This window comes from Cyanistes caeruleus, chromosome 14, assembly GCF_971803275.1.
Source record: "Cyanistes caeruleus chromosome 14, bCyaCae1.hap1.1, whole genome shotgun sequence".
Taxonomy (NCBI): domain Eukaryota; kingdom Metazoa; phylum Chordata; class Aves; order Passeriformes; family Paridae; genus Cyanistes; species Cyanistes caeruleus.
This window is the reverse complement of record NC_141714.1, coordinates 6,397,659-6,666,740: the sequence shown is the minus strand read 5'-3', so window position 1 is coordinate 6,666,740 and position 269,082 is coordinate 6,397,659. Positions and strand designations below refer to the sequence as shown.

General features: G+C 38.1%; 2 protein-coding genes and 3 long non-coding RNA genes across 25 annotated transcripts; 2 read left to right on the top strand and 3 right to left on the bottom strand.

The window, feature by feature from the left end:
* Positions 1-66,750: 66,750 nt before the first annotated feature.
* Positions 66,751-67,920, top strand: LOC147650532 (uncharacterized). Its single transcript, XR_015276283.1, has 2 exons — positions 66,751-66,831; positions 67,585-67,920. It is a non-coding gene; the product is annotated as an uncharacterized LOC147650532 (long non-coding RNA).
* Positions 67,921-97,999: 30,079 nt separating this feature from the next.
* On the top strand, positions 98,000-223,338 carry LOC147650531 (uncharacterized). 19 transcript variants are annotated; one of them, XR_015276216.1, is made up of 9 exons: positions 167,581-167,682; positions 169,236-169,394; positions 169,928-169,985; positions 179,316-179,361; positions 180,424-180,482; positions 183,424-183,604; positions 184,411-184,490; positions 215,426-215,479; positions 222,359-223,338. XR_015276216.1 is itself a non-coding variant. In XM_086850239.1 (6 exons), exons 1-5 carry the CDS (start codon positions 166,671-166,673, stop codon positions 184,473-184,475), a joined length of 402 nt encoding a protein of 133 aa, XP_086706365.1. In that variant the 3' UTR covers positions 184,476-184,490; positions 189,146-190,957. The 19 variants fall into 19 exon arrangements, 1 of the variants encoding a protein (XP_086706365.1); XR_015276214.1 differs by lacking the exons at positions 215,426-215,479; positions 222,359-223,338 and adding exons at positions 187,995-188,098; positions 189,146-190,957; XR_015276213.1 differs by lacking the exons at positions 215,426-215,479; positions 222,359-223,338 and adding exons at positions 187,428-188,098; positions 189,146-190,957.
* Positions 163,250-166,667, bottom strand: SLITRK2 (SLIT and NTRK like family member 2). The gene has a single exon (XM_023926904.2). It carries the CDS (start codon positions 166,664-166,666, stop codon positions 164,096-164,098), a length of 2,571 nt encoding a protein of 856 aa, XP_023782672.1. The 5' UTR covers position 166,667; the 3' UTR covers positions 163,250-164,095.
* Positions 223,339-235,552: 12,214 nt separating the features above from the next.
* On the bottom strand, positions 235,553-240,524 carry LOC147650530 (uncharacterized). Its single transcript, XR_015276222.1, has 2 exons — positions 238,090-240,524; positions 235,553-237,986 (listed from the first exon to the last, which is right to left on the bottom strand). It is a non-coding gene; the product is annotated as an uncharacterized LOC147650530 (long non-coding RNA).
* Positions 240,525-257,378: 16,854 nt separating this feature from the next.
* On the bottom strand, positions 257,379-267,498 carry LOC111929404 (uncharacterized). Of its 3 annotated transcripts, none has more exons than XR_015276202.1 (3): positions 267,423-267,498; positions 260,826-260,926; positions 257,379-257,563 (listed from the first exon to the last, which is right to left on the bottom strand). It is a non-coding gene; the product is annotated as an uncharacterized LOC111929404 (long non-coding RNA). The 3 variants fall into 3 exon arrangements; XR_015276203.1 differs by lacking the exon at positions 267,423-267,498 and adding an exon at positions 265,872-265,928; XR_015276201.1 differs by lacking the exon at positions 267,423-267,498 and adding an exon at positions 264,751-264,821.
* Between the last annotated feature and the right edge of the window lie 1,584 nt (positions 267,499-269,082).

Here is a 269,082-nt window from a genome sequence, read left to right as displayed (position 1 = left end):
CTTTAAGTCTGTCTTATCAATCTGGTTTTGAATCATGAGGCTTGTATCAAATAGGAATTGATGCTCAGATGATTCTTTTTAGAGAAGATATGCTTAAAATAGATTTGAGTGGGTTCCCATTTTTTTACAGAGTATGATTTCTTCCTCTCTCCCTCCTGCTTTCCACCCTGTTCCAAAAAAGTAAGCCCATGGGACAACCTACATTCAAGTTTCTTCTTTTTTTATTAATATATAAAAAGATAAAACTGATAAAATACCTATGGGAATGTCAAATAACTGTGCTATGACATTATTTTACAAGACAACTTGTCAAATTTACAACTCAGGTAAGCTGCCATAGGTAAACTGCCATGTCTTCAACCAAGGAATGGTGTTCTCTCTCACCTCCACTGGGTGAAGACTCAGTGGTATCGTGAGATAGAGTTCTCTTCAGCACAGAATGATTTTTAGCTTCCATAGATAATTTTGTTTGTTTGTTTTGTTTTGTTTTGCAACGTTTGCCTTGGTCCCTTTACAAGAATAAAGTGAGTAATAAGTTCTGGCTGCCAGAAGCATCTCAGTTCTTCATTGCCTCCATCCATACTTTAAAAATTTCATCAGAAAATTACTTCAAAAGAGTTTGTTTCTTTCTTTCTAAAGCTTTAAATTTTGTGGGGTTTTTGCCTTTTGATCTTGACATAAATGTTTGATCCCTTTTGCCTGCTACTATGTTTTTTTTTGCAACTGTTCAGTTGATTGTCTGAAAGTTAAGCTTTTATTGCCTTAAACTGAGAGTCCCATATCCTTAGGAACGTTCTTCCCTTCCTGTCACTCCTCATCTAAGTAACAAGGAAGAACAGTCATTATTTTCTTACTAGGGTGCTCCAAGGGTGATCACTTACTTCTTATAAATTTCTTGGAGGGTAAAAATCCTCCACCTTCTATTCATCCTTCTATTTTAAAGGTCTAAGATATAAAAGAATAGTGTGCCATGAATGAATATATAACATCATCTCTGGGATTTTTTTCAGAAAGAAGTAAATATCCCCTTGAGGAAAATGATTCCTTTGAGTGATAGTGCACTGCTGAGTGGTACTAAAACAGGTTTTTGGGTTTAAATAACTGTCACAAGTGTTGCCATTTGTGAGGAGGAACGAATAGGGAAGTGTGTTGGGAGTAAACACTGGCAGATGCCTTTTCCACCAGGTCTGGTATGGTGAGAAGATGTGCAAAAAGAACAGAAGATGTGCAGAAAGATCCTCACTCTGGAACACGCCTGCTGCTCACTGTGTGCTCAGTGCTGTACCCACATAATTTATTTATGCATTGCCTTCCCTTGAGGTGGGAAAGCACACAGGTCAGGGAACACAGTGCTGCTCCTAAAAATCCTGGTGGAAAAGCTTTTTTTTCCTTCCAAATTGCAGAAATTGTGGTTTTTAATGTTTCAAGGTGCATCAGAGCAGTAAAGATTTAGATTGTTGCCAGTGAATGAGGGAAATGCCTTCCAAAATGGTGAATGATTGCCACAGGCTGGCTGGAGCACAAGCATTTTTATTCTTTTTAACTTTTCCTTTTTTTGGAAAGTAAGCATTTTTGCTTTTCCACAGTTGAAAACTGGCTTGTCCAAACATGAAAGTATTTTACCATTTTTGGGCTATGACTGCACTTACAATGACTTCTGGGAAGTCTGCCCTCCTGCTGCTAATCATTCAAGACCAGATGAAGGCAATATTTAGTACAGCTTTTGTTGAATCATGGTTTCTTTCAAACTAAATAACTACTTTCATGGTATATATATGAAAATAAGTGGTGTAAATGAAGTTTTGGTATTTTTAATATTAGCAGTTTGGCTAAAGCATTGAAGCTAATTCTTTACAGCTTTAGTAAATATTAGCTGCATGCCACAAATTATCCAGCAGTTAATTTTCACCAGAATTTAAAATCTTAGAGTATCTAAAATCTTGTGGGCATCTCAAAGCCCACAAGGCAGCAGTTTAGCATCCCATTTTCCTCTTCCTCCTTCCTGCCTGATCACAGAAACTCCACCCATGTCCAGGACTGTTTTTGCAGCAGTTTTCTCCATTGTCTCCATTGTTGCAATAGAAGAGTGTGCAAATTTTCTAATCCCTTGGTAGCACAGGACTCCAAATGGCAACAGAAACTTGGTAGTGACTCCTTGGCAGCTTCTTCAGCCTTGCAAAGTTAATCTCTTTCATTGGTAATTTTATCTTTCATGTGGAAATAAGAGAGGTTCTAAATAAGAACTTCTCTGTCTGTCTGTCTGTCTGTCTGAATGTAGTTGCAACCTACCTGAAGTGTTGGGGTTTCCTGCATCCCCACTGTCACTGTGGCTAAAACATTTAATTGGAAATATTATAAAGTTGCCATGTACTAAGTACTTTCTGTAGGATATCCTATTAAATCCTACTAATCCTACCAAGCCCCTAGAAGCCATCTCTTAATGATGTTGTTTTTCTCTCTCCAAATAGCATTTAAGGACTGTCAGTTCTGTAACAAACTGTTGACTTCACTGCATTGCAGGGCTGGTTTTTTTCCTACATTAACCACATGACTTTTGAAGGCCCAAACCTTGGATGACAGAAAAGCCAGAAATGATCAGTCTTCACTTTATTCAATGTACAAACATTGTAACATTTAAGCTTTCTAAGTTTAACTCGAATGTGATTTATTATACAAAATTATGAAACAAATTTAGGAGAAAACTAGGGGCTTGGGGTAACCCATTTCCAGGTCTATTTTTCTTCTTTGACATTAAGCTGATAAAAGTACATGGTTGTTCCCAATCAGAAAATAAATAGCAGAACTTTAGCTTCACTTTGTCAAGAAGATAAAAATGCATGGCAATAACTGTTGTTTGCAATGTCTGCCTATAGGAAAACTATTGGTGGCAGTGGTTTGGTTTTAACTAGGTCGAGAAACAGTGATAGCTAGAACAGTCTAAAAATCCTTTGAATGTTATTTCAGCATTAAAAAAACAAAACAAACTTTAAAAACTCCTTCTGGGGGAATTAAAAATTTTCTATGCATCCCAATTTCAGTTTTAGGTCCCAACTTTCTTGAGTCTTTTTTTTTTTGTTGGCTCTATGAATAAGGGGTGTAATCTTATTGACCAACCTCATGTTAGTATTTTAGACTGTGATTAATTTCCCCTAATGACTTAATTAACTAAATTAATCTCCTTTCCATGTAATATTTCTGTATTTTGAACATATTCTTTGCTGTTCCAGAGCTTTCCCTTCTTGCAGTATCAGTCTTAATATTGTGATTTTCTGTTTCAGGCATTGCTATTAAAAAAAATTTGCGAAGACTCACTTGAAAAGTACAGCAAAAGTGATATTTTAAGGAAAAATGTTGATCCACTAGAATGTCAGTGATTTGGAATTATTCAGGAAGGACTGCTCTCCTACTACCAATATTAGCAATGTTGTCTTACCCAGCTTCTCTGTACTGGCTTCATTTTATGCCATTTATTTTGGAACAATGGTTCTTCTCCATGCCCCACTGAATTGTTATATGGGTTAATTTGTAATTTTGTTAACATTTTCATGATGCTGCAAGTATGAGACATTCTATTAATTTTAGGAATTATGATTTTTATGATGACTTTCCTACTCTTAATTAGAAGATTTGGCGCGTGAGCAAATAATTTCAGCATAGGCAGAGGTTTTTGTGGTGGCAAGAGATTAAGCACCTTGAATTTAGCATGCAAACAGGCTTTCAGAGGAGTATTTCCAGTGCTGACATTTGAGCTTACTAAATTACAGTTACTGCTCCATAGCACAGAGAGAAAACTTAATTTAGAAACTGAGTTCCTGTGACTCCAGGTGAGACAGTTTGTAATTCACTGGTCCTCGAACAAGGAAAATGATCCCAATGTGGTAAAGAATTTAGCTGGTTATATGTAGCTGAACGTTTGTAATTGTTTGTCTTACAGCCCTTGAGGTTGGAATAGGGCTGAGTTAGTGTTGCTGCTGTATTTAGTGATTTTGTTCAGCATTTGGGACAGCAGGACAATGTCTCTGGTGCTCTGCAGTGCACAGAACAGCTCATGTAACAACAGCAGTGCGGTCCCCTGCCAACAGGCTTTGAGGCTGGGAAAAGGCAGGCAGTGTAATACTGCAAGGAGTTTTAAAGCCATCATTTCAGGGCTGTTAGTAGATAAATGAGGTTACATTACTTTATTTACTTCTAGGCACAAGTAAATAAGGATCTGTGCACACTTCATGGCACATTAACTAAAAGTATGAATTAGTTCACCTAACACCCACTTGAATAACAGTGGTAAGGGCAAGGAGAAAATAAACATTAACTTATTGCAACCTTCTTCTCATTACTTTAATTGTGATTCTGCACCTTAAAATGCAGGAGATGTATGTGAGGCTTCTACTGGAACAAAGGAAATGCCTCAGGAAAATTACAGACCAGTTGACATGTCTGCTTGTGCTTATATATGCCACTCGAGACATGGAGCAGCTGATGTTGCTTTAGTTTCCAGATAAGTTGGATTTAGTTTAATCCTTGTATGAAGTTATGTATTGGCTTTTTCTCAAGACCACAATTACAGTGGCGCTTACAGAAGGCACAGCAGCTAATCTTCTGGCCTCCTGCAGACAAAAAGCAATCTGCTTTCTATCCTCCTCCTTGATCATTCAGCAGCAGCTGGGAATCTGATGTTCAGAGCCAAGGGCCACTGCTCAAGGGAAAGTGCATCATCCCCTCTGTTTTCTGTGTTGCTGCATTTGCCTTTTTGTGAAGCCTTCCAATGCCTCCTTCTACAGACCTTGAACAAAGAGGTGTCCTAAGCTGGAATCCTGTAGAATATTAAACAGATTCCCATCATCTCCCTTGAGGGTGTTAGTGTTAAAAGTTGACCCATCAGATACAGGGAAGTGAAGAAATGTGCTAGCCATCAAGCTGTTATCACTTTTCTATAGCCTTCTCTTTAAGTTTGGAAAGAAAGGGGCAGATCTCTGTCACACAGAAGTGTGTATAAACTCTCAGCTGTTAGGTCTGACCCTCTGGATAAGAGAAAAACATTTTGCCACTCAAGTGGCTCTAATAATCAGCTCCATGGCACACGTTGGGTCTGACTGCCATAGGCTAGATGAGATGCTCTTTTCCAATCTGCAGGGTGTTGACATTTCCATTCTAAAGTGAGAAGGAACTAAGACCTACATTTTTCATGTGAGTGAGTGAGAAAGCCATGCTTTAAGAAGCTGTGTAGGGAATTTACAATCTCTAAACAAGCAGAGATTTGAATCTGGTTTCCTTTTTTCCCTATGCATGATTTTAATTGTGGGGTTTTATTTTTGTTTGTTTGCTTTGGTTTTGGCTTTCTTTTCCCTTTCCATATGTTTCCATATGTTGTTCTGTCTGCTGCCAGAGATTTCCTTACCCCAACTTCATTAGAACCGGCATATGTATATGAGATATATATTTCTTAGAAATTTTTTTGTCAAGGTCCTTCTTTCTTTATTAAGTACCCAAAATATTCTACTCCTTTTTGCTTTACAAATACAAGCATAACAAAATTTTTGACAAGATAACTGTTGTCTTTTACTTAAAAAAAAAAAAATCAGTCATTAAGTTCCTTTCTTCTTTTGTCAAGATGATGGTCTTCTTTTCATTTGATGGTGTTGCTACATGTCATCCTTTTTATCAGTTAATTTTGAATGAGAGAAAGAGGGTTAGAGAGTGAACAAGCTAAAAGTAGAACTGCAATGTCAAAAAATGCCAAGTTTTTCTCTCTTCTTTCTCCTGTTCCTCCCTAAGCACACCTCATTTAGGACAGGAAAAGGTCTGGTCCAGCTGTCATGGAAGTGTTATTTATAAGTACAATTTTGCAAATGAATATATCATGCTTTTTATAGCTACTGTCAACAACTACCAAGACAGAATAATTTGTGCAGCTGGCATGGGAAGTCAATGTAAAAGTTAAATTTAAGAAAAGATTTTGCTTTCTTGGTCTGCTGTCAGAGGTAACAACTAAATTTGGCCTTGATTTTATCTTTCCACATTCACAGAGAAACTGGTTGGAGCATGGGTGGAGAAAACAAACGGGGAAAAGTAAAGAAAGAGCAGGAGCACTGTGAGTTCTGTTCATGATATCGTCAGTGAGAAGCACCATGCTCTGCTGTGGGGTTTTCCAGTTGACATTTCATTTCAAAACAGTTGAAAGGGTAGTTTGGTAAAAAATGGTTTTCTTGACTCTTGAAATTTCAAATACTTTTATTTGCTCTGAAAGGGAAGTGTGAGACATTTAACATTAAAAGAGCAAAACCAAAAAAAGTGTAGAGATGAAAATATATCCCAGGGACTGGGGCACTCAAAAGATGTAGAAATGCATTTTACCATCTGTAAACATCTCTCAATATTTCAGCCAATACATCTCTCTGTGAGAGAAAATAAAGACAGTGTAGTAATTTTTAAAGTTGAGGTAATTGTTTAAATAGAGCAAATGTATTGTCTATTCCTTCAAAGTTTTTGGTTAATCTGGCAGAACAAATAACAACGTGTACATGATGTTAACGGAGATATATACTTCTCTAGAGTAAATATGAATGGGATCTTATTTTGTGATCTTTAATATGTGATTTTATTTTCAAAGATTTTCCAGCTGAGAAAAGTGAGGAATGCTGGCCTTAGGGGTGGGTTGACACCCTGAGGCTGGATATATATCCTTGGTGTAACAGTTCTTATATATTGTCAGCATGGCTTTCAAATGAGTGTGAGTGTGACAATAGCCCTCAGCTTGAGGCACTACCTTTTTTACCATAATAAATACATTTCAATTGCTAATAATGGTCCCAAGAGGGAGAGAGAGAAAATTTTATTAAATATATCTCATAACACAAAGCTTATCATCTGTTAGCAGCCGAGCAGTTTACTGTCATCAATGATGTGTGAGGAGATTGACAATGTACCACTTTGGAGAGGGAAAGGAAGGAACACAGCCAAAATTAACATTACAGACCAAATCTGCTGTCCAGTCATATCATGCCTCTTCTTTGACCCACAGATTTTCAAAAAGAGAATCATTACTTTTATCACGGGTTTTTCTGACCTACAGTTTATACTGGAAAGGCACCTCATTAGATTGTTAGCAGTATGTGCTCAAAGCATGGGGGAAATATTGTCAAAAGCATTTCACATGACTGCCCACCCCTTTGAAATACATCAACAACTTCCATTCTAAAAGTAATTATCTGTTTATTTTAGCATTCTTAAAAAGTAATTATGACAAAATAAAAAGCTTTTTTATTGATTTCCCCTCACCCCCCTTTATGCAGTGACCATTTTTGGTAAAAATATTTTGCATCAGTAGATGCTTTATATATCCTAAAATAAGGTTTAATCTAAATTTGTTCCTGAAACCAGAAATAAAAGCTAATACTTCATTCTGATTTTTCCATGCTAATTTAAAACAGTATTTGCATTGAAAACTCTTTTGCTTTGCTGAAAGCTGGAAACATCCAGAGTTTAGTGCATATTTCCTTTAACTTCAGTTGCTCCAATTTATTCAACCACCTGAACATACACAGGCTTTAAAAGCCCTGATCCTGAAGTGGCCATACATGATTTCTATGCCCAAGTGAGAAAACAAGTGAAGTGAAACTTGTATCTTAATAACTTTCAAAAAAACCCCAAGAAAATAGGTGCATGTTCTGAAATATGGAAAGTAGATTTTAATACCATTACATTGCAAAACTGATTTTTTCACAAGAGAGATACTGGGAAAAAACCCTCACTTTTTATACAGCAAAGTGATTTTTTTGACATAATGCCCAATTGAGATAAAATGTAAATGTCAACATTTTAAAAGAAAATGTCTTGAAGTAGTCAAGATGAAACTGTCAGCCTGTGTTTTGACACTCTGTCATGAAAACAGGTATGATCTGATAAAATGTTTCTGTTGCAAGCTTTCAGCCAACTCAAGAAAGCACCAAAATACATCTGGTTTCATTTAATAAATTTAGAAATATCTCTTTTTTTTCTCATACTTGCATAAGCTGTAATCAGAAGCAGCTTGTCAAACCAATCACTGTATGATTAGATTCACTCTTACCATATATGTCTGAGTTTTTCCAATGATTCTGATTTACTGTGGACACCTAGTAGTTACTGAAACCTTTATCACTCAACATAAACTTTTGCTCACATTTTAATCCCTGGCTCTCACTGTTGCATTCTCCTATCAGCACAATTGTTGGTATATTTGTTAGGTTGTGGCCCCCATGCAAGCTAATTAATTTTTTCATCTAGAAACATAGTTAACCTTGTGAATTAAAAATTCTGTAGCTTAATGATCAAGACTGCCTTGAACCCTGGGTTTGGCCTTGGGCAAAGCTATTATCTATTCCACTGCCTGAGCATGGCAATACTGCATTTGGTTTGCTGCTGTTCCTGTGGCTTTGTGGTCCCCTGGTCATGGGCAGAAAGTCATGCTGTGTAAAGAATTAAGAGATAAGCCATGCCCCAAGGAGATGGGGGCATGGAAATGAGAATATCAGATAATTATTGGCAGGTGGCAAGTGCAGAGAGTAAGGTGATCCCGGAAGCAGTGTAGACAGTGGGTTCAGTGTCTGAGGTCCCAGCCATTCTCAGTTTCTTTTAGTTTCCCATTAAACATTTTACTAAGGTCTGTAAAAGAATGATCCACTAAAGACTCATTCACAAGCAACGCCTATGCTTGCAGAAAAAAATATATGGATTTGGTCTCAGGTCATTATTGCAATGTAAATAATAAATTAGGTAACAATTAATCCATCCCTACTCTCTATGGGCAGAGAGATGAAGCAATTCATCACTCACAATCATCAGCACTGTGCATTTCACATTAAGGCAGTGTGTGGCTCCCCATTTTCATCACTGTGTATGTGTAAAAGCATTGCCATTAAAGCTGATAAGTAAAGTAATAATTGTAGTTGTATATTGTCATACTGGCTTGCCACAGAGAGTGCTCTTACTCCCCTGGCCCTGTGGTGTCCCAAATGTTTGTGTTCAGCTTTTTCACAGAATTGCAGTTGCTGCATTCTGTGGGCAGAGGTGCTTTGGCTGCAGGTTACAGATGCCCAAGCCTAGCAGGTATCCAGGGGGGATTTTTATTCAGAGTTTTTTTCTATTTTGTGTTTTTCCCTGCAGTTTTGATTTGTATGACTCTTTTTTTCAGATGCAGTCTAACAAGCTCATAAATTAGTTTTGGGTTTCGGAGGGTCTGCATTGGTACCTTGTGGTTTTCTAAGGAAGGAATGCAAACAAAAGGAAATGTTCTGTTGGTTTATTAAGTATAGACACCCCATATTTCTAGGTTTTGAAGAGCTGTTTTGACTAAATCCTCAAAATATTTGCCTTACCCTATTTAGGTTCTTTGGAATTGGAAATTGTGATGATTTCTGTTTTTGTTAAGCTTTTGTTCTTGCCAGTTCTGCTTTTCATGTTTACTACTCTTACAGTAGCAGCTACAAAATCCTCCCACAAGCACACTCTCACTGTGTAAATATGCTACTCCCTGCCCAAAGGAATTTACAATCAAAAGCCTTGAACAAACTGAAGTGAAAGAAAAGTACCCCCTGAACTGAAGGAGAACAGCAGCTTTTTTAGATCAGGCTTTAACCATTAATTCAGTCTGGGACATTTGGTTCCATGCACGTGGCAGTTGCTGCAGCATCAGGTAGGATGTGAATTTACAGTGCACTGCCTGCTCTGCCCTGACCTCCCAGGTGGGCACTAACTCTGTAGGTTTTTATTCCCCTGGAGCAGTGTGTGAGGAGTGTGCCATAAATGCCTCTCTGAAAGCTGCTTCTGGCATGGCTTACTGCATCCTTGAGGCTGCTGCAGGATGAGCTAATTCTGTGCCTGTCCCCCTGTGCTGCTGATCACCTGGGCACGCTGCTTTAACCCATTTCACTCTGCAGCTCTGAGCCACAACAAAAATGCTTTCCTCAGGGGCAGCTGGGAGGTTGTTCCTGCAGCCTGCCCTTACCCTGTTTGCATAAACAGCAGAGGGGAGCTGCTCCTACAGAAGGGGCTTTCAAAATATGAGCTTACCTCAGAGCATTGGGCTGTACTTTCTCTTCAGCCAAGGCTGGGGTTCTGTCTGGAGGCCATAACACTATCAATCATCCTGACTGGGAACAGGAACACAAACTTGGCACTGGAATATTTTTCTCTGGTGATAGCCTTTTGCAAGTCTAATCTTCAGCAATCACTTCCAAGTAGCACACAGCAGTCAGAGCACTGGCATTTTAAATGGGACAAATATGTAATTAATATTTACATATTAATGTAATGATACACATATTCTGCAGTCAAATATACTTTTTAATTGTGAGATTATTTTTTAATAATCTCTTTTCCCATTTATTTGAGAGCTGTTTTCAGGATTTTTGGCTATTTATAGTACAGTGATATAAATCTTTTCCTTTCTGAAGAGTATGTGAGCATTTGGGAGGAGAACTAAGAGATGAAAATTGTGTGTGTTTGTAAATGTGACAAGTAAAAAAATTAACAAGTAAAAAAAAAAAAAAATTACTTTGGGCAAATTCTGGGATAAGATACAAGATGCATATCTGCCACTCAGCTGTGCAGAAGGACAAAACCTGCTGAGTTCCCTATGCCTCCCTGTCCAGTGCCAAATATCTGCAGGACCTGCCTGCTGAAGGAAGGAGAGGGAAGTATTTGAGAATGCTGCTATTGCCAGCAAATGCTGAGCTGCTGGTTGTGTTCTGTCTGAAGGACGGGTGGTTGCAAACCACTGCCCTCCTTTCCTCTCCTCATTCCTGCTCTGACTGCCTGGGTGACCTGAGGGATTGACTGTCAGACCTGTAACGATTGTGCATGGATCGAAGATTTTTTATTCTGGCCTTGATTCCTTTTCCTCTGTCCAGCTCTGTGATAATTTGTGTGGACCAGATGTTGTTTGGTTATCTGTGCCTGACTTTCCAGTTAGATGCTCTTTATCTGTCATTATATATTGACTACATAAAGAACATCTCAAGTTTCAGCACAACAAGCTGTGTCAAAATTGTTGCAAGTGGCAGTGAATGTACATTCTGTTGCCTGAGGAGGGGCTTGGAGTTCTTCCAGCTTTTACTTCCTGTGTGTCCTGATTGCATTTATCATCCTTTATGTGTTGTCTGGTGTACTACTTCCCCTGCCAGTGGTCAAACTTTCAGCTGGATGAATCAGCATAAACTTCAAATACAACGGTTTTGGCACAATTCCTTTTGTAAATTCCAGTTCCAGATGTTATTTGCTATTTTAAGATCAACATCATAACACTCTTAAATTTTACTTTTGAACTGACTGTTATCAAACCAAAGTCTTGGCAGGGAGAACTGCCAGTTATGATTTCAGGATAGTTATGATGTGACCAGCTAATGCAGTTGGGGAAAGTTCTTTCTGAGCAGAATAATGCTGTCTGCAGTTTTCTCTCAGATTTGTTGTGAGGAGCACTGCCTGCCTGAGCTGCTTTCTCGCTCTTCATTCCAAGGTATGGCATGCTGCATGCATTCCTCATGCATTATGTACCAAGCAGTGGACATGGAACTTGAGCCTGAGGTTTAATTAAAAAAACAGTGCAGATAGTCTCCATTCTAGGAATGGACAGCTGCTGTACCTTGTAGGATGAAACTTATACTAACCCAAATTGGTGCAGCTCCAGAGCACTGCAGAAGTCCCTGCAGTGCCAAAAATAATAGCACTTTATTTTTGTTTAACCCTTCCATTCTGGGTATTTAATTCACAATTTTTATAGAGTTTCACCAGGTAGCTACTGAAGACAGGAATGATAGCAGTGATTTTTTTATTTGTTGTTTGGGTTTGTTTAATTTTTCTTTTCCTGGAAAACAATACTCCCATGCTGGTGAAAAAATGTCCATCCTAGATACACATTTAAAATTCTCAGTAAATATGATCAGGTGAATTGTAAAATATTTATACACGGTGCTATGGGATGGGTGTGAATAAGGGATGCTAGTAATTCTTCTGGTACTGAAACTCAGCTCTCTGACCTAATGTATAAGTTGTGCCCTTTAGACTTCCCTTATGGAGTGAGTTTTAGTCCATTTCTTCTTTAGCACCTTTGTTTTGATATAGTTTGGAACTTAGTATTTTCCAGGACTGTATATTTCTGCAAAATTTTCATCCAGAACTTTTAAAAAAACATTAAAGAACATTAGCATGCAGTCATGCCCACACTACCACACCACCTTGATTGCTAATGGAAAGACATCAAATATTTGAAGTGACACTACCCTATGGTATATGCAAGTTAAATAAGATTTATGCCATCTTCAACACAAAATTGTTCTCTTGTTGTTCAATTCAATTTTAAATATTTGACAACAATAGCAGTACTATGCTTCAGGCAACATATCTTTGCCACTGGGACACTGAGATTTTATTTGACAAATGCTATGATGGTTTTGGATCTGTTTCATCAACAATTCTTGTCTGCACCATTCTCGTACATGTAGACAGATACTGGGTCTTCAAACCAGTCTTGAAATAGAAAGCAAAATCAAAAGAATGAAGGGGGTGATAATAGTTTGTTTCAAATATGAGATTTAAAAAAAAACAAAAACAAACATATAGCTGGTTGGATTTTGTGGGAAGGAATTTCTAAGGAGTGGAAAAAACCCCACAAACCACAAAACAAAAACCAACAATGTCATCAACACACACATGCACACAAACCCAAAACAACTCTCAAGAAAAGATAATGGTGACAAAACCCATCTCAATTTGAGTGCTGACTGTCTGGCAAATGTTTTTTAGTCTTTCTTTTTCTCTGCAGAAGAAAACGACCTGGTATCATTATGAATTTCTTAAAAGAGCATGAATTATTTTGGGTAAAATGAATTATTCTTGTAAGTCTCTATTTTGTGAAAAAGGCATTTCTGCAGGGAAGCATTTTAATGTGAAATTCTTGAGTCACTTTATTCAGCATCTAGAGAAGACAGGCCCACAATGATCCGTAATTTGAACTGTGTCCTTAAAATTGAACTGTATCATCTGTATTCAGACAACTCAGAAGAGAAAGAATCAGCACTGCAACAATGATTCTCACTCCTAACACCTGTGGGCTTGAGTTTCCCATGTGTATTGTTGCAGTCACAGGCTGCATAGACAGTCCACAGAAAGAGACATATGTTGCCATAGAAATGTAAGGTTTTGCTGTTTAGCAGGTGACAGAGAAGCTCCAGAAGCCTACATTCAGTCCCTGCTTCCTGCTCTGTGTCTATACTGAAGCAAATGTAGTAATTTTAGGCTCACTTCCCAATTTGCCTCAAAGAAAGAATGTAAAGGTAAATAATAAAAAATAACAATAATAAAAAGGAAATAATAAAAAGCCGCAAAAATCTCTTCTGGTAGTGGGAGCAGCTGGAATTTTTAAAGAAAGTAAACTATGACAGGATGATGGCCTTAACAGCAGCATCTGTCCACAATCTCTGTTTCACCTATTTCCAAGCTGAATATAATTCTTTTTCTCAACCATGTTCTTTTCTGATCAATTCCTTTTGCTTTGAATATTTTTGGAGAAGCATATTCCAATTTTTCTACAGGCTAAACAAATGCAAACTGCCAAATGCTTCTCAGGCCATCTACCTTCTGAATATATGAAGTGGCCAAACAGATTTCTGTATTACCCCACACAGTTTTGATTCTCCTTTGCTGCCCTTCACCAGCTTGTGTACTGCTGTTACTGCTCCTTGTTTGCTTCCCTTATCTGCTGCATTCAAGACAAGTCATCCTGGATTTATATTTTCAAGTAACATTTGGTGACAAGCTGCAGGAAGTGTGCTCCAGGAGTACAGACACAATTGCATTCATTGCTTTGTCTATTACACTGAATTTTCTTTCTCTGTTTATTTAAGGGGGAAAAGGTCATCCTTCTGGGTATGACTTCCTGTCCATCAGCTGAACCTGTGAACTGGATTTTGTATGCTGCAACTTTCCTTTTTGCAGCTGCCTTGTGTTATCTTTATGGAAAAGATGCAGAAAGGGAGCAGGGCGCCCTGTGCATCACCATGGCTCTAAATGTCATTTAGTATTAATGGCTGTCAAATGCAGTCCACTTGTAACTATACATTACGGTTACAACACCCTGTGGCACATGGAAAGCATCACAAAAGCAGATGTTCTAGGAAGAGAAAACTTAACTAATTTAAAAGTTAAATCACAATCTGATATGTTTTTTTCTGGGTGACACATAGCGAACACAGTCTGAGAGCACTCCAAGCCTGCGGGATATAGATAAATGAGGTCGTGAATGCGACTGAGAAGGTTTGTCTGAGTTCAGTCCTTTAAGTCCTGTGCCTCAGAGCATCACAGGGTTTTAGGAAATTTGCCCCAGCCTTTTGGCTCTTTCACCCTAGGGATTAATCCTGGATGTGCAGAGGTTTAACCTTGTCAGTGCAAGGGCTGCTTGGTTGTCAAGGACTCCCCTGCACCTTTCACTGTTCAGAGAGGGTGAAGGTATATGTGAAATCATTCTTAATTTCCATCAGGTTGTTTCCAAGGCTACATGCTTTATTAAGAGACAAGTTCTTCAGCATCCGTCACGTAGATCATGAAGTAGAGCAGAGATTTCTATGCTCTGAAAGATAATGTCTTTACCTATTTGGGGTGAAATCAGATGAGCTACTGGAATTGAATGCCTTTGGTTTTGTTCTTTAATTTGGCTGCAGTTTGGAATTAATTAATTAATTAATTAATGGAATTAATTTTGATGAAGATCTAGACCTTGTTACCCAAAAAATCTTTAACTGTGGGAACTTAAAAATACTGTATCTTTGTAAGTGAAACAAAACACAAGTTTTGACTGACCCCAGATCAAAAGACTCTTTGGGCCATTGATCTGTGTTGAAAAGTTTTCCTTATTTAAAATAGAAAATGGTTCAGTCCCTCTAAAATGTTGTAAGAAAGTATTATATTAACCAGAATTAGGTGGTTTGGTCTAGTAAGGAGCTGAGGAAGAAGGATTGATCTATATTTTTGAGGTATCATGAGTGTGAATCTGTGTCTGCAGTTACTGTTTCAGACAGCAAGGGTGAGGCAGAAGAGGCCAAATATATGCTCAGATCTTAATTCCTTTGCCTAACATGAGACCGCTTTGGAGTTTTGCTTTTATAATGAAATTGAATGCATGTGATTCCCCTCAGCGTGAATATGGCTGTCTGTATTCTAATAACTCCTTGACCTCTTGGCAGAGTTCTTGTAAGCTGTTGAATGCTCTTAAAGATATTAAATACCCACATGCCATACAAATTAGTTGACTAGAAGAGGATGACTTCTGTATTCTAATTGAGTAACATGATAGTCCATTTTCCAGGGACTACAAATTGTCTTTGAGAGGAAGACTGCAGTTGAGGTCACAGTATTTATTAGAGACCAGAAAATCTGAGTGGGAAAGAGACAGAACATTTCCCTCAACTTTTGAAAAAATCTTAGGAGAAGTTTATATGTTATTAGAGATCAGAAACATTATTCTCAAGACCTTCACACTGTAGACTACACAGGTTCTACAAGACACCTATTTGACTGCTCCATCTCTTCACCAGTTTTGAAGACAGATGCTACATTTACTCTTTTATGGTCCTTTTACTCTATAAAACCCTTCAAAAATTTTCAGAGATAGTGTTTTCAGCTCTTTAGACACCTGGGGATGTAGTTTTCCAGACACAGGTGTTTTGAAAATTTTACAAAGAGAAAGACTGAGTAGAACTGTACCCAGTTGTCTTCAAGTACAAAACATTTATTTCTGAAGAGGGAAGTCTGATATTAGCAGATATTTAATATTAAGAAATGAACCTCTTAAAATATGGGGTCTGAATGGAAAATGAATCCTATGGGAATTGTCATGTTAAGCTGAATAAACTTTGAGGCTTTAATTATTTTAAAATTTGTGTCACTTGTTATAACTGGAGATGTTTTGTGCAGCTTTTCTGTGATTAGACATTGAAATGGACTGCCCAGGAAGGTGATGTAGTTACTGTCACTGGAGATGTTTAAGGAAAGCCTGGATGTGGCCCTCAGTGACATGGCCTGGTTGACAGGGTGCTCTTGGGTCATAGCTTGGACTCAGTGGTCTCAGGGGTCTTTTCCAACCTATCTGATTCTGTGATTTCAAAGATGGGAAGGCCAAGACTTGTACAAGCTGCAGACTATGAAGATAAATCCAGTATTGAGCAAGCGAGGCATTCAAGAGTTTATAATGCCTGGCAGGAAAAAGAAGTAAACTCTCGGGACTGTTTAAATCTCATCCAAAATTCTAGAGTTGCACAGATGTGAAGGAGTAGCACATGGAGTGCTCAAAATTTAGACCAGTTAATTTTGCTCTTAGTGGAACTCATTAGGTTCTGCTGAAGCCTTAAGGGGGATAAATGACACTCATTTTGCTTGACTTTTAGAGAGCTACTATCACTGCTATGTTAAAATCTATTTCATCCTCCAGACTTAAGTGAGATGTAGATGAATGAAAACACTTGAGTGATGACATTATTAAGATTTTTAAATCTTCTAATGGGTAGTGATTTGTATGGACACTGAAAAGTCAGATAGTATGCCACAGGACACGGCACATATTCTTAACTGGCAGAATGAAATATACCTGATGCTGCATATGGTTATAAAGTGAGCATTTCAAATTTAAACTCAGATCAGGAGAAAAGGAAATTATGCTTAATATAAAGGTAAGACTTAAGAAGCAAAATATTTCAGAATGAATTCCATATTTGGCATATGTATAACTGGTGTTGTATATGGCAGACACTTTGCCATCAAAATATTTTTGCTTAAAACAGGAAAATATTTCTGTCAATGCTGTGTCATAAGGGTTATTTTGATTTTATATACCCAGGGAGAACAGAATTTTATGCAGTTTTATGCAACATGGGTTATAAGATATGCAAAGCATCCATATAAGAATGAATTTTCCTTTGCAAATCAATTACATTTTGGGGATACTAAGCTGATAATTTTTGAACACATCTTCACAGGAGTGAAAATTATATTCTCAAATGCTCTTCACTTGTGTTTATACTGCCTTGAAATTCTGTCCAGAGGGTGTCAGAGGAAGCATAACTAACCATGGAGGCAGTGATCACCTTGAAAAACTGGAAATGGACTTTACCTCCCTAGAAATGCCTGAGTGATGAATAAATAAATCTGAATAGATTTTGCTTCTTGGGAAGAACTTGAAGCTGCAATACCTGCTGTTACCGTTAAGTCAGAAAAATGTAAGAATTATGGAAATGCAGTAGGTTACTAAAAAGTAAACATTCATTAACTTTTTCAGAATTAATTCTAGCTTTGTTTTTAAAATGAAGTAGAAGGGACTATTTACAGAAGGGAGATGGACTTTTCAAAAAATTGACGGGAGTAGGCTTCTGGTCAGAAAAATCATTATATTGATAAGCAGTATTTAGAATAAGAGTCTGAAAGTGTCAGGAATTTTCAGGTTAGATAATGTCACATTGGAGATATCAGTAACAGAAAGCTGGAGCTGCAGCTCAACACTGGACTTAGATCTTGTTGGAAGAGCCAGGAGGGCTTTAAGTGTCCCCTGTAAGTCTCTCCCATTCTCCTCTTGCCTACAGAGCTGGCAGGATCCTGGCTGCTGCCCAGCAGTGCTGCTCCTCTGAGGCTGCAGAGATGTCTGACACTGAGCAGCCCTCAGGCCAAACCCAAGGCTTTTCCTTGGCTGCAGTCCCATGCTGTGGCCCACCTGCACCCGGTGTGGCTTGGGGGCAGGAGAGCAGGGAGGGCTGTCTGTGCTAACCCCTCTCCCTTGCTCTCCCAACACTGGGGCTGCGCCTGCTGGAGGGAAGCCAAGGAGCAGATGGAGTTTAGAAGCAATCTCTGGGAAGGACGCTGTTACAAGTAGCTCTTAGTCTACTAAGGGAACTTAAAACTGCAAGATTTTGTGCAAAATGTTTAGCTTCAGCAGAAAGCAAAGCAAAGCCAAAGAAAACACAAAAAGTGATTTTCCACTTGGAAGTTGTTTGGTCTGAGGTCAGTCAGTAACTGCTGTAAAATCTTTGTGTTTCTAGTCTGAAGAAGATCCTTTATGCACAGACTCCTAAAACATCCTCTACTCGCTGGTCACTTGGGGAACCCCTGTCTGTAACCCAAGAGTGATAGATGCAGTCAGGAATGGCCCACTGGGAGAAAGGGCCCAGAGCTGTGAGATCTGGCTCACCTCTCTGATGTGTCACCAATTGAATAGCAGTGCCTGCAGTTTGGCTAATGAGCAACACAAGGCAAAGAATACCCTGCTTTTCCTTAGAGATGCTGTGGGGTTTTCCAGGGAGAGCACAGAGCACTTTTTCCCAAGCGGTGAATTACCTAATTTCAGTAAATTGCCTCCTTTCCAGGCTATACAAGCAACTTTCTTTTATAGCTCTACAAGGACATATTGTCATACATTGTGCAGAAAATACATTATAATACCAGTTGCTAACAGACTTAAGAAACACCTCAATATTTTTCTCTTTTAAAAAGAAGTAATTTTATTAATATTTTTCCAAGCCAATAAGCAAGTAAAGAATCTCTCCCTGCATAGCATTTTCAGGCACAGCTCATCATTGGTAGTAACATTGAGACTTCAACAGCAGCTTTTATTATTCATAGTTTTGATCTATTTTGTGGAGACAGAACAACACTAATCTCTTGATTTGACTTCTGAAGCAGCTAATGTAAAGCTTATATGAGAAGGAGGTAAGAACACAAACGTCTTTACTCTGGAAAGGGAAACAGAATAAAGGGTTGCATTTCCATAAAACACTAACACTTTTCTGTAATCTCTTTTCTTTGGATAATTTTTTCTTGTTCATTTGCTTGCTTGGTTATTTTTTGGGGGTGGTAGTATCAGTGAATAATAAGATAGAGGTGTAGGCTAAATTTCATTCATGTAAGAGTAAATGATATTCTGTGCTCAAACCTAATGGTCTCATAGCTGTTAGATATAGGTGGTTGTTGCAAGTGTTGTATATAGAGAAAATGGTTTCCCCTAGAAGACAGTCTCAGGAAAAAATAGGATTGCATAATTTCAAGGGTAAGGCTCTGTAAGACAGCAGTTTAAGGTCTAAGTCTTCTAAATACAAACTGCATAATTCCATCTCATTCTCCAAATCTGTTAAATGCACAGCTATAAAGGTGAGGGTTTTAATGTGAAATGGTCATGGACTTCTGTAGGAATCTGATCTGCACTCAAAGCTGTCACAGCTTCATAAGACATTAGTCACATAGCCTGTATTCAAATAATTGCGTATTTTTTTTTACATTCATATTATATTCCCCTTTTATTGCACTTCTGTAATTTTCCACATTAGTTTGATGGGACCATTAAATGCTATTGCTTGTGAGATAAATAATTCATGGTTTCTGAAGCATAACTATGTCTGTAGTCATACTATGTGAAGGCAATGTTTTATGCAGCTTTGTTTTGATTCATGCTTTGTTGCCCCTATTATCACTAATTGCTGTTTTATAACAAAGCTATAGTTTGGAGTCAGAATGGATATGCTTTAATTTAAGCTGAACTGGAGCTTGATCCTAGCAATGTGTTTGTCCTTTCCAGAAATGCAGCCCTGCAAAAGGCTGCTGTACTATTTATCCATTGATATGTTTGAATGGAACACATGTCATCTACTGTCTTGAAAATATTAAGTAAAATTGTTACCTGGAAGAACTGAGTAACTATTAATATGTACAAAAAGCTTCTCTATGAGTAAATAATATCTGCAGATCTCTGGAGATGATATATTTTAATGCAGTTTGAATGTAATATTTCCATTTGTAAACAAATTTGATCAAATACAATAAACAGTGCTGGAGTCTTAATGTAATTCTATTACCTATAAGTCAGTACAGGAAACAGCAATGCAGATGCCTAACAAGAGGCAGAGTAGCTTCTTCAGCTTTGCTGATAAGTAACTGTGTAAGTCATGTAAGCTTAATAATCAGGCAGCAAAGCAGGAGAAACAGTCTTGTCAAAACATAAATGGAGTACAGATGAAAGCTGATGCTTTGAGTAAAAATGCATGCCAGATTTAACGTGAGGAATAATAATATAAAGCTGAAATTCAAAAACTAATAAAATTATCATTTGATATCCCGCTATACAGGGAAATAAAAACTGCTCTGAAATAAAGATCAGAAAAGGATAGACCTGCCATTTTTGGGGGAGTTCTTTGGCTGTCCATACCTTCATTTAAGCAAGCTAGGGGATGGAAGGTACCTGGAGCCTTTAAGTACAAGTAGTTAGTATATGACAACTTTTGAAACATTGAATTTAACAGGCCGAGGAGGATTTTGATTTTCTTTTTCCCTACTGATCTTTGACCTTGGGTTTAATCATGTAACTGTAAAACCTTTAATTTCTAAAATGGTAATACTTTTAGATAGCTTGTAAATGTGTTGGGAGAGAGAAGAATTTTATCACTCTAAAGTTACCACATGCTTTTATTTCTGCAGGGTGCAGCTGGTGGCAGGGCTTGTTAGCCAGGGCATTGCAGGTTACATGTGCTGATGATTCCAAAGAGAAGCCAGGACAACGAAGGTAAGACTGTGGTGCCAGTCCTGGGCTGTGTCTGCCTCTGAGGGGGGACCAAGGAAAGCTGTAGAAATGCAATGGAAGAATATTATATAACTAACTAACTAACTAATTAAATACATACATACATACATAAATGTGTATGTGTAGCATGCAAGTTAACCCCAGCCCCTAATCTGTAAAAAGACATTGTGTCTGTTGTGTCTGGTGTTTCAATGATGAGGTTAAAGTATTTCTGCATTTTGTTTTGAGGAAAATTAAATACTATTCTAGTCTGTCACCTACATGTTATTTTTGCAAGCATGTCAATACTTAGCAGCTGGAATCAAAGATATTGGAACTATGTGTTGGAAACACCTATTAAAAGTCCAACAAAACCCACTATTAGTTTTGTTTAACAGAAATGAGACCTGTCCCAGCATAAAGGAATGCTCTCAAATGCACAGGTTGACAGCCATTACTATCACAGTGGAAATTCCTGTAGTCTTCACTGACAGGATAATCCCACCCATTGTGAAATCAAAGGTCTAATCAAATCAAGAGTTTATGTTTCCACCAGATCATGTTGACAGAAGAGCTCCATCCTGCTTGATGTAAATATAAAAGAATTTAAACTTTTTCTCTTCTCTACCCCTCTTACCATGCACAGCTTGTGAGCTTGGAGAGCTCTTGCTGGCTGTCTCTGGTCAGGAAGAAACAGTGCAAAGTCATTTCATAACTGTATTCTTTCTGAAGAAATGTGTTGGAATAAAAGGAAGTAGAATGAGTCTGACAAGGCAGCTGCTTGAATTTATTGCACCTTAATGGCTATTCTCTATTATCTGACTGCTTTCAAACCTAGTCCAGCCATAGGTGAAACCTGTCAGTGTGATGTGCCTCAGGGTGAGCATTGCCTTCTCTGAATGTCTGTGGTGGGTTTTAGTGCTGGCTAAAATCACCAGGGCACTTACTCATTCCTTGCTGTGAGATATGGATTAGAAGGGCAAAATAGACTTAAAACTTGAAGGTATAAAGAAAATTTATTAACAGGACTACAAGAATAAGAAGCATCAGAATAAAATTTCCAGAGCACCTTTTCTCCCCGTGCCCAACTCTTTCCTCTCCAACTGACCATGTAGAGACAAAACCTGGGATGTTAAAGCAGTACCAGCTACACAATAGTCTTTCATTAGTTCTTGTAGGGAGAGGAGTTTTCTCATGTCATGCCATGGAGAGTTCTCCACATAAAACAGTTTTCCATGATTTTATTTTTTTTTATTTTATTTTTTTTCCCCCCACAAATAGCAGCTGCCCAGGAAAAGTTCTGCATTGTGACATTCCTCCCATTTTCACAGCCCTCTCAGAGGTGTGTCCATGGGCCATGAACTCATGGGGTACTGTTTTAAGGATGAGTTGTTCAAAGGCAAAGGTTCTCTTCATCTTTCTCTGTGGTCATCTCTGGGAACAGAGGTTTTTTCTTCTCTCCCTGGGGACAAAGGGTCTTCATCAACTCTCATCTCACTCTCTGTTCAAGCTTCTCATGGGATCACAGCTACTCCAGCATCTGCTTGGCTTCATCAATCGATGCCTCTGCTCCTATCTACAGTTTGAATGCTTCATCCTCCCATACTCTCTCATGAATTAAAGGGGTATTTCAGTATGTCATTGTCTATTTCCATAGCCCTACCAAAAGAATTTTTCAGCCCAACACTAAGGCATCTGCTCATTCACCTTCTGTCTCGGCCTTGACTCTTTCTTTACTGACCTCAGTGTTTTCACGTTGTCTTCTACGTGTTCCCACTTTCTCCTTTTCTCTTGAGGGGGGCATTGTGGTCTGCAGGTCTCATCTGTGCACGGAAAGAATTAAATCTTGCCAGGCCTGCAGATGGTCGTAGGCAGTGGCTGCAGCAGTCACGGTGTTGTATTTCAGGCCGTGCTGGGCCCCTCCCTCTGCCCGGCAGCCACTGGAAGGGCAGGCTCAGCCTGGAGCCATCAGTGCGGGCTGGGGGGAGGCTTAGTGTCAGCAAGGTGTCAGCAGCCATGGCCTGGCCCAGCCTGGGGCTGGGTCCCTGCAGCCTCCATCCCCAGCCCGGGAGCTGCTGGAGTCCAGCCCAGCCTCCCCCAGGCTGCAGGGGAGTGGGGCCGGCCCCACCAGAGCTCTGCTACCTTTTGAGGCCAGAAGCGAAGAGAGTTAGCTCACGGGCTTGTGGTTTATTAAATGTAGAATTCACAGAGGTGGATCTGATTTCTAAATGGTGCAAAATGTTGTCAGTTCTCAGAACGAGCCAGCTATTGGCCTTTCTCAAGCACAGAGGAAGCTCCCAGCAGCTTCGCTCAAAGAAGGATGGTTTTTTTTTTTACTTCCCCAAATGTCAATCAGTGTGAAACCACCACAATGTCTGTAAATGTTTGTGCTTTGTTGGGTTTGAACACTTGTGTACAAGACTAGGAAAGGGATCATCAGATGAAGAAGTTCTATGTATGAAAATATTATTAATTTTTGTAGAATTTTTTTCTGTCTGTGTGTTCTTGTTATTTTCTTTGAAAATTTTACCTGTTTTGGCTCAAAAATACCTTTCTGTTTTCTAATCATCCCGGCTCTAGCTATGGAGAAACTGCACAATGTAAGTAAATAATCTGGTACTATATCTCTCAAGTATTTTCAGTTCAGTGCTGCATGGTAATGTATACTTGTTGCTTTCCAACTGAGATCTTGAGGAATGGCCTTCTTTATGAAACACACTTTATTTCCTTTTTATTTCCAAAAGTAATATATAACTTTACACAGAAACTTGAGAAAAAGGAGGAGTGCACAAGTCCACATTATCAGAGATGCATGTAATTGTGCAATTTAATCTGAGAAGTCCAAACCTCTTAGGAAGATTGTATCTGACTTTGTAAAACTTGGCAAACCTCCAACTCAGAAAAATGTTTCTGCTTTTTCTGTTAAAAGCAGAAATACTCTTACACTTTTCCTGTTAGCTGAGAAATTAATCTAATTTCCATCCCAAGAAAAATTAAATAGCCTGGCCTAAAATAATTAAGTTAGTATAACAATGTTATATTTTATAGTAAAAAAAGAAGGACCTGAGAAGGTTTGTCTGTAACACTCACCTTTTCCATTTCAGCCTTCACACTGACAAGTTTACTTGAAAATCAATATTTTACATTGAAAAAACCCAGTTCTGTGTCAGTAATACTCTCAAGCAATATAGATCTTAAAGAAACATGCCGAGATGTGGCAGGTAAATATTTGTAGTGAATAATCTGTCTGAACCCCAGAGAAACTGCAGATTTGGAAAAAAAAAGATGGCCACTTTCTACAGTGGTGCTCTGGAGCAGCTACTCCTCCAGATCTCCTTGGGTACTTTTGCACACTGTTATTATCCCAGGGCTGCTTCATTGCTCTTCCTTTGGCATCTGTGCCTCTTCTTCCTGCAAATGTCAACCCTCAGCTAAAAAGCATCTCTTAAGCGGCAATTGCACAGGCTGCCCTGCAGGAAGAAGGCACTTAGTACAGTGAAAATCATGCCAGCTACTCTGGGAGCTTTCTATCTGAACCAGTTTTTCTCGTGTAAAAAGAAACAGGAGGTGGGGTTTGGTTTGAGCAGTGTGGGCATCCACAGAGCTGTGGGTGAGAGAAGCAGGCAATTGTATCTTGTCTCTGCTCTGGGTATGTGTCACCACAACTTTCTGTGCTTCCACCCTTCTGTAAGATGAAGGTGTTCGTAGTTACCCATGTCTTGTAAAACAATTCAGGATTTATAATATGTAAAGAGTTCTTGATCATGTATCCTGAGGAAGGCAGCAAACAGATGGTTGGGTTCTTTGTACTCTTGAATAGGAAGTCTGTAGGATTTAATCTGAAAAAAAAAATGGTCAGTTCTTTTCACTATGAACCTGGATTGTCTCTTCCAGGGAACTTGTACTGGAAGCAAATCCATAATTATTGTATTCTATATCCAAACATGTAGTCTAGGTCTGAAAATACCCTGTTACAGAAGCAATCTCTCCAGAATTTGATTGCCCAGCAGTTCTCAATATTTTAACCCTGCATAAACCTGGGACTGAGGTGAAAGTCACTAAAATTATCAGGAAGACAAATTGGAGTGATTCTCTTCTGTCATAATGGCAAATTGGAACATGGAATATGTTTTTATTTTTAAAATTTCCATATTCCCACTCTGTAATTAAAAATAAGTGCATTTTATTCTACATGTAAAGTAACACAGAAGGTTTAATCTTCTGGAAAAGCCAAGACAGCTGCCTTGGAGATCATAAGTCAGAATCTATGTTAATAGGGAGCATTGCTACAGAGGTTTGAAGGTTACAGGCAGATTTTATAAAGAGAAATTATGTCTCATTCTGAAGAAAATGAAGAAAAGACAGGACTCCAGCCTGTCTCATCTGAGCATGGAAAAGAATTCAGGTTACATATTGAATGTAAATGAAGTATTTTGATTATTTTTGCAATTTTATGGAGATTAGAGCTTTTCTATGAAGAGTACATCTTAAGACTGATTTTTTGCATCACAATCTGAAAGCAAATGTTCAAACAATAGGAACTTCAAAACATATCCCCCCCTACTTCATTTATATGTTTATATATATATATATATATATATATATATATATATGTATATATGCATATATAATTTTAAGGGAATCTTTTTTCATTTAATAGGAGTACTCTTCCCTCAGCCTAGCTGAATTGTCATTGCACTCTTTGGGATACAGATCAACTTTTGTGTGTAAATATGCAGTTCCTATGCAATACACCCTTTATTATAACTGGTGACCATAGAACTACCTCAGTTTAGAGAATAATAATCAGGGGCTTTCTGGAATACTTAGATAGCAAAAAGATTAGATTTTTTTTTCATCCAGTTTTCTCAATATGTTACACAATAATGAAATTATGAGAAGAGTCAATACGTTCTTTAATTCCATACAACTTCTACAAAGTAAGGGAGGAGTTGTGCTTTCTTGTTTTAGAGGGGCTTGTGTCATGATTGACTTCCCCTTTATAATAAAGAGAAAAGAAAGATAAAAATAAAGAAGAGGATAGACATTGATGCACAGAGACCATAACAAGAGTGTTACCTGAGAAAAGCCCCTGGAATTCAGCAGTCTATGTGCCAGAAGGACTTTCAAAGTGATCCACAGCTGTATGGTTGAAATCTTCTCTCATGTCTCCAGCAGAGAAGAAATAAAAGATAATCCATCCTTCACATTTTAGGGTTCTGCAGCTCAAGGAGAAAGCTGTGAAATGCCCGATTCCAGTTTTCCTCAACTTCATGGCAGCAATAAAAAGAGCACAAGTAGAAAAGAACTAGATATTTAACAGCTTAAAAAGACATATTGACATTGGCATGTACTTATTTTCTGTAGCATTTTCTGGGATTTCTGCTGAAATTTAAGCCTTTTAATAAAACAGTTGATATCTTGCCATTAAAATAGGGGAAAAGAAAAGCCACGTCAAACTGTGTTCTGCACAATATGTATGTGAATGAAGGGAAGAGTAATGAGCAAGCTTGCCAAATCAAACTAGATAAAAGCAAATAAAAAATGAAACCACAAAGCATTGGTAATGAGTAGCACAACATGGCCTTTCTTTAGCAGTGTAATTCTTTTTTAGGTATAGATTTGAAAATATTTGTTTCAGCAGGAGTAAGAAGCCCCTGTGCTTTCTGTAGGAGCCTCACACGGGTAGTTTCCAATTACTGAAGCCAAATGCTTGGCACTCTTCAAGAAAGGGATTCAACAGTTGTAGGAAGAGAAAAATAGAATTAGACAGCTGTAACGGCTGGATATTTTAATAAAAAGTTATGTATCTCAAAGAGTCAAAGCCCTATAGGAAGTCAGCCTCTAACTAATTTGTGTGAGAGAAGAGCTATCCTGCAGACATCTGATTTTATTGTATCAATTTTACCCCAATTTTCTAAGTTTTATTATTGATTTCAGTGACTGATACTCAGTAAAATTGGCCTAATCTGGCATATCATATCCTATAATTCTGACTTCTTAATATTTCCTTTATAACAAGCTTTTAATTAGGTTAGCTGGAGTTCACAGAAAAGAACTCTTATGGGTTGGATTGAAGGTGTTTTGTTTAGATCTGATGCATAAATGGCTGTCTCTAACATTGGGCACAAGTAATAGAATATTTTGTCATCTTCCTAGTTGGGCTGTCAACATGTGGTCCATGGCAGCTGTTGTGAATTCGTACTTTTTCTAATAGGAAATATGGTAAATGCATAAAGCAAAATAAAATTGCAGAGGAAATAATTTTCTTATGTATTTCAGTAACCAAGATGTGTTGGGTGGTATCTTGATTTTGGTGGGAGTTTTTCCCTTGGTTGTTTTCTTTTTGTTTGTTTTCTTGGTTGGGTGGGTTTGTTGCTATTGTGGTTTTTGTTTTTACATTGTAACCATGTATGAGCTTAACTGTAATAGAGAGAATAAAGATTTCCTTTCTGGTCCAGAGCTGAAGACCAGACATTTTTCTCAAATTGAAAAAATGTCATTATTTTTAATATATTTTTCTCTTCCTTTGGCATAGGAGGTTAGTAGAGAAATCCTTCTCAGTGTGCAGTCTGCAAATGGACTCCACCCAAAATCTCCTGAAGTCAATAGATAAATGTTCATGCTCTTCATTTGATATTGGATCAAGTCTTATTTTCATCTCTGACCAAGATTACTTTCACAATTCTGGCCAGTTTCTGGGTAATATAGATTTGTACATAAATCCATATTAATAAAATACTTTAAACCAGTTAATAAGTGGTAATGAGGTGAAGTTTTCCTCAAATGAAGTATAATTTCCACTGATTTTCAGAAGGTAAATATTTCATTCTTGGTTAGTTCAGTTGTGGGCAGGGTGGGATGGGGTGTCATCTTAATTTTTTTAATGTTTCTCCTTTTTCTCCTCATGAACTGACAAAATGAGTTTTATTACCTTGTGAAGGGAGTTAAGGCACAGTGTTTCCATTAAGAATGATCTGTTACTTCCAAAACAATGTTAATGTTCCTATTTTTGCTTTATTATTCTTCATTACATAGTTAATAGAAATGGAGGTACATGCCCAATTGCACCCCAATGAAAACTTGTCCTGTTATCTATGGTTAGGAATAGATCCATGGATAAAGTGTTAGGAAGAAAAGAACTTCCAAATGAATGGTGGGATCTCCTCGAGAGAGCTCTAAGGAGAGAAAGCTCGAAAATTGAGTTGTTTGTCACAGCTTTTCTTTACTAGCTTTTTCTCTAGTGACTTACAGATCAAAGTTAAGTTTCACAGCCTGCATTTAATGATCTAATTTGGATTGTGGCTTGTATCGAAATGCTGAACAGAACATTTTCCATTTTCTATTTTTATTTTAGTCTTTCCCTATTGAAACTATCCAGTAAACTTGAGATTGCTTGAATTGCATGCTGATTCCCAGCTCTGTATGCAGAACAGGACTATATGTTCTTCAGCCATACTCATAGGACTGTCTGTTTTCTATTCCAGTGTAATAACAAAAGAGCTAAGAGAGCTGTCCTTTATTTTACAGCAACTTCAGATAATGACCTCTCATGGTAATAAGGTATTGCAGGATGGAGAGGTGAAAAAAAGTTACATTTTTAAGAGGGAAGGTGAATATTTGCTCTTAGGCGTGCAAGGACGAGGTAACAGAGGCAACAGTTACTCTTTAAATTAAAAGATGCAGAGGCTGGTTTTGGTCTAAGTGAAGCTGGAGAATCACTGCGATGTTGGGACCTTTTGCAGTGTCACGTGAAAGGTGCAGTGCACTAAAGGTGTTCATTTTGCATTTGTGATGCTTCCTTTCTGCTATTCTATGAATTCCTGTGGACTTTTAAATATTTCTATTATGTACCTTCAGAAAGGTTCTAAATATTCTTCCATACAAGTAGCTGTAGAAAAGCTGTGCATTTCAGTAGGATTGCAAAATGCTGTCCACAGTGAATGCTTCTCTGCCTCTGAAAATTGATTATTCCACTCCGTATATTTTCCTAAACCATTTAAGTAGATCACATAGTTATAGATATTTGACCTGTTAAGTGATGATCTGGCTAGAGTAGCATTTGTGTGAGATAAGCACATTGTTTCCAGTAAACTTACCCTATCTGCATTGTTAATATGCTACCACCTGCCTGAAAAATGGTCAGTCAATTTGTTGCATGACATTTTTGGATTAAGTGGGCAGTATGGATTAATTGAGTTAATTCTAAATATGTCATCGATTCTTTTCTATATGACCTGCTCTATTATTTTTTTTTGTTTCTTCATAATTGATTTTCAATGTATAAAGAGCTTACGCTTATTGCAAAATAAGATGAGAAAAAGCAATAGATAGTGAAGTTTCTTTGCAGTCTGTCTTTTCTCATTATATTTCTTGTAAACAGTTGTGCCTTGTCTGAAATAATGATTATTGCCAAGCTGTGTAGGAAGCCAGAAATAAGGACAAGTTGAACTCCCATGGTAAATTAATTAATTAGCATTTTCAAAGTTTTAGTGGTACATCAATAAATCAACTGGTAAAGTCACATGAACCTCCTGATGAATAAGGATTTCCTTCTCAAAGTTGTAGCAAGCATTGGGAAATAACAAAAAGGAGTGGGTTTGACAGGAAATTTTGCTTAAGCTGTTGATTATATTGCTCCATTGCTCTTGTTCTCATTATAGTTCTCCTCATTGAAAAATATGCTGCAGACACTGTCACTGCAACAGATCGTGGTGAGAAAAGGGTGACTTAGAAAGCTCAAAATACTTCAGCCTATCTGTCAGTGGCAAAAGAAAGCTTGACAGAATTGTGTTTCTTCTTGGTCAGAGGGATAAGTTGCAATTTCAAAATATCTCAGGAACAGTCAGGACAAAGTACCAGGGTTTGATTTTCCTGATATCAGCCTAAAGCCTCTTAAGTCAGGTGGATGTTTCTGGTCCTTTGTTTAATGGCTAAGTGACAGATGTGGGATATCTTTTCAAATGCTGAAAGAATATCTGAGAGCTACAACTGTGTGTTCAGTCTGATAGTTAAAAATTGTTATGTTTGAAGAAACCTCGTAATTATTTTTTAGTTTTATACTAACTTCTTAGCTTTTGTCTTGTCTGTTTCTCTCCTATATTTAGTCAGATTAGGGGTCACAAGTACAAAGGAGTGAGTAATCTCTTGACGATTTCCATGTAGGTTTTGATGTTGGAAAGACACTTGGGTTTGTGGGAGAATAGCTCCATGTTGTAGGGCTAAAATCATCAGTACTGAAGCCTATTGATCTGGCAACATGAGTTCCTGATGCAATATAGAGATAGGCAAAATATTTATGACCTGAGCTTTGGCACTCTCATCTGACTCATCCTGCTTTGCAGTGATATTTGAGAACAGAAAACTCCAATTTCTCAAACATGTTACATTTTGTCCTGCAGCTTGAGCCCTTTATGTAAGGACTAAAGAGATGTTCTTAATTTATTCTGATAACGGGAAGTTGCCATATCTTATGACATCTTTAAAAAGACCAATCATACTTTTAATTGCTTAATTAATCACAGCATGAAAGGGGAACAGTCTTCAAGGACATTCATGTCTTTTTTTTTTTTCTTGCTACAAAGTTTAGTTGGCTGCTTTATCAAAGCTACTTGTTTGATAGCGGAGAATGGAGCTAAAATGGCTGATCAAACAAACACGAGATCATCCTTGACACTCTTTAGTGCAAGATGATTGACCTATAAAGCCTAGTTAGATATTTCTAGCCTACTGGCCTGGATGAAAACCTATGATCTCTTCTCCAAGAATATGCCTTTCCATTTCAACCAAACATAGATTAAAAAAATTCCCACAAACCTAAAATATAACAGAAAGCCTAAAAGCAGAGCTGGGCGTCTTGCCAAGTGGCGGGGAGCAGCCGAGATTCAGGTTCTCTGTACTGGTCAATGAACCCATTACTTCTCACCACTGAAAAACATGCTGCTTTCTTTGTCACACAACCTGTCTCATCTCATTAGCACAATGACTTGAACATGTTGACAGCATGTAATGGTTTTCACTGCATATGCTAAGAAGCGGTTTTAAACCAATTTGCTGTTTTCTTTGTAGGCACAGTGTCACTGCTGATTGCTGCTAAGGCCCCTGAAAAGTTATTTGTTTGCCACAATTCCTATAGGTAAAATATGAAGCTGTGAAACAGATGATCCAGTGCTCCATCCTTTCCCTGGATGATAATGAACTCCCACTCATTCCCAACTGGTCGCTGGGTGCAGGGAATGCATTCAGGCAGAATCAACGTGCAGTGACTCAACAGACAACATTTGCATTGGCTCTTTGTTTCCCTCAGAGCTACTAAAGCATGGCTAATTCTCAGAGCTGAAAGTTTAACATTTTCTGAGTGCATTGTCTGCATTTTATAAACATATTTAAATGTTAGACTTCATTCTTAGCATTAAGTACCACCTACCTTATTTGATCATGTTTAATTTTTCCCCAAAGTATTAATTGACTGACCAAAGCTTTCAATGAAAGTCTTACCTGCTAATTCTATTTATTATTATTATTAAAAATAAGCTCACCATATAGCAGCCTTAACTAACAAACTCTGTATTTAGTGGTAACATAATATTTGAATGCTAACCTACATTCAGGGAAAAATGTTAAAAAGGAAATTTAAAAACATTTCTTAAATTGTTTCATCTCTGATAGCATGTAAAGAGCTGCTTTAAACAACCATGAATTTTTTCACATTATTGCTGCTAGATTTAACCTTCTGTCCCCTTTCTGGACTCTGTATCTAATTTGAGACTGACATATACTGGAAAGCTGTTAAAATTCTCAAGTCCTTTTGTAATACCTTGGCTCACGGGTGCTGGATGATGTTCTTTGCCCTATTCCTGTAAGAAGAAATCACATGACCGAAGTTAAGCACGGTCCTGCATTGTTTTCAGGCAGGACTGTGAATATTTCAGTTTTACTTGACTCCATGTAATTGATAGGAGAACTGCTTGTATTTTTTTTCCTACACATAACCCTAAAAAAATGCCCTGTATCAGTGTCCTGAAAACAGTGAACATTTTGACTATTGATAGGTACCATGAAAAATTAAATCTTTATGTGTTCTCATGAAAATGGCCATGAAGTCAGAGGAATTTTTCAGGGGAAAGAAGAAACCAGTTTTAACTTTCTTGTATTCATTTTTGCTGAGGAGAGATTTATTTTTACAGTTCATAGCACCTCATTTAGGCCAATGAATTCTACCTCACTCATGGCTACAAGATACCTCAGGTTATTGCTGTGGACTTATTTGTGACAAAAAGATTGAAGTGTTCTCCCAGATTCTGTATTTGAAATGTTTTCATTATTATTCTGAAGTATTTGGAGACAGTCTGAATTTTACTTTTGTTATGATGTAAATATATTTTTTGATAAATAAACCTCAGCAATTAACCTGCCAATAAAGGGCAAGAAGTAGTACTTGAAAGACTAAATGTCTCTTCTGAATAATGATACAGCATTTTTTAACTCTATATAATTTGTGTATAAAACTAAATATTTTCTATATTTTTTTTTTATTTAATTTTTGGAATTATTTTTTGGTCAGAGGCTGGCAAAACTACTAAGTTTGGAAAAGTAATGTTCATTCACTTCTCTGGCAGATTGTCAGTTTCTAAGGGCAGAAAACAAATATCCCATTTGGACAGACACATCCACAGCTCTCTCCTGTTCACTGAATTTGCTGGAATCACAAGTACCTGCACAGCACCCAGGTAGGTGAGTGGAGTCTCCTGGTAGCTGCATTGCTTTGGACTGACTGATGTGCAGCCTGCAAACTTGCATTTCAGTCTCCTGCTTAGTGCTGCTTTGAAAGCTTTTGACCTTTGGTCACAAACAGGGTTTATCTTGTACAGGGACACTGACCTAGAGTGCCACTGGCTGCATTTTATTCTGCAGCTTCAACGTTTTTGATTCAGCTTCCTCCTGTTATATGTAGCTCAGCTGGTAGCCTGTGGCTCCAAGCTGCTGTCATTTGATTTAACCATTCACAAATCAGCTAAGTCAAAATTAATTAATGAATTCCTGTTTCCTTCCTCTTGAGCTCTCCTAAATAATTCGTTTTTCATTTACTCAAAGTACTAAAAACATTTGGTTTGACATTATTTGTCCAAGGTGACTATGAAAATGGGAATGCTCAAAAAACCATTTCTACAATGCTACTTTTGAAATGCTTGTATAGTTGTTTTTAAATGCCTGACCTTATTGTAGATGAGGGGGAAAACATAGGCTGTAGAGGTGGTAGGAGCTGAGTAAGAAATAACTGTGGTATAATATCTCTTTCCCCATGTGGTGAAATGACTGTTGGAAAAAAAAAAAAAAAAGTCCATATTAACAGTTGGATCTTATTGAATCTCCTGGAATTAAAAATACACCTGGACAGCAGAAACTCATCAGAGCTAAAGCCTCCCACTATCCTTTTTCTGTGACATACCATAAGTAGAGAATGCACACACTACTTCATCAAATGAAGCTAGTAATTGAAGGGTCTCTACAAATTTTATTTTGATTTATAGAATCTTATTTCTTTAAAGGAGAACAGATGAAATACATGCACAGCAGCAGGGGAGCCTGTAGCTGCTCCCATCCTGGGTTTTGTAAAATGAACTTGACCTTTCAGCTGTGCCAGGATGACTCCTGTGATATACCAGCAGCAGAGAAAGAGCAGCTCAGGAAATATTAAAGGAACAATGAGTGAATATGAGCTTAGAATTGCACTCGGCCCTGACTGATTTATTTTTATTTATGTAGCAGCTTAATCAGAGCTTGTAACTGTAATTTTTCAAAGGTGATTAATAGCTGAAGTTACTGAAAGATGAGTCAGGTTTCCTAGGTAATTTGACACCTCCAGATTTTTTAAGGCAAAGGTTCCTTATCCAAGTCAGGTCAGCACAGCCAAAGGCTGCTGGACTCTGTGCAGTTTGTGTTCTGCTTTGATCCTTGTCTTATACTTTGCTTTTTGATCCACCAGGAGATCTTGCTCTAACTTTGTAATCCTCACTATGGGCAGAATTAAATGAGTGAAAACAAAAGTAATAATGTTATTTCATAATACTTATGTTAAACCATATTTTTTTACCTCTTCACTTCTGAATGAAGTTTCAGCCATGCAGATGTTTGCAGTAGAGGTGTAAATGCTTGGTCTGGGTTTGTCTAAAGCACCACTTCTGTAGCATAACAGAGGAGAACTGTCTTCTGCAGTGGCCATCTGATGGTGGTTGTGAAGAGTGTCCTGCTGGGTAGTGGAGCTGTGTAAACAGAACAGCTGCAGAGAGCCCTCACACCTGTTTCATTTTAGTATGTTTATTTTACATGTACAAAAGATAAGATATTCAGATAGGTGTTCAGAACAGCTTCCAGTTCTTCACAGATACTCGATGAGTCCTTCCCATTAAAAAGATCATTCTGTGCTTTTTCCAGATTTGAGCTCAGCCACTGTTGATGTCATTTTTGGTAAAGCAAAAGGGAGAAAGATGAGCTGCTCCTACTAGCAGGATTCCAGAATCCTACTGTGTGGTACTTATCATCAGTAATGAGAGGCATGTCTGACATCCTTGCTTTCTCACATGCTACTGACCAGCCTTTCAATGGGGCAGACAGGCACAGGGGAAATGAAAAGAAGCCAGGCCTATGTAGAAATAGTTCATCCCTCTCTAGCTACACTAATATCTGTAAGAGTTCCCCCTGCAAAACAGAACATGTGATCATTTGAAAGGCTACGACTCTACAGATTGCCATCTACCAAAGATGTTATAAGTGGCAGTTGTTTTGTAGGAAATTGCAAAAATTTATATTAATTATTGTGCTTAAAGAAAATTATGACAAAGCAATGGATTTTTACCTTTTTTGCTCATTATGGACACACAAATATTCTCTTCCTTTGGCATTTTGCAAATAGTTTTCAACAAAAAATAATATTCTTTTCTCTGTAATTTTTTGTTATCCTAAAACCTTTAAAAATGCCATATTTCTTTCTAACTAGAGATTGAGAAAGAAGGAAGATGCCATTAATATCTTTACTTCAAAAGCATAAAAAATTATAAAGAACTTCTGACCAGTTGTCTGCAACCATTTTCCTTCTACTTAAGCCAGTCTGAATCAATAATAATTTCCTCTCCTCATGCCACAGAGATACTCCTTTCCTCACTCCTGGCTCTCCAAGGAGAGTGAGGTTCTTTTTCATCTCCTTGGTCCTTGCTGTCATCCCTAAAGGAGGCCTGGAATTGCCCACTGACTTTACTACCTGAAAAACAAGCTGGTTGGCTTTTTTTCAGGGGATACTATGCAAATGTGCATTGTCATTTTTTTAGAGTGGTTGCACATATAATATTTAAAAAACACCATGACATTTAATTGCTTATGTTATATATATTTTTTAGAGTAAAAATAATTTTAACTTTTACTAGGAGTAGTCCTTAAATAAATTTTGTGTTAATAATTAATTACTCAAAGGAAACTAATTGCCTGTCACAGGGATGTGCAGCATGAGATGCTGCTTTGAGTAATAAATAGCAGGCTGTTCCCATAAACATATGCTGAAATCAGAGGCACTGAGTAATGAAAATCATGCATCATAAAGAGAACGGGATGGTAGAAGTTCTGCAGAACAGCCTTAATGTAGCACAGATCCTGAGTTGAAAATTACCAAACACAAATCAGCAGTGGAGCAGATTCTCAAATGGCATGACTTGCTGTAATGTCACCAAGCTTAGAATTTGGGTGAGGATTATGAAGTTCTTGTCACATATGTCAAAGTGCTTTGAGGGGCATTCTGCAGGGGTGTCCAGGTTTGGACACTCAGCTCTTTACAGTGCTGTTGCTGTCAATTCTCACGTTTGCACTGAATTGCAATGGTTTGAATTCTTTTCAGTCTCAGCTGGAGCACAGTTTGGGGTTTGTTTATCAGACCCTTTCTCTCAGGAGAAATATCTCTTTGCTCAGCATACAGGTTGAGACACCAGTGACACCTGAAGTCCCAGAATGTGTTAGTACAAGATCCGTTTTTGTTCCATAGTAGCTTCGTTATGGACTTTGTCTGCTTCAGAAAAGACTTCTCATTTCTTGGTATCAGATATTCCTTCTGTTCTACATGGACTAAATAATACTGATCTCAAAAGTATTCCCCTCGGGGCAGTTTGTCTCAGCAGATCCTTCCTTCAATGAATGTCTGCAGTCAGCCTTGAATTTAGGCAGAACGCTGCCAAGTACAAAGAGATGGAGGATGCAAAGAGATGGAGGTAACACTGAAGGACTGTGAGAAGTCATTGATGTAACTTGGAAATCTTCATAATGTCTCTCTTTTTAATCACAGAATACTGAGGGGTAGCATGTATATTGAGAACTGTTGTTTAGAGTGTGTACCAAAAATTTTCTAAGGGGTGTGTTAAAGCTGAGCAGCTGTTCCTACACCAGCTTGAGTGCTTGCACTGCACACCTGTCTGGAAGTGCAACACTTCTGGATCTAATTATTCAGAATTGAAAGCTTTACACAGAAATGCAGAATCATTATTCCAGTGTCTCTGAGCCTGTCCATGAATGACCCACTTATGGTTGATTATTTTCCAGTCTTATGGACTATTTACCAATTGGCTTTTACTATCAGGGAAAAATAAACCTGTATCACAGCTCTGGTTTGGAAATGTACTCCCACCTGTGAAAGAGACGAGGAAAAGGACAAATGAATGCACACTTAAGGATTTTATGTGTGAAGGGAGATAAAGTTGGGCATGAACATTTGTAGACATATTTGAGACAGCACTGCAAGTCTGCGCTAAATCATCAAGATTAAGATAATTGCACCTTGGTGTGTGCAGGCTCCGTGACTAGTGCAGAACTGAGAGCTCTTCCACACTGCAGCAGCATTCCTGGGACCTGCTTATCTGTATTTCAAAACCTTCCTTACAGGTTATCACTCTGTCCTTTAGTGCTTAGGCAAATAACAAATTGAGGCTTTTATTTTTCTGCCAAATCCAATTTGTTTTGTTGCCTCTCGCTTCTCTGACTCTGGCTATCTTGACTAGCTTTTGATTTTAGTTTGTATTTTAGACTGTAGCATTCTGGGACAAAAGCTGCCATTTTAAAGAGAGTCTGGGGATGGTATTCCCAGGCATGGCCATTACAGAAGCCAAAAAGTTATTTTACTTGATTTGCATTGAGGTTAAAAGCTGGCAGTCTCTTTATTAAAATGAGCAAAGAAGATTTGAACAAAGAAAAAAAACCAAACAAACAAGCTCAAACCTTCTGTATGTAAGGCTGTGACTAAAACAAGACTGAATTTTCATTCATTTTGGAAGAGAAATACTACATTTGCATCTTATGTGGGGCAGTTTTCTCTCCTGTAAATGTTTCAGCACACATTAATTTACAGAGGTTCCTGTTGTATTACATTGGGAAGGACATTGTCTCCCTCCTTCACACAACAAAAATTAATGAGGAAGTAGTGGAAATGTGGGAATGTTACAGATTGCATTCTGTAGGATTTTAAAATATTTCACTTTTTACTCCTTATTTAGACATGTTAGCTGGAGGAAGGAACCACTAATATGAGTCTCCTTAAAAAAACCCCAACAAACTAAGGGGGTTATTATTTAAAAGATTCCAAGCACTAGTATTAAGGTTTCTCCTAATAACTAAGAATAGTGGGTATTACTGAGAAAAAACAAAGTGACAAAACTTTGCATTAGTAACTCTTATTGAAACCAGAGCTCCAAAAGAACAAAACTACCTTTTGTCAGTATTTTGTCAAGTTTCAAAATTACAAGGCTTATCAATCCTAATGCTTCAGAAGCATTAAAGGTATTATGAAATGTAACACTGCAAATGGCTGGATACACTTCTCTTCCCTCCCGGATCATTTGAAATTGTAAGTTCAGGACATCATCAGAGGCAGGCTCCTACATCTGATTCTTTTTTCCAGCAGGGTAGGTTTTATATTTTTCTCAACACTAAATTTTTTACCAGATTATTAAAATTCATGTGGTCCCAGTTTGTACATCTTGGCATTTCTGACCCCTGGCAGGAGACAAAGCAGCATTCTCTACATGATTCATCTTACCTCTTTAGTGCATTTAAACAACTTACACAACTCTTTTCCTGCTCTTTAGGGGAAGAATTTCCCCCCTGTTTTTTCCAGCCATGAAATCAAAGTAGTTAGAAATGCTGAGTGAATGTGCTCAGTATTAAGAATTGTTGCCAGCCTGTGACTTTGGTGTGTAAGCAATAATCCAAGAAAATTAGTACTCTGTTTTAGACGAAACATGTACCATTAGCCCTGTGTCCCTCAATTTCCATGTAATTAAGGGTTTCTTTCTGAATGAGTAGTGCTCAGTGTAAGTTTCAAGATTCAAGTTTATTAACATTCTCTATTTAAGTTCTTTTTGGAAGAGCTGGTGATAAGAAAATTAGGTACTGCAAGGAAGGTTTTATTTTAATTGTGAATTTATACAACAGTTTGGGGACATAAATGGGATTATGGAACAGCAGAAGATCTGTCAGTTTGACAGTTAATCACTGGTGAGTTCTCACGTGCTTCCACTGGAAACAGTTGCTTGTTCCTCAGTGAAGACCCTTACTGTAGGCTTATTCTAATATTTCACATATTTTAGCAAAATTCTAACTTTTAATAAAATTCAGTTTTGTTTTTGCAGATTTCAGATTCTGGATTCCTGAGCAGACATCCTTGAAAAACTTTTTTCCAACACAGCTGTGTGTAAAAACAGATCTGTTTGGATTGAATTTCATCAGGGATAAAAAGGAGTGGTTAAACCTTTTTAGTTATCATTCTGTATGGTTGATTGGAATCCACTTTTCATTGCAGGTATATTTTATTGTAGTAATTCACTTTTAGAAGTAAATAAATTGAAAAGGTATTATTTATAGCTTATATTAAGACAATGAGGTTGCATGTCCCTTATGGTTTCACTGTTTTAAAGAAGATTTTTTTAAATATGTGAATTTAAATTGTATGAAAGAGCATGTTAGGAACCCTTCTTATGGCCCTTGTCAATGTGAAACCTGATGCAAATTTTGAAAAATTTACTGGGAAGGAGGCTCACTATTTTCAGAAACTGAGAATGTTCTTGTGGTGTTGGGGTTTTCCAGCATGATCTTCTGCTCCAGTATTTTGTTCTAAGTATCTGAATCACATTCCCAGAGTTGGAATGTCCTAGTTCAAATGACTTACAAGCTACTTCATGGCTTCATTATCAGTGTGTCAAGAGGTTAAAAACACAAATCCCAAATGAAAATACTGTGCAAGCTTAACACTTGGAGCATACCTTGAGTTATGTTCCTAAATATCTCTTCTACAGAAAAATGGTAAGGACTTGAAAAGAAAAAGAAAACCAAACCACATAAAACCCAGTAGGAAGATTAAAAAAATGCCCTGATCTCCAGAGTTCATCTCTGCATAGTGATTTAGTGATTCCCCAGCAGAACATCTTAGTGGGAACATTTCACTTCCCTGCTCCTGTAGTATTGTTAACTTCCTTTACTCTTATTTAATCTTTTGTGTAAAAAATATGTTTTAAGCTCAATGTTGAGCTAATAAGTGTATGACCAGAAACTTGTAATGATGCACATTAATAAACTGTAGTAGAAGTATGCATCTGGTCTTTAAAGAAAAAAAATTTGCCTGATAGATTGTATAGGATGACCTATTTAAATGCTCTATCAGATAATAGATTCTGAATCAAACAGGAATCACCCTCTAGGACAATTTTCTAAACTTTCTGTGGATGAAATATTCTGCAAAATTGTCCTTTCCAGGACTATGTCTTTAATGTTTCCATAGTTTTCTATTTTCTGACTAATGCCAGAAAGGTATTCAGATCACCTCCTGAAAAAAAATATCATTTTTACATTAATGTATATTTCTCTTGGGATTTCTTTTTTTTTTTTTTTAGCAGGGAAGCCTAAATAATAATGCTACCTTACCTTACTTTAAAAACCCTGTATGTCTTCTGTGATAGCCAATGAGATTATAGACTTAGAGAGCAGTAGATGTTGGCAGAATAATTGAAAGCCTGGTTAGGTTGATTTGTATTATGTTGTAAGATTGCAGAAGATTAAAGATATCTCCCATTCCCAGTGATATACCTGAGTTAAGATTTAAAGGTTAGCCAAAGAAATCACATTTTTTCCCCAGACAGAATGCTTTATCCAAGTAACAAAAGCATCACCACCCTTCTTATCCACAATTTCAGCACTATGTCAATCACCGGAATGAAGTGCACTGATTGTAAAATAAGCCATTATTGTATTGTGATTCTCCTGTAATCTGTTCTAGCATGGCCTTGATAATGACACCCTATTAAAATCATTCCTCTAGTTCCTAATAGTACTGCATGTATCAAATTCAATTTCTTTTACATTCAAACTCCTAACTCCATACATTTGACCTTGCATCAGATCTTCCACTGCTGAAAGTTTCCACAACTCCACTGAAATGAAAATAAAAATAATAAATATGTGTAAGTATATATGGAAAATAAATCTGACATCCCATTAAAAAAGCAACACTGAATTTTATTTCTCAGTTATGTTCAGCAAGTAAATTTCACAGTAATGATAAGAGTGCTCTTCTTTGCTCTTCTCTTTGATTGACTGGCATGTAACTTTTCATGAGGATTCTCTCTGTGGTAAATGATTTAGTGTTTTAACCACAGGGTGGTTTTTTTATTTGATGTTTTTCACTGAAGTTTTTATCACAGTTATTGACTGAATGTATGGAATGCTCTTTCTGAAGTCACAGAAAGTTTTAAATACCATGAGCACTGATGGCACACGGGACTGGTAGTTTGTTAGAGGTGTTCAGAACTCAACCAGTGGAGCTGTGTCTAAGACAGAGCCAAGGCAGTGTTTGATGGTACATAACAACAGATGTGTAATCCATTGATGAAATACTGTGAGCTGTGTGAATAACCATATAATGAGAAAGAGAGGGCTTCTATGTCATTTTATCCACATTTGGTTATACAAATACTACACAAATGGAGAAATATGATTAAACCCACTGGGCTTCCTGACAGTCTATTTGCTATTTCACTTTATGTGGTCTTGTATACATTATTGCTCTGCCAGAACTCCCACTGCCATGTGTGTCACTGATACATGCTTGTGAAGGCAAGGAATATGCTATCAGGTAGCATAATTATGGTGATTATTCCATGGGTTTTTGGTAATACATTTTTAATGCTCTTTTTCATAAGGTAGATTACAGTCCTATAAAATTTTTTCACCCTTCATCACCTGAGCTTAGAAGCTGCTTATAAAAGCTGTGTGGATTTGAACCATGGAACATAAAAATTGAGGTGAACCTCTGTATTTTGGGCTATTCTTTATAATTTACCATCTTTTGATTAATTTGTACATGAAAAAAATGTAAATGAGTAGAATGATGAAATTTTAAACATAAATGATGTACCACTAATGATATAAGATTGAAAGGACAGAAATGTGTTGTACTTCTCTTTTTTTTCATTCCTGCTGGAGGAAAGTACTAGCAACTCCCAGAAACAGAATATTTGTAAAGATACAGCTTTGACACATTCATACCAATAACAGAGGCAGTCATTTCCTTTCTTCCAAAATCTGCAGACCATGACAAAGCCAAGAAAGTTGCTGAGGAATACCTTGGGAGTGCAAAACAAAAGCTGTAGGAAGTTGTCTCTACTATATTGCAGACTAAAATAAAAAGTATTACAGTCCCTTAAAGGACATAAGGTATAGTTTATTAGGCATACCTTCAGTAATTTGGTTTTGTTTGGAAGCAGATTCAAAATAATAAAACACATACAATATAGCATCTAATTGCATGAGTATTTGGCTTGGTTTCTAAAAAATCATTTTGAGTGATTTACAAGGACTTAGATTTTTCATTCAGATCTGTACTTGGTGTGTTGAAAGGCTACTACTGATTTCTTTGAGATTTGTAGGTGTAAGGAGTAACTGTGAATAGACAAACAGAACTGACAGTGCTTTAGTCACCATTTACTACTTTATACAGATGCCAGTATAAAGTCACTGTCCTTTATATTAGGAGAGGAGTGAAGGGAATCTCTAGAGAGATGTTGATGATCTTCTGTGTGAAATCATTCTTCTCTCAACCTGGAGGACATTGGTTAACAAAAGTTCCAAGACATTCCTTGTCAGGTGTCAAGAAACCCTTATACAACTTACTTTATATCATTCTTGACAATAAGTTCATTTTACAGTTAAATGGTGCAGCATGAAATATAATTTCTGATAAACAATTTAGCTGACCACATTCTGCCAGAGCTCAGATATAATGGCAGCTTCTGAGCCTACAGAGCCAGGATTCACACCTAAATAAATAAATACCTAAATAAACACTGCAAGTTTTCTTTATAGTAATGCATAGAAAGTCTAACTTATTACTTGAATGCGTTTCACACCCTGTTAGTGCGATTTTTTATCTGTGCTGTTCAGTCAAATAGTTGATATAAAGCTGACACTGGGAAAATAATCTGGAAGAAGAGAAGTGTGTCAATTAGAAATCCTTGATGGCATGTTGGATGTACAGAGGCTTGTAAATGGGCAGCAGAGCTGCATTCTATAGCCCTTCATTATGAATAGCCCAATTGTAAGTAATCCAAATTTCAAAGCACAGGCTGGCCTGAGGAGGTGTATACAAGTGATTAGAATTTCAAAGACCTCAGAATAAACACCAGCTCTTTGATGGGATAATTTATGCATGGAATGGCAGGAAGAGCTGTCTGAGTTGTTCTTGGAAAGTTCACACGGAGCAGCATTAAGGTCTTGAAAATAAATTTTGATATTGGATTACTGGGATGTGAACACAGTATTGGAGTTCACTGAATTAAGGCATTGACAAAGGTTCCCCTATGAAATATCAGTTGGAGGCTGTCAATACTTTAAGATCTGTGCATAAAGAAGGAGACAAATAGTACCAAAGGAAAGAAAACACCATTAGTTCAATACAATTTCAGTATTATTCTGCCCCTTGAAGAATACATTTTTGGAGCAATACCATAACATTAACTGCAATAATTGCTTTGTTTTTCTATTTGAATAGGGAGGAGAAAAGTTTGGGGCACTCTGTTCATCAATCTGCTTTTGGGATATCTCCCGGTTTTCATTCATTTTCTATCTGAATGTGAAGTTAAACTTTCAGATCTGAGGGTACAGAAGAGTACACCTAGAACTACAAAACAATGCCTAACCCATTTTCTGCTGTTTGGTGTCTGTCTGGTCTCACACATGTTTTTATGATGTTGAACATCATATTGGAAAAGAAGTTTTCAGAAATCAAAGTGTTGCAGAAAATGTCGAACTTCAGTGACTTTGACCTCAAATTTTCAGTCAGTTTAGGACTATATTGTGTAACCAAGAGGTGAATGAGTTTTAGACAGGGCTGTGTAGTGTTTTTACTGGCTTTGAAATCAAATTTCATGCTTCATCTCCCAAGAATATCAGTGATTGATACAGGTTTAAGAGGTGAATACACTGAATGATGTTCACATCTTCCTTTTAAACTCTGGGGAGGAAGTTTTGTCAATGGTAATTCTACCAAAATAATGGTTTACTGTATCTTTCCAGGGCTAAGACAAAAAGCTGCTCATTTTTTCTAGAAACACATATATAAAAGCAGTTTAAAATGATAATAGTAGAATTTATACTATTGATATATCTTCATTTATTGAGCATCATTTATGCAAGTAATCTATCAAGCCTAAACAGTGATCAAAGCACAAAATACTTGATCTTCTGTTATTTGTCACTTTAACAAAAGTTTCTGAACTTTGAAATCTCTTATCACTCTTCTGAAATTAAGATTTCAACACAGGAAAAGAAGAGAAAGGTATTTTCTTTGGAGGAAGCTTGAGTCATCATAAGCATAAAGAAATATTATCATTTTAGAAGGCAGACTGAAAAAAAAAAAATTGTATACTTGCCTAATGTTAATAACATTTTCTTATGTTTCTCGTGACCAAAATTTGCCAGCATGTAAAAAAGAGAGCATCTATAGAAAACTAACAAATAAATTACAAAAAAATCTCAGCTGTGGAGCTCGCTGTTTCAGCATATTATCCAATTGAATAAGTTAATACACATGCACACATATTAAACCCTAAAAAATCAGAGCAAGTAAAATATATATATATTTAATTTTGCCTGTTGTATTAATCTTCATGATTCAAAATTTGTGAGCATGTCAGACAATAATTTTTTTTGTACAATTCTTTCTCTTTCCCTTTAAGAACAAAATAATGCCCAAATAATGGGATTATGGCCAAGACTACTGATCTGATGCAAAAAGGCATCTGTGTTCCTACATCAGAAGTAGGAATTTCCCTTACAGTAAAGACCAAACCTTTGAAGGCAAATTTACCATGGATATTAATCAGTGAACCTGAGATATGCTTGCTTACTTTGATAATTTGACCTTTAAATTTTGTGTTTAGATTACTTTGCTTTCAGGCAAGTGTGTAGGAGTATTAAATGCATAAAGCTGGAGATGACTAAGGCAGGTATCTATGGGATTTTAATTAATCAACATTTCAGTCTAAGCATTATGCACAGATAATGCATACGTCAGAGGAATTCCAGGACGCTCTTTCCTCACAAAGCATGCCCTGTGTCTTTGATGGAGATGAGCCAGCATGTGTTTTTGTCCTAATGAAATTCTTTCTCAGCTCACTAATTGATGAATAATTTAGGCCTTGAAGAATACAAGTCAAATGATTTGTGTGAACTGATTCAAAAAAAGAGGAAACACAACCCCCCCTTCAGAGAGTGATCCTAAACAAGTGTGAGTGCAGGGGGTGGCCAGTTCAAAGACAGAGGTTGGCATGTTTTTAAACAAAAGGTCAGTGGGTTTTGAATCAGGGCACGAATCATGCTGCATGTGGATTTTGAAACATCAACTGGCGGGGTTTTAAGTTTTTAGACGTGTTATTTCTATCCTCCCTTGCATCCTGTCCTCTTGCAGAATGCCAGTTACTAGAAGGCTGTTCAGTGAGAGGACAGATGACTTTGTTTCATCGGCTTGAATTTGCACACTGAGAGTTTTTCTTCCTTCATAATAGCCTTTGATCCTATCTGTTCCATTTAGCCATTCCTCCAGAGGCAGAATCCATCAACTCTGTAGCATAAGCATATGTGCCTTATATGCTATCCTGACACAACCTCTGCATGTAGCTAAGTTATAATGGGGACTTAAGAAAAAGAGTTGAGATGGGTATATGGGCAAGATTTTTCCCATGTCAAAAGAGTTCAGAACAAAACTCACAAGCTACTTAGTTCTTATTGAATTCTGTTTGGAGCCAATAAATTGGCTGCTGTTCTGAAACAAAAACAATTTAAGGGGGTTAAATGAGTATACACACATGCAAATAAAATCTGTAGTAAGGAGTAGGAATGAAAGAATTTTTCCTGAAAATGTTATAGACAAGTTGAGTAGGAGAGGATAAAAAAATCGCCTCCAAAACAGAGGCATCTGAACAGAAAGCCTAGAGCAGGGATTTGAAGGCTTGGATTAGTAGGTGGATATTTTCAGTCATTGTTGATGGATCTTCACTTTTACAGTGACAATAAGAGAAGAGAAAAGCTCTTTTGGGACTGGTACCTAAATGTTCAAAGGTTCGTTTAAGCATCTAGATGTCTCATTAACAGACTTCTGTTGCATACATTAGAATTTCCTCACCTAGTACAATATTCCTCTGAGGTTTCCTATGTGGCTGCTCTTTGTGTGAAGGTCTACCTCTATATAAATGGTTCATCAAGCAAATGACTTTCTTGAAACTCTTGAGAGATTTAATAAGAATGGGAGAATAAAGGCCACATTCAATGACTATTGAAAGTTACAGACCAAAAGTATTGTGAGGTGAAGGGGAAGGATGAAGATGAACTGTATCTGTTAGATATGCTGGATAACTTCAAACTGTGGCACTCTCCACACTGAGGTCTGAGCTCTAAAGTCATCTTAAAAACGAAAGTGGCAGAGCCATTTCCTTTTGGAAATGTACCATTAACGGCTTGGATTTCTGTTTCTTTCATTCAGTTTTGTTTTCCTTTCCCTTTTTGTATTAGGATAACAAATAATTCATAGGTAGCTGTTATGGAAATACTTTCTATGTAGAGTTATTAAAATTGCATGTTCAAACCAGGTCTTTAATCATCCACCTTTTAAAAGCAAATCCTGAAACTTACATGCATTAGGAATCGTACTCTAAAGAGAAAATACTGGATATTGCAACCACTCCTGTCTTTGCTGTAACAGCTTATCTTTAGAGAAAGAAACGTGACTGTGGTAAATGTGATGTGATGACTGGCTATGATTTTCACTGTGGTTCAAGGCTGTGAAAATTACTCACAGGTCAAAATCTGGAATGATGTAAGACATTACTGTAGAACACAGTAGGTAAGGCTTTGTCTTTATCTGGAAGTAGGCAAGAAATTTTAAAAGCTTTTGGTTTATTAAAATCAACAACTTTTCTTGCTCTTCTGAGTGAGTTAAGGTGAATATATGCAGAAATATAAAAGCACTGAATACTTTTCTATGGTTAAAATAGTGTTCAATAGAAAAGGAGTATCATTATCAGTTTATAATTTGAAAGAAGAAAGAAGTTCTACTTACGGTGTCCAGTAGAATTTCATTTAATGGATCCCAGAGACCATTTTACACATCTTGCAGCCAACAAATAAGAAAGATAACCATCTATCTAATTTACAAGGTCAGATTGTTGACACATTGATTTTATTTCATAATCTTTAATAGACTGTTCCAAATTTAATTTGACTTTTATATGCTCTTACCTGCAGATGCTTGTGTTCAAATGGTGTCACTGTCACCCTACACCATCTGTATGAATTGCCAAATGCTAAATTAAAATCACAGCTTTTTAAATATTCTCTTTCCATATTACCATTGTATTCAATTCTAACATTAATTTTAAAAGACAATAAACCATGAAACTGCAAGGTTCAGTGAGAATTTTATACTTAACACTACAGTATAATTGGGGTTTAGAATGTTGTGCAAAATGTAATGACTGAAAAGGCCTATTGTATAGCAGCTAATCATGTAGATCTGAAAAATCTGTTTCTCCTTGCATTGAATAAACTCTTTTTTATTTTCCTTGATATTGCAGCAAAGAAGGCAATTAAGAGATTATTATTTTAATAGGCTACAATTAAACCTGTGTCAAATTAATAATGTAAGCAACTGTCTCAATGTGCTGGACTTTTTATAAGAAAAAACAATAAACATTTGTTTTTCAGAGAATTATAATGGTAATACTGAACTACAGCAAATGGATGCAGCAACCATTTGTACCAAACTAAATCCATGAACAGTAAAAGTATATCATATCTTTTTAAAAGTTCCTTTCTCTCATCAAGCTTCATTACAAACGGATGTTAGGATGACCTTCTCTCATGGTAGAGAAGAACATGATGCCTAATAGCACTCCTGAGTGTTGAGAACAACTGGCTGCTGAACTGGTGTCAGTATTATCTTAATGGTGATGTCTCTTTTCTAGTCTGTTCCAGACAGGTGTTGCAAAATCTGAGAAACTTTGCCACAGGTGGTGTGAAGTGCTTACCTATCTTAAGAGTAGAGTTAAGAATCTCTGTAGATGCACAGTGGAGGTGAACTAGGTCAAATTCTGGCTGGAATGAAATTTCCTGATAGCCTTGATTAGCGTGTCCCCATGACAGAAAAGGTTCAAAGTGAGAATAATAATTTATGTTTCTTATAAGACCAGGGTGGATCCATACTTGTCCTACTCCCATGCATGTTATTAAAACATCAAAGTCAGGAATCAATACTTTCTGCCCAAGCCTTAAAGGGATGCAGAATACTGATCTTTCTGTACCTGTGATGGTAATGGCACCTTGCACATTGCACATCCCCTGCTTGTCATAACAGCAGTGTTAGATATTGATTTGCAGTCTAGTCCTGGTGTCAACGCAGGAACCAGCCTTACCTCAAAGCAGCCTTAAAGAAATGGTTCAGCATTTGCAGCTCCAAAGAACATACTTTATTTTAGTGGTGGGCTATAGGAGGACATTTCACACAAATCTTGGCTGAAAGTGTCTCAAAATTTGTACAAGGATTGTTGACATTTACTTAATAAACTGTTTGGCATGTTCAAAAAGGAGAAGGAAAATAATGACCTATAAATTATTTTATTCAGTTTAATAAATCCTTGGATTTATTTTCCTCTTTGGAAAGAAACATTAGAACCAAGAGTTTTGCTAGAAAGTACTATTAAGAAGGGTAGGATTTAACAATGTTCAAACAAATAAAAAATATGAATTTTGCTCTTCACTGCAACTAGTTGGATTAATCACTGCAATATCCCTTTCTTCACAGAATATTATATGCTTCAAATTACTTTGAGCATTTTTTTTAAGATGAAGGAATTGTTTTTACTATTTTCCATAAGAAAATATTGAATTGCATAAAGTGAGTAATATTTCTTGGTTTTTTTCAAAGTGTTAACTATAAAAAACCCATTGCAGTACCAATTAAAATCAGTTAGTGGTTCTTCAAGGGGACAGTAAGCTAAAATCCTCTCTTCAAGTAATTGTAGAATTGCTAAAATGAAATCAGTTTCAGCACTAGAGATTCCAACCAATAACCTTTTCCTAACCTTTTCTTTTTTCCATAGGTTTTTTGCCTCTTTTCTCAGAAAGTGTCATCTGCTCTTGTTCTGTGGGCTCACAGACATGCTCTGAATTTTGTATGGCCAGTGGTTCTCTCTCTCTAAGGATAATACAGCTAATAAGACACTGGACTAAAGTTGTGGATTCACAACACATTTGGGAAGATAATCTGGGTTAAAACAATAATTAAATCTGATCCACCCATTTTTTCCCATTGTGGACAATCACTTAATAAGTCATTCTGCCACCACTGCAGGTCTGCACAGTTTGATGCACACAAAGCACATTTTTTTCCTTTATGTAGAGACATTTCTACATAGGTCCAGTGAAATGGAAGGTTGAGAATGGAAGGTTGAGAGTATTTGATAAATAAAAAACACATTTGAGCAGCTGCTGCAGTGGAAAGGATTTGTAATTCAGAAGATGGTATTTCAGGCTTTAAGAAGGACAAAGAATAATAAAAGAATGAAATATTTTATCTTTTTGAGAAAGTTGGCAATCTGGAGCATCACCACAGAAGATCAAATGCAAAAATAATTGGCCTTCCAGATTGTGCTGAAAGGCCTGACTTTATAAAATGCATTCACTCTTTTCTTAAAAATCTGTCTGCAAGATACAATTCATATTTTTCTAGTTCTAAAAAAAAGCTCACAGTCCTGGAAATGGAAAGAATGTGAGACCAGCTCATGAAAAATGCTTTAGTTATTGAGATGTATATGGATTAAAACCAGCATAGTGGTGAAGGGCAATTCTATGAGGAAAAACAGGGAGAAAAGTCCCTAAAAATCATCTGTTGAAATGTCTGGAGGGTAAGGAAATTTTAGGTCCATAAAAGCTGAGTGGTCTGATATAGCTGGTAACTCTTGCCTACCTTGCAAATGGATTATGAAGGTCTGGGGCTTTTTTCATTTGCCAGAAACACAAATGAACTGAAGGCTAACTAAGTATAGTTCTTAAGGCTGAATTTATCCCCTTTTCAAGCTCTGTGGAAAGACTGTGAATATGAAAATAATGGGATCCCCCCAGGGAGTTTGTGCTAGAGTTTCTTTATACCTGTTTTTCAGAACAGATAATACAATACTCTGTTGTATTAAGACAATAATACATTTTTCTCTAACTTTATCTAACCTTTATAGAAATCAATAGTAACTTAACCATTTGACCAGTGTCCTTTTAGGAAACAAAGGTAGTAGTTTTTTTTGCATTGCAAAGGTCACGAGGGGAGAAGTCTTGCATTTTTGAAATAATTAGAAATAAACTTCATTCTTATATTGCATAGCAGGTAGTGCTGGGAGTCCATGTAACAAATATCACAGGCAAAATTCTCATGAGTATGAAATTTTGCATGAGCATAATGTCCTCATTAGCATTTGGACCATCTAGCATACAGATGCTAATCCTAAAATATCTTTCACAGTGTTTGCCTCATTTATGAGTTCTGGTAAACAGTAAACCAGTGAATTCATTGTGTTTATACAGTAGAGGTTTTTAGATTCAGTGTATCCAATTACCAAATAGAATGCAGTTGGGAAAACATTCTATCAGAAAAATAAAAGGCTATTTATTATGTTATTTCATGTCTTGCAACCATCTGTAATATCATAGGATTCCATGCAAAGAAATCCTTCTCCAATCACATTAGTATTTTGGCTTATCCATGTCTCAGTGCTCAGAAAGCCAAGAACCAAGAATGTCTCTGATGAAGCTGCCTTATGTCTAATTAATTGTGGATAAAAAATTAGTCTTTAATACTGACATTTCTACACAAATTTGAGGAAAATTAGCAAGTGTTCAGATTATCTCAACAGAAGAAAAAAGGGCTATGTGGAACAAGATGTTCACTTAGCCAGCAAGTAGCCAAACTGGAAGGCTGTGTGATAAATGACATTTTGAAATACACCCAGAATGAAAAAATGGAATAGGACTGTGTGGGTAACAGATATATGATCTTTTCAGAAGATGCAATTTGGAAAACATATGTCTACATCGCCTTTTTAGCTGAAAAATGTCACTTTTCTTTTTTCTAAGGGTTGAATTTTAGGTAGCAGGATGCAGCAAACTGGGTGAGATTTTTTTGTCAGATCTAATTATGCCATTGTAATAAGATTTCTCTCCAACAAAAACAATCCTCATCTTCTGTCTCAAATAAAGGGAAAATTTTTTTTTGCTTTAATTGCCACTTAGAATAAAAGTACAGAGGCCAAATGTGAAAGCAGACATACACGGGAATTGAAGACTCCCCCTCTAGCTGTTTGTACTAGAACATTACTTGAAGTGTTTCTTCTTTTAGGTAAAAGTTTTACAGCTAATTACAAAGGAAGGAGAAATATTCTGAAAATAGTTCTTTTTCTTCTTAAGGAAGCTTTGTGTGATGTCTCTGTGGTACTGATTTAGGAGGTACTACCTGGGAGACTCAGTGCTTATCAGAGGATGTTGTACCAATTGAAATCAAAATTTAGCTGTATTTTTAATAAAGATTAAGTGGCTGCAGCCTGACTGTGAATGGCAACACCATGATTTTGCAGCCATCTCAGCTATGTGATTGGATAGAGACAAGCATCAGCTCTGTTACTCTTTCCATGAGATCTGGAAGCAGGAGAGAGAAAGGAGTTCCCACCTCTGCAGTCAGGGCAGGGAGAGAAAGAGAGCTCAGCATCTGTATCTCCTTGTCTCCCTCCCATAAATCCTTCCCTGAATGCTGATTATATAAATCCCTGGGAAAAGGAACAAGTATTTATTGCTGGTGTGCAGTCTGGTTTTATTCAGGCAAGAGAGCCTGGCTTCTACTTTTTGGTGAACTAGGGGTATTTCAGACAAAGTAGGGTTATTTCAAACAAACTCCCTGTTATTTTTCATCTTGCCGTATAAATTCTCAATATTTTACATCTGCACTGTAGACCCAAGACAAAACTTTAGTAGTGCTAAAAAATAAGGAATTGTGACTGTCATATGACTCATAGCAGATTGTGCATCAGATGTTTATTACTTCTATGTGCCAAACAAATTAAATATAACTGGGCAGTCTATAAGATACCTCTACCTTTCTGGAAGATACATAAAATGGTTTTTTTGGGGTTTAGCAAATGAAGGACAGAAGGTCATGTCCTTCAGATATAAAGATAATTTATGATTTAGGCTTTTTTTGCATAATAATGATAATGTAATCAGGGAAGTGTGCAAAAAAAAAAAAAAAGACAGCTTTCAAATTTATTGTCTGTGAGATTAAAAAAATCTTCCTCTTTTGCTTCTTTATAGCTTTATTTTGTTTTATTTAGAATGGAAAGATTTTCAAACCACAGTTTCTTTCTGTGGTATTTTTATGAAACTGGAATGCTGTATTGTTCTTTGTTTTGACAGGTAATATTTCAAGTAATAAATTGTTCTCTTTCTGCCTAGGTGCCATTCTGTTATGTGATCTCACATAAGAAAATGACTAATTTAGTAAGAAAGTGCTTAAAGTGTTTCTCATCTTGAAACTGATACTCAAAGAGAAATCTCTTATTTGGTTTACCCCATTGATCATTCTGTAGAATACTTCCATTTTGTAGCAACAGTTATTCCACTTTGATTATTTTGAAAGTATACAAATGATTTCTGCTTCAATTGAATTAAGCAAGTTCAAAATGCAAAGGTTCCGTTTATATTTCACTCATTTATATTCACAAAGCAATCTACTCCCTGCACAGTCAGTAAGTTAACAATCCACATCAGGAAGTTTATTATATTGTAGTTTAAGTGCATCAAAGATACTATTTAAATTTAAAATTTTATAGAAATTGTTCTCTTACACTATTTACATACTACATTATAATTTCTAAGCCTAAATACATTTAATTTTTCTTTCTTTTTTTTTTCCTTGTGAAAACCAAAAAAAGGCTTTGGTAGGGGTAAAGTTAATTATTGCTGTAGTAACTGGTCTGGGGCTGTGGTTTGGATTTGTGCTGAGAACAGTGTTGATAATTCAGGGCTGTTTTCATTATCACTCAGCAGTTCTCACCCAGAGCCAAGGCCTTTCCTGCTCCTCACCCACCCCACCAGCAAGAGGCTCCACGAGGAGCTGGGAGGGGACACAGCCAGGACAGCTGACCCCAGCTGACCCAGGGGATATCCCAGCCCATATGGCACCATGCCCAGCATATAGAGCTGGGGAGAAGGAGGAAGGGGGGAGATTTGGAGTGATGGTGTTTGTCCTCCCAAGTCACTGTTACAGGTGATGGAGCCCTGCTGTCCTGGGGATGGCTGAGCCCCTCCCTGCCATGGGAAATGGGGAATGAATTCCTTGGTTTGCTTTACTTATTAAACTGCCTTTATCCCAACCCACAAGTTTTCTTGCTTTTCTCCCAATGCAGGGGAGTTAGCAAGTGGGTGTGTGGGGCTGAGCTGCCAGCTGGGGTTAAATCACCACAGATCTACATTCTTTTCCAAATACTTTGTCATTTATGAGGCAATACTTTTTGATGCATTCCGGTTTTTCGGGTATTATGAGTCAGCTACTCTTCCAATGTTAAAAATTTCTGTAGGGATATTTTTCTTTATTGTAGTAATAATTCAAGAAATAGTAAACCCTCAGTGGAGAAAGACCTTGGAACAGCTCAGGGAGACGACTGCCAGGTGAAGAATTGGGAAGAAAGTAGGGAAAGACAGGTGGGCAGACCTGATAACATGTGGAAGAGTCACTGGAGGGGGAAGGCAGGAAGAGATACTGTTTCATTACAAAGATAATTTATCTAGGAGATCAAACCTCTAGGACAGCTCCTTTATTATCAAAACCAGGCTTATAATTATAAAAATGTAAAGGGGAAAAATGCTGCAAAAAAAGACCCATTACAGCTTATTAGAAAATGTTGCCTGGGCATTCCAGTCTTTTTAGTGCCTTTATTGAACATAATATATCTTGAATTATAGAAAGCTGAATAATTAGCTAAAAGCATTAATGCATTCATGTGGAAGTCTTGAATTTGAAAGATGAAAATGAGGCTCAGGAAAATCTGTTTCTAAAACTTTACTCATGAAAATAAACCTGCTTCTCTGAAGGAAGTTCATCAGGCTTTACACACTTTCAGGTCTGGAGGAATGACCTCAGTCCTTCCCATATAAACTCCTTACAACAGATTTTTAAATTAAGTGTGTTGTGTCATGAAAAAAAAGGGTTTGGAGAATATTAAAAAAGGGTTCTGCAATGTCTACAGCATTGCTGAGACAGGTCCAAAACCATCTCCCATCCCACCTACCAACACTTGGCAGGATAGGAGACATTGTGGCATTTATTGTGGCATTTTTATGCAGTGTTTGCCACATTTCAGGGATAGAAAATCCATGGCTATGATCCCTATGTGGGCTCATGTTCACAGAGGAAATGAACCCCTGAGAACTGTAAGAACCAGGAAATCAGCTTGTGGTTTGGAAGGCCGAGTTTCTGTGGTAGGGGGCAGCATTTGGGAGAGTACTCCTCTTTTTCTTCCCTTTGGCAAGCTGAAGCATGATTAGCTGAGATAGAGTGGGAGGCACAGCATCTGGGCCAGAGAGAAAAATCAGAGCACTGACTTTGCTAAATAAGCCATAGGAGAGCTGGAATAAGGAGCCACACTTTGGGAGGTGACTAATGTGTTTTTCCTCTGAATGTGACAGGATTGACTGTTCTGTCCTCTTGCTGTTTTTGTCTCTTTAAAAATTAACAACTATGAATAGGAATAGATGAAAGACTGTAGCAAGTAGTATTCTGGTTTTAAACTGGCAGATTCATGGGCACATTTTTATTTCTCAGAAGCTGAGGAAATACTGCTGACTCCCTTTAGACATAAACTTCTTAAAGTTATATTTGTGGACCAAAAGGGGACTTTTATTTATATTTCATCTCCCAGATAATGCTTACTCTGTTTGTGTGTGTCAAAATAAATTTTATGAAAAATCAAGGCCATGGGAACCAGTACCCAGTTTTATTTCACCACTGAATGATAGATGACCTGGCAAACATGGAGTAGAGAGGTCTAGAGGAGCTCATGGGGACATAAAAATGCTGTGAAAATAAGACATTTTGGAGATTTGGTGTAATATCAGGACCATATTTTCTGCCGTCTATACAAACTGGTACAGTGGTCAAGGCCTGGCAAGTATTTTGGTCATGCAAATAGCGATAGTAGACTGAAAACATTTTCAGATCAGAGATGATGCCTCCTTTCTGTCTTCCTAGAAATGTTCTGAAAGAAGGGACAGCAGCTGTAGTGAGATGGGATAAAACAATATATAAAAATATGCCTAAAGAGCTTATGAACGCATTAGTGCCGTTCTTCTGTTTTGACACATGTTTCTCAGTTTTGTAGTTTAATAGACTTTAATTCTTTATGAAGATTCTGAAGGTCTTTCATTACATTCTTTTCTATAGTAATAATCAATAACTTAGATCCAAATTGGATCCTGAGAAAGCTAGTTTGCTTCTTTTATGTCCTTCAAAGGCTGAGAAGAGAAAGTTATCTTAATTGTTACTGTTTTATGAACTATTTTTCAGGGTTTCTCTGTCAAAATACACTGTTTTTTAAGAGTTTGCTCCCCCACAGAGGACATTATTCTTTTTATTATGATATGAATATAGTTTAAAACCTATGCAATTTGATAGACTTTCTAACATACAACACGCAAGTCAGAGTTCCTTCAGAGAAAGAAGATGGGAATGTTTATTTTCCCTTTATGTTTGCATATAAAGGCTTTATTGACAGATTGATTTTTTTTCTTTAATTCAAATGTTTGTATTCAGCAGCTTGCTTTCTGGGTCTCTGCAATGATGCAGTGTGAATTGTAATGAAGGAATTTCTAAACTGAATAAACCTTTGGGTCACAAGTACAAAAGTAATGACCTTTTGTCATCCACTGCTTGAGCTGGGGAATAAGAGTTAATACAAGTAAGAAAGTAAATATTCCTGTTCTTTGAGACATCACCTTGTGCTCCTCAGCCAACTGAGCTGGTAGAGACCCAGACCATGATCATGGCATTACTTAAATCTGACCTAAATTCAATCCTGTGTTCCAATTGCCATGGCTACAGGATCTCCCTGGCTCTGTTGTGCTCTCACCAGCGCTTGTGCAGCCACTGCTGCACCAGTCCTCTCATGGAGCTGGGATGGGAGGCTGCTCTGGGTGTCTGGATGGATGCTCCTCTCCAGCAGCATCCTGGCCTAATGCCAGACTAAAGTGGATATGTAACCATGGCTTCATGTTCTTAGGGCCAAGAATCTGTAAGTCAATTACCAAATAAGCCATTTCACAGTTAATTTTACTGTGTTCATTTGCAAACAGAGGGAAAATCTTCAGCCAAGGGGAATTTCCTGTTTTAGTCAGGTTTCCATACAGCTGTACTCTTGAATGAATCTCTGAAGTAGATTGAAACACCAAAACCAGCTATAGTGACCATGGTAAAGCTGTGAAAACTGCTATTTACTGTTTAAATTATTTTTTTTTTTCAGATATTTGCAAATATTACTTAAATTCAGTTGGTGGGCAAGAGGATAAATTTCTTTTTGCCTGATCAGCTGTTAAACTCCAGATTCTCTGTTTGTCCTGGAAAGTTATTTAAATTATTCATAGCTTGATAGATGTGAAAATCAGAAGGGACCATTCTAATCTTATATTCTGACCCTCTGCATAACACAGGCCAGATTTCCCCCAGCAGTTCCAATATTGACCCTATAACTCATGCAGTGTAGAAAGATACTCTAGTTTAGTTTGCTCTTGTATTTTCAGTATTTGAAGGGCATGTCTAAAGCCAAACTGTGCTGGATAAATTATTTTCTGTCTCATCCTTTTAATCTTCTGGCACTACATATCTGGAACTTTATTAGCTGTTGGTTTTCATCTGTTGTTATTGTCATACACCTTGTTTTTAAATGTTAAGGACAGATGCACATGATTTTAGGTTTCTTTCTTCCATCAAATTTGAAGATTGGTTCCACATTATACATTTGTAGGTCTGACCATACTTATTTAATCTCTCAGAAACATAGAATTGCTAAATTATTTCTCAGTGTTTAGCCTGGAAAACAAGTATGTTCATGCTTGGTCTTATCTCTGACTTTGGGTGCTGGGTTGAAACCACAGAATTCTACTTCAAGAGTGACTCAAAGAAATTATAGTCTCAGCTATTGTTTTAGGAGTCAATAGCTTCCCTGTAACTTAATTTCCTCAGTGGTTAGAAAGAAACATGAACTTTGAGATAATCTAGTTGTATCTGAGTGTCTTGGTTGCAAGTAGGAAACTGACATTGCTTTTATCAGTGATTTGAATCATGAACAATTATCTGGTTTTTAGAAAAAAAATAAAGCTGTTTTTTATGGAACTGAAAGCTTTTACACTGACTTGCTTTGGCCTTTTTAAAATGAAAAATCATAACTTGTGTAGTTAGCACTACTTGGTGTAAGTGCTAGAAATGGGGCAGGGATTTAGTGGGAGAACTGAAACCACAATTTTAGGTGTGTAGATGATGTCATAACCTGGAAACCATTCGGTGGCATTGAAAGTGGCATAGAAATTCAATATCTAACCCTCAAACCAGATTATAATTCATTGGAGACAAAAATTCAGAATCCAGGTCTTGCCATCAGTCAGGCACAGGGCACTGCAGTGGCAAAGCAGCCCATCAGTAATTCTGGGAGCACTGCCTGTCAGAGGCACTGCAATGGGGTGAGTCCTGTGTTGAGCCTGAAAGAAACCATGAGGACACAGCACAATGACACAAGGAAATAAATCCACACCTGAAATATTTTAGAGTGTGACAACTAAGATAAAAACTGCAATGGGAATAAATCTTAGGTATATTATGATCTTGGGACTGTAACCTGAAATCATGAAGAAGAATATAGAACAAACTTAGTTTTCTGCTGGGTATATCTTCTTTGCAAGGATATGTGGTGATGAAATTGTTCTTCTGATTGTTTATGTTCAAATCTCATTTAATTGTTCTCCTTTTTTATTCCCTCACGCCTCCCCTTTCTGTTATGTTAGCTCTTTAATTACTGGGTATTTTATTTTATTTTATTTTATTTTATTTTATTTTATTTTATTTTATTTTATTTTATTTTATTTTATTTTATTTTATTTTATTTTATTTTATTTTATTTTATTTTATTTTATTTTATTTTATTTTATTTTATTTTTTATATTATTTTATTTTGCAGAATGTGAGTCCAGACTCTTTGTTGCAAAAGTAGAACATGGATTCAGTAGTGCAGAACACAAGTATTGATGCCAGTGATGAATCATGTAATTAAAATTACAAAGTAGTACAAAACATAATTTCAACCTATTAACCTGGATTAGTGTGTGAGGCAGAATTTAAATCTCATTTACTTGAAAGGTAATAGGTAATAGAATTATTAGTGAAACTTTAGAAGGATTTTTCATGTGGTGAAAACTGTCCAGTATTTTCTTTGGAGAACTGTAGCACAAAATATGAAGTATTAAAGATGCAGTGAGCACAAAACTGGAAATTGTGTGTAGAGGAAGAATTATTGTTTTGTAAAGTCCTGTACAACTTTGAAGGACGGAGTGATGAATGATATTAAAATTCAGTAATGTAGCAGCAACGTATTACATGGGAAAATCATGGCTATTTCTTCCAGAGGTTATCAATGGTTCAGAAGGTTCAACAGCAAATTTTGATGACAGAATGACCAGCTATCAGTATGGTTTAGTTGTTGGAACACTGCATATCATTTTGTCATAGGCTAAGGAAGGTGTTTCCAGGTGAAATGGGAAAATATCAATATTGGACCTTAAAGAACCTGCTAATGTTTTAATATTCGAGTTATACAGCTTCAGCTAAGAGCTAGTATTGGAGTGGGTCTAGAGAAGAGATAGAAGAGAAGGGAGGTGGAGACTGAAAGACAAAACTTCTAGAGGGTTCATCTGTTCTGCATGAGATGGTTGAAGTGCAATAGATGGGCTGCATGGTTTTGGGATTAGACAGACATCCAGAAGTTCCAGGGACACGTGATAAATGCTGTATGTTCACTGTATAACCCATACCTCCAGCTGCCTGTATTTCAGAAACTGCTTTGTGTGCAGATTTGCAGGTTCTTATTCATGAGGATCATTGTTCTTCCATAGGTGATGTCTCATATCTTTGAAGCTACTCTGTTAACTGAGCTCAATTAAGAGGAAAGAGTTCTGGTTTGTATTTTAATTAATATTGTGCAAAACACTTTACTGGAAACACTCATAACATGCAGAAAACAAGACATGTTTTAAGAATAACAAATTTATGCTTCTACATAATCTGTTATTTATCAGCATTTAAAACAGTAATTTTTGTAAGCAAATATTAAATTTTGTAGGAAATCTGAAGCAATTTGGATACGATATTCATCTCAGTTTAATGCAATTTCCATTGGTAATTCACTTGCTAAACTTAGAAATATTTCCATTAATATGGTTTTGCATAATCTGCTGATTAATAGTAGATTTTCTATTTTAATATGGGAAAATTCTTTGCAGTCTAAGTTAGTGCCAGAATTTATAGTGGCTAAACTGAATGCTTATTACAGCAGTGACTTGAGTTAATGCAATAAGCCCATAGAGCCAGTCCTGCATTAGAGCACGAGGTGCTCCTGAGTAGGCTTTTCATGAAAAAAAAATAATTCTTATGACAGCACTTTATGACTAAACTCGTGGATATTTTTTACCTCATCTAAAATATTTGACTGTGTAATAAAGTAACACTTACAGGACATCTCTGTTGCATTACTACTTTTTGGTAAAATGCACCACTACCTGAGGCTGCTGAAATTTCTCTCTTGTAAAAGATGAAACATTAAATTTGGTACATAGTCTGAAAGCTGATGAATTGATGTACTATATGTAGTATGTTCTCAGGAAAACTTGGCCACTGAGAGTATTTTTTCTTTTTATTTATATGTTTCTTCCCTATTGCAGATGACTCTTACAGATTTCTTTAGGTGTTGTTTTTTACATTCAGCTGAGTATATTTCTGTGTTATAGTAGATCTCATTTAAAGAATTAATTATGAAATACGCTGTGATATCTCTTATCTTAATTAGTTTGATTTTGAGGGCTTAAAGTAAAATTTTTCTTGTTTTGTTTTCAATGGTAATGCCAAAGTCAGCACCTTGATATGTCCTTCCACAATGTAATTTGTGTGAAACTTGCTTGTTGAGAATTGTGCATCTTAATTTACCACTTAGGTTTTTTTTGATGGCAACTGCACTGCTCTTTCTCACTGTAGCTGTACTGAAGACTGTAATTTACATGTTAAATGCTGTTCCTACTGCTTCCTTCCATCCCTAGTGAGATTGGGATAGCAACACTACCCTACAGAGTTGACACATGATTTCTTATTATGTCTCCTGTGACCTTTATTCTTCCTGCCTCTACCAGTGCACCTGTATCTCTCAGAGCAAAACAGAATCTTCTATTTTAAATTAAGCCTTTTTTTTTTTTTCTTAAAGGAGTAAGAGATATTAGTGTTGAAAAGTGATATCATTTACCAAGTAAAGCTAATGACAAAGAACATGAGGAAGTTATTTTTTAACAAGCTAATGGGTGAGTGTTTATCCCCAGTTCAGTTCCTATTTATGTCCCACTGTCCTTGGCTTTGGGCACTTTGCCTAACCTGTCTTTGCTGCAGTTTCTGGTGTGTGACAAGGGCACCACACAGCACTGCCAGGCCTGGTGTTTCTGTCTCCTCTCCCTGGGCATGCCCAAACCTCCTACCCAACTGGGTCAGAACTGGAGTTAGGACTGGGAGAGACACTGAATTCAGGCTATTCAAATATTTACAGAAATAGCTTTACACTATCTCAGTACTTCCAAACAGATCAAACCCAGCTGGTTTTTGTTTGCTACTGCCTTAAGAGCTTCACTTCAAAGTTAGTGAGGTATTATTTGATACACACTCAGAAGTGCTGAGGTTAGTGGTGTTTTTATACACACACACACACACACACACACACACACACACACACACTCAGCCAAGGAAAAGCACAGAGGTTGTGACACAGAGCATTGACACGAAGTGAAAGCAGCCTCCTATCTCACACATCCTCAGTGGAAGGAACTCTAATCCCATAGCCTAGATGCTCTGGATCATTCCTCCAGTGACCATTTAGGAATTCTGACTCCCAAGCACCAAAATTAACAACCAGAATTAAGCCTTCTGTCCCCATGTCTTGGTTTGTAATTCTACTGAGCTTTACAGAACTATTTAAAAAAATCATATCTGGAATGTCAGTGCATTGCCAGATGCATAAATTAAGAGGAAATTTGCCATATTTAAATTCATTCATCAAGCAGAGACTGAATCATTCCAACTCCAGAGATCCCCAAGACAAGATGCTTTTGGGTCAGGAATATATTGAGAATGAAATGTTTTTAATGAGCATTAGTCATTATATACCTGCTTCTGTTACTGCCTGGTGTCTCTCTCTTTGCTCTCTGCTGTACTCCTGCTGTCCTGCCTTGGGGATACTTTTTAACATAATCTGGCAGTTCCAGTTTTCTTCCTGTTCTGTGAGCAATTTCTTTTAAATCTTCAACAGTCTCAATATACTCAGTATTTTTAGTTCAAGAGGATGAGCAATTTCTAGGGCATTAGTAAATGACTCTTTTCTCCTCTCTTTTTTTTTTTTTTAATAGTCATCTTCCAGATGCATTGAATAACTTTCAAAACAGGCTTGTCTCCACTTAACAAAGTTAAATTCATTGAAGCATTTCCTGTTACTAGGAGAAATAGAATTACTGAAACTGAGCTAAATGCTTGACATCATTCTTTTCAGGGATAAAATCCTTGTTGTAAATAGTTTTTACTCAAGATTTAACATTTTTTGTCCTTCAAGAATTGCTGGTTTGCTCTAGATTTCATCACATCTGTTGCTATTATTAGTAGTAGTATTAGTATTATTATCATTATTATCATCATTATTATCATTATAATTATTACTGCCTTATTTTATAATAATAAAATAATATAATTTTATTACAAGTTATAATAATAAGTAATAATATAGTCATTTTGATAATTTATTATTTATAAATATAATTGTTATATAACTCATTTCTATAATTTATTAATTATAAATAGTAATTATTAATAATACAATATTAATGGAATAACTCATAGTCAATACTTTATATATTATAAGTGTTAGTTAAAATAATGATAATGATAATGATAATGATGATAATAATAAATTTAATACTAATACTAATAATAATAATAATAGTAATAATAATAATAATAATATTAACAACTGCTAAAGTTGCAGTCCTAAAGTGCCTCTTTTTTTAGTAAAAATAAAGACGAAGTTCAAGGAAGGTATTATTTCTTGCAAAAATTATTTCAACAATTGAACAAAAATGTTGCTGACTGAATTTCCCTGTGTGGGTTCTTTATCCCACAGACTTCATAGTTTGTAAGGGTAATATTTCTATAATTTTATAAAAATGTGTCTTCTACCCATAACAAAATCCTATTTTTTTTTTTTCTCCCTTAGGGATCTTTTGAAAGCTTCAACAGCTTTATGATGCTTTTTTTTTTGACTATTTAACTACTGTCACAAAATTGTAGATGTTACTTGGAAGCATTTTTGGCAAGAGCAATTTAAATAGCAAAGTGAAAATGTTCTTTATTTTAATAAACTCTCTCAAAGGGAGAAAAACCCAATTAGACTGGTTTTGGCTCTGGAGTTAATTGGAGGTCTCTGTAGTGTACCCCAGCATCTGGGGAGCTCTCCCCTTTTAAGCAGAGCTATGTTTGGATTTATATCTATACTGTCTTTTCCAGCCTGTACCATTTTGCAATTGGACTCAATGATCTCAGTTTTTTTTCCAATCTAAATAAATCTGATTTTATGACCTAGTGAGGCTAATTAAAATTGCTGGGTCTTGTTTTTATAGGCATGATGTATCTAATGCACCAAAAAGACATACATGTGTTTCCCCAAAGAAAAGGAGTGAGACAGACTGAACTCCCTTCTCTGTGTGCAGTTTCAAGAGCAGAGGAGGGTGGTTGAGGAATTGATGGGTAAGCCCTTGGTTCTGCCCTATCAATTCTCTGCATAAGCCACAATTGCCCAAGACAGGGACATGTGGAGATGAGACCATGGAAAAGTCATTGAATAAAAATTCATCAGAGAGCTTTAGTTAGTTATCTTAGCTCATCAAAATGGGGATTCTTCCACTCAGGGATAGCATTGCCATTGGGAAAATATGTGGATAATACCAAAATGCTGGGCAAGTTTTTGTGGTTTAGCCCTTTTTTTTTTTTTTTTTTTTTTTAATTGCAACTACTTTTAAATGGAGCTTGTCAGTTGGACATCTGAATGGGCATAGTCAGAAACCCAAACATGTTACACAGTTAAATGCCACAAAAGTGCACTTGGCATCACTTTTGACCTGCAAGTTACATTTTTTAGGAGTGTAACACTTGTAGTGAGAGCTAAAGATCAAATCCAATCTTATCATTGGGACAGTCATTTCTGCTTATTGGGTTAAAATTGTGGGAATTACCCTAAATCCGTCTTCATGAGGCAAGTGTCCGCAGCCCTTGCTGTTTAAAACTGGATCTAGTTAGAGGAAGGAGTAATGGATGTCTATGTCATCCTCTGTGTGTGCTCCCCAGTGATACAAGACTGTGTCTCTGAGATGACAGAAGAGTTACTGAAGCTATTGAACAGTATTTTCACACCAGTAAAGTTCCAAAATATGTGCTGGGAATTTACACTATGCTCCTTCTGTAAAGGGCTGCATTTACAGGCGTTACAATACAGATTCATACACAAACGTTCAAATAGTCTGGATTGAGTGATTGATGGTTTTGTATAACCCCTGGTTATGCTCTTCATTTGGCCTTCAGCCACCCAGATTATGTTTCAAGGCTGCTTTGTCAGTGAACACTTATGCAAGACATTGTTTCAAGAATAGGAAGGTGAAAGATGAACTTGTTTCATGGGCCCTCTGTTGGCAGTGATGGATCATTTTGTGAAGAATAACAAAAAGCACATTGTGTGTTAAGAAGTTCTACATAGCACAGTCTGGTATAGCATAGTTTGGTGCTGGGTGAGGAGTCAAGCCATTCAGCTGGGGGGCTGGTACCTGGCACAGAGGGGTGTCCAGCTGTGAGCAGTCTGCTGGTGCTGCTCAGCACCTCACTCCTGCATTTATCCTGCAGCAAACAGGACTTGCCTGCTGGTAGCTGGCTCAGACCTCTTGGTGCCAGCCTGCACTGCAGATGTCTGAGGACAACTGCAGGTCCTAAGTTAAAGTAGGGACAACGCAAATATCTTTTCTGAGAGTGGCGCATGTGCCTTCAGGATCTGGTTGATCACTGGTCTTGGTACATGGAAGGTCAGTTTGGTGCAATTTGTTTCATTCCAGTTCTGTTTTCATCCCCTTCACATTCATGAAGTAATTTTATTCTCTCTCTGGACCTACATTTTCAAAACTGTAACTGCTCTGTGATATCACTAAGCCACACAGTTTTCCTTGGTGCATTTTATTAAAGATTGCTAATAATATTCTGGGCTTCGTGCATCTGATTCACTAGAAATGCCTAGAAAGAGTAGGTGTATTCCGCTATTTTTGACTACAATTGGCTTGACTCAATTAGTCTGGAGATAAAAATTATGTTAATGGATGGGCTCACACAAACAGAAAACCTGTGGGTGAAGACTCAGGTTTTAAATAAGCTAGAGCCTTCATTTGGTTTTTTGTTCTCTGAAAAATTATTTGAGAATTGTCCACATAGTCTATAAAATGAGAAAATAGTTTTGAAGATATAGAGAGACTATTAAAATGTAAATACCTAGTTTATAGATGAAAAATTATATAGTGTAAATGATTTCTATAAAAATCTAATGAATTTTGTATGTTATTGCTACTTTGTTTTTTATCTAAAAGTGATTCTAAAAATAATGTGTTTCCATGTTCTGTCCCTTTCATCTTGCTGTAAATACAATCTTTCAGAAACATAAATACTATTTTTCCCTCTCCAGATCTGTCAATAAAGGGCTGAAAATGCATTTCATGCTAGAGATTCACTTAATCTTCACCCTCTTTGTTACCTTTAACTCTTTCCTTCTTGCTCTGCCAATCCTTAATTTGATTTTTTTTTTTTTTGGGGGGGTGGGGGTGTGGGTGGATTTGCCCTGCTTTACACAGCTGTGGTTGACACATAATGTTTTCTTTCATCTGTAAGTTTCAAGGTATTCTGGTCCTTTCTGAGGTCTGGTTGAGGCTTTACAATGTGGCCAAGTATTACCTGTCCTTGTAAATGCTGATTCCACCACACAGAGGATAAACCCACTTAGATTTCATAACTCAGCAGTCATTTTCCTTTTTAGTGTGACATCCTTGTTGAGAAGGTGAATTTGTAGCAGCCAAGGCAACCTGTGAGAACCAGCATTGGAAGAAAAGAAGATGTCAGTGTGACGCTTCTGCAGATACTAAGTTCAGTTGGTGTAAGAAAAATAATGAGGAAGAATAAACACAGAAGTCTCTACCTCAGTCCTGCTGAATTAGATTGAATTCCTCTTGTGGTGTGTGCTTTTTGCTCCCCACTGCTGAAGTGTTGTGTTCCGGAGCAGGACATGGTGACAAAAAGGTCAAGAGCTGAATATAGAGAATTATCTTCATTTTGCTTAAATTCCCTTCCTTGATCTCCCCAGAAACATAACAGCACTTACTGACACAGATGAAAATCAGAAAACTTCTTGAAAAGGTTAACATTTGTTTTGTACTAGTCTAGGCAGTATCAGATGTGATGGTTAAAGAGGTATGAAATGGCCTTTACTGTGGTAAAGTTTTGTGTTATCTGTTACTCTTGCCACTCTTGACACCTCCTTACAGGAGGTAAAATTCTTTTATAAAATTCCCTTTGATATGAGAGGGGAATTAACAGTTACTGGAAACAGGATTGGGTAAAAAGTATTTTTTTCTATGTTGTATCTTGCATTACTAATAGTTGCCAAGGAAACCAGCAGAACTCTAAAGTCTTCTGCTAGAAAGGCGGCTATGGTTATAAACAAGGTCATTTCAAACTGTGCCTGCAGATTATAAAAGTGCTAGTGGGGACCTGCCATGGCTTCAATTCTGTGTATTGGTGCCCGTTACGTGTTCAATTTCAATTAGATAAAAAATGTTCATCCAGGTGTCTTGGTTTTGGAAGACAGGTGTCTGCTAGGGAGGGCAGGAGCCTCCCTTGGAATGAAAAAATATAGACCCCCCCTCCCTCCGAATTATTATAATTCTGAAATCAAGGGGCTCTCAGGCAGAGATCTGGGGATAGGAATAACAGTTCTTTACTAGTATGTATAACAATGCAAACAAACAACAATAACTACAGCATTAGCAACAAAACAGAACCAGGGACCCCGTGGCAGCTTTCTCGGCTGAGATGGGAAGGGATGGAGGAGAGGCTTTGCTTCACAAACCCCTCGGGCAGTCAGTGCCGGTGCTCCTGCAGGGCTCTGAGGAACACTCAGCTGGAACAGCAGGGATGAGCTGAGATCCTGGGCCGGTGGCTGAGGTGGATCAGCAGGGATGAGCTGAGATCCTGGGCCGGTGGCTGAGGTGGATCAGCAGCTCCGTGGCGGTGCCTGGCACTGCCACACGTCCCGGCAGGACAGGGGGTGCGAGGCCACCAACAAAGAGGGAAGAAGCAGCAGCAGCTCCGTCTGGGTGATGGCGAAATTCCCTTCTCTCCACAGCCACAGCTCCCATCAAGTGTCCTCCTCTGAAGCTGAAGAAGCCGCCAAACTGCCTCCACCCTCCCCTTTCCCTGCCCCCTTTCCCCTGGGCCCAGATGAACTCTTTGTCTTTTCTCAAGCACGCACTGAGTACCAGCAGTCAGGCTTTCCCTGCAACTAATGGATAAAAATTCCATAGGTGAGCCAGAACTAAAAGAAGGACACCTAACCCCCAGTATCAGGTCAACAGTAAGTGGGTTTTGTTGTTTTGGTTTTTGTTTTTGTTTTTGCTTTTTTTTTGTTTTGTTTTTTTTGGTTGGATTAGGGGTCTGGTTATTTTTGTTTGTTTGTTTACTTTTGGGGTTTTTTTTGTGGGGTGTTTTATGGTTGTTTTGTTCTGTGTTTTGGTTTTGGTTTGTGTTTTTTTTTTACAGTAAGCAAATCCTCCAAATTATTCTGATTTGCCTTGCACATGAAGTGTGAAGGTTGCCTGTCTGGATTATCACATTGCCCTAGATGCTTCTGTTAGAACCCAAGGTTTGTCAATCTGCTGTGCTTTCTTTTCCTGGGGAAAGTGGATACCATTCAGTAGTTTTACCAACCTTTTAATATGATAACAAAGTAACTTGTAGCTGTTTTTGTACATGAGCTGTAATTTTTTTCCAAGAGGTTAAGCTTGGCTCTTTGCCTTTCATCTACAAGGGCACCATTTCTTGTGTTTTATATTGTCCACCCCTGTCAGGCACAGCTATGAACCTTGGCACATCCATCATCAGGCTTTCAGGGAAAAAATGCCAGCATTTTTAAAGAACAAATGCTCATGAACTTTCTCTCCTATTGAATTTACAGGTCTGCTGTTTATTACCTCACTGATTTCAACTAAAGCCTAAGGAGGAAATTGATTTAGGATGAAAACAGGTAATAATAGCTTGATTAGAATAATTTTCAGCTTCGAAGGACCCTCATGTTCTTCTGCATAAAATAATGATCATAAAATCAATTTGTGTATCTCTGATTCCTTTTTTGCCTTTTCTGTAGGTGATATTCTTTGCAAAGCACACATTAGTCATGGTGTTTTACTGCTTTGAATAGCACTTACATTTCTGATTTGCTTAAATGTTTTAGCTTCCAAGCTCTAATACATTTGGGTTGTTAAGACAATCAGAAGTGATTGGCAACTATGAATACTTCTTCCAGAAAGTGCCACAGACAATACACTAATTTTTGGTCCTTAAACAAGCTGTTTCTGGCTGTCACCAATCCCACACACTTTACAATTTACTCCTGGGTTTAATTTTTGTCCTTTTTGTGATGGAGAGGACAAATCTGATGCTTAGAGGGGTAGTGGTTGTAAGCTATCTATGACTACTCGTGTTGTTCAATGTGACCAAAGCATGTACAGATACATAAATAAATACGTATAGACACATATTATAGTGTTGGCTTTTTGCAAATATTGGAATGAATGTTATGTGTATAAGATTAGAAAATTTTGTTGTATTAATATAGTCCTTTATTTCTGTTATGGATGAAACTGAGAAATAGTGCTATAATACTTACATGTTAAGCTATGGCATAGTATTATAACAAAAACTACTTTTGTTTGTATAACCCAAAGACTGAAAAAAGATAGCTAGAGACCCCTCTGCATTCTTAAACTATCTTATCCAGATGAAGACAGCAGTGACCAGAGCTCTGAGGGAGGAATTTACTGCATTTCTGTTATCAGGAAATGTAGATCTCGGTGGCACCAAGAAGATTGATCTATTGGCAAAGAGGCAAGAGAAAACTAAACAGAAGAACACCAAAGATCCTAAAAAGAATGTATGAATATGTATGAGAATTTATGGATATGTAGTAGGGTTCTGTTTTTAAGGGACAATCCTTTGTTAATAAGGTGTGCTCTCTTGGCTGAATGCAGAGACACCTGGCTGTATCTGTATATTTAATTTTTTTCTCCTAATTATCTTTTTTATTAAACTTTTAAATTCTATAAAAAAAAAAAAATGTGAACCTCATTTTTCACATACAGATGTGTCTTGCTGCCTCACTGTTGGTTCTCCCAGGTATTGTTTACTGCATCTCCTGGCGTTTAGGAAGCTCTCTTGCCCACACAAAACTCAAAGTCCTTCAGCCTCTGAGGCAGCTTGCTTGAAAAGCTCACTGTCTAGAAAAAAAGGTGATGTTGACACAGTCTGTGTGTCAAATTTGTAATTCTCAGCAGAGAGGAGTTACAAGAACTTCATGCAGGCAACCATAGGTTGTATATAAATAAAATTACTGAATAAAATTATTAGATTTTAAATTCATACATTTATTCATACAATAAAAAGTATTTTTAGCTGTATTACTGTTGATTACACTCATCAGTGTTATATCTCAATGTTTTACACTTGTGAAATATCTTCAAAAGGCAGGTAAGTGTTGTTACTTGCTTATTACAGGATGGTGAAAAGTAGCTACAGAAGATTCTGATGTCACCAAAAACTTTGGGGAAAAGGTTGAAGGGACAAGCTACAGTTCTCTGGCTCCCCAGTGTGAGCATTTGACCTTCTACCACCAGTGAAGCATTAGAAATTATTTCAGAGGAGAATAGTTGCTGGCAGAGGAAAAACTTTTCACACATCTGAAAGCAAATCACTCTGTCACAAAAAGTTCAAGTGTTCAAAAGTTCAGTTCTTGGGGAGCATAATATGGTTTTCTCTGGACTTCTTAAACTTTTATCTATTTAATATTTAAAGAAATGTGCCCTGAAGCTTTTGCCATTGTGTTTTCATTCTCAGGTTCATGTTCCTGTGAATGGACTAGTGCAATTTTGGCTTTTTTCATATGCATTTGGAAGTGCAGGCAGATTACAGACTAGAAGTTACTGATTATGATTAGATGATTTTAAGCCTCAATATTGTTCTCATCAATCAGTTTTCTTTTCAGCATCAGATATTCACATATGTAGTAATTTTCTTTGGCATTGTTATTCTTTGATTATAAATGCCCCATGAGTAAGGCATTATATGAAGGAAGCAATTTCCTTTGAGGACTGAAATTCTTTTTTTTTCTCTACTTTGATATTTTTAATGTCTCAGTTTTTTTTATCAATAATTTTGGCTAGGAGAGAAGTACTGTGATAGCCCAGTAGCTAAGATGTATCTTAATTTGCATGTTAATTTAACATTTAATAAAGTTTATAAATCTAAGCACAGACCTCATGGGCAACATAGTAAGTATTAATTATACAAACAATATACTCCAGACTAATTTTGGACCTCACTGTTTCTATAGAAATAACAGTTATTTGTGTACCAAGCATGTCTAAATGTCATGTAATTTGATGAGGAACCAAGACCAAAGGGTTTCACCCAAAATATAGTTTTCCTTGCTATTTGAAAAGCAAAACCATAAGGGGACAACTTAACTGAAAAGGAAGGCTATTTTTCAAAATGAAAAGACATTTTGACATTTTGGATTCAGAAATCAATATATTTCATTCTAGTAGAATCTCAGTCCTCTTTCTGAGTCCAGAAAACAGTCACAAAACAGACTGGTTCTTGCACTCTTTTCCAGCACTGAGAAGAGGTTTGTAATAAATCTTGATATAGCCAAAAGATTTTAAAATTAATCTATCACTTTTTTGGTCAAAATTACAATGTTTTTCCACTTTTCCTATTGTCTTGGTTGGACAGACAGGTGTCTGCTAAGGAAGGCAGGAGCCTCCTTTGAAATGGAAAATGTAAAATTCCCTCCCTCTAAATTACAATTTTGAAACTAAGAGGCTCTCAGACAAAGTTATGGGAATAGGAATAACAATTCTTTACTTGGAAAATTAAAATAAAAATGCAGTGGTACAAAAAACCACTGACAGGACCAGAATACAACCTGACACCCTGTTGGTCAGGGTGTTGGCAGCAGTCTGATTAAGTGGTGACTGCAGTCCTCCTGGAGTGACAGGTGCGGTTCTGTTGAAGCAGTGATCCTGTAGAAGGGTGCAGTTTTCCTCTGAAGGTCCAGTGGTATAGATGAGTCCTGTCTTCCTCTGGGAATCCAGTGGAGAAAGGCTCCCTGTGGTGTTCCAAACCCCAGATTATATCCAGGTAGGAATGCTTGGCTCCTCCCCCTGGGTGGAGCATCTCCCAATGGGATGATGTCATTTTATCAGTCATGCAGTGAGACTCAATGGCCATTAACAGAGGATGTTCCTCTGGAGGGAGGATGGGTGGTGGAAGAGATAAAGAACACTGCCCCACCTGGTTTTAACAGCTGGTGATAGAATACATACTTTTGGTTACATCTTACATTGCAACCTAAGTCACCTATGGTATAGAATTTTGCTAGGAGGAGGAGCTGATCTCTTGGCTGCCACTATATCAGAACATAGGTGATTTCTGCCATCTGCCCTCATGAGTAGTAAATATCTACATTACTGACTTTTTTTTTTTTTTTTCCATTTTTGTCTGTTGGTGTTGCAGATCTGTGGAATTGTAACTCAAAATACTGTTCCCAGTTGTTAAGGCTGCCAAATTTTAAAAGGCTGACACACACTATTTATACCCAACTCTGATTCACCGCGTTATCCACTAAACACTTCAAAACAAAGTCAAAGAAATAGAAAAATATAAATGAAAGTCCTCAAACTGAAGAATAATTACGAGTCCCTTTAAAGACAAAACTTTGATCTCAACCTTTTTGTAGGTTTTGCTCATACAAATTCTAGCACTTTGTCAACAAAAAGGACTTGTGTCCAGCCATTCCCCCATGGAGACATGGTGACCAACCAGTACATGGGGTCAGCTGTGGGCTGATGCTCCCCCACATCAGGAGTCAGTAACATCCACCTTTGTGTGCTGTCCTCACTACAAGTGCCATATTGTAGTGCCGGATGTCACAAACGCAATGTGACAGATCAAATCATTTACCTGCAGGTTGTGTTTTAGTTAGGTCTGTATTTATGAAGCATGAGAGAGGCAGGAAGTAGAGGGCTTGGGGGATGCTACATGCCTGTTTTAACCTTAGGAAAGACATAATCCTATACCATATAATTTTTTTTACCTCCACATGCAGTCAGCTGCTCAGACATAGAGTAATCATGCCCACACATAAAGACATTGTCATTGCCATGCTCTTCCCTGGACATGCCCTATTGGCAACTCTCACAGCTGTTTGGCCCTTTGGCCTGACACTGCACAGCAGCTCTTATTATAACACCAAGGTTACTTTAATCTCATGTATAATTCAACTTCATGTCTGATTTAATTGTGTTGTTTGTCCTGTGACCTTTCATGACTACCACATATGCCAGGCTTGATTCTTCTCAAGGGTCCAGTTCCATCTCTTTTTCCATGTATGGCAGGATCCCTAGTTGGCTAAATCTTTATTTTAAGGGCTTCTCAGTGTACACTGTCAGAGGAGTCTGTCAGGAAGTGATCAGGGATAATTTATTGAGACTGTTTTGCCTGGACCTTGATTCTTTCTAGTACAGATAAGTTTCAAGATTTAGTATGTATTTAGTGCTATTTTTATAACTGCTGAGAACAGAAGAGGAGCAGGATTAAATCCTTTACATTCTAGAGTGAGTCAACTATTATGCCTTTTATTTCTTCTTTTTGTTTGTTGTCTTTCTTGCAGAAAAATGGGAGAATTAAAGTATTTTGGATACAGGATCATTCTAGCTGGAAATTTTATAATTTTATTTGTTTCACTCTTTTCTAAAAACACAACCATTAACTGATTTACTAGAAGCTTTTGGAGGTTAAAAATGGTGATGCTGTATTTATGGAATAATAGCAGAGTTTTTTTCCTTTTCTCATTAAGACATGTGTCTTAATACCATTGTATTCTTTCTTACAAACTAGGAAGGCAGACTCTCTAAGGAGAACACTATGCTTTTATCATGATGTCAATTCTGTCACTAACAGCTCTCAAAATGCAGTGTAGTCATATGTGTCAAGAAGCATTATAATTACACAGCCCACATCACAGTTCTTCTCTTATTTTCTTGCAAATATACACCAATATTTTTCCTAACTTAATGTCCAGATATGTAGGAAGATTTGTCCTTTGCATAAGCAGATAAATCTGTAGCTTCTTTACCCACAGCCTGGCAGTACTTGCATTTCTATTTTTTTTTAGCCCATAATAATTAGTCTTCAAAATGGTCAGATTTTATCATTAAAAGTGTACCCTTGATCAGTCCCTAGGCACACAGTTTTACCCAAATATTTGATCCTTGGAAGTCTGCCAGTACTTTCCGACTGAAGAATTACTTGAAGTTTCTTTTACATAATGCATGCCAAATTGTTCTTCTCCTGGAATACTTACAGAACTATTTTTGCTATTCCCAGAGCACCAGTGAGTAATTCCTTACTGAATTTCTTACTGTACTGAATATTCATAAAAACTTATGAAATATGATGCTTCTTCTAGCGGTGGTTTTTACAGTGTCTTACCCATAGATTTTTACTTTCTTATGGCTGGTTTGTTCCAATTGTTACTTTTTCCTTCTTATGGTTGGATGATTCTTCCAAAGGATAAAATAAGACTGAAGATTCATGGTCATTGTTAAGTCTAGTCCTTTCCTAGCACAGATGATAATATCTAATCCTTTTCCTAGTTTAGCAAACCTTAGCTTAAGCTTTTTTTTGCCTTTATTTGGTACTCCTATTAGAATGTTGTCTCTGGACAGCACTATTATGACAGAAGAATTTTCAAATTAATTTTGCCAGTGTCCAGTTCCCATCTGATTCTCTTGGTACACCAGGACAGAAAACTGAATGCCAGAGTATCATCAGACATGGAGTTGCCATTTCCATTTCAGTATTCCAAATTACCTCCAGACTTATTATATAGTTTATTCAAAAGTGTCTAAACTAAGGATTTTTTCTTTTCAGTTATTTTCTTTATTTTTTTTTTAATCACAGTTTTATAATTTCAGTATTTGGATCAGTCTCATGAACCAGTCTTGTGACCCAGGCTCCTCTAAGGACTCCCCTGGTCAGGGGGGAATGAGATGATGAGGTGAGGAGGGATGAGCAATCAAGTGCTGTTCAATAGTCAGATATATTATTGCTTAGTACTTATTTCTATTTTTACCAGTTGTATTTGGTTAGAAAATTTCAGGTAAATGTGAAGCATATACCTCAAACATGCATTTTGGTGATAATGAATGAGACCCCTGCAGAAGCAGCCAGAATCACAGAGGACAAAGTTTGCTCTTTGATTTATATCTGTTTCATTTTCCCCAAGCTTCAGAATAGCTCAGTATCAATCTGTTTCTCTTTTCTCTTTGACTGGCTTGAGTTCGATCAAAGAACTGTGTATTTTCAGAGAATCTACGTAATAGTTATAAATACACTGATAAATTCCTGTCTTGGTGATAGCTTCTGCCTTCTTGGAAAAATAGTAAAATACTATTTAAAATAAACAATATTGAAAATTAAGAGAAGAAATAATAATAATAATAATAATAATAATAATAATAATAATAATAATAATAATAATAATAATAATAATAATAATAATAATAAAAGGAGAAGCAAGTGGCACAAATACCATCTTCTGACAGAGACTTGTACAGGTGTCTTGTCTTCCACACTACCAAACCAAACATTTGACTGAAGTCTAAAATGGTACTGCAGAAGAATCAGAGTCAAGGAGCTCCTCTGGAGAACATCCTATAAAATGCTCTCATTCTGTAAAATGCTTAGAATAGTTTTTGAGATTCTGTGCTCTTCAAAGCTCATTCCAGAACGCAGGCTGCTTATGGGTTTAAGAGGAAAGTAGGACATGTACATGTCCAAAAAATGACAGGACTATATTTTGGTGTGATTCTGCAGGCATCTGATGGAGCAATGCTGTTTTGTGCTTAAAATTTCTTGATCCTTTGCTTTTCTTGAGCAGTAGCACTTTTCCAGTTCCTGTGTGCTTCCAGTCAGTGATCAGACAGACTCTGGTGTGCCATGAAAATCAGCTCAGTGCAGAGATGTCCAGGCTTGGTGAGATCCAGCCTTATAAAATCACATAAAACAGTGCTGCATGGTGTTTTCTGACCAGGACCAGATAAAAGCAAACCAAATGAACTTGGTACCAAGCCTAAATTAAGAAGCTTTGATTCTTGTCAAATGATTATTACCTTTGGGACCATTCCAAACCTTTGTGACTAGACTCTCTCTGGATCCAAGATCAGATGTAGCCAGCATTTCTATCACAACTTGTCCCTTTCCAATTTCAGAATTAACATGAGTAAAATGAGGTGCTTCAGCATCTGTCAGTATAAAACTTCTAGTGTCTTCCTTGTGAAATTCATAAGCATGTGTTCTGTTTGTTGCTGCAGATATATAGAACAGAAGTGATTCAGCATTTCCAGCCTGATGACAAAATACAATTAAAATACACCAGAGTTTTTCTAGTTTCCTCAATTTCCCTTTTCTCCACAGAAAATCATGGGTTTGAAAAATAACAAATTTGCTTCACAACCTCCCCCTCCTTTCCCTCTTGGATAATCACAGGAATTTAGAAACTCCATCTAATGTGCTATTTGACAGCATTGAAACGTGAACAAGATTATTCATCCCTCTAACCATTGACCTCTGCATTCAATAAACATACAGTTGAAAAATGACCACATCAAGGAATTTGTCAAACTTGGCCAGGGAGCATGAATTTGAAGAAACAACTCGTACAAATCTCTGAAAAATTGCTTTGTAAAAATGGCATTTCCTTACTGAAAAGCAATCTTCTTTTATGCTGTTATGAAAGTCATGTTTCTTAGAAATGAAGTATTGTTTTGGATCTGTTTTTCTTTAACCAGTGAGGAAAAAAGCTGTTGGCTTGGTTTTGGACTTTTTAATTTTTTTGACTTTTGTGTATTCACCAACAGTAGTTTAAACTAAACTGAGACACATCTGTCAGGGATGGGGTTCCACAGGTAGCAGAGGGATGTAATTTGTAGATATGTAGATCCTAGCCTGATGAAAATTCAGTGATACCTTAGGAAATGAAGGTGGGGAAAGAGAAGGGATGATAATATACTGTCCTTTCACCTGAAAGCATCAAATGATTTGTTCAGGCCCTACCACTTTTTCACATCTCTAGTGTGCCTTATGCATACCTGAAGAATTCTTGCTAATCCTTCAGACCCATTGGGCTTTTGGCCCCTTCGAACATGAAAGTCAAAAATGTTCTATTACTGGTTTTGTAGACATGGTCTATTAGCGTGTATATTAAAAAGTGTAGCTGTTTTGGTTTTTCAAATTTAGTTTTTATGTGAGTCAGAAAACAGTCAGTGGTTTGTAGCTCACTGTTTATAGGCCCCCAAGACAGTGGGCTTCATTCACAGTAATTTTCCATCTCAGACTCAGTTTGGGTTGATAAGTTTCTTAGGAAGTTCAATAACAAAGATGTTGTTCCACTTGGGCTGTAATTCATGGAAGAAAGATAAGCCTCCCAGGCTGTTGATTAAAGCCCAGGAGCTCCTTAGGCAGCAGGAACTGCTGAGCAGAAAATGTTTGTGAGGGAGCCCAGGTCAGCCCTGCCCCTCTGAGGCCTTTCTGGGCTCTGGGGGCAGCCCCTGGTGTTTGGAGGATGGTGCCACCCCTCACTTTAGGGTTGGGGGGCAAAAATTATATTTATGGCCAAGTTCAAAGGCAAAGATAGTTTGTTTTTCTGATTGGGTTTGGTAAAGACAAATGCCTGAAATGAGAACTTTTGTGGTCAAAACGGAGGAATCTGGATCTTCTGTTTAGTTGAAAACTTTTCCTGAAGTGTTTGTGTAAAGCTCCAGTGATATGTGTTTCTGTCCACTCTTTACCTTTCATTGTGTCCCTTTATAAAACTTCTTATGGCAGATGGTGGAAAAATAAACAGTATATCCAAAGAAAACAGAGTTAAAGCATAGCAAAAACCATGTAATTCAAATTACTATATTATTATTTTCAAAATTTTTGAAATATTTTAAAATGTACAAACGCATTTGATTAAAATATGACAGTACTAATATATGAAATAAATAATAAGAAGAAACTGAATAAAAAGAAATACTAGTTTTAATTAGTAGTTCTGTACTGATGCATCTCTTTATTGGCTCCCTATACCAACTTGTCCCTTCCCTAATTGATTTTTAATACATTTTCTTCTCTAGAAAGAAATTGAACCAGAATGATATTCATCATGCTTATTTTATGCATCTTTAATAAATCAAATCATATTTATTAAGGCCTGCAATTATGTATGTCAGAAATGTTGACTAGATGTAAATAAAAGCCCTTGTTTGAATGTTGCTCTTAATTATGTGCTTTTGATTTTCATGACTTGCATTTTAGAAAACTGTAAAAAATGTAATTGCTAATGAATGTCTGTGCTTGGGTTTGATTATAGTTCAGTGTCTCTTATAGAACCATTTGAATCTGAATTTAAATATTTTCCTATTGCTCTTGCTAGAGCACTAGTGCTAAAATTCCTAAGTAATGCTAATGCAGAGTTTTAGTTTGTGTCTGAGGTATGTTGGCACTGAAATGAATTACCTACAGAGACTTGACATAGTGCTATAAAGGTTGAAAGACAGAATTCCTGATTTGCAGGTGATTTTAATTTTCTTTTCAAATTTGATCAAACCTTACTGACAATGAATGTTTGGAAGTGGTGAAGTCACAGTGTCATTATTCTTGTCCTGTGCATTCACTTTTCCAGAGAACACATAAAGCCAAAATGTACATGAGGAAGGTGCAGAGCAGACGCCAAAAGGTGCATTTTCAGCTTCCATTGTCTGCACCACGACACACACACATGACTGTGATGAAACCAGAGTGAATTATACTGCTGGCTAGTTGTCCACAGAGAGCTGAAGTCAAAGAAATTCTCCAGTACATCATTAGCCAGAAGAGGCAGACTCCATATTAATTCTGCTTGCTCTTTAATTTCAGGAAGTCAGTTCTGAGCCTTATGGATATGTTCAGACAGGAGCTCTGTGTGATCTCAGAGTAGCTGAAGGGCATCAGATGCCCTATTTCTGCCACTGAGATGTGCCTCAGCATCCAAGTAATAGATTATAAATCTCTGAAAGCATTTTTCAGTCATGCATTTTTACCACGTCCCTTAACCAACCACAAGATTTCAAAGAGCATAAAAATCACTTGTACCAGAGGATTTTGCAGCATAGGTAATACTGTAAAAACTCTCTGTACTGTCATTTTGACTCAAATAATTGGGCATGGAGCTGCACATACACAGAAAAAAAGAAAAAAAAAATCTTTATCGCATGCTACCACACAGGATGTGTACTATAGACTTACAATTGTAATAATCCATCACTGTCTGTCTGTATTGAAATGGAAAACAAAAAATATGGTGTTTGGACTGCAAAAACAAAAAAACTGAGTACCTGTGGTACAGTTACATTATTGGGTTATATTGTAGCTGATACATCTACAAAATTGAACTTTTCTATTGCACTTCAAATTTATGGCTGAGTAAATCAAAAGTCACTTTGTGAAGATGAGGATCTAACATTTTTTAGGTAAAACGTTGTTTTATCCTGAACAAATTGGGTGCATATTTATCATTCCCTGCAATGTTGTTTCTTACAAAATACATGTATTTCCTTCACCTTGTTTAGTTTGCTTTCCACAAAAGGGATAGCTGCATTGCTGATAGCGTGCAAAAACCCTGTGTTTTGTATTTGTAACTGGATTTTGCCCATTTATGCAATGGAGGCTGAGTTTTAGAGGCCAATGTGCAGATTAAGGGTTTGTGTGTGTTCCCTAGAGCATTTCTAGCTGGGCTGCAGGCAGAGGAGAGCAGGGTGGGAGCCATCAGCTGTGACAAGCTTGAAGGTTGGTCTCAGTGGAGAAGAGTTTTCTGCAGGCACAGGCAGTGGTACCTCACAGGGGAAGCAGATGCCAGCTCCTCTCTGAGGGGATAAAGGAAATTTTGCTGTCACTGTTGCTGACGTCATGACCTGATGGAATTTCAGTTTTACCCCAAGTGATCAGTCTCTTGCTGTGTTCTACACTTCTGTCACAGCCTGCTCACTGCTGAGGGGATTGGGTCATAATGACAAGTTGTTCCAATATATTACTAAACAATGTATTGACACTTTCTCTATATTGGTGCTTTTTGCTTCAGCAGCTGAAAGCTGGAAAACTTGACTTGTTTTCTGATGAAGAGCAGTGATCATGTACTTTGCATAGGTTTGTTAAAAATTAAATGAATGGAAAAGAAAGAAGTGACTGATGATTACTGCAATGAGTTTTCCAAGAATACAGAGTTATCTAAACCAGTAAACATACATTAATCAGATATGTCAAAGTTCTTATTTTTCTTGTCTGTAACTTTGCTTAGCTTATTAGTGCTTCCTAGAAAATTTGCTGCAATGTTGATGGTCTTTTGCTGTTGAAGGAGTAGTGAAGTATTTGTTCAGTAGATTACTAAATATTTTTAATTTATTTCTTCTGCTGCTTCATCCTAAGTCCCTGACATTGCTAAGAGTATAATATCAGTGAAATCTACCTTTGCTTTAGTGAGACATCTTTTCCTTTTTGCTGCCTGATGTGGCAGAAAAACGATGAGCTGAAGAAACAACATGCTTTAGTGCTTTTGGGAAGTCCTTTAAGTGTGGCACAAATACCACTTATTTTCTTCAGCATTTAATATCTTGAACATAATTAGTCCATTGAGCCACTTGACAGATTCTACTCCATCTACTTTGGAGTGTGTTTATCCTGATGGGTACCTGTTTGCAAGATTCCTGTTACAGCAGCACATTTTACTAATTCTAGGGAACAGACTACTTTAGAATATTTCAGATACCCTTGGGCACTGATTTTGGCTCAGCCAGGAACTGAGCTCAATTTTATATATCAAGAGTTCAGAGATGTGTGTCTTGAAAACAAAACAGTGATAATTTGGTGAGTCTGGATGTTTGTTAGTGGTTTGGGATGACACTGAGCTAAGATTTTGGTGTGACTTTTTTGGGGGTTTTTTTTGTTGTTTGGTTGGGGGTGTACCCCTTTTTTTCACTTGCTTATTTTCTTATTGCAATATACCTTTTCTTATATTTCTTTTTGTCATGTGCCTAGGAAAATGGGACTAGGCACTTTACAGTGGCATTTTTGTTGGAAGGAAATACAACTACAGAACCTGTTTTATCTGTTACTGTAGTTTTACTTCCCAAACTCTAGCCACAACAAAACACAGCGTGGACCCTGCCCAAAATGCTGTCTTGTTTCATCTGAAGTAGCTGCAATCTGCAGTCTCTGTGCCAGATGAGCAGTAATGTGGCAGATGTGAAAGGAAAGCCAGCAATGTTCTGTTTTTACTGAAAACATTACAGCATGTTGCATTGATCTGTTGTCACCTCAGGCCTTCCCTGGCCCAGAGGAGACAAAATATTAAGTTTTTTGAGCTACCTGAAGTTTGGAACAGAAGAGGCAGAAGTCAATAAGCAAACCAGACACTTTTAAAGAAAAATACCAATTTCATAAAGATTTTACCTGAAGTAAGAAATTGGAAAGTAAATCCTTGCACATATTCCACTTTTCCCAAATATCTGTTGTTCAGTGTAAAGTCTTAAATCATTCTTTGAAAATATCTGTTCCATGTCTGTGGCAAGGGATCAAATTCCATCAAAATATGATTTTGAAAATCCAGTATCCACTGCAGATCTGGGAGGAAATTTTGAATATTCATTAAACACCAGTTGTAGGTGTTCACTGAAGAGCCTGAGTCATGCCACAGAGCAATACATCTCTTCCTCTAACTTTGTAAAACCTCAAGATTGTGTTTTGGTAAATAGGCACATAAATATGATGTGTTTATTTTTTGATCTTTTAGAAGATAAATAGTGCTCCTACAGGAAATGTCAAATGCATTTGTGTCACTAAAAATATTTTCTTCCAAGCAAATAAGTCATTCTTTAACACCTAACCAGATACTTTTATTTTCAAATTGATTCTCCTGCAAACCTAGAGGAGAACTTAAGATGCCTAATGCAGGTATGTTGTTAATACTCACTGAAAGCTCTTCAAAGCTCAGCTATGTGTATCACCTGTGAAGATTTTGTTTTCTTTTTGTGTGAACCAGCATCCCAGTCACAGTACCTTTACCCTGTAAGGACCAAATTAAGTGTTTTCTTGAGACTTTGGATGCTATAATAGGTGAACTCAGTGGTTTGAAATGCATGCTTTCCACCCTAGGTTGTCCACTTGTTGGTGCTGTGGTTTTACCTGTCAGAGATGACAAGATCATGCAGAAAAAAATTGTCTTTATTGAATCATTAGATGGTACTCCATAATATTGTGAAAACTTGTAGCTGGAATATATTACATTACCATGCTAAATAAAAGGTTTGGGATATTAAACAGCATGGCCTCTACAAGGATATCCTTGGGCTGATCAGGATGGTAACAGCAGCAGAGCAGAACAGACCAATTCAGCCACTATTACAATGCAAACTCTGCAGCCCATCTTTGAGTTCCCAGGGCTTATTTGCAAATCAAGCAGTAGCTTTTAGAAAACAGTGTGCTGAAATGTGCCACCTGTGCTGGAGCTCTACTGCTTTTTAATCACAACAGCTAAAGGTTGCTCATATAAATATATTTTCCTGAAGGAGTGATAAGAAAACAAAAGAAGGCTGATCCTGTACTGATTGACAGAAGGTATCAAAAGTGGAGATGTGAGTTTTTCTAGTACTGAATCTCACCCTGGTAATGAAGCAAAGGTGCATTAGAGATATAACCATGGGGCTGCACTGAACCTTCTGCAGCTTGATGCACTGAAAATGCAAGAAAACTAACATTATTTGGAGCATGGATATTTGTGGTGTACAGGAGGCTGTTGGGAAATCATTAGGATGTTTCTCTTGCTCTTCTGAATTGTAAGGAAGTCACTGAAATAGAACAGTAGAATATATGAAAAGGTGAAGTAGCTGCAGGTGAAGGGTAAAGCAGTTGAGTAGGCAGGTCTGAGAGCCCACAGCAAGAGAGAGAGTGATGGAGGAATCTGGAGATCTGTGAACAGGCAAGGAAGAACTTGAAATTGTCCTGAAGTGATCTCAGTTTCTACACTAAATTTCAGTACTATTCTTTTAGTAATTTTGCCCTTGCTTCACTATCATTTCCATTCTCTTGGTTGGAATGAACAGGCTCTGGTTAAACAAGATTTCTCTTCTGGTATTTGGTGTAATTATCAGAGGAATGGAGTTCTGGCTGTCTGGGTTGGCTTACTCTTATGATTTATGTTTCATACATTCATTGCACTCTCTCCAACAAGTTCCTGGAAAGTACAGGAAACAATTGTTTTCTTGTGGGAAGGAGTTTTATCACTCTTTTAAAAAGCCAGCTTCAAGGAGCTGGTCTACTGAAACACAAGCTCCCTGTCCCTGATGATTTGTCTTTTAATACATAAGATTGTGCCCACAACACAAAGAATGAATTCTTACTGATTCATAGAGGAATCAGAAATATACTTTCTCTTTGCTTTTTCTCCCCCTAGAAATTCATCAGGCCTTAAAGTGTCTTTCCATAAAAAGCCCAGAGAATCAGCCAATTAATTGTTAAAAATATAATGCCATAGTTGCCAAGTATTGTACCTGATGGAAGAGAAGGATATAGTCGATTCTAATAACGCCAGATTACATTTTAAACAAAATTTCTTCCCTTGATTGTGCTAGAGATCACAGTGCTTATGCTTGGTAGTGTCTCACAGCAACACAAATTTTTGTCAGATTTAATTATTAAATATACAGCAAAGCTGGCAGAAATGTTGAAGAGTGAACTGAGCTGGGGGTTTTTTTTTGGCCTTGTTTTATTTTGCTTTTATTCCTGTGTTGTTTTGGTCCTCACTACATCTGAAGCTGCTGAGTGCAGCAGCAGAGTTTTATCACACCCGTGTGTGGGCTCCTCTTATGCCTGCTGCTAGTGAGCAAACAAGATACAGGATGAACATTGTGGGAAACTGCCCCAGGGAAAACAGACTTGTCTGAAGACAGGAAAATCTGAAAAATGAAACTAAAAAAAATGCCCTCACAAGAAGATATTTCTGTAGTTATAGGGAAATGCTAGCTTCATTCACACAAAGAACTGAATGCAATTGCATTGTACTTTCTTCCCACTCTCTCTCTTATTGGGATACTTACAATCAACACAATTTATGTTTGGAGATAAGAATTTTTGTGAGATAAATGAAGTTCATTTTTATTTCACTATTTAGAGAGAGCTGCATCAGGGAGTGATTATTATAGGAAAAAATATTGGAAATTATGGCTATAGGAAATAAATTATGGAAAAAAGTCAGTTTATATAGATCAAAGATCTTAACAGGTATGATGAGATAATGGGTTTAATTAAGGTCAGTCACCATTTTATCCAGCATTCCTCAATGCAGTACAAAATGCCTTTTCTGCAGCTATTAGAAACTCAAGCTGAACACACAGAGAAAAAACTTTTGTGTTATTCTGAAGCCTCTCAGAAAGGTGTGCTGCAGGTGCAGCAGTGCCATGGAGCTGTGTTACCATTCTCACTGCACACTGCAGAAAGGCTTCCTGGGTGCTGCTGCTGGGGAACCCTGAAATAAAGTCTCAAAAGTCTCACATGTGCCTTCAGTTAACACTGATCATCACCCTGGTTTGTTCTTCATCACGTACAGAATGATGTGCATAGTAAGATTCCATTTGTGAAGAATAAACATAGAAATTTATGACTAAAATGTAGATTTTATTTACAGTCATGTATATGCCTCCATAGGTGCTTAAAAGAAGTGTTCTAAATTATCAAGTGCTAAATGTTAATTTCCATAATTTCAATAGCTATGGTTGAGTTAATTCATATATGTGATTTGTATTTATTAGAAAAACAGGATTCTTAAATGTTAAGGGATGCTGGGATCAGAGATGAGAAAAATAGCTTTAGACAGCAGTAAGAAACAAAATTAGGATAGAAGGACTAAACAGTACACAATCAGCAAAGAACAATTTCAGATTCAATGTCAGATCTGCAAAATTGATATGAAAAATCTTTTAAGTTTTATGATTAAAAGATTTTTTTATTTTTTTTTTTTTTACATTGGAAACCTGATAGTGCATTGTTGCCCTGGAAATTGAAGCCTTCTGATAACATTTTCATATTTTTAGTTACTTTCCCATGAAGATCCTATAAACATAAGTTGTTTATCACATTCCTTCTAAGAAATGTCTTTTGATGGATGTTTCTCATGACCAGTGTGCTTGGGAAGGTGGTAACTTGATTATCCAATCCTTGGTCATTGTCGAGAATTTATAATTACTGGAGACAGAGAATAAAGGCATTGTTTTTTGTTCTGACACTGTTCCTGTGTTTGTGTGAATCATTTTGTGTCCTTTAGCAACAGTGCATGACAGAAGGCAGATGTCTTAGAAATATCCTTGGCTGGAATATTTCATTTTATTAACTCAAAACCTGCTGTTATTTCTGTAAGCAGCTGAAAAATAATTGTCAGTTTCTCTCAATCTCACAAAAGTTACCAGGACACCTGTAATGACATAACATCATACAATAAATTTTAATAGCTATCACAGATGGTCATCTTTTAAAAGGTCTGACTGCACATTCTACAGTGTCATTCTGTGTGTGTGAATTCTCTGTGTTGATTAAAGAGTATTTGTGACTTATAAGTGAGCCCTCAGTACTTACCTTCCTAAGCAATGTTCAAAGTCCACAAGTTTGTTCTGCTGTATTAGAAATAAGAAGCCAGCTGGGTCAGCTGGAACTAGCACTGGGCTTTTTGGTAACATCATGATTTAGGTCTTCAGAAGCAATTTGTGATTGCATCACTCTTTGTTTGCCAGCAGTTCAGAGGATGCACATTGGTATTGCTGGTGCAGTCACTTGCTAACACCCAATCCTGTGTTTGAGCCCTTAGAATAAAATGAGTTGAATGTAGAGTAAGTTCAAAGTTAGAAAAAAACCCAAGTTTTTACATTAAAGATAGTAAACATATTAAGGAAATAAGAGCTTTCAGGGGTCAGTATACAGTCTGATGAATCAGAGACATTATGAAGTTGAGGTTTGAGCTATTTAAGAAAACAAGACTGTAATCCCCATCAGATTTTGCCATCCAGGATCTCAGTCATCTTCCAGAAAATGCTAAATCCAGGGAGAGAAAATTCCATCTTATGACTTCTCCCTTGCTACTTCTAACATACTTTAGGATCTTTACTAAATTGAGAGGACATTTTTTAAGTACACTTAGTTAAGAGGAAGCAGCAAGGGTTTTGAGATACTGCAATCAAGAAAAAGTAATTTCAGTCATGTTAAGGGTTTTTTTGTTGCTGCACATCACTCAGCAGTTTGAGTTTGGCAATGTCTCAAAAGAGAAAAACAATCTGTGTCAAGAAAAACAAGAAATAAGAGATGCTTGATATTTCCACATGTCCAAAGTGTTTATTATATAAACACAAATTTTCAAAAACTGGTGCTGGTGAAGAAGCTTGGCTTTTCACCTAGGGCAAATCATTATTATCTCTCAAGACCTTAGCAGTATCTTTTACATTGATTACACTAAAGAACACCTTTGAAAAGAAGTGATACAGATTTCCTTTCAAATCTTGATTTTTATGTTGATGATAGGATAAGCCATGAGGGAGTGGAATTATTACATGTAAAGCCTCTTTTCTGTGCCTGATTTTTGAGGTGTCTGAAGGCCTCACCTTGTCTCTGTTACCTCATACAAAAGCTCCCAGAACACACAAAGTACTAGTAGCATCACATTTGGTAAGGTAGAGCTCCGGTAATGATTATAGATATTCTGGTCAAGAGCAGGGTTGAGAGCTCCCTTTCACTGCTGAGTGCTGGTCTGCACTCCCCTCATCTCAGCCTGTCTGCTCCCTTGGTTGCCTGAGGCTTGAAAAGTTGCCTGCAGGCCCTTCTTCCTAAAAGTAGCTCTCAGCTCCTCCATTCTTGTTTAGACAGTAAACTCCCAGGACATGGGATTTCTCTTTCCTTATGTGTGTACAGCCTGAGATAATTTTGTAGCACAGCAATCAGGAGCAAGGCCAGAGGCCTTGAGCCAAGGGAGAGAGAGACCTGCTGGACCTTTAGGCAGGGAGTGCATAATTCATACTGTGTTTGGGAGAAAGGAACAACAGCCCAGGTTCTCCCAGCAACCCTCTGTAGCTGCACTGGCTTTATCTATTACCAAAATATAGTAAACCAAACCAAACCAAACTAAAGTAAACCAAACTGGTTTATGCTGACTTGTTTTACATGGTGCTGCAATGGTTAATGAAGGTGCAAATGGAATAGTTGCATCAACTGCAAAAATTAGATCTGAGAGATCAGGAGACTCTTAAACTGCACCTGCTTGACTCCTTGCTGTTGTCTCTGTGTGGGATAACACCTGGGAAACCTTGTTTGTGAATGATGGAATTAGTCAAGTGCTCACATAGGATGTTTTTTTCTTTTATATTTCATTTCTTTCACATGAAAATCTAGAGTTTGTGACAGAAAATTACAGCCCCAGTCCCACAAATACTGACTTTTCTATTCTTCATTGATTGTCCCTGGTGGCACACAGCAGGAATGCCAGGAGACACTCATTTCTGAATTTGGAGTTCTGCCTGGGGATGGAGAATGGAGTCTCAGCCCTTGTGAATGTCAGGCAGCTCTCAGATGAGAAGGGTTCTCTGGCCTGCAGCAATCAGCAAAGACACTGTCTGTGATAAAGATAGGCTCCTCTAGCCTGTGTGCAAGGTAGAAAAAATCAGATAAAGCTGGGAGAAGGGAATTATGCAATAAAAGAACAGAACAAAGAGAAGAGAGAGGCAGTGTTAGGAGTGGCTGGATATAGTGGCTTCTAATTGGGAAGTGGGGTGTGGACCCTCTTCCTTTCACAGGTGGCAATGAAATGTCTGAAACCTACATCCCAGACCAATGACACCACAAAAAATACGAACCCACAGCATCTATTATCTTTGGCTGTGTCTGGAAAAAACTCACCACCACAAAAACTGCTCTTCAGTCCCTTAAACAAATTTCTAGGTGCCACACTCCTAACTGGATTTTAAGATATGAATTAAGTTGGAGCAGTCATTACCCAGTAAAACCTTGTAAAGTGCATAAACACCATTATAGGTATTTTATACACTCCTATCATTATCATGTTTCTTCTCAAGACTGTTCCCAGACCTGATTCATGTATTTGTTTAACTTCTGTTGTAGACGGCTTTGCTTTTTTAAGTGAAAGCACAAGAATGACTGCTGCAGACCAATTAAAGCTCAGGAGAATAACACACATTCTAAAATCACATGTTTCAAGTAACCTGCAATACCTCTGTGATACATTTTTAGAAATGTAAGAAGCAACTCTAATCACTAAAATAAACTCATCAATGTCCTCGTTTCTGCTGGAACCAGGAATTTGGGCCACCATTCTCAGCATGTAGGTGTAAAAATCTGTCATTCAATCTGGGAGCTGTAGGAATACATTCCTTCTCTCCATATGAATCCCCATTCTGGTTTGTGCCTGTCCAGAGTGGGGACAATTTCCTTTAACAAGGACAGAGGAACACTCAGTCTCATTCACAGTCTCGAATGTGACATACTTGGCACTCTATAGGATATTGCTATCTAGGTGGTACTTCAGTCCTCAGCTCCTTTTTCTAGGCTTTTCATTAAGAAATCCTCCAGAAGATTTATATCTATGACTTTAAATTTCCTTGATGCCTGAAGCAGAAATGCAAAAATCCTATCAACGCTTTTGTAAGGAGTACAGAATTGACAGCTACACAGTAAAAATGAAAGTTGGTTAGTGGTTGAAAGGATTCAGAAACTACATAGCTGACAATACTCAGATGGGGTAAATAAATTGTCTAGACTTCATGAACTTGTTCTACATGGGTGTGCTGAGAAGTGTAGTCTGTAGAAAAAGGGTAGCTGAAATAGCAAAAGTTTTAACTGTCAGTTTTTTAAAAGACAAAGTAAATGTTCAGCTTGAGAAAACCATTCTGGAATATTTCATATGCAATGTCCAGCATCAGGGAGTAAAGTCTGGTTTTTTTCATATTTGTAATGGTATAGAAATGATGAGGAAAGATTCTGAGGTAGAAAGAGAGGGACTAAAACCAAAGTCCCAAAACAAAGTTTTAATTGATAAAACATCTGAAACTTAAGTGATCATTTTTAATTTCCTCTGCAAGTTCTAATCCTGAATAATTCACAGAAAATGCAGTGAAATAAAAAGCATTTTCTTCTAAATATCCATGCCAAGAAATGGCAAGATAAAAGTAGATATTTCTCATTATTTGCAAAAACGTTTCTGCATAATTACTTCTTCCACCATTTCATTGCTTTAATGTCCCCTTGAAAGATTGCCTTTCAAAGTGTGTTTTATTGCAGTCCTTAAAGATAATGCAAGGTTGTATCTCTGCTGTTTAAAGTGAAAAGGAACTGTAAATGCAAACTCCCATTTCTCTTTTCACCTGACCAGAGTGTGCATCCAGTGCCTTTTAAAGCGTTTCAGTGTTTCTGTAATATATTCTGTAATGGTTTTAATTTCAGCAGGATGCATATTCCAGGTCACCAAAAGGTTGGGATGTACCAGTTAGCAAATATCATTAGATCATCGCATCCTTTATCTGCAACTCTACTTGAAACTTCTTGTGGATTTTTGAATACAAGCTGTGCTTCTAAAATTGCCTTTAGAAGGTCACTTTTTAGTTTCTGCCTTCTGATCGTATCCCCAGCAGTCATGGATCTTGGTTTTCCAGGATCCAGTTACATTGCATGGGGCTATCTAGAGAACATGGATACAGGCTAATAAACTGCATATTTAAATTAACTTTCCATATAGAGTTGTTTGACCTCTGGCTCTCCTTGTGCTTGCATGAAACACTCAGTTCTGTATGGCTGTCTGTGTGCTGCTGAAAGCCAGGGCTGGCTCAGTCCTGGTGAGAGTTACGTGAGACGTGCACAGGCCCTGCGAGGGGCAGCAAAACAAGGTTTGCTGTCACCTCTGTTCCTTGAGGACTCCAATCCCTGAGACAGTGTAGCAGGAGCCTTTGAAGGGTTTGCTGTCTTGCAGGTTCCACTGCTTTCTTCCAGCTGGCTTGCAGAAGAGCCGGGAGTCATCGCTTCCCAACAGTCTGGTGATCAGAGCATTCTCTGGTGTGTAGAATAGCCATCTGTGTCTTGTACAGCTACCAAACTAGTCAAGCTTCCTTTTAGGCAACAACTCTGCTGTTGAGAAGGTGCTTGGGAATTCATTCTGAACCAGCACTTCAGTGGAGCACAAGAAAGTTTCTAGTTTATGGTCCTTAGTAACTAGGGTGATTCCCCCCACCCCCCATACTGTGTTATTAAGGAGCTGTTAAATAGAAGCATTAATTAAAACATTAACAACTCCCCCGTCCTTGTCCCCAAAGACAAACCTTGAAAAACCTTCCCATGAGTTTGTCCTATGAAATCTCTTTCTTCCTTCTTTACCCCGTGGAAATCCTCAGTTGAGATACAGTTTGAGCTCTACTTTTCATTCACTTGAATGACTACAGGAGTGCAATAAGCATGCACTGTGATGTGCTAATAACAGCCTGTTATTTTCAAGAAAGAGACAATATTAGAATTACAGTTTCAGTGAGGTTGTTGACAAAAGAATATGTTTCCACTTGGGTTCCATCTTCTTGTGGAGACTAATTAAAATCTCAGTCTGTGGCCTTCAGTTTATGTAATGTCTTGTAAGAGGTAGTTTCTGAGCAGAAAAATTTTGAGTAATATTTTCCTATCCAAATCTGGTTGGAAATGGCATCTGGAGCATGGGATCATGTCTTTCCAGTTTTTAAATAAAATATACTCTGAGAGGAGGGAGGGAGGGAGGGAGGGAGGGAGGGAGGAAGGAAGGGAGGGAGGAAGGGAGGGAGGAAGGGAGGGAGGGAGGGAGGGAGGGAGGAAGGAAGGAAGGGAGGAAGGGAGGAAGGGAGGGAGGAAGGAAGGGAGGGAGGAAGGGAGGAAGGGAGGAAGGGAGGAAGGGAGGGAGGAAGGGAGGAAGGGAGGAAGGGAGGAAGGGAGGAAGGGAGGAAGGGAGGAAGGGAGGAAGGGAGGGAGGAAGGGAGGAAGGGAGGAAGGGAGGAAGGGAGGAAGGGAGGAAGGGAGGAAGGGAGGAAGGGAGGAAGGGAGGAAGGGAGGAAGGGAGGAAGGAAGGAAGGAAGGAAGGAAGGAAGGAAGGAAGGAAGGAAGGAAGGAAGGAAGGAAGGAAGGAAGGAAGGAAGGAAGGAAGGAAGGAAGGAAGGAAGGAAGGAAGGAAGGAAGGAAGGAAGGAAGGAAGGAAGGAAGGAAGGAAGGAAGGAAGGAAGGAAGGAAGGAAGGAAGGAAGGAAGGAAGGAAGGAAGGAAGGAAGGAAGGAAGGAAGGAAGGAAGGAAGGAAGGAAGGAAGGAAGGAAGGAAGGAAGGAAGGAAGGAAGGAAGGAAGGAAGGAAGGAAGGAAGGAAGGAAGGAAGGAAGGAAGGAAGGAAGGAAGGAAGGAAGGAAGGAAGGAAGGAAGGAAGGAAGGAAGGAAGGAAGGAAGGAAGGAAGGAAGGAAGGAAGGAAGGAAGGAAGGAAGGAAGGAAGGAAGGAAGGAAGGGAGGAAGGGAGGAAGGAATTGCTCTCTTGTCATTTCAGACCTGAGGAACTGCATAGTTCTCTTTCATCCTATCAGTTTCTGTGAAAGGTACATGCAGCTGGATAACTTGTTTGATCTCTACAGGATTCTGATTTCTTGAGCATGTTCTGTCTCTACAGAGCACTGCTCACTGTGCAGGGTATTTTAAAGTGCGATTTGTTTTCAAGCTACCAGCAATTTTTCTCAGTAGAAAAGAACATTGTATCAATTTTAACTGAATGGAAGAACATTTTTTCTACTTGCAGCAAAGAGGCCATGGTAACTCTCAGAGCTTGTGCCTATGCATATTTTCTGTGAACTAACCAAAAATAAAGTAAATAAAGTACAGTAAATTCTGAAAATTGATGCCTGTCTGTTTTCAGGAGCAGTTGAAAGTTAATCTAAAAGGCAAAAAATGTCAGAGTACTCACGATTTTTAGCTTAACTCTGCAGTAATTGGAGACTGAGAACTTTCCATGTGCTCTTGGGGAAATGTCAATGTCTTCTATTTTGTTATGATATTTGAAAGCTGTGGCAAATGAATAAAAATGTGTAGCCCACTCACTTGCAGTCATTATGCCTGTGCTTCCCATTTTGCCCACTCTGTTGTACATTGGAAATTGGTTTGGTTCTCGGTTTTAGGTACTGTCTGTTCAGTTCAAGCCAGAATGGTTCATGCAGTAATTTTGATCACTGTCAACAAGGATCAGTTGTGACAGTACCTGAAGTTGCTTTCAATTACAGTGCTGTGAATTTGGAGTCAGCACACAGGAACTTCAGGGCTGCCAGAGTGTGGTGAGCAGGAACTCCCTCGCAGGGGTGTTTGATGCCAAGTTTTGCCACTTGTTCATTTTACTGTTTGCCTGCAGAAGCACTGTGGCAGTCACTAATGCAACTGTCACCTGTCACCAAAGTCCTTGCAGTGGCCCTCACCTACCAGGTGAATGTCCTGTGATGTGTTGTGCTATCTGGAATATTCCCCTATGCTTTTGGGCAAAGTCATGCTCCTGTGATTACCCTGGGTTTTTGTTGTGATGTGAACAGGCATTTTTTAAATCTTTGGAGAAGCAAATTTTTCACATGTCCCCAGTGCCCACAGTGGCCAGTCATTACCTTTAACTAATAGCAGGATTGATTAGGAGGGATGTGCTTCCACACTGGAAAGAAAGGCTGATCACTCTCTAAGTTGTCTCTCTGCTTCCTTCAAATATTTCACTCCTTCATCCTTGGGTTATTGGTGGCATTAGATATGGATGAGATGTAAGTTATCAATTGTGTGGAAGATACTCCATATCTCTGGTGTTTTGTGCAGGGGTGGAACATGCACTAGGACAGCTCCAGGCTGGGAGGCAGCTGGAGCACAGAACTAGAAAATCTGATTGCAGTGAGCTGGTTTAGCAATGTGTGCAGGCTTTGTCAGATACATCCAGCTGTGTTAGCAACTGAAGGCCTATACTCTTAAAGACAGCAGGAACAGGGATGTGCAGTGCTAAGTTCCAGACTTGACCAAGTCCATGCCATGCAGTCACCAGAAACAAATAACTCCATCTTGTGTCACTTCATTACTGGGCAGGAAACTTCCACTTCAGTTAGTGGAAGGCTCAGACTAAAGACCAAAGCATGGTCTTGAACAAACCTGCTGTGCTAGAGCAGCATCTAGTCTGCAGGGGATAGAGGGTGGAACATTAGCATGCATTAGGGGGTCTTTATGTTTGTCACCTACTGAAAATCCAGAACCCAGTTCCTGTGTAGAGTGGAAATGAGGATGAGATCCTGTCAGGAGCTGTGTATTGTTCCTCCTAATTTCTCTACATTATTACTGGCAACATAATTTAATGAAGTTATTGATGCTTGGCTAAAAGCTCTGTCCAAGTTTTAATTTCCTCAGTCCGTGACATTGCTATTTGCAAAGAGGTTGCACAGAAATTAAACCAGAGTAAGATTAAAATCAGGGTAATGAAAGTTGTGTGCTGACATCTGTGAGAAAAATTTTAATTTTTAATTCTTAATTTTGAAGAAGCTGCAAAAAGCCTGGATGTACAGTACCCATGTTAGAGAGGTAAAGAGAAGCCTGTCAGATTTTGGCTTGGAGCCATTAGGCATGATTTGCAGCATCCTTGCAGAGAGGAAGGTGAGGTAGCTGTGTGATGAGCATGGAACAGACAGATATTTCAGATATCCACATACAAATTCATTCTTTCTCTTCAGTTCAGGAACTACCAACATATCACATCCACAATGCCCCAAAGCATCCTCCCAGCCAGCTGGCTCTTAGCAAGAATAGAACCAATTTCTTAATCCTTACTACCACCTCCGGCCAACACACTATGGTAATAGAAGATGTATCTGCTTCAAAAAGCATTTGTCTGCTTTTTTGGCCAGGCATATGCTTCAGAGGTGACAGCTGGTGCAAGATAGAAGCATTTATTTATACATACATATATATATACACATACATGTATCTATTTATATAAATACACACACACACACACAAATATATATATATATATATATATATATATATGCCTACAGAAAATGCTTTATGTGCTCATGTGTGTATATAAAAAGGAAGAAACCAAGGAAAGTGATGAGATGCCAGTTTTCCAGTTCAATTTTATAATTTAGTACGTTAGAAGAGTAGGGACAGTGTCTGTATCCCTAATGAGCAGCAGACAGAGTAGACCTTATCTTGGGATGATTTCTAGGCTGGGCAAAGTACATTTTTTGCAAATTCTTAATTTGACATCAAATAAATTCTTAAATATGCAGAAGATCAACTGTCTCACTTCTCCTCTTCATAAAAAATAATCCTGCACTCACCATTTACTGAGAGTGACTCAGTAAATTCTCAGTAATGACATTTCCAGTCTAGTATTAAGAGAAAGCTAAGAAAGGCAGTTGAATTTAAAGTTGTTAAAGGCCTCAAAGAAAAAAGTAACTCATAATCTTCCTGAAAGAAAATTCACCATGTTACCATACTAGCAGCAGAGTTAACAGACACTACATGCCATAGTCTGAGTTCTACGCAAATGAAAACTGCAATAAAAAGCATTTTAAGAACATGGATTTCTTTTTTTTTTTTTTCAGAGGAAAAAAAAAAACCCTTTTCTTGCTATATTTTCTCAAACTCTTATTAAACAACATACTTGCCTTGGCACTGAATAGATGCAAAAATTGTCAGTCTAAAAATTTGGTTCATCTGTAAGAGAGCAAGCATACATTGGATGCCAAGTGTGGGTTTGAAATGCATTTATTCATTCCCGATTTAGCACCTACTCATAGCATAAAATGCAGTGAGATATAAAGAATACAGAAAAACACAGCCCCTCCTCTCCTATTTTAATAGCACATATTTATCACCATTCTTATGTTAATGAAGTGTTTATACAGCTGCCACAGTGGGCACAGGAAGATTAAAATCTGCCTTCACTCTGTTTAAAGAACCTAAGGGAGATCAACACATCTGGTCTGGGGGGAAGATAAGTCATCAAAACCATTATTTCACATCTTTTGCAGCAGCTTAGAGTAAGGGTGCGAAGGAGAGAAGGAAATTTATTACCTTTAGGGCAGCCATAAGTCTGTGGTTTTATCCTACCTGACAATTCATCACTTTGTTTAATAATCAGTAGCCTTGACACCCACATGTCATCTTGAGTATCCTGGTATCTTTTAACTGCTCTCTTTTGCTGGGTTGGTTATAGCTCAGGTACTGGAAACCAAACAGGGTTCACATCAGAGCCAGCATGAGTATTTCCCAGGCCAAACTCCAGTGGTGATGCTACAGAAAAGTGACGGTTTCTATGGATTCTCTGTTTCTGAGATAAAATATTATCTATCATAAGGACATCTTTTAGAACAAGCATGCATGGATGTGATGGAAAAAGAGATTTTAATGGTGATCCTGAGGAACTGTAGCTTTAGTCACATTATCATTTGTGAAGCCAATGTCACAGAGCAGTGACTCTTAGAGTTTTAGTCTCAATTAATGCAAGAAATATTATGAAAGGCAGAAATGTTTTGTCTATTCTTGTTACTTGCTGAGAATAATGATATATGCATGAGAGATGGTGGTTGGTTGGGTATGAGCTGATAGGGCAGCTAGAGAAGGAAAGGTGCTTTTCAAAGAAGTTAGAACTATTTTAATCTACTTTGTTACAGTGACATTGCCTCTAATCCTTTCCTTATATATTATTGATAAACTTTTCACAATGTACATCATAGTTGGATTCATCAGACTTGACATTTTATCCTCACAGTGCATTTGGGAAGCTCAGAAGTCTTCTATTTCCCATTTTACATTTACATTTGTTTCTCATTTTCATGACATTGAGAGAGAAGAGAGTAAGGCAAATTGTTTGAACTTCAGTTTCTGCAGTTAGGCAAGAAATGCTCAACTTGTTAAAAATCAGGCCAAAGATTTTGGTCTCTAAATATAGATTTAAAGATCTAATATTAGATATCTCAAATGGGAGAGATTTGCCTCTCTGATTGACCAGTACTGTGCAAAGGACCTACAGGAAACCTCAAAGATTTTTGATCTCCTAGAGCTTTATTGCTAAAAAGTTGCTTTTCCAAGAATTTTTATGAAAATAAATCTTTAAACACATCTTAACAATGAGACATAAATTGGCTAAAGGTGTTGGAAAAACTGAATTTCTTTTCAGAAAAAGAACCAAAAATAAAGACAAAATAAATTTTGGCCAGTTCAAATAAAAAATATTAGCTGCTTGTTTGGGGCTTTTCTTCTGAAAAAATCCTATAAAAAATAAAAAAGGTCTGGTGAGGCAGGAAATGTTTTAACTGAGTAGGAAAACAATTGATTTCTTTTTTGTGCTTGTATCTTTTATCTCTTAAAAATGGAGTCTTGCTTTTCCAGATTCACTGATTTAAGATTTTGAAAAAAGTATAAAATTTTAAATTTACAAATTTTGTCTCATGCCTTACTCTAAAGTAAGTACTGCTTCTGCTTAGGTCTGAGAATTTTTGTATAATGCTATATTCCTAGATTAAGAATAAATAAATAAATCAATATTTCCTTATCTATTCATTCCAAAACTCTTCTTCAGTAAGGCTCTTCATTTCTTCTGTGGGGACATGTGAAAGGTCTGTGGGATCTTGACAGAAACACTGCCCAAAACCTTGCTGTTCACTCTTGTGCCTTTGAGAAGAAACAGTTTGTCAGGCTTGATCAGGCCCACTGTTAGCAGCATCACTTTATATTTACTCTGGAGTCCTTTTCAAAATACACTCTGTACATCCAAGTCTGCCTTGATTTATGTTCAGTGATTTCCTTGGATCTTAACTGTAGATCTGTTTCAAAACAGAGTTTGAAATATTCATCTTTGCCAACACGACTCTTTTGAAGGAAAAGGCTACATTACTTTAACAAAAATCATATCAAGGCCACAACTATTAAAATTATATGATCTTCTGTATTTAACCATTGATTTGGTCATTCAAACAAAGAAAAAAAAAGCTAAGCCCCAGAGATTCCTTTAAATGCCAAATGTTGATTTTCCACTGTTTTGCATAGACCAGATAGTAATTCTTAGCATAAAGTGAATTTTTCACTTGCTTTTGAAAATTACTTTCTCCAGTTACAGAGAAATCAGTGATGTGTTGAGGATTTAGGAAAACAGGGTAGAAAGCTGCAGTTTTTGTGGTTGGTGCAATTTGCAGTTTGAGCCAGTCCTGTCGCTTCTGTCTTTCAGTGGAATTCAGCCTTTCCACCCCAAACTGCTCTGGCCAGGATTGGTCTGGGGCTGTTGTGTGAGACAAGAGGGAATTCAGCCCAAGTGAGGTAAAAAGCAAAAATCCTACACCAGGCTAGAAAACCCAAAAGTGAGAAACCACCACATTCTACTGACAGAGAGTCAGCTACAGCGTCACCACTAATACCGTGTAATCCTACCTTTACAGATCTTTATTATTAAAATGAATGGATTAGTTGGGAAAAACCTGAACAGAGATGCATATTGAAAAAGATATGTATTTGGCAGTCAGCTTCTGGTTGCTTCAGTTCTTGATGAATGTTGTCAGTTTGTTCAGTAAAGACTGATTCCAGATGTTCCTTAACAGGCTGTATGTAAAGGGGTATTTATTTAAATATGGAAGATGAGTTGAATGGTTTTGGGTTTTTTTAATCTATCCTTTCTATTTCCTAGATTTAAATGTGAATGATGTGATGAATTGATCCTCAATTTTTTCCCCAAAAAACACATGGAAACTTGCAGTGGTTAGTCAGGCATCTATCTCCAGAAAATATATATTGCTTACTTTAGCACAACACATTGTACATCTTAAATATCTGTCTTTCTCTATTATAAACTTAGGCAGTAGAGACACTATAATCTAATTTATTAAATAAGATGATTAGTGTTTATTTAATTGGGGAACTGAGGAGGTAATAGCACACAAAGCTGAAGAGCCTTAGTAGTGGAGTCTGACAGGAAAAACAGATATGAAAATGACTAGTATGGGGAATCAAGTCTCATTTGAAAATTACATTATATACATTTATTAAATTACCTTGAATTAATTCCTAAGCGTACACATGCACACATTGTGAAATGTCATTAAGATCCATCATAGTCATATTGATTTGAATTAATTCTCTGCAATAACAGAGATACATATACTATTTTGTAAACTTAATCTGCTTTTCAAGAGCTCTGAACTCCAATAATTCAACACAGGAAAGCAGGGAAGACCAGGAAACAGAATCCAGAATCAAACCTGGGACTCTTGTGTGATACAACAAGCTTATGCATTCTAAATCTCAACCCAGCAGCGCCAAATTTACCACAGAATACATAAATCTGGCCAAAAGCAGGTTAAATTTACAGGTTAATTTTTTTTTCTTTTTCTTTTTTGTTCTAGTATGTCTGAGAGCTCTTAGTGTCTTAGTGGTAAGATTTTAAGAAACCTTAATTTCTGTACAAAGCTCTCTGTGATTTGTTTTGACTGCGCATTAGATGCTCTCGAATGACTTTACTCATCTTCACTCATCTCTCTTATAAAATCTTCTAATACTACAGGAATACAATGTTCTTCGTGACTTGGAAGGGGTGTTGTGTGTTTGTGTTAAAAGGCAATTTTTCCTTCTGAAAAATGCTAGCACAAAGCACCACTTCCAGTCCTGAGTGACCTGATGCTATTTGTTGTCAAATTCTGACGGCATAATAATTTTTCCTTGAAAGACAGAAAACTCAGAACTTTTGGCTGCAGCTGTTCAAGACCATTATTCTTTTTGTTCAGGACAGCACTTTTTCATTGCAGGCTCTGCTTAGCAAACCCAAAGCCCACTCTTGCTGTGGTTGGAAAGTCTATATAAGATATTTTTTCCTACAAAATTACAAAGGCATCTTTCAGATAAATTTCAATACTAGTAAGTTCAGTGAAACAAAACTGCACACGCTCAGTGTCATGGCTCTATGTTACTAAACACACAGCCTTAAGCAGGGCCAAAGGAAATTTAGGCTGGATGTCAGGAAAAAGTTCTTCATGGAAAGAGTGATAAAATACTGGAATGTTCTGCCTGGGGAGGTGGTGGAGTCACCATCCCTGGATGTGTTTAAAGAAAGACTGGATATGGCACTCAGTGCCATGGTCTAGTTGAGGTGTTAGGGCTGGGTTGGACTCGATGATCTTGAAGGTCTCTTCCAACCCAGTGATTCTGTGATTCTGTAAATATCCTCATTGCTTGACTGCTGCTCCCTGATCTGGTGGGATTATGGAGAATGGGTTGAATGATTCATCTGTATCATCTACAGCAGTGCTGCACCTCAGTGGTGTGGTTACATTTGAGAGTGCCATGGAGCTGTTACCAAGGCATTTTAGAGGTCTTTTAAGAGAGATGTGTTATTCAGAGTATATTGGTTTAATAACATGGTGTCACCATTTTAAAACTGCTCTGTTCAAGGCAGGGCACTGCAGTGTTTTATTTTTTTCAAGGTGAATATGTTCATACTTAGAATACACTCACTGCTTACAAGTAGGATCTATAAAATCAGGGGGAAATCTGATAGACGGAGTGGATTTTTTCCCTTAAGGGAAACCTCAAATGTATATGTCCTTACTGTATAATATTGGAAATTCAGCCTTGCCACTGTAATACATATATCTTTAAATGTTTCTATCCTTAACATTTTTTTCAAATGGCAAGAAAAGTTCCAAATTTGCAATGGTGAGTGCTTATCTATCTGATACGAAGGGGAGAAAGCTCATAACATATATTTAAGGAACGAAAACTCACTACACTAGTCTATACAAAAAGAATTTATTGGAATCTTTCAGAATGTATTGAAAAGGATAATGTCATACTATTAGGCAAACTTGCAATTAGATTCAGGGAGGCTGTTAAATTGGCTTATTAAATTCATCTGCAAACTGAATAGCACTGAAGGTTTGGAGGAAAAAATTGTGTCAGCTAGTTATGTCCACTGTTGCTGTGACAACAGGATTGGAGAACAGTCTGTTTAAAACAAAACAACCTCTCCCAAAAATAACTACCAAACCCAACAGAAGAACATTCTGCTGGCCCCACTAAACCCAAATAACCAGACAATCACAACATGATGCTATTTCAACTTAATGAAAATGAATCATGTAAGTATTGAAATTGTGCCTGCTCCTGTTGTCTAGAATAATAGTAAACTCAGAAGTGGATAGGTCAAATTAAAGTCAGTGTTGTTGAGCATTTGCTGATTTAGATAAACTGTTATGTGTAAACCTCAGTGTGTATTTTTACTGCATTTTTTGAAGGAGTGTGTTTGACCTCCTGTTCCATGATGCATGGGTGTCTTGCAAAGGGAGCATTAGATGCCTGCAGACAAGCTTTGTGTTTTTTAGCCATGGCTTGTGCTGAGCTCTGTTACAGTCTGAGCACTTCTGAAAAAAATCTGTTTTCTGTTTAGGGGTCTATATGGGACTCCCATATCTTACCCATAGCTGCTACATGAGTTACTGTTATTTGTGCTTTTCATATAAGGTTTTGTCTCTGATTTGTGGAGCAAACTAGATAATTTGCCTTTTGTTCTGTAGAAACCTCCCTACTTTTATCTCTGTACATGTAGCTGGATATTTCCAGTGCACAGTAACTGTTATTTCCAACCACAGGGTCACAGGTCACAGCATGGTAACAGTGGCAGGCAGGGGTCATTGTTCTCTTAAAATTAATTTCATTTGATTAGGTCAAATTATAGCAGGTATCCTCAAGTTGTGAAGATAAGGGCAGAGATGGACAATTATTCTGATTTGAACTGAATTAATTTGCTGATTGAGGAAGTTCTGGTTGTTGGAGGCAGAAACAAAAAGGAGAGATAGAAAAGGCTAAATTTTATACCTGCCACATAAAATATGTCTGCTAAGCTATAATTCAACTAAGTAGCAGCAAGTAACTCTAATTAATCTCTAATTAATCCCATGAGTTTTAGCTAAAAGAGGGTTTAGTTTCTTAAAAATAATAATAAAAAAAATTCCTTCACCACCAAAGACTGTGTTTCCAGACTTTTCTAGCCTTAATTGCAGTCCCAAACACCTCAAGCAATTTTCTGGGCCAATTAAATCAGGGCAGTGGCTAGATTAACATATTGCAGTGCATTTGGTGTGCTTGCTTGCACATTTGGTGTGCTTGCTTGGTGGAGTTAAATGGTTCGAAAAGTGAGGAACAGCCTGGCCCCCAGACCTAGATCTTGCAGCTGGCATTGCTCTGCAATTACTCTGGCCACGTCAGATCCTTAGGGGTAATATTTTTTCTACTGATGCCTAAGGAGACTTAAAAGTAGGAAAAACAGCAAAAGCAAAAAAAAGCTGATGGGAAAAAAATGTGCCTTTTTTATTACCAGGTATTTTATGTGGTGAGAAAAGATTCCACGGAGGAAGAGTCCTTCCTTCTCTGCTCTGCAGTATATTCAGCATTGTTTATGTTGTCTCTATAAAGGAATGAAGTTTTGCAGTGACAGTTTTTAATATACATCTACCCTAATGCTACTTTGGAAGATGATTTACTGTATGTGAGCAGGCATCAATATTTAACATGAGGTGACATTTTCCCTGTGTTTTTGGAAGAATTTATACAGCCTAAAAAGCAAATTTGATAATGCTTTTCCCAGTGCAACCATGAAGGATCTATAGAGAGTCCTCTTTCTGAGACCTACATCTGCTGACTATGAGCTTTATGTGATGCATTTGTCTATTTTCTAAAGGGCTCATTAAGAAGAGACACTGGAATAAGCTAAATATGCTGGTTATGTGAGCTGCTCCATTTCAGTTACTTCATACAGTCTTGAAAAATATTGTTTCACTGCCTGTTCTTTGTTGACCTTAGATTAGTTCTTACTCTGTTGACCTTAGATTGCTCATTTGCTACTGCATTTATATTTCATGCAATGGAAATTGAACCAAACAAGTTTCAATCTGCAAATATAAAGGAAGAGGACACAGTAACATCAAACACTTACGACAGATGAGAAACCAATCTGGATGAAACTTGTATTTTTGAAATTGGGGAGTACCTTTTACAGCAGTGATGTGAAATGGAGGTCATGGGAACATGTGAATTCACATACAGGGGGGAACCTGCCAACCCTAGGCCACATGTTGGTCACATAGATGTGATGATGGGCACAAGCCCCTTTCTGTTCATCTAAGTTGTATCTTAGAGGGTCTACACACCTGTAAAACCTTCTAGGTGCTTACATTTGTGCTGAAGTATAATTTTAGGGATCCTAGACTTTGACAGCTTAGCATCTACCTTATCCATATGACCTGGGGAGGATTCACAGACTGGAGGTTTCCATCCTTCACAGAGTAAATATGGCCTTGCCTGTGTGCTCACACCTTCAGGATTTTTTATAATGAAAACTGAAAATTTTAAAGTAATTTTTAAGACAGCAAACTTGGTGATAATACAAATGATTCTTTAGAATTTTAAAGTAATAAGGATTTGTTGCCTTGTTTTAAAGCAGTGATACTAGTGGAAGAAACTGACGTAATTTAAAAGTAGAAAGGACCTGACTGATGACATTCCCCAAGACAGGAAACTGGCACTCCAATGTCAGAATATTTTAAATAAGGCATGTCTGTTGAGGCATGAGCTAGCAGAGGTTTATCTGTCTTTGTAGTATTATTAATGCAAATTCCCTTTGAGCTGCAAGATTATAAAGTTTGTGTCACTAAATCAAACAATTATACATGAAAGGTGTGAAACATAGACCATGCCAGAATAGTGTGACTCTTTTGGATAGTGGCAGATGTTAAATGCTTGATTTCTTACCTTTGTTCTCCTAAATATGTCTGGATTTCCATGCCAGTTAATAAGCATTTAAGAAAATTGTATACTCTTATCAAAGTTTGTGGCAGTGAACTGTAGCAGCATTAAAATGGCATTTAGAGGAAGAGAAGGGTATCCTTTCATGGCTGTCCTGATGAAAAGGAGTGTGAAATCCAGCTGGTATTATCTGCCTTTTTTCCTTGCAGTTGATGCCAATATTGAAAAGCATGAACTGGCTGTAACAGGGTCTGCAGTGGCTCTTGCTATGACTTCTGCTGGGTGATTTCCTTGACCAGGAGAGCCAGTGACTTCCTAGAAGAGATGCTTTGCAATGACTCATCTGTGACTTAAAGCACAGGACAAACAATACTGCTGAATACATGTGGGTGGCTTTGTAGTGGCTGAATAGATGTGGGTGGCTGCATTACAGAAGGCAAAACATGTCGCAGCCCATTGGAGGTGGGAAAGCTGATTGTAGCTGTATGTGAGCTCAGCTTTTTCTGGCTTTAAAAGAAATTCATGTTTGTTTGAGATTTTCATACTTCGAATGTGTGTCTTAGCCTTTTTTACATGAACTGCTAATAATTCCAGTGTAGTATGCAAGCTGTTCAGGTATTGGACTGCGTTAGAATTGCACAATCAGTTGATTTGATTGCATTAAGAAATTTTTCCATCAGATTCTAGCTCAGTAAAAACTTTACTGATCTTGTAATATTTTAGCAGAACAGAACTTTCCGTTCTTATGTATCCTGAAAATGCTCTCCCTGACTGGTTTGAATTTTAGGTGAACTTTTAAGATGAGCTGACACCAAGTTTTACTTGATTAAAGGGGTCAAAAAAAAAATCAGATCTCTTGTACTTCACATTCCTATTTCTATTTTTTTCACATGTGATATAAATAGTGGCATAAATATTCCTAACATCAGACTGACTATTATGTGTGAATAAAGCCTGAGGCTGGTAGAAATTTCTAGGAGCTTGTATTGGAAGCATTTCCAAACCAGAAAGGGCTTAGTGTAGCAAATCTAGAGTCAGACATTAGTTCAGAGCTGCATACCAGATGAGGTATGTAAAGAATAGAAATTATTTATTCTAAATGAGCACAAAGAAACACAATCTGGAAAGTAAAAGAAGAAAGTTTTTGCTCAAACATTTGGCACCACCAACACAAACCAAATTAAATTCATGTCCATGCTCTGCTCTGGCCTTGCAACGTCCTTAACAAATCCCATAAAATATCCATCTGTGTAAAAGGCAAAGTGCTGCAATGGAGAATCGAGCATGATGGTAAGAAAGATGCACATGAGATACTTCCTCAGAATCTGCTCTGCTCCACAATGCTGCCTCTGCAAAAGGAGTTTGGCTTTCATGTTTTTTCATCCTTTGCTGAATGTTAGGTGCTTGAACAATGCATCGCTGTGAGCCAATACAATCAGTCTACAGAAATATGTAGCCATAATCCCTCAGTTCATCACAGCCTTGTGTTTTACTCCCATTTAATACAATACCTCACATTTCCAGTAGACTAAGACAATCACTTGGAAAACTGTAAAGAATAAGAAAAATAAGGCTGTTTTCCATGCTATTTTAATTAAAGTCTTGAGTTTTAAATATGGATAATTTCATTTGGGGTGATGCTCTGACTGAACAACCAGGATATTTTTAAAAAGCTTGTAACTGTTATACTGATGATTAAGTGTTTAAAGTTTGAATTTTGAGATAAACCACATTGGCTCTGTTTGTGTGAAGCTCTAAAACTAAAAAGTACCTTGATGTATCAGACATTTACACAGAAATGTCTCTCTTTCACTTTGATTTTCTTTCTCTGTTCTGACCTCCTGGGAGTATTGGATAGTGACTCAAAACTTGATTGCTGGTATTTCATATCCAAGCTTCTGGTTCTTGGACATTGAAATGCCTTTTGCATTGTTTTCTTCATTTGCTTGCCATCCACCTCCATCATAAATAGGTAGTCCAGTAATTTTAAGTAGCAATTCTGAGAAATAGTTCAGTTCTTTTTCAGTAGTCCTAGTCCAACTAATTTTCACATCTGTTTAATATACATTCCACTGAAGTATTAAAGCTGTACTGTCTCCTTCATAATGCTGTCTTCTCATCCAAAATGACCCAATAAGAACCTTGAGTTTTGATGAGGTGAATGATTCTAATCTCTGGTAATAATGTAGAGAGTTCCTGGCACTCAAAAATGAGTGTTAGGATCTGAGAACTCTATACAGATATACATAAGATGTTATCATGTCCACTTAAATCTGAAAAACAAAAAGTAAAAAGAAGCTTATATAGTAAGAGCTTGAGTGTTTCTTAGGGCCATTTAGCAAGCCAGATTCAGAACTTGGCTTCTACTTGGCTCCTACATGGCTCCTCAACTACTCATTAATCTGTTCCTCCTCTCTAAAATTCACTACAGAAATGAGAATTTTTTAAAAATCTGTTCTTCAGCTACTTTTGCCATATTAAGAGGAAAAAAAACTTTAAATCTTGAGCTATACTATATTTAAACTATTAAACTATACTGTGACATTAGAATGGCAAGAATATGCTTTTCCCCAGGAAAGGCTGTAGAAAATAAGCAGTAAATCTGTTATGACAAGTGAAAAGTGCATAAATGTTATAATCTTCACTGACAAAATCATATCTTGGTTTAGGCAAGATTAGACTTCAAAGCATGGTTTTTCTTTGTGCTACACTATATTCTGCATTTTTGCTTCTAAGGTGAATTTCATTATGGAACAGAAATTCATAAAATATCAACATCATATAGGTCAGCTACAAGGATTGTGTGAAGGTTCATGATTTGCAGTGAAACCTCAAAATCAATAATTCACCTCAGGGGAGTAGGGTGATGGCTGAGTGTCATGCTCATGCTGTGCTTTTAGCACCTGGTGTAGAGAGCAAAAGAGTTCCAAACATGTTGGTGTTTATGTTTGCAGCTGCAACTAATGCACATTTTGGGGAGAAAGGAATGCTTTAAAGGCTTCTTTTAAATATAGGTGCCCTACAGTTTTACACCAACTGCAGCTTTGGGCCAAACTGTTTCGACTGTCTTTGATGAGGTGAGGGCAAGATTTCTGTGCCTGAGTGATGGCAGGAATGCTATGTAGGTTAGAGCCCTTGGGCAGAGCTGCACTTGAAAGGTTCTAATGAGTGACAAGGTAAACCCTTTAAAAATGCAATGACAAAAAAAGAAAACCCAGCATATCATTTGAATAGTACTGACAAGAGGAAAAATTAGATCTAGAATATGAAATAGTATAAAATAAGTAGTTTCATCCAAGTGGATGTCTATTGTTCTCCACTGGGTCAATGGGTATATTGGTGTTATTTAAGAAAAGAAGCATGATATGATTGGTAAATATCAAGTAACTTGTAGGATGGTTTTAACAAGTGGAATTCTGTTGTTTAAAACAAACAAAAAATCCTCAAGTCTCAGAAGGTATTTACAGCAATAGTTTAAAAAATGTCCACCTAAAATGGAAGCTCATTTGTATTACTGCTAAATCCTCAGTATCTTTTATGGGAAACTTGAAATACCTTCAAATCCCTTCAAATGTTAGAATCATACAATTCTACATCAGGCTTCCACTTTGCCTAACACCCACACTAATTTTCTGCAGCTCAAAAAATATGGAGACCTTGTAATTAACAATAAACCAACTCCCTGTCACAGATTCAGTGTTAGGAGCAGAACCTGCCCAGTTTGATAGGGGTGTGAATACTGTGGCTTTGTTGGCTTACAGAGAGCACTGCAGAGATGACACATTTGATTTCTGTAGGGAAGGGGAAAACTGACTGCACTAACTGATGACATTCCCTGTTGGCCAGAGGTAGTGTAGGGAAAATGGCAAGGTTGGTACTGCAGTAGAAAACATTAAGGCAGTGAAGTTGAGGAAAAGGAAAGGTGAAGAGTACCTCTCTCATTCAGCTTTTAACTTGTTAGACTTTGAGATGTTCCAAACAAGCAAGAAAGCACATCTGCATGGTGGATGCTGCAAGAAAGAAATTACATAAACAAATTTATGGAGAGGGGTTCCTCATATAAGCTCCTTACAACAGGTTATTTCACTTTCTGCTGAAGCAGAGCTTTATAGTTATAGTTAAGTCAAAAGGGCCTTTTGTGCTCAGCAGTTTTGCAAATTGCATCACTCACTGATGTATCTGAGCTAGAACTAATTTGTTCTTAAAGCACCTGTTTTTAGGGTTAACCTGATTTAACAGATTTTTACAGCTAGATAGATCTATTAATCAAGCCAGTAAGAATCAGGGCTTTCAATTTTAGTGCTATATTAGCATTTGATGAAGCCTTAAAGCTGTGTGGTTTTTGACACAGTGGTGAAAGGGAGATGTGTTGCTTCTAACAGTTGATGTCTGCCTGGAGCTCAGCAGTGGTGATCCATCTAATTATTTGAATTCAACAGATTTGGGAGTGAAATGATGCTAAATTTTCAGAATGGTTCAAATAAAGAAAAGTGTGAAATTTTGCATCATGCACCACAGAAATATGTCATAAGAAAACAACAGAAATTGCTGTTTGGAATAATTATTCTGGCACACGGGTGCTCGTGTAGACACAGAACATTTCCTCCACATTGTGATACACATCAGAGAGGAGACTGAGCATGGCTTGGTCACAGGAAAAAAAAATACAAAATATACTCAAAACCCCTGGGAAAACTGAAACTACTTTGAATTAAACTTTATGGCTGCTGCATGTGTTGCTTGCCCATCTGCTGCAGAAGGAGAGGCAAAGTTAAAGGTGACAGGTTGATCCCTGATGTAACATCTGCTTCTGCCTTTGCTATTAGTGCTGAGCAGAAAGCCGATTCTCTTTCTGTCCTTCCATTTTCTTTACTTTTAAAATGTGAGGGAAGATATCAGTGGACAGTAAACGAAGATGAGGAAATCTTTTATTGTTGCTCCACTACCTACTGCTGGGTTTTGATTGAATAATTCCCTTTATGCAGTTGATTTTGTGAATTGGCTTGTAGAAGTGGTTTGTTTTTTGTAAGTCCTTGAGGATTTTTTGCCTGGTCTGAGATACTCTTCTCAGCTGTTCCCATTCCTTGTATTTTCCTCTCATTTCTCTATTTTTATTTGCATTGGTGCATATATTAAAAGACAAAGAGATTTGATTTTACTAATCTCCTTGTGCCTATGTGTGTAGTGTTCCGAATATGAAATGAAAAGTGATTAAAGTATCTTTTTAAAGGATAACAGAGTGAAGGACATACAGCTTGACTTTGCTGTTAAACCTCCACAAGTATATGAGGAAAGAGCTGATTATCAGGATGTCAAGTAACTGAATTGTTATTCTTTAGAAAGTACCTGAAGTATTTTTAGAGTGTATTTTTTTTTTAGAGCTGAAGTTTTATGATTTTGTTTCCTTTTTTATGTTGTTGGTGTAAATACTTTCTGTTTAGTGGTTCAGTGAGGAATCCCAGTTGTCCCCAAATTACTGTTGATGGAAGGTGAACATGAAAATTCCTTTAAATTCAGCAGTGTCTCCTAGTCTGCATGAAACCTAGCTTTTGTGTTTATGTTTTTACTCTGTAAGGAAGAGAGACAGACTCCACTTTTGCCACTTTCCAAAGTAATTCTGAGCTTAATTAGTATAACTCTTTGGGGTGGAACTAGGTAGCAGTCTGTGTATTGCTCATTCTTCTTGCCTCAGATCATGTGCAGGACTTTAGAGAGGCATTACACAGCTGCTCTGTGTCAGGGATTGTGAGAACTCCTCGTACTGCAAATGCCAAGAGAGTCCAGAAGGTATCTAGGAGCACAAAAGAATTGGTTCTGCTCTGGACTGTTTGTGGTGTGTTGACTGAACTGAGGAAAGTCATTGTCTTTGTTTTGCTGGTTTTTTTTTGTTTGATTTATTTAGAGTACAAGAAGGCACATGTGGTGTTGCCTCTGTGGGCCAAGTGACAACTTACAGCAATTGTTATAATTTGTTATAATACATAACAACCTGATATAAATGTCAAAAGGAGCTGGTGCTGGGCACTCGTCCTCCAGCAGCAAAGATGGTGTTCATATGGACTCAGAACTACTCTGGAGGTGTTAGAGCTGGAAACATGCAGTGCTCAAAAATGATTGCATTATAGACACACAAACAGATCCATAAAAAGGATTGTTTCCTGTTATATGTTGGCCTCATACCAAATGAAAACCCTGCTCTGAATTGCAAACCTTTGGAAAAGTTTCGCTCTCGAGAAAGGACTCATCACAACACAGTGAACATCAAAGTAATTAGAACTCAGCAGATTTAAAATAGATTTAACTGTCCCATTTTGGATAAATGCCAACAAGAAAGAGCAAACTTCCTTAGGAGAAAATAGTGGGTAAGAGTGCTCTGTGAGACAAAGTTTTAAGAGGCTGTTGGTCATGGCTCATGATGCCAATAGCAGTATTGTCCCTTGTATTGTGTATAACCCTGGTACCCAGAAGGAGTATGGGACTGAGGACCAGGAAAAAGTGTGCTATCCAAATATATGTGTGGTTTTATGCATTCTTCCTTTGCATCTAGAATCATTCTACCTCCTTTTTTTTTTCCCTTTGGAGGTCACTACATAGGCACTATAGTAAAAGTCATGTGGGTTTTTTCCCTCTACTGATATGTAATGAATTCTGGTAACATTATTTTTTGCACCGTTAAAGATAATAGTTTTTCATTACCATTAAAGCTAATAGATTTTCATTACCATTTCCACTGATGTCAGCATTTTAGTGTCATATATTTTTATTTACTTTTTCAGTAAATACACCCTGCTTTTCTGTGCACCATCTGTTGCAATGGTGTGAGTTGGAGGGTTGATGGTGTGATCACACCCTTGGAGTCTGCTGCTGCTGGAGAAGGGGCAGCAAGCTCTGCAGCCATAGGCTCCAGTGTAACACAAGTATCAGGAGTGGAAAAGAAGAGAAATCAGAGTCATCACAGCATGTCCTGTGGGGATTTTTTGATAAAAAGGACAGCTTGAGTTTCCCAATTAGGCTTCTGCATGTGCTTTGTGCTCCCTAACTTCTGACTGGGAGCACTGGACTCCGTGCCCTGAAGTTCCAAAGTCCTGTGCTACCTGGTGTTCCAAAGCTGTGGGGAAATTAAATGAGCAATTTCCCTGCTAGGTGGGTGGATATCTATAGAACAAAAATGCTCTTAGTAAAGTGTTGTTTTATAGGTGGCTCCAATGACTGTTATACAAAGGTCAGTTTGAAGAAATCTGGTTAAACTTGTAATAGCAGCCATGGAAATCTAGGTAGATATTTCAAACAAACACTGTCCACCTTTTTCTGTCTCTCTATGAAGTCTTCCAAGTCTAACCTGGTGATCTTCACACTGCAAAAGACGAGGAATAGGGTACCTAATGTACCTCATGTGGGGAAAAAAAGGCCATCATTTTATCTCTATTTATATTTATAGGTGGAAAAGGATTCAAAATTTAATTGGGAGAAATTATCTTTTTTTACATGCTTGAAACACATGAACTCCTTCCTATAGTTAGATCTTTGAAAATCTGGTGAATATTTTACAAGATATCACCAACATAAAAAACCTGAGCTTTGTATTGCTACAGGAATTTTTGGGTTTTAGCAAACTATTTAAAGAAACTTCCCTCAAGGCTTGTTAATCATTGAAATAGTTATAAGCACAGTGGTAATGAATCAAGAACATATTTAATAGCTTTATTTTTTTCTTAAAAAAAATATTGTATATAAAAGTCTGAAAAAGCAGTTATAAAATCTAAATTAATTATAACTCTTCAAAAACCAAAACCAGACCATCAGTTATGCATTTGGAATTTAAAATCAGGATGCTTTTTGGGAAGATCAAGCTTGCTTCCTGCTTTTGAAAGAAAATAGGGAGAATTGCTTTCCTTTGATTGCATAGCTCTGATTGCAGACAGTGATATGCTAACAATGATTGCTGGAATTTTCAGAAAACTTCACACTGATAATTCATTTACAGTTGGACATTTGTCTGCACATTCCATATCTTTTAACAATGCCTTTCCTGAGGGTACAAATCCTTAACTTCTGTGTCTTCAGCAGAAGAAACTGATCTGGGTTCTTATGAGGACACTGTCCATAAGTCCCATGTCACACATAACAGAAATTATTTAGAAACTTGACCTAGTGCCATCCCTGTACTATCGAATATCTGTTAAACTGTTGTGATGACACACATCCTTGTTATTCCATCCTTCACTCTGTATTCTTTATACAGTCACACCATTTCGTTAGTTTGTTTCATTTTCTCTTATTTCTTCAGCAGAAGTTGGTGAAGTTGACTTGGTAATTTGCAGTGCACGTGGCACAGGCAGGTCCTGGACTGTGCTTCCTGGCTGAGTAACAGGCAAATGGAGCTGATCTATGAAACAATATAAAAGCATTAAAAGATTATTTGGCTTCATTCCAAACAAATTGGGATTGTTCAGCCTGGAAAAGGGAAGGCTTTGGGGTCACCTAATTGCACCTTCCTGTACCTTGATGGGATCCTACAAGAAAGATGGAGAGAGACAACTTGTAAGGACAAGTGATGACAGGAAAAGGGGAATGGCTTCAGACTGAAAGAGAATAGGTTTAGGTCAGATATTATGAAGGAATTCTTCCCCTGTGATGGTGGGGAGGTTCCGGCACAGGGTGTCCAGAGGAGCTGTGCCCTGGATCCCTGATTCCCTGGATCCCTGGAAGTGCCCAAGGCCAGGCTGGATGGGGCCTGCAGCAACCTGGGATAGTGGAAGATGTCCCTGCCCATGGCACGGTGTTGGGACAAGATGATTTTTAATATCCTTTCCACTCCAGGCCATTCTATGATCCCCTGAGTGGAACGCTTTTGTAGGTGTTTAGCAGGAGATTATGTGCATTCCTGCTCTGCAATTTTATTTTTTTTATTATTTTTTTTTTTTATTGGAAATTCTGGTCAGAGGCATGAGACTGTAAGGAATTTGGGGCCAAAACTTCTCCATTGCATGTAATTGAAGAGCATTCAGCACCCACTGCCTTGGATAATACTATAGAAAATACAGCATAGAAATGCAACAGCAGTGATAATGCTGCTGAGATCAGGGGTATTTCATACAGACATCTTTTCCTTCTCTTTATTCACATGACAGAAGCTGATTTTAGAAAGAAAAACCTTACAGAATTCCAAGTGAATAAATAAACTGAAAAATGTTGTTATTATTTTCTGGTAGTACTAAGCAGTATCAAACAGTAAGTATCAGCTGGAATGAATCTCAGTAGAAGTTGTTTTTAAAAGTGCAATAAAATTCTAATATCCTCTGAAAGGTTATTATCCAAGTAAAAAAGGCATTTATGTATAAAACTATTCCAATTTATCTCGTCAAGATGGGGCTTTTCATGGCGCCAAATGTGAACTAATTCTTTTTTCACTTACCTTGTAAGTAGCTTTATTCCAATACTACAGAAGTCAATGACAGAACTGCCATTAAATTCTTTTCCCCCATATAATAGCATAGAACTAATGGTAAAAAGGCCATGAGGTGGCAATTCCAGCTGGCAGCATTTACAAAGGAGACTTTATGAAGACGCTGGGTGAATTCAAAGCCAAAGTGCAGTAGAAGGTGGCAAATTCTCAATCACCAGACTGGATTTACAGAAAAAATTATTGTAACAAATTAAAGAACTGACAGAAGTTTGTATTAGTGCTGTTACATTTAATTGATGAAATGTAGCAGAATTACGGAGTTATGAGATGGTAAAGAGGTTTATAGAAGCCAATTAAAGTATAAACATTAACAATGGCTGTGTTGAGTGGCTGGAAACAATTGCTAGGCATTTCCTAAGGTTGTGTTCTTGACAGAGATGTTTTAATTGCTAAGGATAATGCTTTGAAATGCAAATAGCTTATTTTACTATTTTCTGTTATTCTGTAGCTACTTACTTATCTCTCTAGATTAGGTTATGTTTCCTTTTCTGGAGTTATTCAGGGTTATTTAATTTCCTTGCATATTCTTTTCATGGGGAATATGGACATTCACCTGTCACCAGAAATTGGCTTGTCTTACTGTGGAAAGATCATAAAGAAGTAGTATCATCCACAGAAGATGCTTGTTGAGTAGTTCTGGATCAATCTGCTCTGAGGAGCCAGTGTTATTCAGCTGAAGAGAAGATAAAGCTCTTCTTTAGAAAAGGAGATCTGGTTAGTATCCAGTAAATCCAGCATTTCTGTCACTGAGTGAAGTGCCATATTAAATCACAGTAGAGAGGTTGGAGCTGGGTGATCGTTAAGTCCCTTCTAACCCAAACCATTCTATGATTCTATGAAATTAGTCTCTCCTGGGGAGTCAAATGTCCTTATACCTGCAACTCTGTCTATCCTACACTTCAGCTCTGCACTTGTAAATCAGGAATAATAACATTCCTCTTCACAAGCATGTAACTTGATCTCAAAAGCACATATAGAGGACAAATATTTCAAAGATGGGACTCATTTTTGTGACCCACATAATGTCTAGCTAGAGTGGGTAAATATTGTCAAAATTTCTTTTCAGGCATGAAGATCCCAAGGAAGCAGCTCCCATTCAGTACTTAGAATTCTGATTTCCTAGACTGCAAAAAAGACAGATGAGGGAGACTCACAATACATATATTAATTGATACAATTCTAAAATTTAGGAAAGGCGTAAAAAATTTTAAAAAGGCTATACATAGCCTCTTCAAATTAAAAATTTTACTCTTTCCTCCTTAAAATAATGATATCCTACAAAGAACTAGGCAAAATTGGCAAAATTTCTGTAGGAGCTATTTGTACTCAATATTTCCTGTATAGTTATATCTCCCTGTGATTTTATTTTATATATGTCACTTTAAGTTTCACCTCACAATCGTTACTCTCTTGAGTGAATGTTGGAAAAATTTCCTGATCCTGTTGCTCTGGCTCTGCTGGCATTTTCATTCTTTATTTAAGCTTCTCCCTATTCAGGACTGCCTTCAGGTAAACAAGTCTTTTTCTGCAGTCTCCTTATGCATGAAAATTTTCCCATGCCCTTAATCAGATTTAGCTAGGACTTTAATTGCCTCATTATATTTGGTCAGGTTTTCTAATATGATCACTTAGATGACATAAAGTGGTCATAATCTGTCTGAGAATTCTCTGTGGCTGAGAGGAGCTGATGGCTGGGCAGAATCTGACGGCTTTGCCTTTTCCCCTTCTTGCCAGTGTGGTTGATTTACTGGAGGGGAATGACAGAATCAGCGTGGGGGTGCACGAGACCAGATGTGCTGCATCAATCCAAGGCTGGGAAAAGAGTGTGGCCCTGTGGGTTTCAGCCACTTGTAGGATGAATTGTGGCACAAGTACCTCTGTGGTCGTGTTTCTTTGTGGCAGTGAATGCAGTAAGGTTTGACCACAGAAGTTTGGGTAATAATTTATGTGTCTCAAGTGAGTGAGATATTTAAGTGCCACACTCTGCAAATCCCAATGGCTGTGCTATTTATGGCAAGTTCTGTTTTTATCAATAGATCATTTGTGACAAGTGACAAAAAAAGAAAGAGAGCCTGTGGAAAAATAGATTTTAGCTAGGTCTGAATTAGATTTTATAGGTCAGCTACTCTCAGTTAATTCAATACTATCTGATTGCTAAAAAGGTACTTAATGAAGCTTAATTAGAAGAGATGTCTTTTATTGTCATTTAATGCTGTTGCATATACATGTGTTCAGGGTTTGGCAGTAGGTTTTTCTCTTAGCAGTTCTGGTGTCTCCATCTAACAAAAACCAGTAAGTGACCCCATCTGCTCCCAGGCTTTCTGTCTGATGCTTGGGGTGTAAGCAGCATAAGGACCAGCTTTAGAGAATTTGTGACCACTGCACAGAAAGGGTCTCAACCTTAAACTGCTTGCTAGCTTGATAAACAGAGAAATAAAGCAGTAAATGCCATAGTAAGTTGAAACTTGAATTTTGCATTTCGAGGGAATAGGAATTTTATGGGTAATTTTACTTTTCAAAAATTATTCCATGTCTTCTATCTCATTTTAATGATCAATTAATGTTATAATGTGGTACAACAGGACAAAAAAAATACCCCATTACTTCCCAAAAGAAGTTTTAAGCATAAGAAGAATTTCTTCCTGGTATTGAGTTTTTCCTCAAACTTTTGTAAAGACTTTTCCTGTTTATCATTATAAGTTTCACTCTATGTATATTATTGTGCTGTAGTTCCTAAAAATGTTGTAGATATGAAAAGAGAAATGGATTTTTTTTTAAAAAAAAGTAGATCAGGATGTAATATTTAAAGCAAAATCAAAACATTTTAAATTATTTTGAAAGTATTTAAGATATATTAATCCCTGATAATTTGGGGAAAAGTTTTTTTAGAATAAAGGCAATACTATCAAATGAAAAAGCATTTAAAAATACAATTTTTAAAAAAAAGAAGTTCAAAAAAACTAGCATTTTCAGTGTTTTTTTAAAAAGAAAAAGTGTTTGAAGCTTACAAAATGTTTTCTACTGACCAGATGGAACAAGTTTTGTGATCAGACTCCTAAGAGGCTGCTGCATTTTCTCTGAGGTACGGCCAGTTTTGAACACCAACCCCCTGTGGTCTCTTGGGTGGTGTAGATATATATAATTAGCCACTGTGCAAGCCTCAAATAACCCATTGCACATAAGTGTTTGGGCTAAACTGATATGGGAAATATGGAGGGACAACAGCTTTAACTGACAAAGGAAAAAAAAAGTAGTGAAGATGTTTACATGACAATAAATTAACTGGGTTTGAATTATAGTAAAAGTATCTTCATCAAGCTCACAGATGTGCTTCTTTCATAGTTGAATGCTATTAAATTCTATACAACAGCTTTGTTAAATTTAAATTAAATGCTAATTTAACACATCTAAAGGCATTATCACATTTTGTTCTGACTTCAAATCATGTGTGATGTATTTATGGCAAACTTCTGTAGCTGTTTTGCTAGAGAACTTGTGAGGTTTTATTAAATAAGTTATATCCTAGTCCCTGTCAACCATTTACAGTAAGAAAAAAGTCACGAGAGTCAGTGAAGCACAAACTGAAGGTGCAACCCAGGAAGTGGCTCATACAAAATACATAGAAATCTAATGACAAAATGAGGGGGAGATAAGATAGCAATGAAGAAGATGTGATGATGAGGAGAAACTTCAAGTCATACTTTTAGCCATCAAAATCCTGCCAATTGAGATGCTAGATGGGTCCTATACTCACAGATTATTTAGAAGAAAATGTGCCTTTCTAGTTTAATGAAATTAGTATATCTTTCTTTTCAATGCACCATGCTGCTCAAACAACTAAACTTTAACTAATGTGCTAATGCCACTTCCAATTGAAGTACCTATTTAAAGGGAACAATGCTAGTGACAGAATAATGAAAACAATTAAGATGAACTTGTCAAAATTAATAGAAGGGATTGCATCTTCATCTTAGACAGCAAAGGCTATTAGAATCAAATGTTTTCCATAAGAAGACGTAGTACTGTTTGTGTGTGGTTTCAAAAAGATGCGCACATCACATCCTTGTCTTTGTAAAGCTAAGCGATCTGAGTAGATCCCAAAATCCCAGAATTTCCTTCAGGTACCTAATTATCTCTAAGTTTTAATTTTCTCTGATGTGGCGATGTACCTCTGGGAAAGCAAAGAGTTACATTGTCCCACCCCAAACCCTTGTGAAGGGTGGCCCAGGAGTTCTGGTTGGGTTTGAGTCCCTGGGGGTTTCTCCCTTGCTCTGTTTCTAGTGGTCCCTGACCCTGAACTCCACCCTCAAGGGTGGAGACCCTCAAGAGTTCTGTCCCTCAAAAACCCCTGCTCAGCCTCTGTTCAAGGCCCTCTGTTCTGGATCTGAGTTTGTTCCCATGCTGAATAAATGGTTTCATGAACAGGAGCCCGTCTCGCTGGTGTTCCATGCTGGTCCCCAGAACCCTGCAGCTTCCCTGGACGAGATCCTGAGGTTGCTGACTGCAGCACTCTGAGATTTCTAGCAGCAGCTGCTCCCAGTAGCCCTCAGGAAGTCAACAGTCCCCCTTTGGATGCCAGGAGTTACATGAATTCATGTAAGCAGGTCTGGCCTTTCAGACGCTGATAGTCTTTGTAGGTACACCCTCAGCTTTGTTCAATATTCCATGAAAAATCATGAGGAAAATGAAAGGACTTAATGTAATATGCAACATACTGTTCCACAAACAACAGTGCTGAGTAAATTTAGCTTCCTGTAGAATTTTCTCACACATTCCTGTAGAATTTTCTTATATCCAGCATCACAATCAGCACTCCCTTTGATATTATTACCACCATCTCTTAAGTCCCGCTATACTTGAAATCTTCTGCCTCACCCTTGCTCTGCACCTCTCTTATGGACATTCTTATGTTATTCTATAAAATATGATCACTTGTGCAACTTGGCAAACAAACCAGGCATCCTTGTTGTATTTCTTCTCCTGTTCGTGTCATTATTTTATGTCAGGAGAAAAACTGCCATTGTAATTACGGTCTTTTTATTTTATTTAATTCTTTACAAACAAAAATCTAGAATCATTATGCTAATATTTGCTTAAAAAACAAAGGTTGCAGTATATATTTTAAGGATAGGCCGAGTTGCTGTGTTTTGCAGGGAGCTTGTATAAATCTTCTGGACTGAATTAATAACTTAGCTATAGTTTGCTAAAAACCAGTTTTTCTATGTCTCTCCCATACGCAGAATTAAAGAGAAGATGCTAATCTCAGTACTGTATCTTGAGATCTCCCTGTCTTCCATGTGCTCTGCCTAAGCCTCTGCAGTATTACACGTAAGTCTTTGGAGTGCATTTTGACAGTGATAGTACATTGCTACTGTTTTTGGAGCTATATTTGATGCTACATAATTACTGCTGTGAGCTCTCTGCTACCAAAAGCCTTCATTGATCACAAATATTTTGCTCCTATAGTTATGGCTCTTCCTTCCCTTGTTCCTCTGACTTCCGCCTTCTTTCTTATTTTATTTAAATCTCTGGCCCAGAGCAGCTATAAAGCGCTTTATTTATGGGAAAAACAAAGAACAGCAAATTCTGTGCTGGGCAATGTAGGCAGTCATTTGTTTGTTTGCATGCTGAGAAACCTGCCAAAAGTACCAGAACTTCTCTCTAGTGAATAATGTAATAAATTAGATTTCATCACCATGTAATCACAGGTCCATGAGAACTGGGTATAAAAATCGTTCCTCAATGGAGCCCATCGTGATGTACACACAGGCTCTGTTTGAAAATGTACTTCCTTCTTACATGGCTGTGTTTGCTTTTCAAAGAAACCCAATCTTTTTTACCTCAAAAACTGCATGGAGGCTCTGTGTGTTACTAGCTAATAAAAATGTGTAAAGAAGAGTTGACTGTAGAAGTAGGGTGTATTTGTAAGCATCTGCTACATTTATATTTTCTAAATATGTCCATTTGAGTAGGCAGATCCACAATTTAGCTGAAGTAAAACAAAACCAAAAAAGACTTTACAAATATTCTCATTTTCTTTCAAAAATTTCATCTTTTTAAGGCATTAAAATGTAAATAAATAAGTGATAAGGACTGAAAATGTTCAAGAAGAGGCAATGAAGATGATATGGTTTGTAAGCCTGACTTCTCTTGTGTTTATTGATGTGATTTCATCTTTAAGTTCACAAACCAGCTGCTGGAGGGCCAGAGGTGCTGGGATGGCTCAGCTGGGTAAAGGACTAACCCTGCTGAGGAGCCTGGGGAAGCCACTGCAAACTGAGAGGTTTTGGGCTGATCTCCTGATCTCAAGAGCTATGTCAACACTATTTAGTAGGCTTTGAAAATGCTCCACAGAGGAAGGTACCTGGTGGATTCACTGGTGTCCTGCCCTTCTTGGGAGACTTGAGGTGACATCATCAAGGTGGTAACTCTTATGTGGTTTTCAGTACACAATACCAGGTCCATATTTTATTTTGGTCATAGCAGAGAGCTGGAAGGAATACATGGAAATGGGTAAAATCACAGGAAGGTGCCTGTAGACAGACTGCCTAGAAAATGTTCTGCTTGACAGAAGGCTCCCATACTGTGGCCTTTCCTTTTGTGGCATCAGCCAGCACAAAGTGCAGCCCCGTGTTTACATCTCAGAGATCTATAGACACTATGGTTTCTTTGGTGGGTTCCTTTAAGTTCCAGAACTAGAATTGGTTTGGTGCTCATTTTTATATGTAGACAACATAATAAGCCTTAGAACCCTGCCTTATTGTTTTAAATATATCCTTAAATCCTTAGCATTCTTTCCCCTCTTTAATTAAGTGATAACTACGGCTTTGTGCTAAACGCTTTTTACTTCTAATAGTGTGTTTTATTCATAGTTTAAAAGCAGCATCTTTTTTTCCCCTTCCTTGAATATAGTCTTGAAGTTTTTTATACACTTACCATGAGCTTCACAATAAGGTGTCTTTTAATAGCTTTTCTCTCATGCATAAGTGTTTTTACCTTTTCAGTTGTTCCTTTTTGTTTGCTCTCAGAAAGTTGCTTCCTTTCCATAGAATTTTTTCCTTGGAATTAAGTATTGCTTTGGTTGATTTGTATGTGTGGGGCTTCCTCATACCTCCAAAGACACTGAAATCAATTTTGAATTGAAGAGTTGTTCTTATTTTGAAAATGGGTCTTCAGTAACTACAGCTTCTGCTGTGTCCAATATTCTGTTAAGGGAGTCATGAAGAATTGCTTTTGCCTTCTGTATTCTCCTTTTTATCAAAAAATTAAGTGTCTGTTGAATTTCAGGTGCTTCCTCTCTGCCTGTCTCCCCAACCTGTTGAGGTCCCTCTGAAGGGCTGCACAGCCCTGTGGGGTATCAGCCACTCCTCCCAGCTTTGTGCCATCAGCACATTTGCTAAGGAGGCATCTGCCCCCTCATCCACATCATTGATGGGTAAGTTAAACAATGCTGGACACAGTTTAATATTAAAAATCTGATCAAGTCTTTGTCAGGAGTCCGAAAATTTTGCCTCCAGTCTTTCATTTTATATAGTAAAGAACATGCAGAAAAACTCTTGTATTCATGCAAGATGTTCAAGTCACGAATAACACTGAAAATCTGTGTTTTCTTCAAAAAATAATCCAGGAATTTCTTTTTAAATTAGGGAGTTAATATTTTATGTGAATAGAATTAACTTTGGGAACATTTATCTCATCAAGTTTGAATATTCAAGTCCATGATGTATTTTGAGCTAATTTTGGGTAGGCTCATTAGGGGAAAAAAAGGTGTTGTTATTAATAGTAATTTTCAAGAACTTCAGTTGAAGATTAAGTTCCCTTTCAGACTAGATATCTTACAAGTCAGTGACAAATATAGTAACAGACTTACATAGAGAAGGTGTAAAATCTCAGGCTTGAGTTAGTAAGAAGCATTATTAGCTTCTCATATTACAGTGTTCATTAACATTTTTATCCCAATACAATCAACTTTGATGACACTACTTTCCTTTTTAGTACATTTTCAGAAGAGATCAGGCGGAAAAAAGTCTTAGTATTCAATTAAAATATTCTGTACTCTCTTTCCAACATCTCCCTGGTCTAACACTGAACATCCAGCAAAATCTATTTTTCAGAAATGGAGATGTGGCTTTGATATCAGTACAAAACACTTTTGTTAGAAATAGGAGCTTCAGTTTTCCAGTCCTACTTTTGGGCTGTGCTAGACCAGAGTTTTCAGTGAGAGAAAGAGCTTGGCTTAACCTCATAAGCAGCTGAGTACTTTTGTTTCACTGCAGTCATTTTCTTTACACTCTCTTGTGGAGAAATATATCAGTTTAGATGTTCTCTTTTACCAAAGGACATCAGCTTTGACCAACATTTCATGCATGTTTATGATGAAAATGATGAATATTTGAGATTAGGTTGGTATTTTTTATTTTAGTATTCACTAAAAAAGTACTATGTTTTCTTTTTCCCTTAAAAACGTGGTGTTTTCAAATTTAATTTGAACATATTTTGCTTGACATAGAATGTGATTATGTTTAGGTCGCTCATTTTAGAAGGTATGACTTTCAGTTTAAAGTAATGGAGAATTACCATGTAATTTTTCTCCAACTATTTCTAATGACTAATGCAGTTAATATTACCTTGCATACCATTCATAATTTTAGGATGAATGCTATTAACTGGCAAGGATTTTTATTTTTTTTTTTACATAATACAGTATAAATAAGAAGTAATTACTAATTTTCATAGTAAACAACAAAAAAGTGCATCCAAATTAATGAGATATGTATCTGCACACATATTAAGGGAAATTATACTGCTTAAAGAAAAGGAGATGTACTCACTCCATCTATTTTGTACGCAGAATTTCTTGGAGTTAGGTTTGATATTAAGTCAAAAAACCTTCTCTTAAAATAGACACAGCTGCTTTGATTAGACAAATGATGGTACAGTAAGAAGAACTCAAAGCATATAAAGAGGGTTTTTTTTTAATAGCTGGTTATAAGTGCATTGTCAATACAAGGACAGTAAACAGGTAAAAGGTGAACAGCTTAAAAGAAGCTCCATGCAGGTCATTATTTCAGCCATTCCTTTTGTATTATTTTCATCATCAATTGCAAAATTTCAGATTTTAATTGAGGCATTGCATTTGAGTAAAGTATAATTTGTTCTAATAGATAGCTAATTGGACTAACTGTCTACTGTAATTAGCTAGAAGTCTAGTACATCTTTATTTTAAATGTTGAAGGTCTCATTAGAATTCCTTCATGTGAATAGGGGAAGAAGAATGTACCATTAAACTAATTGTTTATGCAAAGTGAAAATGTTCTGCCCTTTTATGTGATATCAAAGATTTGAGCACTTAAGGATGGAGCTTGGGGACCCTTATCCATCAAAAAAAAATTGCCTTGGAATGTGTAATGAGGTTACCAAGCCACTCCAAACCCCGTCCAGCTTGGCCTTGATGGGGCAAGCCCAGGGATGGGGCAAACACAACTTCTCTGGGCAACTTGCTCCAGGACCTCACCACCCTGGCAGGGAAAAATTCTTCCTCAAATGTAATCTAAGCCCATCTTTTTTCAGCTTAAAGCAATGTCCTATCAGTCCATGCCCTTTCAAAACTCCTCCAGTTCTGTTGTAGCCCCTTCCCATCCCATAAGGGACTCTAAGGCATCCCCAGAGCCTTCTCTCCATGCTGAGTAGCCCCAGTTGTCAGCCTGTCTTCCTAGGAGAGGTGTTCCAGCCCTCTGAGCATCTTTGTGGCCTCCAGCAAGGTCACATCTTTCTTGTGCTGGCAGCCCCAGAGCTGGGAGCAGTGCTCCAGGTGGGCTCTCACCAGAGCACGGTAAAGAGGGAGACAATTCCTCCCTCAAAATTCTGGCCATGGTGCTCTGGGTGTAGGCCAGGGTATGATTGTCTTTCTTGGATGCAAGTGCACATTACAGGGTCATGAAAAGCTTCACCAACATCCCCAAGTCCTTCTCAGAAGGGCTGCTCTTAATGTCTTGTACTTTCTTTTCTTTAGAGGCTGGCAAATTGAGCTAAGCTGTGTATTTCTCAAGTCCTTTTCAAAGCTAGGTAGAGCCCAAATTTCATCAGCATAGTAATCACATCAGTCTTTACTGAAGATACTATTGCCAGGCTTTATGGGGCTGATTAGAGACAACAGCACTGAAACACAGCCTGCACATATTTAAGACTTTATGAACTATGAATATAATTTTGCATTGCACTCACAGCACAGTGTCATTGCAGGACAGTGTTAAAAAGCAGGGTTCATTTTAAAAATGAAGGTTCAATAATTTCTTTTTCAGCATGTAAGACATTTTGACATGTAAACCAGCAGTGTGGCTGGGCCATATTGGGAATATCCTTGCACAGCTGGTATATCATGCAGAGTTTCTCAGGAAGAAACGTTTCCATCAGCTTTTGGCAGTACAGTTTCCTTTTCTTTAGGGGACACTATAATTTTTATCATGAGCAGAAATAATTCCTGTGTAGGAACAGTGGAGAGCCAGTGGCTGCAGGAGTCTCACTGTGAGTGCTAATCCTCTCCTGAGGCTGGCTCTCACAGAACCACAAATATCAACAAGTATTTGCTGAAGTGTCATAATTCAGCTGGGTGCTGTGCAAACTCTCAGATTATTTCTGTTTTCCAATTTTTCTATTTCTAAATGCTCAAAATGCAACAATAAGGGAAAGAAAAGCCAATTTAGCCATGCTCCTCTTGCCTTAAGATATATCCATTTCAGGATAGACCATGAGAAAGCTGGTATTTTACTCTAGGGAACTGAGTGGTGTATTTGTTTCCTGAAGCATTTCTGCCTTTAGTCTCTTCTGAGCAAACCACATGGAATTCACCAAGATCTGGATTCAAACCATCCGCTAATCCACCAAGATCCTGCATTGAATATTTTTGAAGTTTTCTTTATTTGTTAAAGAAAAGGAGTGATTTAGTCATACAAAGGTTGCTGTTGGGCAATGGAAAACACATGTTCTCTCTCAGCTGTTTGATGAACACATGCAGATTGATTATTAAAACTCCTAAAAATACAGATTGTCAAATTAAAATAGATTGAGAATGTTGTTTTGTCAATTATTTATTAGACATACAGCTGGCTGGTGTTTGTGTTCACTTATGATATTGTATATTTTGAACTTGAAAAGTCATTTTATTGTAACCAAAATCTTTTAGCAAAGGATTTTTTAGGCATGATGAGCTAATTAGGTTGATATGAAATTACTGGCTTATTTGTCATACACTTGAAACTTTGTATGCTTAGTATATATGTTTAAATGGACATTACTTGCATGGGGTTTCTTATAACTAAAGTACTGCTAGCTTAATCCTGGAATCTTAGTAACTCTCAGGTGGCAATTTAAGTATGGGCAAATGCATAATAGGGCAAGAATGAAATTATAAATGCCAATCTGGCAGACAGTTTTTATGCAGGAAAATTTTGTTTTGCTGATATTTTTTGATTCCTTCTCTTGTCACAAGTATCTTAAATAAATAAGGTTTGTTTGGAACAGTTTTAATTTGGGAGTTTTCACATTCTGCTTCAATATCTTATAACTATAGTATAAATTTACACTGATCCATTCATTCTTTCATATGCAGTCTGACCTCACATAAACTGATGTAAACAGAGAAATTACTTGTGCCAGAAAACCTACTGTAATTTGAGGCTATTAAAATAGAGGTTAGAAGCTGGCCATGACTATAAATAGAGTGTAATCTAATTTCTTGAGGTCTGCAGATTCAGTAACTTTTGATACTAATGAATTCAAACTCCAGCAATGGTTTATGCTGACATGCACCTGCTTGATGCAGCTTAAAAATAGGTGAAGGAAAAATTTTGAGAGGAATGTATGTTCAGCACAAGACTGAGTCTGGAGCTAGGGCTAGGAAAGTCAATCATTTGGCTTTAATACTCTCTATCCTATCCCTTGCATACCTACCTCTGCCCCTATTTTGTGTGCATAGAGTCTAGACTTTTTTTTTTTTTTTTCATATCTTGAAAAGAAACTGTAAAATTTAACTTGTTTAAGAACATTTTTGCCTTTTAAAAAAAAAAAACATCAAATCCATAGTGTCCAACAAATTTCTCTTCACTGTTGATTTCCAGTGCACTGTCCTGCAGCAATGGCTTTAGTTAATTATACAATGGCATTGGCTGAGATGTACATTTTCACTTTCTCAGATTCCTCACTGCTGCAGTGATCAGTGAGGACATTTGGGTGGGGGGAAACAGCCCAGACCAAATAGAACAGGGGACTGTGATTTTAATCTCTTTGTCCCTGGACGTTATGACTTGATTCTGTACACAGCAAGAGTCATGATGGACAGTCAGCACTAACATTTGCTTCGAAACAGACTTCCCTGGAGATGAACTAATACAAATGTAATGGAGATAGAGTGGGAGAGAGATAAAGGGGTCCATGGTTTGGACTTCAGGCTGTGAAACAGAGGCTGGTTCATCTGGTCACAGTAGTCCTTCCATCGGATCATTGGCAGCCTGAAAGGTCTTTGACTAGACAAATACTTTGAAGACATTTCTATTTATTGAATCAGAAAACACAATCATGCAAAACAAAAAAAAAAAAATCTGTTATAGAGACTTATTTATAGGCAATTAGGTGTCTGTGCTGTCAGTTAATTATAATAGTGCAAAAAAAAGATAACCATTGTCATTGTATTCATGATTGCATTTTATGCCTTAACTTCATATTCAGAGGGAAATACAAGTTTTGAGTCTGTTTTATATATATGTGGTTCTGTAAATTTTCTGCTGTGATTGCATCCAGTCATCAGGTTTGTGATGGCAGAGCTGCATTGTGGTAGTTCTCATTCCAAATGAAAAGAGCACAAATTGCTGACTTGAGCAATGCAGTGTTCCTGATGTTTGAAGTAAATCTTACCTGTGTAATTATCTTTCACTGTAGTAGGACCAAGTAAATAATGACTCTGCCATACTCAGCGTGATGTGTGAGATAGCTTTCATTTTGCCTGATGATGGGGAAAGACTAAAAGTTTCTACAGCTTGTGCTGTGGAGCTCAGCTCTCTGTCTAGGTGTCATAAGTCATGCCCTTGAAGCTCAGAGCTAGTGTGGAGAATGTATTCACCACTTTCCAGAAATACTGGAATGCCTCTCTGCACATGACCTGAACTTTTTCAGTCCAAAGTGGCTCAAACAGCAAATGAATCCCATCTGCTGACTGAAACCAGCCTGGGTGAAACACCAAATGTGGAACCAAGTACCTTGGTGTTAACATCAGTACTTTCTAGCATCAGCTAAAACATGGTCAAAGAGACTGTCATTGCCTTTAATTAAGGATAGATAGGATATGTGGGTGGGTTAAATATGTGTCTGTTAGGAGACTCTGCATGCAAAAAATAACTGGTGTTTCTAGGAGACAAGGTAGATGTATAAATTATGGGAAATAAAGAAATACCATTACCATTTGTAGTTGTGAACTGAGTTACAGAAAAATAGCTTGCATGGAAAAATAACATTGTCTGAGGTTTGAAGAGAACCAGTAACAGCAGTTCTGAGTCCTGTGATTTGCCATATGTCCATATTTAGCTGTTGGAATAAATGGACTGTGGAATGGAGAGTCCTAAAGAATATATTAATTAAAAGTTGTAATGAATATGTGAATTAATTAATTAAAAAATAGCTGTTACTAATGGTTTGGGAGGCAATGATCACTTCGGATTAGAACAGGAACAGAATAACTTCTAACAGAACTGGCCCATCTGGTGTCCTTGATTGCTGTTTAGTGATTGTACATTTCATTAGATGGTGGACAGGTGAGTTGTGAGTGAACCTGAATGCTCCCCACAGCAGAAAGAAATATCTCATCACTGAGCTCTAAGATTGCCTGATGAGTTCATTTTTCCTTTCATTTAAGTGGTTTCCTGTGGGGTATAAAAAAATCATAGAGCTAATACAGTAATTAAACTTAAGAGAACTACACAACTGCACAGTTACAATTGTGGTCTCTTTTGGAAGATTTACCTGCCTTACAGTGATTTACTAAAGGGTACAATTGATCTTATGAGTGATGTAATTACTCTTAATATAGCCATATGAAGTCAAATAGCACATGGGTTTTATACACATATTTCCTATATTTAAGACATCTATTTACTTTCTCCTGAAGCACTAGTGATGGTTGAAGAAGAAGACTGTATTCCCTCTTCCTGTTTTCATAATCAAAGATGGAGTTTTGGATACAAGACAAGCACACTAAGTGTCAGGCTCTTGCAATTCAGAGGTAGCCGTGTCTCTGTGCCCAGTCACCTTGGGGAAAATAATATTTATTAATATGAAAAGAAATTAAATGTAGGACTGAAACAGTACTCTTCTTCATTTTCTATCCCCATGAGATAGACAATTAGATAGTATTTTAATTCATTCCTTTAAATGCAAAAGATTTTTAATTTTAATTGTAAGAGGGTGGTGCTGCACCTCTCAGTCAATATCTGAGTCATGTTCTGCGTGATGAGGGAACAAAATCCAAAGTACCTAATATGTGAAAATAGCAGCTGTGCCTTAAATTAGAGTCAAGGACTGGGATGGGAGTTGCTTTTCTGGAAGAATGTATTAATAGATAAAGCTGAGATGTATGACTACCACTACCATAGAGATAAAGCTACAGTTTAGATCTCTTTAGAAATTAAATGTGGCATTTATGCATGTATGAATCAGAAGGCACATCTGAATGTGTCAAACTTCCATCAACTATCATTAGGGTTTTACAACTTCTTTTTCTTTTTTTTCCCCTCAAGTTTTCTGGCTTTTGTTCATATTTGCTCAGCGTAGGAGCTGTGGGCCCTTAACAGCAAGTGTTGGCTTAATTTCTGCTCAGTTTTCAGCTTCCTGAGCAGGGAGCCTTTTATAGACTGTGACACAATTGTTAATTATGAGTGTTGCTCTGCTCATGCTTTGGAATACTAGTGGGAAGATTAAGGTATTCAGAGAGACATAAAATCAGCCCACCTTGCATCAATGTGGCATGAAAAGATCTGATTTGGGAAGTCAAACTCTTGAACTCAGTGACATTTGGAGGAGTCCGAGTTTGTATTTCTGGCTTATGTATAATTAAGTAGCAAACACAGACTTGATTTTGCAAGGTGCTTTTCGATATCCTGAACTTTCTGACAAGTGGGATTTTGTTTCCACAAATTGTATTTCCATACCTCTCTCTCATCAGGGAAACTTTAGAGTTTCATATTATGGAAAAGGTTTAGTGAGTCTGTTCCCAAAGACCTTCCTTGGGGTGGATTGCAATGAAATGACGAAGACACACGATGGAAATGAGAAGGGCCACCCAGATGATAAACCCAGAGCTGGTGAGAGGCACAGGGAAGTGCCAAGAGCAGGAGGGAGCAGCATGGTCAGTGCAGCTCTGTATTCAGAGGTAATCAAGGTGCTGAGTGCCATCCACACTTGTTGCCTAAAACACCCACACTGTAGGAGAGAGCTGTATTGTTTAGTTCTTCATCACAGAACTGCCCCAGCCTATGGGTGACTAATGCCTTTCAAGTAAAATCAGGTGCCCTGACTTTTTTTTTTACTCGATACCTACTGAGAGGCACAAAATAAACACAAACAAATAAGCAAATATCGTTTGTTGTGTGCAGTGTAAGGAAAAAAAATCAGCACACTATTTTAGTCCAGTTCTGTCTTGGATTTCAGCTCCAAGATAAACACACTTTACATTCAAAGACAGTATTTAGCACAGCTTGAAAAGTGGGCTTGTTTATTTTTAGTGTTTTGAAGCATCAGCTCTCAGACAAATCATTTTTCACATAAACCAGCTCATAAATTCCTAGGATGCTATCTCAGTCATCCCGAATATGCCAAAGAAATGAAGGTCACACGGTGTGAATTGAAGCTGTACAAGTTTGCCTACCAGTTTTTATGTTTGTATGCAATGGAAGGAAAAGAGCCGTATATATTTTATTTTTTATGTTTTTTCTCATCTGCTTTTTCAGTCCACCTGAGACCCTTAAATCACTGAGGGAGTAACTGGTGTTGGTGGGTAATGCCAATTCACTTTCAACTAGGAGGAGAGTCAGTTCCTTCTGGAAAAAATCTTGTAAGAAAAGCAAAATGAGTTGCCATCATCCAAAAAAACTCCAGACAACAAAACAAAACCACCCCTTGGTGTTCATTTGTTTTACTTATGTTGGGAAATTTAAGGGAAAAGAAGCCAAAAAACAACAACAAAAACAAAACTATAAACAAACAAACAAAAATCCCTACAACCTTCCCAATTCAGTGACTGGAAATCCACATTAGTTTTGTGAATATGCCAAAGTATATTTTCTTTTTCTGACAAAAATTAGTCTATATCATTGCCAACCACAAATTCAGCTACTAATGACAGCTTGGGATAGCCTATTCAAATTTCTAAACCTTTTAAGTGATAAGAATATCTTGTACTGTCTGCTTAAGTCATGCAGTAACTCTTAAAAGAGTTTAAGTCATCAAGCACATCAGAAATCAAATAAAATGAATTGACATAGACCAAAATTAATTGACATCCTAAACTGCACACTTCCTAAGCAGCTAAACTGCAGACAGAATTAAAGTTTTAATTTGGCAAGACTTCTCTTTGCTGAGTACTGGAGTGATGTGCACAGCTGGGGCTCTCTGGTGGGAGAGGGGCAGCTGCTGCAGTCAGTGCTCTGAGGGGCTCTGAGGCTGATGAAGAGATTGGAGCATCTCCAGTGAGGGAACCTGAAGAGAGGTGGGGCTGCAAAGGCTGGAGAAGAGCAGGCTCAGGCAGGGAACTCATGAGTATGGACAAATATCTGATGGGAGGTGTGGAGAAGACAGAGCCAGGTTCTTTTCAGCTTTGTCCAGAGACCAAAGATAGAGAGCATAAACAGAACAACAGGATGCTGAAGTTTCACAGAGCTTGATCAAGACTTTACTGCTTTGGAAGTAATGGATTATTTCAAACAATAGTATTTCTTTTTATGGTTGTTTAAAGATTTCTCAGTCTCTAAAATGACACCTTGATTTATGCCCCTTCATTCTTGTGGCTTTCTGCAAAATATTTATCTAATCAATTGTGAGACTGTCACAGAGGAAAAGTCAAGTGCCTATTTAGAATGCAAATTGGTATAAACGAAAGGCTGTAGTGTTTGTGTGTCTGCTGCAGCATTCTGACCCCTTTTGTGTAACTAACATTTGATGATGCTGAATATTTAATTACATACTGTGCCAAGTGACTGATTATAGTGATTGAGGCCCTTTTCTATTGCACATTAATAATATGGGGTGAAATTTTAATGTTTGACACCAGGTACATGAAGGACTCAATGATCAGAAGTTTAGTCTAAAACTGGTACTAATACAATCGCAAGTGTGCAGGTCATTTTTTTACTCTTTGAAGCATTTGTAATATAAAGTGTAAGAAGCTGTATTTGTGTTAGGCAGTTCCGAGTATGACTTTCCAATATTTAGGCTCTTTCAAGTAGAGAAAGTTGTGATTTCTTTTCTGATTTCTTTAGTATTGTGATTTCTCTGTGATTGGTAGCTGTCCTGATTTTATAGCTGTTAACCACATCTATAAGTGAATGGAATGCATCCCCTAAAATGTCTCCCTGAGAAAGCATGCTCCTCCTCTGCACCAGCCATTCCCTTCCAGTTCACAAAATTTTTGGTCATGAGGCAAGATCAGCACTTTTCAGAATACCCAGGTCTGAAGACAGCTGGAAGAATTCAGACATATTTTTACCTACTTGATAAGACTAAACTGCACTTTAATGGAGATCAAAAAGTGAAGCCACAGAAAACACTTGTAGTCATTTTAAAAGTGTTGTTTATACTGTTTTCCTCTGTAATTGCACAGACTCTTTTTGTCAGGCATAGGGAGGAAAAAAAATCTGGCTTTTGCTATGGCAACACAGAGGACTTAGAAAATGATCTCTCAGCATGGAAGAATGATGATTCCTAAAATAGTGTAGGAGCACTGAAAAAGAGCGAGATTCTCTCTTGTGCCAAGGCCTTTTCAGCTCTGGAATGGGGGTTCTCCCACAGAATTGGCTGTCATTCTCTCATCATTAAACTTCTTTAAACGTACAGTAATTTAGAGCAACCTATACACTGCTGTAATTTATGTCTGGCTGGCTCTTGTCTGCAAGGACCCCTGGATACATTGGGAGCTGTCAGAGTGCGACAACGCTTCCCCCAACTTTAATGCATCCCCAGCCTTGAAGTGAGGGGGAGGGATAAATATCAGAGGATGAGGATCCTCTCACTTTACACTACTGGTTAACTCCAAATAGCTGGGAGAAGACTTATGCAAATTAATCTTTTTAGCCGGATTTAGGTACTTTATACTTTTCAAAGAACTCTCTGCGCAGGTAGAAAATTGATCACGAACCGCTTTAGGAGGTGGCTGCTTTGCTTCATTAATTCAAGCAGCCAATAATTTGTGAACAAAACAATGTCACAAGTCTGTGAGGTGATGTTTAGTTTTAGCATTGGGGTTGTCACCTCTGAAGGTGAAAAATCTGGAGGAAAGAAGAGCTGGCAGTAAAGTTCTGCAAAGTTTAAGCTAATTACCTCAATGATTATAAAAATGACTGTGGAAGTATTCTTAGTGATATTTCCAGTTAATGGGAATTGTTAAAATCCTTGTGCCATAATTATTTTATTGCTGACGTGCATTTCTTCACCAAAAAATTAGAATAAAAATAAACAAATATCCAAAGACTTTTAATGCAAAACACAACTACCAAGTAGTTTTTTGTAAGGATTAATGTTCTCTGCTACCTCCTGTGAGCATCATACAGGATTTTCAGCATTTGGAACCAAAATCATGAAGCAGCCACTTGCAGGATATCTGTATCTCCTGGTCCCTAAACTAGCTGTTCCATTTGTTATTCTGTACATCTTGCACAACAAAATGGTCACATATGGGAGGTAATGAAAGCTAATATATTGAGGCAATAAGTCTGTTTCATATGCCCCTTGAGTTCACTGGTTCTAATCTTGCCCTTCTGCAAATTCATGTAGGGCAATACTATCCCAGAGCTTTCTCAGTCTGCTAGCCAAATGTAGAGTGCTCTTCACCAAAACTGACAACACTGGCTGATGTGAGTTTAAAGAAAATAATTTTTGCTGCCATTCATGAATTTCTGTTTCTAGCTCAACATGCCTAAGTGAAGAATGGTGTCGCACAGCCAAATTCAGTCTAGGGGTACTGTGAGTATTCCTTATTGGAAGAACTTGTTATTTGTTTCTGAGATCAAAGACACATCATCTGTCTGCCTAGAACGCCACAGACTGCTGGAAATGAAAACCATTTTGTTTCTCAAAAAGCTGCTTATCAGCCTTATAGGCAAATGCACATATGGAAAGGAGCCCAATGACCATTTGCATGACACACTGAGGTTTTTGTGTTCACAGTGATGTTACTCTCATGTATATGAATAAACATCCTCTGCCTACAAGGAAGGTTACTTGATATGTTTTTGGAGCTGCTAGGTTCTGCTCTGCCTTTGCTCTGTGTCTGTGCCAATATTATCTGAAGTTACTCAGACTTACACCTACTGTACATATAACTCACCTAACAGTTGACATAACCCACAGAATTGTCATTATTCAGACCCAAGGATTCAATCAATGGCTCTCAACCTCTGTTTTTAGATGAATGAATGGTTCATTCTACGGTAAGAGTCTCCCTCTGGACAAATCTCTCCAAATACACATATCCCATGTGGTGCTTACAAGTCCTTCTGTTCCTACACAGCTCAGCTACATGAGATTTTTTGTGTTAACAGCTTTTCTGTGCTCTGCAAACAATTATATTAAGGGTACTTGAGAGGGTTAGGATGGGTTTACCAGTTTTGTGCTTTGATGAGGGTTGTGATTAGTTTCCTTCTTTACTGCTGTAATTGTGTTAGAACTGTCCCCTGAATGGTTGCCAGGGTATCAAAGGGTATCAAAGGTGCCAGGGTATTTTATTCACTTTTTAGTAAAGGTATATAATCTCCATACACATAAATTCTTTTATGTTATTATCACTAAAATGCTCATGTTGGGTTGGAGTTTTGTTGTTCTATTTCATTGCAGGTAAGAAGACAATTTTGTTTGTAGGCAAGACTGTGGCTATCAGTAAAAGTCAGCATTTTAAAAAACTGTTTACCATTGGGGTTGTGTGTGTGCTGTGTATTTCTTCTCCATCTCTTTACAGAGATGCCTGTCTGTATTTTATAGCATGTGAATGTGAAATCCTCCATTGCTATGAAAACAGGTTTCTCTTTCTGCAGTCCCTCCTAAACCAGAATCCATTTTTCCATTGTCTTCAGAGTGGTTCTTGCCCTACCAGCCTTAACTGAAGCACCAAAGGGTTTTCTTTATATATATATATATTTATATTTTCCTTTCCCTGGTTTGTTCTCTTACCCCTTATTTTCATGTAAATGGGACACTTATGATCTCATACCCTTTGGAACTGGGTTTAAATCTGTTTCATTTTATGATGCCAAAGCTGCCTTTCCTTGTTGCTTATCATCAGCCACATTGTATTCTTGCACTGACATTGCTTATCCATGGGGAGGTAATTTATGGCATGCAAAGTGCATTGCTGTGCTTACTTTTAATGGTGGCAGCTGTACTTAGCTCTAGGGACATTTTGATCTGCCTTCACATATAAATGGTTGATTTTGCAGTCATGGGAATATTTACACCCTTGACACTCCAAGATCTTATCCCTGTGCCTCACATGCTGCACCCAGAATATATGAGATTTTGAACAAGAGACACAACACAAATCTTGAACTAATTCAGTAAACAGAATGAAAGAGAAGTCACCTGTGTAACTGACTGCAAAGCAGTAATAACAAGAAAGCCTCTGCAGTCCAAAGAACTTACTGAGCATGTTCCATAGGACTGGAGTGCAATGACTCTGTTACTTCAGGAGTTAATGGAGAACCATGAGTTTCCAAACAAGCAAGTATTTGAGCATTTATACTGTGGATAGTCCTCTTGTAAGTGGTTCTGGGAGAAAACTCTTCATATGGGAAAGCATGGGCTATGGGGAGAAGGGAGAAGAATATGCCAGCTTCTTGGAATGCAAATATATTATTTTCATCTCCAAGAGATGGCTGTGCACACAGCTCCCTGCAGCCTGCCCTCACCCCTTCTCTCTGCATCTCAGGCTGTGATGCTTTTCTCCTGGTGCTAGATCCAAGAGCATTTCCATTCCTGTGTGCTGAAGAATCAAGGTTGTAATTTACCACACCTCTTATGAAGTTTATGGAGGTTCTCAGTTGGGGCTTTCATTAGGAACAAATTTGTTTAAAAACCAAAGGACAATTCAACCATACCTGTGTAGAGTTTTACCAGGACTCTGTTGCCACAGAGTAGGGTAGTGAGACTACCAGGGATAGTCTGGAGTTTTGAGTTTCGTTGTGCTTGGATCCTGCTTTTCCTCCCTCGAGCAGGTTTCTCAGTGTAATGGGATGTGATCATCCCTGGACTGAGTGTCAGGCTTCTATGGGCACTGCTGTGAATTTTGGATTCTAATATTAACCAACTCCACACCATACATTTATTAAAAAGCTTTTTCCATGTGTGAAATGTGTAGCTGTTTTAAAATAGAATTCCTCACTTGCAAACTCAGCTCTGGGGCATTTATGTAGGAACTTCCTTTGATGTACTGTTAGCTCTGCTGGGTGATGTGAGGCAATCCCAGCCTTGTTATGGCAGCAGGAATCATCTCAGACTCCCACAGAGAAGAGGCTGAGTGAAGATGCAGAAAAATAAAGCGTGCTCTTTCCAGCTTTGACTCCATCCTAAACGCAGAGATTTAAGGCTAATAAGATCTGGAAAGACCTTAAAGGTTTACCTCTCGGCTGGACTATTAAGAATATCTACAATTAGGGAAAGAAATAGAATATGTATTTTTACTCATAAAAACATCTATATATACAGTTTTGAATAGGGGTATGAGCACTAGCAATATGTTTCCTGTACAAGCAAAAAGTTCTGTCAGAAGTCTGGGATTTGAACTTAAAGCAAGTACTAAATGACTGTGCGACCACCATATGTGTTCACTATTTGAATTTTTATTCTCAAAGATGTAAGAAATTTCTTTCTGATATGAAAAAAAATAAGAAATAAATAAATGGTATGCACATAACTTACTGCTGACATAAAGACAGACACAAAATAACACAATTGTATAAGCATAATTTCATTAGAAAATAGGTCTCATCAGAGAGAGAACAGACTGTTGCTGGATGCTTTAATTAAAAACCCCACATTTTCTGTCATAGATTTTGTGCCTTTAGGATTAGATAGAGCTTAACAGAAAACTGCTGTTTATTTATAAAAACCCTAAACCATTCTGGAGAAGAAAGACTAACCATTCCTGATGATTGGAGACCAGGTTATCTAATCCAAAATAGGTTAAGAAATATGGATTGATTGCTCTAAATTTTGATTTCCCACTCCTGGAGTTTTCTCATGGTGCATGGTTACTTTTTGCCCATTCTGTCAAATGTAGGCACTTGGAAACTCTGATGTTTTGCCATACATGGCACTTGGTGCCATGGAATTTTCTTGGAAGTTTGGTGATACTGGTTTCTCCTGGCTCTCGGATCAGGTCTGTGGCTGCATCCTTAGAGATCAAGATAGTGAAATGATCACTTTATCATTTATATCTTTATAAAGAAGATATCTTTAAGCCCTCATCCCCACTCTGGGAAGGATTTTTTTTTAACTATTGAAATTTTATCATGTCTGCCTTTTGAGTTTATGTTTTAGAAAATCATCTTTGGATCTAAACCTGTAAACAAACTAAAAGAAATGCCTCAGTGAAGCAATCAGAAAAACATTTAGAGGGAACTTGGTGGTATTTGAGGAAGATTAGTTTCCTTGGTACATCCTCTGAATGTTAAATTCTTGCATCCAGGAAAAGTACTGACAAAGAAAACACAAAAGCATTCATTTTTTTTCAGTGAGACATCAACACCTCAGAAATGGAGAGAAGAAGAGAAAATTCCAAGTTGTAATTATCAGTAGACTTCTCTCTTACCTGTTAACACTGGGTGTTTTTACTAGAAAAATATATAAGGAAAGATAGGAAAGGAGCTATGATTTGAAAAGTCCCTCATCCTATTAAAAAGAAAGGACAAAGGTATTTATATGATCTTTAAAAACTAAGTAATAATGACACATGAAAGACTTGAATGAATGGAACAAAGGATGATCTGCTGAAGTGTTTCATAGAAATCTTTTTCCCTAGAAGCATCACTAAATTGATTAACTTATTAGGAAAGCTTACATTTTCACTGAAGGAGAAGGTTTATTTAATCCTTATTTCTGTCATCTATGTGTTCTGGTTGATGTCAACACATTTTAATAAAAAGAAATTGTTTAATAGCTTGCCTACACAGAACAAAATATCTTGTTGCGATCCAGGTGAACTAAGAAGCACAAATTGGGCTGGGCATCTTTAATTAGACTGGTTTGAGTTTTTTAATTTCTCCTGTCAGGCTGCAAGGAATCTATCCTTATAGTCAAAATGCTTGGGGGAATAAAAAGAAATCTGAACCATGGAAATTTAAATGAAAATGGAGGAAGTGAAATGGGATGAGCACTGCCATTTAAAATAAAGTGCTAATAAAACACTCAGGTATTAGCTTCTGAAGAAGATTTTTATAGAAAACCCTTGAAGCACTAGAAAGACTGGAATAATATTGTAATTGGCATCCCTGACCTGTTTTATGTGTATTGCAAGAAGTTTTTGTCTCTGATTTGAAAAGTTCATGGTAAAACAAAGCTCCCAGAATTCCCCGGTCTTTAGCTTTGAAGGTCTGAAGTATGGATTTTTCATTATAGTATAGTGAAAAATAAACCAGTTTAGCATGATACACAGGGCATAATCATCAGGTGTTCTTTCCTGCATGCTCTTGGATAATATTTTTTGCAATAGCTTTGATGAGGATTCTGTTTAGCAGGCTGTGAAAACGTGACCTTCAAAACTATGCAATGTTATAATCATATGTACAGTGCCCTGTAACCAGATCTAAAGTCATGCATTGCGTGTTTGGGTGTCATTTTTTCAGAACACTTTTATTGCTCATCTAGGCCTGAAAACTCTGTTAAAACCAAATCAAGCATTCATTCCTGCAAAAGAGGCAAAAATACAGTCATATTAGCTGTGACAAAATCAGCAGCAGTTCTGGTAATAGGGGGATTACCAAAGGCAAAACAAACAAAGAAAAGTATTCAGGAGCTGAAATATGTGATTGAGATATTGAAGGTACTTTGCAATTATTAGGAATTCTTTGCAGGCTGGCATAATGCAGCCTTCTCACATCTCCTAGTGTAATTACAGTGATGAGGAAAAGATTTTGAGGTCAGGTCCTTAATTTAGATAATTCTGTCTTAATATTCAAGGATAATACACCAAAAGATTAACATTCTGAGTGATGAAGGATTCTTGTGCCTTGCAGTGTTTCACTGAAGCCAGCTTTATTGTGCATATGTCTAACAACTTTCTTGCTCTATAATGGACTCTGCTCTGCAGAAATGGATCTGATCTTTTGCTTATTTCTTTCCTTCCTAACCATCGCTCTCAAGGTGGCACCTTTGTCAGCTGCAAATCATTATTGCTGCACCCTGCATGGGTGGGAGCTCACAAAAGCTGAGTGATGATGTGGACACAGTGTTCCATCCCTTTTCTCTCTCTCATCCCTGGGTCTGCAAGTCCCAGGGAGCTGCAAACGTGTGCCCACCCGTGTGCCACATTTGTGTTGACGTGACAAGTCTTTCCCATTGCAGGAGAAAGTACAGGTACAAAAATGGTAATGATTGAGACATTTCCAAACTCAAAATATACTTTCCTCTTTGTGAAATAAGTGTTATTGAACAGTAAAAGCACAAGCTTTGTTTTACTGCTAAATCTCTTCCCTTTTCCCAGAGATATGCTCTGACTTGACAAAATGTATGTTTTTTTGAGTAACAGCCTGTATTAACAAACACAAAGGTTAATAGAATTTGAGCATCTTGAAATGTGATTTAATTTGGAAGACTGTAGTCTGTGAATATTAACTACTAACAAATTAAATTATTCAATGACAAATCACATCAGGCAGGCACCTATGTAATATTAATTAGTTTTGTCATTATAACAATTCTTCCAAACAGTAGGATGCAGGCAAACTCTGCATTAATGTTTTGGCTCAAGGTGTTCATTTGTAAATGAACAATTCATCATGTGAAGGAAAAGGGAATAGCTCCAGGTTTGTGTCAGATTGCCCTGGTGTTAACTGCTGCTCTTTGATGTGACATTGTCTAGATCTATAACCAGTGGGAGTAATAGAGGGGAGGAGTGGCCATTCCATTATTTTGGACAAATTAAACTATTGGCTGCCACTACCCAAGTATAATGTTCCTAGTGATCCATATCCATAACTTCTATTAATCAAAAAATTGATATGTTAGGTGTTTGCTTCCAAACTTAAAAAATATAGCCATTATATTCATATGCCATTTAAAATAAGTACCTTGGCAATATCTTAAAATTACTCTTTTTTTTTTTTTTTTTTATTTAAAAATAGAGACAGGGTCTCTTGGAATCAACAGGAGTCATTCTTTTGTTTTCTATTGACTTTATATTAGTTTTTATAGGAACTCATTACTGAACTGCCATGAGGTATATAATATATGCTGGCAACTACAGAATGAAATTACCAGTTGGAGGGTTATTCCATAGTGCACCATATGGGAAAGAGGTGCACCCTTAGTCCCATGTAATAGTATATACCAACATTTATGCAGACAGAATATAGAGAAAACCAAGCCAGAAATTTGTTCCCCAGCTCACAAAAATGAGGGCAACAGACTTCAGACTTACTATTTCTGTTGTAAAGCACTAGATTTTAGCATACATTACTGTTTGTTTGAAGTATTTTGTAATTGACTCTTCAATAGAAGAAAACCTTATTATAAAATGTATTTTGTGTGTATATAGTTAGAGACTAGACATATTATGATTGTAAAGAACATTCAGTTTCTTCCTCAGAGTACACTGTGTATACAGAATATGATGCTTTTACATCTAACAAAGTCAAAGACATAATTTGAATGTCTCTGAATTCAATCAATACTTTGATTCTGTTAAAAATAGTAATTTTTAATGTTATTAAATTCACGTTTATTGCAAGGCTACATGCCAGGAAATATACTTTGATAATTTTATTTTTAAAATATTGCTGTATGCTTTTGAAACTAGCTACACAGCTGCTTTCTTTAACCCTTTTTATTATTTTAATAAGCATAGTCTTCTCAGTCAGTCTCTTTTGAGATACTCTATCCGTTTTACAGATATTAGCAGTCTTGATACAAGAAAACAAAATCCAGCCAGAACTCTCTGCAAGGCCCTGAAGGTTTGTCTTGTCCACGAGATTTCATAAATTCAGGAGTAGTCTGTGTCAGCTGAAAACACACAATACAGGCTGCTCCAGTTGCAAGGTGTCTCATAATAATATCTTCAGTGCTGTAACAGAATATTGGTGTTCTGTGGAGCAGACATGCCAGGTTACCTTGACCTGCCAATATGGATTACAGTTAAATCAGTACAGTTGACTTCTCTGCCTATCCTCAAATGATCAAAGAGACTTTTGTTTCTTCTCCTAACAGCCATCTGCACAGCACAATAGACTAATAGGCTTCACTCTTATTGCTCAGTCCTTTGAGAATAGCAATTATTTGGTACCATCATGAGTAAGTCTTTCTCCTTAGTGTTCATTGTCCTGTCTTATGCCTCTGTTTTCTGCTTTAGGTAGTTTAACACATTTAGCTGTTTTTCACAATCTCCTCACTCTGACTAGAACAATGTGGAAAGTCAGAGAAAAATTCAGCTTTTGTTTTCTCAGTTATGCCAGTCATGCTGTTGCTCAGTCAAAGCAGAGTCACGTCAATGAGGAACACTTCACATTGTAGCCCTGTGACAACAAACCTGGAGCTGTTTCCTTTCTGTCTCATAAGATGAATTGTTCATTTGTAAATGAGCATTTAGAGCCAAAATATGAGTCCTGACTTTGACTACCTTGCAGTGTTCAGAAAACTTTCCTACATTCCAATTCACTGAAAATCCTACAGTGTTTACTGATAGGTTAATAAAGCCTTTCCATTCAACAAGGACATGGTTTACAGGATTGCACAGCATCACTGGAGAAACTGAAGCTTACCCTAATGCTCAGACAAAAGCAAATTAAATACTCCACCTGCCCTTTGTTTTAAGGTGTGGGATATTGTTTAGAACAAATTTAGATCAAAACTTAACTTTTTTTGTCATGTAAAGGCCTTCAGTCTATCAGTGGCCTCTGGCAAATGTGGGTTAGCAGTGGGTTAGCATAGGGATGAGAATTACCATGGACATATGCAGAGTGATGCTTTCCTTCTTCCAGTAGTCACAGAGAGTTCAGGAGCAGAATGAGGCAGAGTAGATGATTACAGACCTCTGAATTTAGTTTTTAAATACTGAGTAGAAACCTGTTTTTTGCGACCTGCACAATACTGTGTGGCACTCTGAAAACTTACATTTAAATCTGAAACCTGTTCATTTATATGGATGGGAAGTAATCCTTGTAACATGCAAACTAACAAGTCCCCATCTTTTGGTTTTTTTGGGTTTTTTTTGTATTTATTTTGTAGTTTCATTTTGATTTTATTGTGGTGTGTAATATACAATCGCTTTTCAAATCTTAAATCATAGTGTGTTTATTCTCTCAATGTAATGACTGTTCCATACTTCTGATCATCTTTCTGATTCTTTTTCTGTATCTTTCCTCATTCTACTGTGTTCTTCCTCAAGTTGTTATCAGAATTTCATGCAAAAATTAAAACAGACTCAACACCAGGCACCTACTATGTTTTCTGATTTGTTCTCAGTTTTTACTCTAGTAAATACTCTAGTATTTAACACTTTGCTTTTCTGGACTTATAACAGGGATCTTCAGAGAACTTTCTAAAATTATTCGATTTTTCCTCCTAGTAAAAAGATTCAAATCCTATATTTTTAAGTGCTGAGGTTGTTATTTTTGATTGCAGCAATAAACATTGCATTTCATCTGATCCCACATAATTTGTATCACCTGGAATTTTTTCATCTCCCTGTCTGCTCTCTTTTGCTATTAATTCATAAATATGTTGAATAGCATGTTTTTACTAAATGGATGCCACTAGGCCTCTGTGACAACCATCCTCAGTTGTGAATGCTGTCTCTTTCTTTTTATACTTGTTTCTTAGTTTTCAATGAATTACTGATCTGCAAGAGAACAGTTCTCTTTCATTGAGTGAAAGTTTTCTTTTTTCAAGAATACTGTCATGAGCTCTTTTAAAAATCCAATGAATTGACCATACCACAGCTACCTTCTACAAATGCTTGTTGACTCCTTCAAATAACTGTAAGAGGTTTTAAAGGAAATATCTTCCACTTACAGAAGTTGCAGGACATTTTCCCTAATGGCTATCCAAACATCTGCTGTTCTAGTTTTTGTTCAGATCTTTAGCTATTTACCTGAAAGTCACAATTGCTTACTTAGAGTTTCTTATAGGGTGGAGCCCCTCTCAAAGCCTGAGGTTGCATTTGTTGCTTTCCATTCCTCAGCTGCTGATAAGGGTTTAAGTGACAGGTTTTGTGACACCACAGTGAGTACATGTTTTGCTTCCTATTTATGTAGAGTCAACTTTTCTGTAAGGACTTGAGTGCACAGGAGAGTACAAAACATCTGTTTAAAAGCTGTGTTTTATTCACCTACTTCACTGAGATAAGAGACACTATTTTTTCATTACACTGTAAATCAAGTGCATTATTCTGCCAATGTGACCTTGCCAACAGATCCTGAATATCTTCCAGTCCTTGAGATTTTGTTTAGAACAAATGGATCATATTCAGTATTAGCTGGAAGAAAATCAAATATAAATGCTGACTTACTGCTTATTAAAAAATGAACAATTTATTAGATATCAATAGGGTATTTAGCTATCACTATCTTAGATAACTAAAAACTAATTACTGATAAAATAATTAATGCAATGGAAAAGCCATATTTTATTCTTTGTTTTCATCTGATGTCATAAAGAAAAGGATAAGGGGGCTTTTTACTTTCATGAACATTTTTTCAGAGTAAGCAACTGTCCACAGGGGCCTCCGCTTTTATAACACGCATCTTGTCAGAAGAAACAAGTGACATGAATTTTACTAGAAGTACAATTCTCTTCATCAAAAATTTCTTCTTTGTCTGGGAATAATTCTCATTCATAATTCATTTTAGGCTGCTCTCACATGACCTGTGTTGGCTCGTGATTTGAAACCCAGAGGAATTTCAGACCATTTATTTATTCCTTCTAAGTCACAACTATTTGTCTTTTAAATTTTATGCACATTGGTAATTGTTAGCTGGTTTTATTTACACTCACACTGTACTGATCCATCCATTAAAAATCCACTGCAAGAGATTGAGAGTATTTTTTATTTTTCCTTTTTTAAATCAGCCAGGTCAAGGTACTGTTGAAATGACTCAACCATTTTCCTGAAGAGAAATAAAGCTATGCTAAATTGAGTTTGCTTTCAGTGGAATGTCTCATGTTGCCAGAACAACAGCATGGATGGCAGCAGGAAAACTCAGCCTGAGCTTTCTTGTCTCTGTAGCTGGATACTAACACTTTTCAGTAAAAACTTCACACCACCAGTTATTTGACATCTTGCATTATTTTTTTTATCAAGGGACTAGATAAGTGTTGTGCATTTATTTCCAGTAAGGCAGAGCTGATGAGGAAACAGAACAAGTTTTTTACTTGGTGTGACATGGCTATGTTTTTTGCTGGAAAGAAAACACAATTTAAATTCTGTTAAATCACACTTAATTTAAGAGAAATCAGAATAACCTGCTTCTAAAACTGCCAGCTGCCAGGAACTATTTTTTATGTCAGTATTAAATATACACAATAGACAGTATTTTTAGAAAGCGTCTGCTGTATAGTTTAGGATCACAGTAAAATTGCCAAATCGGGAAATCTTCAAATTGTTCTGGATTATATTCTCAGCTTTTGGAAAAATATCTCAGACTTTATAATACACATATTTCACTCCTTCAATATTCTAGAAATAGGTTTCAGTGTACTCCTGCAGGAGACCTGCATGGATGAGCAAGGAGCTTCTGGCAAAACTCAAACTGAAGAACAGTTTACAGAATGTGGAAAAAAGGGGAGGCCGCTTGGAATGATTGTAGGAATATTTTCAGAGTATGCAGGGATGTGCAGAGGAAGGCTAAGACCCACTTGGAATTACATCAGGCAAGAGATGTCAGGGACAACAAGAAGGGTTTCTTCAAGTATATCAGTAGCAAAAGGAAGATAAAGGAAAGTGGGCTCAGTGCTGACTGAGGTGGATGCCCTGGAACAATACAGAGAGGGTGGAGCTATGAATGTCTTTGCTTCACTCTCTAATGCTAAAGCCAGCCCTCAGGAGTCCTAGGCCATGCAGGCAAGAGAGAAAGTCTGGAGAAGGGATTGGGATAGAGATCAAACAGCAGTGTAGAGAGGAAATTTCAAACTTTCACTTGGAAAGCAAGTTGAAACAAAGCCATTCCCTGCAAAAGCATCCCTGTGTAAGGAGAGGAAAGCTGTTGCAATTTACTGGTGTGAATACTCCGACAACACTGAGTCCAGCGGACAGCAACTGAGAGGAGTTGGTCCTTGTTTCTGGAGACAACAATGGAAACAGAAACCCTGATCCTTATAGATGGTGTAAAATGAGAAGCTCTGAAAACTGACATAGGATCTTCAATGGATTCTTCTCTCAGGCATTTTTGTTTGTTTCTCATGGTCCAATTAATAAAGGAAAATCTAAGGTGTGATAATTAAAAATTCATCCAGAAGGCTTTCCCCTAAAGATATACACCAATTTGGTGCCAGAGCTGGATGCACAATGACTGCCAGGTCTTGTCCACATGCACAAAAGTTTTTAAACTTTGGGAAAACACAGCACCTCTGACCCTTTGCAGTGGTGTTTGAATACATGTTGGTTTACACACCTAGGACACTGCAATTAGTAGTTATTAGTATTTCTGTAGTATGAATATCATGTGTATCACGTTTTTGCTGTGTGGCACTTGTCCCAGCACATTTAACTGCTGTTTCCAACCTGACTTCTGCCATTTTTGCAGCATTGACATTGTCTGTTTTGTTGTGCTTAAATAACATTGCTTGTTATTCTGTGGTTCCCTTTGCTCATTCCTGCTGACCTCAATGTTTCAGTTGGTATTACTGCCTGTAGCATTCTGGCACAACCTACTGGAGTCAGTGATTTTTTGTTTCTATTTTCTAGAACCTACTCAGTAACAAATCCACTGCAATTACATTTACATAAATGACCCTCTGTTAAATCATGAAGGTGTCTTGTTCCTTATTTCTTGTCAGACCTAGTTCTGGGAGTCATCACCTTTCTGTATTTGTGGCTTAGGAAGGCTCTATGATACGAATTTTTGGAGGCTGACCAAATATTCTGAGGAAGAATCACACTGTTGACTTGTTCATATGATCCTTTAGATATTGGCTTGTGGCCATTTGAGGGAAGGGGTGCAAGGAAATGGAGATATTTGTTCTGATAAATAAAGCCATTTTCTATTTTCAGCCAGTGATGCTTATTACTTTTAGGCAGATACTGTAGAGATACATAGTCTTCACGTTTACCAATATCTTTTTTCTCCATTAATTCCTTCAGTTGTTGCTAATAAGAGGATTCAGCCTGTGCCTGTGCCATTCAAGGAGGATAGCAAAATCCCCTTGAGTTCCCCAGATATAAAATGGTAAGGTAATATCAACTAAATGTGGTTGAGGTTTGCTGTATTAAAGTCAGCTTGAGTGCTTCTTTTTAATTTATTTTTCTTAACATACCAGCTAGCATGAGGGGAAGATAACTGAATAATGCAGTTCTTAATTGGCTGTAAACAGAAAGAAGTATGTGTTAACATATGGTGACTGTTAATGATGGCTTACTTTGTATAAAATACTTCTATCATCTGTCTGTCTAAATGATCCCACCACAGAAGCATGACAACATTTAGTGTAGAACATGTGTCCCTCAGTGTTTTTTACATGATAGCTAGAGTTGAATGTTAACCAACTATTTTCTGTGGCTTGGAAGCAAATCTGATCTTTGGTCATATATTCCATTTGTATCACACTTTTAATAATTTAGTGTAGTTTAGTTTAAACGTGCCAAATAAACATGGTTTGCTGGCTACTAAACCAAAATAAATATATTTTTCCCACTTAATAACCTTCACATTTGCAGTTAGCCTTGTGCATAGCAAAACAGAGACTGGAGCATATGTAAGGACTCAGCATTACTGGCAGAAGGAAAGCTTTTTAAATGTGAAGGACACCCACTGGGCAGTTCAGAATCTAGGGCAAAAATTGCTATTTCACTCACTCATTCCCCATATTAACAAATCTTTGATATAAAAATCAGCAGCATTTATTCGAAAGCAATTCTGTAGCTGGCTGGTTTTGGCAGGTAGACAAACTGTTTTAAAATTTTCAGCCTTAAGAAAACAATTGACACTTGATAATGGATAGTAGCAAATGGTGCAGTACAAACAGGAAAAGCTGTGAATGGTCACTTGCCTCCAAAGGATGAGTTAATTTACTTACAGGTGGTTTGAATTTGTGCTGTTCCTCTCCACCACTCTGAATTTTGCAGACTGCATCAAATCTTATACCTCTACAAAATCAGGTGTACACAAGCACAGTCTTTATAGACTTTAATTCATTAACAAAGACATTTCACTTTACAAATGTGCCATAAATCTTCTTTGTCAACTTATATAAAGCCTATTTGAATTATCATCTTAGTAGAAATTAGGGAAGGTTATAGCCTTTATATGGATTATTTTATCTGCAAGCACCACCACTGTGCAATTTCCTTGGACTGTGTCTGAACCAGAACTACCTGGAGGTCAGGGAAGAGTAAGGGCATTTTAAACTCCAAACTATGAAGGTTCATTTAAAAAAAAAAGTCTGAAATATTCATTTTCAGCTGTAAACCACCTATCATCCAAGCAGGGCCTGGTGGTGCCCCTGTCAATAACTGAATAGTTCCTTTGTGAGTGGCTTCTTGAGCCCCAGGTAGAAATTGCTCAAGAGAGGCTGAGAACTGCAGGATGTCAGCAGGTTGTGCTGAAAGGACCAGGGCATGGCCTAGCCCTGGGCATTTGGGCAGTGGAAAGCATGGCTTAAAATGAAGAGAAAAAATGGTTTTTAATGTTCCCAGATCTCATCAACTTGACAAGCTGCAAATAGCAGGAAATCATGCATTATTTGTGAATGGTCTCCCTGCAGTTCTGCTTAGTCCTATGATACCCACAGTTAATATGGAAACCTGTGAACCATTCCCAACCATTCATGCCCTGTAGACACCTGGATTAAACCTTTTCTTGTGTGCTTTTACAGATGCATTCTTTACTTCTTAATGTAAACCAGATAAGAAATCTTCATCAAATACTATAAATTGTTTAAATCTCTGTAAATTAAATCCATTTGATTTCCTGGATTGTCAAATACAGTAAGGGAAATCTTATCTTTTTGTTGTTTACTATTTTACTATAAAAATATTGGTGTTCCTGTACCAAATGCCATCCCATCTGTGGGAGTTGCACACAGAAGCTGTAGGAAGTTTCCTAGTTTCTGTGTGCATGTTTAGTGGGATGCTAGAGTTTTGATATATTTTGAAGGTTTACAGATCTCTCACCAGATTTTAAACTCAATTTACAGAAGTTTTCAATTATTTCTCTTATGTTTGATGTAGCCTGGCTGATTCCTCTCCCCATTCTCATGATGCATTTGTCTTTTCCTTGTAGCAAAGTTGGCCAAGGGATCTTGAAGGCTGTAAGGGTCAGGAGTAACCACTTTATTATCTTTTGTAATGCAGCAAAGGCCTAGAAGTGTATTTGTCCTGCTTTGCTAGATTCTGGTTATGATGGCTAAAAAAGCCATAATAATTAAAGCTTATATCTGAAGATTTCATTCTCTCTTTACTACCTGTAACTACAAGTGAACCTTTTCTTTTTTTCCCTCTAAAGATGGAAAAATATAAAACCAGTGGAAAGTTAAATTCAGAGCAAAGTAAACCAGTGATTTCTCAGCACCTTGATACTGAGCTATAACCTCTGCTATTTCTAAAGTATTTAAGTTGTTCCATACTGCATCTCTGTGCATTTTTTAATACCTTAGTCAAAAATTATTTTTTATAAGAACATATTCTGTTACTAGGGGAAAAAAAAAGAAAAAATCATAAATTCGTCATGAATACTGATTCATATTTCATGGGAATCAAAAAATTGAAAAAAAAATAATTCTAGAACACATTTTCCTTGACTTTCATCATATTTATATTTTTACAGAGTGTCTTCCAGGTTATGTAAATATTGAGGTTGGGATTTTATATGTGAGGAGCCAGAAAATTAAGATTTTTTTTTTCCTGACAATTTACTTATAAAAACAAGAATTTAACTTGGTGTATTAGGTGCAAAATTTCGTAATACACTTAAGTAATTCCTGAAAAAGATGATGAATAGGAAGGCAGCAAAATTTGCTGAGAGTCCAGGTATATGGGTCAGTCATCATGAAGGAAGACTGATTTATGTGTGAGGGATGGAAAGATGTTCACACTGGGTTTCTGGTTTAAACATCAGTTATGGGGTGACTTCCAGACTCAGTGGCCCTGTGGTCTCATGCAATAGCGTGGGCTGATGGATGAGCTCCACCAGGATCATGACAGCAAACCAGACTCACCATCAGTCCATGCAAAGCATTAAAAGATCTGTGAAAGTGCAAAGGATTTAGAATTAATTATTCAGTTCAGGAAAGAGTTCTGGATGTTGTTACAGACAGCTTAATGAAGATTTTAGTGATGGCCAGAAGTCCAAAAAGACATTAAGAGTTATAAGGAATAGGATGGGGAATAACATGTAAAACCTATAATTAGACCTGATAGGGAAATGTTCCCTCAGCAATGAGCAATTTGAGAATTCTGAACAAAACCCACACCTATATTTGTAGAAAGCCCCAGCCATTCAGACCAAAAATTTGATTACATTCAAAATTAGTCTAGTCAATTAATAGCACAAATAAAAATAAGAAGGATGTTCAAAATTGTTTTTGAAAGAGGTAATAAGCTGTGTGTTTCACTTCCATGCCTATCCCAGTAAAGAAATATTTAATGGGGAAGACTGATTACACAACAGATTTTAAAAAGACGGTTGTGCTAGCCACTGATAGGAAACAAGAAAGGATTATAAGGTTAAGTGAACAACAGGATTAAACCAGTGTAGTGTTTCTATATTCTTTCCCTTTGCCTATCCTCCCTGAAAATTATTCCAAGGCAATATTTCAACATCAGCTTTTTGGTGAAGCTATGGTCTGAACAATGTACATTAAAAGGTGTCTCACAGATCAAAGCAAAATGATAACAAAATTTCAGAAAAGCACAAAAAATGGGTATTATTCAACTACAGGAAATCTACTCTTAAATGAAAGATACAAATGTTTTTGAAATTTAGTGTAAAAAGCAAAGGTATACTTTGCTTATAGAATCTGGTTCAAATAACTGCACTCTGTTGGTCTCAGTATAGACAGCATTCTCACTTCAATGAAGTTGTGTCACTTTTAATTGTAATAGTTCTATTAGGTATCTGCTTTAGGCTATACTTGAACAGACAAAGTCCTAATTCCCCACTGGTGTAAAATACTGAAGTTCCATAGGGATCTTAATATAGCAGTAATGATCTGATCCAGGATAGCCTGAACATAAAATTTTCCTTTGACCTTGTGACAAATTTTAAAATTAAATTTATAAGGAAAGTAAATACAGCTGAGCAGAGAATAGATCCTACTTCATTTGTAACAGCATTTTCCACAGGATGATGCAGAAGCAGAAAGATCACAACCTCCATCAATAAATAAAGGATACTGTAAAATGCTTAAATGGAATGGAATTAATCACTACTTAGCTAGCAGGGCAAAATCTATGCATTGATATTTGCCTTATCTCCCAGCTAGAGACAACTAAATACTCAGTGCTTTGTCTTCCCTCTGTAAGTCCCAGTAAATTCTCATCTTCTTCTTTCGTTAATCAGGAATGTTTATTTTCCCCTACCATCTTTTGGCATCCTCCCCACCTCCATTTTAAATTCTAGAAAATACCAATTCTTTACAGAACTTATAGCCCATCTCCAGATACTTTTTATTTCCTTTGACTTTATTTTAGGCTTCTCTTCACTTTTTTCCTCCCTTATCTTTTTCTTCTGCCTTCAGAAAGTTCAGTGTGCAAGTTAATCTAACAGCATGAAGCTCACTGACATGATCAAGACTTGTGAAATAGAAACTAAGCCCTGACTGATTTTTAGAGCCTTCTGGTGGCAAATCTCATGAACAAATCGGTTCTTGACATTTGCTCTGGTCTGCTTTCTTAAAATATGCTTTAAAATTAACCTGTAGGCCTGATTCTCCTTTTATTCTGGAAATATTGTACAGATGTTTCACAAAACTTCCTTCTCTATAGAGTAATTCTTGATTTGATAAGTATAATCCAAATCTGTTGTAGGAAATTCACTTGGCTTGCTTCATTATAATCCCACATATTAATGAGAAGTTTTAGTCTCTTTCTATGTGCCTATAAAGATTCAAGCTTCACAGGAAAAAAAACCCAAAACCAACAAACCACAAAAACTCCTTTACATTGTTAATACTGTAGAGTGAATGCTATTAACCACATCATATATTTATCTGTACAATACTCATATGGAATCATATGGTTTGGTTTTGAAGGACCCTTAAAGGTTATCTAGTTCCTGCCATGGGCAGGGACAACTTCCACTTAGAGCAGGTGGTCCAGGGCCTCATCTACCCTGGCCTTGAAGTGGTCAGAGATCTGAACACCTCCAGCACTTCCACAGCTTTTCTGGGCAACCTGTGCCAGGGCCTTACCACCCTCACAATGAATAATTTTTCCTAATAGCTAATGTAAACCTTCTCTCTTTCAGTTTAAAGTCATTACTCCTTGTCCTACTTATGGAGGACAACTCCAACTGCTGCTGCTGTTGCTGTGTCATTTTCCCTGGATTACTTCACTTTGTTTATGTCTTTGGGCTAAGACAATACAATTCTTCTGCCATGCTGATGACCCTGAAAAACCCTGTTAACCTGTTGTCTGGAAGGATTAATTAAATAACTGTTGCCCCTTTAAGGGCATAGAATAGACTTTATCAAATACATCATAATAATTAGGTTCTTACTGAAAAGAACTAATTACTTTGAAAGTTATTCTATTGAGAAACAGATACAGCACAAATAGGAAGATCAGCATAAACTAACCTCTGTAACCCATTATAGCACAGGATTGCTCTTACATCCATGCCTGATCCTGACACATCCAGCCCCCTGTTTAGTCCTGTTCTAGGCATGAGATGTAACACAGAGTCTTTTCTCAGTGACTTGGCTCAACATTTCCAATCTGTCTTTTGAGCAGAGGTTCAGGGACAGCAGCCAGGTCCAAAGGCAATTCCAATCAGTGTCCAGGTACTCAGGAAGGCTGGATGAGCCCTTAGGTGAGCAGAAGCTTTCATACTCCTTCAAGGAGGCTGGGGGCTGGCATTCCAGCCATGCCAGAGTGTGTTCAAGTGTGGCTCTGGTCGTGCAGAGCCCCTGCACAGCCCTTGTTCTGTGAGAGGCGCTGGGAAGCACCAATGCTGTGAGCACAGGGAGGTTGGGAGACTGGGTTTTTACCACAGCTGATCAGGATTCTGAATTATCCATGAATTTCTGAATTTTATATTTAAGTAACAAGTGATTTCTGCCCTTTCCTCTCTTATTCAGAGTATGTTATTAAGTGTGTGAATTTCAGGTGACTGCAGCAATCCTATTGAATTTACCCAGAGTTCCAAATACACGTAGAGTATCATAACCATAATGCCCTCATTCTGTCATATTTGCTTGAAATGTGTGTATTTGTGTATTAGGTAGCTTTACCCTGCCTAGAAAAAAATACAAAAAGCAGGATAAATTTTTTCTCTGTCTTCAAACATCTTCATTATGTCAGTAATATTAAAAAATAGAAATAATTGCTTAGAGATCAGAGATAATGACCTCAGGGGCCTGTGGATGTTGTTTTACTTATTTTGTTTAATACAACTTTTGTTGTATTGGCTCAGCAGTAGTTTTTTAACCTTCTAGTCTAATTGAAATCTTGTGAGAAGTGTAATAACTTTAAAAGAAGACTAAGTGAATGGGAAATAACTGAACAGACTTGCTAAATACAAAACATCATATACCTATTTTGCCACAATAAAGTCAGTGCCATAGTTTGTCTATTTTTCAGGAATACAAACTGAAGATATTAAGTTGGTGCCATAAACATCAAAAGGCAGATTCTTGATTAGCCATGGCATAAAATGGGATATTTATGGCTTCAATTTCAGATGAAAATTATTCAAGACCACAAACTAGTTGCTTGGAAGAAGCTGCATGGTTAAAATTCTCTTTTCAGCAACAAACTCAGTGTTTCCTTACAAATTGTTTAGTTGCTGTGAGGATTTTCAGTTATATGAATGCTTCCTATAATAAACCACTGCTGTTCAAATAAAGTCTTTATTCCTGCTTCTACTGAATTTACATGGGCTTTAGTTATACAGGATTGCAACAAAAGGGTGCAACTGACTTATACTAACTTTGGTGCATGCATTTCATCCTTTTGAGGTAAGAAAGAAAAAAACCAAAAAAACAGACAATGGTCTGCTTTTTAGAAGAGTTGTTCCTACGGCCTGACTTTTCCTTCATACTTAGCATGCCTCAGAATGGAAAGTGAAGGCTTATCAAATAGCAGTGAGCAACAATAACAACACATATTTTAACCTTCAATAGCTCTTTCTACCTGGGACTCTGAGAACTCTAAATATTAGCTGTTAGAATCTAATCAAGAGTTTTATCCCCTTTTAACAAAGAAAGAAAAAATTCTGTAATTAATATGATTCATTTGTATGAATGCCAAAGAACTGTTTTAAGTTACTTGGTTTCTCAAGTTTTGATGCTTGTTATGGAAGGAAGAGAATGACATGCATTGCTGTGCATTTGCCACATTTACATTCTACTTGCGTATAACTTTCCCATGGGGAAAACCTTATCTTCCTTACAGTTCTTCTGGATAAGCTCACAATTATGCAATTATTGCATGGATGAATTGCCCCCTTTGATCAGTTCATATCTGAAAGTGTTCTGTTAGTGGAGCCAACGTAAATGAAGAAGAGAGGTAGTTATTGTTGGTTTGTTTATTTTATGAAGGAGAGAAGTGTGGATGTGTATGAAGCAGCAGACAAGAAGGGCTCACCTAAAGCAAGAATTCAGGCTGCATTGTCTGTCTGCTTAGCACAAAACAGAAGAGTAAAATATTCATGTTTATTACTGCAGAGAGCAAGTAATGAAAAAGAATGATTATTTGCTTGCTATAGAAAATATATCAATTGCTTTCTAAGTTAAGAGTAATGGTGTTGATTCTGTGATTAAGGTGTTAAAAAGCCCACCCAGGAAAGCCTTTGTTTTATGCACTGTATTACACATTTTGTCAGCACTGATCACAAGGGATGGATGGAGGAAAGTCTGCATGGGGAGGGGGTCAAGACATCTCCAGCAAATTGATCATTTATCTTTACTTCTGCAACAGGCATGAGGAGAAGTTCTACTGCAGAAGGTGGGATGGCTGCAGAGGTACCTTTTCCTAATGTGAGCAGCTTGAAATTTGGCTACTACTGAGTCTGCTACTCAGACTTGGGGGTTCATTTTAGGAGCAGGGATAGAGGCCCCAGGGGATCAGGAGGAGGGTCTTTCCTCCTGGAACAGAGTGTTCCTTAACTGACTGAGGCACTGCTTGTCTGGACAAATAGGATTGATATCAAAATACCGACAAGGGAGATAAATAGCCAGCATTCGTAAACTCACATGACTTACCTAGGTAACAACAGCCCTTCATGTCTGTGCTTCTAAAGTGACCATTTAGACACCTTCTAGAGCTGCTCAGAGCTTTAAAAAGAAATGAGCATTAAATGCTTAAAAAATACATGTATTTCTTTTATGATCAGATGTTAAGGAGATAATTTATGGTGCGGTTCAACACTTAAACCAGTCAGCTTTTTGAAAATGCCACCTTTTGCTCCCAGGCATTTAAAGGACATGTAGAAAAGATGGAGTGATTCGTCTCGGTGAGTAAGAGCAAAGTGAGGTCACTCTTTAAGCAGCAACTGTAATGATAAACAGCACATCATAAAGGCATGGTTGGCTAAGCAGAATAATTTCAAATACTTTGCTGGATGCTCACAACTGTACATGGCTGGTGCTGCCTCGGCATGATCGACACAGAGACTCAGCACTTGGTGGAATTTCTTGCTTGCTCACTCTTCAGAACAAAACCACTCTGAGTTCTCTCACGGAAGGAACTTTTTGGCATCTTCCAAATGACTTTCCCTTTCCTGTACGTCTCTTAAATCGAATACATGAGATGCACCAGCATCTTTGCTACTCTAAAGACTGCTGGATCTTTCTCTCTGTAAATATATCCAAATGTGGCCTTTCATAGCTGCAGAGGATGTGATTTTTCTGCTGGTGTGATGTGTGGTGCCACTGACAATTTGTCTGCTACAAAATCTCATTTGTGGCCAGGGCACCTCTGTTTTAACTCTAACTACAAATCTCAAGATACGTCTGAAAAAGCCCAGCTGCCTGTAAGGAAGTAAAAAAGGATATGAGGACCTGTATCATAGGAATCCATGTGGGATCCCAGGATTAGCTAAATCTTGCTAAAATTATAGTTTTCAAAGGCAGAATCTGGGCATAGACAGAAAATTTGGTACAGCATTATATGAGCTGAGTATCTTCAAGTTTAGAGGTGGGTGGAGGAGATTTAAAGCTAAGGAAACACTACAAATTTGTGGCAGTAGACATAAAGGAAGGAGGTGTGGGGGGCTGCATGCCACTAAAAATATGCTCTGCCATAAAAAAAAAAAAATCAGATTTTTTTTATTTATCTTGATTGTTTTTTTTTTTCTAGTGATAAGAGTTTCTCTTTGGCATTAAAGCGCAGGAAATTCATGTGTTTCTACAAGAAACTAGAATATCCATATGGATGTAACTCAAAAAAACCACCTGCTTTGGAGTTTTCATCCATTTCCTGTTCAGTAGGACTTTTAGCTAAAATTTTACACTGGGGACTAGTCTAACTCACAAAGGCATACACAGTGTGCAGACAATGGCAATTTGCTGAAGTGGGTGGGATGAATCAACTCATGGTGGGACTGATTTCTTCTGCTAACTATAAAAAGTACACTGATGATTAAACTAGGAAAGATGCCTCATGCTTAGGTAGCTACTGTTAAATGACATGAATCCCACATGAATGATAAAATCAAGAAGCAAAAAAAGCAACATTATAGAGAATCATTTGTGGAGGCATCAAAGCTTACATTGATGTCCTCCTCTCAAAGGACCCTCTCCTTTTGTCACAGGAATTTAAATCTCTTCCTGCACTGAACTAGAGAGCACAGTACTGCAGAGTCTGGTAAAGTGATAATAATTCCTCTGCATTAAAAGGGTAGAGCAATGCACAATTTTTAAGAACAATCACTCAGTCCAAGGGAGTAACTTTGTTTAAAAATTGATGGTGGTGCTATGTGACCCACTTTTTTCTCAGGGCAGAGAGAGTCCAGTGCTTTTTCTGCCATCTGTACTATCAAAAAGCACTTGGAGTCAGGGTCAGTTAATAAGGAAGATAGGGTTTATTTGTTCTTTCACTTTTAAGATCAGGAGAGTCTCATCTCCCTTTCTCCTTTTCAGGATGGTCCTGTATATATTTGGAAAAGTTTCCTATTTATCTCAGTCTAGAAATGGCAGGCTTTTATTAAACCCCCCAAACTCACACCTACCTCCCATTATAAAGTAGGCAAAATGTACTGGAATACAGTACCATGTGCTAGGATATTAACAGAGTAGAGCTAAATTATTTAAAGTAATTGTCCCACATGTTTTCCATGCCATGGGAAGCAATACTTAGCTAATAACATGGTATTAGGAACGTGTTTGCTTGCACAAGGAGTAACATTCAGAGTAACGTTTGTTCATCCAGTAGATCTTCACCACCTCTGTAAATTCAGAACTTCAATTCAGGATGAGTAAGGATGTAAGGAAACCAACCTTTGGAATCTGTAGGAGACTTCTGCTCTGTGCTTTCCTGGCAGCAGCAGTGCTGGTGTCACAGACAGGGCAGCAGCACGTACATACAAGGGCTGTACTCAGGGATGCCAATCCCTATTCCAGCAGCTCCACCTTTGGAGTCCTCTTTGACCTCCAACACCAAATACTTCCTCTTATATAACCATTTTAATATTTATCTTCCTCTGTGACCTTGTTGAGGCATCTTACTTATCTTTTCTTTAATGATAGGTGACATCTTATTGAGTGCAATGAGATGAAGAGTGTCAGGGCAGGCTCCCAGGACTCTCTCAAGGGAAGCTGACTGTGTTCCCACTTTTCCAGTCAGCAGAAGCACAGAGCTCTCCAGACCCAATTCCTAAGCCCTTAGGATGGGATTTTTACCAGACCATTAGATTTCTCACCATATTAGCCAAGCCTGAAAGAGTGCAGACAGGCTGGGTGCCCACTTCTGGTTTGGTTGTGCTGAAGCCCACCAGAACATGACTGTGGAATGTGAGATGGAATGTTATGCTGGAGGAACCTGTCTCTATGTGTGAGTGTGAGGGAACACTTTCAGGAGGGCAGAGCACTCATTTTTTTGTGGCCTCAACACTGCTTCAAGGCTGTGCTTCTGTGTCTGTCCTCTGTTCCTTCTGTATCCTCACAGCTCCTCTTCTGTCCCTTCCTTCCCCTTTGCAGAAGCAGCCTAGCAGTTACTCAGCCTGACTACTCAGCCCAGAGGCAGCAAAATTCAATTTATCTGTTTAATTAATTCAATTAATAAGCAAAATTCAACAGATCAGAGAACTGGCATTGCAATCAACATCACAATCCATGTTGCTAAGTGGAGTTCCTTCAGTGGAAGGGGACATGCCATTGTTATTTCCATGCTCATATTTTATTAATATGGAAGAAACTGTTAAGGGTATCATTAATTTGGAATCTCATATAATGGAAAGTGTTTTGGAAAGATGCTGGCAAGGCTTGCAAAGTTTTGCTAATTTCCCTCAAAGCTTTGACAGCTTTCAGTGTGGCTTTTTCACAAAGCTAAGCTTAGACTTTCCTCATGGTATTCTGTTTACCAAGAGAACTTTGGTCAAAGGGAGAAAAGTGGACAACTTCAGGCTTTTCATGTCAGTGCTACTTACAGAACAAATATCCATTGGTAGGGTAAGAGCCTGAAGAAGAAGAAAAACAGCTTTCTGCTATTGTGCAATAAATCAAAAGGTTCCAGTGAATTTCTTTCAGTGTTAGCAAAATTGCTTAATCAAGGATTTCAAAGGCTGATCAAAACTGTTTTCAGCTATTCCTGACTTGCACTTGTATCATTCCAGACTGAGCTGAGTCTTTTTCCCTAGTACATTCCTTTATTTAAAGGCAATAGAAAGAAGAGAAAGCAGTGAATTTCAATTATCAGAATCCTAATGTGTGGGAAATATGACTTCAATTTTTCCTCTGGAACATCTGAATAACAGCAAATAATTGCAAGTTCTTCACTAATAAAAAGCAGAGGAAAAAAAAGAAACAATAAGAGAACATTTTCAGAAATTGGATTTTCATTATCTGCAATAACACAGGAAGCTTATCTATTGTGAAGAAAGCCAGTCTGATTCTAATGTGGAATAAATATTTGCATGATAATAAGGTAATGTATTTTAGATTAAGTCAATGTATTGCTCACAAAGAAAAAGAAACAGCTGTGACCATCCTTGGGAAAACGTGACTTTCTAGAAGTGACTTTGTGCATCTCTCAGGACTCTACTGCCAGTTTCCTTTGAAAGGACATTTATCATTACAGTGCAGTTACAATTGACTATGGACTCACATCCAAACTCTTGAGGATGGCAGAATAGGGATGCAAGAGCTGCTAAAAAGCTTTGATCTTTAGGAATAAGTGAGGAGTCCCAAAAGGAGAACACAAAATATGCCTGTCTGCCTCGCTGTGTTGTATTACTAATTCTTAAGATTGAAAATTAAAAAGGTTTGTGAAGCACCAAGTGTATAAATGTATCAGTCAAAGAGTTTTAGTACAGAAATTATTCATTTGCATCCCAAAATGAACTAGGTGGTGAACTTTCAAAGATCTCTTTCTTTTCAAATGTGACTAAAAATTCCAAGGCAGTGGCAAATTGTATTGGGTCTACAACGGTGGAATGAAAGTGAACTACATACTGCACTGAAAGCACTAATCCATTATTGGTATAAATGCTGTCTGCTTAACTTAAGGGGTTTGCAAAACAAAGCAGCTGCATCTTCAGCTACTGTAAACCAGTTCTGTGATGTTTATGGAAGTAAACATTGTTTACAGCAGGTGAGGATCTGGAGATCCTTCCTTAAATAATAAACTCTGTTTTCTTAAGAGTGAAAAAATTATCTCCTAGAATCCTAAAGATGGAAATGTTAAAAGGATAACTGAATATTTACTTTCCTTGATTCGAATTTGCCCCAGAATTTAAGAGTAATAAATCTTTTTAAGAATTATTTTAAACTGCTGCTTTAGATGTACTTCTGCTGGAGCAGAACAGATGGTTTACATTGCACAGCCAGAAATAATTTAGGTGTACCATGTTTGATACTTATACTTTTGTTCTATATAAATAGCCTCTAAACAATTGTTGATTATCTAGAAGTATGAAATTGTTCTTGGGATCAGAGCACTTACCCCATCCAGCCAAAAAACCCCCTGTCACTTGCAGTCTAGAAACCAGGAATAATTGTTCACGTCCCATTTTGTGAATCAGCAAGAAAATGAGAGCATCAGTCTTAGCACTCTCAAAATTTAGATAGGAATAACATTCAAACATAAATCAGAACAAAAGGCCTAGCCAGTGAATGAATTTTAGTAGGGTAATCAAAAGCAAATTTAAAAGTGGGGGTGAAGTTATGTCTCTGATGTGTTGAATGGATATGGTACCACAGATTCTTGTAGCCCTACATTCAGAAAACAGCTCCCTTGCATGGAAGCATCAGATTTCTAAGCATGTCACGGAAGAGAGTGGAAAATGGTGGGCTTTCCAACACATAGTTGGATTTTACAGTATGCAGTTGGGCTGTATATGGAAAAATATGTCTACAATCTGCCTTCAATGGACAAGAGAATTGTTATGGTAACCGTAGAGTAAAAAGAAAAAAGTGGAAGGGAAGAGGCTGACAAGAAAAGTTGCATTAATTTCTTTCTCTCCCCAGAGTGCCAGGCTCTTATTTCAGCAGCTGTCTGCCACTCAGAGCCTCTCTTGGCTCACTGGCCAGCATAAACACTGTCAGCAACAGCCCAACTGACTTCATGCAGAAAAAGGTGAATAAAACAATGACTGATATGCTGCAAACTTTTTTTGAATGGATTCTATAGGGCAGAAAGCGACAAGGTGATTCAACTCAGCCAGAGAGGGAAAACTGAGGAGATGGGGTACTATCCATTTTCTAAGGTTTAAAAACAAACTGTAGCTTTTGCCTCCCCATTTTATTCCATATTTCTCATATCCTTTTACAAGGAGACAGTATCTTTTCCCTGTACAAGGTAATCTTCATGGTCTGTTTTTAACTGCAAAGACAGAAAACAAAACTAAATCTGACATGTCGACACCACATCCTTAGATCAGAAAAACATATGCCAGGGGAAAAAAGCAGTACACTGTTGCTGCATTTGGATGAAGCTATAAAAGCTTTGAAAAAACAATTATACTTAACATTTCTCATCAGTAAATCTCACCAGACTAAGGCAGAAAGTATAATCCTCCTTATTTAATGATGCAGAAATTAAAGCATGGGGACGCAGGTATGCCTTGTGCAAGGTCACTGGCAGAACTAAAAAGAGAATATTATTTTTCAATTCCCAGCAAATGAGCTTTTAACTAGGCCCACTGCTTCACTATATAAGCAAAACAAAACAAAAAAGAAAATAAAGATAATATAAACGAAGTCCTTGGTAATTCAATTTTAGGTGTGCACTATGGACTCTACCGCTAAGAATTAGCCTATGCATTATCTGGAGAACAGAAAAGAAGCCATGGCAAACTTAAGCCACCAAACAGTTTTGTAAACATTGCATTATGGAAAAGAAGGCCACATCAATAAATATAAGAATTATCTACTCAGTTCTGGTAAGTAGCTTATGAGTTGGATTTGATGGTAAATATGGTTACAGAAAATACAGGCTACAAACTATACCACTAATTAAGGTGTGAATGTAGCATGAAGCATTTTCCCCACTTCCATTATCTCTTTACATGAGCCATGCTTATATCTGAATTACAGTAAATCTGCTCTAAGGCTGGGATTTCTCAGCTCTCCAAGGAAGCCTGCCCAGTTCCCTCAGCCTTTAGAAAGCAGCCTGTGTACCACTTCTCTTTAGATGTTCTGCAGAAAAATAGGCATTTTTGTAAACTCTTTGAGTCATGAACTCTGAATTCCTTAGTTTTCTGCAGTCTCCTTTTAACCTTGACAGTTAAGACAACTATAATCTATGTTTTTTCCCCCTCCTTCCCCCACCTCCACTATCTTGCACAAAAACACAAAAAACCCTACCCTACACTGTTAGAATTCCTTTTGATTCCTTAGTAATCATAATAAATCCCTCTGAAACCTTCAGAAAAAAACCCAGAAATTTGAAAGGCTTTTCCCAACCTCTAACTCCCTCTCTTTTTTCTACTATAAGTAAGCTGAATATTATAAGGTTTTACACAGATATTTATTAATGTGTATGTGTTTCAAGTTGTAAGTCATCTGAATAAAATGGGCAGTTTAGCAGAACAGCAGATGTGGGAGCAGTAAAGCTTTGGTAAAGCTTTGCTCACTTGAGTGGATCACTGAGTTTCTGAAACTTCTGACTTGTTCAAGTCTCAGCTGCCTGATACTTGAGGAACTTGGCTACTTGTGAAATAATATAAAGAAAAAAACCAAAGATTTAGCTGAGCATATTCCATTTGCCCTCCATAGCAAGATCCCAGTCAGGAATAATCAGGAATTAAAATTTAGAAGAGATAGAATAAACCAAAGGTTCCAAGCCAAATCTCACCCAGAAGTAAGAGATGTGGCAGCCAAAATGTCGCAGCACTCAAATATTATTGAAAATCTGATATTTAAGTATAAACTTGGAGCATGCTAACTTCAGATTTCTGCGAATGAGCGTTGAGTCTGGAAAACTCCCAAATGGCATTTTAAGTGATGGTAAGAGGACATAAGCATTTTTGTCTCCCCACTGCCACTCACAGCTGTTCAATGGGATTATTCTTATTTAGTGAGATTCCTGCCACTTGTGCCAATCCAGGCAATCTCACAGAAGGCACTCAGGTGTATAACTAATAAAGGTACTCTGCACGTACATCTGAATTCCTCAGATTTGACTGTGCCCTGGAAACTTCAAATGCCTCTTTTTCAGCTTTGCTTCCACATCATGTTGTATGTTCTTCTGTGATTAGAAGAAAATACATGTAGTCACTATATTTTCACAGTTCTCAAAAAAATTTGTGTTCATTTCAGCTGTCTGGCTAAGATGCTGGCATGCATCAAATCTGTAACAAATCCCTGGGGAAAAGGACAAAACTTTATAGCATGGGAAGAAAATGCCTTAACTCCAACTCCTTTGCCTCTCAGATGAGAGACTTTCAGAACTAAAATCAAGATGTTTTAAAATAGACTCTGTCACATTATCAACAATCTCAAGGGGATTTTTTTCCAGGCTTTTGTATGGAAATATGTCTTATCTCAAGAGGAGATAACTGCAACAGGTCTATATACATTAGCTGTGCTTTTTCCACTGCAGAGTGCATTTTTAAAAAGGCTGTTCTGCCTCCTTCTCAGAAGATAACTGGCAATTAACAATTCTGGCTCTGGAGAGCAATGCACTAGCAGGGCAAGAAGAGAAGACACAAAGAACCTGTGTTTTCAAGACAAAAATCTACACTTGCTCTGTCACCACAAAGAGTCCCGATATTGCATAATTTTGTAATGCTGATGTAATTTGTTATACTTCAAAAAGGTTACGTTACCTTGACTGCTTCCTTCTTAAGATCACCTGCAATATTTTGTGTTGCTCATTTTGAAAGTAGCTACATACACTGACCAGGACAGTTCGCTGTGAAGTTAGTCTGTACAAAGGACCTAAGAAATTAAAAGTCTATGGCATGAAATGTACCAATGGTTAATTCATTTCATTTTTATGGATGGAAATAAGAACCACTCAGAAATACTGCAAATAACCCTGCTCCTCCAGACTTCACCTTGTTTACTTTCTCAAACTGAGTGCATAAGCAGTGGTAATATAGGTGTGTGCACACAGGGTAACAGCCAGGGATGAGAACAAATCCTGAACACTTCAGTCTATCCTTAAGGATATCCTTAAGGATAATGGCCTCTAATTTCACTCCTCCAAATGGTTAACAGCATATAACAAAATCTGCTGCTGTATTCAGAGGGGTGTCCTCTGTGTTTATGATCTCAGGAAGAAAGCCACTATTATGACGTCCTGTTTTTCAAACTTCACTCATACTCTTGAGCCTATTTGGTCTTGAGAACAACTGCATCTCCAACTGCCACTCCAACATTTCTTTCATTCAAAACCATCTATTCATCTGTATTCATAAACATGTCAATCTACTGGTTCAAAAGATCCAACTAACCCTTCAAGAACAAAAAAACAACAAAAACCTTCTCCTTAATCCACCTCCCTCATTAGCTAGGATTAAAAACCTTAGTCAAAATGATTGGCCTTGTGCCCAGAAAAGCTATGAGATCAATAATCCAAACAGACTTAATGATCCTCTTAGAAAAGAATAACTTTTGTACTTCTCCTATGGAACGTTCTGAAAAAGTGATGGGAAATACACAAGAAGTGTCACATCATCTGCATAAGTTAATTTATGTTATTTTGAAGTTCTACAGTTGGAGAAGGTCTTTGGGAAATAGGTTTTTTTCTTCTTCTTCTCTGTTAGATGGCATTTTTTGTCTGCAAAAACAGTAATATGAAAAATCGCAAACTGTATCACTGATTAGCCTGTAAGAGCCTAAGAAGTTTCATTAACATTTCCAGTATCTCATTTCACTCATGAGCAGTTTAAAATTATTGTATTCCTATACAAGCTCACTATTCTATAGGACTTTTTTAGGCAATTTAACTTGTTGATATCCTTATCTTGGCACTACTAATTACAGGTTCAAACTTTTAAAAAGTGTGACTTTTTTTTTTTTTTACAAACTCAAGTGTTGGTGGGAAGAAAACGAAAACCGAACTAAGCCCTACTGTATAGCACAGGATGCTGTAATAAAAAGTGCATTTGACCAGAGTAGGATTTAAACTCCACAGAGAATGCTTCTCTCATGGACAGAAAAAAAAATGTCTTGGAGTTGACACTGGCAGATACTCAGCAGAGCATGGATGCTGCATGTGGGTGTGCTGGGAAATGGTCAGGCTGGGCTGACAGCAGCTATTTGGGGATTAGTTGTTATCAGCACTCATTATCTATCCTCTCCACACATCCTGGAAGAAAGCAGGCATATTTGTAGCCCAATTCATGCCTTGTATTGTGAGCAAGAATAAATTACCTCTGAATGGCCTGGTATTTTTGCTATTTACTCTAGAGATGCTACACAACCAGTTTGAGTGTAAAATTTTAGTAGCTAATTTTGGCAAGATTAACTCATGCTACAGATAACTCACCAAAATTACAGGAAAGAGTGATGTGATGTCACTGGTTTCAGCAAGCTTATCCATTTGTTCTTGCTCAGAAGTGCTGCTTGCATAGACACAAAGTTATGCCACCTGCCCCAGGCTGGCACATGGGGAACCCTGCAGGGAAGCTGAAACTGTGATTTTAGGCTTCTCTTCTATGAGCAGTGAGGGGAAGAGGGAACAGCTATGCAGACTTCTCCAGCACAGCTCCCAGGAAAACCACTGGGATCAGGTGTCTCGTTTGACACAGGGCTACTCAGCCACGTCAGGAAGGAGGTGAGGACTGAGCAATCGCTGGAGCAGGGACATCTGCTCCCTTCAGAGCTGAAATGGGTCCTTCAGAGCTTGCTAGGGAAGGAATGGGGAGCCTATAGGGACAGATGCAAGTGGAAAGATTGGGGCACAATGAGGGCTTTGGAAGCAGATAATAGAGGTGAGGTAGGAGCTGAGCAAATGCTGGAATATGCTATTCCAAAAAGGTAAAATCTGATGGAAGACAGAGACTGCAGAAAGGAGGAGCACCACTGGGCATGTGGAGTGGCTCTGCAGCAGGCTTGGAGGGCACAAAGAACACTTTTTCCAAAAAGTGAATTTTTTTCTGTCACTGGGGAGAAAAAGGAAAGTATGTTGATAAACTTTATCTAATACTTACTCAGAAAGGTCTCAAAAAATAAAATAAAAAAAGTATTCATGCTTTGGTAGTGTAGCGCTCCTCATTTTCACTAGTTCATAGTTTCAACAGTGCTTCAGTCTGCACTGTTACTGTTTCTGTAAAGGTCATTAAGTTCACTTTCACAAAAGAAAGCTCCTGAAGAAAGAAAACTATTTGCACCCCATTCTCCTGAGGGAATAAAAACAACTTTGCTAACCTGGTTACATAATTTTCATAGTTCAACTTTTCAAACTGTGAATTTTTTTTTTCAGACTCATTATCAAGCCACGACTCAGGCAAGCAGCTCTCCCCTAACAAGCACCAGCTACCAGGGCAGCACAGCTGAAGAAATATGGAGAACTTCTATACAGCAGCTGCCGACACACTTTCCCTGTTAAACAAATCTCTTTAAGTGAAACTGAAAAAAATCTTCTCTTTCACCTAGGCACTCAATGAAAAGAATTGCTTAATAGATGTCAGCTGAAGGGTATAAAAAAAAACCTAAAAGATCTACAGCAAGAATAATTTTTAAGCTGGTACTGGTGATGCAAAATAAAATCTAGTCATTAAATAAATTCCACTAGGAAACCTAAGGAAATGTAAAGTAACAACAACCTCTGTTAAGTATGGCTGTTCTACCAAAGCAAACATCAAAGTACTGAGACTGAAGCACTAAAACCAAACAATATAACATTACTAAAAGAATCAATTCCCTATCTCTGTTGTTTGCAAACACTAGAATACTGAAAACATTTCTGTTGGAAAAATTAGCTTTTTGTCTGAGGAAAAAAACCCTTTGTAATTGGTTCTGCTTCACTGGAGAATAATAAATAATAATATCCTAGCTGCTGTCAGAAATAACATTGTACTTTATCTGCAGGCAATACTACGTTCATACCTGGAAAGAGTTAATAACTTTACTTTAAAATAATACTTATACTTTTCTCGGTGTTTCAGTAATAAATGCTTTTAATTACCCAGGGGAAGGAGCCATAAAAAGACAATCAGTACTGGAAGCTCTCAAGCAAGTACCTTGCTCAAAGATGGATGCAATTCCAGTCAAATGTTCCAAGTTCAACTAAAGTGATATCATTTCACCTCTCCTTGATGTGAGACCATTTTGAAGACTGATTCTTCAGTAGTTCATTGTAGCACTTCAATTTTAAACCTGATCTAATGAACAGCCATAGATGCTATGGATTCTAAACATAAAGAATTGACATGTTAGCATATTAATGTACTCAGATGTCACATAAATCATTAGCAGGCGTTTTACTAAGTGACTCAGATATCTGGCAATACACATGCAAAGCCTCTTTAGCTCTTAAATATAAAGCAACTTCCTTTTGGCAAAGTCCTGATTAGAACAACATTGATTGTAGTTATTTATAGCTTAAATGCTATTGCTGAAATTTTCTCCAAGTTGTAGATACTGTATTATTAACTATAGTAGAGCTCTTAAAATCAGTCAGCAGAGGCCACTTCAATCTCTGCATGATAATAAAGGATTATTATGTGCAGTAACCTATTTATGAAAAGGAAACAGTGTGCTTCTTTCAGACCCCATCAATTGCTTTAATAAGGAATTGAAAAGCCTGGCCTACTTTATATGCAGATCACCATCCCAGTTGCATAAGGATTTAGAACAGACAAAACAAAACTGTTTTTGTTGTAAATAAGGGCTGTTTGTTTAAATTTCACAATAATGTTTGCATCTAAAAATTATTTAGAAGCTAATAAGGCTTAATAAAGTTTGACTGTATACTTGTAATAAAAATGGTTTCAATATTCTCCATGAAGGAAAAGTAAATTGAAGGTGATAACATAAAGCTTGAAGCAAAACAGGCCTGAGTTAATGGGAAAGAAGACTCACTGCATTTATTCACTGATGGGCTTCAGAAAACCAGTGTTGAGAATGAGATTTAGTTAACTTAAAACATTTTATAAAATTTAAGACAGTGAACTTAGTGGTAGTTTTCTCTAACAGATTGGAATTGTTGCAGTATTACTTCTGCTTTAGAGACAAAAAGCACATAGACATATTTCAGCCTACCAAATGGGATGCACATACTGATTTCAGCTACCTTGATTTGGAAAACTCCAGAGTCTTGGGTTCAAATTTTACCTTTGGCATTGATTCATTTGCCTGTATGTTAATAAATTTAATGAGGTGTGGGATGACCCCTGCTGGTGTCCCTGCTTATGAAAAAAAAAATGTACGTGGCAGGAAGAGGACATGTTAATTTCAGTTCAAAAAGTTACAAATATAAACTCTGTCACAAAATGTATAAAAATACCTAATCCAATGCAGAAAATGAGTAATGTTCTGTTAAGTATGAAAATAATCTTAAGCCATTGAACATTACTGTGTTAGAGCTGCAATGCAACGTATTAAGGAGGACATTAATTGTTCAGTTCACTATGACATTGTGTTAAACATCTTTTATTAATGAGCTGTTATTCCCAGCTGAGGCATTTGATAACCTCTAGTCCATTGCTGAATCCTTTCAGTTGATTTCAGTGAGTCACTCTAAACAAACCTAGAGGGAAAAAATACCCCAATAATTTACATTTAAGTTTGTAAGGTTCTAGAACTAGAGCCATTTAGAGAAGGGCAGCTTTCCTATAAATCAAACCTTCTGATTTAATGCAGCTGACATATAGATCTATTTTACAATTTTTTTTTTTAATTTCAAAAATACAACACATTAAAATAGGTTCAATTTATCAAAGCTAAGAGCAACAATTAAGTAATAATGTACTTTAAGTGCAAAGGCACTTTAACACAAAAAAGTGACGCCCAGTGGCTATAGTCGGTAATTGAAACAGCAGTACTGTATATTATTATTTACAAAAGAAAGTCATAGTCCAGGAAAAAAGATCTTTGGAGATCTTCTACATAATACATTAAGTTTCCATTTTGAAATGAAAAGAAAAAAAATCAGCAGAAACCCCAAAGACCCCCTTCTTCATTTCCTTCAAAATCAAAAAAGAACTATGCAAGAACTATTACAGAAAGATACATTTGCAATGACAGTTCCTAGAGAAGGGTCAAAAGGAGAGAGATATAGAAATAACTTAAAGGGAACGTTGTAAAAGCCACACCACATCCCTGCTATGCTGCAAAGGTTCCTTTTCTCTCTCACTCCTTCTCCGGTTTAAAAAAGTGGAAATATTGGGAACGTGACAGATGACATCAGTACTGAGTTCAAACTCAAAGAAATGTGATGCTGAGCTCATTTAAAAAATTTCCTTTGTCTCCCACCTCCCCCCTCACAGCTGACTGATTGCAGTTTGTTTTTCCAGAACTTCGAGGTAGTCTGGTTCTGTTTGTAGCTTTCCTTGGAGTAAAGGATGCTCAGGTTTAGACTGTTCTGCAAAATATTTCCTGGGAGTTCCATATAAAACAGTTTTATTTATCCTGTCCTGGTTTTGGCGTCTGGATTCATAGGAAGGGGCAAACTGCCTTTTGGGTAAGGTACAAAAGTTATAATGAACTAATCCTCCGGTGGGGAGTTCTTTGACCCTTTCTGCAATATTTTGATACAGCAGCTCTGGTTCCCTTGGTGAGGACTGCTTTTCCAATAATTCAGCTGCACTGATGGTAAATGCAAGACTGGTGGGGTCTTCTTTTTTGTGGTCAAGACTGCTATAGCTAAACTCATGGAGATTCCTGTAATAGGCAACAGGATCCCCTTCTTTTTGCATGTAGATTGGGTTTTGGCACATCTGTCCAACAGGAGGGGGAATGTAGTTATAAACATGTCCTTCGGTTTTATCGTGGCTCTCAGTGTTGTAAGACCCATACTGGAGCTGAAATGAACTTATATCGACGTTGTTGGCGCTGCTGGGCATGCTCTGCACCCCCTTCCGGCGCTTAAGGACAAAGACAAACAGACCTGCCCCAAAACAAACAGACAAAATAAACACAACCAGCAAGCCTAAAATTAGGACAGACAGAGGAACTTCAGTGTGTAATTCTGGGTAAGAGCTGGGTGACACACCGAGATGAGGGGTATCAGTGTTCTGGTTCATGGACAGGACAGAAGAATCTGACAAGTTGGGGTTTTCTGGGCAGATGGCTTCTTTGCTCAGAAATTTCAGATGCTCCCCAGAGTGCTTGGTGGGAGACTCACATATGACTTCATTGATAACTACAGGGGGATTTGACTGCTGGTTGTTCTGGTCAGTGACTTTCTCTATCCAGTTCCTCAGCCCCAGGATGTCACATGTGCAGTCCCAAGGGTTCTCTTGGAGGTCTATCTGAATCAGAGCTGAGAGCTGGTCCAAGACTCCTCTCACAGGCAGGTGTGAGAAATGGTTGTTTCTGAGGTTGAGCCTGGTGAGGGAAGTGCCTCCAAAGACTTTATCTGGCAAGGATCTGAGCAGGTTGTTGTTGAGAAACAACAGATGAAGATTACTCAGAGCATCAAATGTGCGTGGCAGGATCTCCTTAATGACATTATACTCTAGGTAGAGATATTGCAGGCTGTGCAGCCCTTCAAACATGGATCGGTACAGAACCTCAAGGTAGTTGCCATTAAGATAAAGTCTGCGTAAACTTGTGAGGTTTGTAAAGGCACCTTCTTGTATCACTGCAATTCTGTTATTTCCTAGATGCAGCAAATCCAGAGAGCTGTACTCTGTGAGATCGGTTCTATAAATGACTTGCAGATAGTTACTGGTAAGGTAAAGTTTCTTTGGACTGGTTGGCCTGGGGTGGAGATCAGAGATGTTACTTATCTTTTTCTCTTGGCAGTTAACATTTAGGCCATTGTCTGAGCTCTGGGACGTACAGATGCAGCCAGCTGGGCAGGTGATGGGCACAGGAGACTTTGTCTGGTAAACCATGATAGGTCCAAATATTTGTCTGTCTTTTGACACAGAGACACGGGGGGTGGGACGGTTCCTAGTTTTGGGTGGCCGGCTGGCTTTTGGGGCCCTGGTGGGATTGATGGCAGAGTTGGCTGTGGGCGATAGCCTCGAGATGTGTGGGTCTGAGAGGACAGGGTGTTTTTCCCTCTGGTTTGAATCACTGGAGCTTTTCCTAGGGCAGAGATCTTGCCTGGTGAGCTGGGTCACGTCTTTCCCGTGAAGCCTGAAGGGGGTTTCACAGACTATCTCACCCACAAACACAGTGATGGTGTCTAGCCAGGCCTTGAGTGGCAGCAAGTCGCAGGTGCAGTTCCAAGGGTTTTCCTCCAGCTGGATTTCCATGATGCCTCCAATGTGCTCCAGCACACCAGCAAAAGGCATCATCTTCAACCGGTTCCCACGCAGGTCCAGGTGAGTGAGGAGCACAAAGCGGAAGACATTGCTGGGCAGGGACAGCAGGAGGTTGTCATTGAGGATCAGCACCTTGAGCTTGTTCAGCTTGCTGAATGCCCCGGCTTCAATGGCACTGATGTAATTGTAATCAGCCTGCAGGTACTCCAGACTCTCCAAGCCCAGGAATGTGTCTTCCTTTAGCACTTCCAGCTTATTGTTGTTGAGGTGCAGCCTCTTGAGGGTGCGGAGGCCGCTGAAGGCCCCTGTGCGGATCTCCTGCATGTCGTTGTTGCCCAGGTGCAGGGTCACGGCGTTGGAATAGTTGACGAACTCATTGGGGAAGAGGCGCGTCAGTGCGTTCCCATTGAGAAACAGCTGGTAGATCTTGGACGGGGGCGGCAGGAGGAGGCTGACGGTTGTAAATCCCTTGTTTTCACAATTAATGTTCAGCACGTTCTCTTTCTCCTCGCAAGGGCAGCGGCTCTTGCTGCAAATGTCTTTGGCAGGTTTGCGACTCTCTGTCCACGAGATCCCAGCCACTGTTAACAAACTGAGCAACCAAACACCCTTCAGCATCTTTATGCGCCGTCGATCCCCGCTTTGGTACCTACAGTCAAACCTTTTGAGACAGGTAAGGAGAGAGAGAAGAAATCCCCAGTGAACACGGCCGGGATCAGAGGCTGCAGGGGGAGAGCGAGAACAGGTCGGAAGGCTGGAGGGGAAGGGGAGCTGCAAGGCAGCGACTTCCAAACTCCTCTGGAATCCCCCCCTCCTCCTCCCTTCTTTTCCTCTCGGAAAGCGCCTGCAGAGCTGCTGAGGGGGAAGCCCCGTCGGGGAGCTCCCCGAGCCCCGGGTGCCCAGCGCCGGGCTCTCCGCCCGATCCCCGCCCGTCGCGGCCGCCGCCTCCGCCCCGGCGGTGGCCGGCAGCGCGATCCCGTCCCCGCTGCCGGTCCCGGGGCCACGGCGCGCCCGGCTCCCGGTGCCTGCTAGCATCTTAAACCGGGAGACACCAGGGCTGACAGCAAACCCTCCCCGCTGCAGCGGCGCTCCCGGGCCGCGCTCCCCGCGCCCCACCCCGCGCTCGTACCTGCTCTCGGGCCGCCCGAGGGGGCACTGGGGGCAGTGGCCGCCGCCGAGAGCCGCCGCGCCCCGGGAGCCAGGCGCCCGGCGGCGAGCGGCATCGCCCGCTCAAGCCTCAGGAGGAGCCCAGCGGCGCGCCGCCGTCCCGTCCCGTCCCGGCCGGGCCCGTCCCGGCCGCGGCTGTGCGGGAAGTTGGGCCGGGCGGGGGCCGGAGCGGCGGGGGCCGGAGCGGCGGCGCTGCGGGGCGCGGGGCTGAGCGCGGGGCTGTGCGCGGGGCGCGGCGCGGCGCGGCGCTTTTGCCGGGTGCCCCGCGCGGAGCCGCGCTGACGTCAGCCGGGGGCGGGGGGGACACGTTTTTCCCAGCCCCCCTGTCCCAGTCCCCGTCCCCGTCCCCCCCCTCCCTTCGTGGCTCTCGCAGCCGGCTCCGCTCCTGGCTCGGCTGCTTTTCGCGGGAGCGCTCTGACAGCACCTGCAGGACAGCGCGGGCACGCGGAGCCGGGAAGGGGAATAAGGTAAAAAGCGGATTTACCTGGGTCCGGAGAATTTTTGGCCCCGAGTCCCTGAATACGTGCCCTCAAAATAGAGAGCAAGTCAAGCGGCTTCTTCGGCAAAAGCCAGCCGGCAAGCGCGCACGCCCCGCACACACACGCACACCGCACGGAGACACGCGCAGCCCGCACACATCCTCCGCACACGCCACACAGACGCACGCATCACACATCACACATCACACATCACACATCACACATCACACATCACACATCACACATCACACATCACACATCACACATCACACATCACACATCACACACATCATGCACAGGCAGGCTCTCGGAGCAGCGGTGCTGCAAATCCCGGATCTGGCATCAGCATCGATACCCCCGCTCCAGCTGGAGCAGCCCCCTCCCAAACTGCCGAGCCGAGCTCTGCCCAGCACGCTGGTGTTCTACACGTTTAGGGAAGTTCAACACCCTCCACCAAACCGGGCTGTCAGGCAGTGGCAGTCCCAAGCCGGAATCCCTCCACCCTGTGGTGTGCTCCCCGAGTACTGAGCAGCCAGATTTAAGCACACCTAACACCAGCATTCCCACTGGCTGGATTAGTCCCACTGCCCCATTGAAATGCTGTGGTGTAGCGTTTGGCCGCCTTTAAAAAGAACAAGGTGTTGGATCTGGGTTATTGTGACTTTGCTTAAGCTCCATGCCCTGGGCACAGATCTTTGTGATGGGAAAGGATGGCTGCTTTTGATCTCTATCTAAAGGTAAAACTTTGGGTTCACACTGGGGGCCGGGGACAAAAAGGCACTCGACAGGGAATTTTTAAAGTGCTAGCAGGGCAGGATATATTATTGCCAGATTCTTGTATGGTACCATACGCACTTAGTCTCTAGAATGTAAAGGTTTGCTGCCAAAAGAGTTGTGGAATTGGCAAAAGTGGTACTGTCAGCTCGTGGTATTCTTTAGCCATTATGTATCAGTGCCCACATTTTAGGAGCAGCAGAAATCTACTGTCTATTCTTATCTCTCTTCTTGAGACTGGAAAAGGTAACATCCTGCAGCAGCCAGCACAGATGCCTTTGCAGCGCTCCTGGACGGGAATAGTGCTGGAGTTTGCATTTGGGATTGAAGCAGTTGCAGCTTCCCTATCTAAAATTTGGAGAGGTTGTGACAAGAACAGGAGCATTCCATATTGGAGCATGCTTTTGGTGTGGTGCTGTGTGAATTTAAACAAGATTGGGATTCTGAAATGTACTCAGATCTGCTCCATTCTGTTTCTCTTTATCCAGCTGAATTCATGAGCAAAAATTGCTAAGATCAGGAAAGATGTGTGTGGCAGATCTGCTGTTCTACAACACTAATACACCAGCAGCCAGATTATTATTCTGTGAGATTTTTTGCTTGTTTTCTGCTCTAAACATGAGGATATGGTATTTGGGGAGAAGAATTTGACTAGTTACAGGCTGTAGCAAATCCTGTTTTCAGCTCTAATACAGTCTGGGGGCATGAGCCTAAAAAGAGAAGGTAAAAGGAGATGCAGGTTAATTTTTTTGTTTTATTATTTTCAGAAGGGAGCATATTGACACACACTTGGCCCACACTGGCACCACACAGAGGCACACAGAAGCTCCTGTAATCTCTCTTCATCACATCTCACCTGAGCAGCCCAGCACAGCACTGCCAGTTCTCACAGGGCTCGCTCCAACACAGCAAAAACGAAGGCAAAAGTAAGTCCAGTGCATTTCCCCCTGTCTCATAGCACACATTAGTTTTATGTCCATGAGTTTCAGACAGGTGCAGCTTTCTGGTGAGCAAGGACCATGTCCTGGAATTGGCTTACGAGACAGCATGCACTGTCCCACTTGCTTGTGTTTACCAATATGTAGGAAATGTGTTTGTGGCACTGCTGATGCTGCCTTGGAAGGGAAAGCGTACGCATGGCATGCCTCAGCAGTAATTACCAGATTCATGTGGGATGGAAGGAACAGCATGTTAGGGGATTGCAACAGTAATAAGACACAGAGATGATACTGATTCTATTACACTGCAAATGCATGCATATAATAACCATGGTTGTAGGAGGAGGAACAAGGATTAAAAAAAATAATAATAGCTTCAGCTTTTTATTTAGGAACAAAGTCCTGATTTCTCAGTATGCCTGAAGTGTTTTATAATCCCTTCAATTAAAAACAGAGTATAAAAGAACAGCTTCTTTCTCCACCTGTTTTACTGCCTTTTTATTTTTATATGTTGAATGCAGGAAAATTTCCAGTTTGTGACTATCTGGGAGCCTCCAGGAATGGAAGGCCAGGAGGCAGGTTGGTACAGCAACCCATGAGGGCTTGGGGAAACTCAAAGTTATGCCTGATTTGTAAGCATTTTGGAGGTCCCAAATATTTAACTGTGTTCCCTCATGCTCCTATTTGTGCAAAGTTATGAAGACTCAGTATAGATTCATAGATTATGAGGCTTAATAGAACCATTGTGGCTTTTGGATCTTGCATAACCCAAGCCATCAACTAAATTGGAATTAATTCCTGGTCAAACTAGATAATACTTCATAGGAAAAAGAAATAAAATGAAATCTAATAACATAGCCAGGCATATTTTAGCAATTGCCTGTGGTGAAAATCTACCATTGTGTTCAGTAAATTGTTCCAATAGGTTTCATCCCCCACAGGAAAAAAATTAGTCTTTCTCTACAACTCTGCATCTAACTGTCTTCAGTTTGAAATGTTTATCCTTGTAATATCCTTGTCTGCTGGCTTAAGAGCCCTTAATTATTCCCTACCTGTTTCCCATGGGGACACTCCCAGACTGCTGCAGAGCAAGTATGAACTGAATACTTGCCTGGTGCCAGCCTTAACCCACTTCAAATAGTCTTTTAGTCCTGTGCTGGTCCATACACCAGCACAGCTCTTGAGTCCTGCACAGTCCCAAAGCCACCACTTAATCTGTCTGCTGGCAGGGGAAAAAAAGTCAGACCACAGCATGAAGCATAAGCACATAAAATTTGGCACAGATCATTACCCTTCCTGCCTAGTGCACATCATGCTGCTGTCCTTCTGGGAGAGTAAATATCAAGGAGCAGAAAAACTCTGGAAAAATGTGGAGATAATTTTCTTTCTTCCCGTCGTATCTGCAGGTGGATGCTAAACACTACTTACACATCTTTACCTATCAGTTTTTCTGGCTTTGCTTCTCTGTATATAAATGAAGGAACAAACATATCCACCAAGTCTTACTGAATAAGGAACTGAGTACAGCAAAAAACAAAGCAAAAACTCTGTGAATTGGATGGAGGGCAGGATATAAGTTTTACTGATCATTAGAATCTATTAAGGTAGTCTGGATGCTGCTAAGGAAGTAAAGAAGTGTTTTTTCATATAGTATAAGTAGAAGCCAATATTGATTTCTGTGAACACTTCATGATGGCTGATGCAGTAAAACAATGTGAATTTGTAAATTTGAGTATTTACTGATGTCATCTGTTCGTTATCCTGTAATCATGAACTACGTATGAGATGCCTACTCCATTTAGGCTTTTAGTGTTCTGAGATAATCACCACTGTTCTCCAACTAGTAACTTGTATTCTTGCTTTCTCTGTGTATATGTCTGTCTCCTTCTAGCTGGAGATATTCTACTTCCATAACTATGTACATTTTTTAGGGTCTTTCCTATACTGTAAAGTGGATTTTTGAGCCTCACATAAAAGGAATTCTTTAGGAAATAAACAGTTTCCAGATTTAGCAGTGAACAGTATGCAAAATAATTGTTACTTGTAATCTACGGTTTTATCTTCTCATCCAGCAGCACTGGGGAGTGCTGTAAAGGACAGGATGAAAGAGGAGTCTCTGACTTCCACTGCCTTTTGGCAAGGAATGAGCAGGGTATGGCAAAGGAGGGTGAGCATGAGAGGCAGGGAGGAAGGAGCTGGCAGACTGTGCCCTCTGTGTGCCCATCCCTGCCCCCTTGGGCTGCCCAGCAACAGCTGGCTGGAGCCACACGTGCTGAGAGAGGCAGAGGAGGGAGATCTTCAGGATGAAGGCTCAGTGGAAGGAGAGCTGCTGGATGAACCAGTTTGAGGGCAGAGGGGCACTCCAGACTGGGTGGTGTCTATGGAGTTGCCTTTTGCTGGCAATCATTCACTGCCTGTGCCATCAGCTGTAAGGAATTTGGTTTCCAGATGTGCTTTTTAGCTCCGTTTCTCCCAACCATGCAAACATATGGAGAGCTGACCTACTTCAGAATACTGTTCACTGGCACTTCATGACTACCTATTGTATAAATGGAAGAATTTAATTAACTATGATTTAAAATCAGTGTGCTTTCTAACTCTTCCCTCAGTTTTTGCTTCCTGCAAGGACTTTGACCCTGGCCAAGGTTATGCATTTTTGAGACCCATTATCTAACTGAGACATGATTATATTTTGCAAGGAGACTTCATCATGATTTGTTTCAATATATCTGGGGTATTTTGTTTTATAATAGCACAGTGTGATTCTACCTTGGTGGTACAAACTGCAGCAAGAGAACTACCAGTCTCTGATTTTTTGTATCATTAATCCTGACTGTCTTAAGAAGAGAAATTTAGTGTGTTATAATGGCAGTAATACTGGTTTCAGCAGGAAATGTGATAGAGAAGCTCTCTCTCAGAAAGCATTCCTGGTAGCCTGTGCTTTAGGGATACTGACAGACTCACCACTGTGCAATTAAGAACTGATCATTAGTTTAGATTTAGCCCAGTTTTTTTTTTTCATTTCTTGTCTAGAAAAACAAATATCCACTCCCCTACTACACTCACACTTTTTATCATAGGACCCAGAAAAGCACTGTGAGAGAATTAATATTTATGGATGTCTTCATCCTATTCAGGAAAGTAGTATATCTGATCCAAAGCCCTTTGGTGTCAGTGGAAGGACTCCGACTGATTTCAGTGGGATTTGGATCAGATCTTTGAACAAATGCTTAGCTTCAAAGCCTGCACTTAGGTTTTATTGAGTGGTTTAAATATTTTTGGAACTGCTTTGTTTCATCATGTCAATGGGTCTTTTTCTCTGATAGCAACAACGAGATGAATCTTCCTGATAATAGATATTCTGTGCTGGCATTGCTGAGCAACAAGAACAAAAAAAACCCCAAAAAACCAAAAAAAAAAACCAAAACAAAAAAAGAAGTGTGGGGGATTATTTTCCCATCCTTAAAACAACAATAGATCTATTATTTATTGTGCTTCAAATGTGTGTCTACAATAATTTCTACCACTACCATTTACAAGTACAATTTTTCAGATTTCCTCAGAGTAATAATCTATGTGTTACATACTGTGAATGTTTTTAACTGGAAATGTCCCATCATGCAAGCACAAGTGCACAAAAGTGTTTTTAGTGATTTGGAGAATCTTGTTTAAATTACTGTGCCTTCTTGCCTTACTTCAGCGGACAGGGGGCTCATATTTGCATAATGCAGTTGATGCATGGGTATGATGAACATTCACTGTTGAAAGTCTGGTGAACTGATGTGAGAAGTTTCTTCCCTTTAGTTTTTAGTAGTAAAAGAAACATAATGAAATCTCCCTGTATCATTATTTTTATGGCAGTGAAGTTGAAAGAATACAAATTTCACTATGCTAATGACATATCTAGAAATATGCGAGGAGCAGAAGCATGGGGTGAAATTCAGTCCTGGGCAGAGGGCCAGCCTAGAGTGATTCATCATGAAAGCCCCCAATTAAGACCTCAAAACAGGGCTTAAGTGAGACTTCAGTGCCCTATGCCTTGAGCTGGCTTTCTGCAATAGTGGGAGAAAGTTCCTCCAAATGAATTATTCATCATAAATAATGCATTCTATTAGTTTAGCCTATTTTTCTTGATTCCTTGAATTTATTTAATTGAAATTACTCACCAAATAATTTCTATGAATAATCATGGCCTGAGGATTATTTTCGAGCAGTTCACGGTGAGCATTTCATATTCCACATTCAGAATGAGAGCTGTGTCATTGAGTTGTCATTATGCACAGAGGTCACATAGTTCTGGTTTTGCTTCAGAAAAAAATGAGTAGAAAAGAAATGGCATTTTTTCAGACTCCATGTGTTCTCAAAAATTCCTTCCATTAAGTTCATTCCATGAGATATCTGTGAATAGTTGCCCACTGAAGAAAGAATTGGGTAATTGCTGGCTTTTGTTTTTCACCTGGTTTCTAATAGGAATGTAATTCTGCACATGCCCAGGGTGTGTGCATGTCTGGCTGACAGTCAAGGCCCCTCCTTCACAAAAGTTTCGAACCACATCTGCTGGAAGGTGCTGCTATGAGCGATTTTAGTTTCCCACTTCTTCAGTGGGTGACTGAGGATTGCCCCAGGTGGGTGGGAGATGTCAGCCCAGCCTTGCTGTGCTGGGTCTGGCTGAGCTGGAGCTCATTTCCCCCCTGCAGCCCTGCAGGGCTGGGCTGGGCACTGCCAGAAGGGTAATTCACCAGTGGTTTGGCTGCTGCTGAGCACGGCTCCCACAGCTTCAGGGCTCTCTCCAACATTGTCCCCTCGCCGGTGGGCTGGGGAGGAGCAGGGTCTTGGGGAGGGCACACAGCCAGGGCAGCTGGCCCAAATTGGCCAAAGGGATATTCCAGACCATGTGACATCTGCTCAGCACTGAAAGCTAAGAGAAGGAGATGACATTAGTTACAAGGGTGTTTGTATTCTGGAGCAACCACTAATGAAGACCTACATCCCAGGAAGTGGTTGGACAGCACCTGCTGAGAATAGATCTTTTGTTTTCCTTTACTTCAAGGTGCCACCTTTCTCTTTGCTTTATTAAACTGCCTTTATCTTGACCCATAAGTTTTTCCAAGGATAAAAAAGTTAATTCCCTGAGCATTAAATACTTCAATTTTTGAGTAAAGAAGAACATTCTCTGCTTTTCTGCAGGCTTTTCCACATGACTCTATCCAGAAACTTTGCTGTCTCTGAGCAGTAATAATTTACCTGAAAAATACTCCATAATATTTGTCTTGTGGAGGCTGGTTGTACACATACTGACTTTGAAGCATGATGTATAACTGCAAGTGGCATGAAAAGAAATTGATGAGACAATTAGAACTTGAGACAATGGTGGCTGCATTAATTTGTTGGGGAGAATCACTTATAAAGTATCTCAAATTCCACAGAAGCCTTAAAAATTTATTTGACATCTGAAGTAGCTTCCTGAGTTATTTCACAAAGCACAATATAAACATACATAAAATCCTGACCTAGACTTCAGCCACAGACAAATCTCCCTTTGGCTTCATGGGGCCAGGATTCCACCTGACTTGGGGAGCTACACACCAACACACAAATCTTGAGTATCTAGTGAGACATTTATGGTGAGGTGGAGGTTCTTGGGTAGAAAATAGGCTACCTCCGAATCTCCTCTGCTACTGACAGCAGTCAAAATGTTGGTGCTTAAAACTTGGTGCTTAATGTCAAAATTTTTAACATTACTGTTTACCTGGCCTTGGAGTTGCTTTCCTGGCTGTCCTCAGAACCATCTCTGCGTTGATAAACTCATTCCAAAGCAAATCAGAAATATGCCAGACGTGCACATTAACTGAAAGGACAATAGGAAGGGAAGGAGTTAGTTAGAATAATACCTTTTCTTTATTGCCTTCATTGGGGTCTGGATGCTGAAGATATTTAGTCATCTGCTTTCCAGCTTAAGTGCCAGGGGCTGCTAGGGGACACCTCAGTCAGTGGGACAGTCATTGGGTGAGTTTGTCCCCAACTGCTGCACAGCAGGGACCTTGTTCTTTGTGTGGTGCCTTTCCAGCCCATCAGATTCCATGAGAAGTGGAACAGCCTTGGCCTTGATATGAAGCATGTGTATGCATTCTATAGCTCTTGTAGTGTTTCTTTCCATTCCAAAGCATATAATTTTTGAACAACTGCCCATCCTTTATATGGCCTCTTTTTTATCATCTATTAGTCTTTTTCCAGTAAAGCAATAAAATCCTTTGCACAGCAGGAGATTTTTATGTCTACTGTGTGCCTGAGCAGCAAGTAAAGCTGGGAGGAGAAGAGGATGGCTCATTCAGCCTTGGTAATCAACTGTGGCTTGGAATCTGGAAAAACCATTTGCAAACATATTTGCTCAGTGTTTTTGCTTTACAACCACTACACTGGTAAGCATTTGAGCTTTCTGATTAGAAATTAGTAGACTGATTATTGTTGCTTTCACAGACAGAACTGTTTGGCTTTATCATTTCTAGCTGGTGTTACTGATGCACTTAGAAATCTACAGAGCTGAGGTCCCTCCTTTGCATAGATTTACTTATGACCTGTCCAGGGCTCTACATCATCTCAAGTACAAGCACTTAGAGATGTGTCTTTCAGAAGCCTCTCTTGCCTTATGAAAACTACTTTTGTCTTCTGATAATTTTTTTTGGTACTAATACAAATATCTTAAATATCTTTTCTTTTGGCAGACTTCTTAAACGTCAACTGCTATCAGGTGTCATTTGGTAAATCTCAGTTTACACTGTACCTGTAGCAGAATTGGGCTCATGGCAGATGCATTGCACCTACTAAGTTCTCACCCCAAAAAAGATTCTTAGTTGTTACTTTTTATCCTTTCTGCTATTAAAATTTGTATTCAGTATTAGTATTTTGATGCTGCAGGAACATCTGATAACATGAGTCATGAACCAGCCCTCATTGTTGTATTGTTAGCTGTTTTGCTTTCTTTTTCTTTCTCCTCTAGAGTGCAAGTATAACTGTGAGGAGGGGGTCATATCATTTTTGTTCCATACCTTAAGAGCTTTTTTAATATGAAGGCTTAGATCTAGAATTATAATCGTGTGGGATGCTGTATGCACAAGCAGAATGACAGCACTTGCCAGGTAGCTTACAATGATGTATTGAGAATTTTGCTATTTTTTAAACTGAATGTGGGCATTCATAAAAGATGCACCTATCTCTGAAAGATAGGTACAATTAGATTGACAGCTTGTATGCCAGGCTTCTTGTTGGTGTCATTTAAAATTGCTGAAATGCAGTGTTGCCACTCCCTCCCTTCTTCCATTCCCTGAAACGAGGCTTGTACTGGAAATGCTGACAAGACCCTTATCATTTGAGATGACACCATGCACAGCTTTAAATACTGGTTATAAATGTTAATGCGTTATCTGAATTATATTTTTTCCACATGTAGGCAGCTCAGGATAGAGTCTAAGTAATAAATTTAACGAGTTCAGGGGAAAGACGCAGTACGCTTATATGAATATTATAATGATTGGCATTTTTGCAAACAGCATATGATAAGTGGTGCAATTTTATTTTCCAAGTTTAATCAATAGAGAGCTCTTTGATATTGCCATGTACTTTGCAAATAGATGCTTCCTTGGGATGACAGCAAAACAACTTCTGTTTCATGGTGTGTTTGTGCTTAGGGTTTAATCAATCTGCTTTAGTGATTGTCATAAGTTTTGATATTACAGAAATTAAATAGGGGCTATAAAATAATTATGCTTCATGGTGTCATCCTCTTGCTGCTCGCCTGGGTCATCTGGCTTCACAAATGTTGAAAAGGCCACAATGTCCATCACTGTGCCAATTACAGGTGCATGGGCTGTGTACCAGTTTATTCTCATTTATTGTAAACCTATGCCAGCTGTTGTAGAGGAAATTGAGGTGGATCTTCAAGAGCTTAAGAAGGACTTTATTAATGTCTTGTGTTAGCTTCTGGGAATGAATTTCCTGTCAGATAAGAGGAGGCAGAAATGACCCCCATAATACACTGCAGCCTCCCTGTAATTTTGACCCATATGGGTTGTAGAAGTGGCTGAAGCTCCTTTTACATGAGTACAGTACTCCAAACCCCACAGAGGAGCTTCTTCAGCGAGCCCCAGCACAAGTACTGGTGCTCTTCAGGGAGGCTGAGAGGAGCAAAGCATCCCTGGCCTTTCTATGGGAACATTTCAAAGCAGCACAGAGGACTTTGGGGGATTCCCACTCCGCTGGGTGAGCTTTGTTCTTGCTGAGCAGAGCCCGATGGGCTGTTTCTCTTTAGTTCTTGGAAACAACAGTAGCACTAGAAAGCTGTGAAGTTGGAAGATCATATCACAAGCATTTGAAGACTGACCATGTCCACATGGAGCTGTGCTGCCAGCCCAGCTTGTCTTCCCTCTTGCAGCAGATATTTGTGCTGGCCCCACAGGACCAGTCCCAGGGAAACCTGCCTGGAACAGTGTTAACAATTGATTGGATGTGGCAGCAGAAGGGCACACACCATGAACTCGAAGATAACCTTTGGCAGGGAATTATCTCTGTCACTCTCACCCTCTCTGATAAAATATATAGTAACTGGTAGGCATTTGGGAAACAAGGAAGCTGGAGCATTTCAGGTGACTTAACCTGAATGTAGCAGAGTGCCACGAGCACTGAGGCAGAACCTCCAGAGATGGCAGTGGGAGATCTGTGCCAGGCACCACTGCAGGGAATGACCCAGCTGGATCCTGATCTCAGCACAGAAATTCCTCCGGAGCCATGAGGGGTTTTGGCAGGCTGACAACAGCGTAAGATCAGGGTGTATGTGTGCTGTGCATACCTGATGAGTTTTTGTAGATGCCTGTGAAAAGAACTGGTCTTTGAATATTTATTTTTAACACTTTTTACTTGCAAAAAAAAGACAGTTTCAACATCAAGATATTGATCTTGATCAGCTGGAGCTCGGCTTAGGTTCATACAAAGATTCATAAGGATGTCCTAGAGAGAGCAAAGTGGTTTTACTCCTTTTGATACAATTTTGTTTTGTGGTATTTGTATGTGTGTGAGCTCTGCATGTGCAAATATGTACATGTAAGTATGTACAGTGTTTGTTTAAATAACAGGTGTTTTGCTTTGCTGTCCCCTAACCAACTTCAATTGCTGTGCTGCCTTTGTAAATAAGCTGTAATGGCTGATCCTTTTGCATTCTTTGTGCTATCTTTGCTTATGCTGAATAGCAGCTGACACTTTAATTGGGATGGCTGAGCTCAGTGCATTTGCCTTTGGAATTGGACACTTTTCAGTGCAAAGAGAGGGTACCACAGACTGACTCTTCTGCCTTTATCCTCAATCAAAACTCCATTAAATCAGACCTAGAGTTTGTAGTGAGGGACATTCTCCCTTGCTTTGAAATGCATGGGAAAGGCTGGAGACTGTTTTTAAGGTTAATTAGGTCCTGAAAATAATTAATTGGATTTGTGTTCTCTATATTTTTTTCTCCTATTTTTAAGAAACTTTTTAATTACCTTCATCTTTGTTGTCATATTCAGATACGCTCTCCCCTTTATAGGAAAAAATTTATGTACTTTTGAGTTTATTAAAAGCCATTTTGATAGACAGATTCTAATTGTTATTTTAAACAAAAACGAGCATAGTGCTTGACACTGTGTTAAAATTTAGGCATTAGATATTACTGATATCTAATATATTAATGTGGGTTGCACAGTTTATTTTTGTTTAACTGACTGCTAACATTATTCTCTGCTTAAGCACTAAATGTGAATTTGGTTTTCAGTTGGCTTCACTGTTTTCAGAAAATAAAGGAAAAATAGTTTAAGGCACGACCATTCAAAAATTCTTTGATGAGGATGTAAGTTTTCAGAAACCAATTTTTAAATTTATTTTCAGGTTCCCATTATGAATCTGCTGTGGACCCTACTGTTGATGCAGGAAGGTAAATACTCTCCTTTTCATCTCCCTATGGAAGGTTGCTTTTGGCTGCATGAACACTTTTCTGTATTGATATGATAAGAACAGTTAAATGATCTGCGTGTGGACCAGCAAAAAAATTCCCCTCTGTGCCCTTAAAGAGTTCCCAAGGCCTGCCTAACACTGCCAGCAGAGAGAGTCTCCTTGTCTCTACAAGGAGAGACCATGCAAGGTTTGAGGCATGGAGAAAACTGTTGTCTGGAGTCAGTCTCATAACTTTCTTGTTTTTGTTACTGAAAATAGAGTTATTTATCATGCTTACCCTTCATTGTCAATATACATGAAGAATGGAATGTGTTGTAGGAGGGAGGAGGGAGATATCATCTTGTTCTTTTACTCAATTTTAGATGCATTGATTTTGCAGGGGAGTAAATTTGTATTTGTAGTCCTCCTCCCCATTCCAGGTTTCCTTGTGTTGCATTCACTTCCAGCCCTTTCTCCCACATCCCTTCAGAAAATAACTGGGTTATCAGTTATTTTCAGTAAAGAATTCAGTTCTCTTAAACCTTAGCAATAATCCAGGCAGGAGGGGGTTTGAGCAAGTTCAAGAAAGGCTCTGTAATTTCAGCATAATAACATGGCTCTTCTCATTCTAATGACATTCGTTGCTCCTTGTTAGATTAAAGAAGTTTTCTGTGACTTTTCTTGTTGCTGTACAACACACTTCAATCACAAAATGACAGTGTTCTCCATGGATTGCAGGATTTTCTTCTTGATTTTTTTCTTCTGTTCTTATGATCTCTTTCTTCTCATCTTAGCTCTGGCTCTTGGTGTTATATCTGTTATACTGAATGTAAAATGCTTGGAAAGAATGAACAGAGACTAACAAGGTAGACTTCTGATCAATCATGTCACAACAGAAAATATTAATAAAAACAGTAGTCAGACTGGAAGAGGCACAGAGGACTGCTCTGGAATGCTGCTGTGGGAATGCTGAAGAAAAGTGGGGCAAATGCCAGTTTTAGAGCGTGGGTTGGAGATCCTGCTCTTCTGTCATGACTGATACCCATGAATTCTCCTGTTACAGATCCTCAAAGCCACAGTGTGGTGATTCCCAGGGACAAAGGCAAGCAAGCAGAAGCTACTGTAAGAACACGTCCTTGCATTTTTCTTGATGTTTTAAGACATCTATTTACATGACCACCCACTGGGTTCAGCACTAATGACCCACTGGAGATGCTGAATGAATGAAGCCATAGTCAGTCAAGCTTAGCTTCAGAAATTATTGAGACCATTACTAGATGTTGGAGTTTTACTTGTCCATCCCAGCTGTGTTTCACTCTTATGAAATACAGTGAGGCCAATTTCACACCTGCTGTCACCTTAGATTTCTTCAATACAGCCTCATTCGATGCTGCTTCAGGCATCCAAGAACATCTGGAGAGTCACTGATGTCTTGCAGCTTGCAGAACATTGTCAAGTCTTGGCATTCCTGCTCTCATAGCTTTGGGGTGCTGCAGTGTCAAAGCAAGCAGGAGCCAGTTGACACAAACAGACACAAACAGATTAACTGGAGGTACAAATCACTGAGGTACGACTGTTCACAATTAACTAGGGAATTTTAACGGAAGCTGAGTCACAGATTTCCCCTGTGGCTTTGAAATTGCCCACAAAACAAAGTGCTGCATTTATTTGACATTCAGTGCAGAACTACATTTGGTATCTCTGCTCAGGAACCTTGGCAATGGCTCAGAAGCCCTCTGCTCAGAGCAGGGGAAAACACAGAATAGAGTGGTCATTGCTCCAAGTGTAACTATTGAGTTAAAGTTTCCTTGATGGTATCAGTAGCAGAACACAAGAGCACAAACCTAATCTCCTTTGAAAGATATTTTTTTTGTGCATATGTTGGAAAGCAAGTTGGTTGTTTGTTGTTCCACACAAGGGAGTGTCTGATAATGAGTTGCTTTTATGCAAAGAAAGTCAAGATGCTTTATGTGATTGCTTAGAGTCAGAAGAAAGCTGTATTAACAGACCTTAGCAAGTTATGGACCTAAAGCCATCCTTTTCTGGCACTTCCCAAAAGCAGTATTTTACCTTGCTAACTGGCAAAATGCCATCTGAGCAGCCCAGCTGAGGCAGGCAGACAAATATTGTGGCCGGGTTAATCTAATGTGTTTGTTGAGGTCAAATCTCCTGGAAGACAGTGGAACAGAGGTGCTGTGTCCCGAGTTTCTGAGGCTGTCACCTGCTAATTGGATAGACTGTGTCTGCCTTAGTGCTGATCAGAGTTAATGCCCAAGATCAGAAGATAGCTCAATGAAGATAAATTTGCAGCATGAGAGAATTTGTCGTGCATTTAAGTTACTGAAATACAGAAAAAGCAGAGCACTGGCATTATGTAGGTGTGTGTAAGTGTGTTGTGAGGCAAGATCCTGAGGCACTCACGGAATCTGAACAGTTGGACATAGGATTTAAAGAAAATGAAGTGTCCTAATTTGTGTTTGAAGTTATAAACTTTCCCCAGTATATTAAAATTCCACCCTCAAATTCTGTAGAAATGGTCCCACATCCCTAGGACATACCACAGGACTTTCTGATTGCTGTGGAACCCACTACCATAAGATACTGTAAAACTATTTATAAACTAAGGCAAAACTGGTTCTGCAGGCCATATTCTGTGATACAGGGAACTCTGACTGCAACAAAATCAGAGGAACTCCTGCTACACTGGGGTAGGAATGGGTAAGAACAGTGTTTGGGATACTAGTCCTCCTTTTACAATATTCAGAAAAGTATTTCCAAACCCCTTTCTTGCTAGTCAGACACTTTGGGATATATGGCAGGTGAAGGCTTTTCAAATAGAGTGAAATCTAACCTGGAATCATGGGGGAGCTTTATTCAAACCAGGTGTATGTAAACACACATTTTCTATGTCAACAACCTCCTTTTTGCCCATTTGAAAAGAAGTGCTTTCTCTAAATTTGCAGCCAATAGACTGTGTTTGCATGTGTAACACTTTCAGGGCATCAGTGATCAGCAGGATAAGGCTGGAGGGGACTGAAACTTTCTTTGTGCTGCAGAACATTCTGGTGGAGTGTAAGTCAATGAGGAAACATGGAGACTGCTGAGAAGGTCTGTACAAGTAGTGCTCAGCACCCTCTGAGGGGCAGAAGAGTGGTTATGCAGAGGATGAGAGCCACTGCTGAAGGTGACAGAGCCAAGCTAGGGTCCACCAGGGGCATATTGTGGTGTGTATGTTCTGCTGCTTCATTACCAACACTCGGTGTGCCTCCAGTGCTCTGACCCTTGATGTCCTGTGAGCTTGAGGATGCTTTCAGTTTTTTGCCTCATCTACTTCATGATCAGGTGGCCTGTAGCAGACACTGACCACAGTGTCACCCACCACGGGCTTCCCTCTGGTCCTGACCTGCTGTCAGCTGGCTCACCACCTGCCCCAAGGCACAGACAGCTCCGTGTTGCTCTCTCACATCAAGGGAATCTCTTCACCTTTAATGTCTTTATGTCCTGTCCCATACTTCCTGAGGATCTGGATCCTTCCATGGCAGCCCTCCATGGCAGCTGACTCCCCTCCCTTTGCTATAGACTAGTGCACCATGTTGCTGTGATGCCAGTGAGATCACAGCCCATCCCAAAGCCTTTGTAGCCTCCTGTTTGTCCCCTGTAGTGTACAGGGACATACTGGGGATCATTGTGAACCACGATGGGCCAGCACTAAGGCACTGCACCCTGCCCAGAGACAGCTGTCCAGCAGCAGGGCAGGTGCAACAGAGGCCAACCAGCCCCAGAGGGATTCCTCTACTTGCACAGCCCCACTGAAGCAGTGGACATTGAGGGGTAGACACTTTCTCAGTGGCTCAGACACCTGCCCCAGCACTTTGGTTATTCTGTCCTGCACTTGGGTAGGTGTGTGAGCCTCGCTGCCTGTTCATGTGGTATTTTCAGGTGTATGAAGAGCACAGAATTTAGCAAAACCATGACCTGAGCCCTCAGTGCAGCACTCATTAGCAGCAGGCTCAGCCCTTGGCTCTGCCTGGTGCATACTAACAACTTGTTTTCATCCTTCCAGGCCATGGAAACTGTCCCCACGTGCTGCGTCCTCAGTCACTCCTCCCGTGGGGTGCTCGGGGTGCTGGGGCAGCACCCAGGGGATCTCAGAGGTTCTGGTGGGTTACAGGTGATCCCATGTACAAGGGGAAAAAAAGGAAACTATCACTTGTTCAGAAGACTGTGCACAGGATTTATGATAAGTAAGATTTTGCTGGTTTTTTTTTTCTCTTAGTGTGCAGGCACTTTTTCATAAGTTCTCTGCTGCCTCGGGTTGAGACAGGCTGCCCTTTATGCTGGCAATATGATGCTATGGAGCTGGCAGCCTTCCTTTTTCACAGCCCCACACTAAATGCAGGGCAAGCAGGCAGGCAGGGGAAAATAAATCTGAAAAGAGAGAAGGTTGTACTGTTCTAGTTTCCCTTCCCCTCTTTTCTGCCTGCTCTTTTCCTCAGGTCTTTTGCCCTACTATAAATGCAGGTAAAAGTCTCCATTCCCGATGAGCAAAATGAAGAGAGCCAAGGGCAGTGTGTATCTACTCTAATTTCTCTTTTCTTTCTTCTAGTAATCTAGACAAGTCTTGCATGTTTTCTGCTCCATTCTTTGGGTCAAGAACACACTGGTTAATAGCCAATTATTTCATACCCTAAGGAAATTTTAGGAAAGAAGTTCCTGGGAAGAGTCAACTGGTTTTGGGAAATGAGACTAATATTCAGTAACTGAGATATTTCCCTTTGCTCTCCTTTGCAATACTGTCCCATCTCAGCACAAGGCTGAATTTATTGCTGTAATAACTGTGATTCAGACAAAGCATAATCATCTCCCAGAGTTAGTTTTTTTTTCTTGTTTTTTACAAACAGTGAAGTTTTAACAAGAACACCATAGCAAAAATTTAAATTAGGTAATTAAATTTTGCTTATTGAAAATTTCCCTTTTAAAGCCTGTCCCAAACTACTGGTTGCTTTTCCTTTGAGTACTTTTAAAGGGTGAATTCACTTTAAATTCACAGCTTTCCAAATTCTGAAGCCTGCTGAAATTTTCCTTGACTGCCTAAACCAGGATGTGCAGTTCTAGCTGAGATATCTAAAGGTACATTTTTGCATGTTTAATTGTTGTTGTTTGTATTCCTGTTTAGACACAACTCTTGTGGACTCAACCTATGACTCGCTGAAGTAAATAAAATTATTTACATAGGAAAAGCAAGCATTATTTAAAACTATTTTTTTTAGTAACAAGTAGCATAGAGCATGAATAAATTCAATTTGTGTATCAAGGGCTGTTTTACATGTACAAAAATCCAATAGTGAAAAAATAGGCTGAAAGATAATCTGAGACAAACAGTCCGGAACAGCAACCCAGAACAGATGATCCACAGTATAAATTACTGCAATTTATTTTTTTAATTTACTTGTGCTACTTTATTATTGTTTATTCATTTGATAGATAGCATTTAATTTCAGTCTGAGAGCTTCAGGATGAGTGTTTGATGCTAATGGTTGGAATTTACTCCTGGGCAGCAAGCCAGCGTGCCACAGCCATGTTCCAGTTATGCCCTCCAAGCTGTGTTTAAGTGGCCTTCTGTTGCCCTTGGGGTATGTTTTACACAGGAAGCCTAAAGCCTAATGCAGGCCTGCAGCTCACTTGCTGGAGCAAGAGAAAGATGGCTTTCCCCCTCTCCTGTTCTCTCCAGCAAGAAAATCAAATTATTGGATTACTGGCCTTCGATTGTGCTCAGCACATAGAGCTCAAAGTCCCATTGTACTGGAGACCTTTGAGATGAAATGTAAATGGATAAAGAAAAATGTATGAATTGGTTTAATATATCAATAGTATGCTATTACCTGATTAAGTGAAATGGCTATGACTGTTCTTCTAAACATCCTGATGTATGTAAGACATCTGCTGCTAGACTGGCCACATGAAAAAATCCCAACAAACCAATAAACCAAAGAAGCCCACCCACAGGAGCCTAGTAGAGGCATAAATTAATGCAGATTTTCTTTCCTTGCTTATTTTTATTTCTGGAAAAAAAATCAAAGCAAACAGATAAATCTTGTGCAGGGTTAAAATTGCAAATACCCAGGGATCTGTGCAGCACATGAAATATCTGGGCTAATAGATTAGAACCTGACCCCTTTGTTCTACAAATACCTCCATATGCATTGGCTTGAACTTCGAATTTCCTGCTTTCTGCCATTTTTTCTTACTTGCACATGTGTTTTATGAATGTTTTTAGGGATAATTCTTACTTGTTATAGCACATTTTTAAGACATAATAGCAGCTAAGACTGGGAGAACCATCTAATGGATTTTAAACTTATTATTGATGTAATTTTTGTGCATATTCACACATACATATCACGATCCAAATGTCACTCAATTGTGCGGAATAAATAGGTCCACAGGAAAGTGTAGGTGAGATAAATTTGTGTACTTTACAAAGTGGAGAAAACTTCTTTAACAGCCAAGGATTCAATTCTTCCATTTTATATCCAGCTGGTTTCTCTACATGTTTCTCATTAAAATTGTTATCTTACTGTCCTTTTGTATTTATGTGTCCATAGAGCAATAAATAGCTACTGAAACACAGTTGTCACTGTCACTGTGTTTGAATTTCCTTCACTCCACACTTTTGATGAATTCAGGGTAGCTCTTGTGCACAAATGAAATTTTTGCTGGCCAAATATGTGAGCACGTATTCTAATGATTTGGGTTTCAAATAGAGCCTCCAAAACTGACTAATAAAATGCACATTAAACTAGAGGCTGAGATATATTTTTGTAGCTTGTTGAGATTCTAGCACATACTGGTATTCATAAGATAATAAATGTGAAATGGATTTGATGCTTACCCACCTGAACGTTTCTGAGTTAAAAAAAAATAAAAAAGATTGATAGACAATGGCTTCTCTCTTTTACAACTAATAAGCTTCTAGTTCATTAAGTTATTACATGCCATTCCTCATCTGACAAATAGAATCCATAATTCAGTTTTTGCCAGGGTTGCACATTCTTTGAGTCTACAGACTAAATCACCAGAGCACATTTTGTCAATACAGCTTCTATTTGGTGGGGGAAGGAGGGGGCAGTTAAGTAAAGTAATATGAAATGCAATCTGTTCTTTGTGTCAGAGGTCATTTATTTGCTTCAATATTGGTTTTATTCTATTTATACATTCACTAAAAGATTATTATGGAAAGTCCATAGTTATTCACTGCATTATATTTAAAATGTTTTACATTTTGTTGCAGGCTCCTACACTTGGAAATCTTTAGCGTTATCTTGAGAAGTAAACTGTCTTTTTGCAACAAATCCTTGACAATGTATTAGTTCAGCTCTGAATTTACTGAGGGATAAAGCCTTTCTTCTTTGAGCAGTGGGAAAGCCACAGAGGCAAACAAAAACCCACACATGTTCTGCAGCCCTGAACCAAAAGACTTGTCACTTCCTGAGCCAGAACTGCCCAGCACAGATGCAGGCAGCCAGTGACACCTTCAGCATGGAAAGTTATATGGGACTAATTTGTGTCCTAGACCAAGTTTCCAGTACTGCTCTTCTCAGCAGAGCTTGAAGAGGGATTGCTGTGCTCTGTGTTGAGATAATATATGGTATCTATTTGTAGAAAATATAACGTGGTGATAAAATGCTTGCCTAGGGAGTGGGATAGAGTGGTCCAGGCTCTTCGCAGCTTGCAGTGATTTAAACCCGTTTTTGCTGTCCAGAGAAACAGGCAATCAGGATGGGGGAAGAAGAAAGCAGTGTGCCTGGCGTTTGGGTGGATGCTCGGCTAAGGGTCCCCCAAGGCTGTGGCTGATGTGCCCCGTGAGAGAGCACTCCCTGGGGAGGGTGAGGCTGAGAGCTGGGAGGGAGAGCAGGGCAAAGTGGCTGCCCTGCAGCACATTTAGTTCTGCTTTGGGGGTGGAGTAACCACTGCTTTGCCTTCCTCGGGGAGGTGTTGCTCTAACCCTGGGGAGGCTCTTCCCTTGTCTCCCCCTGTTCTGATTAAAGCCTGCCTTTCTCCTTGCAGTGGAAATTACTGGCTGTGAGCAGAGGTCATTTTCACCAGAGAGAGAAGAAATGCTTCCCTGCCCCAAAGTGTCCCAGGGGGTATATGGTTCAATTTCTGCAGGCATCCAGAAGTTAGTGTCACCTGTACACGTGAATGAAAGTCAGGGTTAGTCTGAGTAAGGAGAGGAATGAAGCAGGATACCACTGAGCAGGAATATTCAAGCCTGCACACTACTGGGAGGAGGTGCTGAGTAACATTTTAACCAGTCCAGATCTGTCCAAAATGCTCTGACACTGTATTATCATACTTTAATATGGGCTAGTACTTCTCATTATATTTTTAGTTAACAAATACACAGATTATTGCTGCAACTGAAGAATAATTGAAGCACTGAAGTGCTTGAAAAGCACTATTTTCAAATGAAATGTTATAACATGGTGCTAAGACAACAGTCTAATGGGGGTTACTGCTCATGACAATTACTGTCTGTGAATTATAAATGAGAGAACAATGGGCAACATCATTTTAATGGAAAATGTAATAAATGAAGAGAAGCCAAAAGTCTCTAATTGATCCTTTCCCCAGAGATCACTCAGAGCTGCTCTCATGCTGAAAATCCATCTTTGAAGAAGATGCAGTTCCTGCCTGTTCAGTCTCCGCAGGGGTCCCTGACAGCTACAGCAGAGCAGGTACCTCCAGACCCACATTGCTGCTCTCTCTTGGGCTTGAAACCCTGCTCAGGATGTATCCTGTCTTCCCAAAACAGGAATTATGCTGCTGAGGTTATATTAGCGCCCTTAGCTAAACGCTGGAAGGCAGGCTCTCTAGACCATCATGGAAATGAGTCAACAGTGCTTTTGCCTTATCAAAGCATTTATAAATCTGATTTTTCTGGATATCTAGGTAATACAGGAAATATTCCATATTCTGATGAAGTTTCTTAACCCACTATCACTCTTTTCTGTGACTGTAGTCTGTGTAATTTGATTAGCCATTTATTATTTTTTGTACTTAATATATGAGAATTAGCAATGAGCTGAAATCACTGGTAATATTCACAAGAACCAGAAAAGAATGATAGCTGTGGGTCTTCCTTAACTGCTGATATCTCCTAAGAGACTCTTACACTGAATTTATCCAGGATTTTTGAGCTCTTGTTTTATGTTGAAATAAATAAATAAATAAGTAAATCTACTATCTTTAAGCTTACAGCTTTCTTACAGAGGAAGTTTTAATGAGAAAGTTTAACTCATCAGTGTTTTCTACTAATTAGGTGAAACTGATTTTTCCTCTGTGTGCAGTTTCTGATATCTGGCACTCCTGAACTAGTGGGTAGCATCCACAAATAGTTCTGCCCTGCTTTAGTCTTTTCAAAAAACAAAAAAAAAAAAAGAAGGTCTAAGAAGTCATTGACTACTATAACATTTACAGTCTGTGGGAACAAGTAAAATGACATTTAAGAGCTGCATGTTGTTTCTGTAATTCCAGAACTGAAATAGATACGCTCAGCCTTTCTGCTATAGTATATACTCTTTCAGTAACAAGATAATTTATGATTCAAAATAGTGCATTTGACAGCATAAATGAGTGATCTGCTCACATCCACTGACTTAAGCATGTGGTTTTGCTCCTTGTTAGAAAAAACAAACCAAACCAAATATTCATTCCTGGCCAAACCAACACTCATTCCTGGCACACTGGCTATTTTTTCAACCTTGTTGTTTTTTATTTTACAGGCCTATCAAGTGCTGCTGTGGAAGTCACTTTTTTCCCTACTGAGTGAATAAATTACAAGTCCTGGAGCAGTGTTCAGTGTGCTGTAATTCTTGGCTATAACATCTATGAGATATGTTTAAACTGAATGATCCACTGCTCAGAGGAGTGATGGCTTCTTTTATAGCCCTCTTGTTCTTGCAGACAGTAAACCATTGAAACAGACCATGAAGACAAGGGCAAGTCCACCATATTCTCACCTTTCCTGGAGTTTTGCATGTACTTTTGTCTGTGCTGTCTTACACCTCACACATTCAGGACTAACTAAATCTTGACATTAATAGTGTTTTGGGGTTTTCTTCCTTCAGTCTATATATTGGATATTAGAACTCTGTCAATTTCTAGAAAAGTTTGTACCTCTCTTTGAAGCAGATACAAGCTTCAAACTCATATGTAACCTATATGTATAAAAGCCACTTTGAAAGAGGTTATTGTTCCTTCCAGCAGTTTTTCTTCCATCTGCACAGAAAATGTTTTTCTACTTCCAGGCAGACACTTTTATTCCTACCTCTTATATACTCAGTCACCTTATAAATGCAGAGCATTGTCATACAGGAGCTTTTTCACCATTCCATGACTTTGACAATTACACTTATTGTAATTTTTTCATCTCTCCTGTCCTTCTTGACAGATCCTGCAAGATTATTTTATCCATTATGTGACCTTCTTACTTGACATTCCTTTGTCATTGCTCTGCATCCAGGCACAAAGAACTGAAGAAGGATGTATAGGAAGGGAGGAAGGGAGAGGCCAGGATTGTTACCCAGAGCTCCCAAAGCAGGTGTGCTTGGGCAGGTCTGGCCTGCATTTAATATTTATTATATTTATTATTTATTATAATTTAATTGCATTGAAAATCTTTTTGAATGCTAAAGAATGACACACACATGCTCATACCCTTTTCATGGGTTAAACTGTCTTTCATTCATAGTAGTGAGGCAACATATAACCCTTTTTCATACTCAGGCTGGAAGTTGTGATTGATGATCCCCACTCTCAATATCCCCAGCCCCATCCCAGACTTCACTGGGTTTCTGCTAGTGAGTAGTATGCTTTATAATTTTGCTGTTTTCATGTATTTAAATATAATGCCTGTCTAGCTACTAATTTTATTTTTCTGTTTAATTTATTCTTCAGATTCTCTGGCCTTCAGTCAATGCACTGGGTGATTAAATTATTATCCCAATAATGAGATTTGACACAATCTATGCCAGTTACCTGTGTGACCTGCTAAGTAGGTTAATTTGCAACCCTGAATAATTATCACCCACCTCATCTTGCTGACTGAGAGTCTGACAGTAAATGAAACATAAAAATGCTGAAAAAGACACACAGTTTTTAATTTCAACTTCTGAATTGTTTCAGGGAAACCTTTTACCTAGTAGCTTATTACTAAAATGCAGCAATCGAAAAAATATCTTGTGAGCATACTAGTTTTATTAATATATAGATGTTTGCTCTTGTGCATGAGTGCAGCTTCCTAGAGGAAAAAGAACTCCATGATATATTAGATGAACAGGTCCCTCTATTTTGCAAATTTCTTACATAAAGCAAATTGTTGCATCCCCAGAGACACTGCTGAAAAGTAAGGAAAATTCAAGAAGTCAAAGTGATATTTGTGGTGACATTGCAAGAATTATGTATTAATGTTTTTCTGTGAAACCTTGAGAACTGGTTAAGTTAACATTATTGTTGAATGAAAGCTGTGATCCTTCTATTCCCATTGCCCAGGAAATAGAGTCAAGAAAAATAAATATGGTACCTGGTGATGCTGACTTGTGTTGTGTATCTAATCTTCTCTACTTTTTTCATTTCTGAAAAACCAAGATGGTATTTTTTTCTGCCCTAGAAAATGTAAGATTGGAGCTTAGAGAGGAAAAAGAATGGACTCCCACAGATGAGAAGATGGGTTGAAAGTATGTGAGATTTAAACTTGTGGTTTTTTCACAAGACAATCAACTCAAATTAATGGTTCAGAACCACGGATTTAGTCAGACTGCTTCCTAAATCATTCCTCTGCCCTGGCCAGAAATCTCACCAAAACTTGAGGTAGAAAGAACAATCAAAGAATGCATTTTTTGTTATCAGAAGTTAATGACTGCAACATAAAGTGCCAGAGAGGCACTTTGGAGAGGGGGAGCTGCTCTGCCCTGTCCTCGGGCTCTCCTGTGTTCCTGAGCTGGTCCTTTTCCACTGGGACCCTGCAAGCACGGACACCACTGATTAAACCACACAAATAAGTATTAAAGACATAGTAATTTTGGCCCAGTTACATCAGGTTATCATGAAATTTTGTCTTAACAAAATTTCAGCGTGATTTTCCAGCAAATAAAAGCTTGCAACATCCTGATGTCCGATCCCCTCTGGCTGCCATTGACATTCCTTTTTCAGCCTCTGTGTTTGCAAAAATAGGTTCCCATTTCTAAGCTCATTCCATTATGGAAAGCAAAGTGTGGAGTTTTCTGTGTTCAGAATGGATTCCTCAGGTAGATAACCAATCCAAAGCCATTCCATCTTTCAGTTTGTTGTCTTACAGGCTTTAAAGTGGGGTGATAAAATTCAAGAGAGGATACTGATGAAGTCACTCAAACCTGAGTCTGAACAAGTCAGCAGAGCAGAGCTTTCAGGAGTGAGTCATGTTAAAACCAAGCATATCCTCAAGTGTTTTTCTGGATCTTGGCCATATTGAACTATAATGACCTAATGGATTTACTCCCCAGACAAATTTACCCTTTGCTTTTCTCCTGCCCACACATACATTTGCACCTCAATCAATCACTTATGTCTCCTTCTATTTCCTGCATCCTACTTTTATTAAAAACTTTATGACTTGTTTAATGTTTTCTAAGCATGGCTTTATTTCCTCTATTGGTTTCCTTGATAATTCATCATCAGGGCTTTTTTGCCCCTACCTAAATGTTTTCAATTTTACTGTACAAATTTAATAAAAATAAAATTGTTAAGGCTTGTTAAAGGAGCTGTACTGTCTCTTTGTGCTCCTTCATCTAAACCCCTTCCACCGCATATAAAGACAAATGTGTTGAAGATGCACATCAGGTAAACTACTGCCTACAAATGGGAAAAAAAAACCATCTTGCAGCTCTCTTTCTGTGGATCTTTTTTTTCTGACATGTGGTCTTTATGTCTAAAATTACAGGCATTTAGATGTCAGGTAGCAGGAGAGAAAAAAAATAGAAGAGGTATTGTAGCAAGTTATCAAAACACTGATGCATTGGTGGTAGTTATAGGGTGTTTTATTTCTCAAAATTTACCCAACTTTATAAAGTTTTTATCATACCTGATAGAAAATTAAGGGCTGCTGATATTTTGCAATTCATTACCCATTGCTTGTTGATTACATAATTGTTTTTGAATGAAGGAGCACTGTGAGATCCTGTGAGAAGCTAAGCTGACATGACTTCTGTCTTTCCTTTTTATTACGATAGTCAATAGCTCAGTTGTAAGGAGCAGAATTGCTCTTTGTGACTGTATTAGACATTCTTCTGGGAGAGCTAGCTAAAATTTGAGAGCAGAAAAGCATTTCTGGGGGGGAAGAAAAGAAAAAAACCACCAACAAAACAACAAAAAAATCCCCCAGCATGCCAGACAAATCAATAAGTGGATGGAGCCAAGTCTGAGACTTTTGGGTTGGGTTAGAACCTAAATCAAGACAGTATTGACTCTGCAAAGCCTGTATTTTTAGGGGTGCCTATATCAAAATCAATAGCCTTCCTGCTTTATTTGATAACTTCTATGCTTTTGTGCAAGCAAAAGCATTTTGCTTGCATTTTGCAGTTGTATTTCTTTTCTTGAGCTAAAGTCTTGTCTTTGGTATGTGTGATCTGTGTACTGTGGCTCTGCAGAAACTAACAAAAGGTGGATTGTGTGCCACATCTGTCACTAGTGTTCTCCAATGATGACATTTGCAAAGGAAATTAAATATCTCTGTAAATTCTTTGCTACATAATTTATGCACAACTCCTATATGTGAGTTCTGTACAAGCTGTTCATCGTTACCTCAGGAATAACTATTTTATTTTCTGGAAAGAAGTTACTAGCATACATGGATCATCAGAATGTAAGAGCATAAGCAGTGGACTTCAATGATCTAATGCTTTGCATTAATGCAGTTTCCCATCCAAGACTGCAGCCAGTGGCTCCTCACATAGGGCCCCAGTTGATGATGGAAACACAACTAATACCAAGAATAGTTTCAAGCATCAGCACTTTATTATTCCAGTACAACCTTTTAGATCCTGTTTCCCACCTGTGTGCCCTTTTCCTCTTTTGTGATTGGTCAATACAAATCAGCATTCCCTGATCCTTTTCCTTTAATGATGGTCACCTGTCTTTCAGAGCTGCACCACATTAGGGATGAGGCTCGGCTGCTGTCCCCTTGCTAATTTCTCACAATCTATTCTCCTACACAAGGTCTTATTGTATCCAATATCACATTATTTAAATGCATCCCAGCATTGTGAAAAGTAGATTTTGTAGACCTGTTTTGCAGACACAGGTGCAAGAACAATTGAAATTTTACCTGTCTGTGCTTTAGGTTAGGCAAGAATCTTGTGCTTATGCACGTGGCTGAAGTGTTTGGACTGGTCCTGACTGCTCAGTAAGCTCAGCCGGGCTTAATATTTTAAGAAAAGTTATATTGTTCTTGAATGATTTATAATCTGGTCTGGAATGATTGTTCTGAACTATTGTTCAGAACTGGTTTGTGTTGGCCATCTCAAAGTGAACACACTGAAACCCTGTCTCTATGTGCACCTATTTGGACTTGCCCAAAATAAATCTGGAAATGAGACTTATGTATCTTTGAACATTTAGAGTGGAGTTGATGCAGTGTTAGGTTGCTATAAAGCCACTGAAAATTCTGAACCTGGTCTCCAAAGTTAAACCATCAATCATACCATACCCAGGCTACCTGCATTCTGCAGGTTTTGGAATTAAAAAACATTGCTAGAATTTTACTTAACTGTTTTTTGGGGCAAAACCTCTGCATACCCAGTGAGCTGCTTATGGTAGAAATATGCATATCACAGGTACATTTCCCCTGATTTTTGCTTGTGCTACCAGCCTTGCCTTATCTATCTCATAAGTACTCTGTGTGGTATTTATAAACTATTATCCAGGTATGGTGTTTAATCTCTTTACAAGAGAGAAAAAAACACAATGCACTTACTCAGCAATTCCATCTGAATTGTGCTTCTGTGATCCGATTTTCTGCCTCTTGATACCACCAAATTATTACTTCAGCAAAACTGTCTGCAGTGCCAACACACACACACACAGAGATGAAGTCATAATAGCAGTTCATTTTGCACATGCACATGCACAATCCTCCAAATGGCATTCCTAAGAATAGAGGTTTGAAAAGCTCCTTGATAACATGAGTGAGAAAGGGGGTTTTGTACAATCGATATTCACATTCTGCTTGCTGCTTGGTATTGATTGCATCTGCTTCTGCAGGATATTATGTATACTTAACTGTATAAAATAAGTAAATTAAGTACTGGACCTGTACTTCCAATACAATGAAAAATCTGAATTAATAGCTGTATTTTCCTCTTCTTTTTTTTTTTTTTTGATACATTTAATAACTCAGAGTTAACACCAAAATTCTTCCAGAGTTAGAATAAATAAATTCAGTCTTCTGGGTAAAACAATCCCTATAGGACTGATGAAATTCAAGCTTTAAAATTGTATGCATTGTAAAATATGGTTCACTGCAGAATGATAAAATGCTTAATAAAAGATAAGTAGAATATAAGAATACATGAGGGACTGGACATTGCCTAAAAATATGTCTTCGTAATTGTGGTTTAGGTGAATTATAGAGGTAGGAAAAATTAAGTGGTATAACTATATAACAATGATGTTCAATAATGAAGCATTCATTGCAGGTAGAGATGAGAAGTGTAAGGAGTACAGCTTTTCCTGATGGATTCCTTCATAAACCTTTCTGGGAATATGGCATAGGATGGTGTTTCCACAGGGTAATGAAAGAGCCTGAAACTCTCTTCACAAAGGAAAACCAGCATGGGCAGCCACCCCAGTTTCCTACAGTTTGCCCAAGACAAAATTTGCTCAAGGAAAGTTTCAATAAGAAGGCAGATTTCATGTCAGTCTCACATAAGAAGGGGATGGTAAAAAAACCACTTCAGCTTCCTCTGCCCCACACTGGATGCCAGTTTTTGACACATATGTGCCACCTCTGCATTTTGTGAGGCCACTTCTATGAGGCAGATCAGTGGATTGATCCCTGTTAAGAGTAATCGGGCAAAAAGATCAATTAACACACTGAAAGTAATTTCATAAAATAAATCAATTTACACCACCAAAGAAGCAATTAAAAACCGGGATGCAATCTCACCCTTTGGGCTTAAAAAAGATAGACTTGTTCTGATGTGAAACATCATGGTTTCAATAAATAACAGCTGTCAATTGTTCTTTTGTTTGCAGTTTAGGAATCCCTTTGGCTCCTGAGAATACAGAAAAAGCCCGATAACAAGCAAGATACCTTTACTGTGCTTTGTGTATAAGCAAACAATCTGGACTGAACAGGGCACTGTCCAGCTTTATTTAGCAACTGCTAAGAGAAGAAAATAGCTGTAGCTCTAATGAATACCTTTTAACTACAATCAGTTTTATCTTCTGAGGTCTTCATGACAGATAAAGAACAAATTACTAGTGCACATTAACAACTTGAGAAGCAAATAGTCCCGTTAAAATATTTTGCCAGTGTTCATAAACAATTTCTTCCCAGAACTCCATCCCTGTTAAATAAAAAACTTTTTGTTCCCTATTAAATACAGACAGTATAGTTTCTATGGTGATCAACAGCACACAGAATAAACCCTGCTTCATCATAACTGCAACATTCTAGAGGAAAAAAATATCTGAACATCAGCTTTCAGTTTCAAGCTGAATCTCTGAGAAGTATTTTGAGAAAAAAAAATTATTTTATGGTATCCAAGTAGCACTAGGTGAAGTATTACAAAAATGGAAGTTTTGCAGCGGGGTGCCCCTTCAAATAAGAGAGTTACATAGTCTGAGACATTTCAAAACTCAGGATCACAAGCCCTAGGTTTTTTTGTCTTTTTATTCTAATCAATGAAACGTATAGAACTGTGTTGGAATGCTATGGGCCACATTGCTGTGCACGTACCTCTCCATCTGGGTCAGGGACACCCTGGCCTTTGCCTGTTGTGTTCTCTGTGTGGCTGTTGTTTACAAAGCCATTTACTCTTTTATGTTCAAGGGCTGAGGCATTGACATTGGGCACCTACTGAGCAGGGACTGCTTTGAGGCCAGTTCTGGAGGCTTCACCCTTTTGACAAGTATGACTTCCTTGTTTTAATTGCACTTGTATTACTTGTTGACTTTTCACTACCCAGGCTTAAGAAAGCAATGAAATAGTAATCTCTGTTTAATATTTATTATCAATAATACTTTTTTCAAGTACCTGCAATGGGCTATACCACAAAGTGAAATGTTTTAGTTATTTCTAGTCATCCCCATGTTTAGTTTAATGATATACAACTTTGATTGATGCAGTCTTATTGCAGTGCAAGTCAGACATTTCTCTTGGTCTTCACAGTGGCATTGAAATGGCTTAGGAGCAAGGAATGCAGCCTAGAGCTAACACAACTGGGTGAACCTTGAAAGCAGCTGCTTGTTGCATGGCTTTAGATTATGACATTTGTTTTTATATATTTCGGCTTCTTCTAGCCTCAGTATCACATCAGGTCTGTAAATTATACAAATGAATTAAACAGAAAGATCACCCAGTAGCTTGCATGCTGACCTTGACACTGCCCAGTCCCCCAAATCTCCATTAATTAAAACCTGAAGAGCAGCATTGACATGGCTTTCTGTTTTATCCTACTCTATGTATTCAGTTTGCTAAATAAGAGTATCCCTTCCTGCTACCCCTGATATGTTTTTGAAAGAGATAATAACCTACTTTTTAATTGTAGGGCTGCACAAGGGACAAAGCGAAAGTGATTAAAAAAAGTTGTGGTCCATTGTAAGATGCTTCTAAGTACACTCTGGAGGTTTGAAACCTACAGAGTTATTATCTAGCTGGACTCTTTGCATCAGTTTTATTTCTAGTCCCAAGCACTCACTTCCCAGACATTCACGATAGTGAATTTAAGTCACGCAAAACTTGTGCAGCATGAAAGTCATCTACAGACTTTATAGCTCAAAAGGACATGCCTGTGGGTTCACAAATATACGAAGCCTTTGCCTCAAAAGATTGAAAGCAGGAGATTCAAAGGCTAGTAAAATCCAGAGCCACAGCTTTCATCATTTGATGATGGTATAGAGGATATTTCCTTCCCAGCTGAATCATGCTCAGCATTCCCCTTTCTCAGATGGGGGAGCTCCCCTTTGATACCTGGGAGAGAACTGCAGATTCTTGTATCTTCCATATATCTGAGATGGGGAGGGGGGGAGAGAGAGAGAGAGAGAGAGAGAGGAAAAGAGGTAATATTTTCCACATTTCATATCATTGGCAGCCTTTTCTGGATTTCTTAAGGACTTTGGAACAAAGTAAGAATAAAGTTTTGGGTTTGTTTTTTTGGGTTTTTTTGTTTTTTTTTTTTTTCTTAAAGACATGTTTGTTATGCAAACAAAAAATCAGTTCAGCAAAACCATCTGATTTATACCTTAGATTAAGCCTTATAATTTTTAGAATCTATGTGCACAGTAACTCAGAAGGTAACAAGCCTCCCAGTTCTTCCTGCATGTGTTACAAAGTAGCTCTTATTTTTAACCTTTAACTAGTTGTGTCACTGTGGTGTAATTCTCCTAACCCATCACTTCTGCCCAGCATGGCTGCCTTTTGTCTTTAAAATGTCATATTAAATATCATCAGCATTTGTCATCTTCTGGACAGAACATTTAAAGTTGGAATAGTTGGTGTCAATATATATATATAGGCACTGAAATGGAGCTTATTCAATAAAAATCTATATGGACAATTAGCTCAGTACCAGCTCTTCTCTAACCCTAATGTCATTCTGCATTATGGCCTGGCTGGTATGACTGCATCACACTAAGCCATAACTTTGAAAAGCACCAGCATTTCAAATTCACCTTTATTAAAAAAATAAATAAAAATAAAAATAAAATAAAAATAAAAATAAAAATAAAAATAAAAATAAAAATAAAAATAAAAATAAAAATAAAAATAAAAATAAAAATAAAAATAAAAATAAAAATAAAAATACTTAGTTGCCCACTAACAGCTTTTAATAAAGGGTTCTATATCTTATGTGTATGACTAATAAATTCTGTGTATAGTATAATCACTCCTGCTAACTGGGTTTTGAACTGAAGAAACACCTGGATAATGGAGACCTGAGGAATTGCAGAGACTAAATTTCTTTTGTCTCACAAGCAGCAGCCTTTAATGGGATGAGAATCCCTTGAACTCGTGCAGATACAAATGCTTGTGTAATGCTCTGGCTGTGCCTCCTTAAGCAATAGTCTGCATAAATATTTAAGCATTCCTATTTTAACCTGGCATGATCATGGAAAGCAAGTACAGTAACAAAAAGCAAGTACATGAACATGCCCACAAATGACTCAGTTTTCATCTCAGAAAGCAATCCAGTAATTTTTCCCATGTTACTCCAACATTAGTAAAATGTCACGTAATCAACAGCTATTATCTTTACCAAACTGTAGACAGAATTCCTGCTTAAAACCCTGGATTAAATTTTACATCCAGTTCTTAGTTTTACTGCTGTTTTGTTCTTATTGAATTTGAGCAGGAGATCTGTCCTTCCAACTCTGCCACTCTGAGCAGATAGGAAATTTCCCAGCTGGACAGGCAGCAGATGTTACATGTGAGAATGACAGGAAGGCAATCAGGCACAATGGTAAGTCAGATGAAAGGGCCATTAACAAAAATTTGGATCAGTTTGGATCACACTATCTACAGGGGCTTCTGTTATTAATTTTTACTCTGAATTATGTTCTCCAGTAGAAATTATAGGGGATGAAAATAATAAAGAATACTACTAAAGAACATTTGATGAGGCAAGTTGGTACCCTACAGAGAGATTTCAATAAAAGTGGTTTACCAGGGATAAGCTTCAACTCAAGGGCAGTGCACACTCTTTCAGGTGGAGAAACCCACGCTTTTTTGGAAAGAACAAAAATCAGCCAGTTGCTGAGACTTGAGCTCAGTGTGGGCTTACTAGAAATGAAAACACACCAAAGTTTTTAGGCAGACCCTCTCAGCCTTTGTAACTTTCCGTGTCAAAGCAGGTGCTGCCACAGGCCCAGGATGAAAATGCTTTAACTGTGACTTTCCATTCAGGAACCCCAGCTTAAATGGTCATTTACCCTCACTAACAGTGAGGGCAACATTCAGATGCTGGTGTCTCAGACCATGGGTTTGGCTGTTCTGTGCAGAATGCTGGGTGTGTTCAGCACCACAGTTCCCATGGACAAGAATGGCAAGTACCTGCTCTTGCAGTCCTCTGGCTCCACAAGCCAGCAGCCCAAGGGAGTGTCTGCTTCTCCTGCCACGGGTCAGCCTTCCTGCCCAGCCCCTTTTCCTCACTCAAAGATCGCAGGCTGCACTTCTGTCAGTGCTTCACTGGCCCAGGAAAGCCAAAATGGATGGAATTTTGTTTTCCTGCTCATTCGGTGTTGGTTCCTTGATGAACTTGGAAATGGTGTTATCCTGAAGGCATCTTTTCTATCTGGGTGTGCACTGGTGGGACCTGAGGAATCAGTTGTGACAACTGTTTCACTAGAGTCACTCTGTGAGGAGACACATTTTTAGTTTGAGTGATAGGAATCGTTTCCTCCCCCACCCGCTTATTTAGTTTTTAAGTCCCTCTAAACTTTTCTCATACATAAATTTTATTCCTCATTTCCATCATGAGCTCTTTCAATGACCACTTCAACTTTTCCCTAGCTTATGAATCCGAAATTATGCCCCAAGTTGTTGTGGCCTGAGGATGGAATAGTGCACCAATCAGCACTGCCAGTATCCTGAATCTCAGGATAACACTCCTCCACAGCCCACACCCTTACAGCTGTCCTTCATTTTGTCATTGCTCTGTACCACGCATTGTTCTTAGGTGGAAAGGAAACATTTTTTTTCCTATCCTTCACCATTTGGAAAGTGCTTGAGCCTCTATTCATCAGAAGCTGAGGGGCAGCTTAGCTCTTACACAAGATTCTCACGCCATATACCCAGACTTAGGCCACCAGTTTCCTAGAAACCAGGAGCCCTGAAGCGTGGGTGATTCAGGAATATTTGCCTGAGCTCACTCTTTTTACCTGTGGGCACCCACACGAGTGCTGTAATAAAGTGCCTTTCCCACTTGTTGGGGCAGCATGGCCAAGCTGCAGCTCATGCCCTGGAGCAAACCTAAAGGGTTCCCTCCCTTTCACACCTTCCCCAGGGACTTGGTACCACAGAGACACCAAAGGGACATTTTGTGGAGTAAACTTGGAAAGTTTAACGCTTGTTCCTTAGCTCTGTAGTGGAATGAGTGCACTTAGAACAGTTTTCTTTGGAGTGTCTTGCAGCCTAATTTTTATTCCCTGCCAATGCATGGAATGTTTAGCCAAGTAAAGCAGAAGTGTTAACTTCATTTTTTTTTTCACAGCAACGCCCCTGTAGTAAAAACTCTCTCAAAATAGCTGGATGGTTCAAAACCAGCCCCTTCTTCCCACTGATAACACTTGCAAACCCCAAAATCTTCCTTTTTTCCTTCTGACATACAAATAATTGTTGTTGTATTTCATTGTCTTGATCAAGAATGGAAGTTTCTTCTCTAAAATGTAATTTAAAGGCAGTAAGAGATAAATGCTATCAAAAATTCTATTAAAAATGATGGAAGTGCCAATTTAACACTGCTAATTTTAGAATACTAAAAAAAAAAAAAAATGAGTGCAAAGTCTGTATCCAAAGATATTTGGACATTTTAAGAATGAAACAAATAATATATCTATATAGTTTTAAACATTAAATCACTAAGGATGAATTTCACCATGAGTACAACATTCTGCAATCATGGTATTTTATATTAAACTCCAGTGAATGCCTCCTTCCTGCTTTGTAGCAACTCATGTTGATACAGAAGGAGAAAAAAAAGAAATGGTTTCTGGAGTGATCTGTCTATATGGAGAGCTGAATTAAATTAATTGGAAGCTCATTTATTACTGAGATATAACACTTTTGATAGGTTTGTACATTCCAATAAACACTCCTGCTCTTGAAGCAGGAAATGATTAGCTTTCCGTTCTGACCAAAATAAAGAAAAGCCATCCTGGCAGAAGGAGAATCTGAATTTCTGCATCCAAACACCATTATACGTAGCAGAGGGTCATTCCCAGAGATCAGCTGAGCCTGCTGGGAGGTGCTGAGTACCTCCTGTATGGTTCTGTATATGGGGCCTTGATCCTGGAGCCACTGGGGACAGGGAAGCAGCCATCCCAACCTCCTCTCCTGTCCTGACTCACACAGACCAAGATATATTATCGCTGTTTTCCCACATTCCTTGGCAAGTAGCTCAGAAGTCATCCCTAGCAGCTCAGAAGTGCCAGTTCTATTAACTCCTGCCTGATACTAAAGGCATGTCTTAGACTCTGGGTCCCAAATTAATTTCAGCCTTGCTCTGCTTCTCTTGTAGGCAAAATGGTAGGATAATATCAGGATTGTTTTTAATGAAGATTAGGTAGATGATTGATCTACAACAATGACTATGAATTACGTGATATCAAGGAAAGTAATCTATATGAAGATGTTGATTTTATATTAAGTTGTGACATATCTGTCACTTATTTATGCAGGGTCTGTAAGATGGACAGCAGCCTATGTAAAAGTGCATATCCATGCAGAAGTAGAGATAGTCAATAACTTTCATTAAAGAGAAAAATGGTAATTTTTTTAATTGCTGCTTATATCTCTTCTAGTTTTGACATATTTTCCATTTGGTAAGGAACTAAAGAAGTTCCAAAAGAAGTTCTGACATATTTCCTAAGAGTAATTTTTCTTCAGTACCTGTCTTGGTTTTATTATGTGCTACATCACGCCAGGACAGCTGGGTTGCAGCAGTACAATTCCTCACTGCGGTGCTGGATCAGGCTGGTGTGTGGCACACACTTGGCTGTAGCTCACAGCTCTGACATTCTGACACAGCCCCACAGGATTTAGGGCTTCGAGGACCCTGTCAGAGAAGGAGTATTTATGCCCAGGAGAGGAAGGGTTATAGATGAGCAGGTTTCTAATGCATGGCTTTCACTCCCATGCCCAATCCATTTGTATTTAGAGTCTCTGTGTGGAAATGTTCCAGTGAAGGCCCCTTCTTTTCCCTGAGGGCAAATGCATGTGTTATAACAATGCTGGAATTAATATGAGAGGCTAGAAGGTCAGGAGGGAGGTCTTCAGAAAGGGAAATATTATTAAACTCCTCCTTGTACAAATGCTTTGATTTCTTCAGAGGACCTGTGGGAGGTCCCTGATGCCAGGATCCTTCAGAGGCTCTGGTCTCAGTAATGTCACTTAGATGACAAGGCAGCTTGAAAGCAACATTTGCTCCTTTGACCTGAGCTTTCAGCCACACGTTCAGGACTTTGCAGGGTTTTCTGCTTAGAGGAAATACGTGTGCAGCACACAGTAGCTCTTTGAAGCAGACCTGTTGTTATTTTCAGAGAACACAGGCCTATTTCCCTGAATGCTGAAGGAATCAAACAAGAAGTATTGCCTTTACTCTCAGATTCTGCCTCTTTATGCTGGCCTGCCAGGCTGTAAAGTGCTCTCTTGTGGTTTTTTTCTCTCTCTCCAGCTATTCTCAAGTCTGCATCACAGAGAGGTGAAGCTGTGTCATTTGCCTGTAGGTTTACAAGCACACTGCCTACACAATAACATTATCCTTTGTCTCTGTTAACAAAGGTCAAATGTGACCCTCACGAGGCTCTTTTTTTGTCAGGAAATGTGCTGGCATGTTATTCCATCCCTTTTCATCACTGATGGTGATGCCCTCCAGATCTAACTCAAAGCTGCCATAAGAGTTATTACAAGAACTGTGCTGGACCACCAGTTACAAACCTGTTAAAAATAAATCCCTAAACCCTGGAATTGAGGAGGTCCAGCATTCTGACCATGCCTGTTTTGCAGACTGGCGATTTCCTTCGGCTGGCAGGATTTTCTTCAAAGGCATTCAGTTTCTTCACACAGTTTTTTCATTTGTTACCCAGACATTTGGTAACATTTCATCATAAAAACAAATGGAAAACCCAGATGGGTCATATCCCTCACATTGAACTACCTTATCTTTTGATCTTCAGAATGTGAGAAAATGTATATTTGGGATATTTTTAAATGAAAAACTCAGGTTATTGATATTCTGATCTGACTTTGGTATAGTAATAAACATGGCAACTTGAGGCTTTGCTGGATTGCTGAAATAATTTTGAAGTCAAATATTTTTTTATTTTATTAATATACAGGTGCTGTTCTGTGCAGCAAATACAAACTGTATTTCTATGCTATAGAAACATACATAGAAATATATAGAAACTGTTTTTCTACTATTATTATTATTATTATTATTATTATTATTATTATTATTATTATTACTCTGTGCCCAGCTTCACAAGTTGAAGCAGCACACTTTCCATCATGGTGGTGGTGGTGTAGTATGTTTTCTATTTCTAAATTTATATTTGAAGGAAACACTATAAAGACGTGCATCAGTTCATGGCAAGGCATAGACAGTTTTGTTAGGAAGAAAAGCCTCTTTACACTTGCAGTTCCTGAGCTGTTTGAAGTTTGAATCTGTTACAAAAATCCCCTCAACCCCATTTTCTAATTTATCTCATTTCTATATGCAGCTGTGGTAGAAATGTGTTCTTTTTGATAAAAGGGAAAGAAGATGAACATGTTCATTTCACTGCTGCCCTCCCAACAAGTTGTACCAGTCTATGGGACAGGTATTTATATATTTCCCTCTGAGGAAAATACTTAAAGAAGCTATAGCTTCCTGTGGTAATCTCTGACTTGCTTTGCTAGCTTTCTCCAAGGCAGTGGAGTTCAGGTGGGGTTTCAGCTCCATGTCCACCTCCCTTGTTTCTGGGATTTTGGACAGACACCATTTGTTACAATATAACTCAGCACCCCCAGGCAGCTAACATTGAATGGACAAGACAGAATCCCAATTTGAAGGGCAAATGTTGACTTTTTGTTCAGCTCTTTAAGTAAGAAGTACCTGATTTGGCAATAAATCTGCTAACTAGTCTTTTTACTTCACAAGTACTTTAACTATTAATCACTCTGACCCCAGACTATCCTGAACAGTCTTTGCATGGATGGTAGTGTAGAAGGAATTGATTTGGCAGCAGTTAATTTTATTTTTTTTTTCATCAAAAAAACTCAATTTTTGCAGAGGTCTGCCTCTTACCAGACTGGCAAAGTTCTGGGAAAACTCAGAAGCTGATGGAATTTACTTTGAGCTAAGGGGTCTATTGGACCTCATCAGATGAAACAAACTGAACAGCAAAACCGGGGGTGGCTGTAAATAGCTCAGAAATCTTTACACCTGCCAGAGGCACTTGGCTGGAAATGCCACTTTCCAATTTTTTTCCAGTTCTCACTTAATTTCCCCTGAAAATCCAGTGCAGTTGTACTTTAACTTGTTTCTGGAGTTGAGATTGTGAAATTAATGAGAAATAGTGCATTCTGGATACAAGAAAGCTGTGCATAAAAAACTCTCACACTATTGAGGTTTTAATGTCTTTCTCCACCCTTTTCCTTCCCAGGAATTTCATACCCTGGCTCCTTTTCCTCAGGCTACCGAGCAGCTGCCAAGGCTCAGACATATCCAGTGCTCCTCTGGCTGGGCTGGTCCCTGTTTGGGTCCTTCCAGCTTGGAGCTGTCCTCCCTCTGCTCTGCCCTGGTTTTCCTTCTGGACTTCCAGAGGTGGAGTTGTAGTAGTGACAGCTGTTTCTTCTGTAGCTCATCTGTACACAGGAAATACAGGGAGCCAGATGCCAGTGTTTCCATGTGATTTAGTATGCATGTGAGAGGAATATTTCCTTTGTAGCTGGCAGAATGGAAGACTGAGGTAGGATTAGTATTCTTGACCTGCACTAGTGTAGAGATGGAAAAATTCTTCACAAAATATAAGGGATGGGATTTAGTGGACAGTTGAGGATATATCTTAATTAATCTCTTTTCCAATTAAAGATGGAATTCTAATTAAGATGACCCCAAAGCAATTATTCAGACTTGTGTATTTACATTAATTAGACTACCAAAGCATTTAGAGTAAGATTATGACTTTGAAGATGGCGCAAAGTCGATTTTCCATGTTGAAGTATCTTACTACCTCATTTGTAATGAGGGCAGATGCCACAGTACTTCCACCATTCCTACCACACCAGTTACTTTGTCTCCCAGTATTTCAGGTCTAAAGTATATATATATTAGTATAATATATATATAAATTAATATAGTATATTAAGTATATATACTTAATTAAAGTATAATTAAGAGGAGGATGTTTGTGTTGAGGTGCTGTGGCACAACCTTCTTTCTGATAATGGGGAAGATTGATGTAAAAATATTCATTTGTTGTGTGAAGTGGAAATCTTCTCCCCAGGAGACAAATGCTTCTTTTCACTCCCACCTAAATACTCACCAACCTAATAAATTATGATATAACTACTGATATTTAGCACATGCATTTGTGGTGTATTACTTCCTAGAGCAAATTTCTTGATCCAATTTCATCTCAGGCACTTGACTTTTTTGGAGCCCCTAGGAAACTACACTACTGTGGTGAAGGAGTCAAGTTCATCTATCACATACCCAAAGTTCACTGACAAAAATAATCAGGACCAGGTATTTCCATATCAGTTTTCATCAGTAATTTTAAAATATTATGCTACTTGTATATAGATGAATGTTTCTAAACTGTCAAACACCTTCAAAATCTTTCAAAGTGTTTGGATTTGGTGTCTATAATTGAGAACAACATAGTGTCATGCAGCATAGGCAAACCATATGCTTTAAAATTGTTTTTACCTGTCAAATTTGTATTTTACCCGCTACAGTGCTCTCAGTATTTGGGCAAAAAGACAGTCAAAACAATCTGTAACTGAATTATTGTGGGAATGGAAAAATATTGGAAATAATAAAATTTTCTACAGAGCCACCTGAGACAAAACCATCTGACACTCTAACAATGTTTGATAATAAAGAATGTATTATTACTCTTGCAAAAGATCTGGATAAAAATCAGGAAGGACTTAGACTTCTGGATAGGTCCACCAGAATTTTTGCAGTTGTGAATGCCCAGTTGATGTCCAGGAAGGAAGTGGGGAAGGAATCACAGAGATATTTCCTCTTAAAAAAGTGGAATTTACCTTTGCTGCAGGCTCCTCACAAATACTCCTCTGCCTTTGCTTCACACACCTCACCAAGTCTTCTATTTACATTTTCTTCTGAAATTTTCATTAATTAATACAAAACCATGCCCATTTTTCATCTTCTAGTGGCTCCAAACACTAACATACATTCTCTTTTCTGTTTACCTTCTGTCCTGACCTAAAAAGTTGGTTTGGTATAAGGTAAATTAAAAGTAGATGGAGATTGGAACAGACTTACTGCTGTAAGTACAATTTTGTGTGGTTAACTATAAACTGTTCTGAAAACCAAAATGTAAATCTGTTCACATTTAAAATGTCAAAATTGGACTACGTTCAAGACAGTATTAGACTGGGGGTATTATATCAACAATGGAGCAGAAGGTAATATTTTAGCTGGAGAATGCCTGGGAGGATATGAACTGTAGTGTCTCTTTTGACCCAAGTAGTAGAATCAATATTTAATGGTTTTGGGATATTGATTCAGAGGGGGGAAAATATAGTAGAACTGTTGCATTTCTGCTTATTTATTAAAAAGGTACAAAATTCCATCTGTTTGAGCAGAAAATCCAGAGAGGCTGATTTTTTTGTTTACAGCTCCAAACTTTATGCAGCTGCCAGATTAACTCAAAAACCTGCTTCTTTAATCTGTTGTCAAGGTCAAATTCAGGTGTAGCTCAGGTTGTGCAAAGCAGCTGCTGCCTCACTCTGCCATGAGGTCAGCCTGTCATCCACACAGACACATTTATGCATAGCCTGCCCCAAAACACTGCAATACCCCCCAAAAAATCCTGAAACACAGAATATTGAATTCTTTGTGATAACCTACAGTTGTCTTTGGCTGTGGAAAGGACCTTAAATGAAAATTAAACACAAACATTTTGAAAACCTTAATCCAGCCTGTAGACATAAGCAAGAGCAGGAAGAAGAGATTTCCTATAGAAGCCACTAAGTTATTTGCCAAAAACAAAGCCATAATTAAATTTTCTTCTGAGAAGTTAGACTGTCAGTTTGATACCAAATTCAGTTTGAATTAATTGCAGTGTGAAGAAAATTGATTTTAATACTGCTTAATGTATATATTTCAACCAAGCACCTTTAACTGTAGCATCTCTTCTGACATCTCCATAATGTGGGAGCATGTACATAAGTGTATATACTAGACTTCTTATTGTGTCTAGACAGTGGATAAAAATTCTGTCATTAAATACTCAGTTGCATAATGGAAAATTCCACAAAGAGCTGTGATTTACTCTTCAGAAATATCCCACACTCTGTTGAAAGACAATCCGTTTCTGAGATAATTTGTCAGTTTTTTATTCCACACTTTTCTAAGGTACAGGAATATCTTTGGGTTTTTTTCCATCTGCCTTGATTGTAAAGTTCTGGTGCTACATTTAACTTCCCACCCTCTTCCTGGAGTTGATGCTTCCACCCTGGGCATCCATGAGAAATGCCAAACAGAGAATTACCAGGGTTGCATAATACAGGGACAAGCTATTTCACAGTTGAACAGATCTATGCTCTCCAGGCAAGAAGATAATAGAAGTTATGGCTATGAAGTGACTGAGTTCCTCCTTGGGGGGGCAAAAAAAATCTATCTTTACCCAAAGGTGAAGCCAAATATAGCAAACTATGGCAGAGTGCAATTGTATATATAATTGTCTCATGAAATTTTAACCCCTAGTGATGAAGGGAGGAGAGGAAGAGAGAAAAAGAGAGAATAAATTAAGTTTACTAGATCATCTATTATTTGACCTGCTATGCTGATCTTCTAAGAAGTGAAAAATCACATTTATAGTAATTCACGACAAAAAAGAATATGGCCTTTACCTTATTGACAATTTACTTGCCAAAATTAAGGCACAGACACTCTCATTTTATAGCCCTGAATACCTTAGATGATCTTGAAACCTGGTAAGCTCTACCAGCACACTTTTTTTTTTTGTCTGCATTCAAAGGCTGCCAATGGCCTTATGAAAAAAAAAAAAAAATTTGGAACACTGCATCATGCACAGGGAATCCTGTGGCTGTAAAGCAAGAGTACAAAATATAATCACAGACAGAAGACTGAAAATAAGTCAAGTCAGACTAAAGGCTTGGCACAGCTGTCTGTGACTTCCATTTCAAAGCAGTTAGTGAGCCACTAGGGGCTTTGTCTTGACTAGAGATATTTGCCTTAAACAGAGTTCTTTGAACAAGGATATGACAACCCCTAGCCTGGCCTTTCAGCCCCCTGGAAAGAACTTGTTCTTCATATCCCAGTGGCCAGTACCAAGGCCCCTTCAATGTCCCATCAAACCAGCAGTGGGGTCTGACCCAAACAGCTTGCCTGCCCAGGTAACATCTCATATTGTGGTATTTTCAGTTTTAAATAGAAACAAAGAGAAAGAAATATTGGACACACTCCTCTTCCTTCTCCCTAGCCCCCCAGGACTTGTTTTTAGTAAGCAAAAAGCATCCAAACTGACCTGTGTGTTCCACTCATAGCTAATAATATCATAATAACATCATCATAACAGGAACTACATGCACTTGTCATTTTTCTTGGAGCTTGCAGCACGTATCATTTATATCTCTGGACTTTCATACACCAGCTCTCAATCAACCACTCATTACTGAGATATTCCATTAGTGCCATGCTGGGAATGGAATCTTTTCCTACGTTCTGCAACTTTACTTTGAACCAGAGCCTCGTAGCTAGTCTTAGTCTCAGGATTAGTTCGCCTTGCAGCCGGCAGGAGAGGTGGGTGGGATGCATTCCAGCACCTCCCTGGCCCTGCAGTTAAAGCTCACAGCCTCTGCTTTGGGCCAGACTGAGGGGTGAAATAGGCCATGCAGCCAGACCCAGAGACTGGGCTGTCACTCAGTCAGTGTTTTCTCCTTCTCCTTGCCTGCATAAGGAATAATTCACACCTGCTTGTTAAATAGCTGACTCCCTGTCCTGGTGCAAAGAAGGGATTATCCAACTCCTAGCTTCATTGACCTACCTCCTCTCTGAGCCCTGTGTCTGATGGGCTCAGTGACACCACACCTGAGGCAGCCTAGGGAAAGGCAATTTGTCTCCCATAAATGACTCTTTGTTCAGCCAAACATGTAATAACAACACAACATGAATATCAAGTGGCTGAAATAATCATTATGTGAATCTTTCTCTGTTCTAATTTGAGGGTGAAGATGCACTTTTCAAACCCTCTCTGCACAGGAGGGCAGGATTGATAGCTGTGTCAGCCCTAAAGTGTTCTACTTCCATTTTAGATCTCATCTGGCATTTTCAGAGACTTTAGTGGTGTTGAACTACTAATCTCAGATCAGAAGGGTCAGAGTCAAATCAGAACCCAGATTTCAGACTTATTTTATAATTTTAAGAGTGAAGGATGTTGCATTGTTCTGTGCATTTATTGCTCTATGGTCAGTCTTAGAGAATGACAAATTTACAGATTTTGATTAATACCCCAGTAATTTAATATTTACAGACATTATTGATCCCCATTGCCTTTGACCACGGAATCATACAGATTATATTTTTCAAACTTTGCATTTTTTTCCCTGAGATTTTCAATAGAATCTTCCTTCTTTTCCCTTTCCCCCACCAGGAGTGGGGTAGTTAACTGCAATGGGAATGACTTTGGAAGGCAGTGGCTGACAGTTCAGGACGGGGAGGATGCAGATTCTGTAGGAACAGGGAGAACAGTGGGGCTGTGGGACTCTGATGGAGACAGGAGAAAATGATCTGACTACTGATAACAGGAGGGAGGAACAGATGATCACTAAAACACTTAGTACTGTGCTGATGGCCTGAGTAAGATACAACAAGGTCTCTATCAACACTTTTTCTATCATGGACCTCATTTACTCTTATTCACACCAGTAAAATGGAGCAGAAATGCCAGGACTAAAAGGAAAAGCAATAGCCCTACAGGCTTCCTTTTGCTGCATTGTTTCCAAAGGTTTTGTGTATTTTCTGGCAAGCAGCAGAGAGAGCTGCCTACCATGAGGAACAGCTTCCTGAACAGGAGACAACTCAGAAATCCTCAGTCATAACAGATAACATTCTGCAAGAGCTTGTGCCAGAGGAAGGTGTAATTCTAGGGTTGTTAGTGTTAGCAGAATGTTGCCCAGAGTAAATCAGAAGGCAATCTATCCTTATTTATAGTAATGAATAAAGACATATCAAGAGTTTGTGTCCAGTTTAGCTGTCCATCAGTGACAGAGTGAGGTAAGCCAAGCTTCACTACAGCATTCCTTCCATGTTACTGCAGAGGAGCTGCTCTGGTCACCCACTGAGACCTACCTCCCATCCCCTCCCTGTTCCCTGGACATGCCTACCAGAGTGGGAGTAAAAAGCTGTGAAATCCAAACTGCAGTGCTATATAACTTCTTTACAGTACTGGGAATCATTGTATAGAATAAAAGCAAGGTTGAGCTGGGTCCAAATTAACGAAGAAAGCATTGTCAAAACATATTCTGCAGTAATAAGGACAGAGAAAGAAAAAAGGGCTTTCTGTTAGTTCCCATTTATTTAATGATGATATAAAATCTAAGCTGGCTATTTTGTATGTCAGAAAGTAATCGTGCATGACCAATTTTTGCTCTTGTTAGAATTTTACCTTGTGGCTACATTGTATTTGTGATGATTTCAAGGAATGCTTTTATCATGTACAGGTTTTTCAAAGGTTTGCTCACTTATTAAGCAAGTGAGAAAAGGGGACTTTGTTTATCCAAAGTAACCTTCCAAGGAAATCAGGATTCTATACAGGACATTGAAAGGCTGTGTAGGCCTTTTCAGTGACTATGATGGCATTCCAGTCTTCCCAGTAATCTGCTGGAGAGTTCCCACTCTCCTGAAAGGCATTTTTGCCTCACAGACCTTTCCAGTATTAGTTTTCAAAACAACCCATGCAGTTAAGTGGAGATAGAGCTGCTACCTTTTACACACCCCAGAAAATGGGCTGGTGTGGCACAGCCATGTTACATGGACTACCAAATAAGAAAGCATGAAAAGTCTGGTCTTAAGTGTTCTTTGGAATCATCCTCAGCTCAGACAGGCTAAGACCAAATAGTGGTGGTTTCTAATAGTTTCTGTTGAATTAGTATTGTTATTTTCATACATCTGTTGGACATTGTATTTCTCCTCAATTCTGAAAAGATGGTGCATATGGGAAAAAGTGATATGACTTAAATTAAAACCATACATTTCTATTTTCACCAAAATTATTTGTACATTTGTACACCACTTATAAAGGTTAAAAAATGGAACTCATATGAAAATGTAAGCAAGGAATACACTTTTTTTATAGTAGGTTCTAATGTTTATTTGTAGTTGTAAGTGGGGAGTAAAAGAATTGAGAAATTATAGAGGAAGGGATGCTGTGGGTTTCCATGAGTCCTGCTGCTGCATGCAGCACAAGCTCTTTCCTCTGCCTTTTCTCTATCCACATCTCCATGAGTCTTCTGGCTGCCACTATTTTTTTTTTTAAACCAGGAGGACTGAGTGTAATTTCTGTTTCAGCTCAGCTTCAACCTCTGCCAAAGGGAAACAGAAATAGAGCAAATCCTTTCCATTCTAATATAAAATTCTTCATATATATGATACATATAATGAAAATTTAACATATCAAAAACCTTGCTTTGTCAACATATTCACACACCTTGTACCACCTGACATCACATCTGACAAAAGCCAGTTGGTAAGAAAGGCTTTAGAAACCTCTCTGAATAATAATCCTCACAAAATTTCAGTAAGATGATACAAAATAAACCAAAACAGAGTTCAGGTGAACAGGGCACATACCACCAGTATATTTTTTTTTATGTGACTGTGAAAATCCTCTGGAGCTGGCCATCAGGGGACATTTCTTTCAGCCATTTGAAGCATTTCTCAGGGGACATACTATTCCAGCTTTTTAGCTGCTATTTTGCTATAAGACCCAAGAAATTGCTCTGAGGTGTTTCCTTTCCCACAGGCAAATGGAAAGTTAGTATTTTATATGAAGATGAGCACAGTCCTCTGATGCAGCTTAGTATATTTTTTTAAGTTTACAATTTAAATGTCATTGCATTACCAGCACAATGGGTCAAATTTGCCCAAGGGTATTTATATTGACAAAATGATAGGAGAGCTACAAGAGGCTCAGAACAAGGTAAATATGCTGAACATATTTACCTTGGGAATGGTTTCTCCAGAGGAGCTAAACACAGCCAGAGCCTCCTTCAACATTTTAATGTGTAATCAAGGTAAGCAAGTGGTGAAGTCTTGAATTGTATGATACACATTTAATGTGGGGACAGTGACAAGCAAAATTTGCAGCCTCTGAGCCTGGCTGACTACAAAAGTAACCCTCTTTCCCTCTGTGGTCCATGCCTGCCAATGTAGACAGCTGCATTTTCTGTACCTTTGACATTTGCATCCAGCTCAGTCCAGGGGCAGCAAGTGAATGAGATGACACCAAGAAAACTCACAGAGGAAGTGAAAGTACAAAGGACAAGCACAAAATATTTTCTGTCTTCCAGAACTTAACCTGAAAAACCCCGGAGGCTTTCTGGAGGGAGTAGGGGTAGATAGGTGGTGACAAGGAGTTTCAGGGCCATAATTGCCATGGAGAATGGGGGTGAACTCTTGGCCCTTTGGGTGCTTAATCACTGGAAGTTATGGGAAAGGCTCAGATCAGCCCCTTTTGTTCTCGTGGTTTTCATATGGTGATTCTAGACCCATGTAACCAAGTGGAGCAAAACCTGGTATAACCCAGGCTGGCCGAATCTGGACTTAGAATCTCTTCTTTAGTATCTAAAATGCATTGTTTTCTTCTGCTGCCAAGAGATAGCTTTTGTCTCTGCTGCTGGTAAATTTGCCTTCAACCTGACTCAACACACCCAAGCATGCACATTTTCCAGGTGAGAAAAGGGTGAAAGAAGTAGCTGCTACTTGCTCTGTTTGCTCATTAGAACATAACAAATGTGCTGGGGAGCTGGATCATCAACTGCCTCATGGCACTGCAGCAGTCAGGCAAAGCAGATGTAAAATGCCATCTCGTTCAGCTGGGACAGTGTAAACTCTATATTCACACTCTTTGCTGAAGGTATGCAAATATGCAAGGTGATAAGCAACATAAAATTCTTCCTGAAATCTTTGATCTGCACATTTATAGTATTTAGGGTATGTAGAAGGCAAATTAGATCTAAGTGGAGACTGAAATTAACCATCTCATCAAATTCTGATTTCTCTGTGACTGACTCTTTCCAATCCATCCCCTGCAAGAGGATAGTACCTTATTATGACTTTAAAGCCTGTTTTTTTCAGTACTACTGTGTGTCTTAAGTGAGAATTTATTTCACGTCAGGGAATTTCATGATTTGATAGTCACAACATAAAAACTGTAAAAATTGTTTTTGGGCTGAAAGGACATGGATTTAAAATAATCACTGCACCTTTTTCCTCAGTAATTGTATAGATGTGGATTTGTAGAAACATACAATTGATCTATGGAGGTGGGATAAACCATGTCCTTGCCTAGGGGAAATAAATGTAGTATAAACACTTTCCTCATGAATACATCTATTACTGTCATATTTATCCTTTAAATGTATGCATTCTTTAGAAATGGCAGTAAATGTTACACTTCAGTTGTTTGAGGGAAATATTAACTCCTTCATATTCTGTTTATATTTTGAAATCTGGAGAGAAGGAAGTGCTGTGTTAGTACACCGGTATTTAAAAGCTGTTTTACTACCAGCTTGTCATTCTACCTAAACAATAAACATAAAAAAAAACAAGTAAAACTTTTTAATTTTAATTTTACAATTTATAAGCAGATGGGTATGCAGGGGAGGAAGAATAAAATTTCTGTGCTGGACAATGAAATGTCTGAGGAGCCCTGGACATTTGTAGTTAAAGGCCATTTTTGTGCTTCTTTGCAAACGCTGGTGATTTCATGGCAGCCAGAGTCCTGCCCCCATGGCCTTGTGAGTGGTCCTGGTCTAGCAGCCAGATGGTGCAGGAGTATCCAGCCTCTCCCCCATTAACTGTCCAGATAATGAGGGTAAGATGTTCTGTTTGTCTAAATCAGTTCTTGCTCTGTGGCAGTGGGAATAAGGCTGCTCAGCCACAGAGGAGCTGTGAGGCAGGAGAGCATCTCAGAGGACTGTCTATGTACTTAACTAGATGAATAGTGAGTCAGTGGGGCATGGGAAAACAGCTGTCACATTTATCTTCCTCACACTAGCAACTGAGAGTCATTACCAGGATCTAATACACCAAAGGATGCTTTGAAAAGAGATCATCCTCATTTATTTGTCTACACATACTTAAAATGTTGCTTTGTGGTGTAAGTTAATGGCACAGTAGGAAGAGTTTGGGCTAAAATTATTTAGGGACTATTTAAGTAGGGGAGATTAAAGCTGATCTGTTCTTTTCCAGTATCCTCTTTCTCATTGCACCGTGGGGAACCTGTTTTTGTGAGCCAATCATCATTTTTCTTAAACATATAGAGAAATTATAAAGGATAATTATATCTCAGGGGCACCTTAATTGTCCCAATTACTCGGCCAGTTTTGACAGCCAGATCTGATGAAGAGAGATCTGTAGGCATAAGACAACATTTCATGTGGCACTTGGACAATACTCATGGTGCAGTTATAATAATCAAAGTATCTGTGTTTAAAAAGATAGTATATGCAAAATAAAACTGGAGGAGAAAAGAGCTTTGTCGATTTATAAGAAATTCTTTACCCAGTCAGCCTTCTGCATGAGATATACAGTATTAGAACTAAATGAATTATAATTAAGTTGCACATAACTGAAATGGGCAAATTCAATTTTCTCTGTGTTTCATTATAGCTTAGCTGCTGCAATGATAGATGGAATTATGACACCTTGTACAAGACCTTCCAGGTATAGTCATTATCAAACATAATTTTACTTACTTCTTTTTATTTTGTAAATTGAAAAAAATATAATTGTCAATCAATGGATCAATGGATGAGGTTACTTGCTCTGGTATAATAGGCAATATAAAATCCCTGACATCATATTGGAGTGCACAGATGCTAAAGAGCCTTTTTAGGGTTTTTTAGGCATAATTGGCATTTTTTGGTTAAAGGATGAAAACCAAATATTTGAACTTATAGGGCTAATGGTAGCTATAATAAAAAAAAAAAATAAAAAAAATGGATGAAAGTGAAGACACTTCCACTCTCTGTAGCTTCTAAAAATAGAACAATTATCTTCTCCTAGAAGGCTTTGGTGTTAGTATGATTTCAAGAACAAGGTTAATGTTGAGCCCTTATACCCTGGCTGTAGAGGTGCTTTCTTGAGCTCAGATCATGGTAAAGAGTATAAATGTAAACAGAAGCCTTCATCTTTTTCTGCCTGAAATTCTGTTACATCCATAACAAGGTTTAAACATCTTGTCCAAATGAGCAAAATGTTATTCTCATCATTAAACTGGCAGTTGCACAAAGGCAACCGGACCAGATAAAAAACAAAAGCTCTTTCACAAAGTTATTCCTTGGTGTAATCAGGGAGCAGGCAACCATAAATTAAAGCAAAACTTTATTCCCTGCTTCCTGAATCTCCAAATCAGTTTCTTTTTTAAAAAGGAATCTTAGTAAGAAAGGTAGAGGAGAAGCTAGTAAAAATATCTATGTGTAAAATGTAAATATTTTGTATAGCTCTGTCAGATAGTAGAATTGAGATTTTTTTAGATTAGGGTTTTCAGTAAAAAAATAGAGAGAAAAAAACCCAACCAGGTTATATTTGATAAACAGGTGTGGTTTTCAGAGTCTCTGAAACCATGAGGGACATATCTCTGGCCACACTGGAATGCAGCACAAGACATCTCCATGATAAGCACTAGCACCAGGCATAATCTATAGGCACTGTTCCTAATAAAAATTTATTCATCCTGTGAGCTAAACATGGTAATACAGTCAAAAACTCTATGCTGGGCCATTCTTGCCCATGCACTTATCATCTGTCACACTGAGACCCACTGGCAGATTGGCTCTTGAAGAAAAGAGCATTTTAATGCAAAACCTTGTATTCCCATAAGGCACTCAAGGCAACCAGTGGGGGGCCTGTCCAATCCTTTTCTATCAAATCTGTTTTACTGGAAAACGAAAGTTATTAAAAGCAAGGAACATAACAATCAGCTTCAAGGTTCAGCTCACCTCTGTTTACTGCTCTGGTTCTGGGGATTAGCCTCTATTTCCTACAGAGAGATTAGCAATCAAAGCTAAATTACATTTTCATTGGGTAAATCATTTACAAATAATTTGAGATTCTGGTCTGGAAGCTTCAGCATGACTAAAAAAGCTCTTCTCTCATTTCAAGTGTATTCAAGAGAAATCTATGTGTAAACTGGCCCTATCACCTAGAAATTCCAGACCACTGGAAATTGTCACAAACAGATGTAAAACCTGTTCTCAGTCAGAGAGTTGTGCATTGAGTATAATCCTTAGGGAAGGTGACATATTCTATAATTTCTTTGGACTCAGGCTACATGGCTACTACATGGAAGACTGTATCACAAAAAATATTACAGGATCAAAGTAGTTAGTAAAAGCAGAGATGTCAAACAATTTTTATCCTACATGCTTGATACAGCTAAACCTCACTGTGTAAATATCAAACAACAAACAAAAGAACAAACTGGAAAATTCATAGGGTAAGCTTGAGAGCCACAATTCATAGAATCATAGACTGTGAGGTTGGAAGGGCACCTCAGTTCACCTATTTGTTACACACACATGATTTGAGAGCCAAAAGTTGGTCATTATTTTGAAAATAAAAATAATACTGGGTCCTCATGCCTACAAGGCTCAAGCACCTCTCAGAGTTTTCACTAACAGTTTTAGTATCAAGGCTGCTGTCACCTAAAAGTGCAAACAATATATTCTGCCCAAAACCAACTTGCAGATACCTAATAGCATTAATTTTATTCCCTGTGTGTCATTAGGATTCATGTCCATCATACTTTTGGTGGAGAACAACAGATCAAAGGGAGAACATACGTGCTTGTGCCAGAGCACAAATCCACCATTTTAACTTTTTACCCAAGTCCAAAACCTGCACTGTTTAAATCCTGTAGATGTCAGCCAAGCATACACCTTTTATAGGATGAAATAGTAGTTCCAGACACTAATTCTGTCCTCCTAGTTGCTCAGTTTGCTTCCTTCTTGGCATTTAAAACCTCTAAGTATTTTTTTTATAATTCATATTTTTATATTTAAAATTTACAGTGTTTTTTTTCCAGCATAAAAATTTCCTGCCAGCAAATATAAATAACACTCCCCACAACCATGGAAGCAGTAGAAAACACCTGGACTCCTGATTCTCCATTTGTGCCCTTCTCACCAACATCCTGTGCCATCAGGAGTGATTCATGGAGCTCTGCAGAGCCCATCCTGGCACCTCCCTGGGTATTGCCACTTCAAGCACGTTTGGCTAAGCTGAGGCTGCCAGCCATGGATGCCTGCTGCAGGAAGCCCTGGAAATGGGCAGCTCATGCTAATGAGCTCCGTGCTGCTGTCCCCCAGGGGAGCTGGGAGTCTCATTTGAGTCTGCTGAACGTTCCAGAGACAGAACAGCACACGTGTCCCAGCCTCAAGTGCTCAGCGACCCTGGGCCATCAATTTCTGATTCACATTAGCTAGCACTTAATATCAATGACAGTGATGTTTTAAGTATCAGTTCCCACACACAGTATTTAATTTTTGGTGGTACCCAGGACATCTCAGATAGTAGGTGGCATAAATTAGTTCTCTATCAAGTTGATGGGAATGTTGCTGCTTTCATAGATATGTAGTTAAGTACAATTGATCAAGTATCCCTATTAAATTCTGCCAACAGGATTGAAAATCCCAAAGATGATTTCAATGAAATGCTTGCTTTGCACTGGCAAAGTACACACAGAAATTTCATAGCCTACCTGACTTTTAATCACTATGAGCAAAATTAGTCCATCTCCAGGGAACCTAAAATAAATTTGTCAGCCAGTCAACTTAAAAAAGGATTTAAAGAGGGCTGATCAATAAGGCTGGATTTCACCCCAGGTTGCTGTGATTTCATGTGAATTCAAATAAGCCATCCAAGTGTCAAATGGCCAGTTTTTAGTATGTACTTTAATATGTGCTGTGGACATAAGGTAAAACACTGAGTCCAGAAAGAAAACAGAAAATGAGGACAGTTTATTAAGCAAAACTTATGTACTGCCATTCTTAAATATATATTTTTATGTCTCCACCCATTCTATACAACATACTTCATATATCAACTCTATTTTAACTGTACTTTTCTTACCCTTTCCTCTTTTTTTTTTTTTCCCCTACCCACCCATCCCCTCAGGTAGCAATAAAGAGTAAAAATATGCTTTTTACTCTAGATTACATGTGACAGTAGTGCACATATGCTGATTATACTGCAATATTACAGCAATCCAAGCTCACAGTCTGCTTCAAAATGTCCCATTTTCCTGTTGAGTCTGCATGTCTGATCAAGAACGAATGACACACGCTTGCAAGGACTATTTTTGTCTTCAGCCAGTTTGTATGGATTTTTCTAAGAGAGCAGGGGTAAGGTGACCTCTCATTGTCCTGAGGACAGATTAAATTCATGTAATACACAGGCAGGCAAAGAAATGTTTCAGAAAAAGAACAAGGAAGAATGTGAAGGACAGGCTAGCAAAGAAAAGAGCAAAAGAAAACTTCTAAAATGGCCAGAGCTTCCTCCCAGACTGGGAATTGGAAGAACAATAAGAGCCATTTCCTCTCTTCCATGAATTAGAAAAATGAGCACTTGTTCCTATTTCTAAGGTTCTCCACAAATCAAAATGTATAGCTTATCTTAATAAGACTTTAGAAATAAATACTTAGGCTAATATTCAGTAGAATCTGCATTAAACACAATATATAGCATGACAGCAGATAGAACAGGTGAAACTACTTACTTACAAAAACTCTGGCAAATAAATATCAGAATTTTTGAAAATTTACTTGTTAAACACCAATTTTCTCACTGTTACCACCATTAATTTTCTCTCTGAGGGCAGATAAGAGTATTGGGTTCTTCCTAAAAGACACTAGATGAGCATATACCAGAGAAAGTTAGATTCAGAGTTTATCCTGTAAGGTGAGAGAAAATAGATAAATACAGTGCAGAAAGCAAAAAAATAATGCCAAGGGATGGCTAAAAAATTATCAGCTGGAAATACTCTCAGAGGAAATGTAAGCTTTTGAAAAACAATTATTTAAATGAATACATTTTTATTAGAAAATAATTGCACTTGAAATTGCCCTAAAATAAAAAGGGTCAGAGGCATGCTTAGCTCCAACTTCCCAGAAGTATAATCGGAAAGTAAGCAAAATCTACCATACTTTTGTCAATCTTTTGAAAACTTTGCCATAGTAATATTTCTAGGAGATGGATCAGAAAAAAATTGTGTGGGACCAATAAGGTTTTAGAAGTAATTTCCCTTCTTATGAGACAACTCATGCAAATACAGCTGTAGCAAAGTTGACCAACTTAGATTATTGATAAAACAATGCTGTGAAAGTAATTGAATTTAAACAAGTGAGTCAGCTCAGAGAATCACAGAATGGCCTGCTGTGATAAAGCCCTTCTGGAGACCACCCAGTCCAACCTCATCTCAGAGCCAGGAGGAGCTAGAACAGGCTTCTTGGGAACATGAGCAGCGTAAATTTTTAGGGTCTCCAAGAATGGAGAGTCCACATCCTCTCTGGACACCTTGTTCCAGTGTGTGAGTATCTTCACAGTGAGGAAGTGTTTTATGTTTAGATGGAATTTCCTGTATTTCCATTTGTGCCCATTGCCTCTTTTCCTCTCACTGTGCAACACTGAAAGTCTGGTGTCACCTTCTTTTTCCCCTCTCTCAGTTATTCTTACACAAGGGAAAGAAGTCTGTGACTGTCCTCTTCTGCAGGCTGATGAGTCACAACTCTCCCAGCCTCTTCTTCTATGACAACTGCTCCAATCCCTTAATCATCTTAAAGACTCTTTTATACTCTGTGATATCCACTGTTAAATTTAAAGTCAATCCATTTTCTCCATCATTTTAATCAGGTTTTTAAAGTTCAATTATTCCTAGAGTAAATAAAGACTGTCCCTATTGTGACTGCCTAAAAAATGATGGAGGAAGGATATTTCCCTCCCTTTAACATCAAATTTAAACTGCACCTTTGTAATATTTTGGGGATATTTGAGCTGCTGTCTTAGAGTGATTGCTCATGGCATGTTTGATCACATGAAGATGTTGTCTTATACTTTTCTAAGTTGACAGTCTTAGAACAGGAGTCCCATTGAGAATAATGGTGGACTGAAAACTAAGCAATCAATGAGGCAAAAAATATTGAAGGAAAAGAATTCATTAATAAGACGCTTGAGATTTAATGCCCACATGGGCTTGTAGACCTCTTTCAGAATAAATACTTTGAAGAGCTGGTCGTGTCTGTTCTTTATTTTAATGTCTTTAATTCTATCATTGAAATTAAATTACTTTCTCCTGCATTTGCAGGAGTTCTGATACCCTGAAAATTACACAATCCCTTGGGAACTTTCTTTACTTATACTTTTGCATATGGGTAGCTTGAGGGAGGATGTCTTTCCCTCCATGTCATTACCATAAGTTTTGAGAACTATTCATTCAGCACTTTTTGGTCTCGCCCTCAGGATTGACCAATATTACTCTTTATCTGCCTTATCTGCCTTTTGATCTTCACTTGAGCGGGGAAAGCCACTCCAGAAATGCCTTTGCTCCATAGATTTGGGGAGTAGACTACTGGTGATTGGGCAGTATTGGATAAATATTTTTGCCTTCTATTTTAGCACAACATTTTACTGTGGGCAGTGTCCTATCACAAGAGCAGTTCTAGTCACTGATTAGAAATCTGGTGTGGAGAATGTAGCTCAACCAGAGAAAAACTCCTGTGTTGTGTCTGTCCCAGCAGGGTTTGTGATACCAGAATGAGGGGGGGAAATGGATGTAGACTGAGCACAGGAGTCATCTGTGACGACTTACCACAGAAGCTGGCAAACAGAAAGGAGAGAACTGCAGGTGTGTCAGCCTGACCTCAGTGCCAGGAAAGATCATGGAGCAGATCAAGACAACCAGAGGACAGGGCCCAGCCAACACAGATTTACAAAAGGCAGGTCCTGCTGGACCAGCCTGATCTCCCTCTGTGACAATGGGGCCACTCAGTGGAAGAGGGAAAGGCTGTGGATGTGTCTACTTGGACCTTGGTAAAAACCTGGTAAAGCTGTTTCCCACAGCTTTCTCCTGAAGAAACTGGCTTGGATGGGTGTACTGTCCAGTGGGTAAAAAACTGCCTGGGAGGCCAAGCCCAGAAAGTTTCTTCCATGAAATATCTGTGTTATGCCAAAGCAGTAGATTACACAGAAATTACTCAGTAACTCATATTCTGTCTCATCAGACATAATACAGAAAGATGAAATGAATTGAACTGCAGGTTGAAAAACAGAAGTGATAAAAATAAAAAAATAATAGAAAAAAACTATATGCAAATTAAATGTAAATTCTCTGATACATTAGATCTTTCTCTCCCCAGTCACTGTTCTGCTTTCTTGCAGATAGGGAAAAATACATTCCAATGTAATAAAGGTCAGCCTTTTCCAATCAAATATAAACATTCATTTTAAAAATGTTTCTTTTCTGATTGTCTCTTTGCCTTGTTCTTTGCAAGGGCAAACGTTTTTGTCTGTCTTATTTCTAACTCTTGTTTTTCTCTTGCCTTGCAGACAAATGAGAATAACATCCATGTTGTTACTGAGATATGAAAGTCAACACAACCTGATACAAAATGGTGATGGTAATGAAAGACCAGGTGACATTTCAGGCTGACATTCCAGACAAGCATTTTAGTGATGTTTACAAAAATTTTAGCTTAAGAATATTGAACAAAGATTTTGCAGAGTTGGTCCTGAGTCTGGGACTGTTTACATTGGATTAAACGAGTATATCTCACCTTAGTTTCTAGAGGAAATCATCAGAGACAAGTTCCTAGACACTGTTTCTCAGACTGTGTTTTACAGCTCTTTAGTGATCATAAATGAGTGACAAAAACCACATGACCTTAGACTTATTTGGAACAGCTCTGTCCTCCAACACTGGCCTGAGTAATTTTAACCAGTTCTCCTCCCTCTGCCCCAGCTGAGCAGAGCTGCTGCCAGGAACAAAAAGTGCAGGTGCTGTAGGGATTATGAGAGTGGGATGAAGGGAGAGGAAAGGAGAGTTATGATAAGAGACTGGAGCCCAGCTCACAGAAGTTCAAGAAATAATGCCATAAAGAAACGAAAATGTTTTAGGTTTCGCTTCATTAGTGCAAGGATTAATTGAAAATGTCCTAGTTATAATTATTACATTGCAAGAAAGCAGAATAATACTGGGACCTGAGATCAGCAATAACACAGAACAATATCTTGCATTCCTCTCTATCCACTGAGCCACAGCACTGAACTATCATGGAACAAACCTGGCCACCCTACTTCAGCTATAGGAACATTCTGCTAATTTGGTTTAACCCCAAATAAGTAACAAACAGCTACTCACTGATTCTCTTCCCAGTGGGATGAACAAAAGAATTGGAGGGGCAAAAATCAGAACACTTGTGGATTGAGATGAGATCATTTTAATAATTGAAAGAAAATATTATAATAATTGACAATAAGAATAAAAAAATTCATTAGAAATAATTGTTTTTAAAAGGGAGAGAAATGAAACCAAACAAATGATGCACACTGCAATTGTTCATCACCAATAGACTCATATTCAGATTCCAAGCTCAGGAAAATGCTGAGGATAACTATAAAGAGAATATATGAGTAATCTTTATAGTCAGCTGTATTTTTCTTTTTTTTTTTTTTCCCCACAGTATTTCAAAAGTGACTCTCTGTAGGCTCCAGATAGCATAGATCTGAAGAGAAAGCAATCCCAATGTCACCCCCACCCTCTCTAATCTACTTTTATTACAATTGAAGCATAAATCACACAAACTAATATTCCACAAAAGCCTCTATTGTTTTACATGTACTTCTATTTTCATTCTGAAATTGCAGAGATTTTGTTTCCTCATATATCAGAGACCTTTTTGAAATGTGGGAAGTGACACAACAGGGTAAATGTAGGAAGGAGCAAAAACCCAATCTTTTGGCTGGCTCATATTAGAGACTGTAATCTGATATTCTTCCTGCAATAGATACATGGAAGAGAGGGCACAATTTAGAAAAGTGTTAAATATCCTGCTCCATGCTGCATACAAAATATTTGTTGACAATTAAGGTGAAAGATATTATAGCCATGGAGAAGTGTCATTGGATAATTGCAATCATTTCTGTAAACATGTTATAAATACAGTGTTTCAACCTTCAATTTTAGAATAATTTAAATTGGAATATGAAAATATTTCAATTAGAAATGGAATTTTAAAAAAATCTCAAAATAAATGAAAAGTTCAAATTGGCTTTTGAGGAAATAATATTTATGGAGGGAACCCTTCCAAAGGATTGCTCCCATAGTTTGTTGGATCAGATACTGAACTGAAAAATTCAGAAATAACACAATGTTGTTCTTTAACTATAAGCACTGTGTTGTAAATCTAAAGTTGTTACTAAATCTGTTTCTCATGCTTTATGTAACTAGCATTTCTTTCAGACAACGATTTTCACTTGTGTGTTTTCAGAAGCCTGGATACCTGATCCCTGCCCATACCTACAATGATTACATTACAGAAATAATCAATTCATTAGGAACAAAATTCTTGACTTCCTAACTGCTGTTCAAATGTTTTTGAAAAGATTCTCTGAGACATACTGTTACACTGTGGGAAGAAATACTTGCTAGAATGGCATTTCCAAACAACAAACCACTCCCTCTTGCACATTTATATAAAACAAGTTAAAAAAATAATACTGAGAGTCTGCACCACAGCATGTTCACATCTGCTAGGACCTGTCAAAATAACCCCTTCCAAATTAAGTAGTTAAGTGGTGCAAGACCCACCCTCTGCACTCTGTTGGTGTTACAGCACTCCCAGCCCAACCTCACAGTTTGTTTTGTGAAAGATGGGAACTTTTTAATTTGTTTTCTCTCAGACAGAATTACAACATGCATGAAGAAGAAGAGATGAATTTGTCAGGATTATTACAGTAACAAGATAAGAGATCCTCAGAAGGGAATTTTCTTCCCCAGATGTATAAATATTACAGCGTAATTGAGGTTGGAAATTAGGGTCATCTTGTCCAATCCCCCATTTACAATAGCTAAAAATATCTGTTGTTTTTAAAGGAAACAGATCTTTTCTGTGCTCTGATTTAAGACGCTATGAAAGTTTATATTTTGTAAGTTTTATATTTGGGAGACAAAAACCCCTTTTAAATCTAACCACAGAACTTGGGTCTTCAGAGACTCCATTCAAAGTTCTAATTAGCTTTTTTACCTATATATCCACTTTCTGCATATTACCATGAAATAGATATTGGCCATGAGGGAGAAGGCTGCTGATAAAGAGCAGAAAATTCCGAGGTATGTGCGGAGACACCGACTGACAACTGGGCAAAAGGTGAGAACAGAATGGAGAAGAATGCAGGGAAGGGCAACGAGCAGCCTGGGCTAGTGGTCCAGTCATGAAGTGGCATGAGGATTCCTGGGCTGATGAAACCGAGGGGCAGAGTGGGCAGACCAAGACCAGTGGCTGCCTCTACAAGGTGGCATTTTTGCTCCTAAACCCGTGTTGATTTGTACATATGCACTTGGTCACTGATCCATGACTCTGGAGGTGCTCTCCCTCACACCTCAATGGTCTGTTTTCCCTTTCTGTTTGACAGCTTTTATGTCTGCCTTTGAAAAAGTGTTTTTCTGTGCTCCTCAGTGAGAGAGAAGCAAAGAGAGAGGGCTTGAAATAGGCTATCTCCACTACCATGGCAATCTCCTTGGAAGACTGTGGCGATTCAGCCAGCAGGGCTTTGTTGTGCAGGCAAGTCACTTTTCAAACAGCTTGTCCAGACCAAGAAGCTTTTCCAGTGGCCTGCATGCTGCAGAAAGCCACGGGACTATTCTGCTAGAGAGGGGGAACCTGCCGAGCCAGAACCTTATTAAGGAAGAGTTTGTGAGTAAGCTGTGTGAATTAATCAGGGAGTCAGAGAGCAACGGGACTAAATCACTGAGGAAGAGTCCTGCAGTCATAATGAGTTATTGTGTCCCCTGCCTAGGGGAGAAGGAATACATGTCAGAAGCTGTCCTGACTGTAGAAAATGACCTGGGAAATGACTTGGGGGTTTTTCTTAGAACAGGGAAAAGAAGTGTGTGTGACTCTATTTCTTCAGGGAATTATTTTCAAATAACAGTTCTTGGGTGTTTGTTTCCTCCTCAGCTGTCAATCCAAGGATAAACCAGGATATTTCAATTGTTTCTTTCCATTACACAGAGAGCAATAGGATTAGGCAACAATGAATATATTCCCTTTTAAAAATCACACCTTTAGTAGAGAAAACTGATTTGGAATTGTGAAAAGTTCAAGCTGTTTTATTCTGCAGGTGTCAGACCTATGCTGTCGATGGAGATTGTACAAAGCCTGGAGACCCAGCCATATAACAAGACAAATGGTTTTCCTCAAGCTTGGGTACTGAATGGTTATTAATGGGAATCTATGGTAGAGCATGTTGCTTGTCAACAGATGGATCATATTCTCACATTGCACATCCGTGACAGCAGCTCACCACATGCCCTAACATGCAGGTCAGCCACAGTTAGATATTTAGAAGTGTAGTATCCACAAAAGCCCCCAGGAAAACTTCATAAAAGAGACATCAGCAGAAATAATTAGGAAATTTGAGTCAAAATCTTTAGAGGATTTGCCTAATTACTTCCACTTTTGTAAATACAAGTATTCTAATTTTTAGGTACCTTAATACTTACATGGGTTTGGCTCAAGATAATTAGCACTGTGCCGACTAGTCCAGAAGAGAAAACTGGGAGTAGGGAGGGATGATGGGAGTGGGATTGAGGGTGGGAAGGGACAGCTAAGGGCTGTCAGCACAGAAGCCACATTCATATAACACACATTCATTTTCACACTCACTCAACGAGCAAGCCTCTCCACATTTCACTGAGGCTGCTTCTGTCAGTGCTGTGAAGCATGAGGTGAATTGCTAGAGGTGTCACCACTTTATGGGGATGAAAAACACAGGGGAAGAGTTGTATGACCCGTAGTAAAATGAGAAGTCTCACTTTGCAAAATGTGGGTAGATACAAACATGGATAAAAATCATGCACTTTCTCATCTACCACTTCTGAGTTTTACAAAGAAGAGACTGTTATAAGACTTCTCCCTAAAATAAACAGCATGCAGATTGTGATCTCTGACACAAATATCTAAATCTGCATTTGATGAGAACAAAATACTCTGGGGGGAAAAAAATCTGTTTCAAAAGATGCTCAAGAGTATTTGCTTCTTCATTGTTCCACAGAATCTCAGATTTATCTTCAATTATCACACAACTACCAGTGGCTCAAAGGGTGAATCATTGTGTCTATAAACCCTAAGAAATTTGAGAATACTGCTGCATTCTCTATTCATCAGATATGGGGAAGGAGAGCTATAGCTTTAACCTACAAGTACTTCAGGGAGAACCAAAGATTTATTTTTGTTTGCCACAAAAGCAACTCCAGAGGAGAAATTTCCAGTAATCTTCCTAAGAGAATTAGAAAGTTTATGAAACTGCAATCTTGTGTTTCTTTATCAGTGATATAGTTGAGTGTAGAGCTTCAGGGTTTTTAAAATCTTTGCTCATCTGATATTTCTTCCTTGTTTGTCTGGTCTGCAATATGTTCCTCACAACATCTCTGATCATGTTCCTGTGAAACAGTTTTAACCCTCTCTGGCAAAAGGGAGGCAAAACCCTCCCTGCCACTGAAACACTGTTGGAATTGCCTGTGTTTCATACCAGCTGCCCAGCAGGCTTGATGTGTTGAGAGCTAAAAGGACAATCTGTGGCAAGGAGTGAGATTTGCCTGTTCTGCTTCCTTCTAAAATTCACATGGGGGGTATAACCAGACCCAGGCAGACACCTGGGACAATATGAAGCACCTCCAGTGACTATTTCTGCATGAAGAGTACTATCAGCAAGGCTATTTTAATCTCCCAGACTCTGGTTCAAGCCTGTGGTCCATAAGGGATCCAGCAGTGTTCCCAAGATAATCTGCATTTCACAACTAGCATGCTAGCTCATTGAGCTGAATTAGGTCCTGCCACATGCTCTGGTGCTTTAACTTCCTTTAAACCTTATTCTGCACTAGCTGACTCATTCCAGCACACAGCTGAAGCTAAAGGACATAACTTGCGTAAATTTATATTTAAAATAGCATTGTGCTCTTCGTTTGTGTGGGGTAGCAGTTCTCCCCTTAGCACAGGAGATAACTGCTTGAGGAACATAGCAGCCTTTAGCAGTTACTTGCCTTTCCAGTCTTCCAGCAAAACTTCAAGAAAGGAACAACAATCACCCATGACCAATCACTTTTCCCCACTGAAATCTCTTCCTCAGAATGTGTCAAATGAAAAAAAAACCCTCAGCTCTCATTAGGGGGTTGTTGTCTCTACTTGAGGATGTAAAAAGGAAAATACAAACCCCTATTCCTAGGCTAAGAAAGTATTCCCTTCCTGAGTGTGTGTTAATGGGATACAGTAAAAGGCAGTGCTGATGGCTGATTTAAACCCAAAAGCCCAGAGACATTTGCATTCAGTACATTCACCCAGCTAAGCTTCTCTGCTGAAGTAGGGGAGATGACACAGTTTTCAGCAACAAACATGAAGCCTAACATAACTGCCTGAGTCAAAAGGAAGTCCAGCTTGCCTTCCTAGTTTTTAACAGCCCTCTAATTTTACCTAATGATGCTGTTTTGCTCTTTAATACAATCTTCCTCTGAATGATTGTGACTTCTACAGCAGCAATGGAACAACACACAAGGAGCTCTCTCCCTAGAATCTGTCTGACCTGAGTGGAAGGTCAGGCTATTTTTGGCATATCACCTTGAGATCTGGTGTATTTCTTCATTACTCTATGTGTAACCTCCAAGTGATAAGAGCATGAAATAACCCAAATAAGACATAATCTGTGTAATGAAAAAACAGAATTTCCATTGCAGACAATGGCAAGTGGAAGTTTAATTTTCATTCCAGCTGGCATACAGACAGCTCAGGTGGGGTTTAGCTGACAGGGCATCTAAGCTATGCTCCTCCACATAATTTTCCATTCTGAATTTTAACCAAGGAAAGTGTATTGACAAGGGAATTTGTTAAGAATTTTTCTTTATCTTTTCTGTGCTATTGCCACATCTTCAACTTCATTGGAAATGATAGCCTGTATAACAAACCTGAATAATATAATTTACCTTTATTTCCACGTGCTTTGAGCCAGGGCTTCCCAGATGATCCTGAAGGTCCCACATGCCTGCAAAAGGTTTGCAAAGAAAGTCCTTGTTTGAGAGTTCATTTCATTTAGGTATGGCATAGAAGATGAATTTTGTTATATAGCATTCCTAACCTGGTTTCTTTTGTTTGAAAGCCATTTGTGAAGAAAATTTGCAAGTCCCTGCTCACAATTTTCTAAATATCAAGTCTTGGCTTTTTAAATAAAATATGTTCATTTCTGTGGAGAGGTAGCATTTCTGACGAAGTTTGAACAAAACACCCCTTTGATTTATAACAGAATATAAAAACCACATATTCTGGTGTCCATTTCAATAAGTGAGAGTTTCTTATTGTTTAGAAATGAGCATCACCACGACAATGCTCTTTATGATTACAAAGATTAAAAACCTCTGCCCAATAGCATTAGTGAGATATATAAAGGCTGACAGATCCTGGGATGAGATTTTAAAGCTCAGGAGTGATGTCTGTAAATATATATGGGAAAAACTACATAGAATTGATATTGGAAAGTAAGCCTGTTGTGGGTATGTTTTGTGAATTAACATGGTAATTTTCAAAACATTTTCTATTGCCCAAACTACTCACCTTTTAATCAAAACTTAGATTATTATAAGTAACATATTGTAATATAGAAACAATATAAAATACCATATATGTTTACATTTGAAGTAAGGGAAAGAGTTGCAAACAATAGACAGCAACAAGGGAAGCATATTCAAATCAGAAAATGTAGTTTTTACATTACAATTTCACCTGGAATTTGTTTTAATCCCTATATAATCCTCAAGTATGAAGTGCATGTTGAAAATATAAATCTAGAGCTAGTTTCAATGTACAAATATTTTTGGTAATAGTTCCATCTTGGAGGAAGTGAACCATGGCAGGGCCAATAAATTTTAGAATTGTCTAAGTGTGGTGGAATATTTTAAAATGCAAAGCTGCCATCACACCTGGGCACAAACTGCACTTTCCATCAGAGGTATTCTTTTCAAAGGAACTACTGGCTTGGCCAAATGAAATAAGATCAAATGGTACACTGATGATACAAAAATCCCCCAACTGGTCTAGGAACTGCCTATTTGTTTAGAAAGAATGATTAGAAAGAACTGTTTTTGCTATTTCCATGACCCCCCAGCCAAGATTCCCAGCTTAGTCTGCTAAATTCTCAGTTATCTTGTTCCTTTCTCTGGTTACCACGAAGGAATTGCATCTTGCAGCATGAAAGCAGCCCAGTGTGTTCCTCCTCACAGCACTTACCAAGAGGAGTGCTCGAACTTTGCAGGAGAGAAAATGAATTTCTTTGATGTGTCAGTGCCATCCCTCAGTGCTGCAGCCCAGCACAGGGGCTGGGGAAGCCCTGCAGATACTCCAGAGCTCTGAGCCCAGGATGGAGAGCAACAGCTGAAGCTCCACACAAACCCGCTACCAGCGATGGTGCCCGTGCTGCGGAGGTGTTACATTACCCTTGCAGTTGTCAGGGAGACTCCTGATGCTTCTGTATCATCTCTGAATGCTGAGCTTCAACAACCTAGACATAATCACTGGGAGCTTCTTCTCTGAGAGATTAAATATGCAATATTTTATAACCCAGTTTAAACATGTCCCATGCAAAATTCAGGATTTGATTTCAATATGTAATTTTCTTTTAATTTTTAAACAAGTTCTCGCAATGATTTTTATTTTATTATCTGCATCTGTGGAATAACGAACAAATCAAAATCCTAAAATCTACAGATAATTTGATATTTAATCATTAATCTAGTCTTGTAAAATGAAATTTTAACCAATCATAAATTTAGATGTAACCAGAAACTGTATTCGTCATTATTTCATTATACTGCTGAGTTGTCAAATAACTGAAATCCATTATCCTTACATAAACTTCTAGTTTCCAAGGCAATTTAGTCTCTAAGCTCTGAAGAGCTGCCAGTTAAATAAGTACAGTTTTCTTTCAAGAATAAGGTAGAGAAAACTAAAATTCAACATGAAAGACAAAAAGAGAATTATGGAACAGTAGCAACATGAAATTAAATCAAAGATTTTTTTTAATAGAAACATAAATTTTGGTCAGAAAAAACATTTTAAAAAGGCGTATTTGGAGGAACTCTTGGATTCTATTAGTAAACTCCACTGATTAGGAGACTTGTATCCAATGCCTTTTATCATTCATGAATGGACTTCATTAAATGAATCCCCAGACATTTTACTGCACTTTTTTGAAAATCTACTCACAAGAAGGTTTAGAAATAATGCAAAGAGAAGCCTACATGAAAATAAAATTAAAATATTAAAAGATTTTGCAGGAAGGGAAATGGACAACCCTCATTTGCTCTTAAAGGAAATCTATTCCATTGATCTAGCTTTTAGAGCTTGGCAAAACAACTAAAAATATATGGATTATAGACCTGCAAATGGAGGTTTCATTTCAAGCTGCATTCACTTTTAATTTGTGGAATAAATTGTGAAAAAAAAACAAAAAAACAAACAATCCCTCTCCCAAAAAAAACCCAAACAAAACAATACAGGAAAAAGTGGTGTATGTTTGCAACAGAGGTAAAGCTTCCTCTTTCCCTTTCCTCATTCCAATGCAAGGGAATTGCCTGTGCTGCCTGTTACTCTTTTTCTGCTTTTTTCCAACTTTTCCATTTTTAGAATTTGTATTCCCTCCTCAATCTTAATTTCTGTCCCTCTTTCCTCCTCTCTAACCTCTTTTTATTTCTTTGAACTTGGGATGCTTTGTAGGATGGCTGGTTATTATGTGGTATTACAAGAATTGTGAAACAATTTTTGTGTGCTCCTATGTAAACTAAGCTGACTGTGGAAGAGTCTCAGAAAACTGCATCTTGCTGGGGTTCTTCCCTCAAAGGGTAAACACCGACTAGCCCGTGGTTCAAGAGAGCTTAAGAAGGCAAAAATCTGCCTAAAATCAATTAGAGATGTAGCTAATTTGGAAGTTTTGGTCATGAACATTTGTTTCTTCAATATCAAATCTCCTTGATGTTTCTCAGCAATGACTTTGTTAATCAGCTTGGATTGTTGTTGCTGCTTTTTAATATTTTTTTGTCCTCAAATGCCTGTGTGGCAATAGCTCTGGAACACCATGGACACCATGAAAACAAATTTTCACAATGGATAAACATGGTACAACTATCAGTCTAGGAGCTTTAGAAAAGAGTGTCAAATACTGCTGGTTACTGTCTAATTTCCTTTAGACCAAACATGAGGTTCTGAAGAGTTTATGTTTGGTCATAGTGCACCAACAGTACACAGAGTTCTAGCACATGAATGACAACTCATGAAAAAATTAGGTTTCTTTTTCAGCTGCTAAACTGCATAAGTGGGGGGGGAGAAAAAGAGGAAAATTTACTGCTTTTGTTTAAAAAGCTCTCTTCTTTTTATTGGACTGGAGAAGGAGGACAGGATTGTGTTGTTAATGACATTTAAACCCTCCTTGCCATCCTGTACTTTTATGGACATTCTTCCCACACCTCACTAACAATATCAACCAACTGTTTATTGCCTCTTGAAACAACTTAGAGTTTTGCTTTTACAACAGATTTTAAAATATACTTTGTGCAATAATCTAAAGTGAGGAAATATCAACTGGCTCTGTACCATATAATATTCCTCTATTCTCTCTCATCCCTTTATGCAGTCCATTCTTGGCCTTTTTGACCACAGCTGGCTATTAAATTGTTGCCCCAACTGCTTACAGTTCAAGAGGTTGGTGGTTTAGTGTTTTTTGAAAGGGGGGAAAGGCATGTATTCCTTTGGCTCAGACTGCTGGGCTAGTACTGTGCCTCTCATTCTGTTCATCCCATGCACAATTCAGACAGCTTTAGCCCAAAAAAGATCCAGCATGAAACAACAAAGTCAGGAGGTGCCTGTGTTGTGCAGACACTGAGGTGAGAACTGCTGAGGATGTTTGTGTGCCTGGATGCTGCACATTACCTGCTCCCCTAAAATGAAGTAATTGCAAGCAGGATTCCAGCAGGCTGTGTTTTGACATGCTCTATCCATCCCCTTCTGTGTCATGGGCCTCAGACCAAGAATTATTCACATGGCAAACATCTGGATTTACACAGGAGCCAGTGGAGCTAATCTGTTCTGGCAAGGAGAAAGGACATGTGAAGGACAGAGCCAAAACCCTAAATCAGAGTCTGGCAAGGGGCAGGCCAGCACCTGTCCTGCCAGATCCCTGTCCATCCAGCTGGAAAAGCAGAATTTAGGAAGAGGATTACAAAGAATTACGAAGATTTTAGGGGAAGGATTATTTTGTCCGTCTGATGTCACATGGACAGTATCTAGCACCTTCACAGAAGCTTATTGTCTAAAACCATAATAATGGGTGTTGTGTTCCTAGGACTGATTTATCAGGAAAAAAACAAAATGAATCAATTTAAACTCCAAAACAAAAGAGCAACATCTGACAGGGCTGACAGGAAAGCCAACAAGAATCTCTACAACACTGCTAACACCCACTATTAACACTTACATATGGGCCAGCTCTAGCAGGAATTGTCTGTCACCATCCAGAGGCAGGAAAAACAAACCGTACCCAAGCCTGTGGGAAACTGTAATTAGAATTCATCCAACACAAGCAATGGATAGACCAAAGGAACTTCTAATCTAGGACTAAAAGGGTGTAAAATTGTAAGAGATAACCTAAGAGAACTCAGATTCTGATAGGAAATGCACATGGAATTGATAAGAAAATAGCTTTTCCACAAAGGTGTTCAGTAAGGAGGAGGGATGGATCTCTAGGCAAGCACCTGGCAGCATCCCTTTCCCTGTGATACCAGGCTTAGGAGAATATTCTTAAAAACATTTGCCAACATGCCTCAAAATCTTGTGTCTTTCAGGATACAAAGCTGCTGAGTATTTAATTTGCTTTTAGATTCACTGGAGGAACCAGAGATTGGCAAAGGATGTTGTACAAAAGAACTATCAAGTCATTTGAAAGCCAAAATCCAAGGTGAGCAAGCTGAAGGCATGGGGTCAGCTCCATTTGGGTTTGTGCATCACAGTATGTACCTGTGAGATGAAATCATGACCTCCAGTGGAGGAAACATTTGTTATGTTCAATGACCATCAATCAGCCTCACTCTCTTCCAAACAACTCTTCTGATATTTCCAGCATCAGAAACACTGATTTTTCACAACTTTTTTTTTTTTTTTTTTCCCCCCTGGGAAAAATATTTAAATCACTCAGCAAATAGTGGCTTCTCCATGGATTATATGGATCTGAGTTATGGCATGATTGGATCAGAAGATATCAGGCTCTTTCTTTTACTACTTAAAATAGATGTGAAAGGCAAAAAAGCTGGAAAACCAACACTAGAGATAAGATGAAAGCAGGAGTGAGAATGCAAACTCGTCTTTTCCCATTCTAGATGTTGATTAGATGGAGAGTGCCTGCTGAGGTTGAACAAACAACAGCCATTCCTGGCTTTTATTTTCTGCAGCTGGATAAAGTTGATTGCTAGAAAATAACGTCATGAAGTATTTTCCTATTTCAGTAGTTCCTTCATTTTACTTCAGCCCTAAAAATATTCATATAAAATGCTGAAAGGTCTAATGAGACAGTGGTACTTCAATGTTTCTCCCGCTGATGTCACAGAATGGTTTATTGATTCTATTTAACTTCTAATTGGCTCACATTATTAAATTACCATCATTCAGGCTAGAAATTAGTTTAAATGATCAATCAACAGAAAATAAGGTCAAGATTATTAGTGACAGACTGGATAAGCAGATAAATAGATCAATAGAAAGAAATAAAGATAGATCAATTAAAGTTTAGACTAAACGGAAAAAGTAGGTTGACCTTTTTTCTCATTCTTAATTACACACCCACTGGCTTTTTCTGTGGGGACTTGAAATATTGAAGTATTTTTTTCATTGCATAATTAAAATTCTTAGATCTGACTGATCATGTCAAATTTTGAAGCGGAACAAATAGTGAAAACTAGGCACACTGAGATGTTGAACCATCAAATTACATTAGCAAAGTCATGGCTTAATAGAATCCTCCACTAATTCCACCAAGTTAAGATATGGAGAGCACTGAAATACTTAAAAAAAAGAAAAGCTCCACATTAATTAAACAAACTTACTATAAATCTGTCTAGACTGGTGCATAGCCTTAAGTTTGAAAGGTTAGATTAGGACAATTATAAACTGACTGCAATTTTTCCCCCTAATATATTCCAATCATTTAACTAATATCCTCTAATCAAGAATTTCTTTACTTGTATTTACACTGTATTTGCTCTGTCACCCCACTGACTCAGGAACATGGTATGATATCTAGTGAGGTTTTCCTTTTTATAAAGTCTGTCTGATCTTTTCTCAGCCCCATCCAGAACAACTTATATTTTGTCCTCATTAGCCAAGATTAGGTTGGATTCTTCTTAATGATCACTGGGGAACACTCAGATTTCTGTACAAACTAGGATGAGCTATTTCACTTTTTTTGCCATGGCTTTCCCGTTTGAAAATGACAATGTTTATTTTTTCCCTCTTTTCTTTAAATGGATTGAGATTTGTAAAATGCTGTTTAATGGTAAAAAGAACAATAATTTTATTTTCTGTTTTCCTATCAAAATATCACCTCAGGATTGGATGTTAAGAACCTACTAATAATGATAAAAGGTATAGACCAGTTGTTTGTTTCCTGATTGTACTGCTAACTACTCAGATTAAAATCTATGTCTTGAATTATGACTTCATTATTTCTTGCAGGTTTTCCCAAAGCTCCCTCCAGGGAAGAGCTGGGTACAGGGACACCTCTGTATCCCTTTATGTGCCTCCATGGCTCCCACAGACATAGCCTAAAGCACGGTAAAATCCTTCTAGATTCCAACTCCTCCTTCCTTACCAGTCCTGACTCCTGGCCACTGGGCCAGAATTTGTGACACTGGAAGAAGGTGAGCAGCAGAAAATGTTGTGTTCACTGGTGATCTCAGCCTTCAGGTGCTGGGTGGATAAAGAAGTCCAGTCCTTGGCTGTGACAAGTTGTAGTCAACACAGTTTGGGAACAGCCCTGCTGAGAAGGACTTGCAATAGGACAAGGTAATAGTTTTAAATAAAAAGAGGTGTGGTTTAGATTATTGGAGAAATAAGTTATTGCAGTCACTCCTGAAAAGTTTGCATTACCATTTCATGTTTTCAGAAAGTTATAAATAGTGATTAAAAAAATACAAGTGGGAAAAAAAAGTAAGAATTTAAAATAACTCTTTCTGACAGTTAGTAAAAACACGTTTCCTAATATTTCTGTAGTACATTTTCAACTCCCATTTGCTCACCTCTCTGACCAAAGTAGTTTCTCTTGTTTCTCCTCAAGTTCAGTGTCTGCTGCAGTTATTTCACTCACTTTTCTACAGTGCATATTCACTTTGCATTTTAAAGTCTGAAGAATTTTTCTACCTACAAACAAAAATCAATACCTATGTGCCTTAGAGCAGATAAGGGCAGCGACGGCCCTTCAACAGCCTTCTGATGATGTGTGTTATTAGCCTCAGTGCCTGTTCTGTGATTCTGAATAGAGCAGAGCAGATGAGGTGCTTCTCTAGGCAGTTCCTCATCAGCCTTTCCCAGCTCCCCCTGGAAAGGCGCTGTTTATTCTCTCCTTGCCACCCACTCACACTCGCTGTGCCTCAGCAGCTGCCGTAAAACTCCCCCTGATGCTGATGCATAACTCACATCTGCATTAACCACAGTGTATGGGGAGGAGCAGCAAGGGGGAAAATGCACCCTCCTGCGAATTTAGAAACTCTGAGAGCATCTAAAAATATGTGCTCTCCTTTCCTTGAGTGTGATATTAAAAATAAAATAAAGTGTCTCAAACACACAGGATCGGTTCAAGATGCAAAGACATCTGAACTAAGGCAAATTCATTTTTTTCCTTGTTGTTGCTTCCATGGTGTTGTTCAAGTCTTTCTAAAAACAAGCAAACAATAAACAACTGCAAGGCACTCTGGAGAATATTTCAGCTCTGCTGTGCTAAAACAAAATGTGAAATATTGCATATAATGACATTGAAACTTTGCTCAAATTGTCATAAATCACACTTGTCACATTCATTTACATTAACTGCTGAACGCTGAACCGACTTGAAAATATACCTAGACAAATTACAAAGCAAATAAGGAAAAAAAATAAAATTAGTTTTGTTTGATAAATTACTATTACATATTACAGAAGTTACCATAAAAAACTGAAAAAGAAATGATGGTACATTTTTCCTTAGTTTTGGGAAAAAGGTATCAATAGGGGAAAATAACAGAAAACATAAAAAATATTTGCATCAAAAATAAAAATATTAGGCTGAGAAAATTAGAACAGGACAGATGAGCCCATCTTGTTTTAGAGTTGCATTTCCAGGAGCAGACATACAGCTGTACAAATATCTTTCTCTAGTCAGTGATTTGAGATTTAGCTGACAAATAAAGCCAAATATACCACACTTAGAGATATTCAGTGATTTATCCCACGGTGTCCAGCGAGTATGAACCTCCCTCCATGCATCTCTCTTGTGTTTTACTATGCCTACCCAATCCTAACCAATCCTATTATTATAAGAAGTAAAACTGCAAGTTCACAGCATCCAATTTTACCAGTTCATCTCAAAAAAAAAAAATAAAAAAAATAAGCAGAAATATGAGAAATATGCTCTGGGAAACCATTGACAGTCTGGTCTATTGAAGTTTAGAAAGAACAAAAAATGAAAATTGGAAGAAAAAGGGAATGCAATTCATCATATAAGGAAAATATCTTACTGCAGTAAAATTATATCTGTCATCTTTGAGGTGGCTTCTTGCATGTAAATCTAGGAGTTGTGCACATGATGATCTTCATCACTGTACTGAGGACACTGACAGATTACAGAACTGAAAAGGCCTTTCTAGGACTTCGACATCTTTAAAATATTTCTCCTCTATCTGTGAATAAATCAGAAGGATGTTTTCAGTGGAAGGCAGGTGTGCCCTTCCTGAGCCCCTTTTGTGCTGCTCTCTGCATCCCAGTGATTTGTAGTCCACTCACCAGTCTGATGGAAACATGAGACAATTCCAGATACTGGCTGAAATAAATGCTTGCTCTGTGGATATTTTCAGTAGCAGGCAATGATCTTCCATGTAGCTTCAAGGGTATATTATCTTAGAGAAAAAAAGATCTTAAAGTGATATAACACAAAAGTTAATATAAATCTATGTTTTCAAGTGTTTTGGAAGTTTTTATTTATTTAATTGGCAATATGGTCTTAACTTCTTTTCACACATTCCCTCTAGAAATATTTAATGACTGCAAATGTTCCCAAATCATAAAAAAGGTACAGAAGACATTAACATTATGACTACACCCAGCACTAAGAATGAAAATAATTTTAAAGGAATGAATAATATCCAGAGATGAATGACAGACAAATAGAACTTTCACCATCCTGAAAACAGATATTTTATAAAGATGGAACAGTTGCACGATGTATGACTGCAATTTAAAAAGAAGTAGGAATGAATGTGAGAGGGGAGGGAGGGAAAAAAGAAAAATAACAGTTCTGAAGGTTATAAAGAGCAATCATTTTTTATGGCAGGTGATACTGTAGTACATGAGAGAGGTGATAGTGCTGAGGTTAATGGTTGGACTAGATGATCTCAGATCTCTTCTGCAGCTAAGCAATTCAATGATTCTATTACTCAGTTGGGTATTGAAAAAATGTTGAAAAATCAGAAAGCAAGTGAATGAAACAAAGGAGTTAATGGACATGAAAATCAACACACAATCAAGCAGATTTGCTGTTATTTTCCAGGCAGAGTCCTAAATAATAGCATGTGACATCACGAATCCTTACAAGCATTATAGAAAATCCTATTTAGGTAACACACATGGAGCAGAAATGAGACACATGGCTGTTGATCCAAAAACCCCATTCTGCCTGTGCTCATACTGGGAGCAAGTGAGAAAGACAGAACTCACCTACAGGTTGGTGAATTCCTTCTCTAACCACCAGCACTTCCTACTTGGAAGCACAAGGTATAGAGACCTAAAATGTTCCCAAAAGCAGAGGCTTTCACCAGCTCCAAAGCACTACCTTCCAATAATTTCCTCAGTTCTTTCTGCTCTGCTTTCCTTCCTCATAATCTTTGCTGAAGAATTTCTCAACCCAATTCTTCATTTGTAAGTGTTCTCAGTTCCTTATCATCTTCTGCCTTTCATTAATTTGGTTTACACGTATTCATCCAGCTCTTCTGACTACATGATTGTTGTCTTAAGTTTTTATTTTTTATTTCTTTTCCCTCATGTTTTTGTTGCATCTTCATCTTATTTACCAGTAATTGATGGAGAGACAAAAAGATTGTGATATATGAAGAAATTTCAAAACACAATACAATGTTCTAATTCCACTCCATGGAATGAAGTCACTTTAAATGGACAGAGATGAAAGGAGAGCTGCCCTTGAAGTAACAAGTCTAAAGAAGCTCACATGCATCATTTTCATCAGTACTGCCATTTGTTTTACATTGTTCTCAGCTGCTTAAATATATGGTTTCATGCCAGTTAACCCTGCATAATTCATTACAGAATAGAAAAGAAAAACATGCACAGGTCCTTATTAACCAAGTATAGAATTTATAATGGCCTTCCAAAAAAAAAGAAAAAGAAAAAGAAAAAGAAAAAAGAAAAAAACAAACATACAAAAAAAAAGCCTCAACAGCTGAATTTTGTCTGTAATTAAAATGTCAGAAAAGACAGCTATCACTGACTCTGAAAATTTATAAAGAAATTTATAAGGAAGTCCATTTATTTATTTAAACATTGAAAAATTCTTTTAATTTACACATTGAAAAAGCCCTAAGTCGATAGATTGGATTCCTTTTCATTTTCAAGACCCTGAGCTAATCCTCTCATAAGAAGTAAAAGAGGAATTAGCATCAAAGCAACTTTCTGCAATAAGTAGGGTGAGATTTTTTCTTGACAGATTTTGATTCATTATAATATTCCAGAATACAGAGCTCTGTAGTAAGATAGATTTTTCTAAGTTTGCAAATTACAGCTGAACCAGATTTGCAGGCCTACTATTTATTAACTATTGTGTTTACTTTATTATACTACATCTTGTACTGATTGGGCAAGGAACATTGATGACATTTTGTATAGAGTAAAATTTATGGAAATCGTTCCCAGTATTAGCAATCCTGTAATAATAAATAAATAAATAAAATCACAGAAAATAGATCTTCCTCTCTGTATTTATTCTCTGGAAACTCTTTATAAATATGGAATCTCAGATCATTACAAAGACTGGAGTCAGGATCAATCAAAGCTGTGTTATTAAAATTGCTTTAGAGGATAACATGCAAAAGAAATCACCATGTAAGTTGACAAGGAATATCATAAGGACAGAATTTGGCAAAAAAAATTAGAGAAATTAGAGTCTACCTTCAGAAAGAAAGATCTGCCAATTCTCTATAGATAGCAAAACTTCCCCAAAAGAAATTATAATAGACAGAATATGGAAGGATTAAAATTTTTCCTAAAAAGAAAATATTGAAGATTTTTTAGCTCTCCCTCCTGATTATCTGAGAAATACTGTAAAATTCTCTGAAAAATATTTTTTAAAATTATTTTTAAATTTTTAAAATATTTTCTTTATGTGTATCTTTATTGTTACCCTCTTTCTGGGCCTTTTGCTTACATCTTTCAAGATTTTCAATGGTAATAATTAAGCCTGCCAGCTTAAACCAGTGTGGTTTTTCTTCCAAAGGAGACATTTAATTGCATTTCATTGTATTTCCTTCCAATATTTACTTTCAGCCTTATGGACGGGATTAGAAAGGATTTCCTTTAGAAAGGGAAACACCAGGTACTGTGTGACCTCTTTTCATTGGTGATTCACAATAGAGAGGAAAGTTAGAGCAAAAATTAATGGCCTGACCAAAGAAATCCCCCTTCTGACAGGCTAAGCCAAAAACAGCCCCAGCCAGATTGTCAAGTGCAGTGCAATAAAAGATGTCTATGTCTGCCTCTGAGGAGGAAAAGGAGGAAAAATCTGTTTATGGTACATGCTCAAGGCATGCAGAGATTGCATTGTGAGTGTCCAAGCAGCACAAACTGGACCCCTGCTTAGCTGTCAGCTGGTACCAAAAACTATCACCTCCTCAAGAGTAAAAAATCCAGTGCTTCATCTAAGGTAACTTTCTGTGAAATGGTACAATAGGATTTTTTATCTTTATTTATATTTTTTAATTTTACTTTCTTTCCTGACCTATTTTTTTGTATCTTTTGCAACTTGCAGTGATGTTAATTAATCTTGTCATCAGCTCTTATTCATGACACATCTTCACAACTTATCCAAAGTTAATTTTTAGCATAATATTCATGAGTTCATAATTCAAAATTCACATATTCCAACATAATTTTAAGGCAGGTATAAGCATTAAGAAGATTAGTGCTGAATATTCAGATGTAGGTAAAAGGAGGACATCACTCTGTATGGACAGACCCAGCTCTAATTGTTTACAGAACAAGTGTTAAGATTTTTTTTTTGTGTTTTTGTGGTTTTATGTCTGACTCTCAGAAGCCCATGAAAAACACATTGGCACCAACAAACCTTAGATGTGTGTAAAGCCAGAACATGGCATCTTATGATCACAAATGTCACTGGTAGCCCCTCTGAGCCCAATGACATCTATCAAAAATTTCAAAAGGCACAAATTGTATTAGTCTGGGGCCTGTTGGAGGTTAAAAAGAATCATATTTCTAAAACTTGCTCTTCTGTAGTGAGAAAATGACAGAAGTTTCCCTTGATTCCCTTCATTAGGAATTCACTCCCCAGCTGGCAGTGCAGTCAGCATGTTTACAGGTGCAATTTTACAGGGAAGAAATGAACTTCTCCTGCTTGGGTGGATTAAATCAGGGAGGGACCAGAGCTGCTCTAAGGGATCCAAGAACGTCCACTGGGAATGTGTGGAGTTGTTGGGTCATTTTCAAGACATCATCCAGAAGCTGCAAACATTTAGTTCAAAAGTCATTGTAAAGAAAAGAAGAGAAGGGGCCTGACTTAACTTGTTCCTTGGTTAGTGGAGTACTTGCTTTTGGGTAAAAATATTGTCATGGCTCTACTTTTGTACAGAGCTTTAGTCATTCAAACATTGGTGCTCTCAGTTAAAGTGAATTACCACTTTAAAAATAAACCATGACACAAAGCAATGAGAGACAGATGATGAGATATAAATGACTGAATTTTGCTCTCGTCTGGTTTCAGAATTATGAACAAGTATCCTGGTTAGCTGTAAATGTATTTTTTTCCCCCAAAATGGAAAAGAGTTTTATATCTGTTTGATGTAAATCAAGCCTGCCCCAAATAATTTATCTTTGTGCTGGCTTCAAACTCTCCAGAGATTTCAGCAAAAAAAAGATAAATTACTAAAAAGATATTCATAAAGAAATTTGTGATAGCATCAAATATGGCAGCAGCATTTATATTTGAAACTGATCTGATAAGAAGAAAAAAGGGAAACACCTGTAACAGCTAAATTAAAGTTCTGAGGAGTTAAGAAAATTAGAGCAGAAAGAAGATGGCACTATTGAAGCTGAACTCAAAGCTGAGAGAAAATATCTAATCTGCAAGACAGTCTGGCTTAGCGTCCCACAGGCCAGGACAGGAGTCTTCAGCAGTGAGTGCAGCCAGGAGCCAGGTAGGAACTGGAAACCTCAGTGAGAACATCACAAAGGAAAGTGGGTCAGAGAAAAGGGTCAGCAAAGGTGGTGGCACACTATCCCTTGATATCCTGGGAAAAAATATTTTCTGCTATAGATATTGAGAAATTGTATTGAAAGTTACAAAATTCTTTAGCCACACATTTAAAACAATCTTTTATGGCTGGACCTTTCAGAAAATTTCAAATATATTTTGTTTCAATAAAAGACTTCATTTTCATCACAAGAAAATTCTCCCCTATACTCTTCTGTTCACCCAAAATTATGGAAAAAATAAGTGATTTTAATTCTGCAAGACTTTTCATTCTCTCCACACACAATAACAAGTTTTAATTCATATTCAGTGCTTCTGATGTGATTAAAAAAAAAAAAAACCCAAACCAAAAGATTTCATGTCTGTCATATCTTCTGGAGTCTTTCTTTTTAACAGTATTCATTATTGCTCAAGTCAGTGTAAGGAACAGATAATACGTGTTTTGTTCTTTTGACAACTATTAATTTCACTGAAAGCATAGATGTGTAGACACATGATTTAAGGAAGCAGTGTTTAAATCAAATCTCCTTTTAAAAAGGTTGATTGACACGGCAGTATGCCATGTGACTGTTTTGTAAATTATAACTTGTATCCAACTAGAAGAAAAAAGTAGAAATAGTTTGTGTTTCTTTGAGGCATGCCACATCAGGCAAAAGTGTTTCCTCCTTTAAAGAGATTTGTTGTAAATGCTAGAGGTAGGGCAAATATGTATTTGGAAAAATAATAAAAATAGAATTTAATGTATCACTTGCAAAATCCAGAGTGGTTTCTGCTGTCCCTTGAAGAAAGGCTGCACCAGATCCTCACACAGCTTCCAATGAACTTAGCAACAATCATAGCTCATGTTCCCTGGGGCAGGATCTGGAGAGTTCTGGAATAAAATACCAAAGATTACCAGGTACATCCATGGGCCACCAAGCTTCTCTAGGTGTGACAACCAAAACTCCCTCTGGTTGCAGAGTGGCTTTTCCTCCAAATGTGGCTTTGCCATTAGTTTTCCAAAGTTCTGCTTAGTTGGTACCTACAATAACCCTGCAGCATGTTTTTCAGATTTAAGCCCCTGAAATCAGAAAAGCAAAAGGTCAAATAAAAAGATTTACAAAGAAGTGAAGCATCCCAGATTTCAGCTTGGCCAGAAGAATCAGAACAAGGAACAATTTTATTCTGGTAATTTATTCTGGGAATGGTATCATACTCTGCCAGTAGAGGAGTTTGATTTTTCAGGCTGAACCATTTTCAGACTAAACCATCCCTCACCCCAAGTATCTGTTACCCAGAGGATGAAGCAAGAACTGAAGTAACCCTGTCCCCCCAAGAGCTGAATAATTCCCCCCCCACCAGCCCCCAGAGTGGGTCTCTCCTCTTCAGGAACACAGCTCTGACCTGTCCTTGCACTTCAGGAAAGGCAATCACCTCTGCTGCCTCCCAAAATATTTCAGCACCTACCAGAGCTGCTTTTGTGTCTTTTTATTTCTGCCAGGACATCTATCTATCACAGGGTGTGAACCAGCAGCTTGTTTCAAGTATTTTTTTAATAAAATGTTTCTGCTTTCCTCTAGCCAAAGTTAATGATGCCATTACATGTTTCCTTGTTATTTTTTATGGGCACTGTTGACAAGAGAAGCCTTTCACTCTCCAGTAATTTCAATATCATAAACCTATTGCTATTCTGCCATGGCAGCCTTAATTCTACTGTTCTTTCATAGCCAGATCCAGCACTTAGAAATATCATTTCCATCAAAATTCAAATGCAGCAGCTGTGTTGAAATCTTGTTCCTGCTCAAACCTGACAGTGACCAAAATCCCAATGTGGGACTCTCAACCTTGTATTCAGACAGAGCAGCAGAATTCATTTCTGGGCAGGCTGTGGGTTCACCCTCTGCCTTCAGCCATCCCAAAAGGCCATATCACTCTCACAGAATCATTAAGGTGGGAAAAGGTCTCTAATGTCATTGAGTCCAGCCATTAAACTCAGCACCACCTTGTTCACCACTAAACCTACCTTCAAATGCCACATCTACACAGATTAGAACACTTCCAGGAGTGGTGATCCCACCACTACCCTGGGCAGCCTGTTTGAACACCTGACCACACTTTCAGTGAAGAAATTTTCCTTAATATCCACTGTAACCCCCTCCTGGTGCAACTTGAGGCTGCTTCCTCTCATCCTGTCACCTGTTACTCACGAGAAGAGACTGCTCCACACCTGGCTACAACCTCCTTTCAGGCAATTTTAGAGAGAAATTTAAGTGTAAGTCCCTTACACTTCCCAAGCTCAGAAATTTCCCTGATAGTATTTAGGAGGTATCTGTGACAAGGCATCTCTGAGAAACAGATTCTGTACATTTTGACTTGTGCACTAGATTTAGGAAGCATTTTTCCACATCACAACCACACCCAAAATAAGATTGAAAATCACCCCTATTATATCACAAACCTACAGAGAATCAGTCACACAAAGTTAAGGATATGCCTAATTAAAAGCTTTTATTTGTGCTTTTTTGCCCCTGTGTCAGACTCAATCATGAATGCATTAATAACCAGTTATTTTCTTCCAGCTGACACTGAAAAAGTGATTGTACTTATGGAAGAAAATAGAAATAAAAAAGTAGAGATTTACAGTCTACACAGAGAAACATCACTAAGGAGGACAGGAGTTACACTGTTAAACCAGGTGATATAACAGGGCTGGTACTCAGCAAGTGCTACCAGAACCAAATATGCCTGATTTTAACTAATATTTTATGGTATTTTCCTGATTCTATGTATGCAAACAGCCAAGTTCATAGTAGAAACTATTAGACTGAACAAGAAGTGATCTGTTATATACCTAAATAAAATAACCTTTAATTTGATTGTATAGTTAGGTTTCCACCCTGGAAAACTATGACTTCTACTATCATGTTTACATTTATTTTTCTACAATTTATTAAAGATATGTTTTACTGTAGAGTGGTTCAATAAGAGCTGTTGCTTGTTGCAACTCAGGTTTGCAGTTAGCTGCAGATGCCTTTAAACCAGTGCTCTTCATTAAAGGTATGCCAGGTATTCACATTAACAGGTATAAAATTTAAAAATTTTAAATTTTAAAAGTTTCAAATTACTTTCCTGTTAAAACCATTCTCAGACAGTAAATCCCCAATACTACAAAAAATTGTCTGTTTTAAAAGTTATTTTCCCCACATCTAATTTAGAGACAATTAAATAACTTTACAACTCACTCTGGGTTTTTTTTTTATTTTTATAGTAGCCATCCTATAAGCAGCTTTATTACTATGTGGATCCCTAACCATTATACTGCTATTAATTAGAAGAGCACAGTTTAAGTGTCAGTGCAGCAGCAAATAGTAAACAAACTCAACCACTCTTTGTTGCCCAGTACAATGATGCCTAATCTGCATTTACATGGATTCCTTTCCATACCACAACCAAAGTTGTAAACAAGTCAAAGTTTTGACAAGCAAATGATTTATAGATTTCTTTTACATGGAAATTTTTAAGTTAATTTGCTTGAAACTTATGTATATATATCATAACATGTAAAAATGCCTTAACAGCTTCATTTATAGAAAAAGAGGTATGTATTTCCTATTGCAATTCGAATGAGAATTGATCTTAGCAGTTTATCAAAGTCTGTATTTACCAGAACACTCTTCTAACCCAAATATCTTAAAAAAAATTAGGATTGTTGATTTTCTTCAAGTGTTTTGGCTGATAATCTGGGGTTGGAGGCTCACAGGAACAGTCTCTGCACCTTGACAATTACCCCAAGTACTTCAGAGTTCTTGCTGAAAACACTTTTAACCCCCAGTCTGCAAAATAAGCAGCAGTGACTTCTTAAGCTTTTATTTTTAAACCATCCAGCTATATATTTAGAAGAAAAAAAAGCAAAGCTTTTTCACCTGCCACTCATACGGGGTTCTTACCACTTTAATGCTCTCTAACAATACTCACCCTGATTATATTCTATTTTCTTCAGACACTGAAAGTTTCCATCCATTTTCCATCCTCTCATTCCCAGCTGGATTCCCTTCTCTGCCTCACTTCCCAGGGCTCCTGTGCCCTTCTCTCCTGTGTTGTGGGTCCTCTCTCAGTCCATCCCCAGCTTTTCCCCCACCTTCACCCTTTAATAACCAGAAAAAATTTCAAACAAGTAGTCCTGGAACTAACTACACATGATTCCCATGGGCATGGCTGAATGAATTTTAAACTGAATTTATTATGGTTGAAGTGTGAGTGTACCCCTTATGAGACACTAGAAACTCTACCCACCCAGAGAGAAATATCACTTGAGTGGTATTCAGTTAAATAGAAAGGAGATAGTTTTGCTCTTTCAGAATAAAAAACTAGCCAGCACACATTGCAATTCCTTAATTATTATACAGAATTTAAAATGCTTATATATCACAAATATTTTCAAGTGCACGATAAATAAGTCCAGTAAAGTTTAAACAGAGAGAACAGTGAGGCATTGGAAAATATTTGTCAATTTCTCCTAATTAAATAACACCATTGAAGGCTTGAGTTCAAAATGTATTTGAGCAAAGATGCATGATAGTGAGGCATATAAATCAGTCTTAAAATATATAAAAAATAGATTTAGTAATAGCAAGGAGATTTTTTTCCTTTTTAAGGAAATTACCAGGTCAGCTGTTTGTTTAAAAAAAAAAAGAAAAAAAAAAAAGACATTCTTCTATTAATGAAGACCACATTCTTAAAATGGCAAGTAAATGGGATTTAAAAGTGTCAAATATATTTTGCCTTATTTGTCAAGAGTATAAATATTCTGCCTGGGAATTATGAAACCAAGAAGTCAGAGTTTTCCAGAAGAAATAAATATGCAGACAATTTATCAGTTTCCACAGGAAATTAGTCATAATATTACCTGTAATTTTTCTTCTGAACGTTAATAATCATGTATGTTAAAACATATACTTCATAATTAGTGAGATTTGGACATTGATGATGCTCTGAAATTGGACACACCATTTTAGAAGCTCATAAATATACATGATTTTAAAAGCCATAAATAGCAAAATGTCAATCCAGCTAAGAAATGTGCTACTTTTGTGTTTTCATAATCATGCACTGAAATAAGATCAGCTGACCACTGGTGGCTGATGGAAAATGGGATATAGAGACACACACCCTTGAGTATCAGAGATAATGGCTAATGTGCAATGTTAACCACTGGTCTGATTCTTTGCCTTTTAAAATCAGAATACCAATCCAGGTTCTACATAAAAGTTCAAACCTTTTCTCTTTTGAGTCTCTTCCTGATGAGACACAACACTAGGGCTTGTAGCAAAATTGTTTTTGCCTCCAGCAAGGAAGTGCTGAAGCCAGAACTAGGGCCATGTAAAGGCTTTGAAAGAACCCTGCACCAAGGGATGCTCTGAGGGGTGTGACTCTAAGGTCGTGCATTCAGCATGCTGGAAGGCTCCAGTTCCAGACTTTCCTGTAAATGAAGGAAAGCAGGAAGCTGTGCTGCCCTTCCTGGGTCAGGGCAGAGCCCTGAACCCATGGTCCTGGCTGCCTGGGGGCAGGATGGGCTCTCCTGCCTTTTTTAACTATTCCTCACTGTGGAACTTTCAATAAAACTAATATACTGCCACAAGAGATTTTCAGTTTAAATGGATCTTTGCTTTTAGATGAAAAGCCACACAGGGTAAAAGAAAAAAAAAGGAAAAAAAAAATTATATATATATATATATATATATATATACACCACCTTGTTCGATCAAACAGGAAATGCTGTCTATTGCTCAGGCTTTACAATGCCTGACTTATATGGGGGCTGGAAAAATGAACACCTGGAGCATTTTACTGTTCCCATATTTCACAGGGAAAGAGAAGTTTATTCCTCACAGCAGCAGCATCCTTTGCTCCATTTAGGCTGGAAAAGGAGGTGGAGGGGGGGAAGGAAAATGGTGCAGAGAGACAAGAAAGAACTCTTATTATCCTGGTTCTGTCACAGATGCAGGAAACTTGTGAGGGACCAGCTCATCAGAAAGATTTCCACCCACACTGCTGCACACAGGTCAGCCCAGTGAGCGTACAGTGTGGTGTGCGTGGTGGAAAATGACAGCACCCAGACAGTGCTGGGAAAGGAGGGAGACACTGCAGAGGAGCTGCTCAGTGTGTGGGGCAGGTGGGTGACACTTGGGGTGCTCCCTGCAGCCAGAGGCTCTTATGGCCACTGTCAGCAGGGGGGATTTGAGCCTGGCCACTGCTGGCCTTTGCCATGATGTTGGGAGCCACTTGGGCTCACGCCTCCTCCAGCAGTGCCTCACAAAGCCCTTGGGAAGGATAACTTCTGTGGGCCCTGGGGTTCTTGTAACTGTGCTGCAAACTACCTTTGGGATGCTTCTTCTGAATGGCTTAACCAGCAGGGATATCACATTTACCATCCTGGGGAAGTGCTTCATGATTTCCTGAGGCTCTGAGATTGAGTATCCTGATATCTAAACAGTAACTGCAGCCTGACTGCCATTTCTGAAGCACTGTCAGACAGGGAGGGATCATACAGTTGAATTTCTGAGACTCAGTTGGATGAAAAAAAAAAGAATAACACTAGTGGAAGTAGTAGCAGGAACTTTGTTATCACATGGCATTTGGAAGTGAATCTTCAAATCAACAGTCTGACTAATGCATGAGTCATTATTCACATTTAAAATAATTGCTAAAAAAAAAAAACCCAAAACAAAACAAACAAGTCATGTGGAGTTTTAGTAATATATGTATACAAGTTTTCTGTACAAACTAAAAATTCCCTATTCTTAAGCCTTATAAACTGACTTCTGATCAAAAAGCAGGCAATAAATTACCCATCTATGTAATTCAACCATCATTTTATAGCTTGTACCCAAATTTAGGTCTTGGGTATAGATTTATTCTTCTGCTACTGCATCCTAATATCACAACCAATCCCTCAGAAAAGACAGCTCATAGACTTCTGCAAACAGCCAACTGAATTAAACCTTAGAAGTCCTAAACTCAAAGCTTAATTGATTACAGTGAAGATTAAAGCAGACATATTCCAACTTGAAGATTTATTGGCTACTGTACCAGCAATAGCTTTCTATCCCACTAGGGTCAATATAGACTTTTTATACTTGCAAACAGGAAATACAATATAATTGCACTTCAGAGTTAGATGGATATCAGCAAAGAAAGGACTATGAATGTGCATAGCTAGCAGAAAATATTATAGGTTCAAAACTTGAACAATTAATTGAAAGCATTACAGAAAAATTATGTGAGATCAATAAATTGTTCTGGATTTAGAGCAAGCACACCAATGGGTGAGAAATAACATCAGAGAATTTAAATTGCTTTGTTGTTCAGATACTGCTTAAAATAGCATCCATTTAAATATTAAAGAAAATAATAATTTGTCACATTAGAAATAATTATGACAGCTTTTAGAAACCAGAGAAATGTTTGGAAGCTTTATGGTACCTGAGCTTTCCTACAGTGCTTTGACAACCAAAAAGTAACCTTATCAGCTGAGAAAATTCTTTCCAGAAAAACCTACCTGAAAGCAGTTTTGCAGAAGCAGATTACTAAATTATTTTTTGCCAGTCTGTCATAGGTTCACAGGAGCTTCATCTGCCTCCTGGGTCTTTGCAGGAAGTGACTGCAGAAGAAATCTGTGCAAAATTCAAGAATTATTGGCTGTGTTTTGAATATATCAATGTGCACATGTAAAAAACTGTCAGCAGGGTCAAGTTGGTTATTTACCAGAGTAGGAACAGCAGAGAAGGAAAAAACTGCTTAAGTGCCCATCTGACTGAAAACACATGATAAGATGGATGAAATTTGAAGCTATCAGATTGTCTGGAGCCACAAAAAAAGAAAAGGGGGTTGGGGGTGAAGTATAAAAAAAGAATAAATCTGTAGAACAGAGTTTTTAAAGCAGACACAGGGTGAAAGGTTGATATGATATCACAGAATGACACCAGAGGAGGAAAATGGTTTCAGAAAAGAGGAGACGTGGCTGCAGACATAGGTGGATATCCCTAATCCAGAATGGTCACAACCAGGACAGGAATTGTCCATCCAAAGTGCATTTTAATGATGAGGAAACTCATTCTTAAAGTTGTATGCAAGCCTGTTGATACTGTTTCATGCATCTCCCTATTTTTTCTTTAGCTAATTAATACAAAGAACAGTCCATTTTTTACCTTTTTTTTCTTTTTGTGTGTGTGTGTGTGTGTGTGTGCGTGTGACATTTTTTCCTCACATCTATGTTATTGCATTTTCTAGATAGCCTGTAAGGGACAAATGGTTAGTACCCATAGAAGTTTGGAGTCTGTGGGACTGAAAGTCCTCCAGGGAATCTGTACCAGGATTCTATGCCAAAAGTGTGCAGGAGGAGCCATGGGAAATGGAATAGTCTCACACAGGAAAAAATCTGAAATGGAATAAGTTGAATAGTTTGGGCCCTAAAACCTGCACATTCCTATGTGTTCAGCTTCCATTCTACATTTCCTTGCAATACTAGAGAGGACACAAGTCAATCTGAGCATGATGACACTAAACTCGCATGTTTCTGGAGGGAAGTGAGCAGAGTGGCCTCGATTTACATCAGGTGTCACTGAAGAAGGGAGCAGGGGAGAGCCCCTCTTCACAGGGAGATCTGGAGTTATGCTGGGATCAGTGTTTGCTGTCCTCCTCAGTACAGTCATGTGGGAACTGAGATTTACTGCTCCTGCAGGCCAAACACAGTGTGACAAACCCTTCAGGTATCACAGTAAAGTGATGAAATCAGGGGCAACTACTGAACAGACTTCAGTTTTAAACTTTGTGAGCCATTTAAATTCCAATCTGTGACATTTAGTGATCAGTTCATAAAATTCATGTATCCTTTTCCCCTGCACTTTTGGGTTTTTTTTGGGGGGTGGAGGGGGAGGGTTGCTTTATTTTTTTTTTATTATTAGAGACCTACTTTAAGGATGGGAAACTTTTTGTTACTGTTCTCCCACTAAAGCTTTTCCTTTAATTGCTATTGCATATGTGTGGTACAAAAACAGAGGTTATAATCTCTGATTACATTATTTACAGTACCAGAATCCCCACAAAACAAATCAAGTCCCTGTTCAGAGGCATTCCAAGTTCAGTGAATGATAACAACCCAAATATAAACAAGGCTTCCATAATGATTGCTAATGATTTCTAAATTAGATTTACTCAAGCATATACTTCCTTGTAGGTAGTTTTCAGCTAAACCTCTCTCCTAGGAGTGTGTCCACCAGGAACCTGAATGGCTCAGAAGAGGTGAATGATTCAGATGCATCATCAGGAACAAGAGGATCCAATGCATTTAGTCATATTTCACTGCCTCCTACATAAGTAATTTAATTTATTTGCTATGCTCTCAATCCACTTCTCCATTATTACCAAAAGAACTGAGGCTTGAAAATCATCTAAGTGTCCATGGATATAGAAATACATTATGACAGGTGACTGTGCAAAGAGACTTTGTGGGGTGAGGTTCATTCCAGCCTGCTGTGACCACACACACTTTTTAGCAGCTCTCCTGTCTCCCTCTTTATCCAGTGAGTCTCTCTCTGCTGAGAGGAAGAAATGCCCTCTGGCATTGATTGCATATTGGGTTTGGATACATTAAGTGACTCTAATTCCCCTTGGCAAAGATGCTGAATATAAGTTACACCAGGCACAGAGCCTTTGGTAAAATTCAGCATATCAGAGCCCAGGTCCAAAAGCATTAAATTATTTGATTCATTCTTAGGGACCAGAAATTGTGTGACTTGGGTAAACAAACCTCTATATTCCTGGAATTGAAGGCAATCAAATTTCATTTTCTTTTGAACAGTTTATTTGCTATTAGTGTCACAAATTGAGTATATTATCAAATATTCCTGTGGGACAAGTAAGACTGGGCCTTTGTATACGCAGCACATGCTGCAGAACACAGCCAATTAACCTGGGAGCTCTCTGTTCTCCATTGCTCCAGGCTACATTCCGTCTGAAAATCTTAGGGGGATTTGAGGGTCCTGAATGAAAGATTATTTCTCAGTTTAGAATAGGTGATGCTGAATATCTGAATGTGTTATTGCCAAAAGAATAATGATTTCCCCTGACTATCTTCTTGGATTTTTTTTTTCTTTTTAATGACTACAATAAATTAGTTTGACATACACCTTAATTATAAAAAGCATTACCAAAGTCCATGGTGGCATAGAAAATACAGCTCTTAAAATCACAAGTGACTCAAAGCAGAGAAGGGTCTCAAGAATGTTGGAGGACAGGTCTAAAATTCAAAATTATTTTGGCACACTGAGAAAATATTCCAGACAAAAAAAAAGATGCCATTCAATAAAGACAGCTGTAAAGTTTAACACCTGGGCAGGAAGAATAAATTGCAAAAATACTGGATAGGGAACAATTCACTAGGCAACAGTGATGCTAAAAGGAAAGTAGGAACTGGAATAGCTCTCCTACCCCAAGGTATTGAAGAGAAAAAGGAAAAGGTTAAAGGAGGATTCATAAGTGATTCATATTCTCTATTGGATACAGGACAATGGCCTCTCCCACTCACAAACCCAAGCATCAGCTGTGGTTCTTATTGAGAACTGCACTTCAAGAAGGATGAGAATAATGGTCCCCAGTGTAATTTCCTGACTTCTCAGCAGAGATATTCTCTTTTTAAAAAAGAGTCCAGAATGTGCACATTTTTCTACAAAACACCATTACTACCTGTATTTAAGAATATAAGAAACACTTTACCTTCTGAGCTATCATTTCACATTTAATACAGAGGTGACCAAAAAAAAAATCTTTCACATCAGCCAGGAATTTGACATGTTTTAAATAACATATAAAATAACTGGTACTGCAGTATTCAGTCTATGAAAAAGTCATGAAAAGTGTAAAAATTCTGAAATATTTTACTTTGTTGACCTCAAATGAGAAGTTTAATTTCAGCTGAGTTGGCCAATCTCAGTCCCTTTGCTGCACAGTGGAAACAAGCAAACCACGTTGCTCCTTGGCTGTGTTTCAGTTCTTTATTGTTGGCTCAAACACACAAGAACATGGGTTGGTCAGAAGCAAATGGTTTTCTGACAAAGAATTTTACTGACATAGATTTTTCTTTTGCAGAAAGGCTGGAGTTAAAAGAAAACCCATTTAGTAGTGAGAATGGATTTGAAATGTAACCAAAGATCCTCATATTTTTACCTTTGAGAAAAGAAATATTATTCTTCCATCATGTCTAATGTTACTTATCTCCCAGAGCTAGAGGTCTGTCTTTAAATACTTGTGCATGCAGAACATCCCACAGGAAGCTCAGATAACCCAAAACTACTAAACACCCTTTAGAGGAGAAAGATCCTGTTGCACATCCTCTTTCCATCAGCTGCTGACTCATTAAAACACACAAGGTCACACTTCAAGTGTGACTCCCAGTATAACACCATAGATTTCTGAGATTTCCTATCTTTTTCCATTGAGATTTAAATTTTTGCAGCTTTAAAGTGAAAGAGAGCTCTACCGTTGACTTTCATAAGTACATTTGCAGTTCAGACCACTGTAATTTGCACTGAATTATTAACACTGAGCTGACTGATTAATTCAGATTGTGTGTGCTGGTTCTACCCAAACATCCTGTGCTCCACAGAGCAAAGGAAATCATAGCAGATTTAGGGGGGGCAGAACTTGAGCAGCTTCTTTGCTGACCCCTGCAGGCATGAGCTCCTGTTAGGTTTTACCTTGGACTACATCTATTTTGTACACTGCTTGCACAACACAGAGCTCAGGAGGAAGTTAAATATGGTCTAAATCTACATTCTAATGCAATTCTAATGCACTGCATTATTTCTAGTAATAATTTCCCCCACAGAAAGGACTGATGCATATTATCAAGTATGAATATATTTAATGATATAAAAGAGAATTGAGTTCATTAAAATACTCATTCATCTCAACATAGGGTGAAGTCAGAGGAACAGGTGAAGAAGTAATTTTGCCAGGTTTTTCAAACAATAAGAAATTTAAGCATTTGATAGAAATTATTATATTCACATTTTAGTTTTCAAAGATTAAAAAATATTAGACTTTGACCAGTCTGTCCTTTTGAGGTGTACCTGTACCATACATACATAGATGCTGCCACTGAGGTTTATGTTCTCTGAATTTTCTAATGCTTAGTTTTCTTTCCTGACATCCACCTCCTCCTTGATTTGCTGCTTTCTCCAGCCCCTCTGGGCTTCCCCCAAGGCTCCCCAGCCCTGGAACACTTGCTGCTCCCCCTCTCCCACTCCTGAGCCAGCTCATTCTCTCCTACAAATCTGTGCCCTCATTTCTGACTTCCAGACCTCTGCTTTTGCTTCCATGATCAGAGATCTTTCCTACAACTCCTGCTGTTCCACTTGTCCCCACCTCCACTTCTCCTTCCTCCACCTCCCTCTGTGATTTTGGCTCTGCCTCAGCTCCTCACACCTGCCTCCCACACTCTGCTGGGCTCCCAGTTCAGTCCCAGTGCTCTCTGACCATCTCCAGTGCTTGTCCCCTCCCCAAGGAGCAGCTCCCAGCTGCTGTGGGTCCTTTATTGATACCACCTCGAGGATATCCTCAGCTGTATCCATCCTATGCCTGCTGCTCTCTCCCTGAGTAGGAGAATCGAAGTGAAATCATGGAACTTCTGACAATTTTCTGAGCTGTAAAAGATCAAGAGTTTCTGTTCATTAAAAAAACAGACTGTATTTAGAGTGACAGGTAAAAACAAACAACTAACAAACAAACAAACAAACAAACAAAAATCTTAATGCACTTGACTTGTGGTGGAAATCAGACACAGATCTACCAGAGAAAACTATTACTGCAAACTCCTAATGCTAGATAATATTCCTTCTGGGAAAATAAATAGAACAGTGCTCTTTTTACAATGGTAGGTATGAAATCTCACAGTGTAAAAAACCCCACCTTGATTTTTTTAATCTTCTCTGTGTTTCTTAAAGCTGTTATACCATGAAGAATTCCTGAACCAGGTGAATACTGAAAGATAATGAATCATAGTTCCTTACTTGAGTGATCAGAGAACATTGCATGCAGACCTCAATTAAGCTGGATTTGAAGAGCATTAGTCCTATACAGATAAAATCAGATTTTTAAGACAGGTGTTTGTCACTTAATAGACAATGTCTCATCAGCTTATTGAACTTCAGCTGCTGCTTCTTGCACACTTGTCCTTTCAATCTAATAACATGAATGTTTAGTATGTCTGTTGATATCTTTCAGAAAAATTTTAGTTGCCACATGTACTAAGGATAATGGAGGGGAGAGGAATCCATAAAAACTGTCTAAAACACCATTACATTGCAGAACAAAAGAAACCCATTTGTCTTACTGAAACAGGTGATGAATACAAATACCAGACAAAAATATTCTAATGTTAATCAGACATGGAGTTAGAATCAGGTTTTACTGCAGTTACAAAAGAAGATAAAGCCTTTAAGAAAATAAATCACTACACATAAGAAAAATTAGGTTTCCATGCTTCCTCCAAGTGAGATTCTCAGGCAGAGGAGGACCAGTCTCAGACTTCAGCTGGCATTTTCTGTCTGGTTATTCTATTTCTTTCCTCAGACATAACAGTGAAATAAATAGAACATTTCAGGCCTGAAAAAGAAAATTTCAGTGACAATATTTGTATCCATCTTCACATGAAGCAAGGCTCGGAATTCTCAACTTCTGCAAGTCAGTCTGTGCCTATGTATAAGATTTATTGATCTGTGCAGACTAAAACAAAGGAGGATAAATTAATGGCCAACTGGAAGACCAAAAGGTTATTGTTAGCTCTGAATTAAAGCTATGAAAAGGAAAATTAATTCTGAGTATTGAAAATATTTTTTGATTATGTGTTCTGTTAAACAACAAGGGCACATGCACTCATGAAAGCAGCATTATGAGGTGACATTTTATAATTGAGTGGGAAAACTAATTTTAAGCATCCTTCAGGGCATAATTTTTCATCAGATAAAATACAGGAATGGTATTTTATTTTCAATTTTTTCTATAATTCTGAGATGAACTGAAAAATTAGTGGTCCTTAACCACTGCCTTTTCTATTATTTTTTTCAATCAAGTTTTTATTTTTTAAATCTCCCCTTTGATCAGTATTCCTGGTAAGACAGGACTTCCTCTGGGTTTCCACATTTGCAGCAGCCAGCAGGAAGACCTGCAGACAGCTGGAAGTGCCTTTTAGAACCATTGGATACCTAACAGCAACATTAAGTACCTAAAGTCCCAAAAATACAAATCTAATTTCCTACACCAAACTTTCTAGCACCATTTACAGAACTGTAAAATTCCCTTCTACAGAAACATCTTTTCCTAGAAAGTATTCCCTTGCCAGATTTATTATCTGCTTGGCATGAAAATGCAAGTGAAACAAACTCAGAATATGGCAGCTAACGCCCCAGACTTCAAGAGATTCCCACTTGCCCATGATCCTCTTCCATCATCACTGTGGTGAGTCCCAATCCTGGTCTCTGACAGTGAACTGAGAAATTCCTGCTAAAGGACCATGACTTGGCCTACAAGGATCAATCAACATATAGATGTTTCAGAACTTCAGTTTAATATGTTCTCTGAGAGCATTTCTATTGCATTTTCTCTTTAGACATGTGTTTCTCTTCCACTCCAATTGTTCAGTTTTAATTTGTCCTCTCTGAGCATATTTCATCCATTGCTATATTGTTCTTTTTTCTTGAGGTGAAAAGGAAGACCTCAGTCAAGCAGACTCTTATGAAAACAGACAAAAGAAAGAAGAAAAATTACAATGGGTAATAAGATAATGCTAAGAAAAAACCCCACAATTTATTGAGGGAAAAAATCTATATATTCTTTATCCCTGTAAACAGCTGCAATATCCTTAGGATATTTCCCCTTGTGCCCATGCACTCATTCAGATGCAATATCTTCAATTTCTCCATCTAAACAGAGATTTTAATCAAACTACCCAATTAAAGTAGTCTGAAAAAGCGGAAGAAAATGCTTTGTATAGCTCACTGGTTTTGCCCAGAGGGCAAGTAAAGAACCATCTTTACTGTTTTTTCTGTATGTAGACAAGTAATGTAAATGAGAAAGAATAAATGGAGTCCCTGTCTATATTTGTATCAAAATTGCTATAGTTTCTCATTTCAGATTCATTATTTTTCATTATTTTGGCTATTTTTATCAAATTGTGTCCCATCCTTGTTAATTCAAATACCACAAAACTTTTACCTGGGCTTGTTTTTTAAAACCTGTAAAATCTTTCTTGATACTGATAGAAGCAGACATAAGTCAATAATTAGTTTCAGAAAAAAAAACCCTGTCTCAAGAGCTATTCATTACTGGAGAGAACTAGTAAAATTTAGTGCTGTTCTCTTTCAATTCAGAATAAATTATGCAGAATAATAGAGGAAATCCAGAAAATGTCATTGCAACTTTTCAGGGTTATGAAATATAAATAATTAAAAACCATTAAATAACAATTGGCTGTAAACCTTCATTCCACAAAAATTAAGAAGAAAAATATCTTATTGAGAAAAATATGCAACTACTCAAGTTAGTGTACCCAAAATAAGAATCTGAATGCCTATCTGACTGAATAAATCCTCTAACTAAAAAATTCCTATTATAAACCCACGTGTTCTCATGAGCAAGTGATAATTTTGGCTGAGAAGTTCAGTGTTTCAATCTTACTATGCCAATCAAATTTCTTGCAAACAATGTAGAAGAGGTTCAGAAACTGGCAGAATTAGCACATTATTTGACTTGATTACATTGTCCTAAGGTAGGTATAGTAACACAATGGAATGAAAAATGTGTTAACCACACAACTAAATTTTGATAGTTTCATTAAAATTATAGATTAGATTAAGAAGAATGAAGTGTTTCAATGCTTGTGGCCAGCATGCCAGAGGCAGTGGTGCAGTGACACAGCAAGTAAGGTGCATCTCACTCTCAGCTTTCCCAATGACTCAGGACACTGAATGAGTTAAATCAGACAGGCTGGGGGGAATGATGGAAGAGTTGCTATAAGCACTCGTTCACTGACTAAAGCAGCTTTTCTGGCTTTGAAATGAACTGATCCAATATACAGAAGATTTTCCTATTCCAATTCAACCAGAATTTTAAAGCCACCCTCAAGCATTAAGAATCAAAGGTAACATAAAAACTGCTCTTAGCAAAACTGAGGAAAAAGAGCATCAAAACTTCAAACCTCTGCCAAACAAAGCAAATGAACAAACAGAAATCCCAGAGCAGAATTATACTCAATGAAATCCTGCATTAATGTTTAATCTGTTGAGCCATAGGGTACCTTGTAGGCAAGTTGGTTAATTTTTTTCTGCACTGCAATTTCCCCACATACAAAATAGGACAGCAACATTTGCTTAGTTGCAGTGGTTGTGAGAATTTAAATCCTGTATACATCCCTGCTTTGCAGATAGTAACACTGGCACAGTGCTGGGCTGGGGGAGGCATCATTAAATTATAAAGAAAATTAATGATAAAGAAGAGATCAAGAATTTTTCTGAATTGTTCTGACAAAGGTAATTAATGCTAAAATTCAAGAAAGAACATCAGTCTACTTGCACTTCCTCCAGCTTCGGGGCATCTCTCTGACCTGCCTAAATCAGAGACCTTGTCATTCTCTGCTCCCTCTGCAGGTTTTTGGGTGGGAATGATGCTCCAGAGTGCATTCCAGATCCTGCCTGGTACCAACCACCCTCTGCAGCCGCCTCCCCTCCACACACAGCCTGAGGTGAGCACTTCAGGCGCTGCAGTTAGAAACAATAGTTAAAAATTTAGGTGAAAATCTAAAAATTTGGATTTATAATCTGATTTTTGTAAAATTTGATTGGCATGTAGGTACCCCAATGTAATTTGGAACCATCCAACTTTTAATCTCCAAAACTCAGGCTTCATTTATAACAGCACAAATGCAAGCTCTTGCACTACCACTGTCTTACAAGCACCTCAGATCTGTGTGTGAAAACTCCCGTCTAAAGGTGGTTTTACACCCCAGTCTTAGGGAGTATGCAGGTGTATCTTTCAAAGCACTAATATTTACACCTGTGATGCATATAAATATATATATTATATTATATAATAATTATATATATTATATAATAATATAAATAGATATTATATAATATAATAATAATAATAATAATATATATATATATATATATATATATATACCCGTGATGCATTCAAAAAGAAGCATGCTTTTACCCCATTTCTTAATTTTATGTAAAATTTTTTTTGAGGACTTGGAGCTGTTGTTCTGGGACACTTGCAACAGAGGTTAGAATTTTCACTAACGAGAGCACAATTTAATGACTCTGATTATTGGCTGTAAGAGGCAATGTTATGCCAAGTTAAGGGTGTTTTCCTGCAAGAGCAAATTACTTCAGGCTAAAAGGATAATCTATTTCACAGGATTAAGGCAGGGTCACAGAATGATTTCCATCTTTTATAATAATCTTTAGGAAAAGAGTGAGGGGAATGTCATGGGAAATACAAAAATTGTTGCTGATAATACAAGGCATCAGGGAAAGCTCCTCTAAGAGGCATTTGTTGCCATGAGGAAGATGACTTCACTATTACAAAGTCCTCTTCTGAAGATAGAAAAGGAGAAAATAAAATTATGTCTTCAGAAAAACAATCCAAATTACCTTTCAAATGTTCTTCCCAGTTTCAAGCATTGTAGGAGGGCTGAGGTTTTCCCCCCTCACCTATTTCCTTTTTTTTTACTAGTTGACTATTTCCATCTCAAAACTTTGTCTAGGAACATTTAAAAAAAACAAAAACATATATTTTCCAACCAGTAGAGGCCAGTTACATCCACTGACCCATTGATTTTTCAGCTACAAGGTAATTATAAAGCCTCTGGGTTCTTAGCAACACATGGAAGAAGAAAAAGGAGTTTAAATCATATTCTTCTGCAGTGAGATATTCTACCTGGAAATATATTTTTATTTAAAGCAATACTGTGAGGAAAAAAACATCTCACTTCATTCATTCTGTCCCTGTCTACTGTTGGTGAAGCAGCTTCAGTGGCTCCCCAGGGCAGCTGATTGACTCTCCCAGATTCTACAGCTCTCTGTAACAGATCTAGAAAAAGAGAAGCAACTTTTTTGAGAAATGCATTTATGAAGCTACAAAGTGCCATAGGTTGGGGTTTGTTTGCCTTTTCTCTGAATTGTATCAGGTGTCTTAGAATTGTCCTTATTGCAAATAAAAAGAATATGAAAGCTTCAGTGGCTCCCCTCAGCCATTCCCATGGCAAAGCAACACAGTAATGTATCACACAGACGCTTCATATTAAAAAAAAAATTAAAATGTTTATTTTTCACAAAATAGAGCTTGTGTTTAAATGACAGACTCATTCTACAGAGGGACAAAAGCAACATTTTTATATCCTACTATCCACTTTTTCTCTGAGCTGCATATTCATTTATTGCTTAATCGGGAAATGCCTTTCTCTTTCCTATAAAGTATTGGTTCCCTTCTTAGCTTAGACATCTCTGTGTGCTGGCACACAGCCCAAAGATATTAATGTGGCTTCTCCTGGTACTTTAGAAATTTCACAAGCAGCCTGCTGGATGTTTCAGGTGTGATGGTTTAATTATGACTAAGAGTAACAGGGTTGCCTGGGGATTCTTGTTTTTTCTTTTTCTTAATTGGAGAAAACTTGGCATGGAAACAAGATATCACAGGAATATGATTTGCTTCAATTAAAAAGTAAAGAAAAAAGGCGAATTTGCCTACACAGGACCAGCTTTTCAGACCAACATTAAATGCATAGATGTACCATTAAATGAGGAGCAAAAACAAGAGAGTGCTTAACAGATACTGCTATCAATACTGTGCCTGCAGATTTTGAACCCTCTTTCACAAATGATACTGCAGTGGCTCCAGGATGAAAATAAGACTCAGAGCCAGCTAGAAGGTGGCAGCACCCAGGAACAAGAGGACTCTGCAGCTACCTGCACCCAGAGAGAAGGAACAGGGACCACTGAACACGATTATGTCCCAGCCACCATTTACTACTGCCCCATCCCTGCTAGCACCAACTGCTGTGCACTCATATGTGGAGAAAGCACATCCCTTACATTTTCTCATTTTCTGCTGTTTTGCCACAAGCAGAAAGGAAAACAAACTCAAAAGACATTGAAAGTGGAATCTTTTCTCCAGCCTAAGAGGTTAACTATCAGTTATTGTTTTTTAGCCAGCAGCCTGTGCTCTGTGTTAGGAAGATAGATCTAATAAATCTGGATGGTGTGTATGTAGGGGAAGTTATTTTTCAGTTTGGGAAAGTGGTAGAGGCCTCTTCCCTTATGATTTTTTTTCAAAAATATTTTACATTAATACATTAAACTGGAATTCAATTACAAAGCAAATATATCTCAGTTTATGTGAGTATTGTCTGGGCTAGCAAGGAGAAAGAAAGGGAAGATAGAATTACTAAACAATGAAAAGATGGTCTGTTGTGAAAAATATTATTTCTAGGTTTTTTTCTCTTATACCTGAATGTCCAGGTGGCACTTCAGAGGACAAAGAAGCACTGAAAATTTCTAAATTCTTCAGCATAAACAACACTGAGTGGATTTTTATGGTATTTAAGGAGAGCTATAAATAAAAATTAAATGTCTCTTCATAAACTCTTGTTCAGTATTAAGTATGCCTGAATTTCCAGCAAAGGGATTCCATGGAATCAACCCTGCAATAAAGACAAATACATTTACCTGTCATCTGGCATATACAGCTGAGGTTGAGCCAAATTCACTTTGTGCAAATTTAACTTGTGTTAAGCCAACCAAAATGAATTATTATCACAGAACAACTGACAGATGACTAAAAGGTGAAAATAAACAAGAAGTTAATTAAATCTTTTTCTGGTAATAGGATGGATAATACACTTTTCTTTTGGCCATGCTGTCCTTACCAGAATAGGAGAAGCATTCAACATTTCATATTCAGTTTCCAAGGGGAGAAAAGAGGCCATGAATTTTAAGAGAGTTATGGAGCAGTTCTAGAAAGAGTTGGCAGATCATACCAGCACCTAATGGTGCTCCTTGAGCTGGGAGAAAAATCATAATGATTTTCTGATGCAAAATTCCATTTCTGAAGGAAAAAAAAAATCAAACTGAGAAGATGCTAAGTGTCTGTCAGAAATTAATAAAAATATACTATTTGACTGGGATTCTACTTGACTCAGACATTTTGACTACCTAATTACCTCAAAACATCTCACTTTGTTCAGATTAAACAATAAAAATGTATTTTGTTATTTTAGCCCTCCTGATATGTATAATCCTGCATCCCTTTTTTGCCCTGTCAAAGTACTCAGAGGATAATTTTAATTAACCATTTTCCACCTGAAACTGCCAGCATAGACCTGGTCTATGGAATTGTCTAGAGTCCTTCTATGGTTAATGAAAGAAGGAGTGGCAGTATCATCCTTCTGGATGATTCCTTCCTGTTTCTTTTCTCCCTTCCCACCATATGAGATCTGGGACCAGTACACAAAATAAGTGATATTTCTTGGCACATCCTGAGCTGCAGCTAAAGCAGTGGGACTGTGACCAGGAGGTCCAGGGAGGTGATGCTGTCCCTTTACTCCACTGTTGAGAGACCTCACCCAGAGCACTGTACCCAGCTCTGGGACCCCAGCAATAAAACTCCTCAAGAGATTCCTGAGGTGGACCACAAGGATGATCAGAGGGCTGGAGTACCTCCTCTATAAAGACAAAGTGAGAAAGCTGTGATTGTTCAGCCTGGGAAAGAGAAGAAAAAGCTATGGGGAGACCTTAGAACAACCTTCTGGTTCCTGAAGGGTCTACAAGAGAGCTGGTGAGGGATATTTTACAAGGGGAGAGGGTGATAGGGCAAAAGGAAATGGCTTTAAACTGAAAGAAAGTAGGTTAAAATTAGATATATGGAAGAAATTCTGTACTGTGAGGTTGGTGAGGCCCTCTCACAGATTGCCCAGAGGGCTTGTGGATGCCCCATCTCTGGGAGTGTTCAAAGAGAGGCTGGATGGGGCTTTGAGAGACCTGGTCTAGTGGAAGCTGTCCCTGCCCGTGTCAGGGGAGTAAATCTAGATAACTCTTAACATCCTTACCAGCCCAAACCCTTCTGTGATTCTATGAGACTGAGTCTAAGCAATTTCTGAAAAAAACACATAGGTACTTTTGAAAATATTGCCCTTTATATCTTTGATGAAAATATTTTTTTTCCTGTCAAGCCTAAAATCCAGATTAAAATGGAAAGAGCCCTGTTAGGTAGCTAACATAGTCAGCACCACAGTGACTTGGACTGAAATTCCTGTTTTAATCTTCCCAAAGTAACTTTCCTGAACTGTCTCTTTCTGTTGTTCTTCTCACTTTGAATTTAATAGCAGTTCCTCCTGAATGACAACCAAATGCTGTGTCCTATAGAGCTGCCTGTATCCACTCATGCAATTGCCTAGGCACCTACCACTGAGAGATCCAATTACCCCACCTCCTCTTTCATGTTCCTTAGTCACTTCAATTTGCAGCTGCACTTCTGCTGAAGTTCTCTCTTGTTTCTTCCCACCTTCCTTCTCCTTTCCCTGATGGTTTTGTCTCTGACCTTCATGCTATTTCCCAGATTTATTATTTTACTGTCAAGTTTCAATCCTCGGTTTCTTTTTTAGTAAGATGGTGCTTGCTGAGCAATGCTGTGGAGCAGCATCTTTCTTTTCTCTCAGTGCAGTTCTGCTCTTGTTTCTTTACTAGGAGGGCAGCTTGGCTCTCCTTTCTGGTTTAATATCTGAATCCATCATGTAATCAGGGGTAAATATATTGATTTTTTTTACCATATTGTATGTGAAAAGAAGAACCCAGTAAGACACCCATTTCCAAAGACCCATTTCAGAACCTTAATGGAAATTTTCCTGAAACTTGTCTTACCCTGTCTTTCACTCTGTCAGTTTAAGCAATATGCCTGAGATGATGTGTGTCAGGGATCTCGTGCCTTTCGATCCCTGGCATTGAAGGAATGAAATCAGTCAGTAAAGACAGTAAAAAGTTCTGGGGCTTAATTATGAGCTAAACTCAAATATCACTGAACTTGCTAAATCCCCAGGGGAAGCCACATAATGCAACCTGTCGAAGCCTCAGTCTGATAAAAAAAATTACACCAAAAGTTAATTGGTGGCAAAAGAGAAATTCTCATGTGTTCTGACTTCTTTTTTAATCATTCTATTTTATAATCATAGGGAGAATTTATCTGATTTTTAAATGGTTACGATTGCTAGCATGAAATACAGCTAACTATAGATGCTCTGGGAAAGCAAAAGCAAGCTTTAGCTGCTTCCAGATGATTTTTTCCCAACAATTATATGCTCAAAACGATGTAATTTCAGTCAAGGCAGAATCTACCGGTTGCCTCTTTTGTTAAAAAATAACAGCAGCCTTTCTCTACTCTCTCCCTCCTCTCTGATTTTCTTGCATGAATCAGATTTTTGGCAAATGGGCTGCACTCTCTCTCCTTTTATCTGAAATTTCTCCCCATATGCTGAACAAGATTTAACCTTTTGTACCCGTTTATTACATCACCAGGCCCACATCCACTGCTTTATGCTGGGAAAACAAGCGGCACAGCACTGAACAGAATGGTAATTATAGCCCTGGCTCCCACCCCAAGCCTTGTTACAAATGGGTGAGCTTGCACACGCAGTCAGAAGGGACGGAGAAACACGGATCTTGAGAAGCTGCCTGTGGCTTAGCAGAGGTGATCCATGGAGTTCATTTTCCTGGGGACTCTTCTCTTCAGAGGGAGTCACCTCACTTGACGTAGGATGCCCTTGGTGAGGACACACAAGCTGCTGAGACTGAGCCTCACCATGAGCACCTTTTCCTCATGAGCATGGCCTGTCCCAATGTCCCCATGATCCACTGAAGATGCTGCTCTGTTATACTTGAAATAGACAAATTCCTTTGCATTAAATCACATCAAACATCACCTGTTCCTCACAGGAGTGAACTATACACTGTGAATCAGAGCATAAATCAGCCAGAAATTCACTCACAGAAGTCCTAAGGTTGGCAACTGCTCAACTCCTGAAGCCCCAGCAGACAACTTTGAGAAATCTGGCAGTAAAAAGTTATAGTATGTTTCAGTTCCTTGCATGATGGCCAAGAATGAGGATACCACATGAACTGACTATAATTTGAACTTAGTACTGAGTCACCAGAGTTGAGAATTTGTGTCTTTAATAAACTGGAAATACATAATAAATACACTGTCTGTCCCACCACACAGGTCCTTTTTGTACAAGGTTCTAGAAATGTACTGCTTCCAGACAGAAAGGTTACTTAGAGGTTTGAAACAAAGTCTACTCTCCCTGCCCATGACTCCAGTCATGCAAAAATTATCAGATCTGAATTTTGCGAGACTTCTGTGGTGAGTGACTGCTTAGGAAATTAAGTTTAGCTTGTTCCTACAAAATGCTTTGCATATTTTTTAGCCCAAACCAGTAGGTGATGAAGGTGATTAGCCATCTAGGAAAGAATGGAGAATTCAAATATTCTACAGGTAAGTCTCCTTGGGAAAGAGACAACTGTACTAAACAGAATACTTGATGATTAAAAACCTTAAATATAAAATGAATCATATTAGTTTTGTAATTTGCAATTGAAGACAATGAATTCACGGGAATACATTTATTTCAGGAAAGATCTGTCAAAAAGTTAAAACTGCATTATGGACAGTTTAGATTTTTCTAACACATATATGCCTACCTTGGATAACAGTATCTGTAAAGAATCCTTAAAACAACAAAGGATTTTAGCCCCAACCTTTTGTCTTAATCCTAAGCATTATCTGGAGTATGGGACTAAGAAGCTCTCCAAAATTTAATTGACTACCCGTTCCCTATTACTACTCACAGACAGCTACATTTTTCTATATTCTGATGTGAAGTAAATTAATAAACCATGAGCAAAAAAAGACAGCTGTGAATAACCTCAACCATAACTGTCTGTCATTGTTCTTCCAGTAAGAAAGGAAGAAAATAGAAATTAGGGAAAATATCAGTAATAGATTTTGACAAAATCTGAAATTGCATCTAGCTGTTCAGAAAAATAAAACAAAAGCACAAAGCAAAATAAAGTAAAATCAGGTTGCCCTGGTTAAGCAAACCAGTGAAAGTTTCACACAGGTATGTGTATTCACAAGCACGCATATAAATAAATTCTTAAATTAATTTGAGGCCTTCTGTTGCTATATAACTGCTGCTTCTACACCCAGAAAACAGTTTGGAATACTTTAATATAATTTGGGGCAGAATTTAAAGATTCATTTCCTTATGATTGTATTAATTATACATTTTAAACAAGAAACAGAATTGTTGCTCTTATTTAAGAATTATGCCTTAAAAACCTGTGCAAAACATGACTTTTCAAAGATGAGATAAAGGCACATTTGGCTTTCTGGGATTCAAGGCAAATTTCCAGGTTGAGCTGAGCTTCTCATCCACCCACCCCTCCAGGTCTTCTCCTCAGAGCTGCTCTCAAGTCACTCAGTTTACCCCTCCTGTGCTCAGGGCTGACCCGACTCACCAGCCCTTGGACTTGCTGACCTTTATGAGGTCCACACAGACCCAGCTCTGCAGCCTGTCGAGGTCCCACTGGATGGTGTCCCTTCCCTCCAGTGTGTGACTGCCTCACACAGCTTGGCATCATCAACAAACCCCACAGGGCTGCCCTGGATCCCACTGTCCATGTCACAGATCAAGGTGTTAAACAGCACTGGTGTCCCAGTAACGACCCCAGGGAACCTCACTGGTCTCCACAGAGACATCAAGCCATGAACATCTGTGGGTATGATCATCCAGACAACTCCAAATCCACCAAAATGTTCATCTGTCTCTCCAATCCACGGTTTCATTCTTTTGAAAGGAAGAAGTACATTTGAATTTCTCACATTACATTTCTCGAATTACATGAGAGGTATCTTACGCAAATGAGTTAGGTCTTGACTAATGAGATAAGGTATTAATTATTGAAGTGTTTTCTTTATGGTGGGATAAATATTAAATCACAGCATCAAACATCCATCATTACATAAATAAACAGGTAGGAGTATGTGAAGGTTAATTGCATCATTAAATTATTAAATTCTTACTTAAGCTATGATGCTATTTAATACATTATGAAAACACTTCACAGCTTAATTTTGACTACCATAATAAACTAGCCATGGGTGCCAGTTGCAAAGTCCTTTTTTACTATCAATCTCTCCTGCAAGCCTGGATATTTTGATTTCTCACACTGTGCGTTTCTTGAGAATTTGGTGTGATATTCTGGGCTAGAGAAATCAACAGGAGGAATGGTACCACAAGGCCAGAATTTTGCTTCCTTAAAGATGAGACAATTTAAGATGTATTTTGCAAGGATTAATGATTCTTTCATCAAAATCAATACTTGAAGATCATTCCAGATCTTCAACTTGTGAAGTTGCCACAAGTTATTTATCTGCTTATCTTTGTTCAATATGTTAATAGCTTCCTGGATTTCTGATAATCATCTTGGAAACTGTTATCTTCTTTCTTCCCTTATCAGTGACATGCTGGGCTACCTTATCAGTGTCAACTAAATAATTTCTTTTGAAACTATTTAACTATTTAACTCACTGAGAGGTGAGTAAAGGAAGAAAATGTCAAAAAAGTGATGAAGTGTTTTCCAGTGTAGAGCTTTAGCTTTGATCTTGTGAAAAGTAGGATTCCTATGGGATTACTTCTACACATTCATCAGAAATAGAAGTGAAGAAAAACGCTGGTTTAATTAGTTCAATACAGTTAAAATCTAGGAGGAAATACTCAATGGCTCATAGCACTGCACCTACCAGAGGAATTTACAATAAACACTGACATCTATGCAGACTTCAATTTCAGTCAGTAATTTCCCATACCCACTGACAACACAGGCCTATGCAATTCCCAACAGTATTTAGACCTTGAGCTCATTTAGTCAGGTATGACATTTTTATAAATGTTATAGGACAACTTATTGGGCTACAGAAAAGTTAATTTGATCCTGCAATTTAAAAAGGGAAAAATCCAAAACCTTTCTGTCCTTGTAGCAGCTGACACCAGCAGGGCCTAATGAACCTGCTAATTTACTAATACTGACTAATGAAAATGATGATTAGTTGCAGGCCATCTGGGTCACTAAAGAGTTTATTTATATCATATTTAGAACCAGAGCTCAGAAAACAAAAGGCCTATGACAATCTCTGTC

Bases quoted from the DNA above. Each gene is read 5' to 3' on its own strand.
- SLITRK2 (XM_023926904.2), bottom strand. From the start codon at position 166,666: ATGCTGAAGGGTGTTTGGTTGCTCAGTTTGTTAACAGTGGCTGGGATC.
- LOC147650531 (XM_086850239.1), top strand. From the start codon at position 166,671: ATGCGCCGTCGATCCCCGCTTTGGTACCTACAGTCAAACCTTTTGAGA. The intron at 179,362-180,423 runs GTAAATACTCTC...CTCCTGTTACAG, and splicing joins CCTACTGTTGATGCAGGAAG to ATCCTCAAAGCCACAGTGTG. The intron at 183,605-184,410 runs GTAAGATTTTGC...TTAAATTCACAG, and splicing joins GTGCACAGGATTTATGATAA to CTTTCCAAATTCTGAAGCCT.